At 39.9% G+C, this 288,358-nt stretch overlaps 2 protein-coding genes and 1 pseudogene across 3 annotated transcripts; 2 read left to right on the forward strand and 1 right to left on the reverse strand.

The window, feature by feature from the left end:
• Nucleotides 1-67,377: 67,377 nt before the first annotated feature.
• INTS7 (integrator complex subunit 7) lies at nt 67,378-163,978 on the reverse strand. Of its 2 annotated transcripts, XR_008999395.1 has the most exons (21): nt 163,761-163,978; nt 157,005-157,134; nt 156,067-156,213; nt 135,084-135,221; nt 131,259-131,305; nt 128,538-128,737; nt 127,937-128,059; nt 109,755-109,872; nt 104,420-104,554; nt 101,728-101,825; nt 98,827-99,066; nt 97,119-97,256; nt 95,857-96,063; nt 88,854-89,048; nt 87,886-87,989; nt 86,787-86,855; nt 79,924-80,056; nt 75,206-75,304; nt 73,772-73,957; nt 68,507-70,639; nt 67,383-67,758 (listed from the first exon to the last, which is right to left on the reverse strand). XR_008999395.1 is itself a non-coding variant. In XM_057507995.1 (20 exons), the coding sequence occupies exons 1-20, from the start codon at nt 163,852-163,854 to the stop codon at nt 70,358-70,360; spliced, it is 2,883 nt and encodes a 960-aa protein (XP_057363978.1). In that variant the 5' UTR covers nt 163,855-163,978; the 3' UTR covers nt 67,378-70,357. The 2 variants fall into 2 exon arrangements, 1 of the variants encoding a protein (XP_057363978.1); XM_057507995.1 differs by having other exon boundaries at nt 67,378-70,639.
• Nucleotides 163,979-164,166: 188 nt separating this feature from the next.
• DTL (denticleless E3 ubiquitin protein ligase homolog) lies at nt 164,167-209,030 on the forward strand. Its single transcript, XM_036912461.2, has 15 exons — nt 164,167-164,356; nt 169,095-169,220; nt 169,989-170,087; nt 171,082-171,143; nt 171,231-171,351; nt 176,589-176,654; nt 177,866-177,978; nt 181,359-181,432; nt 182,752-182,855; nt 183,156-183,260; nt 185,927-186,039; nt 192,672-192,761; nt 195,089-195,224; nt 204,500-205,332; nt 207,149-209,030. The coding sequence occupies exons 1-15, from the start codon at nt 164,305-164,307 to the stop codon at nt 207,245-207,247; spliced, it is 2,193 nt and encodes a 730-aa protein (XP_036768356.2). The 5' UTR covers nt 164,167-164,304; the 3' UTR covers nt 207,248-209,030.
• A 12,425-nt stretch (nt 209,031-221,455) lies between these two features.
• LOC118926031 (protein N-terminal asparagine amidohydrolase-like) lies at nt 221,456-222,620 on the forward strand (annotated as a pseudogene).
• Nucleotides 222,621-288,358: the final 65,738 nt, after the last annotated feature.

The raw sequence follows: 288,358 nt of genomic DNA on the forward strand, positions 1-288,358 counted from the left end.
ACAAAAAATAAAAAACAAAAAACCACAAACACAAAACCATGGACAGGACTCGTCATTCCTGGGGCCCTGCAGCTGTATTCTGTTTCAAAGGCTGGACCACCAGAAAGAAAGTAGAAAAATAGCCCAATGACCTACCCACCTGACCATTCTCAAATGGCCTGCCTAAATTTCAGTTAAAAAAATTATAAAATCTTGTCATATCCCTTAATCATATTTGTGAATGTAGGTGGGGGCATTTTTACATGTCCTTAGTGAACTACCATATTTAAATCACAATGCCATCTATTCTGCCTACTTTGAAAAATGTATGTCTCTGTGTTTGCTTTGGACTCTGAACTATTTTTATTTCTCTCTTCGATTTCAGTTCTTCTTTGGTCCTCCAGTGAAGGGAAGAAAAACTCAACCCTACGCTGTATGAAAGAATGCTCTTTTTATTCCCATTCCCTTTGGTGATGAGGGAATACACAAAAGCAGAGAGCCTAGCTGAAATAATTTATTAGATTCCTTTCTATTTATTATTCATTTGTTTTTATTGATATATGTTATTTATATGTTTCACTAATATTATATATTAACTGTAAAGGGCATAAAAATGCACAGGCCCTGTCAGAATACTTCCATATAAGTTCAACTGAAAAGGAAAGTTAGATAAGCCCTTTCTATTCCTTGTATTCCTTCTGAGAACTTAGGTGCCACAGTACTAGCATCTTTAAATAAATCTCAGAGAAATAATATACATACCATAGATTACTGTTCCAAATATGTCATTATATTCTTAGATGAGTTAAGATAGAGGAAGCCCATACTTCTTCTGAGAATCAGGAGTAAACTCCCATAAGGATTCCATTTGGTCCATCCTGTTCAGAATTCACCACATGCTGGTATACACTGGCTGACACCTGAGGGAGATAACCTGCAATGGAATTTATACCTGGTTCCTGGGTCAGAGAGCATCTGCCAGAGCACCAGATACTCCAGCACTTGCTGAGATGTAATTAGTCCCAACCAGCCAGGCTCAGAAAAGACCCAGAAGTTGGAAAGGACCTTGCACAGTAGGTCTCCAACTTTAGTGTGCAAAAACATCATTTGGGGTGTGTATTGAAAAGATAGACTCTAGGACCTCATACCAGAAAATTACAATACTCTTAGGTCCAGAGGGTCCTGGGAACCTGCTTTTTAAACAGCATCATTGGTGATTCTAAGGCAGGCAGTATGCAGACCTTGCTTTCAGAAACCTTGACCTAGAGGTAGCATGAGATAATCACATCCTTTTCTAGACCCTTCATCATTTTAAGTCATTTGATCCGTATCTGTTCTTATCTGTATTAGCTTCCCTGTGCAGGCATAACAAAGCACCACAGAATGGGTGAGTTAAACAACAGAAATTCATTGTCTCTCAGTTCTGGGGGCTGAAAGTCTGTTGTCACAGTTCGGCAGGGTTGGTTTCTTCCGAGGCCTCTCTCCTTGGCTTATAGATGGCTGCCTTCTCCCTGTGTCTTCACATTGTCAGCTCTGCCTGCATGTGTCTGGTGTACTCTGTGTCCCAATCACTTCTTATAAGGACACAAGTGACACTGCATCAGGGCCTACCCTAATGACCTCATTTTAATGTAATTGCCTCTTTAAAGACTCTATCTCCAAATACAGTCTGAAGTGCTGAGGGGTGAGGCTTCAGAATATGATTCTTAGGGGGACATAATTCAGCCACAACATCATCCTTCTACTGTTTACACTGCCGAATTATTATTAACTCTAATGAAAGAGATGTGGAAGCCCTAATTTTGAGTATTTCAGCGGTTCCCCTCTTGATTGGCTCAACTTCATTAGAGTTTTCTTGAAGCTAAGCAAGCAGAGCAATACACTGTATTCCAAGTATAGACATGTCCTGGTCTTCTTTCCCCCAGGGTAAATGAGGGGGCTTATCTTTTTAACTTTCTTGACCACAGCAGCATATTCAGTTTCAAGACAATTTTAGAACCTACAGTAGTAAGGGACTGTGTTTGGGCTGACTCTTACAGTAACAATTTCATATGATAGTTATATTTATGTCCTGTATTCTTACATACTCACATATACTCTTACCTATACTTTTTGCCCTGCTGCCTTTTAATCCACTTAGACAGCCTCCTGAGATTTTTTTGTAGTTTATTTTTGAATGACTCTAACAGGAAGTTTTGGGAAGGCCAGTTCTTTAGGGTAGACAGATTTGTAGAAAGCAAAGACATTCTTCAATGACTACTTAGCTTCCAGTCAGTCCCCTGTCCTGCTGTCTGAGGGCCATGTTTCTCAAAAAACAAACCTTAAGAATTTCAGAGCTTTCTATAAACCCCAGTAGGGGAAAAAAGAAAACAGACCCCACCCAATAGCCACAGGCTTTACAGTTTCGGTTTTAAAAGCCTACATTTGAACCACAAGAGGATGGTCCTTTGAAAGAGAAATATGACTTCTCACATTTCCCTAGCTTCCAGACATTTTAAAACAATCTAACCACAACACCTGAGAAGGTTAAATTCCACCCATCTGGTCCACATACACACAACAAATTAGGATATAACCAGGGAAGGATTCCCATAGGCAGGAGAATCCCCCTGGGCCCTCTCTCCTAGTGGCAATTATAAAAACATTTCATCTACCTGTGTCCGTTTCTGCACTGAAGCTCCAATAAACTACTTCCTCTCTAGGGGGAACCCCCATCAGCAGTGTTGTCAACGTGCAATGATTTGACACAGGCCCCCCACATCACTAAAAACAGTGGCAACACAGAAATTAGCACAAGAGAGTCATGCTTTCTGACTTCTGTCCACTTTAACTTCCAACAAAAAGGGAAATATCTATATAAATATATATAAAATATACATACATTTTTTTCTTTTATATTAGTAATCATTTCATGTAAAATGTATTAGGGCTTAAAACCTTAATTTTTAGACAAGCTGGGTCAAATCATCAAGACTTTACTGCAGCTTTATTGAAGCCTTTCCAGTAACTTTTTATTAACAAGGTTGGCCTTAAACAGTATGCAAAGTAAACAATTTTTTCTTCTTCCCTGAGAGCCTCTCCTCTCCAACTATTTTCCCTTTTCCCCTCTTACTACTAAAATGGTCCCTAGTTTTCAAAGGGCACTAACAACGCTACCTAAGACCCCTAGTCTCCCAAGGGAAAACCCTCTAAGCTAGAACCTTCTTTCTCAGCTGTCCAACATTGCATTTCCTTGGCTCAGTCCCATCTTTCCTGCCTATGGTAAACTAATCCATACTGAGGTGCTTATGGCTAAAAATCATGTCCCCTCTTCCTAAAGTTTGAACATTTTATAAACCACTTCCTAAAACCCCAAACCCTTAATGGGTTTCTAGTGGCAGATTCTCAGGTAAATAGATGATTATCCTTATCAGATAATTTTGGAGAAGGCTATTTCAGCAACTTCCTCCCAACAGAACCTATGAAGTCATGTTTTACTCCTATGAATAAGACAAATTCAGATTTTAAATTGTATTTCCCTAACTTAAGAACTAAAATAATGACGTTATTACTGATTGTGTTAAAATAATAGCTGACACTTATTGATCACTATCAAGCTTCCAGGCCCTGTTCTTAATGCATTACATGCATTAACTCATTTAGTCTCTGCAAAGATCTTACAAGAACCCTACAGATGGGGAGATTAAACAAGCTGCCCTAGGTCACTCAGGTGGCAAGGAGTAGCGGGGCTGGGACCTGATTCCCAGTTCTCAGGCTTCAGAGCCCACGTTCCTGACCACACACTACAGAGCCTTTCTAGGAGGGACTGGCCGAGAAGCTATCCCCCACTGAGAGAGATGTGAAGTCGCAGCGGACCCTACTCTTTCCCAGTTTCGTCTCGTCACTGCCTGCTTACCCCAGCTCAGTGACTGGTGAGCTATTATACAAGCCATACTACAGTCTCACCATCTTGTAAAGATGCATGGTGCAACCCCATACATACAAGCTTATGTTTTTTTGCTTTCCTTTTCTCTGTGTCTATTGATCATATTCGTCCCTTGCCATCCAGCTATCACAGGATCCATACCCCACTCCCACCCCACTTCAGAGTTCATTGCAGCTTCCTCCATTGGTATGGTTCTGCCACAGTGCTCACTACATTGTAACAAGCCTGGATGTTTCACTGTATTTCAGGTTCCCTGCCAAGATCAGGGGTTTCACATCACCCATCTTTCTCGTTATTGTTTTGTGAGTGTCTAGCTTAGTGCCTTCTATGTGATAGGAAACAAATTTTTGAATGCAGTGTTTGTTTAATTTATTTGGACTAAATTTCTTTTCATTTGTTGACAGTAGGATACCTTGAATGGTGATATCATCAAACCATAGCCAGAAGAAATAATATCAATACTTCATTTTAAAACTTGTTTCAATTTTTAAAGAATGATTGTTTCAGTAAGACTCAGTGGCAAGAAGTAACTCAGCTGAATCACTAACTATACAAAATATTATCCCTCTTATTATTAAAATATCTTCCTTCATTCTCAAGCCAGCGCCTACTTTCAATCCATCCTATGATGTGGTTGCAGTATTTTTCTTAAAGTATGATCTTTAACATTTCATTTTCAAGTTTAGACATTGTTTTTCCATGTCCTAACAAAGCAAATTGGAATGTATCTGGTTAACTTCAGGGCTTTCATACCCAGTTCTTCACTCATTTAGAGTTTATCAGCCAAGGAGCCACTCACACTGATGCATCTCAGGTTCACTAGGGCCCCAGACTGGTTGCCCCATTTACCCCATACTATTATTACCATTTTCAGTGAGTGCCATGAAGTTAAAAGTTGGGAAACATAGTCAGATTCTACTTCAGATCTCATTTACTTCCCAACCAGTCTCCTCTACTTTTGAACAAGCACGTCCCATAGCTGCCTTCTGGCTGTCCCCTCCACCTGGCATGCCATTCATCTTTCTGACAACCCTTGAACAACCACAGGAAGCCTGTCCCCAAAGTCCCTTCCCTGAATAGCCACTGCATTTATAGAGAGCACCTCACAGCTTTGACTTAATTCTTTGCTTTCACACATTCCTTCCTGACGCCTGTTACAGTGCACAGCCACAATTAACTGCCTGATTATGAGCCTGCAGTTTGAGGAGATGTCAGCATATAAACCATTATGGACTTGAGAAGTTTCATGGTACTCCACTCAGCCTGCAAGCAAGTTCTAGCCCCTCCACCTCACTTCTCTATCTGCTGGTCCTTCGGTAGCTTCAGCCTTTCAGTTATTCTGTCCTTCCATGATTGATCCTCCAATTTTAAGCCAAATCTACCTTCTTCAGACTCTTTAGCCCCTCAGGAAAGCTGAGTCCTCTCAAGGCCCTTGGTTCCCCTTAGTTTCTGAACAAAACTGCTCTCTTCACAGTTACTTTCACTACTTCCAGTTTAGCGATTTCCCTGGACTCTGTCCACAGAATTTTCCAGCAGTGACTTCTTTCTGGAAACAGTACCCCGACTATCTGCTTTGAACTAGCTTCTACCCCCTTTCCTCAGCCTTCACCTCCACCCTCAGGAGACCCATCTGAACCTCATTTCAAGCCTTGTTTCACAAGTGCAAGTCTCACCATTGAGAAAAGGCTCCTAACTTGGACCCTTTTATCTCATAAATATGCTATGTTTCTGGGTTTTCCCACAACTAAAACAAACACTGGAGCATCTTTGGCATCAGGGTGGTGGAATTTAGTGATGTTTGATAAGGGAGGGTAATTCCCCTGGGAAAAAGGAACACAGAATAACTCTGCTTATGAACAGAGAACATAAGGTGCAGGCAATTTATGTGGTTTGCTCATCACAGAGTATATCAGAAAGAGAGTTGGGCTGGCATTAAGACCACCAACTCCTCCTGGCTTACCCAAAACTTTCATTGTTTTAGCAACCAAAGTCCCACATCCCAGAGGACTACTCAGTCCTGGAATAGAGTTGGTGACCCTATGTGGTCTCCTGACTCCTGGATCTCTGTGTAGTCCCTTAGCCAGGTTACAGAGGCTCAGCTTCCCTGCCGCCCCACCTCTTCTCTGCCACAGCTGCTCCCTGATGATCTGATACATCAGAAGTTAGCAAGCCATTCAGGGCTGATAGAGTGTTTAATGTTTCCTCTAAAGGATATTACTTGTCCTTACCTGGGAGTGGAGAAAATGGAAGTTACTATGGCCAGGATCCTTACCTGACCCTAAACTATTTGATGATTGGCCTACAGCCAGGCTACTGCTCCCATACCCGTTGGCAGTGAGCTATTATTGACTGAGTCACTATATGAAGAGCTCTACCCAGTGCTCAGTGTGGAGGCAGAGACAGAGGTGGATTATGGACCTGCAGACTGCTAGATGAAGATGTGATTCTAGTGCTCAACCTACCGCTCTGAGAACAAAGCTGGGTATAAACCCTTTTAATCCAAGAATGTTCCACTGTCATTTCTCAGTCTCACCAAATCCATAGCGTATTTCCCCAGGGCCGAAAACCTCAGGCAAGACACTGGGTTAAATTTCTCCTCTTATCCAAACCTTCTGCAGTCTAGCCTAACTCTAACACCGAAGTGCATTAAAAAGTATCTTCAGGTGATCTGAGGCCAATGCTCTGAAGATCTCCAAAGGATCACTGTTTACCGTGTGGGCTATCAAACGTTAGTGTCACCTGGGATGGATTAGAAGTGCAGAGCCTCAGGCTGTACCCCAAATCCTTCAGGATCTGCATTGTAGATCCCCAGGTGATCTGTGTGCACATAAGGTTTGATAAGCAGTGCCCAACAATACAACAAACAACATCAAGTCAACTCCGAACTTGTAACCAAGTCAGAGACCTGTAAGTGGGTAACCTGGAGCCAGCCTTCTGCCTTCTTCCACGGAGCTTTTCATATGCACTCAATAAATATTCATTAGATGGAGACATTCTCGTGGAAGAGGGAAGAAGGAAGACCCACTGTACAAACTAATTTGCATTGACAAAATCCTGAATAAGCCAAAGATGAGTGTTAGTGTATATAAACAAGACTTTTTTACATGTTAATACAAGCATTTATTTATTAGATGTTTGCTGTGTGCCCAGAATTTTGCTTCTCCCATTCTATTAGGGGGAAAGAAAACTAATATAGAAGAGACTTTTAGAATATAATGAAATGCCTCTATGCTGTGTGAGTATTTGATGTTTGCAGATGGAATTCAAAGAAGGGGTAAGGACACTGGGGAAACCTCCATGGAGGAAGGAGGGGAGCTGGTCCCTAAGGTGTGGGTAGGTGTTATGTCAGCTGACAGGAGGCTTTCCCAAGGAGGAAAGAGCAAGGAGAGTAAACTTAAAATGAGTTTGATTTGTCTGGAAGACAGAGAAGTGAATAGCCCTATTTCGGCAAAGGTTTAAAGTGAGTGCAGACAGTTTGAAAGTCAGAAGTAGAGCTTGCTTCATCATGTGTTTTGAAGATGCTGGTTATTTTCTTCAATATCCATTATTTCCTTACAAAGGAGGATTTTTTAAAAAGCTGGGCCCATAGCCAACCAGAACATAGACTACATTTCCCTCCTTTGCATGGAGGTGTGATCCTGTAACTATTCTGGCCGATGAGATATAAATAGAAGTGTCAGCTGTGACTTCTCTAATAGATGTTTAAAGAACATTCTTTACATTTCCACTTTCCTGTTAAGTAAATGGGGATGAGGATTACTTGAGCTCAAGTAGCCATTTTGGACCAGAAGGTGGAAGTTACAAGCTAGTGTGAGCAAACAGGAACACTGAAGGCGTCTGCATCCCCGATGATCAGGCCATCCTAAACCTGGACTGCTCTCTCCAGCCTCTTCAACATGACGAAGATGTACTTTTATGTCTTGCTTAAGTCACTGTTGCTGTACTTTGGGATTTGCTGTTACACACAACCAAACCTAATTCCAAGTAATAAAACATGGAGTTGAAATTCAAAAACGCAAGGGCTTATGCATTCAGGCACATCCTGATTCCATCTCTCATAAACCCTATGGCCCTAACAGTTACCTAATTTCTCTAAGCTTTCTCTTCTCATGTGTAAAATAGGAAGAACATTGCACAAGGGTGGTTGTGTGGAAGAAATTAGATTAACTATAGAATGTATCTAGCGCGGAGCTGGTGCTCAGTAACCTCACAATAAATGTGCTTTCTAATTATGTACAGGGGCATATCAACAGACCAATATGGGGCACGGTGATAGCTGTGGAAATTCAGACGTTATCCACATCTCGATTAGCGTGTCAGTAATGGATCTCATGGTTTGGAAGATGAATAAGCTAGAAGCAGGGAAATGCTTCAGAAATCTCAAGTCTAGTGTATGGCATTGGCAGTGGAACTGAGGTGGATGTCTATTAAGGCCCTTTTCTGTCCCAGGCACATTTTAGGAGTTAAAGCCACAATGCTAAACAAAAATACACATAGTTCTTATGCTCATAGAGTTTATAGCCTCGTACGAGAACAGACATTAAACTACTAATGATTAACTATGTGACAAACTGCAAATGAACAGAATGTCATGAGATCTTGATTCACAGGGGTGTAACATAGCAAGGTAAGATTAAGCTCAGACAGGAAAGATGAACCTGATCAAACTAAGTGAAGGGCGGCAGAAAGTCCATTCCTTGAGGGTAAATGAAAGGCAAAGGCCCTGTGGTGGAAAAGGACACAATGTGTGCTCATAAATAAGATAAAGCCAGTGTACCTGGGGTGGTGAGCCCAGCGGGAAGCCCAGTAGGAGACGAGCTGGAGAGGAGGGCAAGAGACAGGTTCTACAGGGCCTCGTAGACCATTGGAATGGGCATTATTCCATGGATGATTGGAATGTATTGGAACAGCTGGTGCGGTCTCCCAGTGACGGCCACATCGTGGTCATGATGATGGCAGTTTGAGCAGAACTCTAGGGTGACCATCCATCCCAGTCTGCCTGGGACTGAGAGACATGGGACTCCCCGTGCTAAAACTGCGGAAGTCCCAGCGAAACCAAGGGGCTGGGCACTCTAATAGTCATATGACCTAATTTTTCCTGTGGAACACACTCTGGCTGCTATGTGGAAAATGAAGTGTAGGAAGACAGGGATGGAATGGATAAGACCAGTTAGATTACTGGAGTATCCTGTCAAGAGAAGACAGTAGCTTGGGCTATGGGGTGATGGCAGTGGAGTTGAGAAGATGGATTTGAGAGAAATTTAGGAGGAAAAATTGGCAGGACATGGTGGGAGGTTCGATATGTAACTTCCAAGATCTCATGGGTTAACTCAAGTGTAAATGTGAAATCTGGACCTCAAACCCCCAATGGACTACTATAGTTATAGTTATCCTCTCCTAAGAACCAAAACAAAAGGGAAGACCCACAAAGATATCATTTTCACCAAAGTATAAACTACCTAATCTGGACCATAGCCTCAAGTCAAATGCCATGAAGAAAAAATTATGGCTCCTTAACCTGCTGCCTTTGAGCAAAGGTCATTTAAAAAATCAGTTTGCATCAATGTGTTCCACAAGGATAACGGTCTTCTTTTATAGCCTAACAACTACATCTAACCCCAACAGACTTGCCATTAATGAAGCCAGGAACTCTCTCACCCAGATATGCTCAAAAATGTTTTTCCTGCTACCAAGAAGTATTCTAATAGTTACCATGAGCTACTTACCTGCACTTTATCGATATGAGAACTATGCTTTTAATACTATTTCCAAATAATCATTTGTTTCTGTCTTCTTTCTTAACTCATATTTCTAAATTGAAGACAGTTAAGAAAATTATTATTTATGTTTGCCATTGTGGTTTTTTTTATAATTTTAACCCTTTGCAAGAAATCCCATCTTTTTTGGAGGAACAGCAAATATATGTAACTTCTTCATCACTGAACCCTTTTTGGCACCGTAATACTAATTAATCAGTGGCCTCAGAAATAAGAGGTTAGGACTGTGAGCCAAGCAAACATTGATGAAAAAATCTTGATGTTATAGAATCAAAATTTATGCTTAAACACCATTCTGCTCTGTTTTTCTCCATTTATATTTAAAGCCTCTAATAAACCTGCAGGAACTTTTTTGTTAGCGTTTTTTACATCTGTAAAGTATATAAATGTTTTCTATGCAAAATAATAATTAGCGTATCTTAATATTATTAAATTATACTTTATAGGAGCCCAATTATTTTACTCTGTGGTAGTTAGCAATTTTAACTTAATTTGATTACAAAAACACTAAAAAGGATGTTAAGGAAATAATTGTGAAAATTTTATGACGGTGACCAGGATGCCTTTGACTAGGGGGATCAAATGCATGTATACCAGGGCCAGGCAGGCTCCTCTCTACCCTTTGAACCCTTTGAAGGTAGCAATAAATTCTACCTCCATCCCTGAGGATAACTGATTCAGTTGGAAAAGCTAAGAGGCTGTGCCCAACATCTAGAAGTTCCAAGGATGCACATTTAGGGATTATGTAGCACCCACCCACCAGCAACCCACTCTCAGGGTGTCCTTGGAACTTGTCACCCCCAGGAGGTGCTCAAAATATGAAACCTTAAGTTCCCTTTTTCCAGCCTCTGACTGCAGCCTCCTATTCTTTCAGCTCCCACTCCCGTATGCCCACCACTCCGGAGCTCCCCACTCTCCCCTCTTCTCTCCCTCCATCTCTCTCCACTGGGCTTCTTTAACTCACTGGGCACTTTGATTAATCTCACTAATCCCTTCAATTTGCCCTTCCCATCATCTTCACAGTATCCCTGCCCTGCAAAACCACGGATGGGCCCTGCATCAGTTTTTTTTGTCTTACCCATATGACAGTTGTTGGACTCAGTGGGAAGAAATCAGGACACAGCTCAGAACAGGAGTGGGACACAGCACGGTGAGGCTTCCAGGCTCAACCAGACCCTCTGAGCTTCTTGAAATCCCTTTATAGATCCCTGCTCAGCTTTCCAACCTGGTTTCTCTTTTCAAATGCAATATCTTCTTTCCTTTAAACTTCTGATCTACCATCTCTCTCCTCAGTCAATAGAAGGCCTTGTTTCCCTGTCCTACAAATGGAAACCAAGGGCAGTCATCTTTATGTGCTTTTGACCACCGAGAAGATTTTCATGTTTCTTATTAATTCACATTTCTTTGATAAATTAAGTAAAAGAGTTATTAGGAATGTCCTCATTTTGTGTTACTAGTTTTAAATTATCAGACTTCTAAGTAGAGAACCTATTGAGCAACTGCTGTTTCTGAGAAGAAAGGAGGAAAAGGCACAGACCTGAAGGATCTTTGTATGCGTCCATATGGATGTAAGACAGCTTTACTGAGGTGGAATTCACATGCTTAATGCACACAGTTCAATGGTTTTCAGCAGATTCACAGAGCTGTGCCACCATCACCAACATCAATTTCAGAACATCTTCATGACCCTAAGAAGCCCGGGATCCATTAGCAGTCGTTCCCTTATTGCCCCTCAAACACCCCAGCTCTAGGAAACTCCTATTTTCTGTCTCTGTGGATGTTATAGAATCAAAACTTGATTTACACTTGATGTAAATAGAATCACACCATCTATGGCCTTTTGTGTCTAGTTTTTATCACTTAGTGTAATGTTTTCAAGGTTCATCCATGGTGTAGAATGGGTTAGAATTTCATTTTTTTTATTGCCAAATAATATTCCCTTGTCTGAATACACCACATTTTATTTATAAATTCATTAGTTGATGGATATTTGGATTGTTTCCACTTTTTGGCTATTATGAATAATGCTGCTATGAACATTCATGTACAAGCTTCATTTCTCTCAGGTATCTACCTAGGAGTAGAATTCCTGGGTCACATGGTAACTCTGTTTAACCTCTTGAGGAACTGCCAGATGATTTTCCAAAATGCTTGACCCATCTTATATTCCCACCAGCAATGAATTAGAAGGGTTCCAATTTCTCTACATTCTTATCAACACCTGCAATTTTCTCTTTTTGATTATTGCCCTCTTAATGGGTGTGAAGTGGTATCTCATTACAATTTTGATTTGAATTTTCCTGATGGTTAATGATATTGAGTATCTTTTTATGTGTCTATTGGCCATTCGCATATTTTCTTTGGAAAAATACCTATTCAGATGCTTTATCCTTTTTAAAATTGGGTTGTCTTTTTATTCTGGAGTTGTAAAAGTGCTTTATATATTTTAAATACAAGTCCCTTACCAAATATATGATGTACAAATATTTTCTCCCCTTCTGTGGGTTTTCTTTTCCACTTTCTTGATGGTAAAGTACAAACATTTCTAATTTTGATGATGCCCAAAGTATATATTTTTCTGCTGTTATTGTTTATGATTTTGGTGTTACAGTTAAAAAACGTTGCCTAATCCAAGAGCTCAAAGATTTACAGCTATTTTTTTCCTCCAAGAGTTTACATTTTAGCTCCTACATTTTGTGTAATTTTTGTATGCAGTACAAAGGAGGGGTCCAAAATTCTTTTGCCTGTATCATCCAGTTGTATTATCCAGTTGTACCAGTTATTCTTCTCCATTGGATGGTCTTGGCACCCTTGTCAGAATCAACTGACCATAAGTGCAAGGTGTTTTTCTGTATTCGCAATTTTATCTATTCATTTATGTATCTCTACTTATGCTAGTATCATGTTCTCTTAATTATTGTAGCTTTATAGTAAGTTTTGAAATTGTGACATGTGACTCCTTCATCTTTGCTCTTCTATCTCAAAGGTTGTTTTGGCCATTCTGGGTCCCTTGAAGTTCTGTATGAATTTTAGGATCAGCTTGGTGATGTTTGCAAAGAAGCCAGCTGTGATTTTGTAAGAATTGTGTTGCACCATATTGCCCTACAGAGTAGCCATGTTAACCCTATTAAGTATTTTTATGTGTTTAGGGCTTCTTTAATTTTTTTCAACAATATCTTGTAGTTTTAAGAGTAGGGTTTTACAGTTTTTATTAAATGTATTCCTAAACATTTTATTCTTCTTCATGCTACTGTAAATAGAACTGGTATCCTCATTTCATTTTCATAATTTTTCATTGCAAGTAAATAGAAAATGATTTTTGTATATTAATCTTGTATCCTGAAGGTTTCTCAAGGTCTGTAACACCTACACAGTGGGGCTGAGGGGGTGCGATTCTTCATTCTCTTCAAAATAGGGATGTGTTTTTTTGCTGAAAGTTCTCATTTTTTCTAGTTGGAAATGGTCTCTCAATAACAAAATGCATTACTAATTCTTTATATTTCAAAGAGATGCAGCTGAAAACCAGTTTTGCTTTTTTTACTCCAAGGGTTGCATTTATCAATCTATATAGTTACATGAGACCATGATTCCAAGAAGCTGTCAATATTGATCTCTTTTATTCAGAAGGCAGCATGGTTTAATGGAAAGACCTCTACAGCCTCTGGAATCAGAAGGTTGGTTTCCAGTCTAGCTCTGTCCTTATTAGCAGTGAGGCAAATGCCTGCCTAACTTCAGGAGTTTTCATTAGGGATCCAGTGAGCTGCTTCTTCAGACTTTCTTCTGTGAGCTGGCTGTTTCCTCTGCAGAGGACTGAGTCTCAGAGGGGTGGCAGGGCCCTGAACCAGACGATGCAGGAGCAGCTGAGCTGTTCCCTTGAGCTATGACCTCTTTTTAATCAAGTCACCTCCTTGATTTCATACCTTTGCTAACGTTAAACCATATGACAAGCCACTTCTTCGAGGAAACCTTCCCACACTAAGGGTGGGTCTATCCTTTGTGAAGGTATATTCAGATTTCACCCCACCTGGTACCTGAAGACTGAAGAGCATCTGTAAAATGGTTGGGAAAATCACAGTACTGATCAGAATGAACAGACTGTGGCCTTATCTTAGTCACAGAGCCAAGGCTTTGTCCCCAGAATGGAGGACTGGCAGGAAGAATTCCATGCCTTATCACAATGCTCACTGCTTTAGCTGCACCACTGCTTCCTTCCTTAATATGCAATTGAGGACTGACTTTGTAAGAGACAAACATGTCGGTTTGAAGGCAGTCATCTTAACATGTGGTTTCCCAGCTGGGCGCAATAGCACAGTGGCAAGAGTCTGGCTCTAGAATCAATTTGTCCTTAGATTCAAATCCTGACTCCACATCTTTACCTTAGCAATTTACTTAACCTTGCTATACCCTAGTTCCTCCTCTGTAAAAACAGTATGAAATAATTCACAGAAATTATTATGAGAATTGAGTATGATTTATACAGTCCTTACCACATAATCAGCACATGAAACATTTTAGCTCTTGGGAGGAGGACAAATATGTTTCTTCAAGGCATTTAGTTGATTAAGCCAGGAAAATTATTTGAAGTCCACCCCTGTGGTTTTCAAACTTTAGCGTGCATAGCAACCATCAAGAATAATTTTATAATGAAAATTCCCAGTCTCTAGCCCCAGAATTTCTGAGTCAGAAGTCAGTGGCCGGATCCATGAATCTTCATCTTTAGCAAGTACTGTACTCCATTATTCTGACTCAGGTGGTTCATGGGCACTCTTTAAAATTGGAATATAATTGATATGCAATATTATATTGGTTTCAGATGCACAACATAGTAACTCGATAATTATATACATTACTAAATGCTCGCCACAGTAAGTGTAGCTACCCCATGTTACCATTTCCATACCAGTATTATGATATTATTGCTTATATTCTCTGTTGTACTTCCCTTCCTATGACTAATTTATTTTATAATTTGAAGTCTACCTCTTTATCCCTTTCACCTATTTCACCCATCCCCCCCGCCACCCTCCCTTTGGTAACAACATGGGCACTTTTTTAAACTGACTTTTATTTCAATGTAATTTCAAATTTACAGAAAAGTTACAAAAATAGCACAAAGATCTCTCATAAAGCCTTTACAAATGTTCATCAGTTTTTAATATTTTAATATTTAAACCTACATTTGCTTTATCAGTTTCTTTTTCTTTATCCCTATTTGTCTACAAAATTTTCTTCTAAATCATTTGAAAGTAAGTTGCATGTCATACTTCTTTATTCCTGAAAACTTCAGTGTGTATTTCCTAAGAATAAGGATATCCTCTCTGCATGACCATTGTTCAGTTATAAAATTCAGGAAACTTAACATTGATAAGATACTTCAAGATACAATCCATATTCCAATTTTATCAGTTGCCTCAGTAATGCCTTCTACAGCAACTTCTTTTTTTGCCCCTACAGGATCCAGTCCAGGGACCACATTCTGCATTTGTGTGATATCCTTTGTCTCCTTCAATCTGGAAAAGTGCCCAGCCTATTTTTTTTTTTTATGACATTGCTATTTTTTAAAGACTACAAGCCGATCATTTTATGGAACATCCCTTATCGTGGGTTTGGCTGGATGTTTCCTAGTGATTAGATTTAGGTCATAAATTTTGGTCTAGAATCCTACATAACTGATGTGTCCTTTTCGAATATCTCCTCTGGAAACACACGACATCCATTTGTTTCTTATTGGTGACTCAGACCACACTTTGAGAAAACACTTGACTAGCCACTTTCTGCTCCAAGAGGCCTCAGAACCTAAAGTAGTCAAAAAAGGATACAAGAGTTTCACCATTCTGAATTTTCTGATCGTTGGTTTGTTTGCATTTATTTGTTCATTGCCTAAGTACTTTGTATTATTCACAGCTGCTGTTACATTCAAAGCCACAACACACTTTCATGTTTAACTTACACAGTTCTCCACCTCCACCCCTATTTCATTCTTTGTAACTCTGGATTATGACTTTTATTTTGTGTTTAATACAGGTAATCTATGCAATGTATTGTATAACAGAAGTAGACGCATCCTTGCGATTGATGGTAGTTTGAGGCTAGTAGAGACAATTAATTTCTTGTATCACACATTCTACAATGTTGTATCAGCTTCCTCTTCAATGGCATGCTTGAAAGTACCCACTTATTCTCCTTCCTTCAGCTCTAAAACACACTTATCCATGAACTGTAACTGACATATTACTTTATTATTTGGAGTTCCATGTAAAATTTGTAGACTGCTGTCTCAGTGTACCTACTTCACTGTTGACTAATTCTCCTGGCATTCATTCATTTATTCATCCATTCTACAAACAGTTCAAAGACAAAGAAAGACTATGCAAGTCTTAAAGAAGCTAGCATTTCTTGAGTACCAGCTTTATGTCATCCACTATTACATATATTACCTCACAACAACCAGAGAGGAAGGTTTTTGTTATCACAACTTGACAGACAAGGTAACTGAATTAAATTACTTCCTTGACACCAATCCCCCTAACAAGTGATACAATTGGGATTTAATCCTACATCTGATTAAATGTACTTTTTATGGGACTGCCTATAAAATTGCAATGGTAAAGACAAAGTGAACAAAATTAAGTTCACAGATTTTGGAACCCAGAATTAGGTATGCCTCTCAAAACTGAAAGTGCAAACGTAAGGTCAAATGAAAACATTATTTTACAAAATGTCAGGGTGCAGGAAACTTAAGGAGCTTTTATCCCTTAGAGCCTTTCAGGAAAAAACCAGATGTTTCATAATAGATTCTTTTTGAAAACTTTGGAAATAAAGGCTGAAGTCCCTGTGTTCTCTCCCCCGTCCCACTCACCCTCATTCTTCCTTTCCCATTGGTTACTATTATTGCATTTTTACATTTTGCATAATCAATGTCATTACAAATATAAATAAATACAAATACATGCAAAAATAATATGTTATATGGGATACTATGCACTGCGGTGTATCACTAAACATGTTTTCAAGATCTAGCCTTTCTAATAAACATGTCTGATACAAAATGTCTAAACACACATTTTTAATACATTTATGTTAAAGACCAGAGAATACGAATATACCAAGTGGGATAGATTTCCACAATTTATTTATGTATTCTCCTAATAAAAAATGTTTGTGTTTAATAATGGGCTCTTAGAGAAGCTAGGATTGGTTGGAAAATGCCTTTAATTTTTGAGATTAGCATTAGGAATAAAGCTCCAAAAGCCAAAGAGGACAAAGGATGCCTGGAGTTGGCATTTGGGGTTAGGAAGACCCTTTGAGCCGTAGATCTCAAAAAGGTTCTCAAAATTAGATAGTTTTTATTTCAATAATAACCATGTATTAGGAAAAAGAGACAAATGTCAAAGTGATGTCATATTAAAGACTAACTGATACTACACATATTCTTGCATGCACACATTAAGTTTATTTATTTAATTAACAAACTATTTTTTAGAGTGGGTTTAGGTTCACAGCAAAATTGAGCAGAAGGTACAGAAAGTTCCCATACACTCCCTCACTTCACACATGTACAGGCTCACCTACCATAAACATTCTGAACCAGAGTGGTACATTAGTTACAATTGATGAATCTTTAATGATACATCATTATCACCCAAAATCCATAGTTTACATTGGGGTTCACTATTGGTGTTGTATTTTCTGTGGATTTTGGCAAGTGTATAATGATACATATTCACCACTGTAGTATCATACAGAATAGTCTCACTGTCCTAAAAATCCGCATGTTCAGTTTATTTATTTTTCCCTCTTCCCAACCCTTGACAACCACTAATCTCACTATTTCCACTATTCCACCTTTTCCAGAATGTCATATAGTTGGAATCTTATGGTATGTTGCCTTTCAGACTGACTGCTTTCACTTAATAATATGCATTTAAGGTCCCTGCATGTCTTTTCATGAGTTGATAGCTCATTTCTTTTTAGTGCTGAATAGTATTCCATTGTCTAGATGTACCACTGTTTATTCATTCATCTACTGAAGGACATATTGTTGCTTCCAAGTTTTGGCAATTATGAGTAAAGTTGCTATAAACATACATGTGCAGGGTTTTACATAGACATAAGTTTCCAAAACCATACAATAACTACCAAGGAATATAACTGCTGGATTGTATGGTAAGAATGCATTTAGTTTTGTAACAAAAACACCAAACTGTCTTCCAATGTGGCTGTGCCATTTTGTATTCTCACTAGTCGTGAAGGAGACTTCCTGTTGCTCCACATCCTTATCAGCATTTAGTGTTGTCAGTGTAATCATCAGTCGTTATGCTAGTACATTTTGGTTGTCTGAGGCTTGTTCTTTAGAATACTCCTAAGGAAATATTCAAGGGAAAAAACATTCCCTGAGTTCTTGAGTATAACATTTGGTGTTCTTCGAACATGATGTAGTCAGTGTACTGATAAAAATAAATCCTTAGGCCTACATGTTCATTCCTCAAATATCTTAATTATGGCATTCCATTTCCATTTTCTTTTGGCATAAAACATTGCCATCAAAAGTCTAGTAACAATCTAAATGTCTTTCCCGTATAAGTCACTTTCTTTAGTCTTTCCTTAAAGTCTAGTCATTTTAATAGATGTATCTTGGTGTTGGTCATTTTGGACTGGTATTCTCAGATGTGCGCTGTGCTGCTTCAATATTTCTTCAAATTTTTTTTTAATTTCAGGGAAATTTTCTTGTATTATAGTGTTTAGTATTTCTTCTGTTCCTTTGCTTAGGTTTCTTTTTCAGGGATCCCTATTATCTTTACATAGGTTATTTTTTGCCTGTCTTTAATATTCGTCCTTCATTTCTTTTTGATTTAAGATTTTTCCTTTTCATTTTTTATATCTAATTCTTTCCTAGATTTTGTCACTTAATTTCTGAATTTTCCTTATTCTGATTTGTTATATCATAGCTATGTAACTTTCTTGAATATATATTTAATATTTATGTATTTATTAAATATATATTAATGTATTAATGTATATTTAGCATATGTAATATTATAATACATATTAAATTTTTTTCTCTTTCTTCCCCTTTTGGAATTCCTGTTGTTATATCTTGGTCTGAGCCTCTACTTTTCTTACCTTACCCCGCCTATTTCCATCTTTTTCCCTATGTTTTTCTTATTGGGAGATTTCTTTGACTTTATGTTTAAATTTTTAATGTCTGCTATTGTTTTTTGCATGTCAGGAACTTTTGTTCTTTTAGTGATTTTTAAAATATTAATTCCCTCTTGTTATTTCATGGTATTTTCTTATCTTTCTGAGGAACACTTTCTTTTTCTTCTGCTTCCTGAATTGTCTCCTTTCCTCCATATTCCCATTATCTTTTTTTTTTTCTAATATCTGTCTTTCATTTTAGAAATCTCCCAGCCCCTGCTTTTTCTGTGACCCATGGCCATCCATGCATGTATAGGAGTGAGGCACTAACTGCTGACTGAATCTCTCGGTGTCTGTGTGTGCAAGGAGAGAGAGTGACTGAGGACTGCTTTGTCTGTAGGATTACTGGACAAAGATCCAGTTGATTTTGAGGGAACTGCAAAATTTGTAGGGAGATTTTTGGAGGCTCCATCTCCCAAAGGAAGAAACCCTCTAATCTCCTGCCTAATGAGGTATTAGAATGGCTGTCAGCATCCTGGCAACTGAGCATAAAAGTGCTCAGAGTCCCACTGTAGACTTTCACTGAATTCCTATTATTAGTAAGGTGCTTCAACTTCTGATCTCAGCTACATCAAGGATCCAAGAGTCCATACCTCTCTGATTCAGCCTTTCCAGAGAGTACACCTCCATCTAGTCTTCCACTGGGATGGGGAAGGGTCCACTTGTGCCTGGGCAGGGACAGCAGGTGATCTCAGAACCTTCTTCATATAAACCTTCACTCAATCCTTCTGTTTTTCAGCTCCACCCCAGTCAGGTACCACCAGGGTCTTTTTGTGTTCCTGCATGGCCGTTGGTTGGCTTCTGGGTGTTAGCTCTCAGAAAGCACCAGTGTTTCTGCTTTCTCTTCTTTACTGGATCATTCTAATCACCTGTTCACTTTGCATCTTCCAAAATGTCCCTTTAAAAATCTATGGCTAAGGGACCAAAAAAAAGCTGTAAGTTGTAGTGTCTTTTTCAAGTTTTAAGTTTGTCTGTTAGCTATGAACTTCATAAACTCTCCCTGGAGATAGAATCCCAAATGATTCATAGGTCTGACACAATATCAACATTCTCATATTTTAATGTACAAATATAAAGCAGTGGGTAATTATCTACTTTACAAAAGGATTTACTATGGGAAATAGTTAACCCTTCCTAGAATATTTAAAGTAAAAATTTTGTATAAAAGCTCAATGTTTATCTTATAAGAACATAATCATTACATGTAACATAGAGTACTTACATCTTTCTGCTAGCCAGGTCACTCAGCATATTCTTTAATTTGGCAGCTGGAATTTAGTAAATGGCACAGACATTTAAATCACACTTTATAGCCTCAAAAAGAAATGGAAACTGCAAAGAAGAGGAGGACAAGCAGAAAGAAAACTGGCTTTAAGAACGATTGGGCAACAAATAGAGACAAAGTAGGCTGACACCCACAGGTGACAGAAGGCCATCTATGCACCTGAGAAAATGTGCTGCTGAGATAATGTAAAAATCTTGGAGTGTTCTCACTCATGGGAGTGGGGGTGTTAAGGGCAGGCAGGTGGAATATTGGAGAAAGCAACGTAACTGTGAACCTGGTACCATGGTTATAATCAAGGGCATGATTGTTATCAAACAAAGAATTTCCAAGTTACAAGATGTGCTGGGTTTGAACAATGGATTGCGGATCAGGAGTGTTCTGAATTAAAACAGTAATGGCAAACAATGAGCATCTAGAGAATTTAAGGGGAAAAAAGTAAGTAGACTCAGAAGGAAGGAATCCAGTGGAATTCTTCCAAATTGATTTCGAATTTCAAAAGCATTGGTATTCCAAAGGGGAGAAAAAGGCATGTGGAGTCATGAACAGGGAAACACATGTATGATGACATCAGGGACAAACCAAACAAAAAAAGAATCATATGGGCTTCATATTAACATTAATGTAACTCATATTTATGTAGCATTTACTACATGACAAGTAAAATGATAATATCATAGTAGCATCATATTTAATCTTCACAGCAACACTATGAAGTAGGAACTATTTCCTTCTATTTATAGATGAAGACACTGAGGTTTTGTGACTTTAAATAATTTGCTCAAGGTCACACAGACTCAGGTCTGACTCCAGAGCTGGAGCATGGGTTTCTACCAAATTCATGGTATCAGTAATAATTATTATTTAATAAATAGGGGGATCACTTATGTGTCAGGCACTTTATATACTTTTCTTTATTCTTTATTACAACACTGTGAAGTAGGTTTAAATAACACCTTGGTATTAGTAAGGTATCATTACCTGATTAAATATTAATAATAGCCTTAAAACAATCCTGCTATGTAGCTATACAGATATTTATAGGATATTGCCTTATTAATTATTAATCACATTTTGATAGAGAGTTACACTTACAAGTATGAAAAGCTGATATTGAATTCCCTCAAAAGCAAATCACTTCCAACATCTCTGCTGCTTTTTCCTCTCCTCCTTTTCGTCCTCTCCTTCTTCTGAGAGTGAGCCATGGGGACAGGGGTTGGAAGGAGCATGGAAGCCAGATAGGCCTGGCTCTGACAGACTTGGGCTCAGATCCCAACACAAGTGGGAAAACAGCCCATAAATAGGTCTTACCAGGGACACAACGGATGGTCTGACTCCTTGGCAAACTGTCTTTTCAAGTGCTGTGCATATAGCAGCTCATTTGTGGGTGCAGTGAGGTGAAACCCCAGACCTCTAACATGTGTTAGAGGTTAAAAGGAAAGCATAGAAAGAAGTAGTGTTGGAGAATTAACATAATTCAAAGAATATCTAATCGTTGTTCTTTGCAAATAACAAACGTGAGAACCCAGAAGAAGAAGACAACTTGCCATGGGAAGCCTGAGTTCCTGGTATTACGGCATATGGCAGGGAAAACTTTGGCTATTCTGGAAAAAGAAAACAGACATACATCTATTGTTATGCAACTTGTCCTTATTGCTTAAAGGATGATTTAGGATTCTCGTTGGAGAATTGTCCAAACTTGTTGCTTTTTCTCTTACCCTGCCTGCTTTGGAACACTCTTATCCATTGGCAGTACTCCAAATGAGTAGGCAAGGAAAGGGAGAGAAGATGTTCTCCTGGAAACATTGATAAAATATTTGATCACGGAATGGGGAAGACAATGCAATCACTGGTTAAAATTAGTTTCCTAGGTTAGTTGAATGATTCAAACACCCATGATTAGAACACAGGGAGCCAGGATGGGGGTTCTGTTAGTTCACTGGGATGACTCTTTTGACTAGAATATCAGCTAAGCACACCTTAGCCTGCAGTTTACCTCTTCCCTGAGGGCTTATAATAATTAGAACACATGCAACCATACTCGTGGATACCTGGAACACAGGTAGGATGAGGAGATGAGTACAGTTATCCAGGGGGGTCAGACTAGAAAACCTTGTCCCTCATACCATCTCACTTGCTGTAATCCATCTCCCCAAAAAACTCACCCAAAACTCTACACCAGAGGAATTCTGAATGAAAAGGAGTATGTTCTTCTTAGAAGGAAAGCACAGTATTTGTTAGGAATCTGGGTTACTGAAACACCAATAAAAATAATATTGATAATATAGACACTTGCTTTCAGGTGTGCTAAGGTGGCAGTTCATGGAAATAGCCTCTGTGATCCTTGGTAGACCCATCTAACACTGAGGAGCAAAGTTTACCGTCAAGTAGCTCTCATCCCCAGTTCTGATAAAATGAGTATCTGGCCACCCCAAATTGTTCAGTATTTATAGGCTTGATCTCTACCCACAACCACATCTCAGGGAGCTGAGAAGTATTTCCAGTCTCTGAGATCTGGAGTCTGGCTCCTTAGTTACGGCTGCTGGGTGCCTGTGTGAGCTGTGTGTTGCCTGGTTTCTTTGGCTTCTGGGCAGACCTGGGAATCCATGAAGAAGGCATGGAAGGTGAATGTGCCGACCTGTGCCACACTCTTGCTGCTGCCTGGTCCCCCTGTACCTCTAGTCCTGAATTTTGAGTAGTCACCCTGCCCAGGATCTCAGTACTGAGGCTGAAACCCAAAGGTCAGCACAGCTGCTGGGACTTGTGTCATGACCTGGGTCATGGTTCCTCAAACTTGGAACCATAATTGCGAATTCTTCTTGCTATGTTCCCTGCCCACCTCTAGCCTACCCCCCAGTGCCAAATTTTCTGAATTGGAATTGAGGTAACTGAGCCTTGTGGGTATTGTGCCTACTCTGCCACTTAGAACTCCATCCAGATCAGTGTGCGGACACAAAGGAAGACCCAGAGGAATAATTTCCATAAAGCTTACTTAGGATGCTTAAACTTCTAGGTCCCTGTGGGCACTGGGAGGTAGAGTGTGTTCTAGGTGGGGAAAAAAAGCCAGGTTGTTATCAAGAAAGAATTTTTGCTGGTAAATTGCCTACAATGATCTGAAAAGAAAGGAATATGAATCTCCAAGTCCCTAGTATATTATTGTTATTTCTTTACTCATTCTAAATGACTATTCATTCTATACCTAATTTTTCAATTTGAATTTTTTTTTAATAAAAGAGGGACTTCCAAATTTTATAAGCTTCAAGCCCACAGAACTTGACTGTGCCCTTGGGAAGACCCATGCCCCAACCCCATCTCCATAGAGACGACGATTTCATTGATCTGGGGCAGATCTTAACTGACCCCAACCCCACTTAGTCTGGAGACATTTTTCATTATCATAACTGAGAGTTGGGGGAGGTTCTATTGGCATCTAATGGGTAAGTGCCAATATTAAGAGACACCTTACAGTGCATAGGATAGCCCCCAACAACAAAAAATGACCTGACCAAAAATGTCCACAGATGAGAAGCCCTGATCTAGGATGGGGCCCTAAGCATCAGCATTGTTCCAAATCTTCCCAATTAATTTGAATATACAGTCAGGCCAGAGAACAACAGTTCTATAGATAATAATAATAGCTAACCTTTACTACTGAGTACTTACTATGTGCCAGGTAGTCACTGTTGTAAATGAATTAATTCATTTAGTCTTTGGAATAAGTTTATGAGATAATTACTACTGTTATCCCCTTTTGACGGAGAAGGAAACTGAGGTGCCAAATATTAAGAAACCCATCCTGGGATTGAATCCTAGACTGCTGGTCTCCAAAGCCTGAGCTGTTAAGTAATATTGCATCATGAGCCCCCTTGACTGACTGACTTCTCCAGGTACTGTGGGAGTAGCAGGGGCGAGTGCCTATGGCTCCCACAGCCGCAATCTGCTGCCTGACCCCATCCCTTAGAAATGTAAATGAGAAGAGTTCTCAAAGTAGGTACATTTGAGATGGGGGTGGGGAGGTGAAGGAGTAGAGAACCACTTTGAAATGGTTCAGGTGCCCAAGAGGGAGTAGAGCCAATCTAGCACCTAGGCTGAGTGCTAAGGGCTAGATCTCCTCCTCATCTCTTGCTTCCTGCCTTCTCCCTAACCATGCCCAGGTTCAGGCTCTAGTGACCTCTGACCAGACAATTGCAAGGGCCTCCCTACTGCCCTCCAGATTCTGCTTGGTGTGCTTCAAACTCTGCACGGCTACTGGCTCGCTCAGCCAGTTAGGCCCTGCAACAACTTTCAGTTGCTCTTTTACTTGTGGCAAAGGATAGCCCCCAGTTGGTAGTATAGATATTTGTTCCAGTTTCTAAGATGTTTCTATGTCTAGTTTAATTTTCTGGCTGCAATTTCTTAAAATGAAAGCTTTATGCAGAGGCCGTAGACCCATGTTTGGGTAAGAGTTTATTAAAAAGTGTCTTGCCCTTTGCACTGCAAATAAGTAAAGCCACTGTTGCTCTGGTCACCCTCTCCAGAACAACAGTGGGCTGTGTGGCCATGCACCTTTTATAGGTGGCTGTCTTTAACTGAAAGTCATGCCAAGCAGCTGTCAGAAATGCTGACTCCCAGACTGGGGAATGCACTGCCAGAAGCTCTGTGACAAAAAGGTAGAAATATATACCCTGAAATGACTCTTTATTCACTGGTACAGAATGCTCAAAGCAGATAAGGCAAGTACCAGCATACTTGGGCTTCTTAGTTCAGTTCCACAAAACCAAAATGAAGAAGACAGTTTCTGCCTTTAGGGCAGGGGATGTGGTGGGAATAAGACAAAGATGCAAATATTACTAAAATAAAATAGGCCATGGAAAGTGTACAATAAAGGGCTATTCCGTGCTTGGAGGAGAACCCCAAGCCCTACATGAGAATCACAGCTTTGGCCAACTCCTTGATTTCAGCCCAGTGAGACCCTGAGCAGAGAATCTACTCGCATCATGCTTGGACTTCAGATTTGCAGAAACTGTGAGATAATAAAATGTGCATTGCTTGGAACTGCTAAGTTTGTGATAATTTTTTACACAATAGAAAACAAATATAATGAATTTACATTGGTTGATTTTCTAATGCTAAACCAAGTTTACATTCCTGGCATAAACTCTATCTGGTCCTGATATATATTGCTAGGTTTGATTTGCTATAATTTTAGTCAGAATTATTTATATATATTCATGAAGGACAGAGCTTGAAATGAAAGTGAGAAGAATTTGAAGGAGGAAGAAATGGAAGTAAGGTGAGAAAGAAAGACATTGCAGGTGAGAGAACAATATCAGTAGAGTTGGGAAATGTCAGAACAGGGTGGAGAGCAATCCAGAGTTTAATTTGTCTGGGTAACCACATACAGGAAGTCAAGTGTTGGGGAATGTGGCTGGGAAACTAGGGAGCAGAATGCATCCTTAATTTGGGAGACAAATAAAAGAGCCACTGAAAGTTGTTGCAGGGCCTAACCGGATGAGCGAGCCAGTAGCCGTGCAGAGTTTGAAGCACACCAAGCAGAATCTGGAGGGCAGTAGGGAGGCCCTTGCAATTGTCTGGTCAGAGGTCACTAGAGCCTGAACCTGGGCATGGTTAGGGAGAAGGCAGGAAGCAAGAGATGGAGGAGGAGATCTAGCCCTTAGCACTCAGCCCAGGTGCTAGATTGGCTCTACTCCCTCTTGGGCACCTGAGTAACATCAGTAGGGCTTATTCTGGCATCTGGTGACTAGCTATACCCACTGAAGGCAGATCTGAGAACTATGGATCAACTGCAGGTCCAGCTCCCTGTGTTCCCACCTGATTCAGGCCAGTGGGCCCCAGAGAGTACACAGTGATTAACAGTGACCCTAGAAGAGCCAGAAGGACTCCAGGAAAGGATTGGTTTGTCTTCTGTCCACTCTGAGCTGGGAGATGGTTCTGCTCAGTAGATGAAACATGGGAGAGGGGATGAGGTGGCTCAGGGAGCAGAACTGTGCTCACTCAGTAGGAGCTTGAAGTATCTGTCTTGGGTTTGAGGTCCCAGTGTAGGATCAGAAGCAGGGGCAGATAAGGACTTCCCTGGAGGAAGCTGTCACCAGGCTGTCACCATGGGAACAGAGCAGGCTGGGGGAAATGTAGCATGTTGGACAATTGTTCTTGATCTTTTGCCACATGCGAGCTTGCAAAGAGAGGCCATATGTTTGTGAGTATGTTGGATGTCACCCCATAGTGTCCTCCAGGGAGCTGCCCTCTATGTTCATCCTTTCTCCAAGAGGACAGCTTGTGTTTTCACAGCAGAGGCAGGATACTCTAGCAACACGCTGGTAATCCTGGGAGGGGATTAGACCCCCTTATCTGGCCATCTCCTTAGGGGCACAGCTGTCCTTAGGGAGAGATAGAATAGTGGCCTGGGACTGACTGATGAAGTGTGGTGAGGATATATCTGAGCCATTGAACCAAAGAAGGGCTGTAAAGGCTCTGGGGTGACAATGGCAGCAGGGTGTGACTCCAGTTCACTCTTGTGCTCCTGGTTCATTCTGTACCTCCATGACCACTCCCTCACATTCCCTTCGTTAGTCGTTTTGAATTATGTCCACTAATTTTTGATCTGCCCCCTTCAATCAGTGAAGGGAGCTTGGTGCTCTCCCCCTTGATGATGGGCTGGACTTTGTGACTCCTAATGGACAAAGTAGGGCAAAAAAAATAACTGTTAGTCCTGAGGCTGTCATGCTGCGTTCATCCTGGCCGCTCCTCTCAGATCACTTGCTCCAGGGGAAGCCGGCTGCTGTGTTGTAAGGAGAGGCCCATGCAGTGAGACAGGGACCATGAGCTTAGACAAAATAGGATGAAGGCCTCCGGAAAACACAAGGCAGGATAATTACAGTCAGAGCAGTGCAACTACATGCAAGGAAACCCCCCTACCAAAACTCGGTGTTAAACATTAAGCTCTAGAGTCATTCTTCAGTGAGATCAGTTAATATTCCCCAGATAAAGAAGAGTAGCACATGTTTTTATTATGCTAATCATTTGTAATCATGTGTAAGATTCACTTTAGCATACTAAAAGGCCCAGGCCTATGTGCTGTCTTTCCTCCTTCTGATGAAGTGACTTGCAATCTAGACAATTAATAATGGTGAGCAAGCCCAGCCATAAACAACATAGTAAAAGGCAGGAAGGATTCCACCTTAAAGATAAGATTGCATTTTAACACCCAGGAAGTTAAGAAGTAAGACTCTTAGCTCTTTAGCAAACACTACCTCAGCCCACCTTGAGGGCTGGGCAAGCGGCCTCGTTTGATATGCTCCCAGACCAAGACGCTGGTGTCTCAGGGAGAAATCATCAGAGCAGGAAGTTGCTTGCGTTAAGTTAATTCTAAATATTCAGGGACCACTTAACAAGTCCACACACCTAAGCCCTTTATCTGGTTCCCAAAAATCCTCAACTGCCTATAAAACCCCTAGACAATGCATCACTACAGGCTCTCTTGTCCCCTCCCGGTGTGAGCCAGGAGCTCTGTCCTTTCACTTTATCTCTAAATAAAAGCCTGTACCTTGCTCTCCGACCTTGGGTGTTTGCTAAGGTCATTCTTCCTTCTTTGACTCTGCAAACAAGAACCCCGGTATCAGTAGAATGGAACTGAGACCTCCTGCCAACGGCTATGTGAGTTCAGCCTTCTCAGAAGTGGCTTCTCCAACTCCAGGCAAGCTTTAAAATGACTGCAGTCCCTGATGACATCCCAAACGCGACCTTAGGAGAGATCCTGAATAGAACCATCCCAGGAAAGCTGCTCTCGGATTCCTGAGTTAAAGAAACTGAGATAATACATGTTCGTTATTTGAAGCCACTAAATTTGGTGATAATTTGTTGTGCAGCAAGAGATAACTGTTCTACCTTTCAAAAGGTCTCAGTCAGCTGTTCTAGGTCAACATAACTCAGCAGCTCTTAGCATGTACAGGTACAACAAATAAAGATTATTGAGCAAGACTGATTTTGGTATTTTACAGGTAGGAAAATGAGGCCCTATCCAGAATAGGGCTAATGTCTATTGCTTTGTTTATTCTGCCTACTTGAAGTAATGCTTCTGAACCTTGGCAAGTTACGTGTTGGAGTATACAAATAAATGCAAAACACTGAGAGGGAAATCATTAGCTTCTGAACAGCAGCTTTTTGCCCTGTTGGAGAATTTCAAGGAGAATAAGATAGAGAATTTCAAGGGGTGTAATTTCAGAATGATAAAGTGGGAAAGGGGACATGTTACTCTTTGTGGGGTAAATCCACGGAAAAGCTGTTTCACTTAGCCTGGGGGCATCTTAAACAGAAGGATACATCTCAAAACTGATTTAAAATAGATACCCTTTAAAATTGTATATTAACAATACTTAAAAAAAAAAGTAAAAGGAATTTGACAACAAGAAAAATACCCTTTGACTCGTCAGAGAGTGAAGCATTGTACACTTTCTCCATCTATCTACACTGATCCCAGAAAGAGAATACTCCCGAATAAATTTCTTGCTCCCAAATCTCCAGCTCAGTCCCAGGGAACCCACCCTGCAGTATCCTCTATGAAACTAGAAGCATATGGAAGATGGCTTTCCCCTCTTTATGTCTACCTTCCCCTTGTGTCCTGCTCTGTCTCCCTGGCACCAGCACAGTGCTAACAGTAAACTCTCAACAGATTTCTGTTGGATGGGAAACAAAGATTGGGCAAGGTTGATCTATCCTTCTCCTTTTACATCCAAAGTAAACGCTGAGTATCTTCTTATCTCGAATATTCAAATATACAGAAGTTACAGAGAATACGAAATACAGAGAGTCTAGGGAATTCCTGTGTAAAGTGTTTCCTGGGGAAACTCACTTTTTAAAACCTGGAACATGTTCATTTTTAAAATGAGGAAGTGTAACCCAGGCTCCCCTGAAACTTTTTGCTTAGGGTGAGCAGGTCTCAGGAGAGCCAAGAGAGGCATCACAGGCATCTGTTTTGTCCCGGGCACCTGGTAACATTTTTTCACTGTTGATGAAGAAAGTCAACAACTCATTCTGGTGACTCTGCAGGCATTCTAGAAATATCTGCTTAACTGAAATCTTCCTTTGTTTAGCTCAATGATAGTTTAGTTAACTGATTATTAGTGGTGGTGCCTGTAGTCTAACTGGGGCTGTATTTCTGCTCTAATGGATCTCAGTCAACGTTCCCAGCAAGAGGTAGTGAGGCTTTGGTTCCAGGTCTCCCACAGGGTTGGCAATTTACTCCTCTAAGGCCTTCTGCCCTCCTTGATTAACTCTGTGGTCCCAGGGCCATACCTGCCCTCCTAACCCCCAACACTTGTTTGAATTGGATTATAGATTACACAGACCCAGGAGGTTAAGGTGTTTGGTTGGACTGGTTGCTAACATTTCTTTTTCTATCCCAGGATTTAACACAGGGTCTGGTGCAAAAATGTTTGAATGAATGATGGGACAAAAAGGATGACTATCACTACTTGGAATGGTAAAAACCTCAAAAGTGGGGGAGTCAGGCAAGCATGATGCCTTACCCCGTTCTTTGCAGATAAGAAACATCAGCCTGAGATCCTTAATTCTTCACTCAGAGCACAGTGGCCTGTATGGATTTTCTTCCCTGTACTTTCTCCTTTTTAAATGCAAATGCAACACCTGCTCCACAGGGGCAAAGAATTCTTACCCTAAATCACTCTGGTATGTTTGAGCCCCAGGCTGGCCCTGCTTCCAGGTCACACAGGGTTCTCCCCTTCCCAGGTGGGCCCTGCCCCCACCCTTGGGTGTTGGTTGCCATCAAAGACATCCCAGCAACAGCTGCCCTCCGCAGTCACAGCTGGCAAAGACCCTCCCCCCACAACCAGTTCTCCCTCCCTGAACCAAAGTTCTAGATTAACCATCCCCACTCCCCACCCCAGCTCCAGGGGAACTCATTCTGTACTCAATTATGTTAGCATTTTAGTCAGGTGAGACTTCTGCATATCCAGAGCTTTTCATTTTTTGATCTTTAAAGTAGCTTTACAGGTCTCTTCTTTCTGGATTTGTTTTCTTTTATTTCAAATCCATGTGGTCCTCCTCAAAGTTTGCCTCACTGTCTACTTGTTTCCTTTAGGGCTCCCCAAACAGCTTGTGGGGTGGCCTTCCTTTGAGTGCTCAACACTGTTGCCTCTTCTTTGGGTACAGCCTTTGCTACAAGGTCAGCACCCCTAGTGAAGCACTCCTTTAATTTTTTTCACAGCTTTGAGATAAAATTGGCATATATCTCACTGTATAAGTTTAAACTGTACAGTGTGGTGATTTGATACATGTAAATATGCAAAATGATTATGACAATAAGATTAATGGACACAGTCCTCACCTCACAAATCACCACCTTGCTGTTGTGGTTGTAATAAGAACATTTAACATTTACTCTCTTAGCAACTTTCAAGTACATAATACCGTACTGTCACCTATAATTAACTACTGTCACCAAACCGCTGACTATAGTTAACTATAGTCACTGTGCATTAGATCCCCAGAGCTCATTCCTTTTATACTGGAAGCCTGTATAAAATGTATACTGGAACCCTTTGACCAACATCTCACCATTCTCCCCATCCCCCAGCCCCTGGCAACCAGCATTCTACTATCTGCTTCTACCGTCTGGCTTTTAGATTTCACATATAAGTGGCACTGTGCAATATTTGTCTTTCTCTGTCTGACTTATTTCACTTGGTGTAATGCCCTTTAGGCTCATCCATGACATTGGAAATGGCAGGATTTCTTTTTTTATGGCTGAATAATATTTCTGTGTGTGTGTATGTAAGAACAGAAGGCCTTAGAGGAGAAAAATGTCAATCTCATGGGGAACCTGGGGCCAAAAAGATACACCTTATATTCTTTATCCACTCATCCATAGATGGATACTTAGGTTGTGTTCATATTTTGGCTATTGTGAATAATGCTGCAATGAATATGGAAGTGCATATATCCCTTTGAGATAGTGATCTTATCTCCCTCGGATATATACCAGAACAGGGATTGCTGGGCCACATGACAGTTCTGTTTTTAATTTTTTGAGCACCCTTCATACCATTTTCCATAGTAGCTGCACCATTTTACATTCCCACCAACAGTGCACAAGAGTTCCCTTTTCTGCACATCCTCACCAACACTTACATCCTAGTGAGCCACTTCCGACCGGCCTTCCGTATGTGCTCTTGTCTTACTCTTCAGTTACTGGCTCACTCAACAGTCAAGCACAGAGTGCAATTAAGGGTCAGATTCAGAGCCATCTCCTTGGGATACAGGATACATACATGCTGGTCCCTCCCTTCAAGGACCACAGTGAGGGAGTCCCATAAATGCAGTCATGTACATGTGGTCAGAGCAATGATAGAAATACCCATTTAAGAGAATGGAAGAGGAGCTCCAAACTAGGGGAGAGGCAAGTGGCCTAGAGAGGCTCACCTCCAAACTGGGGAGAGGTGCTAACGGAGAAGAAGCCTCCTAGGTTTTAAAGGGTTATCACCTGATGAAGATGAGAGGATGCAAATATGCATTTACGATTCCCCCATCAAGTGTGTATTGAAGACCTGCCACGTGCCAGGCAGAGTTCTAGGTGCTGGGGAGAGAGCAGTGAACAAGACAGAATGTAACCCCTCAAGGAGCTACACGTCTAATGGGAAGAAACAAAAGATGAGCAAAATAAATACACAAGACATACAGTATGTTAGACAGTAATAAAAATTATATAGAGAAATGGAAGATGAGGATTCAGTGTAATGTGTGGAAGGGGGTGATTTGTAAAAGACGGTATCCAGGGAATTCTACTATATTAATACAGCCCCTTTCATCTCCATTGTAGTTTTAACTATTTGCAAAGGGCTTTTACACTTTTAGCTCACTTAGTTCTTAAAATACTCCTTCAAGGGGGTAGGAACAGTCAGTCTCTGGGGCCCTGTTGCATCTTACGTTAGTGTTGGGTACCACTAAAAGTACCACTGAGTGGTGAACAAAAGAAACATATGCTCTCATGGTCCCAGAGGCTCGAAGTCCCAGATGAAAATGTCGCAGGGTCAGCTCCTTTTGAGGGCTGCGAGGAAAGCATCTGTCCCAGCCTCTCTCCTTGGCTGGTGGCCATCCTCACTCTGTGTCTCCTCACATTGTCATCCCTTTATCTGTGTTTCTGTGTCCACATTTCTCTGTTTATAATGATACCAGTCATACTGGATTAGGGCCTATCCTAATGACCTCATTTTAACTTGGTTATCTCTTCACAGGTAAACCCTCTCTCCAAGTCAGGTCTCATTCTGAAGCACTGAGGGTTAGGGCTCCAACATATGAATTGGGGGTGGGAGGTAGAGGGACTCCGTTCAACCTATAAAACTCCCCAAATTACCAAACTGTAGGTTCACCACCAGGACACATACAAGCAGGTACTGGCTGACCCGAGGAGGCTAGACCAATGAGGCTAGACGGGAGGACAGCCTCTGCCATGCGCAAGTCCCTCACAATTCATAAACCTACTCACTTGGGTAATTTATCCAGGAGTGAAGGGCTTTCCCTGAAGGGTTCTACCTGACTCATTTGAAAAGCCAAATATTTTGATTTTTTTTAAAGGACCCACCAGATCTAGGTTGAGTTAGATTTTGGTTCCAGGTTCGCCACCTCTTTAACTCTGAGTAACCCTGCAAAGTCCAGCTGGTTCATTTCAAGAATCATCAGGGCCCAGGCGAGCTGCTAAAGCAGTAGCTGAGAAACAACAGAAAGATCCAGAAACAGGATAAACCAAGAGGAAAGAGGACCCAGGGAGAAGGAAGGAGGGCGTTGAAGAAAGAGGAGAGAAAAGAGGTCAGGGGACTGTCACCTCAGAGATCACACCACTTCACTGGAGATTGAAGTAAATATGCAAATATGTTTTGAAAGGTTGAAGTGTCAGCAATTGTAGAGTGTTACTTTCTAAGGTAGAAAAACCAAGACATCATACCCTTTGGAGACTGATACTCCTTCCTAGTCTTTCCTTCCCTTCATTTTTAGCCACAAATAAAATACCGTAACTCTTCTGTGAGTCACCAATATCCATCTTCCTTGCTTTGAGCAGGTTCATTTTTTATTAGCAAGTGAGAATATTTTCCAAGTCACACTGGCGTCCATGTTAATCCAGCTGGAGTGCCAGGTTGGAATGCTCCACTTCCTCCTGAGATCCTGGCGTAACTCATACGGTAGAAGGCAAGACAGTTGGAATAGCTGCCCCCTGGCTCTCAGATCTCTTCCCTTGCTCCTGTCTTGATCTAAGAGCCCTACGAATAACAATTCAATTGTGTTCCTGAGCCTTCCAACCAGTGATTTTCAAAGCCAGGCCTCAGACTGACCCAAGGAAGCAAGTCTTCCCTCTAGTCCTTTGGGACAAGACGAACTATTTACAAATCCATACACTGTTGCTTTTATGTACATCTAAGACCTACTTACTAATCGCTTGCTTAGGGAATTATTAAGGGTGAATTTAATTTGGAATTCATAAACCCAAATCAGTGAGCTACAAAGTTTATTGAGGATTCTAATTTAATATTCCACCAAGGAGGCTTCCAGGGAAATTTTGCAGGAGCCTTGCCCACACCTGACACTCTCTGGACTGGTGTTTTGTTACTAGTTTTCCATCAGTGTTGCCACAGTGGGTCAAGGTCTTCATCTGCTGCCGTTCTTGCTTTGAATTATAATTTACTGTTAACTTAGCTTCATCATTGTCAAGTTGGTGGTGATTTGTCTGGTTAACCTTAAAGTGATTACCATTGCATAGTTGCTTCAACAGCATTTTTGGCCTTTAATTTTCCAGGAATTGTCCCTGAAGACTACGCATTGCAGTTTGAATGAGAATCATTTAGGCCCTAATTGCTAGAGCGCACTTAATTTCCCCAAATATGCCTTGCAATGGCTCCTCAATGGTATCCTTGAATTATTTTTACACTGATATGTAAGAAAGGAAGGGGTTGATTGGTTTGTGGGCTGTTGGCTTGACTTAAAGTGGGCTCAAGTAGGAAAAAGAAAAGGCTGAAAGCCACTGTTTTAGACTCTAGAAATATACAACGAAATGTGCTGCACATTTTGCAATTGGCTTATAAAATGCACGTGCCAACTCATTTCCCTTGGGAGTAGCATGGGAAACAAATAGGCACACTTACCTTCTTCCAGCCCCTTGCCAGCTGCAGGCCCACTGGGGTTGTAGCAGGAAGCAATGGAGTCTGACCCACCAGGCAGTGGAGCACCTATCAGGAGTGGGAGAGGGATGGGGCTCTTCAGAGCAAATGTTTCAGAGCAACTGTACATTTGAGGGGCAGAGTCAGAAATACAGCTTTGCAAATAATGGCCACAGTTCGAAGCTCTAAGTTCCTGTTCAGGGTTGTGATAACGTCTGGTTGCACGTCAGTAGATGGCCGAGGCCCATGAAAGCTCAGAGTGACTTTGGGGGAGCAGTCATTTTGGGGGTCTCTTTGGGCATCCACGTATTTGGGAATCCCCCAGAGCTGGGTGGGGGCCAACTTGAAACACAGCTGTGGTTTCAAATTCTCCCTCCCCTGTGAATCCCACTGAAGTTTATTTTTATCTCTGTTATAGCGTTGTGTTCTGTTTTGCTTCGTAGTGGTTTATAAAGGTCTAATTTCCTCACAGACTTTGTTTCTTTGGAGCAGGACCAGTTTTTACTCATTAGGAGGCAGCTTGGCTGAGTGCCCAAAGCAGAACTGGGGGACCAGAGACACCTGGAGTGAACATGGGCCTACCAGTCATTGACCAAGTAAATGGCCTGTGGACACGTTGGTTCTCTGAGCCTTGACTACTTCTTCAGTTCACTGTGACAATGGAAGGAGTGTTTTAGGATTGTCTCTCTTCTAAGTATTGAAAACCCAACTCAAGCTTCAACACACACACACACACACACACAAATGTATTGGTACAGAGGTATTGCTAGTTTATTTTATGACTTAATCCAGAGACTAAAATAGTTTCAGATCACTGTCTCTTGTGGATGGATGGATGGATGGATATAAAGATACACATAATCCTTCTCTCTTCAAACACACACATATACACACAAGTCAAATCTGCCTATTTCTGTGAATGCCCTCATTCTGTACCACAAACACACTTCCTCCACACAAGTAGTGGCAATGGTTGTAAATAGCTTTCTTTAATTTCTGCCTAGCAACCCAGAGGGAAAGAGGACTGACTTCTCTTTCCCCAGATCTGTATATACAAGTACAAGAAAGTCTCTGGCCAGAGCTTTGCATGCCCACCCCTGGATGGGGAGAAGAGTTTGGTGACTGGCAGTCCCACCAGAATCTTCTGATGGAGTGGGGAAAGGAAATTCCCCGGAGGAAAGGGTATTTGTAAATGTTGCTACTACAAATAAGGATTTGGGTGGGGGAGCTGAATTTGGGCAAACGAAATAGCAACTGTCCACTTGAGTTGGTGGGACGCCATACATACGGCGGCAGCGCCTGCTACCAAAATAGACATTAAAGGGAGCCACCCATTTCTGCCTTCTTTTGGCAGCTCCCAGTCCCTGTTCTTGGTGCCGCCTACCTCCTCCCTTAAATATCCTTGTCCTAGCCACACCCAAAGTCCTTTCTGAGACTGTTAGGGAACTGCAGCCAAAGGGGGCGGAAGGACCCTCTCCCACTTGACTCCCTCCAGGAGCAGCAGAGAAAAATACGCTTTTGTTGGGGAATAGAAGGAAGGTTACAGGGCAATCCGAAAGCTGGGGTAGAAAGGAAAGGAGAGTGAGCACAGAGAGGCAGTGCCTGAGGAATTATGAGCTGGACACAGCAAATCCCGTTGGAATTAGCGGCAGGGTTCAGAGAGGTGTCAAGGGACGGACAGGCAGGTTCTGTTCTCTCTCCCCTCCTCCCGCTTCCCTGCCTTTTCTCTCCTCGGCTGTTTCCCCGAGGATCAGAGAACTCCAGGCAGGGTTCCTTCCCTTGCCAGAGGCACCGTACAGGGAGTGCTGGAGTCCAGAGCAGAAGTGCTGAAGCAGGAAGCCAAGTGACCTGACCTAGGCCCAGATGGGGCCTGGGGGTGGCGGGCATACCAGATTTCAGTCCTGTTCCATGAGGCTCGTCTTTGAGTCCAGCAGAGGCGACCTGGTGGAGGAGGGGCTGTCAACAGCCCAGGGCTCTTGAGCAGGTGGCAAGTGTTGCCCTGGTGATGGATTCGGCGCCAGGAGGAACCGTGTCCCTGCATTGGGAGAAGGCAAAACAGGCTCTCGGGCTTGTGCTGAGTCCTTCCTTGTTTTCTCTTTCTCCCGTTGGGAGCGTGTTCCAGTAAGATGGGAGGTGTGGAGTGGAAGAAATGTATGGTGTCCTAAGTTCTTGGCCGTAGCTGGGCTAACTGGTGCAGGAGGCGGGGTACAGGAAAACAGCAGTGACAGAGTTCAAGGACCCCCTTCTGTGCAGTTGTGATGTACAGGAAAGCTGGGATATGGAATCAGGAGAACTGAATACAAAGCCCCGCTCACCTACTCACTCACTGTGTGATCTCGAATAAGTTACTTGACACCTCTGTGTCTCAGTTTCCTCATCAGTGAAAACTGAAGATGATACATGAAGACAGTGATACAGGGGTGTTGTCAGGATGGACGAGCAAATACTGTGAATGCATCATTTCACGTCTCTGGGTTTACTACCTCCCCAGGAAACTGGACTGTTAAGAGCTCAGACTCTGGGATTTGACAGAGCTGGGTTTGAATGCCCATTTTACCTTATGATAGAGATATTTATGTATGAAATGATGAGAAGTCTGGGATTTGCTTCAAAATTATGCAAGAAGCGGAGAGGCAGTGGGATGTGCAGAAACGAAATTGGTTGCGAGCTGATGTGACTGAAGCTGGATGATGGATACATGGGGGGTTATTGTACCAGTCTGTCCACCTTGTAGATACAGGTGGTCCTCACTTGGCACAGTTCTGATATGCATGGATTGCAGTTACCATGGTTTAGTTAAATAATACCAGTCTCTCTACAACACAGTTCAAATTTCAGTTACCATGGCATGCTAACTCTGAGTGCTTGTATAAAGCACAAACCTTGCTGTTAGCTCTCCAGTGCACAAATCACAGTGTAAAAAACAGGTGCACATCATGATCGGTGATCTATCACATTACTTCTTGCAAAGTTTGTCGGTCGGGTATTGGTCACTGCCTGTCTGTTGTTGAGGTCACACACAGGCTGAGCTGCCTCCTTGTCTTCTAGTAATAAACCCATGTGATATCTCACAAAAATGGATACTCAAAAGAGAGGATTGGCCAGCAGAAAGGAAAATGCACCAAAGAATGAAAAGTGGTAACATTGAAAGCAAAATTTGAGCTGAACACAGATGGACTACATAGATAGAGAGCTGGCTGTGGGGCTGTTCACACTGTGGCCATTCCAGTCTAAGGATGCAGCCAGAGGAACTCCATGAAGGTGAATCTGTGGATGTAAGTGGCTGTGATGAAAAAGATGAGGATGTCCCAGAGCAAGTGACACTGAAAAAAATTTTCACATAGAAGGTACCCTTGGAGGCATTCCACTAACATTGAAAGATCAAATAATAAAATGTAGGAAGTCGATCCAAACTTAGAAAGGAGTATGAGAGTTCACCAAGGCATAGAAAGATGCTCAGTCTGTATTGTATGTTATGTGACAGGAAGCCAAACACTATATGCAAACTGCTCTTGATACATTTTCTACAAAGAAATAAAACACTTTTACTTTCAATGTGTCTAATGTTTCCAGTTACAGTGTACTAAATATTAGCTCATTTTTCATTTCCTTATGCATTTACAGGTGACACTAAGAGAATTTTAAATGTTTTGACAAAAATGCTTAAAGATCAGAAAACAATTACAATTTTTCTCATTGTTTATGAAGATGCTTTGCATGGATTCAGGTGGCACAGCTGTTTTTACAGTCCTGTGCTGCTATGTAAAGAGAGGACTTTTTATTTTGGATGAATAGTTTTTTTCTAATCCCATTCAGTACCGAATAGGTTTTTTTTAATCCATTCAGTACTGAATAGTTTATTTCTAATCCCCATTCAACAAATTTCTTACTGCTTAACCATTTTGTGCCTCAGTTTCCTCATCTGTCAAATGGGGATAATAACAGCACTCACTTTACCGGGTTGTTGTGAAGATTTAACAGGTTCATGCATTGTCAAGTACTCAGCTGAATGACATAAATAAAACATGCCATGAATTGTCAGACAAGAGAGAGAGAGAGAAAAGACACTGAGGTCACAGAGTGTCAGTGTGCTATGATCACTGCTCGCATCCGATGCTCACAGCAATTCCTACTTGTGTACGTCCTTAACAAGCTGCCTTGAGTAGTATACAGAAGGGTTTCAGCTTTTTCTTGAGGAGCCTCCAATTCTAGATAAAGACATGCTAATGTAAAACAGGGTTTCTCAATTCTTTTTTCATTTTTATCCCTGTCCCCCAAGGGAGACTTTTAGACATCATTCCCTCATCATCCCCATGAAATTTTATTACCGTAGATGTACTGTGTATCTCCATGCACTGTATGTATATTTGTGTCTTACACATACAAAGAGTAAAGTCTTCCCCCAACCAATTTTGTGCCCTTTGGGAAGGATGTTGTTGCTGTTGAGAATGCTCGATACAGAAAAAAACGCAGCGAATGTGTGATGGCCTAGTCAGTGTCCTTATTGCCAAACCCCCTCATCTCCTCACCAATACCCTGCCCCACCCCCTACCCTATCCCTCTGCTTTCTCCTTTCTAAGAGAACCCTACTTATTTATTCCTGATGATACGGAGTTGCTGAATCAATCAACCCGGGGGCTGCTCTGCCTTGGGACTTCCTGTTACGTGAGATAATACTGTTTCCTTATTGCTTTGGCTTGTGGAGTCAGCTTCCAGTGACTGGTAGCCAAAAGGATCCCAGGTGATTTGGGGGTAAAAAAAGAGTTATGAACAACAAAATAATTTGGACAAATATATTAATTGAAGGTCAAGGTGTCCACATAACTGAGGATCCCTAGCAGTAAGGACTAGAAACACACTCTCCCATTCCTGAGTAACTTTGTGCATGTTCTTAGTCCCAGTACCCAGGCTCTGGAGTACCTGGATTTGAATCCTACTCATCCATTGATCAGGTGGACGGCCTCAGTAAGTTACTTTTTTGAGGGTCAGTTTCCTTCTTTAGTAAAACTGAGACTAGAACATCTATACTGGATTGTGAGAATCCAAAGAAATAATAACCAAGTGCTCAGAACGGCACTCCCATATATATATTATGTCTAATTTAATATCTGTTGGTATATATATAGGTTATATCTAATATATATTAGGTCTGGGATATTTTACATATCTATGTATAGTATCTGGTCTGGCACATATATAGCTAATATATAAATAATATTATATCTAATATGTCTATAGCTAATATATCTGATACATTTGATTTAATATATAAAATTTTAATAGTTATATATTTTATAATTACATATTTTATAAATTATAATTTAAATTATATTCTACAAATTTTTAAAATTATAATTAAATTCATATTATAATTTATAAAATACACAATTTATTTATATATGAATTATAATTTATAATTTTATAAATATAGAAACAAAATTCAAGTATAATCTATAAATAAATATGAATATATACATCAATGTTTAATAAAAGGTAGCTCTTCTTGGCATCATTTCTCTTATGCTGATGGCTTCTAATACAACCTCTCCATCCCTGTCTGGTCCCAAATTTTCTCCAGATATTTTCACTTGGATGATGTTATTATACATCTAACTGATTTCTTGCCTTCTTCCTCAAAATGATGCTTCCCCTCCTGTGCTCTGGATCCCTTAGCCTCCAAGTCTTTCAAAAATGCATCTGTTTGTGATTCAGCTCTTTGACCCCAAGGGTACAATAAATGGCCTTCTCTTCCAACCTCCCATAGCATTTGTATCTCTCATGTACTCATATTTTCATTATGAGTAGATTACAACACTGTTTTCTCCTCTAAACTGGAAGCTCCTTACAGACTGAGACTGTAATAAGAAAACGGAGCATCCTTTCTGCCATTCCCTGACAATGTCCTAATTTTCACTCAGGGGTTTCCTCTCTGGCCTATTGGCTTTGGGGGAAGATGATCTCACCCGCAGCTGAAGATGTCAGTTTCTATTGCCTAGAAGTAATCCCATGCTGCTTGTCAAAGCAATTGGCCTAGGCCTGGGTTTCTGAACCAATCAATGCAGGACATTTCTTTCCATGTGGGGATTGGTTTTGAAAGGAACATGTAACCCAGTTAGACTAATGAAAACTGAGGTGACCTTTGCTAGATACTTCTGGGAAAGAAGTGTGCTTTTAAAAGCAAACCTCCATAAAATATTTCTGGTTTTTTTTTTTTTTTTTTGGTAAATCCTAATTTCTAGAAGGAACATCTACTACAATGTGGGAAGCCACTCTGAAGATCAGGGCAGTACACAGAAGTGAGATAATCCAAGAGCCACTGAATTAATCCAGTCTTGAAGCTAGACTTACCTCTGAACTTCCATTTACATGAGCCAAAAGAAAACTGCTTACTCAATGGGAGCCTAGTTTCCTATAACCTACAACATGAGGAGTCCGAGCTGATACAGACTCTCTGTCTTCAACTGTGCATCCAACCCCAGTAACTTTCATGTGGCTGGCATTCAATAAATGCTTGTGGGTTGGATAAGCCCATAATTCTAGTACACTTCCCTTCTGGCTCTCTAGACCTTCCTTGCCTGCTCAGCAACCGCCCTGCAGCCTCCTCCTCACCTGAGCTTCTGATAGGAGTAGATTATTTTCTAAAACTGAAGCAGAGCTTCCTGAAGTGGCAGGAATGGTCATAGCTGTCCAGTCCAGCTCTCTCTTAGAAATTCCTTGATGAACACAGGCAAATCTGAACCCACTGACTCTCCTTTTTTAGACTTTAGACTGCCACATTTTAGAGTGCAATTGTAGTTTTCATTTCAACATACCTTCATTAAGTTTTGAGCGTATTACTTCCTGGTTGATAACTTTGGAATCATCATAGTCTAATCAATAAGCTGTCTATGAATCACATTTTAGGGTGGGTTGTTGTTAGTAAGCATTCAATCACCAAATATTTGAGTGGTAAAGTCCCATACTATGGGATGATCTAATTTCTAAGAAGTTTCTGTTGTTTATTTTCTTCATCTGTGGATATGGATTATTAAGTTTTATTGTTGGTGAGCAATATTTCTTGGCTTGAAAATCTTATCCTTTGTCTAATTTCCTCCTGTCCCCATAATTTATCATTTTAAATGGTACTACCCTATCTTAGGGGCAGTAAACAGGGCCAGAGATTGGCACTGATTCTAAAGCAGACATCTGTAGGCTGCCCAGGACCTAGAAAATGGCCTTGCATGAGCGTTATCATCCAACTACATCACCGTGTATTGTCCTTGGCCAACTAATTAGATCATGTCTCAGAGATTCTGAATGTGAACCATAGATAGGGAAGGATACAGTCAGAGCAATGCAAAAATTAAGCTCAATCACATTAAAATTAAGTGCTTCTGTTCATCAAAAAACCAGAGAGAAAGAAGCCGCAAAGTGGTATAACACAAAAGGGAAAAAAATCCCAGAGGCCAATGAACAATATGAAAATACACTCAGTCTCATTAGCAATTGAGAGATGTGAATTAAACCCCAAGAAAACACCGGATTGACAAATTAAAATATCTGAAAACAACAAGTCTAGACAAGGGTATGAAACAAAGGGAACACAAATACACGGCAGGAGGGAGTATAATTGGTACAGTTACTTCGAGAGAGGTTGGCTTTGTTAAGTACCTTATGACCATCAATCCCGCTCCTAAGAATATATCCCAGGGATATCTGTCTGCATGTGCACCAAGAAATATGTAAAAGAATGTTCATAACATAATAGTAAAATTGTCAGGAACAACGTAAGTATCTATAAATCACAGAAGGGATAATTATGGTATATGCTTATAATGGAATGCTACTGGGAAAGGAAAGTGAATGCCCAATAGCTACATGCAACAACTTGGTTAATCCAAGCTGGCAGGAAGTGATAAAAGTACAGAAGAGGCATGTCCACTGTCCTTGATGGCTGATGTCTTTGCCTTCTGGAGGTTCTTCACCTCTTTTCCTTTCTTGCAACATTTGAAATGAGCTTTAGATTAAACCTTCTTTGGAACTGTGCAAATAAATTTCACAGCTGGCTTCCTGATGGTGCAGATGCTGGGGTTCAAGAGTTGCTTTATGTCTTACGCACTTAAGAGATCTTTTTTTTTTTTTGACAAGATTTGCAGTTTCCTTGGCAATGTAATTGCCTAAAAACTGAGATGACTCAGTCAGTTCCATGAGCCAGTCATGCCTCTCAAAGTTCTTTTCCGAACATAGTTCTTAAAACTGCTTTATTTCTTTGCTTCCTTGATCAACCAATGATTCTGTCATTTTAATGGTGGCTACCTTGAATCCATCTGAAACAATAGGCTTCAGTGCAAATCTTTAGTATCATCTTTGCCACAGGCCTGACTCTTGGTTTGGCTGAGAAGTTTTAATGGGCCTTTGAAAAATGCTTTGATCAACTATAGTTTTGTCTCTTCTTGCTTTGGGTATAAAAGCAATGGACTTATCTAACTCTATAAAGATACACACTTCTGGACACATTCTGCAATCTGGCCAGTTCTGGCCTGAACTCTGTTATAATCCTACTGGAAAGCAAGAAAGAGCAGCCAGTCCACACTAACAATGTGGTTTTATGCAGCCACTTCCTCTAGAGTTAGGGGCTTAGGAGGCAGGTAGTCTGTTCTTCGAAGGATCACAGACAACAATCTTGCCAAATATTTTTGTGTCAGCATAACAAGACACTGGTTTTCCAGTAAATAATATCAATTTTCTTATCTCCCAATTGCTAAGCCAATGCCACATATTTTGGGGTTTTGTAATAGCAATAGCATACTTTTCGTACCAGTTTCTATACTAGTTAGGGTAAGGTTAGGTTGCTCTAATAAGGAGCTCCCTCCGTAATCTCAGACCTTCAAGAAGACAGAAGTTTAGTTCTTTAGGGTGAGCATTTCAGGCTGTGTTTCAGGGTGGCTCTGTTCCATGTGATCATTCAAGGACTCAAGTTTCTTCCATTTTGTTGTTCTCCCATCCTCAAGGCTTTGGTATTGTCTGCACAGTCAAGGTTGAGTCATGGACCCACTATCTGGGTCGCAGTGTGTAGAAAGAGGGAGAGGACATGCCTAGGTCTTCAGGTGTAGGCCTGGAAGTGGCACACAGCACTTCAGTTCACATTCCTTTGGTGGAAACTTAGCCACTTGGCTATATTAACTCAAGATAGTGACCATAAAGTCAGAGCCACACAGATCAGAAATACAAGAGGAAGTTCTCCTCTCATGTGTATTATCTGTTTAAAAGCCTAGCAATTTCAGAAGCATCTTGCTGAAACAGTGGGACATTGAGATTTTAAACAATTTCTAGCAAGCCAGACATAGTAAAAGGAAATTAATTGCACAGACCTCATTATTACTAATTTAAGATATGTAAAATGTCATAGATGTGCTCTTAAGAAAGAGAGAATGAAAGAAAGAGATAAGGAAGGAAGGAGAGGGAGGGAGGGAGGAAGGAAGGGAGGGAAGAAGGAAGGAAGGAAGGAAATTGAAGGAGGGAGGGAGAGAGGAAAGCCTGGCATGGTGCCTGGCATAAAATAGGCACTTAAATGTCGGTTTCCCTCACTTTCAGCATATTTATTGCTCTCCAGGGGCTGTCTTGGCTCAATCAAAGAGGGTGATGTGGTCCAGGATGGCAGACAAAACTGCTGCGGCCCCAAGAGCCCAGAGACTTGGAAAGCAAAGGGGGCAGCATCAAGGTATGTTCACTGGGGAGTAGCACCCTGAACCCCATGAGGCAGTGGTGGCCAGTGTCACACCCACAGAGCCTCACGAAGGCCAGCCTCAGGGCCGGCAAGCCTCTTTGCACAGGCTCTCCTCTAGCTCCATGGGCTGTCTGCTCCAATTCCATCTGGTTAAGCCACTGCCTCTGCCTTGTGGTGGAAAGGTAATACAGCCTGTAAGAGACAAAGAAGCCAAAGGCATTCTGGAGGTAGACAAACCGAAGTTGGAAGCCTGCCTCCTTATTTAACGGATGGACAAAACACTTGTATTAGTAAGAACTTCCTGGTTGCAAGAAATAGACACACAAGCTAGCGTAAGTGAGAAGCGCCAATCTAATGAAAGCTGTGGGGCTGTCTCTTAGGGCAAAGATGAAGGCAAGGCAGGTGTGCATGGCCTGGGCTTGGGGGTGGGGTCCACCCACTGCTCTGTGCACCTGCTGCCTTACTGGCAGGGGCAGTGGTGATCTTCCAGTGGCCACTCAGCTTCTTGTTTGTTCTGTTCAGGCAAGTTGGAACGTTCGGGAATGTGATGTGATAGATCTTTCCAAGTTCCATCAGGACCATTGAATGGATGCCTTTATTTCTGTATGTTTGAGTAAATTCCTGCCTGGGTTGCCTAAGACAAAGGACATTTGTGCTGACTCTAAAGCTCTGTATTGAACTATGTTCACATTAAGAGAGCCACAGAGAGAAGGGAAGAGGACAGGGCAGTAAAGGAATCATCATCTGAGAAATTCCCTGTGAAAGAACAAGCCCTCAGATTATTGTTCTGAGTTCTGTAAAACAAACACACACAGCCATGTATTGACACTAGTAGTGTGTAAAGCCTTCTCCTTGAGAAGGAGAATGGGAGGAAGACCTCTGCTTTGCAGCCCTTCAGGGGGACAAGGAAAAAACAGGAAAGACAAAATGATCCAAACAGACACACTATTAGGGAGTTAAAACAGCATAGTCAATAATGGCTCAGAGTGAAAAGACAGTGAATCTTGCAAAGAAATGTTTGTTAATGACTCATCTATTCATTCAATCATTCACTCCACAGACTCTTACTAATATTAAGTCAGTGCCATCCACTGTGATACTAGAGACACAAACACAAACAGGACACAGACCCTGCCCTCATGGCTGGAAGTGGGAGAGAGGTAGCTAAGCCAATAAAAGCACAAATATGTCATCAGAGCTATCACAGACATCAGTACAAGGTTCAGGTGGGGGAGTCTGTGGGCAGAGGTCAAGAGGAGGCTTTTGAGAAGGGGTGGCAAGAGAGAGCCCTGAGGAGTGAGTAAGCAGCAGCATGAAGGCAGGCACAGGGGCTGAGCTGCTGGGGCAGTCGCTCTGGTCTTAGAAACCCCTGCTTCTAAAGCTACTGTTCCAGGGCCATTAGAACCTGGAAAATGACAACTTTATAGGACAGGCGCATTCTTCTTTGTAGGGAGAATGTGATGCTGGGGAACTACTGAACTGTGTGAACTAGTTGGACTCCTGTCGGGCAGCCCCCGACCTTCATCGGGGTAGCTGGTTATCAGATGGTGCCACCGACTGGGCACAGGAGCCACCTTGATGAAGCAAAGAGCAAGCTGTCCTGCCAAACCTCCTTTTAGGAAATGTTACCCTAAAACTGGCCCTCTGGAGCAGACAGAAAGGAGCTGGGGAGTCCCCATGGATGGATTTTGGAGGTAGACAAACCTAAGTTGGAAGCCTGCCTCCTTATTTAACTGATGGACAAAACACTTGTATTAGTAAGAACTTACTGGTTGCAAGTAATAGACACTCAAGCTAGCATCGGTGAGAAGGGTGAATTGGACAGAGATACAGGGCTGTCTCTTAATACTGGAGGGCAGGAAGGCAACCAGGTCCCAGGAAGGAACAGGACCAGGGGAGTGGTTGGCTGCCCACCAGGAACTACGAGGTACATTTTCCCGTATCTGCTTCTATCTGAGTGTCTGCTTTCTCTGTCTGTCTCTCTCCCTGCTCTCTGTCTCAACACAGCAGAATTTGGCCACTCATAGTCTCCTTATTTCCATCTCATACCTCTCACCTCATGGAAAGCCTTGACCTCTCTTTGGACACAGTTCTAGATGTCTAGGGAAGTGGCCACTGGAGCAGGTACAAGCGTTCTGGTGAGTTAGGCAGGCGCCCCAAAGGAGGTCATCCAGGAAGAACAACCTAGTCCTTCATATCTCTAGACCCTGGTCCCTGAAGATAATACTGATTGCTGTCCTGGTCATTGAGCGGATCTGATGATTTGATATAGGTAAAGCAACTACCATATAGTAGGTTCTTAGTAAATGGAGGTGATTATAATCATTATATTGGTCAATTAAGATAGAACGCGATCCACTTTGAGAAAAGCCCTTGCAGGAGCCCTGCATACAGCTTTTCTTAGCCGTTTACATTAGCATAAAGATGTGCAGCAAGGCCTCTCCTCTTTGCCTCAGCCCCACCCCTCTCTTCTCTCATCCCTTAGTTACAACTTAATGCTCCCTCACCTCCTCCCGCCATGCTTTCTTTGTTACTACAAATCAATCATTTGCTCTTTGGGCCTTTGCCACCCCCATGGGTACTCATCTGTAATGACTGTATTTGGAAGTGTCAAGTTTACATGGTGATTATAAGTCTTCCCTCTTTATTAAACTTTAAGCCAGTGGGCTGAGAGACCACATCTTAGCACCCAGAGCACTGCCACGCATCTAGAGTTCACACGATGGTATTTGTTGGTACATCATGTTTTTACAAGGCAATATACATTAATAGACCCCTAAAAGGAACCCTAAGAACTCATTTATTCCAAGCCACTGCCTTCAGCCAGGATATGGTTTAAGCTTCCTAAATAAATGACTGTGTATTTCATTTCCACTCCTACTTAAGGCTACAGTCACAGAACCTGGGATTCAGAAGGGATCTGGCATGTTTCTTAGATCAGACATCTCCCCATGGCAGGATTCCAATCTCTAGGACCCCCTAAGACCTGGGCATCTGGTGTCCACTTGAACAGGGAGCTTGTTGTCTTCCTAGGAGGCTCTGTTCAGCTTACTTTTTTTTTATAATTTAGAGAGTTCTTCATATGAAGAATCTCACTTCCATTAAATGTTCCCAGTTCTGTAGGACCAGATCAACTGCTGCCTCTTTCCCACAGCAGCCTCCTTGCACACGGAACAAGGGCCCGGTTCACTAGGTCATGTCCCCTCTAAGTCTCCTCTCTTCAACCCAAGGATCCCTAAGTCCTTCTCCACAAGGAACAGTTTACAGAAGATTTGTCTCCTGTTTCACACCTTGATATGCTGTGCTTCCCTTTGTGAATCTTTCTTAGAGTTCAGAATCCCACACTGCACATTAACAGCCCAGTGTGGTCTGATTGATGAGTGGGATTAGGACCTTTGTTCTAGATCTAGCTACTGTGATTTTACTAATATTGTATAGATTTGAGCTAGTATTTTTTGGGGGAGGGAAAAAATATCACAATTTTGGCTCATACTAGGGTTTAAATCCTCATATTGTTTGAAATATGGAAATTATTTTTTCTTATAAATGTAATAAACATTCATTATGGAAAATTCAGGGGAAAAAGCAGGACATGAAAGGATGAAGAGAATAATAACCTATTATAACCCTTCCCCTTAACGGGAACTATTGTTTACATTTGATATTTATTCTTTCAGACGTCATTTTCTATGCATAAACACACACACATACATACACACTTTCACAAAAGTGGATTAAACCCCTGAGGTAGATTAAGGACAGCTGTGAATTCTCTGCCACTCCCCTCATTCAAAGGTGGGGTCATTTCCTTTGTATCTGGGCTGGGCTTGAGGCTGGTTTTAACCAGCAGAATGTAGTAGCCGGAAGGAACTCCAGGGAACTTCCCGGGCTGGGCCTGTGTGGAAGCCTAACCGCCACGTGGAGCGGCCCACCTGGAGAACAGAAGCCTGTTACTGAGAACAGCGCAGGGCTCCCAGGTGGCAGCCAGCATCTACTATCAACTATGTGACTGAAGTCCTTTTGCACCTCCAGATTGTCCCAGAGCCCCAGTCTGTACCAAGTGATGCAGAACAACCCACCGAATAAGAAGTAATAAATTGTAATTTTAAACTACGAAGTTTTGGGGTAGTTTGTTACAACAGCAATAAATAACAGAAACCATTACATATAATGGCAGCAAATGTTCAAACTGTGATTTCTGCGCATTAGGTACTGTTGTAAATTGTTCATATATATTAACTCACAGGGTCTTCACAATAATTCTATGACGTAAGTACTATGATTATATATTATCATCCCCATTTTACAGATGAGGAAACTGAGACACAGAGAAATAAGAAACTTGCTCAGGGCCACACCGTGAGTAAGTGACGGGCCTGGTGTTCGAACCCATGCAGTCCATCAGGTCCTAGACCCTTGCTCTAAACCACCACACCCGCTGCCTCTCTGCTGCTCTCTCTCATTTAAGATGCCATGAACAACTTTCAATGTCAATAAATATCAATCTAACAAAACATACTTAAGGGCCATATAAGTTGAAACTCTCTTGAAATCTTGATTTGATCATCCAAAGTGTTAGCGATTTCTGGTAGTTTGGGGATTCCCTTCCTTGAATAAGTATCCTATTGAAGTCTTCAAGTTGTTGCTAAAATTTACTGATAGAACAGAGTTCAGGAATGAGCCTGCTTGAAGCCACCTGAGATCTCCTTCCATCATTCAGTAATACTCTTTAAGTACAGATTATTGAACAATCTGGCATCTGCTCTGTGTTCTATTACCTCAGCCACTGGCTCTGAAGCACGGGCTGGGAGATGGGCCACACAGAAATCATGTGGCTACATAGAAAACTTGTGAAAATACAGATTCTCAGGCTTCTCCCCAGACCCTCCGGTAATAGAATCTCTGAAAATGGGGCCCAGGAATCTGCATTGCAACAGCTCTACAGATGATTCTGCTGATAGCTAGGTTTGGGAACCCCTGATCTAATCTCCATTTCTCCTCATCCATATTGACAGCTCTGTCAAATCCCATACCAAACTCCATGTACACTAAGTGTGGGAATCTTCTGGTAATCATTTTGAGAGATGTCCTCTTTTCTTAACCAGCTATGCACTGTCCTCTGGACTCTTTTCAGTGTAAAATGAGGAGACTGGATTATTTATTACACTGGATGCTGTGGTAATGGCCACGCATCCCTTCTTCAAGACTGAGTCACTCATTTGCTCAATTGCCAGGAATGCTGGCTGCTGACAGTTCACAGATGGTCCGAGGTCACATCCCTTCCAACAGTGTAGCCCGTATCCAATCACTGGCTGTTGAGAAAGTACGACAAGCCAGGCCCCTGGCCTCAAGGTGAGCCAATGCTGAAGTACCAGCCTGTGGGGTTGACCTGAGACCTTTTTGCACTGCACCAACGTTTGGTTCATCTCTGTGACCATTTCTACTCCCTTCACTTGCCCACAGGCATGGATCCCAAGGGCACTCAGCAGAATTCCTGTACACAATCTCCATGTCAGTCCGTTTCCCTAAGGAACCGATCACCATGTGGCATCCTGCCTGCTTTGGATTGAATTGACAGCACAGACTCTCCTCTCAGGACCCTTTCAGCCAACCTGGCCTCTCTGCTCGGCATCTTCCTCCCATTCATTCTTCATTCATGGAACAAACTTTTATTATACTCCTACAATGTGCCAGGCCCTGAGCTCAGCCTGGGTATTCAGAGCCCTGCCTGTGTCTCCAGCAGTGAAAGCGAGCAAGCACTGAGGAGCTGAATGGCTCTTCTGTCCCTTTGTCATTTACTAACACTGTGCTGTTTACTAGGCTGCAGTACTAGCCCATCTTCTTGCTCTGAACATGACCCAACGGGCCTTCTTACTGCCTCGATCATGATCGGCAAGGCCGCCCTTTGTAGGGCCTCTAACCTTCCTGACACCATTCTCATGGGTTTGTGTTTCTCTATGTGTCACCATCTCTGGGTCTGTGAGCTGATTATTATCACATGATCATCATCCTGTCATCACCCTGATTATCATCTGATCATCACCAAGGTATTTCCTTCCTTGTACCAGTTCTCTTTGGGATACCAGGTGAGTGTTATCAGAAACTGGCTGCAGTGGCCATAACATTAAAGAAAATAGGTAAAGGTGAATTGGGGGAACATTCCGGAGACATCAGGCATACAGCTGCTATTTTGTCTGCCCAGTACCTCTTTCCCATCTTCTGCAGACAGAACTTCCTCTGTTAGGGGAATTTTCCTTTCTTTCTCCCTATGGTTCTGGGCTGCTGAACAAAGTACCCTGGCCTGTTCCTCTGGGGCCACAGAGGTGGACACGTGACCCTGGCTTAACCATGATAACAGCCCACTCACCTGGCCACAGGCATTGCTCCGGGGAGTCACTCAACAACCAAGCCAAACAAACAGACAAACAAATCAGAGATTTTTCTAAATACAGCTGATGGAGAAAATTATCTTTACTTTCTAGTCAAGCTGCTATATATATATATAACCGTGACATGAGGGTGGCCACATGAGACTGCTGGGAGGGAAGCCACCCACCAGAGATGAGGCCGTGAGAGACAGAGATGGAATCAAGGGAAGGTATGCTTTCGTGGTGTAAGATGATAATAGTGTAAGATCTAATGCGTCAAGCTCTGTCTGGCTGTCCTGGCATTATCCAGCAACTACTCTTTTGATTCTTTGACCTACCCAAGATTTTCCCCAAAAAGCCTCTTTTTTACTTAAGCCAGCTGGTTTTAGAATTTCTGTCACCTGTGCCCCAGAGTCCTGATGAACAGAGCCCTCTGACAGCGTTCCTCTCTCCCATATCCTCCTGTGACTTCAAAAACGTGAGGCTCTGGGTGTGCAAGAACTGAGTTTGCTTCCATCCTTCCTCAGACAGAGTGCCGGGGTGCTCGACGGTCCCCAAGGTTATGCTGGGAACCCCACTTCCTGGCACCCCTCCCGTCTGACCGTGGTGAGAGCTGGCCAAAAGAGTGTGCACGACACGTGGGATGAAGCAGGGAGGCAGCAGCCATCATGCTCCAAAGGCCATGGTGGCTGGAGCTGGTGAGGGTGGCACTGAGATGTGGCCAAGGCCCTGTGTGTCCCCACTCTTCCCTGCTCCGCCGTGACTCCTGGCCCTGCTGACAGGCGACCCCACGCCCACCCTCAGGTGATCTGCTGCAAACCTACAGAGCCAACATCCTTCCGAAGATTCTGCAGCAGCCTTGGGCCCCATCCCGGCAGCCAGAGCTGCCTCGCTTTCTGTGTTTTTCTCACCTGCACCAGGGCTGGGGAGTGACGCCCCCGTGATCCTTCTACAACCCTTTTCAGATATTTACTTCCTTGGCAACTCCCACAGTTGTATAAGATCTAATTCTTATAATAAATTCCTTGTTCCATAATACTGCAGTGGTTCTGCTTCCGCAGGTTAACTCTGCCTAATACAGGAGGTATTGGGCGGTTTGGACAAAGATGTGTCCTGCTTCCTTCCTTTGCTTCGTGCCCACAGTCAGCCCCCGGGTCTCCACGGCTGTCCTCTGCTCTGGCCACCGCCTCTCCTCCCTTTCACATCTCCTCCACGTGCGTGGCAGGAGCTCACCCTATTCCCCCCACCTTACTGTTGTGCTGTTTGCTGCCTCAAGCTGCTCTTTCCCTGACCTCTGCCCGATTCACACAATTTCCAGCTCTCCGCTCCAATCACTGTGTCTGGCAAGCAGTTTGGAAATAGAACACAGGCTGGCATCCAGCTACAGCAAATGCCGGGACATCCCACCCAGAGCCTCCCGTTCCTGATTCCCACTTAGGAAATGTTACTAAAGTAGGACATCAATATCCTCAAAGAGAACATAATGAGCACTGTGCGTTGTCTACAGTAGATCCCCAAATAAATATATTTTTAAATAAATTAAATGGTAAAAATCTATCTGAGTTGAAAATTACCGAGGAATATTTTTCAAATTGACATGCTATGCTATTGGCCCACTGAATGCTGTCTTGAAACAATGGTTTGCATGTTTTACTTGGTTTGAAAGTTCTACTTGGATGGGCTCAAGGTCTCTTCCAGCTCTGTAATAATAGCTCAAAGGCCAAAGCGCCTAATCTCAGCCTAGCTGAAAATGACTCCATGTGTGACCTTGGTTAAGTCAGCTGGCCTCCTGAGGCTTTGGCTAGTCTATCTGGATCAGTCAAGTAAACAGAGAAAGATTTCAAAATCATGGGATCTCAGGCTGAGAAGCAACCTTAGGGGTTTTCCCTGATTCTGGTGGCTGACCCTTGCTGATCTCCATCCAATCCCTCTGGCTTCCTTTGACCCTTTCCTCAACTAAGGCCCCGCGCCATGTTCCACTGCTCCATCACGGCAGGTAGAGGCTGGGGACGGTGCTTCAGGCCTCGGTCAGGATTCTGTCTGAGAGTTGGAACAAGCATCTGACAGCAGAATTTTCTTCATATAGGATTAGGCACCCTAAATTTTAAGAAGGACACTGTTGCCCAGTTTGACATGAGACATGAACAGCAGGTAAGTACCAGGAGAACTTGGAAGATGCAAGAGGAAGAAACTTTATTACAAAGTAGCTACCAGTACTGCACATCTAGAATGTGCTGTTCTTTATACCCGCGTTAACATTTAATCTTCACAACTCTGTGAGGTAGGTTGTGCTATCCCGGGGTAGCCAGTGAGAGAACTGAGATCCAGCAGTCTCAATTAATGTGCCTTGAGGTGCACAGACTTGGGATCCCAGATCCTTTGGGGTGGCCCCAACCTCTGTTCTATTATACCTGTCTCTCAGTCTCACTTAATTAAAGGTCTTGTCCAGTTTTCTGGTAAGAAGGGAATTGGAAGCCAACACATCATATCATTATATAAAATGTCTCATCATATCAGTAGTAGGTTGGGTAGTTTATGATGAAACACTGCAACTCTCTTTCAGTTATGCAGATTTACTTATTCTCCCCTCTTCCTTTTCTTGTCTACATTCATTCCCTGGTCATATAACTCCTCTGGGTATTTGGGCCAGGTGGATTCCGTCAGACCATTAACATCAAGATTGGAAATTCTGACCAGGTGAGGATATATATACTAGAGGGGCAGTGGCCTTACCTGAGGTTGGTTTGATGAGGTTTATTTGGTCCTGCTGTATGGCACACTTGTCCTACATCTGTCCTCAGAACTCCTGGAGTGCCATTGGCAGGTCAGCACAACCCTGACTGCAGCACTGAGAGGAAAATGATTCGCCCTACTAAGTGGCAAAGCAGATACCAGAGGTCAAGTTCCCTGATTTCTACTTGCTTGTTTTCAATGTTATATGGAGGATGCATTTTTACCTATGCCGAGTGCTGATTTCAAGAGCAGGGTTGGGAAGCTTTAATTACCCCCTCCTAATCTCCATCAGCACCCTACCTCACACATTCATATCCTTTATCATGAACAGCTGATGTTCTCCCGGTTCAGGTAAATTCCTGTGCAAGCTCAGGAAGCCAGGCTCCCGTGCCCAGGCCCTCCCTGCCAAACAAGTGCACTCAGTCCTTCCCATGTAGAAATTCTGGAGCTACTAGCACACACCCCTGTCCTTTCCAGGAGACCCTCAGCTCTTTCTCAAGGGCAGGAAAGAGATCTCCCTTCTTTCTATGATGCCCCAAAAGTATAGTGAGGGCTCTGCATAGAGTAGATTTACAATGAACATTTGTTCCCGGACCTGCAGCTAGAGTGGTCAGCTACACTTAAGTTCCTTTTAATTAAGGACGCGTGTCTGTTTGGAAATTGGTATTCCTTGCATGTCATCTCTAACAGAAGCCAAGAATTAAAAGATAAGATGAATTTTCATTCTAATGGCTCATGTCACTTTACTGCTATTATACCATCATTTCCCATCCTAGACCGTGGATTCATTGAGCAAAGCAACTGTGTATTGGCACATAGTTGCTACTCCGTGTTTGCTGAGTGAATGATTTAGAATCTGGATACATGATCCTCATAGTACCTAATGTAAGGATAGCACACCTTACTTGAGAAAATGATCTAGAAGTCAGGCTGTACTATCACTTACCAGTGAGAGACTACGTGATGGTCAGAGAGAGGTAAACCTACATTGTTTACCTCTGTATGTGTTGTAGAGGAATCTACAACACAATGTAAAATATGAAGGCTCTCACTGGTCACTGCCATGCCTTCTGCTTTACACATTTTAGTGCCTTAAAGACACACTTATGAGAAAGGACAGTACACACGTCAGAAGAGCTGTAGCCACGTCATCTACATAGTCGCTCCTCTCTGAGTACACTTCAACGTCCCCAGCCCCTTCTAACACACGCCTTCACCTCACCCCTCAGCAGTTCCAAGCAGCCATGTTTATGCTGTGCCCTGCCCAGATTCTCTTCTAGGAATGTGGAATTTGGAATACAGAGACACAGCAGTCCTCTGGAGGGGAAGTCTACACATGCACACACACACACACACACACACACACACACACACGCTGATGGAATCAGAAAACTTGCTGGTTCTCAGGAATAAATATATGGAATCTGGAAGAGAATTAACTATTTCTCCCAGTTGTTCTCTGCCCCTCTGTCATTTCATCAGTTTACATTTTATTTCATATTTTAGTCAATTCTAGAACCCATGGAGGGCAAGAGTGTGCCTTATTATTCACCTTTGCATTTCCCATGGGCCTACCCAATCCCTGACCCTCCTCAGGTAGTCAATGAACGTGCATACAGTTGAATTAAATTTGATTATATTGACAAAAAAGGGTAAATTTGTGGTAAACAAGATGAAAACCATACTCACATCTAATCTATTCTTCTTTGTGTTCAGATATTATGTTATGATTTAGGAAACAGGTAGCCATTAAATAAATACATGTGCTTTAAAAAAAATAAAAGGAGAGAAATTCCTGTGGAAGATTTGAGTGCCCTTTCTCTGCCCTCAGCCTCCTCACTGCCTCATGTGTCAGCTCTCCACACTGGACACACCATTAGGAGAGAGCGTATTCATGGAATGGTCCCCCAGCTGACTCTCTCCAGGGCACCTGCTGACATTCAGAGCTTTAGAACTGATTCTCTGGACATGGAGAGGCTTAGGGAAGAGTCAGGAGCAAGCAGCAGTTAGGAACCCAGACAGAAGGTGTGAGTGTGCAGGATGATTGGCTTGGAAAGCCGTTTGGTGACTATTTATGGGTGAGTAGCCTCCTGTCTAAAAGGCTTGTTAGTTCACTGCACCAGCCACCTAAAAATGTTCATACAGGATTGGGTGGTGGTCTTAGTGAGATGGGGGAAGATTCAGAGCCACCACGGCAGCCCCAGAGGCCTGGAGCATGTGCAGGGAGGTCACTCTGCCCTCCACGTCAGGTGCCCTGGGGCCAGTGCACTCAGGGCTGGTCCCTTTCCTCTCCAGAACTGGCACCAGGAGACAGCTGTGGGATGATGACCAGGATGTCGGTGTGGATGCAGATGAAGGTCTTGAACATTAAGATGCCTTTCCTACCGGAATAATCTCAGAAAGTTGAACAAAGGAGAAGGGGATGGATGCAGAGAGCTTAAATTTTTTTTTTTTGTAAACCTGCATCTACTATTTATACAATATACAATAAAGAACTACTGTATACGATGTAAATGGTCCTTGCTCTTCAGGGGTCTTCTATTCATGTTGCAGAGTTTTAGTGGTAAGCAAATGGATTCTTAAATTCTTTTTCTATGCCTGTAACATAGCTTGGAAGTTAGCAGCTGAGGTCAATTTTTTTTTCCTAGTGCAGGCCTATTTTTAAAAAATTAAAATTACTGTATTTCAGTAATGCATGTAACATTTAGAAAAAAACACTTTGATATTTTGATAGACCTCCCGACGTACTTATGAACGTATACATGAAAATATAGCTTTAAAAACATGAGATCACCAGCTGCTCACCTCTCCAGCATGCCTGTACTCTGAGTGTGTACTTTTGCCTCGTTAAACTACTCTTTGCTTGTAAAAAAAAAAAATCAGATCATAGCCTCTTTCCTTTTTTTTTTTTTTTACTTAAGAATATATTGGGATCATATGTCCATGGCAATCAACAGATACACATCACCATTGGCCCTAACAGTTAATATAGTTTTCTAGTCTATGGAATTAGTCCACTTTGGTCAATTCCTGTTGTGAAAACCCTGTTGTTTCCAATTTTTGCCTTAATAAACCACTTTTGACAAATGTCCTTTTATTGTATCTCTGCTCTCTTGTCTGATCATTGTCTTAGGAACTCCTTGGAATTGTAGTCTTTACTTGATTTTGTGACATCTAGACAAGTTGTACTGATTTATACCCTGCCACCCAGCAGCAGTGGAATCAGTTTTCTAAACATAATTTAAAACTTGTTGCAATTACATATTAAATACAAAACAATATTTCTAACATTTGAGAGACACAGACTAATAAGACATCTGTGAATCTACCGCCTGGCTTAAGAGCTAAGACACACAGCCCCCACCCTCCAGTCCTAGCCCCGCCCTCCTCAGAAGACTGCCTCCTGAATTGAGGCTCTATCAGTCCTTTGTCTTTCTCTTTACCACTCATGCTCTCACCCCTTAACTCACCCCTTAACAATACATGACTTAGCTTTGCATGCTTTTCCTTTATATAAATGAAACTATACATATGTATTCTTTTATAACTTGATTTAAAACAAATTTGTCAGTGAAGTACATCATGCATATTAAAAAAGTGCATGTATCTTAAGGGTTCAGCTTGATGAATTTTCTCAGAGTAAACCCACCCCTAAATCAAGGCACACAATATTGTTAATACCCAAGAAACCCTCCTCAGTCCCCACCCTGTTACTGTGTCCCTCCAAAGAGTCAGTATTTTCACTTTGGATGACTTTTTCATAGATACAGTGCATCTGGGTGGTTTTCCCAAGTTGCTGACCAGAGGTAGCAATGGCGAGGTCAAGGTGTAGCCCAGATATTTTTGCTATGCAGATTTTTAGGAGCAAAAGTGATACAATTTCCATTATCTGGAGACCTGTGTTCCTCATACAGAGAATGAAAAGTGAACCGGGCTGTGTTAAGGCCTATTCTTTGCATCTTATGTAAGGGATGCTGAAGTAACAGTCATTTCTCCCCAGAACCCAGCAAACTGGCTCACTACAACAGTCATTTCACGAAAGCAGGAACACCTGAGGGACAAAACTGGCCTGTCAATGACGACCAAATGAACTCTCAGCAATGGCCTGGCATGGGCTCCCCTCCCACGGGGGTTGTTGATTGCTCAGGCTTTTACAACTCTCAAGCCCTGTTCCAAGGAGCCTTTGTGGTTTAAATCAATGTGCTTCTGGGAATAAGTGCCCTTATTATTCCTAGTTCACATTATTTGCCGTGCTCTTATACCACTGTGACATAATACCCTTTGTGCCGCTGTACATTAACAGGCCTTTCAGGAATCTCTAGGAGCTTTCTAATTAGGACCCACAACCACACAGCAGATGGAGAAACTGAAGCCCAGGGACAGGATGACAAAGCTTCACGTTGGTTACAAGGAGCCCAGCCCAGGTCCAACCCCTGCTCAAAGCAGCAGGGGCTGGGCTACAACACTCGCCTAGGCTCTGGGACTAGGAGGCTGAGTGTGTGGCAGAGATAGCTGGGCCCTTTGCAGCACCGCCTGCAGTCACCTAGGCAGCTGAGCTATTAAGTTGAGGGCTGGGCTGGGCAATGGCTCTTGAGTTTACAATAAGTTCTTAGTAGCTAGGCCCCGAGGACCAGAAATTGTAGTAAAGCTAGGTCATTTGAAACTGAATTCTGCACTAAGTAATTAAACTTAATTGACTGCTTACTATAGGCCAGGCACCAGGAATGCAAAGATGAACGCCCAGCCCCGCTTGATGCTCACAGCCTAGATTGAGGAGGAGATGAACGCAGATGCAGGGAGTTACAAGAAGCTGAGTGCTTTAACAGAGAGCAGACCAGAGGTAGAGTAGCACCCAGCTCTGTGGGGCTTTCAGGAAGATGAGTACTTTCCACCTGGGGGCCTGTTCAGAGGTAGACTGAGCTTGCAGAGAGCCATGGGGAGGAGAGCATTGCAGGCCAAGGCCAAGTGTGTCTGGAGGGCGAGATGCACTGGGTTCAGGGAAGATGAGAACACCATGTCTTAAGTGGCCACAGTTAGTCCCCTGCTCTTTCTCTCTTTCTATAGCCAAAACTATCCCTTTCCATTCTCAGTATCTTATTCTGGATGTTAAAAAGACTGAGTGGTTTTTTTTTTTGTCTTTGTATTGTTGCTTTAACCCTCCCCTTCTCCGCAGGGCTCTGTGGCTGCCTCTGACTAGGGAAGGAGCATGTCCTGGAAGCGCCCACAGAAAAGCACACAGGACAACATTTCCCTGTGCTGTTTGGGCACGAGGACAGCTCAGGGGAACCTGGGGCAGAAACTTACCTGGGAAGTCTTCTTTTACCATCTGTACAGCAGAAATCATGGCCTTGGATGTCTCCCGAGGGCACCTGTCACAGGTCCAGCCATCCAGGAGGTCCTACGGCTCGAAGTTCAAGGCATAGAAGCTGTAGAGGAAAGCAGATGAGGCGGGCGTGCAGGGGGAGCACGCGCTGGCCAGCCCTCTAACACGTGATGCGCATAGGCGAGAAGGCATCAGCTTTGCAGCTGGCTCCGGAGTCAGGCCAGGTTGGAGCAGTTAGAAACCAAAGACCAGCCCTGGCGTCCCCTCGTCTTTCTCTTTCTTGGTGTCTTGGGTTGCCCACTCCACCTTCCACAGGGGCTTCAGGCAGCGCTTTCTACTCCTGCTCAGTCACTGAGAGTAGTGACACGGAGTACTTGACAGTTCCCCTCCTTCTGCACGGCTTCAGCACCTCAGCTAGCCCTTGGCGCTGTGGACAAACACCGACCCAGCTTCCCGAGGGCAGGGGCTTGACCTGCTGCAGTGCCTTGCATATAAGAGGACCTTGATCAGCCCATGAAGAAAGGCAGGGAGACAGAAGGAGATGGAGGACGGACAGGGACGAACCTGGCTGGAAACAGTGAAACCTAAAGCTCCCAGAGCAACAACATATTCTAAGCGAAGATGGTCCCCGGAGGAGAGATGACGCTAAGGAAGGGACCGCTGGGCGGTCTTTTTTTACTTCCTTGTGAGCTCTAGGCACGGGTCCACTCCCTCCCGCCTCAGACCTCAGCCCAGAGCCTGCTCTGCACTCTTGGCCCCCTCAGCAGCTGCAAGCCCAGGGCTTTGCTTCTGCCTCTACAGGGCTCAGAGCTCAGAAATACCATAAAGCTTGCTCTGCACCCTGGTCTTCGAGGCAAACACTGGGTCAGCTGGCACATGTGTCAGGACTGCTCCATGCGGGATGTGAACCAGGGCTGGAGGCCGGAGAAATCAGAGGCTGGGGGGTGGCGGGGCATGTGGACAGTGGAGGAGCCATTTGCTCTCCTCAGCATAACAAGGTAACATCAGCCACCACGTGTCCAGCTTTATGCCAACCCCCAGTGCCTCGCAGTCCAACTGCTTCACACAAGGTTGAAGGGGACACGGGTCATCCTGACTATGTGCCTCCTGAGAGGCCTCAGAACATGGGCAGGTGGACAGGTTTCTCAGTGACAGAGCGAAGAGGATTCAGGTGGAGGGTAAATATGAACAAAGTCATGAGGGTGGGCACGGGCAAACAGCTCCTGGGCTGTCCGGGAAGCTGGCTTGCCACAGACAGGCAAGCACGGAGGTGTGGCGAGGCGAGGCCTTGAGGTGGAGGGTCTTAGGTGACCTATTGAGGAATTAGGGCTGCCTCAGGAACCCAATGGAGTAAAAGTTATGGACCAGATGAGTGAATTGGGAAGCAATGGGAAGTAAGGCTCACTCCGCAGCTGGAGACGAGCAGCGAGGGAAACGGGAGGTTAAAGTCATATTGCAGGAAGATGCAGCAAGGCTGTGAACTGGGTGATGGGAGTGGGGAGGGGAGGGAATGGTGCAGGATGGCCCCCTTCTCCAGAAGTGGGACAGCTCCTCTCCCTGCTGACACATATCTCACATAAACACCACAGACACACTATGGAGGTGAGAGAAAACGTAACCTCTTCATCCGGCTCTTCTCAGCTGTCAAGCCCACATCCCCCTCCTCCTGTTCCCTGGATCCCACTCTGGGCAGTGGCTGGAGGCATTTGCTCTGAGGACAGAGTCACATGGGGGTTATTTATATCTGCAGCTGCACTGTGTGGGCCCTCTGTTTGCAGGGCACGTGCCGGGTGGGGAGCAGGGCCACCGTCTCCCAGGCAGAGCCCTCAACTGGGGCATCTGTCACCAGCCCGAGGTCCTGCTGATGGAATGGGGCCATGACGCCAGATAGTCCACCCCGCCTCCAGAGAGGCTGTTGGCAAATGCACCTCTGCAGTTGGACAGAACAGCTCACAGTCCAGATGCCTCCTTCCTTCAGTATTTAAATATTTTCACAGTTCACTAAGTTTCTTCCTTATGCCCAACCTGAACTTGGGACTGCAGCTGTAAGCCTTCTTGCTTCACGTCCTGCATTTGGGAGAGATGGCAAACTCCACAAAACCTTGTCAGGAGGGGAATAGTTCTCACTGGTCGGCCAGGAAGTGTCCACTGAGTCATGGAGCTTATATCTAATAGATTTGATGGCAAGAACAACTTTGGATATAAGCCCATTTATTTTGCACTTGCTAAATAACTCAGAAAGGATAAGGAGCTTGGGGCAGTTCATTGTCCTGGTGACACTTCTTTTTCCTTCCCCCAGGGCTGCTCAAGGCTTATGCTGAAGCCTGATGGATGTAAATAGCCTCCTTCCAAGAGAAAAGAATAAAATCCCTCTTGAGCGGAAGAAATTGTAGTCCCTTTAAGTCCTGAGATGGCCTGGAACATCTCATCCTTAAGGCAGAGATGATCTGAAACACCACTGTTTTCATAAGGCTGAGGTTTCTTTCCCTGCTGTTCTTTGGGCAGCTAGGCCATGCTGGCCACTTCCACCGGGAAGGCGACCAACGCTTGGTGGACCCCTGCCAGGCAGCAAGCTCGCTGGTGCATGTGTACCTCGAACCTTCATAACTCTGCAGCAGAGCAGTTATCAGTCCCCCTGCACAGAGGAAGAAGCCAAGGCCCTCAGAGATGTTATGAGAGGAAACAGTGACTCAGAAAACAGCCAGGGGGCTGCTGCAGGGCAGGAACAGTGGAGGAGCTGTTTGTTCCCATTAACTTTAGCCACCATTTGTCCACATTTATGCCTGGATTTGATACTAGTGACAGAGGGGTACAAATTATCATGTCTGGTTGGAGGAATCCAGGCAAGGGTGTTCCTGCTGGGTCTGGAGGGACAGATGGGTGTTTTAATGAGGCATAGTTGGGGTCAAGGGAGGCTGCATTCTGATTACAGCTATTTCCCTATAACCAAGGTTTTGGGGGAGTTTTCCGTCTTTCTCAAACACAGAATTGAAGCAAGAGGTTCAGATTATGGATGTAGAGAAAATGGAAGTTCCGTGGCCAGGATTCTTACCTGACCCTGGTCTGCCTCCCCACTGCTCACATACAATGCTCACATGCGCAGGCTTGCACACGTGTCAGCAGTAAGTTAGTGACTCTATATAAAGGGCTCCGCCCAGTGCTCTGGGGCTGCAGAGCTACAGAGCTGCAGAGCGGGGGAGAGGCCCGGAGGCAGAGACCAGCTTGCTGCATGCAGACTTGCCTTGAGGTGGATGGTATTCTAGCGCTTGACCTGCTACCTCAAAAAAAAAAAAAGGTGGGTATAAACCCTTTTACCCCAAGAACGTTCCACTGTCATTTCAGTCTCACCAAATCCAGAGTCAACATGGCCAGGGCTGAAGCCCTCAGGTGAGATGAAGGATATATAAGGATATAAGGAAAAAGTGAGCTATGATGACGGTTAGATACCGAAGAGCAGACCCTCAGGCTGACAAGAGGTTTTCTGAATGGCCACATAGGAAACAGCAGCAAGTCTAGCCTAGACAGTCCTGTGCAGACCCATTCCTTTCCCCTTTCACTGATAAGCACTGAGGAATCTCAGGGGCACCCAGCATCATGAAGGCCAGGGGGGGCTTCTCACAGCCTTCCCTCCCCAGGGTCGGTGTAAGCACAGAACTGGTGTGGCTGTGAGCCCTAGGAGCTTTTCCATCATTATAGTTCCAGCTCCTGGTACTGTCTGTATTCATTAAACATTTGGTGAATGAATAAAAGGTCACTTGTTTTAAAAATTGTGTCTTTGCTGGCTGTGCCTTTGGCAGAGATCTGGGAAATCTGTCCAAGTCCATAAACTCCTGCTCAGACCAGTATTGCTGACAGAGCTGCAGTGCCCTGGCATGTCAGCTGCATCACCTTCAGTGCTTTTCAGGATGAAGGAAAAGTGCTTTCCTTCAGCTACTCCTGGTCAGCCACTTGGCAGAGGGGGGCAGGGGAAAGCTGTGCTTAGGACAGACTCATTGGCCTTCTCCTGTGTCAAGGGCCCTCAAGGAGAGAGTCCAGATGAGCCACTCCCAGAGAGAGACCATTCTAGCCAGAGCTAATACGCTTTGATCATCCCTGGGGACACTATAACCGCTAAGTAGGATAGATCTGATGTTGCTTAAGTGATTCCGTGATTACAGTAATGTCTCCCTAATGCCCTGATACCTTGAAATGTGACATTGAAGGGTTTGTGCCACCCAACAGCCTGGCTGAAAGCAGTAGTAGTTATGCAACATGAGACAATACTTAATTCTTTTTGAGTGTGAGCCCCTATCTCCTTGAAGCTAAATATTGACTTTGTACTTGACGGGTGTATCTTTTTTCCAAATGTTCTTTTGCTCACCTCTGGCTTCCAATTAGTAGGTATGCAATTGTCTCTGATTATGTCAAGAAGAGGCTCTCTGAGAAGGGACACTTGTATTCCAAGTCCTGTAAATTCTAAACACCTAAGAGCCTGTCTTGTTACATGCAAGGGGAGATACCATTAGAATTTCAGAAATGGTGTCCTTTCTGCTGTCAACAGCTTTTACAAAGCCCTCTGCAGTCTAAAAGTAGAGGTCTTTTTCTGTCAAATGAGACCACACGTTGCCTGATGGCTGTCCTGATCAGCTTCCTTTTTTCTTTCCCACCCCAAGTGCAGGGCCTGGCACTGACTTGGGCTCACACCCGGAGACTCTCTTTCCTCACTTGCATTTCTAGTGTAGGCTTTTCGTGTACTTCTCATACGGGACTTCAGAGCTGAGCCTGCTAATCACGACACCTGCCTTTGCTGGCGGGCGGGATGAGGAAGGGAAAGCAAGGTGGGGGACAGGAGGGTCCATAACTGGCCATCACTGTGCTCATCTCCTCAGGCGGGGATGACACACAAACAAGCATCATTAGCTTCACTGCTCCCAGTGGGGGGAGGCAACTCAAGGCAGCACAGCCTGTTTTCACCTGTGGTTTTGGGAAACAGAACTAGACACTGATATTTCTCATAATTCCTCAGCCTGATTCCATTTCTATTCTGTTTGTCCTAGTATTCTATTTTAAACATTTTTTATTCATAGTAAAAAAAGCTGCATCAAAATCCACAACCACATCTCCCAAGAAAACCAAATGATGCAATAGAGAGTATTTCTTCTTTGCAATCTGATTTTAACTTGACTTTTTAGGATACTAGGTAGATGTTCGTTTTCCTGGTTGACCTAATTTATTTGGTATCTTACATCTATAATTTTATTTAGAAAATTATCTGCAAACAATAAAAATATATTTAATCTCAGTTTGCCAGCTAGGTATCACTAGCTAAAAGCTAGACCTGTAGACGTGACCTATGAGGAAGACTATTTCCAAACTCATTTCAAGTGTTAATCTTTAACCAGACCTAATAATAAAGAGGACAATTATTGCACAACAAACTTGACTGTGCAGGAGAGACTCATTCTCGGAGAGATTAGCAAGTATGCAGGAGGATAAGGGGAAAGATAGACTGAAAAATGTTTTGTAATTAAGATGTGAAAAAAGTAAATTTACAATATTTAGCATTCTTCATTAGAATGTGGATATCAATGGCTCAAGGTCTTGGGTATGTTAAGGAGAAAAACATGATTTGCTCTGCTTAAATTCCAATTTCAATTAAAAATCAAATTGTTCATAGAATGCTTATTTTAGACTTGGAGACATCACAGGATAATGGACTAGCTCCAGTCAAGCCAATAAATACACAGCCCACGGTGTTAAAGGTCTTTGTGCTTTGGGGCAAGAAATAGAAAGGAAGGCAGTAACCTCCTGAAACGCTATTGCTAGGAAATTCAAGCCAATTCACCATATTTTTGGACATCTCATCACACTTTTAATGTTTTAAAGGCTAAATCCAAGGGTGTATTATAGAAAGAACAGGGCTGGGTGTTTGGTTGAGTGACACCAAGTATTCTATTACCAGACGCAAAGCAAATGCTCCAAATACCTTCCTTGTTATCTACACACTGTTCAATGTGAAACCTTTGGTGAGTCAAAGAATTCCATGTAGACCCCTCATCTAAAACCTACTAAGGATTACATAGGTCCAAGGAAACAGTGGATCTCATTTCTTCACTTCTCACTCTTGTGCTGTCCAATTCTATAGGCAGTGGCCACATGAGGCTATTTAACTCATTCAAAAGTAAGATTCACACAATTTTTAGATACTCCATATTTTAGATACTCAATAGCTGTGTATGTGGCTAATGGCTGTACTGGGTAGCAGACCTAGAATGCATCCATCATCACAGAAAGTTCTACTGGACAGCACATTGATATACTCTACGTACTGAGTGGCAGGGTCGCCTTATTCTCTACATTGTTGGCAGATGCCAGCATGGAAAGACCAAGTGACCTGTCCATGGATCCATGGCAAATGAGCCTCATAAATAGAACTTACACTGACATCTTTGGCACCCTAGACTGAAGATCTTGCATGGTTGCTTTGTTCTTTCCTGAACCACATCTTCATGTGAAAAGTGACCTAAAACCTCCAATTACAAATTACCTGCCACCTTAGCTGGTTTGAGCTAGAACGTATCACAAGATCTCTCAGTCTAAACTGGAATACAATAGTACTTCAATTTCTAAATAGTCAACATACTTTGTCATCACAATTAAAGGCAATTAGGAGCTTTAGAAAGTACTTTCATAATTTTCTTTGTATATTTGTCTTTAAATATTTTAATGAAATAAGATTTACAGCACTGTAGTAGACAGAAAGTCCATTTTATTTAGGTTGACATTAAGTTACTTTGTTAGTATTCAATGCACCTAAATTGAATATGAGGGAAGATACCTTAAAATGTGTGTTTAGTAGCAGAAAAAAGGTAACTTTTGTTTTAAATAAATAAAAAATGACTAAAAATGGACCTAATGCTGTGAAATATAATACTAGAGAGCCAAAAAATAATAGTTGTAATAATAATGATAGCAAACACGTATCTGCTTACCATGTGCTGGGCTCTTTATAAGTACTCTTCATACAGATCATCCTTGACATGATAATGCACTGATGTCCTGATACACCCATTAAGTTGAAAATATCGTACAATGAAAATGCATTTAATAGACCTAGACTACGTTAACATTGCTCAGAACACTTATATTAGCCTACATTACAGTTGGGCAAAATCATAGAACAGAAAGCTTATTTTATAGTAAAATGTTGAGTATCTCATGTAATTGAACACCTACTGAAAGTGAAAAGCAGAATAGTGTGTGTCTACATAATGGTTGTCTGTGTATTGTTTTTTTTTTTTTTTTTGTAGATAATTATTTTTTTATTGAAGGGTAGTTGACACGCAGTATTACATTACATTAGTTTCAGGTGTACAACATAGTGATTCAACATTTATATACATGACAATTCTAGGTACCAGCTATCACCATACCAAGCTGTTACAGTATCTTGACTATATTCATTACATCCCGGTTACTTATTATTTTACCATTGGAAGTGTATACTTTTTTTTTTTTTTGTGAGGGCATCTCTCATATTTATTGATCAAATGGTTGTTAACAACAACAAAATTCTGTATAGGGGAGTCAATGCTCAATGCACAATCATTAATCCACCCCAAGCCTAATTTTCATCAGTCTCCAATCTTCTGAGGCATAACAAACAAGTTCTTACATGGAGAACAAATTCTTACATAGTGAACAAGTTCTTACATGGTGAACAGTACAAGGGCAGTCATCACAGAAACTTTCGGTTTTGCTCATGCATTATGAACTATAAAGTCAGTTCAAATATGAATACTCATTTGATTTTTATACTTGATTTATATGTGGATACCACATTTCCCTCTTTATTATTATTATTTTTAATAAAATGCTGAAGTGGTAGGTAGATACAAGATAAAGGTAGAAAACACAGTTTAGTGTTGTAAGAGAGCAAATGTAGATGATCAGGTGTGTGCCTGTAGACTATGTGTTAATCCAAGCTAGACAAGGGCATTAAAACATCCACGGATGCAGAAGATTTCTCTCAGAACAGGGGGGGTGAGGTTCTAAGCCTCACCTCTGTTGATCCCCAGTTGCTCACCTGATGGCCCCCCTGCGACTGTGCCTGTCTTAGGTTGTTCCTCCCTTGAGGAATCTTACCCGTCTCTGGCTAACCAGTCATCTTCCAGGGCCATACAGGGAAATGTAAAGTTGGTAAGTGAGAGAGAAGCCTTATTGTTTGAAAAAGTTAGCTTTTTACTTCTTTGCATATTTATGCCCTGTAGCTTCTATGCCCAGCATTTGTCTTGAGGTATCTTTACCACTTGGAAGAATTATGATACTCGGTAAATTTGATATGAGGCACGAATTCTATTTAAGGGTTGTAATTAGGAAGGACGAAGAAAAGCTATAGAAGTAGCAGGCAGCAGAAAACATGGGAAGATTATTTCTTTGACATATCTTCTTGTAGAGTAACTTCAGCATGTATAGGTTTTAAGCTACTACTTAAATTGCGCACATACTTTAACATAATAGGAGTATAGTTACATAACCAAAGCATACCTGTAATTACCAGCCATCTCCAGTGAAACCAAGAAAACCAGTTAGGCACCTTAGGCATTTGTGAAAACTTATCTATGATATGGTGGATATTGTCCAACTGAACTTGAACAGTCTGAGAGAAATCAGATAAATTAAAACAACCCATTCCTGGGGAATGTTCACATCCCTTATGTTCTTTTAACAGTAAATAGTCTGTAGTTGTAAGATTTTGGAGCGCTACAATTTGCACTTCTCCTAATTCTTGATTGAGTTCCAACAGTATAGATCCAGTCAAATTTGTTGTTTTACTGTATGCACAGGCCAGCTTAGATATCTCCTTCCTCATTCCCATGGCAAGTCCAGGAACTGGTGGGATGAGTGCATCTACAGCTGTAGCAGTGCGTGGATCTTTGTTGGGGTTTTTTGATGATCATCTTCTGGCATGAGTCTTCCAGAGAGTGCAGATGTTGGAAGTTCTTTTTCTTATCGTATCTTTAGTTCATTTTCGGGGTAGCCAAATTAGGCTTTGATCCTCTGTAGAAACACAAACAGACCCTTTGCCTACACTTTTATATGCCCTTTATACTCTTGTGTAGAACTCACTGGAGGTTACCACACAGGAACTGCCCCCCCTTTTTTTTTTGGTATCACTGATCTACACTTACATGACGAATATTATGTTTACTAGGCTCTCCCCTATATGTGTACTGTTTATCCTCGTGACCACATGGCTGATAGGGAGCTGTGGCTCACTGCCCTGCCCGGCATCATAAGAGAGACATGGATCACATATGGCTAGCCTGGGAAATGATTCAAATTCAAAATTTGAAGTATGGTATCTAGAGTGGGTATCGCTTTCACACCATCGGAAAGTCAAAAAATTGTTAGGTCGAACCATCCTAATTGAAGACTATCTGTCACTTAATCCTCACAACTACCTCATGAAGCACTATTATGCTTCCTGGTTTTAGGAATAAGGAAACTGAGGCCCAGAGCGATTAAGCAGCTTGTCCTAGGTCACAAAGTTAGAGTGAGGAATTGGACCTGGACAGTGTGGCTTGAGGCTGTGCTTTTAGCCACGAGGTTACCACAAAGTAAGTCACTACACATTGAGAAAAATTTGCCATCTTCCTAAGATCAATCAGCCAGTGCCCTTTATTACTCATGTCTAAATTCAGGGAACATGCTCACTTCATAATCAGTATGTCTATCTTTTCTGTATCTTCCCTTGAGTATTTTTTTTCATTCATTAGTGTAGTGATGAAATTATAAAGTTTCCTCCCACCTCAAATAATTGTTTAACAGTCCAGGTCAAAAACTCAGCAGATATTACACTAAATATACAGCAGAGTTCCAATCTTGGATCTAATGGACAAACTGAGGTAAAACAGCCTTTTTTGCCTCACAGAATTCATACAACTACTGGATTTGTTTTTAGGCTCTACAGCACACAGTTTATAGCTATAGCTACTAATATAACTAAGTCTTTCTTTTAAGAACATGAAATTTGGGAAGGTCTCAAAGGGAACTGGTGAATTGGCGGCTTACCGTGTTTGTTTTTCTGGAGAATTCTGCCTTGAAATAGTTCCAGAAACCTGATGTAAAATTTTATTCTGAAAATAGCCACTAAATTAAAAAAAACTTTTTTTCTCCCAATTTAAGAAACTTTTTTTTTTGGTCTTTTATTCTTTGTCACCTGATAACAAAACTCAGTCTTATTACAGACAAGGAAACAGAAATTTACAGAGATGAAGTGACTTGCCCCAGCTCACAGAACAAACTCATCATCAGAGCCAAAGGTGGAACCCAGACTCTCTTGATTCCACCCTTTCCACACCTGGTAAAAGGACAAGGGGTCCTGCCACACCACCTGGCAATTCTTCCTGAGGCTCATGCTCCCAGATGTTGCACCATGGTGCACATCATGCACTGGGGACAACTGGGCTGCATTTAAAGCGATGTCATCCACAGCGGACCTTGTATATTTATACAAGTTTTATGACAGTGTTCTGGCGGTTGGCAGTAGACTGTGTTGTGCTGGGACAAAAGCTCATGGAGTCAAGTGATCTTAGAGGGATGTGAGTTGCCAATGATTTCTCACCTTTAGAGGCCACATGATCAGAAAGAAACAACTCATTTTTTCCCTTACACTCTATCCCTTCTTTGAGCCAATGTCAACTTTAAAGAGAAAAAGGCAACACACAAACAAAAAAACTGAGAGATTTATTTAAAAAGGCAACTTCCCAGGAATGTGCCCTGTTGTATCGTACAGGAGCAGCTTCTAACCCCATGTCATCAGTATTGGCAACCATATGATCCCTGATGTTTAGAAATCATGATCCCAAAGCACTGAATGATCCCAAGTCAAGAAAGAACACTTATGTTATACCTAGTATACTGTGTTAAGACAAGAATGTATATTACTATTAAATTTTATAACTGTTTTCAACCAGTATTGAAATAGAAAAAAGGGGTTTCTGCCTAACCAGAAAACTTCTATTCCCTGAGAATCCCAACTAACTGAGGTTGTGTGATAAAGAGAAAGTTTTTTCAAGGCAATCAAATCTAGCATGAACGTAACTTGCCAAGAAGAAACCAAGCAGAGGAAAAGCTTTGCCCTTTAACTTAAAACACTAATAAGGTATTAAATGTGATTTTTTTTCACTTTTAGAAACAATATACAAGGTATACTACACATAATCACACACATATTAGAAAAAACAAATTACACATCTCCAGTCTTTGTAATTGTTAGCTGCTTTTGGGTCAATTAAATACTAAAACAGTAAGACTGCTTTAGCACAGAAGAGAGAGGTAAGTATCTCTTGAAATACTAGAGCAGTATTAAAAAAACAGAGCAGAATATTTTAATTCTGCTAGACTTCATACTCTCATAATCCAGAAGACTGGCTATTTCAGGGGACACTCTCAAGTCCATCTATGGGAGGACTTAGCTTCTACAACCACAGGTAAACTCCGCACCTACTGGTCAGAACCTCCCAACACCTACTCAGAATCAGAGGTCTGTGCCGGGCAGCAGGTGATGTATTCTGGGAGAGAAGCAAGTCATATTTACTAATTCAGTGTTCCCCACCATGACTTCTTGAAAGAAAAAGGAAAGGCTCCACAGCAGAAAAACCAATAAGACAATGAAAATGGTAAATATGAGATAAAAGACTTGGCCTAAGAAGAAACGAAGAAGAATCTTTCTGGCTAGGAACCCAATCATTTCTCAAACTCAACTTGAAAAAAAATTTTTCCCCCCAGAATATTACATTATACAGACCAATGAATAAATGGACTCCACATGATAACTTTCATGTCTCAATCCATACGCAAAAGCAAATTATTTTTGCCCATGTGATCAACCTGCGAAGTCGTCGCACACTCATCATGTGGCTAAAACCGTGAGTAGGCGTTTCGTTGCTGCTGTAAAGGCTGCTGGGCCTGCTGCTGCTGTAGGCGCATTTGCTGGGAATAAGGGTCTTCCAGGGATTTAACAAATATGGTAGTTCTGGGACCAGTCTTCCAGACGATACCATTGGCATCTTTCACTGACGATTCCACTGTAATGTTGTGCGTTCCAAGAATGGCAAAGTTCAACAGGAATTGGGTGCTGAAGTAATCATTATGAGGTTCGACTCTCTGCTCCATCTCATTGGTCATATTGTCGAGTGGTATCTGGAATGAAACGAATGTTAACAATAGCTAACATTCACAGTGCTTACTGTGAGCTAGGCCCTGGACTACATGCTTATTTTAATCCTTGCAACAACCAAGAAGTTTTAGGTACCGGTATTATCCTTGCTTTATAGATGAGGAGACTGAAGCAGGGAGATAAAGTAATTTCTCCAAGGTCACACAGCTAACGAGTGGTGGAGGTGGCTTCTGAACCTGGGCAGGCCAACTCCAGAGCCCACACTCCTGTTCTCTAAGGAATACTGCTGCTTCACTATGAGCAGAATGAGGCCCCAGAGCTTTTTTTGACTCTTTTGAAGAAAGACTCTTTCATGCTGGCCTTTCTTCCTTGTGAAGGAGGTTCTGGACATGCCACCCCATGCAAATGCACGAAGGACTCTCTGACCTCCCCATTTTTACCTAAAACAGGCCATAAAATCTCCCATGAGAGAAGTGCCCTCTCTGTACCAAGAGGAGAACAACCTTATCACCAGAGACAGGGCTGATGTTGCAAGGACCTGTAGAAATTTAGCTTATAAAATAATCCTTATCTCCTCCTAGCCTCCCCTGCTCCTATGTATCCCCCAGTCACTTCCCCACAGTTTATTGCCCCAGCAGTAAATTTATCTTAGTTCTTATTTCTTTACAAATTTGTTTGTCTTATTTTTTCACAAATTTCTCATTTCTTTGCCTAAAAGTCATATAAGCTTTCTGCACTGGTCACTTCTTTGGGTCTGCATTTTCCTGTGAAGACTCCCATGTACATGCAAAATTCTAATAATAAAACATGCATGCTTTTCTCCTGTTAATCTGCCTAATGTCAGTTTAATCTCAGGCTCAGCTGGAGACCCTAAAACAGTAAAAGAGGAATTTTCTTCCCTACACTTGCTTACCAGACCCACTTATAATTCCCACTGTTCTTTAGTCTGTGAAAAGATATTCTGAAGGGACAGGGTGTAACCACCTATTTCAGAAAGTTTAAAATCTAAGAGAGTGAAAAAGAATGTGCCACTAAGGAAATATAAATTAGGTTTTTTTCCTCCTAGCTAGTCTAGTTTTCTATTACTCACGCAATGCAGTGATTCCTCCCTCCTTTAATAAATTAACTTTAGAAGTTGTACATTGCTCGCTTATTAATCAATATCGTGCTCAGATTGACAAGATGACATACAGATTTATGGGCTTGTTCATTTATTTAGCCAGACACTCATGCCTTTGTCCTCCAAAGAACAGAGTTACACCTGCTGGTTTCCCTCAGATGTACCCAAGATAAAGTGTGTCAGGCAAATGCATAAAGGTCATTTTAATGAATACTGGACTGATTGCTCTTTAATTACATATGTGTTTCTGTTGTATAATTAATTATAAAAACATGCCCAAAGCTTTGTGCCTCAATGACCAGTTATCTTGAGGTCAGTTTTCCAGAGACATTTATTTACCTATAACATTAGTGAAATGAGGTCATCAGCCAATTCAAGATCTTAGAATTGTTTATAGATTCTTTTTTTGTTGTTTGTTTGCAGGTTCAACTTTTGAGGAGTTTTCATTTCTCTAAAGAATATGCCTACTAAACAAGAACTTCCTTAAAAGGACCAGAGATGGGCAGCCTGATTGCCTGGATGGATGTCTATTTTAAGCTGAAAACTCCCTGCATGCAAATTACAAAGCCATCAGATACTACACTGCTTATTATATTAGCTTTCTAACTCTAATCAAGGTCTCTCAAGAGGTAAGTCATCGAGCAGAAGACCAGTACTTTTTGTTTTGATTTTTCCTTTTCTTAACATTAAAAATCATTATATAGAAGGAACAAAGAGAATCATGGTTACTATTCTTCAAGTTCAAGGTGGAGAGAGTTGCAGAAAGGGATAAGTTAACTATGCAAATTCTCATTATCATCTTCGGGAAAACAGAGATCACCCAAACATTAACAGTTGTACTCTAAATATAGTAAATGATTTTTTTTCATCATTCACCCAATATTTGCTACGTAAGGCTACATAAGGCGCCATGCTTTGTGTCATAGAAGTCAAGAGAAAGGAACAGAAGAGAATGAGGGCTGCACTTTATCAGAGTGGGTAGAGAGCCAGAGAGAGAAAGTTCCTGAAGTAAAGAAGGTAATGATGTTAGCTTAAACTAGACCTTCCCTTGGCCTTTTAGCCTAAAACCACCAAAGAGAATTTAAAAATTTTTTTTAAATATCTTTACTGATTCTCCTTTCCTTGCTATGGACCTCATTTGGGCACAACCTATTTGGGCATTTGAGCAACTCTGTTCATACAACTGTACACTTGCTCCCTTTATCCATTTACTAGGAAAAAACCACCAAGGAACTGGAAAGAGATGTCTAAAGAAAGAAAGGTACATTCTACATGTGGAACATTGGTATTTCACAGAGCCAGCCTCAGACTCTTAGCTTTGGCTAACAAAGTAAGCATGATTTTGGTTAACCTGTCATGATCTCTCAAAGCAGCAAATTCTTAGGGTTATACACTTAAGGAAAGATTTTATCTGACCATTGTACATCAATGCTATAAATCCTTTTGGGGGACAATGCTAAAACTTACCTGAAATAGGGAAAAATGGATGTGAGCTTTTGGGGAATAGCAGGGTCAGGGAGACACTTACTCCCCTCTCCTGATGATTCCTTCCACGTGGACGGAACTTTCATTAGGTAACAGTACTGCTCTCCGGGGAGAAGGTGAATCCTACTGATTGGTAAGCTTTGGGATGGCATCCAGGCATGGGAAGCTGAGCACCTTCTCTTTCCCTTCTTTGAACACCAGGGTACAGCTCCCTGCCATCAGTCTTACCAGGGTGAGGCTCTTGTGTTTTGGCTGAGGTTGGCTGGGAAAATTCAATTCAGGGGTGCCAGGCACCTGAACTCGGGTTCCCCACAGCCCTAACAGTAATAACTCCTATTTTGGTCTCTGCCTGCCTGGATGCTTTGTCTACCGGCTGGCTCAGGCAGTAAGAGAAGTGCTGTTGATCAGCCCCCTCAAACCCAGTACTGCTTTTATCTTATGGCCCTATCTGATCCCTTGGGAGGTATAAATGCAACCTGCTTAACCATGAAAGCTTCTACTAATGAGTTGATAAAATCTGCATCACAGCTCTGCCTGGTTTCTAAATTACCTTGTAGTCTTGTCCGGATTTACTCTGTAGTGTGGAAGAAACATTCAAACAGACAGACTGAATTTTGCGAAAGAGTCCTGGTTTAGATCCATGCTGAACCACTCCCTCTACCTTCAGCGCCAGCTGCTGGTTATTCTGGACAGCGATGGGCTCTGCAGGGTTCCGGGGGGATGGTGACAGAGCAAGCTGGAACACCAACATTAAAATAAATGCTAACAACTAAGAACAAGCTTCCTTCCAACAAACATGTCTATGCTAATTGCTGCTTATCAGCTGAAATGTTATACACACACACCCCACTAATGACCTGACTGCCGAGACAGACAGACATACCTTTAAAGTCAAGGGTTCTTTATCCCTAATGCTTCCTTTCCAACACCACTGTGTTTTACCCCCAAACCCCAGTTCTGTTAGAGAAGGGCACTTGGATAATGGACCTATGCCGAGAAGGAAATACACTGCATAGATTTTCATGTCTAGCTGTTGTCTCTTTGATCTCAGGTAATTTTAGACAGACTAAATTCAAATGTTTATGAACTTGAAACTCAGCCTGGTATCAGTCAATTTCTACAAATGAACCAAATGAGATTTTAAGTTCTCATTAGTTTTTCTTTGAAAAATAAATAAAAATCCCAAATACACTTCAATTACAGAAGGCTCAAATCTTGCTATGTGAAAAGATGGAAGAATTGGGATCTTTCTGATAATGTTGAGCCAATGAACTAATCAACCCTGGAGCTATCCCACCTTAGGACTTTCTACTTAGATAATCAGTTTTCCTTATTACTCAGGTCACTATGAAATGGAATGCTCTGTTATTTGCATCAAAAGCATTCCAATGGGTGCAAAAGTGCACTTGAAGACATTTATTGACATGGATAATCTGGGATATCTCTTAAAAATGACAATTTTCCCCCTTTCCCAGCAATTCAGTTCTTTGAATCAAAAATAGCTTTTGAATTGTGAGTGGTTTAACTATTTAAAAATACTAACTCTACTAATTTGCTAGCTCCCCAAAGCTTGTTATTCAAAGACAAAAGTGTTTTGGAGGTAGGTCTGGTTGTTTTATGAGGTCTGACTTATTCTATGTTGGGCCTAGATAGGCTGATCAGACACGGACTCAGCTTAAGACCCTTGTAGGCAACTATGATGAAAACACTCAATTTACTCTTGGAGACAAGGAACAGCCCCAGGTTCCGAACTGTCTGTCTCACTGCATTTGGCACTGACAGGTAAGAAGGGAAAGGACTTAACTCCCAAATCCCATTCCCTTCACCAAACTACTCAATTAAGGGGAGGAAAGGCTTATAACTAAAGGGTAGATGTTTTATCAAAACTGAAGGAAGACCCTGAGGCAGAGCTATTTCCCACCTAATCTTCAGAAGGTAATTGGGTTTTTAATCTCTATTAACCTCAGTATTCTTCCTATATTACCTTGATACTTGTAGACTGTAGTTTCTGGAAAAAATATCTCTGAAATGAAAGAGGAACTTTCAGCAAAGAAATGATGGCATTGCAGAGGCATGCTGTATGCTGGGGGAAAAAAAAGAAACTAAATCAAATGAAAATAAACTTCCAAGTTTTATCAACAAATGGAAATTTCTGGAAGAAGTTAAACTACAAATGCTCATATGATTATTACAAAAGTACACCAATCATGAAATAGGCATTAAGACTGAGGAACTGTGTACATCTGCCAAATCACCCACGTCAAAGAATACAATTATTGGTTTTTACTTTAAAGTATATTCAGTAAAGAGCAAATAACAGAGAAAATCCACATGCCTTACAGCCAAGCAATATATACATTTTGAGCTTAGAGCTACTAGATATATTATTATGTAATTATTTTAGGTACCAAAATGCAGGGTAGCTATCATATTGGCAAGGTATGATCGAGAGTACACATAAAGAAGCCCAGAGCATTATTATCGTCACCAGATCCCATGTGGAATCCTGACTTTGAGTTGCCTCATTCTTTAATCCCATCTCCACTCGGTGGCTTTCTGTGCACACGGCCATGGGTTTCCAGAGAGTGAGCAATGGTGGACTTAACTGGAATTCAGATAAAGGATGACTGTATAGTCCAGATCTACGGAATTCTAAAACTTTAATGAAATATCTTATTTAAAAAATCAATTTCACAAATTTAACTGAGTTCTCCAAATCCCGGGGTAACTGCAGAGAAACAGAACCACTATGGTGAATCCTTTGTTTCTTAGTGAGAAAGAGGTCCAGAATTTAAGAGTTCAAAGATACTTTACTTACGTATTTTAAACCATCGATTGACATACAAAGAGCTACAGATATTTAATGTATACAGCTTGATGAGTTTGGAGGTAAGTATTTACTCATGACACCATCAAAGATATTTTAAAAATCACTTAGTCTAATCCTCAATTTTGCAGATGATATAGGTCACCCAGACCAGTAATGGAACAGACTAGAACCTAGGTTACCCGACTTAGTTCAGTGATTTTGTTCTATTTTACCACCAATGATCTGAAACTTAATAGAAAAAGAAAATTAGAACACCATCAGATCACATAACTTTGGATGACCCAGAACCGATTCTGCTTGTCTACCATCCCCTGTTCAGTCTACTCCCCGCTCAGCGGCCCCCAAAGCACCCTAAAGCACCAACCACTCCACTATATAGTATGCTGTCTGCTCTTTTAAGTTCCTGCTTCCAAGCAGGGTGCTACCTAGTTGCCTATACTGTAAACATTTTTTTAAAATTTGGGCATTAAGGATAAAAGCCAGAAAAAATCCACTGATTGCTGAACACTATGTGCCCATAGACTCATAATACAAATGCCAGGTCTCTTATTTGAGATAACCACAACACAGATTTAAAGACTTTGGGTCTATTTCTTCAGGTTTAACGGCTAAAACAGCACTATTCACCTTCCCGCAACAGAGAATCTGGGAAGTGTTTGCAGGGACATCCTACTTATGCTGGAACCTTCAATGCCACAATGGTGTTCAAGGAGATAAACACCTTTAAAGGATGGATTTAAAGAACCCCAAGTGATTTCAGGCTGTTCCCAGGCAAAAAGGCATCATTATTCCTTTTAAAAGAATGGATGCAGATTTTACAGGTCCCCTCTGGACAAGCGTGAACTGCTTCCAAGGCCATGAGCCCTGCAGGCATGCCTCCGCAAGTATGCCAGCAGATGACCATTAAGGTTGCAGTCTGGAGATGGAAAATCCCATCACGGTCAGTAAACCAACAGGAGGACTAGGACGACGCTCTCTTTATTGTCAAATCCAATACATTTCAGCCATTGTATTTTTTGCCATTTCTATGGCAAAAAGGGTTCCTGTCTCACTTTTTCTCATTCTCATCCTTTCCTTCTTCATCTTCTTCCCTAAATTCTCTTTGTTCTTTAAATGTTGGAGCTCCCTTTCCTCATTTTCTCTTCTCAGTTCCTCGTAGGCAATTTTCTTTACTCCTGTGACTTTAAGGACCTCTATGCTCATGATGCCCTATGCGCATTCCAGTCCATCTCCTTCCAGTTCCAGACCTATCAATCCAACTGCCTACAAGACAGCCGCATGTTTAAAAACGAAACCTTCACGTTCTTCCACGTTCCTCTATATTCTCGGTCTCATGTGTGCTCAGAGTACCTAAGCTAGAAACCTGGAGGTCATGTCTCCATCCTCTCACATCTAATTAAAAAAAAAAAATCAAGTCTTGAAATTATTACTCCCAAATATCTTTCTTATGTCTCTGCTCTTCTTATTCCTTCTGCCATTATATTATTTTGGCCCTTGTGTTGGATTACTACAAAAGACTTAAACCACTCTTCTTTATCCTCTAATTTTATGCCCTCCAAGCAATTACCTGTTCTGCTTCTGTGTAACAATAATGTACAGTCTTAACCATAACTTAACCACTTCTCTCTCCCACCCATTTAAAATTCCTAAAAAGTACCCCAGCGCCTACAGGATAAAGTCCAAACTCTTTAACACTGTGTTCAAAGCCTTGTCACCCGGCCTCTGCCTAGCTCTCTGGCCTCAGCTCTTCAGTCCTTAGCCTGCATATTATGCTGCAGCAATGACGAACTGGTCCACAAGACACCGTGTATTTCTGCCTCTGCCTGAAATTCCCTACGCCTTTCCTCATCTGCTTGGAAAGCTCACATGCAGAGCTATTGCCTCTCTGACTCGCACCCTCACCCCATTTTCCCTCTCCTTGGACACGAACTCCTTTCTCTTTGTGCTGTGCTTCTTCCCTGCAGCAAGAGCTCCAGCGCTGCATGTGTATTGTGTTTGTAAGTTCTTTCTTCTCGTCAGACTATGAACAACTTGAGGGAAGAGCCTCTGTTTTGTCATTTTTCTATTCCTAGGATCCAATAAATACTTGTTGAACTGAACTTGGGACTCCAAGTATCAAATCTATGAAATACAACTGGAAAGGAGAAAAGCGGAATTAACATTTATTAACCACTCCTTATGTGCCAGGCCTGGCACCGTGCTAGGCAACAGGCATTATTCAATTTGAACTTTGCAGTAACCCTATGAGGTAGATACTTTTCACATGTTAAAGAAAAGGATGTTAAGTAATTTGTCTAAAATAAGAGACCTGCTGAGTGGCAGAGGCAGAATTTGAACCTAGTGCTCTTTTTTTTCTGTACTCTGCCTCCTACAGCGCAGAACCTTCCATTCTCTCTCCCTTATATTCAGTGGATTCAACACCATCAACCTCTAGTTTCTATTTGGCATCTACTTAATTTCTTAGAAGCTTAGAGGGATATGAAGGTAATTTAATGGTTCACATAGCAGTGTGTATTTCTTTCAAAAGTAATCATTACAATCTCCCCTAGCAACCAATCTCAGTATCAAACAGCTACTTGTATCAATTCAATTTAGCACATATGTATTGATGATCTTACGTAGAAAGCAGTGTCAACTAAAGGATCTGTCCTTAGAAATCTAATCTAACTCCTTAACACCACATCCTGCCAGCTTCTACAACACCTGATAAAGGGTGAGAGTACAGAATGAGAAGAGCAGGAGTCAGAGAGAGCTGCAGGGAATACCGGCACCTATCTGTGGGCAAGGCAAGAGAAACCCTCCTCCAAGGTGTAAGTTCACAGATGGGGTGTTGGGGACTGAATGTGTGTCTCCCCCAGATTCCTACGTTGAAGCCCTAGCTCCCAATGTGTTGGTATATGGAGGTGGGGCCTTGGTACTGGGAGGGCGTCAGGTTGAAATGAGGTCAGAGGATGGGACCTTATGGGATCAGCATCCTTACAAGAAGAGGAAGAAGACCCAGAGCTCTTTCTCTCCCACGTGTGAGGGAGGACTCAGTGAGAAAGCAGCAGACTGCAAGCCAGCAGGAGGGTCCTCACCATGAACTAAATTGCTGGCTCCTCGATCCTGGACTTTCCAGCCCCCACAACTATGAGAAGAAATGGCTGTTGTTTAAGGCACCTAGTCTTGAGATATTTTGTCATAGGAGCCTGAGCCAACTCAGATGCTGGGGAATGGCCAGAAAGGGAGGTGAAACTCTGGGTCACAGTGAGTCAGTCTGTCCTGTGACTGGGAAATCAGGGAGAAGACTGAATAAAGGGCAAGGGTTCAAGACTGCCAAAGGCAGCAGAGATTCAGACAGGCCACAGGTGGACAAGCGTGCCGAGAGGCATCAACTGCACCACCCGGCAGGAACTGCATTACTGCCCACCAATAAACCCAGTTCTTGGTTGCAACTGGCCAGTGGTTCTCACCCGTGGCGGTATGACAGAATCACCTGGGCCTGTGTGAAAATACTAAGGCCTGGGCCTCAACTGCAGAGATTCAGAGTAAATTGGTCTGGGGTGGGGCCTGGATATTGATGTATTTTTCAAAAAGTTCTCAAAGTGATTCTAAAATGTAGTCAGGGTTGAGATTATTGCAACTGCTATTAAACTGTTACAAAAAGGAAAAAGTTTTATCTGCATTCTGGCAGAGCAGATTTGGCATGTTCATGTGACTAAGCAGCAGCTACAGACTTTTCCTCACAACAGTGCTACGAGGGAGGTACTACATTAGCCCTGCTGTAGACTGGCACAGAGGTGAATTTGTTGAAGTCACGCAGTCTAGGTGCCAGAGTTAGGTAAAAACCCACTTGCACATAATAAAAACCCAACGAAACAAATGCCACTTGCCATATAAGAAACAGGGGTATATTTCCGATTGAGTGATTCCACCTCCTCCAACACGTGGTTGTATACAGACATCATTCTTCTCTCATATTCACTGTCAGCATGCACCGCCCCAGTAGATCCATACTCCTGAAAGCTGAAGTCAAAATCAGTATCAATTAAGCAACCAAAATAGTAACCACTGTAATGTCTAAATGGGTCAGGGACTCTCCACATGCTCTCCTTTAACTTCTAAAATAATGAAGCAGGCACCGTTACTTCCATTTAACAGAGAGGAGAGAGAGACCTGGTGAGGTGGTCATTTGCCTTCAGTCACACAAGCAGTAAATGACAAGCTTGGAATTCAAACCCAGACCTGACCTCAAATTACTTAAGACTTAATCACTCTGGTTGTTAGGTAGTATAAAAATGTTTAAACTTTGTCCCTGCCATGAGGTGAAAGAGAAATAAGACATTTGAAAAGGTATTTATCAATAAAGCCAGCAGACAAGTGCCAAATGACCAGTAAAGACATGTAAATAGCATGTCAGAATATGGAGGGAGCTGAGGAATGTCACAGAAGAGATCACTCTTGAACAAATCACTAGGTGAGTAAGAAGGGTAAGACTGGAAGAGATGCAAAGTATGGAGGGCATTCATGGCTGTGGAAATGGCACGAATCTAAAGCATGGACATGAAATTCACAGGAGTGTTCAGGGAAGCGCTAATACACAGAGCATGCTGGGAAAAACTTTACCTCGATTTCCTTTTTTCCCTCTACTACCTCAAACCCAAAAGTATTTCTGATATTATTTCCAAGTGAGGAAAGAAAGCAAAACTCTTTCATTCTAACTAAACTTCAAGGGGGCTATTTGAAAATGCAATACAGGTAATTTCACTATGCTGGGTAAGTTTGGAAAACTGGGTTGAGTTGTATAGTATTCTTGATATTCCGAATACCAGTCCTTTGATAGAGTATGTTAGATAATATTTTCTCTGTCTGTGACCTGTCTTTTCAGTTTCTTAATGGCCTTTTCAAGAGCAGAAGTTTAAAATGTAAATCTAATTTAGCAAATTTTTCTCTCATGGTAACTGCTGTTTATGTCCTAAGAAACCTTTGCTGACCCCAAGGTCATGAAGACTTTCTCCAACGTAAGTCTTCTAAAAAGTTTGTGGAGTTTTATCTTTCACATTTTGGTCTATGATACATTTGGAATTAATCTTTGTGTACGGTTTAAGGTAAAGCAAGATTCTCCAAGCCCTCACTTCCCCCAACCACCAAGCAAGTTGTTCCAGCAAAATCATTGAAAAGACTGTCCTTTCCCCACTGAATTATCTTGATACCTTTGTCAAAAATTAAGTGACTAGATGAGTGTCTATTTTGGACTCGTCATTCTCCACTCAAGCCAGTATCACATTGTCTTAATTACTGTATCTTCATAGTAAGCCTTGAAATCTTTAGTACGTCCTCTAGTTTTTCTCCTTTATTCTGAAGTATGAATCACCCTGATTGGTTTTCTAATGTTAAAGCAACGTAGCATTCCTGAGATAGAACATACTTGGTCTTGATGCATTATCCTTCTGTATATTGTTGGATTCAATTTATACATGTTTTGTTAAAGATTTTTACATCTTACATTCCTGAAGAATATTTGGAATTTTTCTTATTCACCTAAGTTATCACATTTATTGGCAGACAGTTATTGTTCCTTTTTGCTTTTAATATCTACAGAATTTGTATTGATACTCTTATTTGATATCTGATAACTGGTAATTTGCTTTTCTTGCTCAGACTAGTTAGTTTTATTAATTTTATTGATCTCAAAGAAAACTTTTGTTTTTGTTAATTTCTAACTTTCTGATTGAGCACTCTATTATCTTTCAATTTAGTTTAATTTGCTTTTTCTAGTTTCATAAGGTAGAAACTTAGACTATCAATTTTAAACTTTTATATATAAATATATAAAGGCAATTTAAGCTATAAAATTTTAAGCTCTGCTTTAAGTTTTGGAGAGTGGTGGTCTCATTTTCATTCTGTTTAACATATATTCTAATTTACCTTGTGATTTCTTGGCCAACTGGATTATTCAGAAGTCTTAATAATTTCTAAATATTTGGGAATTTTCTAAAATCTTGTTATTCTTTTCAAATTTAATTCTGTCAGTCAGATTCAATGCTTTTCATTTTTTGAGACTTGTTTTCTAGCCCAGCAGGTATCTTGGTAAATATTCCACAGGCACCGGAAAAGAACATGTGTGCTGATGGTGGTGGTATACACGTGTCAACTAGGCCAAGCTGGTTGACAGTGCTTTTCAAGTCTTTTACATCCTAAGAAATTTTCTGACAAGTTCTATCAATTTCTCAGAGGAAAAGTGTTCAAAACTCCAACTGTAACAGTGGATTTGTTTACTTCTCCTTTTAGTTCTGTCAGTTTTTGTTTCATATATTTGGAAGATCTGTTACTAAGTGTGTTAAATGTTTAGATTATGTCTTTTGCTGAATTGATCCCTCTGTCATGATGAAATATACCTCCTTATCAAGTCCTTGTCCAAAGCCCACTTTATATGATATTAAAAGTCACTGAAGTTTTCAGGGTGTGCATGATATACCTTTTTTTTAACTTTTGATTTAGCCATGTCTTGATATTTAAGTATACATACTTTTTAAGTATACATAATTTTTAAAATTTAAATATATCTATTTTTAATTTACCCATCTTTATTATTTATGCTAACCACATAAAGTTGGTAAGTAAAAAGCTTTTTTTCTTCAGCCTGATAATCTCTGATGTTATTTATAGTAAGACCATCTATACTTATTGTAATAACTAGTATGACTTGCTTTAAGTCTATCATTTTGTGATTTATTTTCTACTTTTTCCATCTGTTCATTGTTCTTTTTTCCCCTCTTCCCTGCCTTTTTTTGTATTAAATGAGTATTTTTTTTAGTATTCTATTTTATCTCCTCTATTGGCTTATTTTTTAGTGGTTGTTCTGGAACTTATTCACCCTTAGTTTATCACAAGTCATCTTCAAATAATAGACCACTTCATATACTATGTAAGTAAGAATCTTACTTCTGTATTAATTCCACCCTCTACCCTTGTGTTATTTTGGACATTTTACTTCTACACATTATAAACTCCCAAACACAGTTATTATTATTATTTTTTTCTGTTTTTAAGAATAACAGCTTTATTGAGATATAATTGACATACCATAAAGTTCACCCTTTAAAAGCATACAATTAACTTATTTTTAGTACACTCACGAAGTTGTACATTAATCACCACTATCCAATTTGAGAACATTTTCGTCATCCCGAGAAGAAACCTTGTACCTGTTAGCAGTCATTCCCCATTTCCCACCCCCACTCCCACCCCCACCCTGAGTCCCTGGCAACAACTAATCTCTGTTTCTGCCTATTCTAGACATTTCATACAATATGCCAAACAGTTATTATTGTTCTAAATGATCAGTATCTTTTTTAAAAATTAAAAAGAGTGCCTTTTATATTTACCATTTCTAGTGCTCTTCACTCTATTTTATAGTCCTGAATTTATATCTGAAGTAATTTTTCTTCAGTCTGAAGAACTTCAATATTTCTTGTAGTGCAGGTCTGCTGGTGAAAATTTTTCTCAGATTTTGTCTGAAGTTTTAATAGAACTAAATCTTTATTTAGTTTTAATTATTGAAGGGTATTTTTACTGAATATAGAATACTAGGTTTGCTTTTTTCTCCAGAACTTTAAATATGTTGCTATTGTCTTCTGGCTTGCATTACTTCTGATGAGAAAGCAGTGGAATTCTGATCTTTCTTACCTTCTATGTCATTTATCTTCTTTCTCTGACTTCTTTAAACTTTTCTCTAGGTTTTCAGCAATTTGATTATAGTAATATGCCTTGTTGTGGTTTTATGTTTATCATACTTGGGGTTCATTAAGCTTCTTGGACGTGTGGGTTTATGTTTTTAGTTAAACATGACAAATTTTCGGTCATTTAAATATTTTCTTGCCCCTCATTCTCCTCCTTCTAGAATTTCCAGTCACATGTATGTTAGTACAAATGGCATTGTCACAAAGGCCAATGTAGACTATTCAGTTTTTCATTCTTTTTCTTTCACTGTCTAATTTGGGTAGTTTCTACTGATATGTCTTCAAGTTCACTGATCTTTTCTTCTGCAGTATTTTACTGTTAAACCCAGTCTAAACAATCTTGAATTCTATATCCATCAAAGCTATTCTTCAAAAATAAAGGCAAATCAAGATACTGTATTTTTCAGCTCTGGAAATTCCTTTTGGCTCTTTTTACACTTTTTAATTTCTCTCATTTTATCTTTAAATCTTTGAAAGTATTAATAATAGCTGTTTTAAAGTCCAAGTCTATAAATTACACTAGCTGTCATTTATAAGTCTTTTTTTCTAATTGATTGGATTTTCACCTGCTTATTTGTCACATTTTCCTGTTTCTTTTCATGTCTAGTAATTTTTGATTGGATGTTACAATTGTGAATCTTAATGCCGTTGAGTTGTTGGGATTTTGTTGTCTTTAAAGAATGTTAGATTTTGTTTTACTTGTGGTACTTGTGCATGATCCTGATTCTTTCAAGGCTTACTTAAGCTTTGTTAGGAGAGGTCTAGAATAGTCTTTATCTTAGGGCTAATTCAGCCCTAGTACAAAGACGGTGTGACCCTTCTAGTATTTCTTCTGAATGCCCTAGGTGTTCAATGAGGTATCTCCAATTTGGTTGGTGGGAACTCAAACATTTCCTAGACCTATGTGAGCTCTGGGAACTGTTCAGCTTATAGTTTCCAGGTAATTATTCTTTCCTTCATGGTTGTTTCTTGCCTGGCCTTGTGGGGTTTCACCTCATGAATGTGCAGCTTGGCATTCAGCAAAAATTCAGTCTATGCATTCTGGAGCTCTTTCTCTCCTTCCTCCTCTCCAGTACTCTACTTGACAAATGATAGCTTCTTCTGCTTCTCCAAACCTTGATCTCTATCTTTTCAAAGACCACCAGGCTCTACTCTGGTTACTCCTCCCTGAGAATGTCTACAAGTGTCTCCAAGCAGAGGAAAGGAAGGACTATTGTAGGGCTTACCTTATTTGTATCCCCTCTCTGAGAGATTACATTCTTGAGTTGCCTATTGTCCAATGTCTGAAAATAGTTAACTTATGTGTTTTATTAAGATTTTAGTTGTTCGAATAAAAGGGAAAGGCCAGTACTTGTTACTCTGTCACAGCCAGAGCCAGTCCTTTATTTTTTAGGCAGTAGGCATAGAGTTTAAGTATAAAGGAATCATGAGGATGAATAAAAAGCTAGAGTAGAAAAATGTAATGAACAAGCACCTCCGATGTTTTTTCTTGATGATACTAACAAGTTGGCATGAGGTAGACAATAACATTCATAATTATAAACATCTACCCTCTCCTACTGCACATTTTCTAATATTGGCTCAGGCATTATGTTAGCTACTAGAGATACAAAGTTGAGTAAGACGAGGTTTCTTCTCCTAAAAAGACATCTAGGCTATGAAAAAGATAAGATGGATTTTATAAAAATTACAGAGAAATATCAGTGTTATGCCTCATTCACTTAAGGTTCTTTTTAGCAAGTCCTTCTTTACTTGGAAGGCACAGGATATATTATATCAAAAACCTAAGTTTTAGAAGGAATCTACTCCTTGCAATTGTATACCACTGAGAATGAAACACAAAGAACTCTCCTTTATGGTACAAGCTCTCTTCTCTAATTTTTACTGCTATGAAGTGAAAGATTATGGGAATGAGTTTGAGGGATAAAAGGGGATGAAGAGCAATGAAAAAAAGATGGTAAGAAGAGGAGAGACTGAGAAAGTAGCGCATGCAAGCTGGTTAGATAACTCTCTTCACCTTATCCCTGCTGACAGTGCACCCATCTCACTGGTAACAAGTCAATGAAGAAAAACACTTAAGTCTATTATGTCCATCAACAGTACAATGATAGGTGTGTGCTAAGAAGGAAATTGAGTACAGCACAGCCAGAAATGTTGTGAACCTGGAATTATCAATTAATTGACAAAAACTGAAAAACATGGAGATCTAAGAATGTTTTGGAGCTTAAAATGGAGGGGCTTATTTTTTAGAAAGCACAGCAAGTCTGAGCAGAAGATGAGCATGGATGAGAGTAAGATAAAAGGAAAAAAAGTAAAAATTACTATGTTATGAAAATATTAAAATGGATCAGATAAGCAGGAAAATAGATATTGAAGTTGCCAAATCTGAAGTAGGTAGCACTTTAAAAAAAAAGGCAAGGATCCTGGTATTGCCCATGAAAAGAAATGGGAAGTTAATGCTTTAGGGGAGAGACAGATCAACTGCTTTGTTGATTATACTGTCTCTGAGGAAGCTTACCCTAGGGTCACAGGCCTTACTAGAACCAGAAATTACAGACAGCTGAACAGACTACTATAATGGGAGAAAATATTTCTTTAAGAAAATATTTTGAATAATTAATTAGTTAATGGGAGAGCAGAAGAGAATTTTAATAAAGCAAAAACAGGAATATCTTTTTGTTTGGGAAGACAATAAAAATTTCAAGCTCAAGCTTAATTATATTATTAACTCAATTTTTCATACCAAAGTTTAGTTAGAACACACAAGAAGGATATGTTCAAATTCAAAGAATTTCTTTCAGTTATTTTGTCCAAGTCCATGTCCTTGAAAACAGGAGATAGGAAGTAAGTAAAAGTCAGAAGAGCCAGGTTTTGTCACTAGCTATGTGACCTTAGGCAAGTGCGGGGGAAGTTCATCCTCTTTATTGCTTTTACAATACCTCTTGCACAGCAATTGTGATGATGAGGTGAGATAACATTTTAGAAAGTGTTCTGTAAGGTATTATTAGAAATACCTTGCTGACTCTGGATCCAAAATCAGGGCTTCTATTGCATGAGATACCAGTAAACAGCTCTGCTGCTGTCTGGGCTAATGTTAAGGTCACATGTGAAAATAGAGAAATCCACATTAAACTTTATGTTATCTGAATATTAAATAAGTCAAGAAAAGGATTATATTTTTAATGAAGGTAACCATAATGTTACTGAATGAAATGCTCTGGGGCTCTATTGTTCTTTAAAGGAACAGTGTGATTCTTAAATTCTGTTCACAGAAGGGTACTTCAGAGGTTGTCTAATGTGGGAAGGGGGAAACGAGCAGTAAGATCTATGATTCAATCACAGAAACTGTTTTTATCCATCTTAGATATAGTGGCTTCACTGATAAAAGTTAAAAACAATGGCAACAACGGTCTTTAGAGTGGTTACTCCAGAGGTTCCCGAAGTGGGCGTGTAAGGGTTCTATCAACTCTCCTGAAACTGTATGCAAATTTTTGGGGTGTGTGCATATATGCATTTTGTAGAGGAGAGGGTCCATAGTATTCATTAAGTTTTCAATCAGGAGACCAAAGTGCCAAGAACTACTGATTTATAGGTTCTACAACTTAAAAACAACTGATCTCTTCCCTCCTTTCAAGAAGGATTTGAGGCTGCTAATAAGAAAATATGGAGAAATTAAAGAGGGCATAGGGAACAAAAGTGATGACTAAAACTACTGAATGATCATTAATAAAGGTGAGGGGAACTAGGGTTGCTAGCCATGAAGAAAAGGTAAGGCAAAATGGACATTTTTCTCTGGGGGGAAAATGTTTTGTGCTGTCTACTGTAGCTCAGGTGATCAGAGTATGCAACATAGGAGGACTTGGGTTTTGCGTGTTCTCCTTAGATGTAGAGAAACACGACCACTGAGCCACCACACTTTTTTTTAAAGCCTGGTGAAGTTATAAAGTAAAATTATACTGCTCATACTAGATTTCAAAGGAGAAATTATTAATTATGATAAATTTGTAGGCTTAGCTAATATATATTTTTCAGTTGAGCATATCTGAAGTATTTACTCTACATTTAGAGGAATGTTTCCAAAGAATAAGAAATAGTGAGACAAGCTTAGGATACAGTTCTACGTTCCTTAAAGTTGCCGAATCAGCATCAAAAGATGCCTGATAAAGATCACCGTATCGGGAAGCAAGGCTTCGGAATTCTTCCATGGACTGTTTCATCTATGAAGAAGGAAAAATGTCAGTTATGATGAACAAGCATGCCATCATTACTTGTATAAACACCACAAAAACCAGAATATGAAAAACCCATCCTCAAACAGTAAAAGAATCCAAAAAACATTTCAACTCCTTTCATTTCCATTCCATTCACTCCTAAACTGTAAATAAAATTAACAAAGATGGCAAATAAAACTATAAATGTTCACAAAATTATAATATATAATATATATAGAAAAAACACTGCATTTTTAGCTTCTTCAAGTTCCACTAAAAAAATTAACATTCATAAACATCCCAAAATTTCTTTAAAATGCCCTTTCTCTTTAAATAAATATGCAGCATCTAGTGAGACATCACCCATCATTTTGTCATTCTAATAACACATCTGCCTATTTTTGGCAAGACAGTTGAGTTAATAAATAAGCTTTTGATATTTAATGTCTATGAGTCAAACCACTGATTTTTACATTTCAGAATTTTTCATCTCACAACTAACCTCAAAAACCTCTACAGTGTCACAGAATCCAAGAATGGATTAACAGTTGCCAAAGAAGAAAGGGACTGGGGTGGGGGTGGGGGTGGGGGTGGGAAGGGAGGGAGAAGGGGAATAAGGGGCATTACGATTAGCACACATAATGTAGCAGGGGGCTCGGGGAAGGCAGTATAGCAGAGAGGACAAGTAGGGACTCTATAGCATCTTACTATGCTGATGGACAGTGACTGTAATGGGGCATGTGGTGGGGACTTGATAATGGAGGGAATCTAGTAACGACAATGTTGTTCATGTAATTGTATATTCATGATAAAAAAAAAAACCTCTACAGTGTAAATAAAAACTACACTGAAAATAAAGTTAAGACATACCTGATTGGAGATGCGACCACACCTCTGAAGGTCATTCCCTAAGGTCATGGCAATTGTTGTGGCAATGGCAGGTGGGGGGCTTGTCTTCAGACTATTACAAGTACAGATAAGTTGAGAAAAGGCTTGTAGAAGGTCAATCCTGAGTTTTACAAATTCACACTGAAAACTTAAAGGATTCAGTGGTGTACTGGCAGCCTGGAAAACAGAAAGGTAATATTTAAGACAAAGTAAACAGAATAGCAAGATGGTGTTATACCAAGTATTTGTCACCGTTTATGCAGAAGAGCAGTAGTTCTAACATCGATGGATGAACACCTACATTATAAGGGGAATGATGTAATATTAGAGAGAAAAACACTGTTATTAGCATGCATTCTGAAAATGTATGTTCCCTCAACCAGCAAATTCCCTACTTCCTATACTCACAAAGACCCCATAATCTGTGGGTTGGCTAGATCATCAGTAAGATATCATATGGGGGATCTTCAAGGACATCATCATTCCTCCAAAATCTCGTTATCACCTTCCTTCCTAACCTGAAATTCTCATCTCTGCAATCACTAATAGAATTTTTAAAAGCTGGGAGGAAAGAAAGGTAAGGGCAGGAGAAACATGCTGCTTGAGAGTCCCTGTTAAAAAAGCATGTTGCCTCTGCTGCACTGATGGAGAGTGACTGCATTGGGGTGTGGGTGGGGACTTGATAATATGGGTAAATGTAGTAACCACATTGTTTTTTCATGTGAAACTTTCATAAGAGTGTATATCAATCATACCTTAAAAAAAAAAAAAAGCGTGTTGCCTCATGGCTGCCTCCCTCCACTGCTAGCCAGACTAGTTTTAAAACCAATTTGAGTAGATATTTTAGAATGCATAGAGAGATCACCATGGAAGAATAAGTTTCAATGAGGATGGAAAGGTGTCAGCGAAAAGTCTTGGATAGCAAAGAGTACCATTAGCTAGCTACAGGGAACAAAGAATGGTAAGTCAAGCCAATGGGGGCAGAGAATTAAGACAACCTTTAATTATTTAACAACTACCCTAGTGGAAAACCCAGCACAGTGCACACAACAAAAGGCATACTAAAAATATGCTAACCTAACAATAAATAGATGCATAGTGAAACTAATTTCTGACATGACTAGCTTAAAACAGGCTGATGCTGTTTCACAGACACTATCTTACACTTCTCTTTTAGCAGGAGAGTCAGGTATGTAACTCTGGGGTTCTAGAAATCAGTACATTACCAAGCATCACACATTGACCTTAGTGTAGTTCTCTCTTCTTTTAAGTGTCAAATGATAAGTTTTATTATTTGGCAGCATTATTTTTACTCTTATGAAATAGTCAACCACTCCCTGTATCCTTTATAAGAATATACATTTGCTATATATCCCTTTCAAATTGCAATGGACCTTGATGATATATATATATATATAAGCTACCTGCATATAAAGTTATACAAGCTACAGGTAATAACTGCATTAAATATACTGAATTCTGTAGTTTTTCAAACTTTTGGGATGTTTTGTTCAAATCATCAAACAGCATAGATTAAGATATTAAGATCATTTCGACTGTTTTTAATTTTTTAAAGATTTGATTTTCTTTTACAGGAAGATAATGTCTCCCTTCCTCCACCCTTTAAGCTGCTGCTTGCTATTTTTAATTTACTGTTGTCATTAACTTTAGAAGGGTCAGGGGTACAAGCAGATGTATATGATATGATTATAGAAATACAGTACAGATCATCTGACCAGACAAAACCACTGGCAATACTGTCCTAACATGCATTATCAAAGTAAAAGAAAAGCGAGATGTACTTATAATGAGGGAGACTTACTGCTAACTCTGGATTTCTGAATATTTGGTTGATAAGACAAGATGTTAACTTTGAAAATGAGTGTGCATCTTGGATTGTGTTGTACTGGAGGAAAGCGATGCTAGTACCCATGTTCAAAAAGCACACACAATAGATAGATAGGTCACAAAGGTCGAAGACTTTAAGAGGTACTATCACCCATGACAGCCAGAAACTGTGTAAGAAATAAAATCCAGATTTAGCAGTTTGAATAATGCCAATAATAAAGGGATATCATTCACTTTATACTGGGGCTAAAGCTTAAACAGAGATTGGGTTCTAAGGTCAGCAGGGAAGGCAAAAAACCGTAAATAACCAAAATTACCCCTGGAAATTCCTCAAGAAGGAATTATTTCCAGTAAATTCAACATAGTCAGGTGAAGGAAAAGCAAATTAAGTGTTCTCTTCTAATGCTCATTATGGGGTATAAGCTAATTGAGAAGAACTAGCTCCACCACTTAAACTGGTATTTTGCTTCCCCATTATTTAAACAGTATTTTCCTTCTCTTTTCTGTTTTTTCTTGTTTTGCCTAAACAGACAGTTAAATCTGTATTACATGCATATAATGCTACTTCACTGAATTTCTGTTTGTAGTACACAACCTGTTTTCTAAATGGAGCTACTAACTGAAGAAATCGATGTGGCTAAAATGAAAGCTACCTGATAAGCTCAGTTAAAAATAATATGTATCTATATCTTGCAATAAAGAACATTAACAACCAAGAGTAAACCATACTGTAAACTATGGATTTAAAGCCCCCAGTAACCACCATTTTACTTTGTTTCTATGAAGCGAATTACTTTAGCTATCCCATATAAATGGAATCGCATGGTATGTGTCTTCTTGTGACTGGCTTACTTTACTTAGTATAAGCTCAGTTTTTGAAAGAATAAGCCAAGCTTAATGCAGCAGCAGACTGGACTGTTTTAAACTAGCCCTCCTGCTAAGAACAACTGGGAAAACTGAACACAATACTAAGAGCATCTATTTGAAAGCAATGAAGAGCTCCTAACACCCAGACCCAGACCCAGACCCTAACCCTAACCCTACTGAGACAAGGGCTTGCATGCCAAAATCATGAAGAAATAGAAAATCCAAGGAGGTAAGACTGATATTTTCTCCCTTGAGATACTGGCTAATTTGAAAGCTGCTCCTGAGAGTCTGAGAAGCTGTCAGAGCTGTCAGAAGTCTCCTAAGACTAGGAGGAGGCTGTGGAAAACAGGCCAGGCTTTCAGCTGTAACCTCAAAGGGCGTAGTCTTAGGAGTTAGGAGAACCCAAAAACATACTGATCCTACAACAACTGAAGCTTTGCTTTGAAAAAGTTCAGTTTGGGTTGCATTAAGGTGATCTGCCCTTAGCCTAATTGCCTACCAAAAACAAAGAAAGATAAAGTAAGACTCTGGCTAATGTAATTACTATAGTCTTTCATATATATTGTGCAGAACTAAATGAAAAATAACCAAGTATACAGAAAAGACAAAATTCCCCAAACCAAAAGGGGGAAAAAAAAGGTCAAAGACACAGATCACAATAGTTCCAGATAAAAGAATATCAGATATGAATTTAAAAATAACTATGATTAACATGTTAAAGAAAGAAATTAAATGATAAGATAGAGAATCCTGGCAGAGAAATGGAAATGGAAAATACAAAATAACCAAATGGAAATTCTGGAACTGAATAAACACAATAAATAAAATAAGAACTTAGTAAATGAATTTTAATAGCAGGTTAAGACACAATGTAAGAGAGAACTGCAGAACTAGGAGACAGGTCAGAAGAAAACATTTAGAGCTAAGTATTGAGATGGAAAACGCAGAACAGAATGGAAGAGGTTTATGAGTCATGGGAAAGAGAATAAACATAGGTGCACTTGGAGTCCCAAATGAGAGAGAAGGGTACAGAGGCAATAGCTAAAGACATTATGTTCTAAATGTTCCAGAACTAGTCAAAGTCATCAAGCCATAAATTCAAGAAACACTGTGAATCCCAAAAGTTATTATACTGATAAGAGTATAAATTGAAAAAGCCACCATGGGCAACTGGCAGTATTTGTCAAAGTTGAACTTAAGTATATCCTCTGACACAGCACTACCAGCTGGAAAAAATACACACCTACACCAAAACACATGTATAAAAATGTTCAGAGTTGAATTATTCTTAATAGCCCCAAACTGGACATAACCCACATGTTCCTCAACAATGAAATGTATAAACAGACTGCTGTAGCAGTCACCCAAAAGAATATCACAGAGCAATGAAATTAAGTGAACTACTGCCATATGCAACAGAAAATATGACACACAAACATGAAGCTGAGCAAAACTAGAATCAAACAAAATGTAACAAGACGGATGGATCTTAAGAACATAATTTAGATAAAGCAAGTCAAAGAAAAAAATATATGACTTTTCATATAAAATTCAAAACTGAGCAACAAACAGCTTAGATTAATAAAAATATATTAACTTGATAAAGAAATGCAGGGGAACAGTACATACAAGATTCAGGATGGTGGTAGCTTTGTGGGGTAAGAAATGGTATACAAGCCTGGAGGCAGCATGCACAGATTTTACAGGCAACGGTAATGTACCATTTCCTGAATTGGGTGCCAAGTATACGTGGACAATTGTGGTATTTTTTTAAAATACCTTGCACAGTATATATATATATGTAGATACTGCACCTATTCAATATTTAATAAAAACAAAAATTAAAAATAAATTACTAATCCACCATCGCAGGCAGAATGCTAAGGTGGCTCCTCTTATTAACAGCCCCCAGTATCCATACCTTGTGTAATCTCCTTCTTTTGAATGTAGGTGGAACCTGTAACTTGCCTCTAACTAATGTAATATGGCCAAGTGATGATTTTGAGGATGAAATTTAGGTCCCTATGAAATGACTTTGTATCAGTTAAAAGGGAAATTATTCTGCATGGATTTCCCCTAATCAGATGAGCTCATTAAAAGAGGGTCTTAAAGGTAAGCAATTCTCCTGCTGGCCTTGAAGCTTCCAAGCTCCACAGCTGTGACGAAATGAATTCTGCCAACAAGCACATGAGTTTAGAAAAGGACCTTGAGTCTCCTTGGGCCTCAGTCAAGACTGGCCCTGACTGGCACCCTGACAGCAAGTGCATGACAGACAATATGAACAGAGGGCGCAGCGAAGCCAGGCCTGGACTTCTGATTCATGGAGATGGTGAAATATAAATGGGTGTTGTTTTAAGCTAATAAATTTGTGGCAATTTGGTATACAGAACAGAAACTAATACAAGCTTTTTTCCTAAGAAGCAAGATAACTCTACCATTAATCACTGTGTTGGAAAATCAGACACCCAACATTGCTCAAGGGTTCCCATAAGTACAGAAATTTTAACTTTTGTTTAGTTTGGCTGAAAGGTAAAAAGCATTAATTATCATAGCTTTACAATCTCAGGTTGGATCACTCACATGTTAGGGAGTAAAAGGGCAGTCCATGTTCACATGTTCTTAAAAATGAAAGCTACTAACACTTCCACACTTGCCAGATGAACAGATTCAAAAACAAATCTCTAAAAGAGCCTGACAGCATACTATAATCAGGAAAATCTGAAGTTTTCAAATGATTCTAAGGATCATACTACATTCCCCTCTAGACTATTCTGAAGTGGAGAATCATTTCCTGATTTCCTTTATCCTCAAAGTAGTGCCTGGCACATAGCACAAGTGATTACAGTTTGCTGAATTAAGGAACTCCACTGCAAAAGGAGATGATAACCTGCCTTAAGTCAGACTGTGTTAAGGGCAGAGTGGAGACTAAAACAAAGGCCTTCTGTCGGTCAGTTGAGTACTCTCTTCCTATATCAGGATTCAGTTCTTAATTACTGCCAAGCTCCATTAAATACACATGCCAACAAATCATTAAAAGATGATTAAATATTCAACAGGATTTTTCATATTAGTTCTATCTGCCTCACTGTTTTGTGATCCTGTTTGTTTCATGATTCTTACCATTTAATGTACTGAATGGTTAACATAACTAGAGAAATGAAATGATTCCATTGATTGTACCTGTTGATTTTTTTAGGCATTTATTAGCCTGATAAAGGCAACAACAATCTTCCCAGAAAATCGAGAGGAAAGAATCACAGTAGTCAATGCTACCCTTTAAAATGGAGACATTCCTATATTCCTGTTTCAAAACAGCAGTCCATCAATTCTGGCCAGAAGACTATCATACTTCAATATATGTACCCACAGTAGTCTGAATATTCTGTCTCCTTTGCGACATCTGTTCCCTTTGGCTCTACCTTGAAGCACTTCTTTTGGGATGGTCTGCCATTAAAAATATTTTAGAGCATGTGATAAGTATATGTAACTTGGTACCAAAAGTTTTATGTCCCCATCTAAATATATAGTTTGAATATATTTAGTTAATAATATACAGTTTTATATATATAGTTGTGCAACCATACTTGAAAATGTTTAATGTTGAATATATAAACTACTCTTTTTTTTAAATATAAACTACTCTTAAGGGAAAAAAAAATCCTTGAATTAACACAGAAAATACTCATTTTAGAGAACTGGTTTTTACCTAAAAATATAACTAATTTCAAGTAAACTAAGAAATGTTAAGGGTCTGCCTTCTCTGCAACCCTTTTACTTTCTTGGCAATAAAGATGAAAATAGCAGCTGACTATCAATTTGGAATAGGAGGACATCACAGAAGGACACTAGCATCCTTGATAATTTCTTCTTCATTTACAAAGCAAGAAACTCTAGTTTCTTAGTGAGTAGCTGCCATGTGGTAGGAGTTTAGAGTTTGATGGTGGTATTGACCCAGGCTGGGGTCTTACTAATGGGAGTCTGGAAAGGGAGGATCCATCTCCACTTATCCCTTCAGCATGGATTCAGCAAAATCCTCTTCATGAGTGGTACCTGGTACTTGATAAAAACAAAATGATAAACTTTCATCAATCATGAATGTTGAGAAGTGGGGGAGGGGTAAAGCGTTTACTTCTATGTCCTACTTGTGACTCTAATATTACCAAATACATATCAGATTTTGCAAGGTATTTAAAATAGGGTAACCCCAAAAGAGAGGGGAGACCATTCTCACACAAATCATCATCACCAAAGTAGAATTAAGAGGACTTACTGTTAAAGAAGCAATTCCTTTGTGGTAGAATTTTAAAGACTCAGCAATGCAAGAAAGTGCTGAACTATAATTCTCCTCTTGCAACCCAGTGAGACACTGTTCTGCATGTGAGAACTCCTTCAAACTATTCAGCCAGAAGTAGAAATGTTCTGAGGCAACCTGAGTCAGCAGGCTCTGATAAAGTTCTCTGGCCATGTCATGATTACCCTAAAAAAAAAATGGGCGGAGGGGGACAGGGATACATGATGAGGTTCTAACAATTGAGTTAGCTGATGTAGCATCTAAAATACAAACGCAAACCTTGGATAAGTTTTAAAAACCATTCCTCACATTTGAGACTCAGTCTAAATACTTCCTCAGAGAAAATATGCTGAGCTGCTTTTGTGCAACATAATGCCTTAAGTTCTTCATTAAAACAGTTCCAAGGAGAAAATAAATGGAATTAGTCTAGAACTTTAGTTCAAAGTACACAAAGTATAAACTGATTGTATGTAAATCTGTAGGAGCTATTTAGTGGGTGGGGGGAATCTAGTAAGTTCCATCAAGTGATGATCAGGTGTACTGCACCTGCCTCTGGAAATGACAGGGGAGGGGTAGCTATTGGGCGGCCCATGAATGCCGCTTAATGCCAGGGAGGCCAGTGTCCTGCAGTGCTTGGGACAGTGGGGTACAATCAAGAATTGTCCTGTCAACAGTGCTCCTATCCTCTTTTGAGAAACACTGTAAAGGGAACATGTGCTTCCATCACCTAGAGGAATGCTTCCCAAACTTTGCTCTCTGGACCTATTCCCGTAGCATTTCCATACTAGCCAAGCTCTGTATTTCCTAATAAAACTATTACAAGCTGATAGGCTTTCCATACAGTGGAGAAGGGAATAGCATACAGAAACTTTCCCATTTCCGTACGAAGGATAAGTTCAGGGAGAGAGAAGAGAGAGATAGTACATCAACAAAGGACACAGACAGAAAAGGTAAGTAGGAGGTGGTGGTGGTTATGATTATGGGGCAAAATGGAAGTGGTGCTAACATCACAGCCAGAAGGAGTATTTTTGGAATCCCTGTGGAATTTCCCCATAACAACATATACACCTTTCTTACATGAGAAAGGTTAAAAAGTAGGTCCTTTCCTTCATCATCTTTTAATCCCATAACTAAAAAGTACTTCCACCTTTCAGTTTGGACTAGAAGCAACCACCACACAACCTGAAGTTTGTAACCTGCCGTTTTCACCGACCCAGCGCACACAGAAGGACACTACATACCATTCTGGACGCCTGTCTGGCAACACGGTATACAGTCCACCCATTGGAGACGCTCTCGAGCTGCTGCTTGATCACTGCCTTTACTTCGGCAGATAGCGCTTTCTGACTGGCTACAAAAATCACAGTGGCCAAACTCACCTAGTATTGAGCAAGAAGTTAAGAAAATCGAGATTATCATGTAATTTTAGCTAGTGTCACAGATAACTTTACCCAAAAGGGAGAAAAACTAATTAGAGCCCATCAAAAAAGAACACAATTTGTTTTCTTTTGACATTTATTAATTTTTCACTTTGAAGTCATTAAGCAATTTATTCCATTGTTCAGAGCACTGTTTATAATAGCAATTAGAGACAATGCATATAAATATGGATAAATTATGATATACTGTGCTACACAGAACTGAAATAAACCAGAGATACACTTATCAATATAGATGATTCACAAAAAACAGGCTAAAATAGACAAAATGCAAAAGATTACAGGTAGTATAACATTTATATAAAGTTAAAAATATGCAACATGATACTGCATATTACTTAGGATATATACTAAGGTAATAAATGTATTAACAACATGCAGGGGAATGATAAATTAAACACCAAAATTCTGGATAATGATTACCTCTGGGAGAAGGAAAAAGATATTGTCAGGGAGGTACTATTCAGCTGTACTGGTAATATTTTTTTCTTAAGCTAGATGATGGATGCAAGAGTTTTCATTATATTATTCCTTACTTTTTAAAGATATGTTTCATAATTTTAAAATGCCTTAAAGTAGTACTAACAAAAAGGGATAAAGAATATTAGTTGAAAATGCTGCTTCAATAAAAAAATCAACTTGACTGTTTTCTTAGTGTTCCAAAGCTGATCCAAACAAAGGTCCACACAGTACTGTGAAAACTACGTGATGTCGTACCTATGACCACTGATCAGCAGGGTAACCTTTTCTGATAGCAAATGATGAGAAGGGGGCACTCTCATACACAACAGCCCCTGGAGGATTAAATATAAAATGGGCTTGAATAAGTAATTTCATTACACTTTTTCCCAAACCTTAAATTCAGACAACCATAAACAATATGGAGTGGCCACAATATAGTGTAAACCTAACTTATGCCTACTTACAATGTGGTCTACGCTCAGCTCTGGAGAACTTTCAACTAAACATTATTACACAGCTTCCATACCTTCTGTTTCTTTCTAAGCTGTACCTTTCCCAAACCCAGGACTACACTGAAACCTAAATTGGATCCTTAACAGCTAAAGAGACCCTGGATTGGAAAAGAGGAATAAAGGTTAATCTATGGTCATTGTTATTATTTAGTGTTTGGAAGTACAAAACAGCATTCAGTTCATTATTTACTTGTTTTGTATAAAAAAAGAGAAAAATTTCATTTTCATTTTGTTCTTTGTAATAAAACAAAAAAAATCAGGCTTTGCTACAATAAGCTGACTTGGCAGGGCTTAGGAAGTAAGCAGTTTTAGATCTGAACTAAATAGGGCTTCCTAAATCAAAAGTGAAAGTAGTAAAAGCTCATGGTTCCAGTTCTATTTTGACTTCAGCACACTTTTGGTCTCATGTAATTCCTTGAACCTGTTGTTTGTTGTGTTTTGTAGTGAAGTCAAACAGTAACGGTGACTTCTTAAAGTAATTCCCACCAGACCAGATCCTAGTCATCCATTGCCAAGTTCAAAAAGTGGCTCTTTACCAGAAGCTCCTGTTGCTTGTCTGTGGCTGACCGTCCAATCACCTTGTAGAGCTCCATGAGGTCACCAAGCATTCCGTCACCCAGCACTGGCAGCTGCATGGCAATGGCGGCCAAGCAATGGCACATCAGGATCCGGGCGGCATCCTGAGCACTGTGCAGCTGAGTCAACAAGGTCTCAACCACTGACTGGCTGAGATGGGGCCTGCCCTTGGCCAACTTCACCATGCAATTCAAGGCAATCTGCACATTGAATAAAGAAAGGACCAGTTACATTCTGAAGGCATTATGTGAAGTTTTAAAGAAAAGAACTTGCTACATGTTACTAGGGAAAAGTTAAGGAGAAGGTTTTTTGGCAAGCATAACATTTTCCTTTATAAGAAACACATGATATATAGAATCCTATGGTAGGATGTGCAAAGTGCACCATGTTTAAACCTCAAATGACACATCAGGCATGTATGTTAATCACTCATTTCAACCTAAGACTTTAAAAAGACTTAAGATGAAAATCATAAGGAATAATGCCAGAGAGGCAAAATATATGCTAAACCAAATGTCACCATTACTACACTTTCATGACTTTTCAAGAACTGCTTCTGAAGTGTGGTTTGTAAGCTTACCTATGCCAGCATCTTGCAGGATGCTAATAAATATGTAGATTCCTGGCCCTACCCATCCCAAACTTAATAGATTAATTTTTGTTTGTATTTGGGTTACTGAGAGTTTGCAGTTTAAAAAAGATGTCCTAGGTAATGCTTATGCACAATGAAGTAGAGAAGAGGCTTCTAATTTTCTCTCAACTCAAATCTAAAAACCAATTGGCTTTAGAGCTTCATTCAATTCAAGCCAGTTAATGGCATCGCTAATATCCGAGCTACCAAAACTAGAAACCCAGAAGTCCTCCTGCTTTTACATAGCAACTGATTGCTAAATCTAGTCATTTCCAATTTTGGCAAGTCTCTACTATCCACCTCTTTGGTTCTTTTCCATTTTCTCTACCGCAACCTAAATCTCCCCCTAATTTCAGTCTCTTGAAGAGATGGGCCCATTAACCTGTCCTTCACACGACAACCATGTAGTTCTCAGCGTATGTTAGGAAAATGTGATGATGTGTTTAGACTCTGACCAACCCAGGGTTGATGGTGAGCTTGGTAAACCCTTATCAGCTAGGTATCTTTGAGCAAGTTATTTTACCTGAGTATTAATTTCCTCATAAGTCTAAGCAAAGGACAAATTTCATTAGGTAGGGTTATTGCAAAGATGGAAAGAAATGTATATATAAGCCTTCAACAAAGTTTGGTACATAATAGATGCATTAATTAGTAAGTTAAATAGCAATCATAACCCCTACAGAGGTTAGAGCATGTCCATTACTTTGAAAACAGAACCAAGCCGAAGTTCCCTAGCATGACATTTCAGATTCTCCATGACCAAGCTGCCGACTACTTTTCCATCTCATGTTATGTCATTCAGCCACAGTGGGCTACTCACCATCCTTCCAACGTAACAGGTACATTTCTGCTTTCATGCCTTTTATAACAATTTTTTCCTCAATACTGAAATTTAACCCTGTCTTTCAAGGCTCAACTTCACATGACATCTGCTTGTTCAAGTCTTCCCTAATATTCTTAGTAGAAATTAATCACTCCCGACTCTGTCCTCTCATCAAGAGTGCCCTTTTGTTTGTACCACCAGAAAACTTAACCACCCTCTGCTTGGTATTACAATTCCTTGTGCAAATGTCAGGATCCTCTACCTGGGGCGCTCCTCTAACACAGCGACCTTTCCCGACTATCTGTGTTTGTCCCACTGTGCTCACTCTGGTATTTCACTGACACCTACCATAGCAGGAAAGGATTTGGTTCCCTCACTCCCTCCTTTCCTTCCTTCTACTTTTAAATAAACACTTTGCAGTTTCAAAGGAATTCTGGGGATGAATCAATTGCCAAACACATGTTGCCTACTTCCTTCCCCACCTCTTATCAGTTTTTATTTAATGGACTAATATCTTTATTGTTCATCACTATGAACATATGATACCTTTTCTTAACATGCTGAAATAAGTCATGGCTTCCTTCAACTCCTATCTTAGACAAGTTATAATTCTTACATTCTCCAGTATCTACTGAACAGCCTTTTACTTCCATTAACCCTACTTCTCATAATTTTTAACTTGGTACCATCACAAATTATATTTCATGTTTCACTACAATAGGAGTAGTCTCATGTCACATTTTGTATATCTCTTAAATAACTCCAGGATGATTTCTGTAAAGTGAAAGCAAAAAATTTTATAATACTTCTTATTTGGCTAAAAACTAGGACTTCTGTACTCAGGAAATCAATAAACATATATTTACGGGTTAGGCTGCAGTTATTTCATCAGTTTGTGTGATCTCATTAGTGTTACCTCAGATTATAACTTTCAAGTGCAGAGCTCTGCCTATTTAATTTCTTTATATTGCCTAGGATCATCATATGTATCTATTACAACTTAGTAACACAGTGTCAACTGATGGTAAAAAGAGTCCAAAGCTCAGATTTTTACCCATCTTTTGGAATAACAACAGTCAAAATGCTAGTATGAAAGTAAAGATGAAAGACAAATGTTTGTTTAAGCCAGGAGTTGATGAACCATTGACCTTGGCCAAATCCCATAAAGTTGTACTGGAGCACAGCCACACCACCGTACTTCCTTTTTTTTAAAATTTAAACACATTGTCCATGGTTGCTTTGGTCCTACAATGGTATAAACTGAGTAGCTGTGACAAAAAGGGCATAGCCTGCAAAACTTAAAATATTTACTATTATATTTACTATTTGATCCTTTACAGAGAGATCACAAATCTCCAGTTTAGGCAATGAAAACAGGCATTATACTAAAATAAGTGATGTTTTCACCTTTAAAGTGGCTTGAGCACCAGGACTGTCATCTTGACTACAAAGTACCAGAAGGGACTCAAGGCCAAAGACAGCATCTTGTTCCAGTGCCAAAAGATCTAAAGGAAAAATATAGCACATTTTATAGTGGTCAAGTATACATACACAGAGAAGGAAAAACCATTAAGGAGTCTAAGATATAGGAAACACTTCAATACATAAAGCTAGCCTTCCTAAAAATGTACATTTGGCATTACTTCTGAAATGTAAAGCCTACCTTCAGACTTCTCTATTTCTACTACTTTACTGAAGATTATAAAAATACACACATTACATCAAACCAAAAACCTTCACAGCAAAAGAAACCATCAACAAAATGAGAAGGCAACCTATTGGATATTGCAAAGCATATTCTTTGATAGAGTTAATATCCAAAATACATAAAGACTCATACCACTCAATCGTAAAACATTAAAAGTCTGATTAAAAAATGGGCAGAAGATCTGAATAGACATTTTTCGAAAGAAGACATACAGATGGCCAACAAGTCCATGAAAAGATGCTCAACTAATGATTCACTAATCATGAGGAAAATGCAAATCAAAACTGCAATTAGATACCGCCTCATACTTGTTAGAATGGCTATTATAAAAAAGACAAGAAATAACAAGTGTTGCCAACGATGTAGAGAAAAGGGAACCTTTGTGCATTATTAGTGGGCATGTAAAGTGATGTAGCTACTATGGAAAACAGTATGGCGGTTCCTCAAAAAATGAAAAATAGAACCATCATATGATCCAGCAATTTCACTTCAGGGCATTTAGCTGAAGAAAATAAAAATACTAACTCAAAAAGATATCTGCGCCACCACATTCACTGCAGTGTTATTTACAATAGCCAAGATGCGGAAACAACCTAAGTGTCCATCAACGGATGAGTGGATAAAGAAAGGGTGGTATTCATAATACAATGGAGTATTATTCAGCCATAAATTCAAAAAGTAATGAAACCTTGCCATTTGCAATAACGTGGATGGACCTAAGACAGCATTTTGCTAAGTGAAAGACAAATACCACATGATCTCATTTACATGTGGAATCTAAAACCAAAAGAAACTCAAGCTCATAAAGAGAGATCAGATTGGTGGCTGCCAGAGGAGGTAGTAGAGCATGGTGACGACAGGTCACAATACAGTATTGCTGTTTGAAATTGCATGCTGCCTATTTGTTGATAGTAAATCTTAAAAGTTCTCATCACAAGAAAAAAAAATCTATATATGTGGTGACAGATGTTAACGACTTATTGTGATGATCATGTTAACTAGATTTATTGAGGTGATCATGTTGTGGTGTATACAAATACTGAATCATTATGCCATACATCTGAAATCAATATTAAAAATATACATAAACACACACATTAAATCAAGAGCTGAAGCCATAAAGGCATAAATACGGCATAACAAAGTATCACCAGCTTAGCTAGGAAAAATACTAGAAATAGCAAACCATGTACTATGTGGTTAATCTTCTTAACTAGACATAAGTTATGCAGGTCCACTTTCCCCAACATGTAACTTTCTAAAGAAAGTTAAACTACTTTTGGGAATTAATGAAGACCCTACATAATCTTCATTAATGTTTTAAGTTTGACCATAAAGAACGAACCCCTTAGGTGTCTTGCGTGGCAGCAGTACTACATCTTTTCACTACCTTTAGGCTAAAATTTCTCTAGAGGATCCGCAAAGTTCTGAATATATTAAACCATATTTAGCTTAATATTATGTCAACTCTGAGAACATATAGCATTTTTCTATGTTACATGGTAGAAAATACTCATTACTACATCCAAAATGAAGTAGGCTTAATTATTCAAGTCAGAATCAACATATAACTTAAAGAAGTGTCTTCTCAATTAGTATAAGGGCTTGGGAAACAGTGTTAAATCTAGTTAAGGTCAGGGTGCTAGGAAAAAATAGGTACTAGGAACTAGCAGGGATGAAGCCTAGTGAAGACAAGAGGGACTGTTGAACTTATGATCCTTAATAAAGATCAAAATCAGCACAGAAAGCACATGAAACATCTGAAACGCATTTCCTGTTTCTGTACATCAGCAAGAACTTCTTCAAGCCTTTAGGTCAAAAGATGTAGGAACACAAATATATGCATTACTTTCTGTGCTGTCCTTCTTATGCAAATCAGTTACAATGATGGGTCTAGTAGTACTATACACTCTAGGTATACCTAGAGATAAATTCCATGAAAATTTAATTCACAGTTCTATGTTAATTCACTTGCCCCAAGGGTCAACTACTTGTTGTTTAAGTCCTTGGATAACTTAAGATATTTTTCCCTAAGTTTTCCAGGTATTTGTACAGGGGAACAAGGTATCTTATACCACACGGTAGAGTAATGAGCAGTCCTCATCCACATGAGCACAAGTGCAAAGGTAAGCAGTGGAAGAAATGGGCAATGCCTCATAAAGCCTTTCAATTCCACAACTGCAATCCCAAGGTTCTCATATTTCTTTTAATTTTTAAAGATTAAGTAAGTAGTCTTAAGAAGACTTACTCTAAGAACACTTCAGGAGGCAATTAGTAAATACAAACACACAGGCTAAAAATAATAAGGGATTAAAAAAACACAAGCACACAAATAATTCTGCTCAAGCTCCAATTCAAACGTTTATACATACTAGTCCTGGTCAAACTTACCTTTTTCTTGACAAGAGACAGTTATATTAGTTAGGACTCTCACTCCATGAGCTGCAATGCCCCTGTTATTATGGTAACAGCACTCTTGGGCTAATTTGACTAAATCAGAGGATCTGGGAGAAGAACCCACATTTCCTAAACAAGCAGAGGAAAGTAGTACAGACTTAATTCATTTATTTGTTCAAAAGCAGTTCAGCTTATAGGTTCATTTTTCTTTCAAGAGAACATCTCTAATAATAAACTTCAACAAAATTTTCTACCTCTTATCTCATCATCAATATACAGCACCATTTCTTTTTCCTGTCACAGTACTTAGGTAGGTATGTGCTAACAGTTTTGTAATGATTAGGATCTAAAATCAACATAGGGGCTTTCCCACAAAAATAATAATAAACACTAAGAAACACAGCAAAAGCCAAACAACTATTGATTGTATCTTGGGAGTACAAATGGATTCTCACTAAAATGGATGTCATTACAGGCTTCTTGTCAGATAAAGCCTTACCTTGAAGAGAGGAAAGAAAAGAGAAATAGAAATTTTAAGTTTGCTTTTCAATTGCTAGCATAGAGTTATAACTCAAAAAGTTTACGTATGAATTCTTGATTTTAGAGCTGGAAAGGATTTGGGGATCTGACTCGATGCCCTATTTTTTTTTTTTGTTACCATTTACAATTACATGAAGAACATTATGTTTACTAGGCTCCCCCCTTCACCAAGTCCCCCCCACATACCCCTTCACAGTCACTGTCCATCAGTGTAGTAAGATGTTGTAAAATCACTACTTGTCTTCTGTGTTGTAGAGCCCACCCCGTACCCCTCCACATTATACATGCTAATTGTAATGCCCCCTTTCTTTTTCCCCACCCTTATCCCTCCCTTCCCACCCATCCTCCCCAGTCCCTTTCTCTTTGGCAACTGTTAGTCCATTCTTGGGTTCTGTGATTCTGCTGCTGTTTCGTTCCTTTAGTTTTTCTTTGTTATTATACTCCACATACGAGTGAAATCATTTGGTACTTGTCTTTCTCTGCCTGGCTTATTTCACTGAGCATAATACCCTCTAGCTCCATCCATGTTGTTGCAAATGGTAGGATTTGTTTTCTTCTTATGGCTGAGTAATATTCCATTGTGTATATGTACCACATCTTCTTTATCCATTCATCTACTGACGGACACTTAGGTTGTTTCCATTTCTTGGCTATTGTAAATAGCACTGCGATAAACATAGGGGTGCATCTGTCTTTTTCAAACTGGAGTGCTGCATCCTTAGGGTAAATTCCTAGAAGTGGAATTCCTGGGTCAAATGGTATTTCTATTTTAAGCATTTTGAGGAACCTCCATACTGCTTTCCACAATGGTTGAACTAATTTACATTCCCACCAGCAGTGTAGGAGGGTTCCCCTTTCTCCACAGCCTCGCCAATATTTGTTGTTGTTTGTCTTTTGGATGGCAGCCATCCTTACTGGTGTGAGGTGATACCTCATTGTGGTTTTAATTTGCATTTCTCTGATGACTAGTGATGTGGAGCATCTTTTCATGTGTCTGTTGGCCATCTGAATTTCTTCTTTAGAGAACTGTCTATTCAGCTCCTCCGCCATTTTTTAATTGGATTATTTGCTTTTTGTTTGTTGAAGTGTATGAGCTCTTTATATATTTTGGATGTCAGCCCTTTATCGGATCTGTCATTTATGAATATATTCTCCCATACTGTAGGATACCTTTTTGTTCTATTGATGGTGTCCTTTGCTGTACAGAAGCTTTTCAGCTTGATATAGTCCCACTTGTTCATTTTTTGCCCTATTTTTACAGAAGAAATTGAAACCCAAAACCCATTACTAATTACTAATTACAATAAAGACTATCCCAGGCAGTGTGGAGCATGTTCAACTTCTTGATTTTCAGTTTAACACAGAAGTACTAGCTCAGGTACAGTCTCAGTACTTTTAAAGTAGGCATAATATTAGAAAGATGCAACTATGTGTTCATTTTTTTCATAACTATGAATACTGTATTTCTTCCATTCTTTTTCTTGTCCATATGTTATGGGCAATCCAGACTCATGTATACATTTACAAACATGTTTGAAACTTGTTTTTTTCCTTTTTTTTCCCCTATCAAAATTCATCATAGAAAACTTGGAAAAAAACAGAAAAATCCATAGAAAAGGAGAAAAATCATCCCAAATCCTGTAAACCAGCATGAGCTGTTTACTTTCTGGAATAATCCTTTTAAGTCTTTTTTTCCCCCTTGTACATACCAATTTAAAATTCACACATATTCAGGATAAGTAGATACTTGCCAATATCCTGTCTTCAAAATATAATATTTTTGAACATTTTCATATGTTAACTGTTTTAGGGATAGAATTATTTTTAATTTTTATTTTAAAATTATTTACTAAGATAAATTTACATGGTTCAAAAGATTCAGCAAATAATAGAAAAAAGGTAAAAAGTAAGTGACAGAAAAGTCTCCTTCATTCACCCAATTTTATGAGTTTCTTCTGTAACATTCCAGAGTCTATAAATTTGTAAGCAAACATATTCCTTTTTCTTTTTAACACAATGTTTTGCATCTTGCTTTATTTTCCTGTAAACACTATATCATGGAGATTATTCTATGCCATATAGTCTTTTTAATAAACTGTTTTGGTTTCTATTGCAGTTATGTATCATAATTTCATTAGCGAGTTCCCTATTGATGGACTTTTTTATGCTATTACATCCCTTACTGATGGGAAGTTTTTTGCTGTTACATACAATGATGCTATGAATAATCATGCATAAATATCATTTCTCCAATGTGTGAATATATTAGTAGGATAAATTCTAAGAAGTGGTTTCTGGGTCATTTATAATTTTGATGAGTTATTTCCAAATCACCAAGCAGAAGTTTAATAATTTACATTCCCACCAGCAATGAGTGAAAATAGCTATTTACCCACACCATTGTCCACACTGCCTGTTATCAAACTTCTGATTCTTTGCCAATCTGATTAGACTACTTAAGAATTCCAGTGTTGTTTTAATTTGTATTTCTTAGGTATGTATGATACTGAACATCTTATTTGCTTAATAACCACTTGTTAGCAATAATTAAACACACTAAATTTAAGTTTGCTTTACAAACTATCCTGATTATACTGAAAAAAGCTAGTCAGTGAAAATACACTTAAATATTTTCTATTATTTATGGAAATAATCTAAAGTTGGAAAATCCTTAACTTTTATTTCTTGTGACCATTACCTAGTTTGGTTACATAAGTCTTTTGGTTAATTTCATACACAAACTGCAATTTAATAAAATTCAGTAACAGGACAAATAAAATACCTAGAAGTGCTTGAATATTATAAGCACTTACACTGACATAAGATTTACAAATGTCTTTGGAATTAAAGAGTAAAGGAAAAGAAAGTCATTTTGCATCCAGACCAATTTAGTATAAAAAAGAATTCCAAGTAGGAACCCTTGGGTTCAGGCCTAGGCTCAGGCACTTCCTAAGGATGTAACTTTGGACGTATCATCGAAACTCTGCAAGTATCAGTTTCAATACTCATAAACTCTATTGAATAGGGCTCACTCATAAGGCTACGTATACAGAAGCAATGAGCCCTTGTATGGGAAGGCTCTTACAAATTAAAAGATACAATTAATACTGTGCCTACCACAGCTCTTTAAAAGTGTTATGGTCAAGGATATGAACTGCAAGCTAAAAACCTGAGTCTGGCTGATTTATGCAGAAAAATAATTTATTGAAAGCTCAATGGGTATATAGTAGATTATTGATTAAAAAGGCTGCAACATTCTCTCCCATCTCTTGTAGCCATGCCCCTTTGCAATGTAATTTCAAGAAATGTCTATTTTTCCACCCATTTGGGCTTAGCCCTGTGACTTATTTTGGCCAATGAAACATTAAAAACATGCACAGCAAAAGGCTGAAAAGTATTTGTGTGTTGATGGCTCACCTTCTTTTAGTTGCTGTTAGAACCCTGAGAGTAAGTTGTAAACAAGCCCAAGCTAGCCTGCCCAGAGTCACATGCAGAGAACAAAGGAGCCTCAGCTGAAAGCCTTTTGGCCTCTAGCTGGTACGTGAGGCCACCACAGACCACCTAGTATGGCCAAGGCTCCACATGACTGCAGTCTTATGAGTGAGACCAGCAGAGCTGCCCAACGGAGGCCAGTCAAAACTGCTGATATGCAGAACCAGAGCAAATAAAATGGTGATGGTTTTAAGCCACTAAGTTTTGAGGTGATTTATTATGGAGCAATACATAATTGATAGAGTACCTCACAACATAACTGCAAAGGCTGGAAAATTCAGCTGAGCAAATGGACAAGAAAAAGGCAAGGCTAGAGACCACCTAAGATCACGGCCCAAACCACACATGGAATTAGTGCAAGGAAGACATCACCACCACTTGCACTCATTCCTTGATGTCTCAGCTCACACTGCTATCAAAGGTACCAGACATGGCAAATACTGCCTGCTCCGGTGCACTCTGGAAACTGGATGACACTGTGGTCACTGCTCTTCCACCAGGATGGATTCTCCCACATTCCCACTTCTTGTAATTACTGGTGCCCAATTCAGTCTGAGGTATGAAAATTAGTCCAGGCCACACGTGTCCCCTGGCTGGCAGAGAGGCTTGGCAATAGAATATCAAGTCTTCATAGCTTTCTATCAAGACATATACGGCGAGGAACTGCTTTTACCCAGTAAGTTAGGATGCTATGAAGTCATAAAAAGGACAAATGAACACTGTAGTTCTTCAAATTAACCGCCTAGGAAAGGAAGCAACAGAGATTCCACAAACTTGCATTAAAATAAAACAACAGGAAACTTTAGCCCAAAGTCTGTTAGGTAAGCAAGCACCTCACTGGGCACTAATGAAGGCATTTTGGAGTTAAATCATCTTGAACAGGCAGTTAGGAAATCATTGAACTGGGGTAAAGTTTTGTTTTAATCATTTTCCAGAGGGACAACAGATGCCTAAAAGGAAGTATATGACATTTGCTTTTAAAATTTGCCACCATTTGGCCTTTGAAATGTACTTAAATCCAAAGGGCACTTTGAGTCAGAGGCATACAAAAGCAAACCTGCTATTTTAAGCATCCTCAAAAATACTGTTTCATCGACATATGATTCAAAGCAGGGCAAGTCTAGAAGAACGATATCCTTGAATTTAGTTCAAGGATGCAAGATTTTATTAACATAGGCATTAATTAAGAAACCATTTTCAAATAATTCACTAGCTTTACAGACAAAACAAATTGAAACATCAACATGAATAAAGGGATTATTAGCGCATTATCTGTATGCTACTCTTTTCTTCCTACCTGAAGCTACGCTGAAGTAATGTCTGACGGCGATGGTCCCTGACAGCGTGGAAAGGACAGACAACATGCCGCGTGTTAAGCTGTCATAAGGAATGTGGAGGGCACACTCGCAGAGTGCCTGAAATGCACAGAGAAAGGAAAACGGAAGTTAAGACACCACTGTATTTAACTTTTGTATTCTTTAAAAATTTTCTACCTTTTAGAAAATTTATGTATTTTTTCCATGATAAAGAACTTCAGTCAAACTGCCATAGCCAAAAGGAACCTAAAGACACTCGTTACCTTATACAGCGTGTTACCTTACATGGAATCCTGGAACAGAAAAAGGACACTATGTAAAAACTAAAGAAACTGGAACAAAGTATGAACAGTGGTTGATAATAATAATGTATCAATACTGGTGCACCGATTTCGACAAATATATCACAATAAGGTAAAATATCAGTGATAGGGGAAATTGGGGGGTGGGCTGTGTGAAAATGCTCCATACTATCTTCTCCATTTTTTCTGTAAATCTACACGTGTCCTAAAAAATAAAGACTATTAAAGACAGTCATCATGAATAACTTTATTATAACCACTACGAATTATGTGCTAAGCAGTCCTCACAAGTGAGACCTCTACCATATTTTGCTTACCTGAGAAATATGAGTATTAGTTCATATATGTATATAATTTTTTAAGTAATGGCATGGCATTCTGTTTAGTTTATAAGTGAGTCAGCTATATATCCTCTTGTACTTATAGTCATTTACTCCTAAGGTGATCTGAAGTATTATGAAAAACAAGATGCTTGTTTTTCTTTCCTGCAGTCAGCTATGAATATATGCTTATAGTACAGTGACTCTTGCCTCACATGGACTCTATGACATTACTGCATGTAATATAAATAGCCAAGTAACTGCCGTTACATTAATTCCCATTCTCCCACAAAGACAAAGGTTCAGAAAATGAGCAAAACTTAAAAAGACTAGAAGAAAAATTAAAAATAAAATTTCAGAAAGGGTTAAACAATAAATTTAACATGACTCAAATAAAAATACCAGTAAAATGTTGTGGATGGGGTCTCAGATAATCTCCTTCTAAAGATGATAAAGAAAAAAAAAAATCAGAAAATATGCAGAAAAATTCTGACAAAGTATAATGAGGGGCAAAGGAAGGCCTATCAAATGTTAAAATATAAAATAAACCTACAGAAATCAAAGAATGTTTTCCTACTCATAGATAGAGACAGCAATGAAGGGAGATTTTGTCCTAGAAATAGATTCAAACACATACAAAATTTAAAACATGATTTTCAATAAAATATGGCATTCTAAATCAGAGGGATATTAAATAAACAGTTCAAGGACAACTGGCCAGTCTTCTGGGTAAAATCCTTGTTTCTTCTTAATTATGTATAGTGTGAAGAGTTAATATGAAAAATTAAAAACATAGCTGAAAAAACTACAAATACTTGTATCATATAAGATCAATAAAGTCCCAGTAAGCTTAATGAAGTTCTTACTAATAAATAGGCAAACAACCCAATAGAAAACTCAGTAATTCACAGATAAAATTTATACATAAGGCATTTAAATATGAGATGTTAAACCTCATACATAATTTGAAATTAAAGTAAGAGTCACTTTTCATCAATTGTGCTGGCCAAGTTTAAAGCTTAATAACACGAAACACTGAACAGAGTGTGGAGAAATTGGCATTCACTGCTGAAAGAAAGGTATAATGGTAACCTCATTAGTAGGTAACTGACATTAAATGAAATTTTAGATGTAGATGTCATTGGACTGAAAAAGTCCTCCATTAGATATTCCAGTTCACAAAGGTGATTTTCCCTTTTAAAAACTAGTCAATGTAGCAATGTAAATATTAACAGTAAAAGTATTCCAAACAATGTCCATCAGTGGAAGGCTGGAATATAAAGGGAGTCCTGCACAGTTGGTAAAAGAATGCAGCATATCTACGTGACAATGAGATGTTCCCAGGATGCACTGTTAAGTGATAAAAGGTTCAGAACATACATATAGTATATTTTCATTTGTACAGAAAAAAGATGGGACGTACACATGCTTTCTATGGATGAAAAATTCAAGAAGGATACATAAGGAAGTAGTATCTGTGGTCATGTCTGCAGAGGAAACCTAAGCAAAGAGATGGAAGACAGATTCTATTTCACTCATTGTACATCTCTGAACTCTGAATCATGTACATGTATACTTTTTTAACTGAAAAAAAAAACCCTTAGTGAATAATAAAAATAGTAGCAACAGTAAAAATTATGGAAGGAGTGGAAATGGACTTAAAAGATAAAGTAGGTTTCTGGTAATGGAAGGGAAGACATCCTTGGTGATGTGTGTAACAAGAACTGTGGCGATGAGGCCAGAATATGGAGTGTTTATTTGTAGCCGAAGAGGAGACATGTACAAAAAGGATGAAGGCTGACAGAGAGAGAAATAATGCATAGGAAGTTTAGGCCAGGTTACAGAGGGTCTTGGAAGTTAAGAAGAGTAATTTAAACTTAATGAGAAAGGAACAAGGAAGCCACTGGAGAGGAATAATGTCATCTGAAGTGTTAGGGAAGATTATTCTGGCAAAGGGTGAACTAAACAAGTTAACAAAGATGAGAGTTAAGGAGCCAACGTACAACCTATGGCGGTAATCCAGGCAGCTGGTGACTGACGATGGTCTGAACTAGATCGAGCTTGGTGGTAGGAATAGAGAGCAGAGGATGAATATAAGCCATATTTTGAAAGACATTATATATGAGGCAATGAACAAGGATTCAGTAATTGTTATAAAATTTCAAACCCAATGAACAGAGAATGTTGATTCCATCTACAAGACTGATGTTTTATGGGGATAAGCTAATTTTAGAAAAAAGAGAGAAAAACAGGAGGAGATGAAGTCCAAGAAGAAGCATCCACTAAGCATTTAGTATTTAAGATGTAGCAGATTTTTAATTGGAAGACTCCCATTAGAATCCTGACTCTGCCACTTACCATCTCTGTGATCTGAGCCAATTACTGAACTCTTTGAGTCTCAACTTCTTTGTCTGTAAAATGGGGGTAAAGATTTATACAGAATTGTTGTTTTCTGGATCAAAGACCTGAATGTAAGTCACGAAACCATTAAACTCTTGGAAGAAAACATAGGCACAAACCTCTTAGACATAAACATGAGTGACCTCTTCTTGAACATATCTCCCCGGGCAAGGAAAACAACAGCAAAAATGAACAAGTGGGACTATATTAAGCTGAAAAGCTTCTGTACATCAAAAGACACCATCAATAGAACAAAAAGGAACCCTACAGTATGGGAGAATATCTTTGAAAATGACACATCCGATAAAGGCTTGACGTCCAGAATATATAAAGAGCTCACACGCCTCAACAAACAAAAAACAAATAACCCAATTAAAAAATGGGCAAAGGAACTGAACAGACGGTTCTCCAAAAAAGAAATACAGATGACCAACAGACACATGAAAAGATGCTCCACATCGCTAATTATCAGAGAAATGCAAATTAAAACTACAATGAGGTATCACCTCACACCAGTAAGGATGGCTGCCATCCAAAAGACAAACAACAACAAATGTTGGCGAGGCTGTGGAGAAAGGGGAACCCTCCTACACTGCTGGTGGGAATGTAAACTTGTTCAACCATTGTGGAAAGCAGTATGGAGGTACATCAAAATGCTCAAAACAGACATACCATTTGACCCAGGAATTGCACTCCTAGGAATTTACCCTAAGAATGCAGCAATCAAGTATGAGAAAGACCAATGTACCCCTATGTTTATCGCAGCACTATTTACAATAGCCAAGAATTGGAAGCAACCTAAATGTCCATCGATAGATGAATGGATAAAGAAGATGTGGTACATATACACAATGGAATACTACTCAGCCATAAGAAAAGGGCAAATCCAACCATTTGCAGCAACATGGATGGAGCTGGAGGGTATTATGCTCAGTGAAACAAGCCAAGCAGAGAAAGAGAAATACCAAATGATTTCACTCATCTGTGGAATATAAGAACAAAGGAAAAACTGAAGGAACAAAACAGCAACAGAATCACAGAACTCAAGAATGGACTAACAGGTACCAAAGGGAAAGGGACTGGGGAGGATGGGTGGGTAGGGAGGGATAAGGGGGGGCAGAAAAAATGGGTATTAAGATTAGCATCCATAGCGGGGTGGGAGAAAGGGGAGGGCTGTACAACACAGAGAAGACAAGTAGTGATTCTACAACAGTTTGCTACGCTGATGGACAGTGACTGTAAAGGAGTATATAGGGGGGACCTGGTATAGGGGAGAGCCTAGTAAACAAAGTATTCGTCATGTAAGTGTAGATTAATGATTAAAAAAAAAAAAAAAAAGCAGTTCCTATGTGGTGACCTCTAATGAGTTCTACACAATGATATAAAGGGCATATAAAAGTGTAGGCAAAGGGTCTGTTTGTGTTTATACAGAGGATCAAAGCCTAATTTGGTTACCCCGAAAATGAACTAAGATACGATATGAAAAAGAACTTCCAACATCAGCACTCTCGGGAAGACTCATGACAGAAGATGATCAGCAAAAAAAAAAACTCCAACAAAGATCCACACACTGTCACAGATGTAGATGCACTCATCCCATCAATTCCTGGACTTGCCATGGGAATGATGAAGGAGATATCTAAGCTGGCCTGTGCATACAGTAAAACAAAAATTGGACTGGATCTATACTGTTGGAACTCAACCAAGAATTAGGAGAAGTGCAAATTGTAGCACTCCAAAATCTTACAACCACAGACTATTTATCGTTAAAAGAACATATGGGATATGAACAGTCCCCAGGAATGGGTTGTTCTAGTTTAGCTGAATTCTCTCAGACTGTTTAAGTTCAGTCGGACAATATCCACCATATCATAGATAAGTTTTCACAAATGCCTAAGGTGCCTAACTGGTTTTCTTGGTTTCACTGGAGATGGCTGGTAATTACAGGTATGCTTTGGTTAGGTAACTATATTCCTATTATGTTAATGTGTGTGCACAATTTAATTAGTAGTTTAAAACCTATCCATGCTGAAGTTACTCTACAAGAAGATATGTCAAAGAAATAATCAATCTTCCCATGTTTTCTTCCGCCTGCTACTTCTATAGCTTTTCTTCTTCCTTCCTAATCACAACCTTTAAATAGAACTCGTGCCACATGTCGAATTTACCGAGTATCATAATTCTTCCAAGTGGTAAAGACACCTCAAGACAAATGCTGGGCATAGAAGCCACAGGACATAAATATGCAAAGAAGTAAAAAGCTAACCTTTTCAAACAATAAGGCTTCTCTCTCACTTACCAACTTAACATTTCCCTGTATGGCCCCGGAAGATGACTGGTTAGCCAGAGACGGGTAAGATTCCTCAAGGGAGGAACAACCTAAGACAGGCACAGTCGCAGGGGGCCATCTGGTGAGAAAATGGGGAGCAGCAGAGGTGAGGCTTAGAACCTCCTCCCTCATGTTCTGAGAGAAATCTTCTGCATACATGGATGTTTATTGCCCTCATCTAGCTCGGATTAACACATAGTCTACAGGCACACACCTGATCATCTACATTTGCTCTCTTACAACACTAAACTCTGTTTTCTACTTTTATCTCGTATCTACCTACCACTTCAGCATTTTATTAAAAATAATAATAATAGAGAAATGTGGTATCCACATATAAATCAAGTTTAAAAATCAAATGAATATTCATATTTGAACTGACTGTGTATAAGTTCATAATGCATGAACAAAACCGAAAGTTTCTGTGATGGCTGCCCTTGCACTGTTCACCATGTAACTTATTCACTATGTAAGAATTTGTACTCCATGTAAGAATTTGTTCGTTATGCATCAGAAGATTGGAGACCGACGAAAATTAGGCTTGGGGTGGATTAATGATTGTGCATTGAGTATTGACCCCCCTATACAGAAATTTATTGTGGTTAACAACTATTTGATCAATAAATATGAGCGATGCCCTCACAAAATATATATATATATATAAACACACTTCCAATTGTAAAATAAATAAGTAACCGGGATGTAATGTATAGCATAAGAAATATAGTCAAAATATTGTAACAACTTGGTATGGTGATACCTGGTACCTAGAATTATCATGTATAAAATGTTGAATCACTGTGTTGTACACCTGAAACTAATGTAATGCAATACTGTTGTCAACTACCCTTCAATAAAAAAAAAAAAAAAAAAAAAGAATTGTTGTTTTCATATAGAACATCTCTTGAAAAACATACAAGAAATTAGACATTGGTTGCCACTGGGCCAAGGAGCTAAGTGGATGACAGAACAGTAAATGAGAAATATTTTTCTATATACCCTTTTGTAGCTTTTGAATTTTGACACATGAATGTATTGGTATTAAAATAAATGAATTAAAAATTTAAATAAACCATAACAGGGGTGACATCTATTGTCTGTAAGATCAAATAGCTACTGAGAATCAAACTGCTATGCTGGAGCTCAGATGAAAAGACCAACCTGCTTGGCGAAGGCACAAACTGATGTTAAGAACAGCCAACAGAACCACAGGGAAAAATGGGGAAAAGCACCTACACTCAAGCCAACCCAAAGATTCAGCTCTGAGGAAACAGGGCAGTGAAGAATACAGAAAAGGTACAGTTTAGGGACAGAGTGAGTGAGGACAGGTAAACGTCAAAGAAGCCAAGAGAAGGGGGTAGGGTGACAGTGTCAAATATGTTAGAAGGAAAGATGAAAAAGGCAGAAAGAGCCTCTGGTCTTAGCTTTATTACACTGATGTGCTTTTAAGTGCCTGAGCTAAGTGACAGGGAACAGAAGGTCTAAGAGCAAGTATGTTAAACAAAGAGTAGGGGATGAAGAAATGAGAGCAAATATATACAAAAATGCTGTTTTTAAAGTTCAAAAGAGAGCTTTTTTTTTGAAGAAGTGATTGTGATTAGGTAACTACTAGGGTTTTCATTTATTTATTCAAATAATTAGTCCATTTCCATGTATTCCACTTTTTATTACCTAAATTGTCCTGTCTTGTACTGTTAATTCGCTTGTACTTAGAAATAAAATCCTCAACCAAATAACCAAGAAGTTAAGGACTGAGTTCTGTATTTATATGTATTTAAGATTATGTCTTACAGAGTGCTCTGTGTATAACACATTTAGCTTTTTGGGAAAACCAAGAAGGTAAGTGAGACATTTAGTGAGACATTTTATATAAGATGATAATGATATTAATAATTTTAGAGAAGAAGAATTTTGTCATTTGAAAAACTTAACAAAATGTTAGAAAATCTTATGATAAAATTATTTAAGTTATATTCTAATTTTAGTCACTAAGCACAGTAATGGGTACCTAAAATGCTCTCAGTAAATTCATACTGATTTAAAGGTTTATTAATTCAAATTAGTAAACTTAACAGAGCACATTACAGAGTTCCCCAGCGATGGCACATCATTCATATTTCAATGATGAAATCTGGTTCAAGATTCTGTTTCAAGGACATTATCTATTACAAAATTGTTCTTACCAAGATCATTTTTTCATATCAACAAAAAGGAAAAACCTACTCTTCGAATGGAGCTCCCTTTCTCACTCACCACCACTGTCTTCTCCACTGACTATTTGGTCTGAATTTTTCTCTCTGCTGGTTTAACTTACTGCTCCACCAAGGCTCTGTCCTGAATTACTGTTTTCTGGGTCAGTTCCTAAATAGGGGCTTCTCCTCTACCCTAGAATGGGACTGGTCACCAGGGATGTGTTCCAGAAAAGTATGGCAGAAGTTTAAAATTTTTAAAGGGAAGTATTATGTTTAAAAGTACTCTATCATAGACATAACACCTCTAAATTTTTTGTATCTCCTTGTACTAACTGTAAAGAAAATGATTAATTAAAAGGCTTAACTTATCATTCCTCCTACTATCATGTAAGGTATAAATCAGAACTCTCAGGAAAGATAAAACCAAAATACAAAATTATGTCTTTAAGAATATCCAGAAAAAATAAAATTTCACTTTGTAACAGAGTGCACAAGTAAACCTATTCAGGTAAAACTAAAACATCATAATAGTGTAAATTATTAATACAGATTAACAACAACTAAAATGGGTATTTATCTTAGCAAGGCATATAGAAATCCAAAGAAAAATATAAACACACAAAAAAAGTGTATTTGTTCCTATGGAATTTTTTATTCCATGTGGAAATTGTAATACCTTCCAAGCAGCAGTGCAAATAGTTAATGGAATGGACACAATTTATACTTGAAATACCCAAACTCAAAAATCAATTAGCTGTAATAAGACTGACTGAGAAGAAGGAAAGAAAGAAGAAAGAAATGACGGAGGAAAGAAGCCCTAGAAGAAAATTAATACTCTTGGTAATTGGGAAAAAAAACTCTGGTTTGAAATCAACAAACTATTACCTTGTAAAGTTAAATCATTAGAACTACTTTTCCTTGCTCTGTTTCACTATTTTCAAAAATACATCTAGGCTTTGAAAAAAATGGTTATTTAACCATACTCATTTAATTAAAATCAGTATGCTCAGGTTTCAGGGAAAATGGGAAAAAATTCTTTGTGGGAAAGACAAATATTTAAAAATGCATATTTTTAACTTAAAATAATGTAAGAGAAAAGCAACAAGACAGACAAATCAGAATAAAAAACACAAGAGAGGATGTAATATAATGAAATACTTGTGGGCTGTGTAATCAACAAAACAGTTAACATTTAAGTAATCTATTAATGTGGCTGTGAATTTCAATGTAAATATGAAAAAATTTATCATAAAAAAGAAACTCCATAGTATAATTAAATTCTAGGTTATTTTAATAAGACATGGGGGGAGGGAGAAATGAAGGGGAGTAGAAGATTTGTTAAAGCCTGTTGAAATTTGCAACATTTCAACCACTATACTTTCATTTTCTATAGATACTTAAGTTCTTGTATTAAATTGAATACAGAGGTAAGTAAAAATAATGTTTAGTTAGCAAGTTAAAATCTTTAAATTCACTACACAGTAACAGAACAAAAAAAACTTGATCAAAATAACAAAGGAAAATGGAAGGAAACAAAAAATGCATTATAAGCAATATAAGATGGAAGAAGTAAAAAAACCTGTTATATCAATTATGTCCGTAAGTGTAAATAAGTAGTTTGTACTATTAAGACTAAAGAGGTAAATCTAACTACCAGCAATACCTCATTTTATTTGCTTTGCTTTACTGCACTTCACAGATACTGTGTTTTTTTAATAAATTGAAGGTCTGTGGCAACACTGCACTGATCAAGTCTATCAGCACCATTTGCTCATTTTGCATGTCTGTCACATTTTGGTAATTCTTGAAATACTTCAAACTTTTCCAGTACTATTCTATTTGTTAGGGTGACCTGTGATCAGCAGTTACAACTTGCTGAAAGTTTAGATGATAGTTAACATTATTTTGGCAATTATTTTTTAATTGAGGTATATACATTGATTTTCTAAACATAATGCTACTGCACACAACAGATTACAATATAGTATAAACAACTTTTATCTGTACTGGGAAACTAAAAAATTAATCTGACTTGCTTTATTGCAATATTTGCTTTTTTTTTTAGCTGTAGTCTGGAACCAAACGTGCCATATCTTTGAGGATGACTGTATATGCTTTTGTAACAATCAGACCTAAATGACAGAGAAAGGTCAAGGGTAATAAAATTGGCAAAGACCTTTAAGCTACGTGGAAAAACAAACAAACAAATGGCAGTATTAACAACACATAAAGAATTGGAGACAAAAAGCTTTGGGAGAAAAGATTCTTTTATATTAATAAAAATTCTGTCTGTATTATAAAGTAGCCTTAAAAATTTTTAACTGAAATGGATATAAATTGGCTTGAGAAGCTAGTAAGAATTCAAACATCACAGAGCAAAAAGAGAAAAAAATCTAAGATACAGTATATTTGAGTAATGTTATCAATAAGATTCAATATAGCTTTATACTAAGATTACATTGAACTATATTAATGTATAATATGTAATACATAATATATATACATAATATATAATATATAGTATACACTTATCTGTATATTACACATAACATTGTATTATATATAACTATGTATTATATAACATTACACGATTACATTACATTACATTATATTACATTATATTATATGATGTTGAAATAGATACTTTCTTTTCAACTCCTATAAACTATTTACAAAAATGATCTTATACAGGGGCACAAAGAAAGTTTAAAATTAGGAATTAATAACACAAGGTTAGCAACAACAAAAATTTCATCAACAAATATAAAAAGCTCCTCACTTCAAAAACAGAAACTTCCAGTCAGAAGATAAATAAGTACTAGGGATGTAATATACAACAGGATGGCTATAGTTAACACTGCTGCATGATATATAGGAAGAGTTCTCACCCTAAAGAAAAAAATTTTTTTTCTTTTTCTTGTATCTGTATGAGGTGTTGGATGCTAATTAAGCTTATTACTGTAATCATTTCACAACATATGTAAGTCAAACCATTATGCTGTGAACCTTAAACTTACATAGTGATATATATCAATTATATCTCAATAAAACTGGGAAAAAATTAATAAGAAGAGGGGAAAAAAAAGAAAACATTATTTAAACTAATTCCAGGGTCAAAGAGAAAATCAAATTGCTTCATGGAAATTAAAACAAAATCATTTACAATACCATCAAAAACCATGAAATACTTAGTAATAAACCTAACAGAATATGTGCAAGATTTGTACGCTGAAAACTAAAAACCACTGATGAGAAACTGAGGAAGACTTAAATGGAAAGACCAAATTCATAGATGAGAAGACTCAACACTATTAAGATGAAAATTTTTTCCAAATTGATCTGTAGACACAAATACCAATCAAAATCCTAGCAAGCTTTTTAGCAGAAATTGACAGACTGATTCTAAATTTTATATGGAAAGGCAAAGCATTTAGAAAATCCAAAATAATCTTGAAAAAGAAATACAAAGATAGAAGACTCACAGTACCTGATTTCAAGATTTACTACAAAACTAGGGTAATCAAGATAGTGTGCTACTGGCTTAAGGACAGACATACAGACCAAAGGAAGAGAACAGAACCTGGAAATAGGCCTGCATAGATAAGGTAACCAATTTTCAACAAAGATGCTAAGGTAATTCAATGTAGAAAGGACAGTCCTTTAAACAAATGGCACTGGAACAACTGGCTATCAAAATGCACCTTGATTCCTATTTCGTACCATATGTAACAATCAGCTCAAAATGATTACACAGACCTAAATATAAAACTATAAAACTTCTAGAAGAAAACATATAAGAAATCTTTGTGACCTTGGGTTAGGTAAAGATTTCCAGATTAAACACAAAAAACAACCCCAAAAATAAAAAAAAACTGATAAAACTGGATTTCATCAAAATTAAAAACGTTTGCTCTTCAAAAGATACTATGTTAATGGCACACACTATTAGGAAATAGTTGCAAAAGTACAAACTGTTCATATCCAGAATAAATTCTCAATAACAAGACTTAAAAAAATGCATAGAAGTTTAGAACAAGCATTTCACCAAAGAAGAGATATGGGTGATAAGCCTGTAAGATTCTCACATCATAGTCATTCGGGAAATGCACATTAAAACCAGATGAGATACCACCACACATCTATTAAACAAAATAGCTAAAATTACAAAACCATACAATAAAAAGTGCTGGCCAGGATACAGAACTAGAACTAGAGCTCTTCTACATTGCTGGTGGGTATATAAAATGGTACAGTCACTATGGAAAACAGTTTGGCAGTCCCTTGCAAAGTTAAACATACATTTACCACACAATGTGGCAAATCCTACTCCTAAGTATTTACTCAAGGAATTTCCTACAAAGATCTGTACAATAGCAACTTTATTTATGATAGCCAAAGCTGGAACCATCAAATGTCCATCAACATATGAATGGATAAACAAACATTGGCCTATTACTCAGCGATAAAAAGGAACCAACTACAGCTTCATGCAACAACATGGATGAATACCAAAAGCATTATGCTAAGTAACAGAAGCTTTACCTAAAAGGCTGCATACTGTATGATTCTGTTTATATTCTGCAAAGACAAAATTATAGGGACTGAAATTGTTGGTAGTTGTCAGAGGTTGGGGAAAGGACTGACTGACTACAGAGGGCCCTGAATGAACTGTCTGGGGTGATGAATGTTCTTTATCTCAACTGTGATGGTGGTTACACAACTACGTACAGTTGTCAAAACTCATCAAACTGTATACCTAGAAAGATTTCTGTAAATAAACTATTCCACAATAAATGTGACTTTAAAAAAATGCACTTCAAATTAATGGCAATGAGAACACTAGAAGATATTATTTATGGAATTTGGGCAATCTGCACTAAAAGCAAAATGAATAGCTGTAAGTGCTTTCATTATCAGACAAGAATAAAAATAAACGTTCCAAGCACTAGAAAAGATAAAGCCATCTTCGGGCAGCCCAGTCAAGAAAGGGGGATATAAACACAAACACAATAGTAAGAATAAAGAAGATAAAACTTCAAATACCAAAACATTAAGAATTACAAAGTTTCTTTATACTGATACTAATGAAACTGTGCAATGAATTAAATGGGAAACAAATTATCAAAACTGATTCAAGTAGAGGTAAAAAACTTTGAGGAGATAACCATGTAAGTAATTGGAAACATTCTCAAAACATTATCCCTGGAGAAAGTTGTCAGTTTAGATTACTTGTGGCACTTTTTTTTAAGCTATACCTCAAGGAGATGGAAAATTTCTGCGTCATAGCTCTTAACCATTACAGAACATAGGAAAAAAAGCTCCCAATTCCTTTTATTAAGACAGCATAATCCCAACCCTACAATCTGCCAAAGTATACAAGAAGGAAAACTATAGATTAATCCTACCTTTAATAGCGATTTTTAGAGCTATAAAAAAGGATTTTTATTCATATGCCAGACACCATATATATGTATTACTTCACTCAAATATCTTAACTATCTGGCAATCCTCTATTTCCCTAGTTTACTTGCATTTCTGTTTCTTCAAACTTTTGGCTTTGCATCCTCCATTCTTACCCACACCTAATGCTCATGTTTCCTAATTAACTAAAAAATAAATAAAAGCAATCATTAGAGACTTTCCACAAGTTCTTACACTGTGACTACCCACCCACCCACATTAGCACCCAACTACTACCATCTTCCCCTCTGTTTCCATGTGAACTAGATAAAGCCATCCACTTGCACACTGTATTCCTTCCAGTCTCACCTACTCAAGATTATTGCTCTGCTTTTTTCCCTCTACTAGATCCTTTCCATTGGTAATAAAATGTGTTAGATTCCTCCCATGATAAAAAACAAACAACAAACCCATTAGCAATACCATCTCAGTTCTCTGCTCCCTTTACAGAACTTCAAAAACACCGTCCATATTCACCATCTCTAAGATCTCTCCTGTTTCTCTCCAGTCTCTTACAAATACTCCAGTAAAACTGCTCTCATGAAGGTCATCAATGAATTCACAGTGCGAAGTGTAAAGGTGAATTGTCAGTCCCCATCCTGGAGAACAGAGTGCAGTATCTCACACAGCTGATCCCAGCTTTCTTCCTATAAAGTGATGCTATCCTGACTTACCTCCTACTTCACTGGCTGCTTCTTCTCAGGTCCTTTGGCTGGCTCCTGCTCATTTTATCATTCCCTACATCACCTCTATCTGTACTCTCTCCCTAGGTGACTCATCTAGTCTCATGGCTTTAAGTATCATGCATAAACGGATGACTCCCATATTTGTAACTTCAGCTAGATTTGTTCACTAAACTCTGGATACATATCCATGACAACTCCATTTGGGTGTCTTTGTATGCTCAAAACTGAACTCTTGATCTTGCCTTCAGGAAATAGGCTTCCCAGAGAGCCTTACCCATTCCAAGTTAGTTTGTTGAAACCAAAACCTCAGCCATTCTTTCTTTCTTTTATACTCCAAATATAAATGCCAGTAAATCTATCAGCTTTGCCTTTAAAATATATTTAGAATATTACCACTGCTCACTGCCACCCCTATTACCCCGCTGGTTCAGGTAACCAAAGTATTTTCTAACTAGATTATTTATAATCACCTCTTAAATGTCCTCCCTGCTTCTGCCCTTATGCTCCTATAATCCAGTCTCCATACAGCTAAGCCAGAGGGAGTCTTAGAACTGAGGTCAGGTAATGTCCCCTGCCCGCCACCCCCGATCCTCGGTAACCACTATTTTACTCTGTTTTTATGAGTGTGACAGATTCCATGTATAAATGATATCATTCAGTATTTCATGCATAAGTGGTTTTCATACAATTATTTGTCTTTCTCCATCTGATTTGGATGTGGGGATGGGGGATAGGACAGATGTTATTTAAGGGTACAAACTTGCAATGAGTAGCAAATAGGTCCTAGAGATCTAATGCACACTACAGCAAATATAGACAACAATATTGCATTATAATCAACAAACTTGCTAAGAAACTAGAACTTAGTAATTCCAACCACTAAAAAGAAATGGTATTACATGATAGTGGTTCTAATCATTGCTACTATGGAATCACATTATAATATGTAAGTGTATCAATTTAACTTGCTGTGTACCCTAGATTTACACAATGTTACATGTCAATTTCAATTAAAAAAAAAAGATAATGTCCTCTACTCAAAATGTTCCATGGCAATCATGGCATGCAGAGCAAAAGCTGAAGTCCTTACAAAGGACTCAAAAGCCCTAAGTAATATGCTCCCCAATCCAATCATCGACAGATGGTGAGATCCATGAGTGTGAGGTCAGTGTGGCTCTAAGTATTGGGAGCCACACTGACCTCACATTCATGGATCTCGCTCAGGATCTTTCTTGCTGTTCTCTCCGTTGGTAATGCTCTTCCTTGAGAGGCCCATGAAGCTGGTGTTCCTGCCTTCAAATCCTTGCTCAAATGTCAACTTCTCAATGAGAGCTCCCCTCACCACCCTATTTAAAACTGCAGCCTCCTTCTTCCATGCTCACTAATCTTTTTTCCTGACTTTATTTTTCTCCACAGTATGTATCACTACCTGACCTCTCTACCTAACAGAAATGAATGCAACTCTACTCTAAAGGAATGTGCTTTCATTCTGGGCCTGAAAGAATTCCCACACATACTTTTCCAAGGAAACTGAGTAACTCAAGATTAAAAAACAGCCAAGCACAGAAGAAAAAGGGTACTACAATACAGAACAAATAGAAATAGATAGCAGAGACAGATGGAAGGAGTTTAGATAAGCTGGAGGGATCACTACTGAACTAAAACATGTATTAGAAGAGATTATCTAGCGTATAGCAAAAAGAGATAAAGAGATGGAAAAAAGGAACATGGGGGATTAATGAAGGGCTAACATACATTTAACTGGAGAGTCAAAAGAAAGGAGACAGAGACTAGCAATATCTGAAGGAATTATGGCTGAAATTTTCCCAGGAATGTTGAAAGACACCAATCTCATGGTTCAAGAAAAGCCATAAATTAGTTTAAATAAAAATCCACAACCAGCTATTTCAGAGTGAAACTGCAGAATACCAAATTAAAAAGAAAAATTTTTAAGCAGGAAAAAAAAAAAATTCTTTCAAAAGAGTATTGCTACTTCTCAGCAGTAATAATGGAAAACAGTACAGCAGAATGGTATCCTCAATGCTCTGGGCTTTATTTCCCCAGAGAAAATATCTGCGGAAATGAAGGTATTTTCAGACAAGCAAATATTGGGGTAGTTTACCACCACAGACCCTCCTGAAGGACTTTCCAAAGGCAGATGGAAAAGTATCCCCCAGAGAAAAGGCTGAGATGCAAGAAAGCACAGAGTGGAAGGTCCAAATGATCACTGAATTATAAAACACTAACAATATTGCTTGATAAGAAAAGATAGAATTAAGACAAACAACAATAATATATAGAAGTTTAGAGGGATAACAATAATAAATAGAAGTTTAGAGGAGTTAGAGTGTGTTCTAAGGTCTTTGTAACAGAATTAACTAATACATAACTGATATGTAAAGACTGGAAATAAAAAGATGACAATCTACCATGTAAATACATCCAGGAGAAAGCTGGTGCGGCTACATTAATAACAGAAAGATATAACATCTCCATGCCTTAGAAAACAACATTGCAAAGACAGCAATTCTTATAAATTGATCTTTCTATTCAATATAATCCCTATCAAATTATCAACTTCTTTTTTTTTAAGTGGAACTTGACCAGTTGCTTCTGAAATTTATACAGAGCTGCCAAGGAACAAAAAAGTACAAGTATCCAGAATATACAAAGAATGACTTACCAGTCAACAGAAAAATAAGACTTGCATAGCCACGTCACAAAAGGGGAAATCCAAATAGTCTAATAACGTATTAAAAAGATGTTCAATTTCTTTTGTAATCAAGGAATTACAAATTAAAACTACAGCTGGTAAAAATGTAGAAGTCTGATAATTCTATGTGTTGACAAGATGAGGATCAACGGGCAGACTCATACACTGCTATTAGGAAAGTAAATTGGCTCAATCACTTTGGAAACAACTTAACATCATCTGATAAAGCTAAAGACACACATCTCCCATAGTCAGCAATTTTCCTCTTAAGTGTACACTCTAAAGACACTCTTGCACATGTACATCAGGAGACAAACAGAAGAATGCTCATAGCAGCATTGATTGTTAAGAACCGCATGTTAGAAATAACCCATCAAGAGCAAATAAACTGTTGTTCACCCATATAATGCAATGTTATATACCAACTAAAGGGGGAAAACATGCAACCATTTGATTGAGTCTCATCAGTATGATGTTGAGCAAAAGAAGTAAAAACCAGCAAAATTAAACAATATTTTTAGGGAGACATATATGGATACCAAACTGTAAAGAGCAAAGAAAAGATGATCACAAAAGTCAAAATAGTGGCTTCTTTGGGGCAGGTATTAAGGCTCTGATCAGGGAGGGCCATGAAGGCAAGGAGGCAGGGTTCCATGATCCTGCAGTGTTCTATTTCCAGCTAGATGGTGGCACATGAGTTTTCACTTACAATTATTATCAAAACTAATAAATACACATTTCACATACTTCTCTGTATGTGGGATATAGCTCACAGTAAGGAAAAATATAAGAAGAAATCATACAATGCTCTTGCTGGGTGTGGTTCCCTCAAGTGGTTAAGCATATTCTCTTCTTGGAAAGACAGTATTGTTTATAGAAAAAGCACTACAGGACAGAGCTCTCTTAATGAGATTCTTAATTAAGTCCTTAGAAGCTCTCTTAAGCAAATTAAGCCTCTCTGAACCGTAATTTGCTCATCTACTAAATGCAAATACTAACATCTTCCCTTATCTCTTGGGATATTTGTGACTATCAATCATAATATATCAAAACATTTAGAAAATCGCAAACAAAGATAGCAGCTTAATTTTCATACTCTGAATGATACCAAGAAATGATCCATGAAAATAAAGGTTGACTTCTAACAGTCTTCCATTTTACTTTAAACAGTATTTTTTAGAAAATGATGCATTTGTTATCAGCAGTGGGTAAACAAATAGTGTTCCATTTTGGAAAAATGAATAGATAAAACATTAATTTCACCTAAGAAATGCTATGAAAGACGTTACATTAAAAATCTAGAGATCGAGATATGCTCGTTTTAAGAAAACTTGCTCTAAGAAAACTTCAGAACATCTTCTCCTGTTTGCAGAAGGAGAAAAACACTTTGCCAAGTTACCCACCCAGCACCTTCGCCCTAATAAATCATAGTCAGCACCTAAACTGAGTAAAGGAGACAGGAATAAAACAAACAATTTAACTAGGCTTCTCAGTTAGCCTTAGTGATACTATGGGAAAACTAATAAGAAATTGAGAGGCAAGTCTAATTCACTAAACAAAGTTAAACATTATTTATGTACTCACTTTGCCACTTAAAAAATAACTTCTGCCACAGGAATCAACAATGCTTTTAGAGATTTTTTATATTCAAACTTAGAAGATGACAAAGATGTTGTTAAAATGTAAAGCAAAACACTTTACCCTACTACAATGTTACATTATTTTTCTATTTATAATATTAGTGTTTAAAGTTGTACATACCTGAATGTTTTCTCTGCTCCAAGTATGTGGGGTTTTATTGGCAAGTAATTTCAGATCTTGAATAGCAAGTCTCTTTACTGCTTTCCTGGGGTCATTCTTCAAATACTGCAATAGAAGCTGAATCTATAAAGGAAGTAAGTCATTCCATGAACAATACTGTCTCTGAAGTGATCATTAGGGACAGTGTAGTTTAGAGAAACCTAAATTTGAGACAGGGCTCTTTTAAATTTCAGCCCTGCCATTTATTAGTTTTGTGCCCACATGTGGGCCTCTTTCTCCTCATGCATAAAAATGTACTATCATTTACGTTGCAGGGCTCCAGCACAGGACCTGCCCTTTAACACTCAATTCTTTCTCTTCTTCACCGCCAACTCATGCCTCTGCCATATACCTCCACCCCCAGCTCACTTTCACAAGGGCTCCCAAGAATCAGTACTATGAATAGAGGGAAGGGAAAAGCGAGAGAAAGAAAATTAAACTTGATCTTTACAGAAAGGGATCTGGGTATTATCAAAACTTTTGGTTTCTTACTTATTTTTTAGCTTATACTTAATATCTAAGTTTATAGAAGAAAAGGCAGTTTAAAGAAAACTGAAATGACCTGCTTTGGCGTATCAACCAAGGATGAAGCTGCGAGCAGAGTAAACGTGTGCAAAGACACGATTACCATTTTGGTGGAAGGGTAGGACGTGACTAGCTGTTGTAAAAGCTGCCGAGCACTGGAGGCCAGGATTGCATCGTGGTGCATGTGCTGTAGGATGGGGATCAACTTCAGCTTCAGGTCTACTGGTGTGGCTAAGCCTAGACACAGAAGGAATTCTTAAGAGATTGCTGATCATCGTCCTTGATACTGTTTTACATTTAAAAGGTTTGATTCAACTATCACAATGACCGTTTAAAAGCAAATTGTATCTAACATTATGTCAGTAACACTGAAGATAATTATACTAGCGCTAATGAGTAAGTTCAAAAGTTTTTTCTTGAAGTATTTATCTTAACATTACTGTTTCAGGATTAAACAGCTACATGCTGACAGCAGGCACAGAAAGCAGTCACATATGCTGCCTACTTCTCATAGCATACTAAAAAGATATATATACACATACACACGTGCTCATGGCTACAACTGGATTATATTTACAATTTTAACTATTTCCTCTAATACTAAGTTCAGGATGTGAACAGACCATGTGTGGAGTGGTTCTGAAGTTCTCTAGACGTTGTGCAGCAATACCTTTTTTAACTGCATACACAGCTGAAACTCCATGAGGAGTGACTCCAGTGCATCTTTTCCTGTCAACATTGGAGCTAAACAAGCAAAAAAATATTTTCTTCTACAGCATGGCTTTGCAGAGAACAAAAAATTGTCAACCAAATGTATACTGCATATATGCCAAAAGCCAATTAGTACTCTGCAGATCACTGTTTTCCCATTGTGAATTAACTCTTGGGGTGAATACATGATAGCATTTAACACCCAACAGTGGTTTACACACACAAACTCCCTTGCTACGTGGCTTGTATTTGGGTTTGGCCAAAGCAGAGAAGACCAGGAGAGGGCAGGGAGAGGAATGACGTCAAGTATTTACTCCCTGGTTTTCTCTCTGGGGGGTCCTATCATGTTTATGTTATTATTTTGATTCTTAATATACTGAATGCACTTGACACTGCTGACCATTCTGTCTTTGAAATTCTCTCTCCAGTGGCTTCTTTTTCACACTTCCTGGGTTTTGTCCCATCTCTGGCCCGTCTCTGGTACCTTCTCAATCTCTGTATTCTACCTTTAGTCACACTTCAATTTCTGGTATTCCTTGGGGTTGGTAATAAATTATCTTCTCACTCTTTGTACTTTTCCTAAGTGGGCTGATCTAATCCCATGGCTTCCATTACCAGCTTTTCGCTAAAGCCCTCCTACCTGCCCCCTCAATTCCAGATACTATAGCCATTACCTCCTCGTTTCCACTGAGATGTCTCAGAAGCATTTTGTACTTAAAAGGACCCAAAGAGAGCTTCTGATCTTCATCATGAAATTGCCCCTGCAAAATGTTTCCTATTTTGTTATATGACAAGTCCATCATTATAACTCCTTAGACCTTGGAGTCTTTTTTGATTCTCTTATATTTCTCTCATACCCCACACCCAACTTTATTAGCAAATCTTGTTGGTTCTATCTACAAAACATAACCCAAATCTGACTATGTTTTTTCCACATCTATTGCTATCACACTAGTCCATTTTCACCTTCTCTCAACTGGGTTATCGCAAAACTCCCCTCACTATTCTCCCTACCTCAGCCTTGCCCCAGGGCAGACTCCTGTCTCATACCCCCATCTTCTCTGCAAGTCTATTCTCAACCCAGTAGTCAGAGGTATTCTTTGTCTGTGTTTACAGACACCTTTACTGAAGATGTAGGCAGACTCAGAGATTTCACTTTGAAGAAACACAAATACCTTAAAATTAAATGTAAGGACACTTTACTCCTAAATCATCCCCACCAGTTCAATATCCTGGGCTCCAATTTTCCTACACTTTGCCCCCACCCCACCCCTGTGCTTTTCTTCCCCTTTCTCTTCCAATCTCTGAATTCCTGTTTTTTGTTTTTTTATAGATAAAACTTAAAGAAAAATAATTTTAAAACAAAGAATCTTAAGTGGGTATATTACTGAATTTATACATAGGAATATAACCACCTCCCTGAAGTTATGCAATATTGTTGCCCCAGACCTCCCTTTTATGAGTATTATGAAGGTTAATGGAAGGTTCAGAAAACTAGGGCTTTGTAGGATACAGTCAGGAATTTAATCTGATTTCAGTGGCAACTGGAAGACCCTGGAGGGACATTAGCAAAGTGAAGAGAGAGCACCAAAGCTCCTAAAAGCACTGCTCTCCCCACCATCACAATGGGCTTCCCCCAAGTATTTGCATTTCTCACTTAAATATCGATTCATCAGAGGCTGTCCTAACTAACATATATAAAATAGGAAAGCTCCCCTTTCCACCCTACTCTGGGGACTTTTATCCCTCCTACCTTGTTTTTTCTCCATAGCACCTGCTATGTCCTATTTTTATTTGTCTACTGCCACCCTCCTCTTCCAAACCACTAGAACGTAGGTTACATGAGGACAAGGATTTTGTTTTGTTCACTATAGTATCCTAAGCACCTAGAATAATTCTGGCATTTAGAAGATGCTTTAATAAATATTTGAATGAATAAATGAATGCATGGTGATTAGCACATAACAAGTACTTAATAAATGTTAGCAGCTATTATTAATATAAATCCCATGAAGCCACTTCATAATACTAAATGAAGCATACATACCTTGAATCATTTCACTGATTTTGTTACAGATTCCTACAGCAAAATCCCTTTGGAAAAAGAAACAACAAAATCTTTAAAGCCAAAAAATTTAATTTGTTTAAGTTTCTAAGGACTTAAACAGAACACAATCAGCACAGGAAAAACACAATAGTCCAAATCATAACTAATATTCCAAAGGTCAGGTACTGGGGGCAGGGTAAGAAATGCAACTGAAACCGAAATTCCAACCAGCAAATGGGCTTATGCCAACACTGTTCTCACAGTATTCAAGGAAAGATGCTCTGATTGTTAAGTGCTGTTGCAATTTGCATCACTGAGTGACATTGTCTGAAAAATTCAAGGTCACTATATCAGTCTGTGATGTTTTAAGATATACCTTTAATTATGAAAAGCTTTTAACACCACAAACTGACTACACAAACAATAAAATATATTTTGAATATTCTGAACCCATAATTATCTATAAAACCTTTAAAAATACTACTCTCTTTTTAACTATATATCTATGTGAAGCTGGATTTTCTTCATATACTTCTACCAAAATAATACATTGCAACAGAAATGCTGACTACAGAAATATATGTGCAAATCCAGCCAAACATTATTACAGAGATTTGCAAAAATGTAAAACAATGACACCTCTTTCACAAAATTGTTTGTTTAGGAAAATAATGATTTTCATAAAGATATGTTTATGTTAACATTTTAGGGATTTGTTATTTTTTTAATGAATAACTACTTTTTATATTTGGCCATTTCAATTTCTAATATAGTAAGTATGGATAGATATAATCCACATAAACCAAAAAAGCTTTTGAGGACTTCAATAACGCTTGAAGAGTGTGAAGGGATTCTGATACCAAATCGCTTGAAAATTAGTGCTTTAAGATGCCAGCCTCATGTATGATAAGAAAAAGTACATTATAAATGTCTTTCAGGTATGAAGCAGGAGGTGTATTGGATACATACAGATCACCTGCTCACAGTTCAGAGTACTCTTATACTTGCCAACCCTTCTGCTTGAAATATTCTTTCTCCAGATTGCTGCCTTTTTCCTCACTCAGTTCCAGCTCAGATGTCACCTTTTCAGAGAGGCCTTCCCAATCACTCTACCTGAAGCAGCTCACCCAGTTCATTACCACAATGACATAACTGTTTTTATTTTTTAATCACAAAATTGTTTTTATTTTTTCATATTAATGAGCATCTGAAACAATTTTGTGTCTATATAACAACAAGGCCTTAATCGTCTCCATCCTTGTACTCCTCATGCTTAGAATAATCTCTGGACCCAGTTAAGTATTTCTTCATTAACTATATAATAACTTAAATAAAGACTCAAAATTTAAAAATCTGTTTCAGGCTTTTGGGGCCAATAAACTGCAGTTTATTGGCCCCGAATAGAAGCCTGCAGTTTCCTTCTCTTTTGTTTAATAACATTTTTTAAAATTCTTAATGTCAACATTAAGAATATATGTAAGAATATATAGTCTCAAATGGTGAGACTAAACAAAATAGTCTGATCTTCCAGCTCCCTCCACTGAAACAAACAAGACAAAACACTTCTGAAAACATTGGGCGTAGACATTCCTGCACTGCCACAATCCACTTGCGCCGCGGGGCACCTACCCCTTTGAATGCACCCTCAGTTCACCAAAATCACCACTAGGGGGCACCCAACCCATTGACAATCCCTGGTCCCTGATGGCATTTGGGTCGGCAACTCCTGCTTTGTGACCCAAGGACTAGCTCTTGAAAAATATAAAATCTTAACCCTTTTTAGAACAAGTTAGATGTGGTGGTAAACAGGAAAAATAAATTCTCAACGTCTTACCTGGCCAGTTACTCTAACTTGTTTAAGATCCAAAATTGATGAATAGAGATACTAAGATGAAAATTAATCAGTATTGATATCTGCCTCACGCCAAGTCAACATTTTGGGGGCAAGAAGTAAATGCTAATCTCAAAAGATACATTTCATTAATTTCACACTGTGTGACACATTTAGGTGGGCCATTCAGGCTTTCCTCTCATACTATTTTTAAATATTACAAATTACAAGTAAATCATATCGAAGCTTGCTTGCTATGCTAAAAACTGCTTCTACATCAACTATTAATCTAAATGTTTATTGGTTATTAATTCTAGAAATGAAGAATCGTGTTGTTTCTATGCTACTCCATCTTTTCCAAGGCACCCAGAAATTCCACTACTATTAAAATTAGCTTGTGATAATAACCCAAAAGAAAACCTGAACCAAAAATGATTCTCATAACCAGTAAATTACAAATTCATCATCTAAATCTACAAATTATATTTAGAGAATAATTTTAGAAACTACTGGAAGTACGTGTTTAATCTGACAAGTCATAAAGTACCGACACCTTGACAGTTGATCAGATAACTCACTAGGTGTAACTACTACTCAATAAGAGTTATTTTTAAAAAGTTCTCTCAATACCAATGACTCTCAATAAGAAAAAAATGCCAATTTCAAAAGCGCAAATATTTTCTTCCTCAGTTACTGATTTTGAGCAATAAATTAAAAATTGTACGCTTTTTATTCTCTACTCTCCTTTTCCAGTGAGGAATCTTGGAATTCTGAAGGTCTGGTAAAGAGCAGCTTCAGAGATGAAAATGAGTATCATCAAAATATGAAGAAAGATAATTGGTGATTAACTATTTCAAATCTTATCCAAAGTTAGCCAAAGCTCTTAATGGAAATATTATTTTTTATCAAAACAAGATATTATCCACCTGATTATAAAACCAAAGCTTGTTCCTAGAAATATATACAGAAATTTATTAAAAGGAAAATAAAAATAAGATACCATCTTACCATACAGAGATATTATTTTGATATATATCCTTCTAATCTTTTTTCTATTTCATAAATACAAACACTTGGGTTTTTTTCACAAACCTGTAATATCATATAAGCCATTGGGCAACCAGTTTTCAAGTATATTCCTAAGATATATTTGTTAATAGGTGATACAGTATTTCATTGTGTGATCACATTTAAGCACATTGCTTAGAATTAGGTTGCTAGTTTCTTTTTATTATTCTAACACTACAATTATAACACTAGCATCCTCACAAATAAGTATCAGTACAGTCTAGTGATTCTTAGGATATCCTAAGAACTTAGGATAAGTTTTTAGAAATGGACTTTCTAGGTCAAAGGGGCATACATATTTAAGGCAAAATACATTATTATCAAAATGCCCTCTGGAAAACAATGCTATTTTTTATATCAGCCAGTAAAAGGGATAATACATTATTTACAGAGGGTAACTGAACAAGTTCAAACACAGTAATAAAACCACGGTCAACATTTTATTAAAAAAACAATACTGTTCATACTGTTCTATTAATACTGTCAGATATGACATTCCAAATAGGTTAAAATTGGTTTAAACTGAAGTTACTATCTTTGTCAAACCGTGCATAGCTCTAATGCCAAAAAGCTAAACTTCAAAAGGCAGTAAGAGAGCAGCATCTAGAAGTAGGGCTGTACATGCTTGGGGACAGCTGTTCAATGAACAAAGTTTCTGCTCTCTAAGGAAGCCTTCCTCAACTATTCTAATCTATGATGATCCTATCCTTCTGAAAACTCTTATGTCATTTACAGTTAATGCCAATTTTGTATTTAACTTTTCTGTTTTATATATTTAAGTTTTGTTTCCTCAACACAATATAATCCTCTTAGAAAATACACCTTGCCATTTACATTTTTCTGTATCCTTCATGTTTATATATACTGATGTTATCCTTTCAAAACCTCCTCTTTGGAAGCCAAGTTATTAAAAGGCCTGTGCTTACTTGGACTGTGCAGAGAAGTTCGCAGCAGCAAAAACAGCGGCTTCAACTTCCACGTTATCATGTGAATCCAGACTCTGGCGAATGCTATGATGAGCGTTCTTCCTCTCAGGAATTATTGATGCCAGACTTCCCAACATGCTATAGAAACAGAAAAACCCAAGACAAATGGAAAGACAATCAGCTTAAGGTCGGGAAAGGAAAAAGCAAGGCAAAGTTAGGTTATCAAAACTAAAGTTTGGAGGTGAGTCTATAAACCTCTGGACAGTAAAGCATCAACTTTAGGAATCAAGCAATGACTTAAATTCTAAACAGTTTTTCATACTACAACATCAGAAAATGTAACATGGCTTATCTAACACAAGCAAATTTCTAAAAACTCATTTTGAAATACATCCAGGCACCAAACAGCTCAGAAAAGAATCTCCTGAATCATAAATGCATCAAAACATCAATTTTCCAATATTGTATAAAGAAGTCCATTTTAGCAAAGCATTAAGAGTCCAACATTTTTGCTATCAAGTCCAAGTAAGACTTCTCAGATATTTTTCCACATCAGTAAATGTTAGTACCATGATTTTTAAGTCTCACTTCAACATCAACAGAACAGAGGTAGAAAGATGCCCCTTGAGACTCATATCAGAATCTTCAAGGGTGAGAAAGATAGAATTTAGTCCACTTTATAATGAAATTATAATTTAGAAAATGAAAAAAATCTATTGTTTATAATATAAACTACAGAAAGTAAAGCTTGAAAAATCTTTTCAGCAGAAAGGCTTCAAAACACTGCAATAAACAAAACAGAATTCCCACAATGACAACCTTCCTCAAAGTCAATGTTGTAAGTTAACCTTCCAACTTGACATGTCATCACCTAATTATCTTATGGAGACATAACCACTAGGACGTAAGTAGAGTTTTTATAAACCTATTAAAATAGATTAAATAGGTAATTTATAGTGAATTTTTAAAGAAAGTTTAGAAATTACTTAGATGAGTTAATTTTTCAAAAGAAATAGTGAATTGCTTTTTAATATTTTATATAAGAGAAGATTAATCTAGGCTAGTATCAATACATCTTAAGTTTGTTACTATGTAATAAAAAAAGGGCAAAAAAAGCATAATCCTATTCATCACTACATTCTGAAAATATTTCTGGTAAACAATAATTTATAGGACTACATTTCAAGTACTATGAATACCTTCCAGTTTCTTCGTCTTCCATTTGTTGTTTTAATTTGTAAGTCTAAATAAATTAATGGGTAAAAAGTAAAACACCTTAAAATATTTTCTCTTTCCTATCTTATATATATTATTATTGACTCTAAAAAGTGCTTAGTGTTTGAAAAGCATCACTTTTTGCTTTTTCTCATGTGTTTAACTTAACATTTTTTTAGAAAGCAAGTTCCTTGTGGTCAGAGTTCCCACTTTAATCTATCTTCCTTATAAAACACACTACATACCAAACTTTCTACTCAATAGGTGCTCAAAGAGTACTTAATGTTGATCCATCACTTATCAGCCCCATCTTCTCTTTGTAGACTTTGTTTTCCTCCTCAAAAGGATTCATTCTTCTTTTTGTTACTATAATAGTTCTCAATGAAAAATCATATTCCTATAAAACATCAGCATACTTCTGTGTCTTTTTTTCTTTACTAAAAACAGTGTTGTAGTAAAATATTTCACAATAGAAGGAAGGAAAATATAATAACTTCTATGCTCAATATCTTTCCAAAGTTATCTTTTAATAGCCAGGCTCTTCATATTTCTGTGATTTTTTTTTTTTTTTAATAATTATTTTTTATTGAAGGGTAGTTGACACACAGTATTACATTACATGAGTTTCAAGTGTACAACACAGTGGTAGAACATTTATATACATAATTCTAGGTTCCAGCTATCACCCTACCAAGCTGTTACAATATCTTGACTATATTCCTTATGCTATACATTACATCCCGGTTACTAATTTATTTTACCATTGGAAGTCTGTCCTTTTTTTTTTTTGTGAGGGCATCTCTCATATTTATTGATCAAATGGTTGTTAACGACAATAAAATTCTGTATAGGGGAGTCAATGCTCAATGCACAATCATTATTCCACCCCAAGCCTAATTTTTGTCAGTCTCCAATCTTCTGAGGCATAACAAACAAGTTTTTACATGTAGAACAAATTCTTACATAATGAATAAGTTACATAGTGAACAGTACAAGGGCAGTCATCACAGAAACTTTCGGTTTTGCTCATGCATTATGAACTATAAACAGTCAGTTCAAATATGAATACTCATTTGGTTTTTATACTTGATTTATATGTGGATACCATATTTCTCTCTTTATTATTATTATTTTTAATAAAATGCTGAAGTGGTAGGTAGATACAAGATAAAGGTAGAAAACATAGTTTAGTGTTGTTATTTCTGTGATTTTAAAACTTTTTTTGCACATTTTTGCATTTTACCACTTGGAAATAAGTGAATCTATTAAGGCAGATATTCATTTTCTAGTTTTACATCCAGGAAAGTGATGTGTAAGTACCAGCTCTTAGAGTTGATTAGAATTAGAGTGTGAGTTGGGACTAGAACAATTCTCCCTAAACATATGAGCGAAACTTCCCTTCACTTGACTAGGCCACTGCTGCCCAAAAGCGGCTTCAAAAAGCTGACATCATTTTTTAAAATTACAACAGTAATCACTTAAATCATTTTTCTCTCTCTAAAGCACATTTAGAAGGCCTCACAGTACAAACTGAGAGCACATGTGCAGCGGGAGTGGCTGTAACAGAAGCACACTCATCATGGATTTGGTCACTTGGGTGCATGTCGCCAGCATCTGAGGTGGTTTTGGCGATTACATAGTTGGAAACGGTTTTTATTCTGAGGCATATATTATTAACTTATAGTGACAGACAGAAAACATTAGAAACAATGACGTTGAAATATAATAATGAAGAGCATAAAAATGACAGTAATTCTGTTCATGGCTTTCAGGCTCTGAAAGAAGTTTTTCACTATTCTGAAAGAATGTTTGTAAAACATGTATCTGACAAAGGACTGGTATCCAGAATATATAAAAGAACTCCTTCAACTCTGTAATAAAAAGGCAAGTAACATAATAAAATCTAAACAACCTAATGGAAGAAAATGGGCAAAAGATATGAACAGTTGCCTCCCCAAAAGAAGATACAAGAATAGTCAAAAGGCCCGTGAGAAAGTACCCAACATAATTAATATCAGGGAAATGCAAATCAAATGGATTTGCAAACACCCATTAGAATGGCTAGAATTTGAAAGAGTCACACCACCAAATGTTGGCAAAGTCATGAAGCAACCAGAACTCTCGTACATTGTCAGTGGGAATATAAAATGGTTAAAACAACTTAGAAGAAGGTCTGGCAGTTTCCTATAAAATTAAATATACAACTACTTTATAATTCAGCAATTTCACTCCTAGTTATGTTTGCCAGAAAGGAAAGCATGCTCACAAAAAGTCTTGTACAAGAATGTTCATAGCAGCTTTATTCAGAATAGCCCCAAAGTGGCAACAGTGTAGATATTTATCAATAAGAGAATAAACTGTTAAACCCCACAATGGAAAACTCAGTAACAAAGAGGACCAACTTCTTGATAGGGGCTGGGGTTACTTGAGGCATTTGTCAAAACTCAGTAAATGGACACATAAGATTTGTGCATTGCATTTTAAGTAAATTTGACATAAAAAACCCTGTAGACATCCCTAGAAACAACTCTAATATATACTAATGTATACTAATTATATAATAACATACATGCTGAAGTATTTAAGGAGAAGCATACTGTCTGTAAAATACTATGAAATGCATTTAAAAAGTAAGACAGATTGATGAATGGATAGACAGACAGGTTATAAACCAAGTTTTATAAAAGATCAATGGCAGAATCTAGTGGTGGTTATTCCACTAAGTGTTCATACTATAAAATTATTTCAACTTTGCTCTATTGTTAAATACATTTCATAACAAAATGCTAGAAAAAAATTTAACCTCAATTTTAATATATTTAGCCCCAAGCAAATCATGTCATTTAAAAATTTTCATTGACAAATCATTCTTTTTCATATATAATTAAAGTAGTAAATGATATGGTACTTGTCACTCACTTAATTGCAAAATTAAAAGTTTTCCTTATACTTTTAAAAAGATTGTATCTTTAAAACTTTATAATGTTAATATACTAAATTAAAAATACTTTTTGCTTTAGTCATTTCCTTACTATATCATGTAAAAATTATGAAATCATGAAAAAAATTTCTACGTCTATTCAACAATGTTTTATTTTTGTCAAAGCTGCTTAACATGCTCTTATTGTTGATACTAGCTACATGACTAGAATTCTAGTTTTCAGCTATAAATAAATCTTTTTGGTCTTTGATATTTACAAATCTGTAAACTTTACAAAATTATTTGATCATCTCTTCCAGGACGTTTTTTCTCTTCTTAATTAAGTAGCAACTCCCAAGAATGTTTTCAAAACAGGTCCCTATTTATTAGCAAACCATCTAAGGCCTGTGTATCTGACAATCTTTTTGTCATACTATGTTTTAAATGGCAATTGGACTCTATAAATTCTTAGTTCAAATTCCACTTCCTTAAAACTTTGTATAAAGTGTTACTGTCAGAAACTATAATTTCAATCTGACTTTATTTTCTTTAAAGTGATCTTTGTGATAGAGCGGCGGAAGATGGCGGCGTTAGTAGAGCAGCGGAAATCTCCTCCCAAAACCACATATATCTATGAGAATATAACAAAGACAACGCTTCCTAGAATAAAGACCAGAGGACACAGGACAATATCCAGACCACATCCGCACCTGAGAGAACCCAGCGCCTCGCGAAGGGGGTAAGATACAAGCCCCGGCCCCACGGGAGCCGAGCGCCCCTCCCCCCAGCTCCCGGCGGGAGAAGAGCAGGCAGGGCGGGAGGGAGACGGAGCCCAGGACTGCCGAGCACCCAGCCCCGCCATCCGGGCCAGAGTGCAGACACAGTGCGTGCCCAGGGGGCCCTGGATGCTAGGGAAACAGGGCAGAAAAAACAGTGAGCAGGCACCGGAGGCCGGGCGCCGGAGGACATAAGAAAAGCGAGCGACCATTTTTTTTTTTTTTTTTTTGCTGTTTTGTTTTGGCGAGCGCGTTTTGGAAGTCTTAAAGGGATAGGGACCCCAATACTAGGGAAACAGGGCAGCGAGACTGGTGAGCAGAGGCCTGAGGCTGGTGCCGGAGAATAAAGAAAAACGAGCGGCCACCTTTTTTTGTTTGTTTGTTTTTTGTTTTTTTCTTTTTTTTAATTAAAAAAAAATTTTTTTTTTTTTGGTGATCATTGTTTGTTTTGGTGGGTGCTTTTTGGAAGTCTTAAAGGGGCAGGGCGGGACACTTAATCCAGAGGTAGGGAATCCAGGGATCTCTGGGCACCCTAACCCCTGGGCTGCAGGGAGCAGGGAGGCCCCTTACGGAGATAAATAGCCTCCCAGCAGCTCCTGCTCCAACGCGACTCCACCATTTTGGAGCAGCTGCCCGAGCCAGGCCACGCCCACAGCAACAGCGGAGATTAACTCCATAGCAGCCGGGCAGGAAGCAGAAACCCTGTCTGCGCGCAGCTGCGCAGCACAAGCCACTAGAGGTCGCTGTTCTCCCAGGAGAGGAGGGCCACAAACCAACAAGAAGGGAAATTCTTCCAGCTGTCACTCGTCCCAGCTCTGCAGACTATTCCTATCACCATGAAAAGGCAAAGCTACAGGCAGACAAAGATCACAGAGACAACACCAGAGAAGGAGACAGACCTAACCAGTCTTCCTGAAAAAGAATTCAAAATAAAAATCATAAACATGCTGACAGAGATGCAGAGAAATACGCAAGAGAAATGGGATGAAGTCCGGAGGGAGATCACAGATGCCAGAAAGGAGATCACAGAAATGAAACAAACTCTTGAAGGGTTTATAAGCAGAATGGATAGGATGCAAGAGGCCATTGATGGAATTGAAACCAGAGAACAGGAACGCATAGAAGCTGACATAGAGAGAGACAAAAGGATCTCCAGGAATGAAACAATATTAAGAGAACTGTGTGGCCAATCCAAAAGGAACAATATCCGTATTATAGGGGTTCCAGAAGAAGAAGAGAGAGGAAAAGAGATGGAAAGTATCTTAGAAGAAATAATTGCTGAAAACTTCCCCAAACTGGGTGAGGAAATAATCGAACAGACCAGGGAAATACACAGAACCCCCAACAGAAAGGTTCCAAGGAGGAAAACACCAAGACACATAATAATTAAAATGGCAAAGATCAAGAACAAGGAAAGAGTTTTAAAGGCAGCTAGAGAGAAAAAGGTCACCTATAAAGGAAAACCCATCAGGCTAACATCAGACTTCTCGACAGAAACCCTACAGGCCAGAAGAGAATGGCATGATATATTTAATACAATGAAACAGAAGGGCCTTGAACCAAGGATACTGTATCCAGCATGACTATCATTCAAATATGATGGTGGGATTAAACAATTCCCAGACAAACAAAAGCTGAGGGAATTTGCTTCCCACAAACCACCTCTACAGGACATCTTACAGGGACTGCTCTAGATGGGAGCACTCCTAGAAAGAGCACAGAACAAAACACCCAACATATGAAGAATCAAGGAGGAGGAATAAGGGAGAGAAGAAAAGAATCTCCAGACAGTGTATATAACAGCTCAATAAGCGAGCTAAGTTAGGCAGTAAGATACTAAAGAGGCTAACCTTGAACCTTTGGTAACCACGAATTTAAAGCCTGCAATGGCAATAAGTACATATCTTTCAATAGTCACCCTAAATGTTAATGGGTTGAATGCACCAATCAAAAGACACAGAGTAACAGAATGGATAAAAAAGCAAGACCCATCTATATGCTGCTTACAAGAAACTCACCTCAAACCCAAAGACATGTACAGACTAAAAGTCAAGGGATGGAAAAACATATTTCAAGCAAACAACAGTGAGAAGAAAGCAGGGGTTGCAGTACTAATATCAGACAAAATAGACTTCAAAACAAAGAAAGTAACAAGAGATAAAGAAGGACACTACATAATGATAAAGGGCTCAGTCAAACAAGAGGATATAACCATTCTAAATATATATGCACCCAACACAGGAGCACCAGCATATGTGAAACAAATACTAACAGAACTAAAGGGGGATATAGACTGCAATGCATTCATTCTAGGAGACTTCAACACACCACTCTCCCCAAAGGATAGATCCACTGGGCAGAAAATAAGTAAGGACACGGAAGCACTGAACAACACAGTAGAGCAGATGGACCTAATAGACATCTATAGAACTCTACATCCAAAAGCAACAGGATATACATTCTTCTCAAGTGCACATGGAACATTCTCCAGAATAGACCACATACTAGGCCACAAAAAGAGCCTCAGAAAATTCCAAAAGACTGAAATCCTACCAACCAACTTTTCAGACCACAAAGGCATAAAACTAGAAATAAACTGTACAAAGAAAGCAAAGAGGCTCACAAACACATGGAGGCTTAACAACACGCTCCTAAATAATCAATGGATCAATGACCAAATCAAAATGGAGATCCAGCAATATATGGAAACAAATGACAACAACAACACTAAGCCCCAACTTCTGTGGGACACAGCAAAAGCAGTCTTAAGAGGAAAGTATATAGCAATCCAGACATATTTAAAAAAGGAAGAGCAATCCCAAATGAATGGTCTAATGTCACAATTATCGAAATTGGAAAAAGAAGAACAGATGAGGCCTAAGGTCAGCAGAAGGAGGGACATAATAAAGATCAGAGAAGAAATAAATAAAATTGAGAAGAATAAAACAATAGCAAAAATCAATGAAACCAAGAGCTGGTTCTTCAAGAAAATAAACAAAATAGATAAGCCTCTAGCCAGACTTATTAAGAAGAAAAGAGAGTCAACACAAATCAACAGTATCAGAAACGAGAAAGGAAAAGTCACGACGGACCCCACAGAAATACAAAGAATTATTAGAGAATACTATGAAAACCTATATGCTAACAAGCTGGGAAACCTAGGAGAAATGGACAACTTCCTAGAAAAATACAACCTTCCAAGATTGACCCAGAAAGAAACAGAAAATCTAAACAGACCAATTACCAGCAACGAAATTGAAGCGGTAATCAAAAAACTACCCAAGAACAAAACCCCCGGGCCGGATGGATTTACCTCAGAATTTTATCAGACATACAGGGAAGACATAATACCCATTCTCCTTAGAGTTTTCCAAAAAATAGAGGAGGAGGAGATACTCCCAAACTCGCTCTATGAAGCTAACATCACCCTAATACCAAAACCAGGCAAAGACCCCACCAAAAAAGAAAACTACAGACCAATATCCCTGATGAACGTAGATGCAAAAATACTCAACAAAATATTAGCAAACCGAATTCAAAAATACATCAAAAGGATCATACACCATGACCAAGTGGGATTCATCCCAGGGATGCAAGGATGGTACAACATTCGAAAGTCCATCAACGTCATCCACCACATCAACAAAAAGAAAGACAAAACCACATGATCATCTCCATAGATGCTGAGAAAGCATTTGACAAAGTTCAACATCCATTCATGATAAAAACTCTCAGCAAAATGGGAATAGAGGGCAAGTACCTCAACATAATAAAGGCCATCTATGATAAACCCACAGCCAACATTATATTGAACAGCGAGAAGCTGAAAGCATTTCCTCTGAGATTGGGAACTAGACAGGGATGCCCACTCTCTCCACTGTTATTTAACACAGTACTGGAGGTCCTAGACATGGCAATCAGACAAAACAAAGAAATACAAGTAATCCAGATTGGTAAAGAAGAAGTTAAACTGTCACTATTTGCAGATGACATGATACTGTACATAAAAAACCCTAAAGACTCCATCCCAAAACTACTAGAACTGATATTGGAATACAGCAAAGTTGCAGGATACAAAATCAACACACAGAAATCTGTGGCTTTCCTATACACTAACAATGAACCAACAGAAAGAGAAATCAGGAAAACAACTCCATTCACAATTGCATCAAAAAAAATAAAATACCTAGGAATAAACCTAACCAAAGAAGTGAAAGACTTACACTCTGAAAACTACAAGTCACTCTTAAGAGAAATTAAAGGGGACACTAACAGATGGAAACTCATCCCATGCTCGTGGCTAGGAAGAATTAATATCGTCAAAATGGCCATCCTGCCCAAAGCAATATACAGATTTGATGCAATCCCTATGAAACTACCAGCAACATTCTTCAATGAACTGGAACAAATAATTCAAAAATTCATATGGAAACACCAAAGACCCCGAATAGCCAAAGCAATCCTGAGAAAGAAGAATAAAGTAGGGGGCATCTCACTCCCCAACTTCAAGCTCTACTATAAAGCCATAGTAATCAAGACAATTTGGTACTGGCACAAAAGCAGAGCCACAGACCAATGGAACAGACTAGAGAATCCAAACATTAACCCAGACATATATGGTCAATAAATATTTGATAAAGGAGCCATGGACATACAATGGCAAAATGACAGTCTCTTCAACAGATGGTGCTGGCAAAACTGGACAGCTATATGTAGGAGAATGAAACTGGACCATTGTCTAACCCCATATACAAAAGTAAACTCAAAATGGATCAAAGACCTGAATGTAAGTCATGAAACCATTAAACTCTTGGAAGAAAACATAGGCAAAAATCTCTTAGACATAAACATGAGTGACCTCTTCTTGAACATATCTCCCCGGGCAAGGAAAACAACAGCAAAAATGAGTAAGTGGGACTATATTAAGCTGAAAAGCTTCTGTACAGCAAAAGACACCATCAATAGAACAAAAAGGAACCCTACAGTATGGGAGAATATATTTGAAAATGACACATCCTATAAAGGCTTGATGTCCAGAATATATAAAGAGCTCACACGCCTCAACAAACAAAAAACAAATAATCCAATTAAAAACTGGCAGAGGAACTGAACAGACAGTTCTCCAAAAAAGAAATACAGATGGCCAACAGACACATGAAAAGATGCTCCACATCGCTAATTATCAGAGAAATGCAAATTAAAACTACAATGAGGTATCACCTCACACCAGTAAGGATGGCTGCCATCCAAAAGACAGAGAACAACAAATGTTGACGAGGCTGTGGAGAAAGGGGAACCCTCCTACACTGCTGGTGGGAATGTAAGTTAGTTCAACCATTGTGGAAAGCAGTATGGAGGTACATCAAAATGCTCAAAACAGACTTACCATTTGACCCAGGAATTGCACTCCTAGGAATTTACCCTAAGAATGCAGCAATCAAGTATGAGAAAGATCAGTGCACCCCTATGTTTATCACAGCACTATTTACAATAGCCAAGAATTGGAAGCAACCTAAATGTCCATCGATAGATGAATGGATAAAGAAGATGTGGTACATATACATAATGGAATACTACTCAGCCATAAGAAAACGGCAAATCCAACCATTTGCAGCAACATGGATGGAGCTGGAGGGTATTATGCTCAGTGAAACAAGCCAAGCGGAGAAAGAGAAATACCAAATGATTTCACTTATCTGTGGAATATAAGAACAAAGGAAAAACTGAAGGAACAGAACAGCAGCAGAATCACAGAACTCAAGAATGGACTAACAGGTACCAAAGGGAAAGGGACTGGGGAGGATGGTTGGGTAGGGAGGGATAAGGGGGGGGAGAAGTGAGAAGTAGGGGGGTATTAAGATTAGCATGCATGGGGGTAGGAGAAAAGGGAGGGCTGTACAACACAGAGAAGGCAAGTAGTGATTCTACAACATTTTGCTATGCTGATGGACAGTGACTGTAAAGGGGTTTATAGGGGGGACCTGGTATAGGGGAGAGCCTAGTAAACATAATATTCATCATGTAAGTGTAGATTAGTGATACCAAAACAAAAAAAACAAAAAATAAAAGGGCAGTTCCTGTGTGGTAACCTCCAATGAGTTCTACACAAGGGTATAAAGGGCATATAAAACTGTAGGCAAAGGGTCTGGTTGTGTTTATACAGAGGATCAAAGCCTAATTGGGCTACCCAGAAAATGAACTAAGATACGATATGAAAAAGAACTTCCAACATCAGCACTCTCTGGAAGACTCATGCCAGAAGATGATCATCAAAAAACCCCAACAAAGATCCACGCACTGCTACAGCTGTAGATGCACTCATCCCGCCAGTTCCCAGACTTGCCATGGGAATGAGGAAGGAGATATCTAAGCTGGCCTGTGCATACAGTAAAACAACAAATTTGACTGGATCTATACTGTTGGAACTCAACCAAGAATTAGGAGAAGTGCAAATTGTAGCCTTCCAAAATCTTACAACTACAGACTATTTACTGTTAAAAGAACATAAGGGATGTGAACATTCCCCAGGAATGGGTTTTAATTTGTCTGATTTCTCTCAGACTGTTCAAGTTCAGTTGGACAATATCTACCATATCATAGATAAGTTTTCACAAATGCCTAAGGTGCCTAACTGGTTTTCTTGGTTTCACTGGAGATGGCTGGTAATTACAGAAATGCTTTGGTTATGTAACTATACTCCTATTATGTTAATGTGTGTGTGCAATTTAAGTAGTAGCTTAAAACCTATACATGCTGAAGTTATTCTACAAGAAGATATGTCAAAGAAATAATCAATCTTCGTATGTTTTCTTCTGCCTGCTACTTCTATAGCTTTTATTCTTCCTTCCTAATTACAACCCTTAAAAAGAATTCGTGCCTCATATCAAATTTACCGAGTATCATAATTCTTCCAAGTGGTAAAGATACCTCAAGACAAATGGTGGGCATAGAAGCTACAGGGCATAAATATGCAAAGAAATAAAAAGCTAACCATTTCAAACAATAAGGCTTCTCTCTCACTTACCAACTTTACATTTCCCTGTATGGCCCTGGAAGATGACTGGTTAGCCAGAGACGGGTAAGATTCCTCAAGGGAGGAACAACCTAAGACAGGCACAGTCGCAGGGGGGTCATCAGGTGAGAAATTGGGGATCAACAGAGGTGAGGCTTAGAACCTTACCCCCCCTGTTCTGAGAGAAACCTTCTGCATACGTGGATGTGTTATTGCCCTTGTCTAGCTTGGATTAACACATAGTCTACAGGCACACACCTGATCATCTACATTTGCTCTCTTACAACACTAAACTATGTTTTCTACGTTTATTTTGTATCTACCTACCACTTCAGCATTTTATTAGAAAGAATAATAATAAAGAGAGAAATGTGGTATCCACATATAAATCAAGTATAAGAATCAAATGAGTATTCATATTTGAACTGATTGTTTATAGTTCATAATGCATGAGCAAAACCGGAAGTTTCTGTGATGGCTGCCCTTGTACTGTTCACTATGTAACTTATTCACTATGTAAGAATTTGTTCTCCATGTAAGAACTTGTTCGTTATGCCTCAGAAGATTGGAGACTGACGAAAATTAGGCTTGGGGTGGATTAATGATTGTGCATTGAGCATTGACTCCCCTATACAGAATTTTACTATTGTTAACAACCATTTGATCAATAAATATGAGAGATGCCCTCACACACACACAAAAAAAGTACTCACTTCCAATGGTAAAATAAATAAGTAACCGGGATGTAATGTATAGCATAAGGAATATAGTCAAGATATTGTAACAGCTTGGTATGGTGATAGCTGGTACCTAGAACTGTCATGTATATAAATGTTGAATCACTATGTTGTACACCTGAAACTAATGTAATGTAATACTGTGTGTCAACTACCCTTCAATAAAAAATAATTATCTACAAAAAAATAAAATAAAGTGATCTTTGTAAATAAATGGATCTTTTCTTTCTGGAAGCTGCCTAAAAATCTCTGGTTTTGATAGCAACAGTTCTTAATGGAAGAATTGAGGCAATGCTCAGCTGCCATGACTTGGAAAAAGGCAAGCAAGGAAAATGAACAGAATTGTCAAATATTAATCTGTAGTCTTTAAAAAATATTCAAATTATCTCTAAATTATTTATAAAATTCATTCTACCAGTTAAAATCTATCATTCCTCTTTTTGTTGTCTTCTGATCAAAAAATTATCAACAATTCAAACATTACAAAACCATATGGAAGAATCTCTTTTAATCCATAGTCCAATATCCCCTGCCCAAAATAATTATTGTTAACAGTATAAATTACTCTAGATTTTTTGAGCCTAAATGAACACATATCTGTATTAACTAGCTTGAAATATTTAAAATGAGTTAATAAAATAGATTATTACTTGACCGCTTGTTTTTTTTAACTTACGATCTATGTTACTACTTGTAGACTTCATTCTTTAAGTTAGACAATAACCAATAAGTAAGTTATTCCCATACTGATACATGAATTTCCCCCCAAATTTTCACTTCAATCATCTATATACCTATATTCACCAACTTTTAAACATGAAGCATATATTTTTGGGTAAACAGATGGCGGAGAAGGAAGGAAAGGCGGAAACCTCCTCAAACCAAGGAAGCAACTACAGCAAACACAACTAAACTGGAAATGACCTGAAGACTGTAGAACAGACCACCTATACCTAGTGAAGATGAGAAGACCACACAGAAAAGGGTTAAGTGGCAGAGCTGTGATGGAGCAGGACCCAAGTCCTTCCCCTGCCCCAGTTCACAGGCAGGAGGAAGAGGAGCAGAGTGGGGAGAGGATAGGTGCCCAGGAACTCTGCACACGTGGCCCTGGAAATCTGCTCTGGGAGCACAAGTCCACATTACATTGGGCTCTGGTGACTGGTGGGGCTGGACACCAGGGACAACTGAAACATTCTGGGAGGCTGAGACTCCAGCCACTTGAGGAGGACAGGCACGCTCTGCAGGTCCTGCTGACACCCAAAGCAGAGGCAGCAGTTTGAAAGACTTGCCGGGCAGTGGGAGGGGTGCCAAAGGGGCAAGGGTTGGACAGAGCTCCTGCAGAGAGCAGGAGAATGGGCAGGTGGACATACCTCCCCAACCCTCCTTTGGTCCAACAATCAGGCACTCTCAGGAGCTCCAGATGTTCCATATCCCTCACTGGAGGCTCAGCCCCAAGGGACTGTCAGCTCACTTAGCCCAGTAGCATCAGACTTGGCTTCTTGGCAGGCAGAGGGAGGCTCTCCCAGCTTTCTTGGCCCTGTCTTAGCCCACCTGGGGAGGTGCCTACAGAAGCCAGCTCCTTCCTCCCTTGAGGAGGCCAAGCAGGGTGCTGAAAGCCTCACCACCACCAGGGGGTACCCGTGAAATTCACTGCTGCAGCATGCTGGCCACCAATCAACTCACAGGGCCCCACCCTGTTCCAGAGCTGTGCAACCGCCCCGCTCTTCTTGCAGGGATCCCCGCCATTGCTGCACAGCAGGCAGAGGGCCACCCTGCACTTAACAGTCTCAGCAGAAGCCACTGCGCTGATCACAAAGGGCCAGCCGAGGCAAAATGCCAGCCACACTGGGCTGAGACCACTGCTAGCAGACAGAAAGGCAACCATGCTCACTGCCCAGCAACAGCAACTGGGGTTCCACTGCACAGGAGAACCAGGCACTGAACAGTAAAGAGTCTTGAACTTCTGGACACCACAGGACATCTTGTTCATAAAGTCATTATTCTCTAGACCAGGAAGCACAGCAGATCCACCTAATACAAAGGAAGAAACACAGAAACCCTAACAAAGTGAAGAGGCAAAGGAATTTGCTTCCAACAAAACTACAGGAAAAGACACCAGAAAGAGGACTAAATGAAACAGAGATTACCAACCTTCCTGATAAAGGTTTCGAAGGATAAGTCATAAATATGCTCACAGATCTGCATAAAAGTACTGAAGATTTCAGGAAGAACTTCAACAATGATATACAGGAGCAGAAAAAGAGCCACTCAGAGCTAAAGAATACAGTACTGAAATGAAGTATACAATGAAGGGAATGAATAACAGATTGCTGCAAGTAGAGGAGACAATGAGATGGAAATTAGAGAACAGGAACATGACGAAGCTGAGAAACAGAGAGTAAAATAATTTCTAGGAATGAAATGGTAAGAGCTGTGTGACCAATTCAAATGGAACAATATTTTAATAATAGGAGTACCAGAAGGAGCAGACAGACACAAAGGGATAAACAGTCTCTTTGAGGAAGTAATTCTCGAAAACTTCCCCAATTTGGGGAAGGAAATAGACACTTAGTGGAAGCACAGAGAGCCCTTACAAAAGGAACCCCAGGAAGATAACACCAAGACATATAATAATTAAAATGATAAAGATTAAGGATAAGAAGAGAGACAAAAGCTTACTTATAAAGGAAATCCCATCAGGCTATCAGCAGACTTCTCAGCAGAAACTTTACAGGCCAGAAGGGAGGGGCATGAAATATTTAATGTATTGAAAAGAAGGCCCTTCAACCAAGAATCCTCTACCCATCAAGATTATCATTCAAAATGAAGCAGAGATTAAACAATTCCCAGATAAACAAAGGCTCACAGAATTTAAAACCACTGAACCAGCACTACAGGAAATGTTAAAGTGACTGCTGTAGATTGAAGTGCTCCTAAGGCTAAATTGTTTTCACTAGTGAAAATAAACCCACAGTAAGGGCAGTAGACCAATTAACTACCAACCAAGCATGAAATTAAAACAAAACAAAAGTAGTAAAACCAACTATACACAAAATCAGTCAAGGAATACACAAAAAGTGCAGATTATGACACCTAATACATAAAGTATGGAGGAGAAAGAAGAAAAATGTAGTTTTAGATTGTGTTTGAACTAGAGCAATCATCACTTAATATAGACTGTTACATAGTCAGGAAGCTACCCTTGAACTTTATGGTAACTACAAACCTAAAGCCTATAATAGATACAGAAAAAATTAAAAAAGAGGGATCTAATTACAACACTAAAGAAAACCATCAAGTAACAAGAGAAGAGTATAAGAGAGGAAGAAAGCAACAGAGAGGAACTATAAAAACAACCAGAAAACAATAAAATGGCAATAAGTACATACTTATCAATAATTACCTTAAATGTAAATGGACTGAATGCAGCAATCAAAAGACAAAGAGTGGCAGAATGGATAAAAAAACAAGACCCATCTATATGTTGCCTATAAGAGATTCATTTCAGACCCAAAGACATACACAGACTAAAAGTGAAGGTATGGAAAAAGACATTTCATGCAAATAATAAGGAGAATAAAACAGGAGTAGTAGTACTTATATGAGACAAAATAGATTTCAAAACAGAGTGTAACAAGTGACAAAGAAGGATATTACATAATGATAAAGGGGTCAGTCCAACAAGAGGATATAACCATTATATTTATCTATTCAGCCAACATACTAGCCCCTAATTTGTAAAACAAATACTAAAAAACAGTATTAAAGGGAAAAATAGGTTGAAACACATTCATTTTAGGAGACTTTAACACACTGCTCACATCAATAGATCAACCAAACAGAAAATAAATAAGGAAACAGAGGCACTTATTTTAGGTACAATACATTATATAGGACAGACTTAACAGGTATCTACAGAACATTCCTCCCAAAAGCAGCAGGATACACATTTTTCTCAAGTGTACATGGAACATTCTCCAGAATAGATCACATACTAGGCAACAAAAAGAGCTCAAAAACTTAAAAAAGATTGAAATTGTATCAAGCAGCTTCTTAAACCACAATAGTATGAAACTAGAAATAAATTACACAAGGAAAACAAAAAAGCCTACAAACACATGAAGGCTAAACAACATGGTTCTAAATAATCAATGAACAAATTAAAACAATACATGGAGACAAAAATTCAACAGTACAAAATTTGTGGGACACTGCAAAAGTGGTACTAAAAGGGAAGTACATAGCAATACAGGCATACTTCAAGAAACAAGAACAATCGCAAGTAAATAGTCTAAACTCATAATTAAAGAAATGAGAAAAAGAACAAATGAAGCCTAAAGTTAGTAGAAGAGACATAATGAAGGTCAGAGCAGAAATAAATGTAACAGAGAAGAATAAAACAATAGAAAAAAAATCAATGAAACCAAGAGCTGGTTCTTTGAGAAAATAAACAAAATAGATAAACCCCTAAGCCAGACTTATCAATAAAAAAAGAGAGAGTAAACAAATAAACAAAATCAGAAACAGAGAAGGAATAGTAACAACAGATACCACAGAAATAAAAAGAATTATTAGAGAATACTATGAAAAACTATATGCCAATAAATTGGACAACCTAGAAGAAATGGATAACTTCCTAGAAAAACACAACCTTCCCAGACTGACACAGGAAGAAACAGAAAATCTGGACAGACCAATTACCAGCAATGAAATTGAACCAGTAATCAAAATACTCCCAACAAAAGAAAAGTCCAGTATCAAAGGGCTTCACAGCCGAAGTCAACCAAACATTTAAAGAAGAGCTAATCCCCATCATTCTTAAAGTATTCCAAAAAGAAGAGTGGAGAATACTTTCAAACTCATTCTATGAGGTCAACATCATTATAATACCAAAACCAGGCAAAGACACCACCCCCACAAAAAAAGAAAATTATAGAACAATATCCCTGATGAACATAGATGCAAAACAACAAAATACTAGCAAACTGAATTTAAAAATACACCACAACCAAGTGAGATTTATTTCAGAGATGCAAGGATGGAATAATATTCGTAAACCAACCAGGATCATATGCCACATTAACAAAAAGAATATCCAAAACCATATGACCATCTCAATAGATGATGAAAAAGCATTTGACAAAATTCAACATCCATTTGTGATTAAAACCCTCAATACAATGGGATACAGGATACGTACTTCAACATAATAAAAGCTGTATATGATAAACCCAAAGCTAACATAATACTTAATGGCAAAAAGCTGAAAGCTTTTTCTCTAAGATCAGAAAAAGACAAGGATGTCCACTCTCACCACTCTTATTCAGCAAAGTACTGGACATCCTAGCCATGGCAATCAGACAAGACAAAGAGATAAAAGGCATCCTAATTGGTAAGGAAGAGGTTAAACTGTCACTATTTGAGGATGATATGATATTATACACAGAAAATGCTAAAGATTCCACCAAAAACCTATTAGAATAACTGGATTCAGCAAAGTTGCAGGATACAAAATTAATACAAAGAAATCTGTTGCATACTAACAATGAACTAGCATAAAGAGAAATCAGGAAAACAATTCCATTTACAATTGTATCCAAAAGAATAAAATACCTAAGGATAAACCTAACCAAGGAGGTGAAAGACCTTTACTCTGAAAACTATAAGATACTCATGAGAGAAATTAAAGAAGACACCAATAAATGGAAATCTATCCCATGCTCCTGGATAGAAATAATATTGTCAAAATGGCCATCCTGCCCAAAGCAATTTACAGATTCAATGCAATCCCCATTAAAATACCAACAGCATTTTTCAATGAACTAGAACAAATAGTTCTAATATTCATATGGAACCACAAAAAACCCTGAAAAGCCAAAGCAATCTTAAGAAGAACAAAGCTGGAGGTATTATGCTCCCCGACTTCAATGTATACTACAAAGCTACAGTAATCAAAACAATTTGGTACTGGCACAAGAACGACCCATAGATCAATGGAAAAGAATAAAGAGCCCTGATATAAACCCACTCATACATGGTCAATTAATATACAATAAAGGAGCCGTGAACATACAATGGGAAAAAGACAGCCTCTTCAATACCTGGTGCTGGGAAAACTGGACAACTACATGCAAGAGAATGAAGCTGGATTATTGTCTAACTCCGTACACAAAAGTAAACTCCAAATGGATCAAAGACCTGAATGGAAGACATGAAACCATAAAACTCTTAGAAGAAAACATAGGCAAAATCTCTTGAACACAAGTATGAGTAACTTTTTCCTGGACACATCTCCTTAGGCAAGGGAAACAAAATAAAAAATGAACAAGTGGGCCTACATGAAACTAAAAAGCTTCTGTACAGCAAGGTTCACCATCAGCAGAACAAAAAGGCAACCTACAGTATGGGAGAATATATTCATAAACAATTCATCCAATAAGGGGTTAACATCAAAAATATATAAAGAACTCATGCACCTCAACACCAAAAAACAGATAACCCAATTAAAAAATGGGTAGAGGACCTCAACAGATATTTCTCCAAAGAAGAAATAGAAATGACCAACAGGCACATGAAAAGATGCTCCACATTACTAATCATCAGGGAAATACAAATCAAACCACAATAAAATATAACCTCATACCAGTTAGAATGGCCACTACCCAAAAGACAAGAAATAACAAGTGTTGGTGAGGATGTGGTGAAATGGGAACCCTCCTACACTACTGGTGGGAATGTAAATTGATACAGCTGCTGTGGAAAGCAATATGGAGGGTCCTCAAAAAACTAAAAACAGAAATGCCATTTGACGGAGTAATTCCACTTCTAGGAATTTACCTGAAGAAAACAAAAACCCTGATTTGAAAAGATATATTCACTCCTATGTTTACTGTTGTATTATTTACAATAGCCAAGATATGGAAGCAACCTAAGTGTCTATTAACAGATGAATGGATAAAGATGTGGTACCTTTACACAATGAATATTATTGAGCCATTAAAAAAAGAAATCCTGCCATTTGCCACAACATGGAATGGATATGGAGGGTATTAGGTTCAGGGAAATAAGCCAGGTGGAGAAAGAAAAATACCATATGATTTCACTTATTTGTGGAATATAACAAAGCAAAACAGATTGAGCAAAATAGCAGTAGACTCACAGACACTGAGAAGTGACTAGTGGTTACAATGTGGGAAGGGCTGAGATGGGTGGGTAGGGAGGGTGAGGGTGATAAATGGGCATAATATAAGCTAGTCACAGGGTGGGGGAGTATAGTAGTGCTGCATGGAGAATATAGTCAATGATTCTGTAACATCTTTCTATGGTGACAGATGGTAACCGCACTAGAGGGGGTTAGGATTTAATAATATGGGTAACTGTTGAACCACTGTGTTGTATATTTTGAAACCAATATAAGATTGTATATCAATGATACTTCAATTAAAAAAATTTTTTAATGATTCATACAAAAAATCCCTATAATTGAATTTGCTGAATCAAAGGGTAAGAACATCTTAAAATTATATTCTTTTATTAGTTTTTTAATGATAAAGTCGATTGACTGGCTTTAAAATATGACTGTTCACAATTACTCAAAAAAGGAATGACAAAAGCTCTCAGTTCTGAAGAAGAGGGAAAGGCAGTTTCTACTGTGAAAAAATGGAAACTCAGGAAGGAAATGACATCCTGTATTTCATCATTAACAAGAGAACTGGGCAGGGCAAGTCAGAAATGAGCTCTACTATTTAGGAAAGCGAATTTCAAAAATCCAAAAACTACACATATGATTCTACAGATGGCAGATCTTAAAAGAATATTCTTCAAGCTGGACATAAGGCTTACAGCATGGAACCCTAACAACATTTTAAAACATTTTTTAAATGCCAAGAAACAACAGTGGTTATATCTAGGGTTCTCCATAGAGTTCAAACATGAATTATCACTTACAAAAATGAGCATATAACCAAGGATGAACACAGAAAACTGACACTAAACAGTAAGAACAAGGTCAGGAAGGTAAAGTTCAAAATGAGGCTAAGCTATATTCAGAACCAAGTTAGCTGATCAGAACACTTACCTATTAAGAGAAATGTTTTAAACACAAGTTAGGCAATAAATTATAACCAACATAGTATCACAGAGGTAACTGAAAAGCATTAACAGATTGGGACGGTTACTATATTCTTGCATTGAGTTTTAGTTGAAAAAAATAAAAACAAGTTCTTAATATTCAAAATGAAAAAAATAAATGTATTGCCTTTTTGGGGTACATAACCACAACTCAAACAATCTGGTGGTGATTCATTATAGCAACAGAGTGTACCGGAGGGTGATGGCTCTTGCTACAGGATCATTACTATGAATCACAGAGAAAATTCTCTTCACAAATTCATCCACATTTAGAATCTTCTCCAAATGCTTCTCACTTTGTTGAGTAACTTTAAGAACACACAGCCTCAGGAAATTGTTTCTATAAAAAACAAGAGGTTAAATAAATTAGACCAGTTTATGAAAGTAATACTTAATCAGGAATCAAGGCAACAGCCCAATGTTTTCAATCTTATTATTATTTGCCTCATCAGTAAAAGAGCTCCACTCTATACTTTCAGTGAGTACCAAGCATAAGCAGTTGGCAATGCCTGCAGTCCTGCTGTAAGACACCAAAATGACACAAAGAGAAGTTCTGGAGCCGAACTAAATCTCCTTAATCGCGTTATAACCATAGCCAGGAGGTCAGATGGTCTTCCCCCTTTCTTGAGCTAATTCTACACATCTTTTCTCCTTCAAGTCTGATTTGGTGTGTGTATGAGCACACGAATGCATGAAGAATGGTGGAAAGAAGTGGGAGAGAAACTGGTGGGGGACAAAAAGAAATAGGTATTTATTACATTTTCAGGCATTTCACAGTAACATGTAATCTCATGTTATAAAATAAGCTACCAAATTACATTGGAAACTTCTTTAAACATTAATCTGTACGAAGCCAGATATTTCTAAAATATAAAACATTATATTAAGGTTGTCTTAATTTGATTTATTCTGTTCGTTAAAGAAGTAAGTACTCTGACTTACACTCTTCATTTCTGCTTAAAATGTCATTACATCTCACACCAAAAGAATTGTAAACTGCCATGTGCACCCACTAAAATGGTAACTAACCATGTGGAAGTCCTAAAAGGCAAAAAGAATAAAGACTAGAATATATAACAAAGAAGAATGAACAAAACACTTTATGACACTGAGGATTTTAAAAAGACTTACCCAACTCTGAAAACATCAGCTAACTTTAGGAATGCAGAATTGATGAGAATAGGGAATGGATACTTCTGAAAGAGCCTGGGAAAGCGAACCACTGCTTCACACTGTTCACCAAGTTTGCCAGATCTTAGACCTATGAAAAGCATAAAAACAGAGTAACAGCTTACATATTTGTTAGTATAGTTAAGGAGAAAATAGCAAATACTAACACATTATTGTACAGTAAAATTATCACAGTAAAATGACTGTATTGCACAGTAAAATTATCTGTGCAATACAGTGACAATCATTCTTAACAATTAGGTAAAATACAATTGTAACTCATTACTTTTATTAAAAGTAAAAATGGCATATAAAATCGTAATTTAGTAAATTGCCACTTTTAGATATAAAATAATGAAACAGAAACTGTTTTTTTTTTTTAAGGTTAAGTCGATCAATATTCAGGGCCATAAAATAAATCTTAACAAATTTAAAAGGATGGGAATCATATTATGGGTGTTGTCTGACCATAATCAATTAAGTTAGAAATCAATGAGAAAATATCCAGACAATTTCCAAATATTTGGAAATTAACACAATTATAAAAAAACTCATGGGTGAGAGAATAAATCAGAAGGAAAATTAGAAAAATATCTTGAACTAAATGAAAATGAAAGCACAATCTGTGGGATGCAGCTTGCTAACTTAATTCTTCAAGAAACTAGAAATTTAATTTAACATTAAATGCACATTGTATTAGGAAAGAAAGTTCTCAAATCAATGATCTAACATCCAATGATCATTTCACAATGGTTTACTTAGTGTGGAAAGGATACTCTTTTAAACGAATGGTGTTCTGGAACAACTGGACAGCCATAAGCAAAAAAAAAGAGAAAGAACCTCAATCCTTAATTTGCACCATATACAAAAATGAACTCAAAATGAACCACAGACCTAAACAGTTAAAATTATAGATCATATAAAAGAAAATATAAAGTCTTTATGAGCTTGTGTTAAGCAAATAATTCTTAGATGAACCACAAAAAGCACAAACCACAACTAAAAAATGATAAAATGAACTCCATCAAAATTAAAAACTTCTGCTCTTCAGAAGTTGAGAGAATGGAAAGACAAGCCAAATACTGGAAGAAAATATTTACAGAACACTTATCTGAAGAAGGACTCCATCCATACTTCTTATACCTCAACAATAAGACAACCTGGTTTTTTTAATGGGCAAGATTTTAAGAGAAATCTCATCGAAGAGGACATACAGATGGCAAATACATGATGGCTCCATGTTGCTAGTCATTAGGGAAGTGTAACTTAAAAACCACAGTAAGATACCACTACCCATCAACTAGAATGGCCAAAGATTTTAAGACTGACAATACCAAGTGCTGATGAAGACATGGAGCAATGATAACTCTCATACATCACTCGTGGGAATGCAAAATTGTACAGTTTTTTGGGAAACAGTTTGGCCATTTCTCATAAAGGCAAATATATACTTACTATTCACTCAGCAATCTACTTCTAAATATTTATCCAAAGGAACTGAAAACTTCTGTCTATACAAAGATCTAAATGCAAATGTTCCAGCAGCTTTATTTGTAAGAGCCCCAAACTGGAAACAACCCAAAAGTCCACCAACTGGTGAACTGGTGAATAAATAAATTGTGGTGTATGTGTAACAATGGACTGCTGCTCACCAACAAACAGGAACCAATTATTGATACATGCAACAATCTGGGTGGATCTCAAAATCTTTAAAGTCAGACCCAAAAGACTGTAATACTACAGGGCTCCTTTTTTGAGACATTCTGGAAAAGGCAAAACAACAGAAAACAGATTAGCGGTTGCCAGGAGCTGGAGAGAGGGGATTGACGGCAAAAGGGAGTGGGGAAAGTTTTTGGGGTGAGGGAAATGTTCCGTCTAGACTCTGGTAGTAATTTCATGACTGCATACATTTGGTGACTTTTATTATATACAAATTAGATCTCAATATATCTGATTTAAAAAAAAGAAAATTAATTCTTCCCATTCAATCCTTTAAAAAGAAACTCATTAAGAATGAATTATATTGATATGGAATTAATATTATCAGTTTCAAATATTTCTTTTAGTATTTTACTATTCACAAAATACTGATTATCTGTGCAAGAGTAAGTGCTCTAGAAGATCTCTGTTCAGTAACCTTTGCTCATTGTTAAAAATAACCAAGGAAATGTTTGTCTGAGGCTTTTTTATTGGTTGCTGCTATGTTTCAATACAAAGCAAAACCACAAAGTAAATCTGCACAGGCAATTTCTACAACCTCCTAATGGGTTAAGTTCCTTCCTTATTTGCTGCTTGGAACATATTTCCTCATAGGAAAAAATGGCACGTGAGCTGCCAAACAGTGCTTAATTTGTTTGCAACATGCAGGTAGACTAGGGAGAATTAAATCTAATAACCACTTATAACAAAAGTTCCAATGGGAAAATTAATCCAAAATTAATTCAAATTTCTAATTAAGCTATTTAGAACACACTCCTTCTTTGCCTGCTCCCTTCACCCCCCGCTACCCCCACCCCCCTATACACCAAACAAGAACTGGCACTGAAGCTCTGGGAGTCTCCTTTCCACCAAACACACAGAGCTAATAGGGGTATTCTAAGTGACTGGCAGGGGCTCCTGTAGGCTCAAAAGCTGTCCTGAAGGCCTGACTTGAAAAAGGGATCAAAGGACACATAGATGGGGCAGTGAAGGGCACAGAGAGGGGCAGGTAAGGAAGGACAAGTCTGAGGATGGAGGTGAGAGGAACAGAAAAGGAACAGGTGCATGCTCATGCATGTGTTCTGGGGAAGGGGTTGCGGGGGAAATCCACAGTAATTGCATTTTTTCCCTCCTCTTCTCTTTGCCAGTAGTTGAGTGATACAAAGGATAATGAAGTTCTGTTTGTAATGAATTAACCTTGCCTGGGATGAAAAAGCTAAATTAGGAAGCAGCCCATGTAGAGGGAGTCTCTCCGACAGATAATGATTTGTTTTACTCTCCCTTGAAAAACAGAACCACAAGCCATGTGATATGTTTAAACAGGTTGATTTAAAAATGTACCAAAGGCAATTTTGAATCTGACCAGAGAAATGTTTTGACTTCTCTACTGTTGTCAAATTTTTTATTTTTGATAAAGTAGATCCTCTTTCCTGTAACAGAACTATTAGATTAAATGAGCTGAATAACAGTAAATTTCTGGCTTATTTTCTCATGTAGGAGGCCCCAGGAGAGACGAAATTAGAAGCTAGACTGGTTCCCATACCTGTCCCTCTTTTGAGGGACAGAAACTATTGTGCAAGAAAACTGGAAAGTACATTATGTCCTATGGTTCAGCCATAATCTTATGCTGGGGACAGAATGGTACCCCCTTCCCACACTAGATCAATTTCAACCCCAGAATAAGCCAAGAATCAGAAAATAGGTGTTCAGCTCAGCACAATCAGATATTGTTCTAAGAGGAATATTCACTTTATTTCTATTACTAACTACAATCGACCTGAGGAAGTTTGTACTGATCCTAAAACCAAAGATAATAAAAATGCCACTGTAAGATCAGAGATTAGGGATGTGATCTATTTCTACATTTTACTTTTTTATTCTCCCACCAAAGAAACAAAGCTCTTTTCCTTTCAAGCTCAGCCAGCATGGTATCAGCTTAAAACTAAAAAAAAAAAGACCAAACAAACTCTAAATAACCAACCAAAGTGATCTTTAAAAACGTAAACCAATTCACATCAGTCCTCTGCTTAAAGACTTTGAATCAGATTCAAAATACCATCCATTTATTCCTAGAGAGATCAGAAACAAATAGCTTACCGCCATGCTTGCTCAAAAGGCTCAGAACAAAATGCAACGCATTATAAATATTTAACAGGTTGTAAATGGCAGCATTTCCCAGATTTGTTTCTCAGGACACTAGTGCCACAGATGTTTCTTTATAAAGGAGTTCAAGTGTTGCATTAGTATACTTAACTTTCACTGAACATCTCCATATGCATGTCTAACAAACACCTCAAATTCAACAGTCCCAAACTGATATGACTTCATCCACTCAGTAAACGGCAATACATACTTGCAGTAGCTCAGACCAAAAACGTCTAAGTTTTTCCTGACCACTTACTCTCACATTCTCAACTAATTAATTAGTTAATCTTGCTGGCTCTACCGCCAAAATATATCCAAATCTCACCCCTTCACATAGCCTTGGTATACCCACCCTGATCAAAGCCTCTATTTTTTTTTCCCCCGGATTGTTAACAACTGCTCCCTTACTAGTCTCCCTACTTTCATCCCCAGCCCTCCCTTCAGTCTACTCTCAGCACAGTGGCCAGACTGAGCCTTCTCAAAGATGTCTGATCATGTCACATCTCTGCTGAAAATCCTCCATGGTTTCCCATCTCAGAATTATAGTCAGTCTTTTCAATGGCTTGGATTGTCCTACATGAATGGGCCTCTGGCTCTCTCTTACCGTCTGTCACGCTGCTCCAAACACAGCTTGCAAAGCAAGCTCCTACCTCAGGACCTTTGCACTTGCCATTCCTCTATCTGATCAGTGAGGGTTTTTCTGACTATCCTGTATAAATTAAAAAACCAACCCTAACCCCATGCCCAGTTTTCTCTAGCTCTCTTCATGTGTTTCATTTATCTCTATAATATGTCTCACTTTCTGTCACAGTATATGCTCACGTTGTCTATTGTGTTTTTTTCTGCCCAGAAAACAGCCTCTATAAGGGGAGAGGCATTGCTTTTTTGTTGTTTGCTGTTTCCCTAGTATACAAAGTCATGGGTGTCAGTGTCTGGGTGCGTGTGTGGGTTGGGGGAGAGAGGGAGTGCGAGAGAGGATATGGGGTAAGAATGCCTACTAAAATACTTCAGAAACAGTATTTTTTGGAGTGCACTTGGGGGAACTCCAGTCTAGAAGTTCTGGAACTAAAAGAAAATTGGAACTTGCAGCCTTTTGCCCTTATGACCTTTGGCTCACTAAACAAAATACTTTAAAAGGTAAAGGATGTAATGAGTCAATATTTAAAATACTAAACTATACTCTAATGAAACTTGCTATTTCTGCAATCTGATTTCTTAAAAGCTTTAACAGGTACAGCATGGCAAGGTGAAAAATAACTTGTTTTGCTCTAGTTGTGTTCAAATTGTCTTTCTGAACCTGAGACTCATCTGGAAAATACTCACCCAGGGCACTGCTGGGTGGACTGAACACAATCACTTTGTATCTAGGACTGACACCTAGCTTACAGTTAATTGCTCAATGGTCATCCATTTAATTCTTACAGACCTGAAATATTTCTATTTCAACTTTTAAGAAAGAAAAATATATTTTTTTTACCACAATTGCAAATTTCTGGAAATTAAACGATTCTAGATTTCTCATTTCTTTAGAGCCCATTCCTAATTTCTGTTCTACAACTACTGTCCTACCCTGGTTATGTGATGAGGCCACCTGGACCAGAGTAGCAGAAATGTCTTTAGAATTAATTAGTAGTGTTATTAGGTAACTGGGGAATCTAATAACTAATCTAACTCTCACTGGAGAATAAGGAAGGAATCACAAGAATGGGGAGGAAATGATTTTGTAGCACTTTTTAAAAATTTTATGCTATAATTTTGTATTTCAAAGGGAAAAGGCCCTACAGCTTTGGTAAAAGAAAGCGAAGCTCAACACCATTTTCTTGGCTGATGATGATGCACTAAAGATACAGTAAATTAAAGGAATAGCTTATTGGAGATTGTTTTCAGGTAAAACAAACAAACAAGAGTCCCCAAAAAGAGTGTCCAAGTCAGCGCTGGAAAGTGGCTCAAAGTGGACGTAAAAGACAGATCCTTGTAACCTTTAGTTCAGTTCTCAAAATGCATTATACACTGGCTACAGTTAATCAGGAACTGTATACCAGGCGGCAATTTAATTCTTGAGTTCTTTACTGACAAGTATTTGTCCTTGCCTCTCTTATCAATATCTAAAGAAAGGCATTATCCATATACTAAGGCAAAAGGCTTCTCTTGCCATACCATTATATCACCTAATATTTACAACAATCTTGCCAGCTCAGTGGTACTGTACCCACTCTACAGGCAAAAAGGTCCAGGTTAGGTTAAGTGACCTGTCCATGATTAAAAAATAATCAGAATTAGAATTTAACTCATTCGTTGCAACTCCAAAGCTCCTACTACACCAAGCTGTCTAGCCCCTCGCCCCCTCCACCCTAAGGAAATAAAACTCGTGGAATATGTCTGCAGATAATTAACAGGGGCTATGCTTTTCAGATGGTATTACTGACTATACTTAACCTGCCTAGTAACTCGCGGGTAAAGGAGTTACAGAAAAATGAGTCGCTATAAAATCGATGCAGGATTATTATTCAGCACTCTATGTGAAGATCTAGCCTCAAGCGAATGTGCTAAAAAATAATTTCACAATTGCAATTTAACATTTTTAGAAACTGCTTGGAAAATCGGGAGCCTGTGCCCTCAAGTGGTCAAAACGGGCCCATCACTGAAGCTCACTACTCGGCAGCGGCTGAAACGCCAAAACAGCAGCGCTACGATTTCCCTGCAACCTCCCGGAGCCGCAGCAGCTCTGAACTCACCAAACCAGGCGCCCGCCTCCGCCCCCGCCCCGAGAAGCTGTGCGCATGCGCCATCCCGGCCTCTCCCAAGGCTACCACCGCCTGGTGGCGCCACTTCCCCCCACAGCCCTTTAAACACTCAGCCAGCTCTTTCGAGTACCTTTGTCTAATTCCATAAGGGCAGAGTTAGCATCCAGCTCCTGTTCGCCATAGCCGGCATCTGCCAGGAACGACTTAGTTGAGTTTGACGCCATGGCCCAAATAGTTACTCGACTAGCCTATTCAGAAAGATTGCAAACTCTACCCCAGCACCGCCATCTTCTCCAACCACCTCGCGAATTTTTCCTCCGCGCTCTGTCAAGCCGTGTTACGCATGCGCCTTGGCCACCCCGCCGTTCGCCAGCGCGTCTGAGGCCCCCCGCGCAGGCGCTCAGGGAGCTCCTGAACTCTAGGTTCCCGCGGCTGGGAGAAAAGGAGGCGGGGACTCGAAGGGGGAAGTGACCAGACGGCGCCCGGACGCCGCAGCGAGAGCCAATCAGGGAGCGTGGCGTCAGTTTGGCGGGGAGTTTGGTGGCCGGGGCTTACAGTGGCGGGAGTTGGAGGCAATTACTAGTCGTGTTCTGAGGGGCGCAAACTGCGATTCTGCTGAACCCGGGGACATTTCTACGGCTTCTCCCTCCGTTGAGCCTTTTCCTCCGGCCCAGATGCTCTTCAATTCACTGCTCCGTCAGCCCCAGTTCGGCATCCCGAGAAATGGTGAGTACCGGCCTTTAACCGCTACTTGTTGCTGGCGGGATTCACCTCCCCCGAAACAACGCCTCGGACCGAGGCCGACTCCAGCTCTGTTCCCAGCCCCTAAAGTACTCCCATTGCCAGAATGAGGTCGTGCTAGCGAAGATTACTGAAGACAGTTGCACTTTCGTGCCCTCTGGACACTTTTAATCATAATCAGGATTCTTTAAATCGTAAACAGGCTGACGGAGGGAGGGAAGTTGAATTAACTGGCTTTTTTTACCGTTTATGTCTGTTGCACATTAACTGGGAAACGCGTGCATTTGTGTGTGTGTGTGGTTCTCAGCAGTTTCGTGAGATCGTGAAGACTCGTAATCATTGATTATTAATTCATTCATTTGCTGTAGAACCTTAGTGAGCCCTACTGTGTGCTTATACACCGCTGAATATAATAGGCTGTCAGGGAAATTGTCAGAGAAGACAGAACATCTGCTTCTAGCACGGTCAAGTTTTTTTTTTTCCACCTCTACTGCATATGCATAAAAACTCGAAATTACGGAGTGAAAAGTGCCCATAACCACATCCCCCCGGATAACCACTGTTAATAGATTGAAGTATATTATTCCAAGTGTCTTTCAATGCCAGAAGCAATACATATTGTTATTTACAAAAATGGGAATAAAAGTGTTTTGCTTGCTTTGTTTTTCGGTATAAATTGGAAATACTTCCATGTTAGTACGTAGAAATTCAGCGTACTCAAGTCATGAGGTTCCTTAGGTTAAAACATTGGGTAAGAGTTTTGAGCTTAGGTTTGAGTGTCATCAACCTGAAACTTTCTGATAAGGGGGTTAATACCCAGTCTAGACTTGTACAGAAATGAAATCTCATTTATTTAATGAGATGTCCAACTTTTAATTAAACCATGTGAAAAGTAAGCAGAAAATAATCTGAGAAGGGAACTTTTTATATTCAAGGCACAGATAGATCTAAAGGATATTGAGGAGACTGAGTAGTTGTTCCTCCACTTCCTTGCCCCTAATCTAAAACTTTATACCTGCTTCCCTTAGATGATCTTTTTCATTATATTCTAAATGCCCCTCTTTCTGTCTCTCCTGGGACCTTGCTTGAGTAACTTCTCTGTCTTGAGTGATAGTATACCACAGTGGTTAAGATCTCTGTTTTTGGAGTTACCCTGCCTGCGTTTTAATTCCAACTCCACTCCTTAACTGTGTGACTGGGGCAAGCTATTTAGCCTCTATTTGTGGCAAGCTATTTAGCCTGTATTTGTAACAGATCTTCTCCTAATTCTCCAATCTATCTGTCTATTTCTTCCCCTCCCTCTCTCATTCACTGAAACTCATTCATTGTTATATATTATGCATTGAACTTACTGGACCATCTTCTTTCCCCTTACATGTTGGTGTTCCATCCTAGGCCCCTTTTCTCCTGTTCACTCCCATCAATGATCACAGCCACAGGCAGGATTTCTGCCACTACTACCCACAACCTTCCCATTCCCTATACTTTAGATCCATTGTTATCAAAGCTGTATCAGTATCTTCACCCAGATAGTCAGTCCCACAAGCATCTCAAACTCAAATACACAAAACCAAGCTCACTTTTCCCCTAAACCTGCTATGTTATGTACTTTAGTGAGTGGTCCTAATATTTTAAACTAGTCCTCCCAGCCAGAAACCTGAGAGTCAATCAAAATTCCTCCATTTTCCTCAAGATACACGTTGAGAAGATTCCCTTAAAAATCTCTTGATTTTGGATGTGTCCACCATATTTTGAATCTGTTCTGTACTTACCATTCCATTTCCCTAGGCTGGGCCCTAATACCCTGTTGTCTGGACTTTTAAAAAGTCTTCCAAATGCCCTCTTAGTGTCCTTCTCTCCAGTTTATTTTGTACATTGCTGTCAAGGATCTTTATAAAATAGAAATCTAAAATATATAACCCTTCTGTTTATTTTTAAATTGGTATCCAAAAGTTTTAACCATAAGTTTAAACAGATGCAAAGGATATAATTTCTGACCATATTGTGAATATTGACATTTTAAAATGAAAATGCTATACCACTTCTTAAAATGCCTAAGGGAATATAAATACTGTAATGATTTTGTAATCGCATCAATCCTTTTTTAAAACTATGTACAAACTCTTTAACTGCTAGATATTCTACATAGTTGCTTTTCCCTGTATTTCCACTTTAATTCTTCCACAGTATTTATAATTTGATTTTAAGCTTGAGAAGTTATTGTATTGATCTTTGCATTCTCCTCTGTATAAAAAGTATCAAATACTAATTACTATTATAATTAATTTTAATTTTGCTATTTTACTTAATTTTAATTAATTTTACTATTATTTATCATTATTATTATTAAGTGAAAAAAACAAACACCATATGATTTCAGTACATGTAGAATCTAGAAAAAAAAAACACATTCATAAACATAGAACAAACTGTTTTCACAGGAGGGTGGGTAGGGTTATGTGGGTAAAATAGATTAGGTGAAGGGGATAAAGGTACAAACTTACCAAAGTATATATATCTTAAATTGATGTTTTCTATGATCATAAGGCTCTATGTGTTAAAAGTTTCTTCTAGATTGAATTATAATTGCTAGTAATATGCAATTGATCAACTAATATAGATAACTAATTTTGATAAATATTAAGCAAAAAGTAAACTTTTATTGGAAGTACATCTTTTAAAGAGATGGTGTCAGTGTTTAAAATGCCTTCATTAAAGGAGTTGTCCAATTGTCTCTTGTGGGGTCCCAAATTTTATACCTTGGCTCAATGCAAGGTGTGAGATTGGGGCATGGAAAATTTCTTTTGAGAAGTGGAAGAAAGACAGTGATGAAGGAAGAGGGCAGAAAGAGCTTCTTCCTTCACAGACAGATCAGTTTTAGAAATGCATCTATGTAGAACTTGAGTATCTGGAAACTGATTTTTCTGAACACTCTCATGTCCTTGGGTGCTACATAAAAAATAAGCCCAGGTGCACAAGTTGTACATTGAGGAAAAAATAGGCTTTTCCAAATAAGTATTGTGGGGGGGAGCATAAAAGTTCATGCTGGAAACAGCATAGCACAATAAGGATCCAAAAATAGCTTAAGGTGCCAGTCCATGGCATGTTTTTTATGGAGAATACAGAAATGATGGGATAACAAGAACCTAGTTAAAAGCCACATTAAGTCATTTGTTGGTGTTTGAATATTAGTTTCTGTGATTAGGCAGAGTTGAGGGGGTCACTGTTTAATTCTAAAGACTAAGTCTATATTCAGTTCCACCTAAATGTTCAACATTTGGTCCTTTTGAATTCTTGTATTGCAGTCATTGGATTTTTTTTTTTTTTAATCCCAGACCACAAGTGTACATTTAGGTAACTTTACAACCGAGGCTTTTGTTTTTAAATTCATTCTGTAGATGGATATTTGTGAACTCAGCAACATAACTAATCATTGTATTATTTTAGTGGTCTCCAGTGGCTTTATAATAATATCTGACCTTGAGGTAATACCCTCAGGGATAATTACTAAATCTGGATTGAATTTCTTTGCCTACTTCTTTCTGATTCCTTCAGGTTATCTCTATGAACATCCCAAACTAGATTTGTCTGAAGCTATGTCAGGCCCAGATGACTTCTCCAAACAGTATTTTTTATTAAAAGTCACAATTAAAATACCCTAAAATTTGAGCTAGTTTGTTACTTAGAGAACCAAATGTTTTTTAAGCATTGGAGGAAATGATGAAGTTATAGTCTATTTGAGACAGTCCTCAATACATTATAAACCTCACTGTTTCCTCCCATACTTAATAAGCATTTGGGTCTCTATAACTTTATTGAATGAATGTTTCTTTTATATATTTAAAACATGTTGACCTACGTATCAAATGATACAACAAATCTTTGAGGATGGATTACTACTTAAGACAGTAGGTCAGGTCTCTGACCTAACTTTCCATCCACCCTGAGTTTCTCTCTCTTGTGTATTCTATGGAAGTTTACTCATCTTTCAATACTTTGGTTTGATTTCCCCTCCTTGAAAAACTTTCCTGACCCTATTACTGCTGTTAATTAGTTTGTTAATTAGTCAACAAATAATTACACTCTATGGGTAAGTACATAATGCTTTAATTTAAAATTGCTGTAATATACTGTAAGATACTATGACTTGTTGCTATTAACATTTTAGAATCCTAGAATTATAGCACTGGAAAGGAAAGAGGATATTTTTGTGAATATGTTAGTGGCTATAGTAGGCCTATTGACATACATACATTATTTTCCTTTAACTCTGACAGTTGGATTATGTATGATATGCTAATAACTTGAGAGTTTACAGTAATGTTGATTTTAAAACTCTGAAAATACAAAATTCTAATTGAAGAAAATGGCAGTTTTTCCAGTCATGGTAGTTTTTGTGGTTGTCACCAAGGGTGGAAGAAGGGGCTAAGATCTTTTTAATGTGAAAAGGCTACTTGTTTCTTACAATCTTAAGGGCACTAGCAAGAGTCTCCATTTAAGATGGTAAGCACAAAGGTAAAGCTCACCAGAAGTTGGGAGTGCTCTTTCATTTCTTCCTTAGGACCCCTTGGGAAAACAGCGGAACCTGTATTTGAAGGACCAGGGATAGTGAGTGGATCTGTATTAAGGACATAAAAGGTTTTTAAAACAAATTCTGTATTTGTTGCAAGTAGTGAAATGTGATGATGTATTGGAATTCTACAAGGAACTGTGTCTATTTCAGGGTGGTCTTCACAATACCCTCTACAGTCCCTTCTAACTGGTTATCAATGTAACCCTAATGATGAGCATACTTCTTATGGAGAAACAGGGGTCCCAGTTCCTCCTTTTGGATGCACTTTCTCTTCAGGTAAGAGAATTACTAAGTGAGACTTGATCAGAAATGATCTTTTGTACACTTAGAGGAAAGATATACTGATATGTCTCCCTTTCAAGCAAAAGTAAGTTAGTAGAGTTGGTCCAATAAGTGTTTTCTCCCAATTTATGAAATAGACTTTTCTTAATCTCTATGCATAATTATATATTTCCTCTAAAGCATAGGACTGGTATGGCACCTTTTTTTTAACTAACACAGGGAAAGGGGTGCAAAGGTTCAGCCATTGTGGAAACTGTTTTGCCCAGTAGATACCCCTTTGGGTCTGACTGGCTTTCTATAATGCATTGGAGAACATAGAACAGAAATAGAAGTACTTGTCCCCTCTGTTGATAGTTTAAGAAAGGAAAAGAAAAGGTGAAAGGGAGTTTAAAACTAACAGACTCAGTCTGCTGGTGTTCTGTTATATGCCTATATTTGCCATTGGCCAGTAGCACTCTTGTTTAAGTACCACCCTTAATTCAGCCCTTCCTTAAATAAGAGACTATCTGGAGATAATTTTGGTGGTTTTGAGTCATTTACTAAATTAGATATAATGGCAAATTTTAAGCTATCTTAAATTCAAATTCTCTATCACTATCAAATGCTATTTGAGTAGAATCATCTTCCCTCTTTCTAAACAGATGGTTTGTGTTTACCTTCTATCTTTCAATTAATCTATATTAGATTGTTTATATAGCTTTATATTCAGCTTTAAAATTTTGTGTTACTCTTTATATATTTGATTCTTTATTTCTTGTTTAGCTCCCAATATGGAGCATATACTAGCAGTTGCCAATGAAGAAGGCTTTGTTAGATTATATAACACAGAATCACAAACCAGTAAAAAGAAGTGCGTTAAAGGTAAGTCTTGGTCTAAAATTTTTGTTTTAACATTTTTAATTCATAAAGTCTCAAATAAATTATTATTTCAATACATTCCCAATTATTTTCACTTCTGATAAAGTCTGTTTAAGGACTAGGCTAAAAGAAATGGTGGATTGTCTGTTAGTAACTTACCAATGGCAGTTTTCTTTCCTGAAAGTTAAGAAAAATACATTTGAGGATTCAAAACAGTTCTTCTTTTAAAAAGTTAAATCTTTTACACTTGGGGTTGGAGAAAACATTACTTTAAAATATTATATTGACTAAATTATCTTGCATGTATAAGGTAAAGTTCTACTGACCTTAAGAAGCTGATTTCGAACTAGTAAGTCAAGTGTTGAAATAACTAAAGTAAAACAGACTATAAATGATGTAGAAGTACTAAGAAAATGCCACAGGTGTCAAAGGGAAAGCTCTCGTGTAGTAAAGAAGGTGAGGAAAATTGTTCATGAAAGATAGGACATTTGGGTTGATATGTAGGTCAGTGGAGATGGAATAGGATTCTCCAGGTGGAGGGAAAAGTATTGGTGAAGTCCTGGAAATAGGAAAGCATAGGATATAATAAGGAAATAGGGAGTGATACATGGAATAAGATACATGGAGAACAGTAAGAAATAAACCTTGGAACAGAGAAAGGCCAAAGTATTCAGAACCTTGAATGTTAAAATGTTTTAGACTCCAGAGAGCAAGATGAAGATTCTTGAACTAGAGAATGTTTCAGAAAGATTCCATTTTAGAGGATATTACTAGTCAATCCATGGAAAGGAATTTAATATCCAATCGTAGTCCTATGTGGTAATGGAGGGAATGTTTAATGTCTGTGAGGCCACAAGTGCCCTTTAGCCCTTTAGCCCATGGACTAGAGGGTGCTGACCCTTATCTTCTCACTACAGCTTTCAAGGTATTTAAACTGTTTATATGGCTTCCACAGAACATAGTTAGACATTTCACATTCACCATATTCTTTGTTTAGAATGGATGGCTCACTGGAATGCTGTTTTTGACCTGGCCTGGGTCCCTGGTGAACTTAAACTTGTGAGTGACTTTACTTTCATTTTATTGGAATCTGGGTAAATATTGTCAAAGGGTTGCTTTATTAAATTATGATACCTTTTTTGAAAGGTTACAGCAGCAGGTGATCAAACAGCCAAATTTTGGGATGTAAAAGCTGGTGAGCTGATTGGAACATGCAAAGGTCACCAGTGCAGCCTCAAGTCAGTTGCCTTTTCTAAGTTTGAAAAAGGTAAGTTTGTGCCTCCCCTCTTTCATTCCCATAACCTCCTTTATGAGGAGTTAATAAGAAGCTGTCATTGTTGCTGCCCCTCCCCTGTCAAAGTTGCTACTTTACCAACATAGATTATTGAGATTCTAATATGACTGAAAACCTCCATGAAATTAAGTTGGGTTTTAGTGCCATTCTTATAGATATTTTCTCCAGCTGGTCTTTGAAAGTCAAACATTTTCAGGTAATTTTTTTCTATAATCTTGCAGATTAGGTAAACATTTATAAACAGCCATAATACCTCTGTTCAACTTTGAGTGTCCTTTGAAGTCAGAACCCTGTACCGGATACTGATTAACTCTATTTGTAAAATAGTTACTTTAACTCTGCTTGTAAAATTTAAATGGGTCAGCGGTTGGGGTGGGAAACCTAATAAATTGGACACAATTCGCTACCTAAAAATTTACTGAGTATTTATTTTAAGTGGCCTAATTCCAAATGTTTTCAATTATTCTTTATTCACAATTCATCTTGCTGTCTTTAATTTATTTCTTGTAACTATTATAATGGAGAGGGAAGATTTAAAGAGTGATACAGAACAGAATAGTACTGTAGCAGCTAGGGAAAAATTTAGCAGGGGTGTCTGAGTTGAGCTTTTCATTTCTGGTTTTTTGTTTTTTCCTTCATTTGTTTTTACTAAATAATTTTTTTTTACAAATCCACAAACATCCATCTCAAAGAAGTAGATGAATTAACTTGACTTTGATCTTCAAACAACAGAGACAAAAATTAGTATCTCTTTTACCATTAAATATTCTATTTTTAAAAGGAATGTTTTCATTTATTCACTTGAGTGCTCAGGAATATTTAACTGAGTTGTTGAGCTGGTTTGGACTAAAAAAAGGTCAATTTTAATCTACTGTGGTTGCTGTTGAGACTGGAACATTAAAGAGGAAATATATGGTATAGTTTCTCTCTGCATAACTTTTCACTAACAAATATAATGAAGTTATATATACTAGCGTAGCACACTCCTGTGTCAGAGTTAACTCTAAGTTTATAAAAATAAGGTCATGAAAATTTACCTTACTAAAGGTTAAACTTATTTAAAGGATAACAGAAACCGAAAACACCGTATTTTTTTAGTATCTTTGCCGGATATTTGAAACTCTGTATGTGAAATCTATGTCAATGTGGTCTAGTTAAAAAAACACTGAGTTATAAATTAAGATAGGTGGCTTTTATTATGGCTTGCAATAGTCCACAGGTGCCTTAATATGAATTAATTTGTTTGGACACTGCCCCCAAGGCAAAATAGTTTGGTTGGTCAAACACAGATTACATTTTACCCCCTACTCCTTCAGCCAAATGCGCTTGTGCAGGGCAAACTTGAAACTATACATAAAAAGTCTGTGTTTTGTTCTGGCTTCTACATGTAAATTCTTGGGCAGTCATTTTTATCTCCCTGGCCCTTCATTTCCTAATTTAATGAGATTAACACCTATTTTATTTAACTCACAAAAATACTATGAGTATAGAAATGAGGTGAGATGTGAATGCATTAAAAATAAAAATAACCAAGGACAATATAAATGCTTAGTTGTTTTTTTTTGTACATAGCATAGTAGAAAAGATCACTGATCCAGTTATTTCAGCCCTACATGGGCAAGGTGCAAATAATCCTAATAGGGCATAGTCGTACTAGTGGAATTTTTCTTCCCTAAATATCTACCATCTGAAAACAAGGAAAATTGACTCACAGATGGGTGTTTTGTGTGGCACAGGGGGTGCTAGAACTTCTAGTGGATGATTACTAATGACTATAAGTGTATTTCTATTTCCCCTCCTACAAACTTACCTGCAAATTTGCACTTTCTCATTCTTCATTCTCCAATTTAAGGCCTATCTTTCTTGCTAGGCCACTGGTTCTCAACCCTGACTGCATATTAGTCACCTAGGGAAGTTTTTAAAAATACCAATTAAATGAGAATCTCTGGGGGTAGGTGAGGCATCTATGTTTTTAAAAGTTTCTCAAGGGATTCCAGTGTACAGTTAAAGTTGAGAAATATTCTTGATACTGTTCAGGTCCTTAAGCCATCACTTACATCCCACAGCTCCTGTATCATCAAACTTTCCCTCTCTATTGGCTCTCTCTCCATAGAAAAGACTCAAGCATATCTGTTTCCTGTCCCAAAGAACATCTTATCTTAACTTTGTGTTGTCATGCTATCCTTTATTTCCTTGCTCCTCTAAGTTTATTAAGAGTAAACAAGAGCTGGATAAATTTCCATATCTCAATTTGGTTCAATCTGTTTTCTGCTACCAGCTCTCTTCCTGAAATCAGCCTTTCTTCTACTTGTGCAATTTCACACTTTCTGGCCATTTACAAAAATTCTTTTCCTCCTTGGAATCTGGGGTACCACTCCATCTGGTTCTCAATCTTTCCATTTATTCCTTCATAACTGCTTTTGTGAACTCTACCCAACTTGAAGTATTGGCATGGTCCAGGATTTGGTATTTGGCCTCCTTTTTCTTTCAATCTATATACTTTCTCCCTGGGCAATGCCATCTATTTCCTTTTTTTTTTTTTTTGTATTTTTCTCCACTTGTGTTGAACCAGATCATTTTTCTAGCATTAACCTCTCCTGCAAGCACTTTAAGTTTAACATATCCAAAACTGAACTCATGATTTCCTCATGGCAACACCATCTTTCTCCCTCCCCTAATATCATTTCTCTTCAGCCTAAAGAACTTCCCTTAATATTTCTTGTAGTGTGAGTCTGGTTGTAATCTATCCTCTTTATTTTCCATTTTCTGTAAATGTTTTTATTTCATCTTCATTCTTGAAGGGTATTTTTGTTAGATATAAAATTCTGAGTTGACAATTTTTTTAATTTATTGAAGATGTTGTTCCGCTACCTTCCATGGCTCTTGTTGAGAACTCTGGTCATTTGAATCATTTCCCTGAAAGTAATGAATTTTTTTTCCTGACTGCTTTCAGGATTTTCTCTCTATCTTTAGTTTTCAGCAGTTTGATGATAATTTGTCTAGGCCTGGTTCCCTTCAAAAGTTATCCTGTTTTAGGCCTGCTGAGCTTTTTGAATTTCTAAGTTTACAAATGTATTTCACTAAATTTGGTGAGCTTTCTTCTGTTATTTCTTGAAGTATTTTTTTCTGTCCAATTTTCTCTCCTCTCCTGGGATTCCAATTGCTCATATATTAGACTTCTTGAAATTGTCCCATGAATCCTTGAGGCTTTGTTCCTTTTTTGTTGTTGTTGTTACAATTTCTTACATTTGATATATTAACATACCATAAAATTCACTCCTTTAAAGCATACCTTTCAATGATTTTTAATGTACATAACGGAGTTTTGCAGCCATCACTACAATTTAAGTATAGAATATTTTCATCAGCACTCCCAACCCCCAAAGAAAAAACAGAACCCATTAGCAATACTTTCCATCTGCCCCCAGCCCTACTCAACCACTAAACTTCTTTCTGTCTCTATAGATTTGCCTATTCTGAACATTCGTATAAATGGAGCCATCTATATGTGGTCTTTTATGACTGGCTTCTTTCTCTTAGCATAATGTTCAATCTTATTTTTCTCTCTTCAAATTGAATGATTTCTATTGACTGTCTCCAACTTCACTGACTTTTTCCTCTTTTCTCTCCATTCTGCTCTTAAGCCTATCAAATGAATTTTATCATTTCAGAAATTGCTTATTGGTTCTACCATTGCCATTTATTTTTGATAAGTTCTCTACTGAGATTTTTTTTCATTGATTATGAGTGTCTCTTTCTTTACATCACTTGACATAGTTACATCTACTTTAAACTTTACCTGATAAATCAACATCTGGGTTGTTTTGAGGTTGGCCTCTGTTGATTTTTTTTCCCTTGAGAATGACTCATTTTCCTGGCTTTTTATATGTCAGGTAATTTAGGATTATATCCTGGCCATTGTGAATGGTATGTTGGACTCTAGATTCTGTCACATTTGTAAAAGAGTTGATGTTTTTGTTTTAACAGGCAATTAACTCAGACTCAAATTGCAGACTGTCAAATCTGCAGGAGGACAGTGGGGCAGATCTCAGTTCAGTTCTGTAATTTACACCTTAGTTTTAAGATGCTGTTAGTTTTTCCTTGCATACATGGTTCAGGGGTCAGCTAGAGACTTGCACTAAATATAAACACAGAATTAGGGTTTCCCTTTCTCTGGCTCTCTCCAGGATTCCCACCTCACTGTGGCAGCTCTTCTTACCTGCAGTATCCTTTTCCTAGTTCTTCCAGCTTGAAAGTTGGCAGGTTTTGCTATTGAGGTTTTAACTACCTGGTACTGATATTGCAGCAGTGACTGCTTTCAAGGTAAAAGCACAAAAAAGCCAGTGACTTAACCCAGGTCAATCACTTGCTTCAGGTATTGACTCCCCTCCAAAAATTGTATGTTTTTATTCAGTCTGTATATAGCCCTCAGGCATTTGTTTTTTACATTTTGTCCAGAGTTTATAGCTAATGCAGGTGGATTGATTTGGTAAATGGTCACCCTTCCACACAGGAGGTGGAATTTTTTTTTAATTTTTAAGATAAAATATTACAGACAAATTGAAGTTCTTTTATGTTCCCTTCTGTAATCCTTTTGTTCTCCTTCCTTAATCCTTTTGTTCTCCTTCCTTCCCCAGAGGCAACCCCTTTCACAAATTTTGTATGAATCTGGTCCATATTTTTATACTAAGACAGCTTGGAGGTTTGAAGTATGTGCTCTAGATTCATACTACCAAGAATACCTTTACAAGCTACTTATTCTCTCTGTTCCTTAGTTTTCTCATCTTAAAAAGAAATAATAATACCCACCTAAATGGGATGATAACAAGTATTGAGATAATTTATATTAAGTATGTAGGATAGTGTCTAGCACTACATAGACCATATATTTTGATATTTGGTTTTTTATCATTTTTGTTGCTAAATGTTATGATTTAGAATATTTTATGGAGTTTTAAGAAAATTGAGACCGAGGGATTATTCTATAGAGTTTTTGTCCAACGTAAGCATTTTTGAGTTCTTTATAATTCTTTCCCTTTGCAGCTTTTTTGTCTTATTGTTGAGCCATAAACTTCTTCATTTTCAACCTCCAGTGCCAATTATAGTCAGTACCTAGCATTTAATCGATACTGTGGGAAACTTGAATTGAAATATGTATGTCATTGACTGGTTTTGTTACCTTCTTCATTAAACTATTTATTTTCCCACAGCTGTGTTCTGTACAGGTGGAAGAGATGGTAACATTATGGTCTGGGACACCAGGTGCAACAAAAAAGGTAGTCTAGTTCCATTTTAATTTTGATGAATGTGGGATGGCTGCATACTTATTTTTACAGAAAGAGTTAGTGATTTCATCTGATTGCCACCAGAGAACACATGTTCATAATCCCCCATTTCTGCTCACTGTTCCAATTCTCAGGATCTAAGATTATTGTAAGTATTACCCTCCTTACATACCTCATATTTTCTTTGGAAATACAATGCCATTTACCTAAATTATTGATAGAATTAAAAATTAATACATGGACTTACTGGTAAAGGATATTTTAATTTTTAAAATTTGGCTTTAAAGAACAGGATTAAATTAAATATAATTATGCTTACATTGCCCTGTGATGCCACTAAGCAGAAAGCCATGATCATCTCTCTGCTTACTTTTTAAAAAAATATTAGTTTTTTTAATAGACTATTTCCTAGAGTAGTTTTAGAGTCATAGCAAAACTGAGCAATAAGTACAGAGTTCTCTGTACTGATATACCCCCTTGCTCCACAGAGCCACTCCCATCCTTAACCTCCTGCGCCAGAGCTGGACATTTGCTGTGACTGATAAATCTACACTGACTTGTCATTATCACCAATGTCCATCTGTACTTTACATTAGGGCTCGCTCGTGGTATTGTACATTCTGATGATTTTGATTAATGTATAATGACATGTATTTACCATTACAGTATCATACAGAATAGTTTCACTGCTATTCTGTGCTCTGCCTGTTCATCCTGCCCTTCCGGCAAACCCCTGACAACCTATGATCTCTTACTGTCTCCATGGTTTCACCTTTCCCAGAATGTCATATAATTGGAATCATATAGTATGTAGCCTTTTCAGATGTGCTTTTCTCACTTAGTAATATGTAGTTAAGGCTCCTCGCTGTCTTTCATGGCTTTGTAGCTCTTTTTTTTTTTTTAAGCATCGAATAATAGACCATTGTGTGAATGTACCACAGTTTATTCATATGTTTACCTACTGAAGGACATCTTGGTTGCTTCCAAGTTTTGGCTTTAAAACTGCTGTAAATATCCATGTGCTTATTTCCTTTTTATACATTATAATGTCACCAGAAGAGATATAGTACAGTAGCCCTGCTGGCTTCTAATTTCACTAATCTAATAAAGAATATAATTAATTTTAAGATCTTTTGTATGTTACATTCAGCGTGGGAATAAAGTTCTAAAACATAAATCAATTTCCTTGGACTATCTTTCAGATGGATTTTATAGGCAAGTGAATCAGATCAGTGGAGCTCACAATACCTTAGACAAGCAAACCCCTTCAAAACCTAAGAAGAAACAGAATTCAAAAGGACTTGCTCCTTCTGTGGTAAGGTTTGATAGCTATATACATGTGTGCAGATCTTAATAATAGGAAAGAATCTCATTTTAGGGTATTTGGGGGCATAAAATACTAACTATAGATGAAGTAAATGAGAACTTTGTTTCCTCTTATATCAGTGTTTTATTGCTTAATACTTATTTCATACTTGTAGTAGTGGTTCTCAGACTCTAGGGTGCATCAGAGTCACCTGGGAAGCATATTAAAAATTCCGCTTCATCCCTAGAGATCTCCATATGTACACTTATCTGCATATAATGTGATTCATTAGGATGCTACAGTTTGAAAAAACATACTAAGTGACCATGATACAGTTTTCTATGGGAGGAAGGAATTCCTGTTGTTCTCTTAATACAAACTACATAAAAGTGAGTTTTTTTTTATATTTCTTAAAATATTTGGCAAACTATTATTAAATATATTGAGAAATATTTGGATAGAGTTTAGTACCTCTCTAGCATCTTATGGTCAAAGTTCAAACAATGCCCATCATAAATCTTTTTTCTTAAAAAAAAATTACTATTTCTCTTACTTTAATGTGCTTATTTTCGAGTATTCCTGGTCTGTAGGGTCCCAGGTAATATTTTGGGACAGTGTGGCTGCTAAAACATTAGTATTTAAAATTGTATACCATGTACAAGGAATCCAGACTGGTAAAGAAGAAGTTAAACTGTCACTATTTGCAGATGACATGATATTATACATAAAAAACCCTAAAGACTCCAATCTAAAACTACTAGAACTAATAGCAGAATTCAGCAAAGTTGCAGGATACAAAATTAACACACAGAAATCTGTGGCTTTCCTATACACTAACAATGAACTAATAGAAAGAGAAATCAGGAAAACAATTCCATTCACAATAGAATCAAAAAGAATAAAATACTTAGGAATAAACCTTACCAAGGAAGTGAAAGACCTATACCCTGAAAACTATAAGACACTCTTAAGAGAAATTAAAGAGGACACTAACAAATGGAAACTCATACCATGCTCCTGGCTAGGAAGAATTAATATCGTCAAAATTGCCATCCTGCCCAAAGCAATATACAGATTCGATGCAATCCCTATCAAATTACCAACAGCATTCTTCAATGAACTGGAACAAATAGTTCTAAAATTCATATGGAACCACCAAAGACCCCGAATAGTCAAAGCAATCCTGTAAAGGAAGAAGAAAGTAGGGGGGAATCTCACTCCCCAACTTCAAGCTCTACTACAAAGCCACAGTAATCAAGACAATCTGGTACTGGCACAAGAACAGAGCCACAGACCAGTGGAACAGAATAGAGACTCCAGACATTAACCCAAACATATATGGTCAACTAATATTTGATAAAGGAGCCATGGACATACAATGGGGAAATGACAGTCTCTTCAACAGACGGTGCTGGCAAAACTGGACAGCTACATGTTAAGAGAATGAAACTGGATCACTAACCCCATACACAAAAGTAAATTTGAAATGGATCAAAGACCTGAATGTAAGTCATGAAACCATAAAACTCTTAGGAGAAAACATAGGCAAAAATCTCTTGGACATAAACATGAGCGACTTCTTCATGAACATATCTCCCTGGGCAAGGGAAACAAAAGCAAAAATGAACAAGTGGGACTATATCAAGCTGAAAAACTTCTGTACAGCAAAGGACACCATCAATAGAACAAAAAGGTATCCTACAGTATGGGAGAATATATTCATAAATGACAGATCTGATAAAGGGCTGACATCCAAAATATATAAAGAGCTCACGCACCTCAAACAAAATGCAAATAATCCAATTAAAAAATGGGCAGAGGAGCTGAATAGACAGTTCTCTAAAGAAGAAATTCAGATGGCCAACAGACACACGAAAAGATGCTCCACATTGCTAATCATCAGAGAAATGCAAATTAAAACCACAATGAGATATCACCTCACACCAGTGAGGATCGCTACCATCCGAAAGACAAACAACAACAAATGTTGGCGAGGTTGTGGAGAACGGGGAACCCTCCTGCACTTCCTGCACTGTTGGTGGGAATGTAAATTAGTTCAACCATTGTGGAAAGCAGTATGGAGATTCCTCAGAAAGCTCAAAATAGAAATACCATTTGACCCAGGAATTCCACTTCTAGGAATTTACCCCAAGAATGCAACAGCCCAGTTTGAAAAAGACAGATGCACCCCTATGTTTATCACAGTGCTATTTACAATAGCCAAGAAATGGAAGCAACCTAAGTGTCCACCAGTAGATGAATGGATAAAGAAGATGTGGTACATATACACAATGGAATATTATTCAGCCATAAGAAGAAAACAGATCCTACCATTTGCAACAACATGGATGAAGCTAGAGGATATTATGCTCAGTGAAATAAGCCAGGCGGAGAGAGACAAGTACCAAATGATTTCACTCATATATGGAGTATAACAACAAAGAAAAACTGAAGGAACAAAACAGCAGACTCACAGAACCCAAGAATGGACTAACAGTTACCAAAGGGAAAGGGACTGAGGAGGATGGGTGGGAAGGAGGGATAAGGGCGGGGGAAAAGAAAGGGGGCGTTACGATTAGCATGTGTAATGTGGGGAGGGGGCACGGAGAGGGCTGTACAACACAGAAGACGAATAGGGATTCTGCAGCATCTTACTACGTTGATGGACAGTGACTGTAATGGGGTTTGTCGGGGGGACTTGGTGAAGGGGAAGCCTAGTAAACATAATGTTCTTCATGTAATTGTAGATTAATCATACCAAAAAAAAATGGTATACCATGAACAGGACATAGGCATGAATGGAAACTGACAGGGTTAGCATGTGGTGTTTGGAGGCTAGATGAAATTTAAATGAGTAACATTTCAGACAATCAGATTCTGAACCAAGAAGACTTGTTAATTGCAATTAGGAGGTGAAATGCCATTGAGCTCCCTTAAATTTTTCAGAGCATGTAATTATCTTTTATCCATTAATTCTTCAGAGAGTCCTATATGAGTAGGCAGATTATGATATTTTACAGATAAAACAGGCATAGGAAAGTTAATTGAGCTTCCTAAGGATACAAGCTTATTAGCAGGACTGATTCTAAGAACTAGTGGGCTTAGACAAATAAAATCTTTTAATCACCAGTTCATTTCTTAAGTACAAGAAAAAAGTGTTAATAACACTCCTGATTATAACTTCATGGTCATTATTTAGGTAATTTCCTTGCTACAACTACTTCTTGGTCTGCATATATCTGACTAGGATCTTTGGAGAGGGAGGATTTAGTCTAATTCAGAGTTTGGAGGGAAAAGCCATCATTTTAGCATCACAATCTGATGATGATGAAAATTATGATACTGAGAACAGGATTTTCCTCTTTTGTTTTTCTTCCTTGTGCTGTTAGGATTTCCAGCAGAGTGTTACTGTGGTCCTCTTTCAGGATGAGAATACATTAGTCTCAGCAGGTGCTGTGGATGGGTAAGAGTATTTTTTGGCCCTTTTGATGAGGTATTTTTCATGAACTGTAATGGGGAAGTCCCCTAGTTCCATTATAATTGAATGTGTGTGCTTTTAAATTTTGAGATAGTATCCACCTGAGAATAGAAACTATAGATCATGCTGGAAAATGTCTAGTTAAAACTCAGTCGAATACTTAAATGAGATAATACATTTGCCACACTTCGCACATTACTTAGCACACGGGCGAAGTATGGCTGCTGCTGCTATCACAAAAGCATGGGTAGTAGCTTGCTTGTCTGCAGTATCATTAAGTCAATGCTTCTTACTTTGAGGAGTAAAATTTCTATTACTCTGGATTTTATCTTCTCAAGTTTATTAATATCCTAAGAAAAGGAATCTGATTCTGGGCATGTAACTGGCATTTCTGGGAATAATCTGTCTAGACTGATTATTGTAAGGCTTAATGACTTTCACATACCTGCCATCTGTGATTGGTCTGAATTTTCAGCTTCCCAATAAGTTTGTGGTTCTTCTCAATTAGTTGCTTTGTGAAAACATCAGTTCCTCATTTTTAAGCAACCTTCTTTGCCCATTATATCTCCCAAGACATTCCTCCCTTTAAAAACATAATTTAAAAAGATGATGGCTTAATAAAGTAGGATTTCCATAGTGTCCCTGGGACACTACAACTCTTCTGTGGATCAAATTGTGGCACAAATGAAGGATTACCTAAAGGTTATTAGTTGTACTTGTGAATGGCTGTGAAAGCTTGCTCTATTTATTTCCAAGGATACCCTTTTGTACCAAGCTTATGTTTACAAGTTGCCTACAAACTAAATGTAGAGGATTAAGACAATTATCTCAATAGATGAAATGAAAAAATACTTTATTTCAAAGGAAAGTTTTTAGGCTAGATTTCTGAAGAAGTTACATATAGAGATATAGCTACATGACCAGAGCTTGTTACTTAACGATGTCAAAGGTTACATGCAGAGTGTTAAAGGCTAAGGAAGTGATTTTTTTTTTCCTGAAAACAATGCAACAATGACTATCAGGGCCCAACCTTCATCTTCCTTTTCCGCTCCCTTGAAGTAAATTCAAGGTAACCCATCACTGGGTCAGAGCACATCTGTTTCCGTTCTGCCAGAATTCTTAGCCTGACATTAGAGACAACAGTGTGAGGTAGTTTAATCTGTTTCCCAATAAGATATCCTTCACTGTATCTGTTAATGTAGCAGAGGGGTTAGATTAAAAGTCGTTTCACGTTCCATATAGTTGAAATCAGTTGGGGTTGGAGAAGGACAACAAAATAATTATTTCTTCACCTTTTTTCTTAGGGTAATCAAAATATGGGATTTACGTAAGAATTACACTGCTTATCGACAAGAACCCGTAGCATCTAAGACTTTCCTGTATCCAGGTAGCAGCACTCGAAAACTAGGTGAGCCTTAGCGTGGCCTGCTGGATTCTGTAGGACTTCTTTGGAGATGTGAGTTTTGGCTAAAATTTAAAAAATAAATGTCAAGCTTATTTTCAGCAACATAGACTTGAGAAACTCTAATGTGTAGTTGTATCTTTTTGAGATTCAAAATATAAAAACTCAGAAGAATATCTTTGGTTTGTATGAATTTTGGGGAAGATTTCTTATGATTCCAGTGGAATGATCTTTTTGCCTCAACATTTTCACCTCGGTTCTACACACTGTAATTAGGACATGCTAACTGAAGTTTCCTTTTTCCAGGATACTCAAGTCTGATTTTGGATTCCACTGGCTCTACTTTATTTGCCAACTGCACAGATGACAGCATCTACATGTTCAATATGACTGGATTAAAGACTTCCCCAGGTAAGAGCTTAGTCATTCACATTCTCTTACTGAGAAGCTAATATGGTTTTTTTTGTTAATGATAATTGTTGATTTTTTTTTCTAAACCAGATTTATTAAGACATATGAGGACTTTTTGATTAGTTCCAGTGATGTTTTCACAGGTGTACTTTCCTTGTGATGATTTCACAAGTAAACAATCCTGCTCTATATGGTGACTTAATTTTATTTTAATAGTGAGTCTCTCCTGAATTATACCCCTTTGGCTTTATTTAGAATAATCTCAATTTTTGTGGGATAGAGAAGGCTGTTCTGCTCAACTCCTGAAGGTTATTCATTAAAATTAGGGGGCTGAATTTTTTAAGCCCCCAAAGTAGTTCCTATCTACCTTAGCCTTCTCCTTAATGTTGGACAGAGGCTGTTTTATCTCTAGATGCTTTTCCCAACCTCACTTTTTTTTCCTTCTCCAAGAAAATCAAAAGTAGAATTTGATATTTAAAGCTGATAAATGACATTTTTAAAAAGAAACTGAAGTTCCTCAGGCAGTCTCTAATAGGATTATTTGGACACTTTAATTTTTAAGAACATTATCAATTACTTAAGCAAGCTACATTATTAGTAATCTAGTCCTTCCTCAGGCATAGCTCTATCAGAAACAGACTTTTGAATTCTATGACCAATTCCCAGAGCTACCCAGTCCCTAGTAAAAGTAAGATGTGCTGTTAAGTGAGAAAGCTCAGAATAGTACACAATTCACTGGGCTCGTTCAGAACTTTCCAAAGACTACCCCATGCCATTTTTAGGACTTTGAGATCTGTGGCAGCATACAGTTGACATTTCCAGTGCCCTGGATTAAGTCTGGTATTGTCTAAAACAGAGCAAGAGTATTTGGAAAAGGGAAGCAGTTTTCTAGCTTCCTTTGCCATTTTCCTGAATGAAATCAGAACTTGGACAACTTCTAAATTCTTAGTCATGTAAAATAGACTTTTCAAAATCTTTACTTGAAAGATAAAAGCTTAATCCTAATTATATTATCAGATGTTCAAAAGCTGTTTCTATATCATTTTGTTACTATGGCACTACTTCTTATCCCTCTGCCATCAAACAAGTAGTTTAGTAACCTTTTTCCTGTGTTCTTAAAATAATGTGACCAGTTCTCATAGATAGATAGATAGATAGATAGATAGTAGATAGATAGATAGATAGATAGATAGATAGGTACTATTCCTTAGAAACTGAAGGACAGGTGTGTATGTGTGTGTGTGTGTGTGTGTGTGTGTGATTTACAGCATTGTGTTATATATTAAGTGGTGTTCATAAGGACAACTGTGAAGTACTTTAATAAAGCATTTTAAGAACCCTAATTGTCATAAAAGATTAATTAGAGTTAACCAAAGCCAGCATAGGTTTTAGGAGAATTTTTTGCTGGTTTGAAACATTTATAGTGTACTTCATGCTAGCCTTTCTTAGACCAGCAGAGGGCAATAAATACTAAAGATGTAATGGGAAATTTTGTCTGTAGTTTTCCATTCAGTGTGTAGTTGAAAAAGATGAACAATTGTAGTTTCGGAGCTGTATTCAGAATAAAAGGAGCGTGCTTATTTTGTGGGGTTTTATCTATTATGGTAGGTCTAAAATATATGTGTCTGAATTGATTCACATCTTGCTTAACTTGCACAGTAAAAGTGTTTGATATGGAGAATATTTGATATATAGGCTTTTTCTTAAAAAGCTACAAATACAAGGTTGTTTTCCAGTTTTATTTGGGCAGAAGGAGGGGATTTCTGTGAGCACTTATGGAACTTACAGAACTAAGGGACCACTAAGTCCTTTAATAACTCTTTTCCTTCTGTTAAAGATGGGAGTGAATTTTTTTTTCCTGCCTAAATGTATCCTTAAATTCTTTAATAACTGAAATTTTTTTCTTTTATTTCCTAGTAGTTTTCTGATACAGAAGGCCTCAGATTTGCTTTCCTTAGGATAAGAGCCTGTCGAATACATTTGCTAGTTTGAATTACTTGCCCTTTTACTGTGGATGATGATAAGTCTGAATCTGAAGGCTAAACCTAACCTAGTTGAAATATCTTCTATATGAGCATATACAAGCTACTTCTACGTGCAGCCTGTTTGAAGTGCTGGATTAAAATGATGCCCGTATCCCAGATAAGCTATCCATAAATCTTAACTCTTTGCACTGATTATTTTACCTATTCATGCAACAAATGTTTGAAGATCTTTGTTCAAGGTATTATAAGGTCTAGTGAGGAAAGAATAAGATATGAAATTTATCCTCAAATTTGAAGAGGAAGAAAGACCAATGTATTATGCAAAGGAAAAAGTCCTGTCCTGGGCTGAGGAGAGAGGGTCTAAAAAAGACTTTTACTAAAAAGGTTGGACATTGACTCCATTTTTGTCCTTTAAGAATGTTTTTCATCACTTCTCTATAGCCAGCTCCATACCAAGTATTTGGCTTGTGTCATGAGATTGGGTCTAATATAAAGCCTCTTTATAGGATTTCCTTTATTTTTCTGCCATTTCCACCTTCTTTCTTTTGGTTTACATAACTTGACTCTCTGCTTCAGTAATCAGTAACCTAATAAAACTTGTTAGAACATGTATGCTGTCTGCATTTATTTGAACTCTGGAAATAACAAGACCCAAGCAATTTGATTTTTTTCCTCTGGCAGTGGCTACCTTCAGTGGACATCAGAACTCTACCTTTTATGTTAAGTCCAGTCTTAGTCCAGATGACCAGTTTTTAGTCAGTGGCTCAAGTGATGAAGCTGCCTATATCTGGAAGGTAAGTTGCCAAACTTGCCCCACAAATGTCAGACTAAACTATTCTTGCAAATATTTCTTCTGTCCAAGGTGAGGTAAGTTCCATGTAAACACACACTGTTTTTCTATATCAGATGTCCAGTAAAAGTTGCTTCTTGCCTCTTCCTATAACTAAAAGCTCACTCTAAATGTCACAGAATATTATCACACTTTCATGGTCAGAGTGTCTCAGAAATTGACAATCCAAATCCACCAACAGTTTCACAGATTATCAGGAAATTGAGAATTCAGAAGACTGAAAAGAAACAACTACTTTGTCCTGCTTCCTAGGAAGACACAGTGTACTGCCTTTCTGCCTTGTGTTTTCAAACTCTCATTCAAAATACAGTAGTTTGATCCCTAGAATCCTACACCCAAATCACCAGTAGAGCTTTGCACCAAGCACTCACTCAAAACCATTTGTATAATAAAGTGTTCTTTACTCTCTTATCTTATAAGTGGCCAGTCTTCAGGCTGCTAAAATAGATGTGGCTGCTTTATCAGTTTTACATATGTTTAATGCATTATTTAAATTTTTTAATTTTACAGATTTCCCATTTCTGTTACAGAAATTTATATATATATATATATATATTTTTTTTACTGCTTTAAGTAACAGTGATTCTGATGTGACTACTGTAAACTAAGAAATTTAAAGCTGTCCATTTGAAGTCCGGTGGAGAAAATTGAAATTTTACATAACAAGTAGCACTTGCTGGCCCCCAAAAATGGCTCTAATGGAAAGATAGAAATGTCGGGAGTTCAGAGAAAGAAGAATATTAAAGCATTATTTTCCTAGGGCTAGATATTAATTATTTCCTTAATTGCCCCAAGTTTCAAAGATATCCTTGACATTAGTGAATTAAATGATCAGAATTCATACATTTTGGATTTTAGAGTCATTATGTCTAAAACCTTATAAGCCCATAGGCTCAATATTATCAAATACCTTCTCAGAAGAAAAATTGTTTCTTAGTCCTGCCAACTTCCAGGAAGTCATATCTTTAATGTTGTCTTGACAAGGGTAAAACTTGTCTGGTATGAAGCATAATTCTTCAGTTTAGTTTCATCTGGTCCTGGGGGAAGTACTAAAAAATGATTTCTCTGTATGCCAAGAGTTGCAAAAATGCAACACCATGTAACGCCATCCTAGATGGTCACAAGGTGGAGATAGTGTTCTACCCAAGATGCTTCTGTGTTGGGCTCGCTTCTTCTACCACAAGCGTGTTTCTTTTATTTATTTTATTTATTATTTTTTTAAATTTTATTTTGGTATCATTAATCTACAATTACATGAAGGACATTATGTTCACTAGGCTCCCCCCTTCACCAAGTCCCCCCCACATACCCGTTCACAGTCACTGTCCATCAACATAGTAAGATGCTGTAAAATCACTACTTGTCACCAAGTTCACAGTCACTGTCCTTCAACATAGTAAGATGCTGTAAAATCACTACTTGTCTTCTCTGTGTTGCACAGCCCTCTCCATGCCCCCCCAACAACACTATACATGTTAATCGTAAGGCCCCCTTTCTCTTTTCCCGCCCTTATCCCTCCCTTCCCACCCGTCCTCCCCAGTCCCTTTCCCTTTGGTAACTGTTAGTCCATTCTTGGGTTCTGTGAGTCTGCTGCTGTTTTGTTCCTTCAGTTTTCTTTTGTTCTTATACTCCACATATGAGTGAAATCATTTGGTACTTGTCTTTCTCCGCCTGGCTTATTTCACTGAGCATAATACCCTCTAGCTCCATCCATATTGTTGCAAATGGTAGGATCTGTTTTTTTCTTATAGCTGAGTAATATTCCATTGTGTATATGTACCACCTCTTCTTCATTCATCTACTGATGGACATTTAGGTTGCTTTCATATCTTGACTATTGTAAATAGTGCAGCAATAAACATAGGGATGCATCTGTCTTTTTCAAACGAGTGCTGCATTCTTAGGGTAAATTCCTAGAAGTGGAATTCCTGGGTCAAATGGTATTTCTATTTTGAGCATTTTGAGGAAACTCCATACTGCTTTCCACAATGGTTGAACTAATTTACATTCCCACCAGCAGTGTAGGAGGGTTCCCCTTTCTCCACAACCTTGCCAACATTTGTTGTTGTTTGTCTTTCAGATGGTAGCGATCCTTACTGGTGTGAGATGATATCTCATTGTGGTTTTAATTTGCATTTCTCTGATGATTAGCGATGTGGAGCATCTTTTCATGTGTCTGTTGGCCATCTGAATTTCTTCTTTAGAGAACTGTCTATTCAGCTCCTCTGCCCATTTTTTAATTGGGTTATTTGCTTTTTGTTTGTTGAGGCGTGTGAGCTCTTTATTGTTTCTTTTATTTGTTGTAGTTTTAAATAATGAAAATTTGCTAATAAAATATGTACTTGAGACCCTCCCCATCTTTTTACCAAGCTTCTTGTCTATAAAATTCTTCTGACTTAAGCTTTAAACTTTAACAGTTTATGTCACTAGCAATAATTCTTCTGTCTTGTATTTTAAATTTTGAGTTTCAAATTTGGTCTTATGCTTATTTTACTTTTGTTTTCCCTTTCCTGTCTTATCTACAGTCCTTTCTCTACTTATCCGTTTAACAGAAAGATTTTGTTCTTACTGCAGTCTGTATCTTCTCAAGTTTCTTTCTTCTTTAAAAAAAAAAAAATCAGGCATACCAAAAAGTATAATAAAGGATTATGCAAGAAATACTTAATGTACTGATCATTTTTAAAAATCAGTTTCTTAATTATCTTATGATTATGTATATATAATTATGAATGTTATATATGTATGTGTATATATATATAGATAGAGTTTTATTGCCAGTTCTTAAAAGATCCTGCCTAGTCCTCTTCTCTGGTATAAAGGCCTTTTTCTGTTGTTTCAGGGAATGAGAATTGAGGGATACTTCCTCTCTTTAAAGACACACTGTAAAGATACTTGGCTGTTGTTAGTAACCCATTTTCAGACATCGAATCAGTGGCTGTCACTTACATGGGTGACCTTTTCTGAATTCCTAGGCTGGGTCACACGTCAATGCTGAATGATGTGGTTCAGACATGATGTTCTCCTGCCTGTCCACACGTAACTCAGTGTGCAGGCTCTGATATTTGAGATACTGGCAAGCTTACTGCTCCTAAAATTGAATTCGCCTGGTGAGGTGGCACAGTTTCTCTTTTCCATGATAAAAAAAAGAGGGGGGCAGAGTGGGAAGGTGTTTAAGAACAGTTCCATGCAAGCTGAGTTTCCATACTGTTAGGCTGTCTTACAACTAACTGCGGTGTTTCCAAGAAGTCAGAATTCTCTCAAGTATTGGGATTTTTCCTGGGCTAAATAAAAAGCCCATGGGCACAAGAAACATAGTAAAAGAAGGGAGTTTCAGATCTTAAGACAGAAAAGAATTGCCTTTTAATTCTTACCACGGTCCAGCAAAGGGGAGATATAATATAGTTAGATCCTCTAATAGGGGGTCCAAAACTTAAAAAATTTTTAAAGTTACTATTATATTTTTCCTTTTAAATTTACTACCCCATGTCACATCCCCAGCCCAACCCCCTCCTTCCTTGGTTCATTTTTGATACAGCCACTGAATAGTATTGAAGCAGTTATAAATAAACTGATTTGGCAGTTATTCTACCACTGACTGGCAAAACATTGAGCCTGACACTTTAGGAAGTGTAAATGATCTCATGGCAGAAACAAAGGTTAGATTTGGTTTCCAACTGGACAGAGTAAGGAGTTTTGTTTTTTTTTAAGGAAAGGTGCTGATCTTTTTTTGCTGGTTTAAGTATACAAAATCTTTCATGACATCTGTAGATCAGAGCCAGTTCTTCTAGAGGTACTGTCATAGGTCTGGGAGTTTTAACTTTGGTATTCTTCATACCTTGAATTAAGGTCTTTATTCTATAACAACTAGAATATATAAGAGAAAACAATTTTCTGTGTTTTGACCATCCCCAGAATTGCATAGACGTAAATGTCTCTTGGATTTAATAGTCTTCTCTTCCTTAAAGTAGAAATTTGATAATAAGATAAGAACAATAATATGACAATAGAATAATTTAAAAGTTGAGGGAGACTTTTTAAAAAATGAAATAATGAAATTTTGGTAATGTTTTTGTAATAACAAAATGATAACAAGTTTTTTTGAATAAAAATGAAGGATTTAAAAGTCACCAGAGTTTCATTATAGGAAATTAATCTTTCTTGACATAGTCCCTGAGTGCACTGTACCACAGTAGGATAGTTCTAAACTGAAAACACATAACTTATGTTCATAAAAATGTGTTGGACATTAGTTCTTGTTTCAGTGCACAACATGCACATCCCTCCATTTTTTTTAAGATATAATTCATTAAATATACAATTCGGCTTTTTAGTCATTTTAAAGTGTACGATGCAGTGTTTTGAGTATAATCACAATATTATGCAACCATCACCACTATCTCATTCCCAAACATTTTCATCATTCTAAAAACAAACCCCATACCATTTAAGAGTCATTCTCCATTCCCCATTTTTCCCAGTCCCTGGCAACCACATAACCTATATTCTGTCTCTGTGGATTTGTCCATTTTGGACATTTCTTATAAATGGAATCATAATGTCTGGCTCTTTGACTAACACATGTCTTTAAGGTTTGTCCATGTTCTTACATGTATCAGTAATACTTCATTCCTTTTTATAGCTAAATATTCCACGGTTAGACCACGTTTTATTTTTCCATTCATTAGTTAAGGGGCATTGGAATTATGCCACTTTTTGGTTTATGAATAAAGCTACCGTGAATATTCCTGTATGAGTGTTTATTTGAACATGTTTTCAGTTCTTCTGGGTGTATATACCTAATGATAGAATTTCTGGGTCATATGGCAATTCTGTTTACCTTTGTGAGGAACCTTCCCTCCACTTCTAATGCTATATAAAGTGCCTGGCTTAACAAATGCTGACTTCTTTTGTCGTTTTTATTCCTACTTTATTATCAAACTGTAAAAAAAGTTTTCCAAAGGGTCTATCCTTTGTTTTTAATCTTAAATCTTACAGATAAATGCAGAAACATACATGCGTGTTTTTCTTGAAATTCATTTTAATCCTTTGTGTACACAGATTATTCTAGGTATCGTAATGAGGAAGGAGCAGTATCATGAAATGACAGCTAGAATCAATGCATAGAGTAACCAGGGGAGTAAATAATGTGTTTCTACCAGAGAGGGCTGAGAGGCAAGAGGATTTCCTCTTCCTTTTAACTTGCTACCAGCCCTGGTTGGGTCTTGGGTGAAAAGAAACTTAGTGGGCCAGGCCATCCCAAAGGAGGATGAAGGAGAATTTCCGTGACTACCGAGATAGTTAGAGACCATCCTGAATGCCTTTGCTGGACTGTGCTATCTGTGTTACTGTTCTCAGGATTGTAGGACCAAACAGTAAGTGAGGTCTTTTAGATAATACTCAGGAAAAACTTCCTTTCTGTTAGACTTTAATTAGGCCACCAAGGTAAATTAGACTCTGTTCTTTGTGTACTTTTGCTTTTTGAATCATTATATATGTGCCTTTTAACACAAGAGACGAGGAGTAATAATTGAGTTGGATGACCTTATAAATCAATGTGTCAGATCTCTTAACTATAATCTGAGGAATCTATTAAGTTTACTTAGTCATTCTCGTAAATATTCTTTCCAGCGTCACCTCCATTTTCTTCATATAAATGATCAATGATTCAGAGCCTCAAGAAAATGAAAAGAGAATAATTTCTCTTTTTCAAATGCATGTGCTAATAATAGTTATTTGAGTTTGTACTCCATATTGTGCTGATTAATTCCCATTGCCTCTGAAAGGGATTGACAGCTTTTGAATGAGTCAGCTGTCAAATGCATATCACTAGTGACATCCAATGAGGGGGAAAATATTCTTAGTCACATCTATAGTACTGCACAATGTGACCCTTCTTTATACATTAAAATTAGTAAAATGTGGCAATATTTAACTTGAAGACCCAAGATTTCTTTAAGCTAATGAACCGAAATGAAATTTTAGAGGAATTGTTTTTCCAAAAAGGATACCAGAGTGCTTTGTAAAATATTTTTTATAAATGAAGGTGTATAACTTTGGTAAAAGTCAGTCGTTTGGAAGAAAGACTATCCTCTTGTCTGAAGAGAGCTGGTAGCATGTCTCAGGTACCTTTAGGATTTAGTTTCTGGAAGTAGCTGACTAGAGAAGGTGTAAAAATGTCTAGGCTATGTAAAGGGAGGACTCTACTTGAAATGTACTATGCAGCAGCTGAAGTGAATCCTTCCAGAAAGTCTAGCAGCTAAGAGGTGAGGGACAATGTCAGTCTTGAATTCTAGTCAGAATATGTATAGTCCTGATTTGAGATAAGACTTATCCTGATTTCTAAGCTCACATTATTTGCTTTCTTTGTCTGTTTTCTTTCTGTTTTCTCAGATCAGTGACAAAAATACTTTCATTGCTGATTGGGACTCTTCTTCTGAGCTAGAACTAGGCATGTCTGGGGGCCTTTGTTAGCAATCCAAAAGCTCTCCGGGGAGCAAATAAGGAGAGATTCAAAGCCTTTATCTCGGAGATCTAACACAGCTCTGCTGACTTGTTTGTTTCTTTGATGGCACCTAGGTCTCCACACCCTCGTGTCCTCCTACTGTGCTCCAGGGTCATTCTCAAGAGGTCACATCAGTGTGCTGGTGTCCTTCAGACTTCACAAAGGTTTGTAAAAAATTCTGTTGTTTTAAAAATTAGATCACTGTTTTGTAGGTTTTCCCAAAGTTAGTTTGAGAGTTATATGGACTTTCATGTTTAAATACAGGTTTAAAAGATCTAGAGGCCAACCAGGGCCTTTTTATCATTAGTCATACATAACTTTGCTTTCCTCTATATAGAGAGAAACTGTATTTTGCACTAAGGAATAAGGATGGATTTGTTAGTCCCCCAGAGTCCCTCCTTTGTTAAACATAGATTTCATCTTAAAATCTCAGGTAAAAAGAAAATCTAATGGAAAAATTAGTCTTTCTAGCTTTCTACATATTATCAATTATTATAGGTAACATCTTGACTGTTCTTCACAATCCAGTCCGGGTTCTCACGTGCATAAAAATGCTTTCTGTGAAGTCTTAACATGTTAGGTTATCTGTGGCTAAACTACACAGAAGTAGCTCCAAAATGTTTTAGACCCTCTGAAAAGAAGAAAATATGCTCACTTACAAAATAATTTTTTTCAATAGTGATACATAAAACAAACAAAAATCTGAAATGTAGTCCAGAAACGTAAACTCTGTGTACATGCAGAGGCTTCATATAATAGTAGCCCAGGTTACACTCACTCTCCCAGACTCTGCTGCCTCTGGTCTTTGGGTTATTCTCTATTTGTAGGAAATGGCACTTCTGTGGAGAACTCCCCTTTCATGTATGGTGCTTTATACTTTGTTGCCTATTGTTCCCATCTGCTTATCTTCCAGAAACTTTTCATGATCTGTCCCCCTAATGGCATCCCTGCTAGCTTTCCAGCTATGGATTTCTTCTGATTTCTATATTCCTGTATAACCATTTCCATGCTCAGTTTCATAATAGGCCTTTATGAAATCGTTGATTTAATCACCAATAATTACATTCCAATAACATTTTTTACTCTGAGATTCCATGTAACTTCCAGGGAAATACCTACTTTTAACATGGAGTTTTGTATCTTCATAGAACTTAACTAAATTGAAGGTTTTAAAAATTATTCAGTTAATTATGTCATCTTTTTTCAACATTCGTATATTGTCCTTATCTCTGCATAGAAAAGACTCAAAGGAAGTGGCATGGCCATTTACCTGTACTAATCTAATGGCCACCTTTTTAAAATGTTCTTCAAAATAATTTTGTCACTAGCCTAGAGTTAGGAAGATAAAATATGGTTTATGAAAAAAATGATATAAAATTGGGAAAACTTGGATTTTAGTTCTAGCCATGCCACTTAATTATAGTGACCTTGGGCACATAACTTTGTTACCATTTTATCAATGAGGTTATTTGAGTACATGTCTCATTATATTGTGAGAGTTAACTAAGATAAAGAATGTAAATTGTCAGACACATAATAGGTGCTCTGTAAATAAGAACTCTTGTTAATAGACTATAGAGTACCTGGGGATTCCAGGCATTTTTTGTTTGAGCACTTAAATATGTGTGTCTTCTTTTGGCCTCCCAGTAAGGAAAGGAAAAAGCTGCCAGTCTCTTGGGGGCCAATACTCAGAGTATGTGTTCTTTTTTCTCTCTCTCTTTAGTGACTGAAATAGAGAAATTATATAAACAAATGCTGGGGAACAGCTCTGGTACCAGTGGCCATTTGCCACAAGCTCTTCCAGCTGGACTTTCTCTGCCATAAAAGGCTTGAGACCAAGATCAGGAATGGTCAGATATTTTTAAAGGGGCAAAGGTTATTTTTAACTTCTTTCAGCCTAGTGAACTTGTTGTTTTCCCAGATTGCTCCTTTACCTATCTGAAAAAGGATCTCAAAGGAAAGGTTTCATTCTACTTGTCACAGCCTACTAGAGTAATAGATGAAGTCTGATCTTGGAATAATCCCATTTCTCCAGAAATAAGCCAGAACATGCAAAATTCAGAAGAAGCTCATAGATATTGAATGTCAGTAATATGCACTGATTGATCATGTAAGAGAAAGTAAAAAAGGTATCTTAATTATAGATTTCATAGTTACATAGAAGGTAATAAAGATTATGACTTGCCCAACGTCTTGAGAATAACATAAAATGAACCTGGCTTTATAGTAGAGGTTAGGTAAGATAACTAGTAATAAGAGACATACCAGTAGAATGTATATAAAGAAGAAATTAAGAGGATCCACTTCTTTGGAAATTTAGAATGATTCCTAAAAGCAAGGAATAGAAGTATATGATCTTTCAGATATCATTTTCTATAGCCTGTTTTATCAGATAGAATAATTCTTCAGAAGTGATACCTTAAGATCTACTTTTTACTTTACTATGAATCTTTGATGGAAACTTCCTAATTCCTTTCCTGATTCTCTTTAGATTGCCACCTGCTCTGATGACAATACCCTGAAACTCTGGCGCTTGAATAGAGGCTCAGAGGAGAAAACAGGAGGAGATAAATTCTCCATAGTGGGTTGGGCCTCTCAGAAGAAAAAGGAGGCCAGAGCCGACTTAGGTAAGGATCCCATGCATTTTTCTAAGTTGTTTATGGTTTGACTGGTTTAGTTCTTCAGTATAGGGTAATAAACTAGATTTGATCTTGTTTTGGTATATTTTTAAAGGAAAGCACCATCTTAACATTCATTCTTTTCAGTATTTCCTGAGCACCGCTGTGTTTATCATACACAAAGCTCTGGAATACAGTGGTAGATTTATTTTGTAAACATTTATTAAACACCTACTGTTCTAAGTTGCTGGGGATTCAGCAATGGACAAGAAAATAAAAAATCCCAAACATGTAAATGAATCTTACATATTAATGTGAGTTGATAAGTTAAAGAAGTAAAATATATACTACATGAGGGAACAATAAGTGCTTAAGAAAAAAAGGAAAGCAGGAAAAGGAGAATGGCAAAGTGTGTTGTTCAAATTTTTAATTGGGATCCCAGGGGAGGACCCGTTGAAATACGGCATTTGAATAAAGAAGGTGAAGTAGTGAGCCATGTGGATATTTTGGAGAATATTCCAGGCAGACAAAACAGCAAGTGCAAAGGCCCTGAAGCAGGAGCAGGCCTGACACACTTTCTGTTCCTCAGAGGCTGATGTGGCTGGAGCCGGCCAAGGCGAGGGAGGAGAACAGTCGTGGACAATGAGGTTCCTGTATGATGGGCATTTATTCAGACAAAAAGCCGTTGAGGTTTTGATGATTCTTACTCCTGTGTTGAAAACAATTACAAAGAAATCAGGATAAAAGCAGGAAATTTTTAAATTTTAAATCCATTGAAATAATCCTGGAAGCAATGATGGTGACTTGGACCAAAGTGTTAGCAGAAAATAGTATAGGAAGTCTTCAAATTAAGGATATATTTAAAAGGATAGAGCTAACAGGACATGCTATAGAATCAGATGTGAGATGTAAGGGAGAGTTATAAAGGGTGACTTCAGAGTTTGGGAGTTAAGAAGCTAGAGAATGGAGTAGCCGGTAACCTAGAGAGGAATCACTACAGTAGGAGCAGCTTTGGGAAGAAATAGCTGAAGTTCCATTTGGGAATGTTATTTTAATATGGTTGGTAGACATGTAAGTGGAGGTGTCAGAGAGGCAATTAGAAATTTAATTCAGCAGCTCAGGGCTGAAGTTGTTAATTTGGGATTCATCATCTATAAGTGAAGGTAGCTATAGATGGTAAAGAGAATGGGTCTGGGGTCTGAGCCTTGGAACTTAGAGGTTGGAGAGGTGAAGAAGCAGGCATAACCAGACAAGGAAGAAAAAAACTAGGAGAGTATTGTGCCCTGGATGCCAAGTAAATAAAAAGAGAGGGATGAATTTGGTCAAATGTTTTTGGTGTGCCACAAAAAGGCTAAAAACTGGCCTTTGGATTTGGCAATGTGGGGCTTACTTCGTAAGAGAGAAGAGATGAGAGCAGCTTTGGTGGAGTGTCAGTAGTCAGATTGGTGGTGTTCAGGAGGGTGGGAAAAGAACGGGGAGACTGCAGTATAGAACGCTCTTTCAGGGAGTTTTGCTAGAAAGGAAAAGAGAAATGAAGTGACAGCTGAAGGAAGAAGCAGTGTTCAAGTTCGTTTTTGTTTTGTGAGAATATAGCATTTTGTCTGTGATTGGAAGGGTCCCAGAGGCAGGGAAAACTGATACAGGGACGTTTGCTGGAGCAATGTCTTTAAGTAAGTGTGAAGGGATGACGTCTAATACACACATAGACCTTGCCAGGAGCACGGATAGTTCACTCATAGTAATTGGAGAGAAGGCAGGATATATGTGCACGTGAAGATACGTGGATAGATGCGATGGTCAGAATTGATGGAAGTTTCCTTCTGATAGCTTCTTTTTTCTTAGTGAGATGGGAATTGGTATCATTAACAGAGAATAAGGATGAGGGAGGAGGTGGTAGAGATTTGAAGAGAGGTAAAAGCCTGAAATGGCCGTGTAGAGCAGAGAAGAATGAACAGGAAATGATGGTTGCAGTGAGTCACCTTGAGGCTGGCTATCACGAACTAAAGGCGAGCTGTCTGCACAGCTGTGTGTCTGCTGCCCAGGTACAGTCCACTGTAAGTGGAGAGTTGGATTTAACCAGGCATGTGGTTTAAATCTACAAGTATGATGAAGCGAGAGGAGGGTTAATATGAGATGATGACTATAATGATTGACTATGGGATTTAAACTGGGTAAGGAGGGAACTGAGGATACAATGGGACTGAGGTGAAATGATGAGATCAGTGAATTGAAGAGCCTCTGGGGTGAAGGATTGTTGGAATTAGAATACTGAAGGGAGCTGGGAAAATAAGTGCTGACTGAAATTGAGATAATGGAGTATTTTCAGATATTGGTAAAAATAAGGCCAAGGGATAAGTGGTTTAAGTGAGTGAAAGAACAAGGCTGTGATAGAAGAAGGTGGTCAAGAAACTGAGAAACCAAGGTATTGGAGAGATCATGTATGTGGATTTCGTAATAACCATGAATTGACAAGATGATATTGAAGAAGTGACAGTGAACCAAGAGCAAAATCTTCCAAGTACTGAGCCAACCAAAGAGGCTGCTAATGTCATCAATAGATATGCAGTAATAAGTTTGAAATTCAAGTTTAAAGATTCGTTTTTACATTAGCGATAAAGGCCTAAGGTAATGGGGAGCTGATACATGGTAAAGGTGAAGGTGAGACAGAATATGTACTAATTTTTCCATGACTTCCTCCTTTAATCTCTTATAAGATATTGTAAATACAATTAGACTCAAGAGTCTTGCTTCAGTGAAGTATTTCATGCCTTTATTTTTGGTTTTTGGTTTTTGCTTTCTTTTAATTTTTTATTAGTGTCATATAATATTTAACAAGTCACTATGTGGTACATAAGATAAATAGCAGTCTCCAGACATCCTGCCCAACAGTTGCCCTTTCCCAGGGGCAACCACTTTCAAATCTTTTAGCTGATTCTTTGGTTTGTATGTCTATGTTTCTAAATAATATTTGTGCATTTTTTTTCTTTTTTGTTTGGGGGTGGTTTGTTTATGCAGTTTTTGACATTATCTGTTGACTTCTTACTTTGTAAGATGAGGATTTAGGTCTCTTTCCTTTGTCCTCACTGCTACCAAACCTCAACATACTCCCCACTCCCCTATCTTCCCAGTACAGGTTATAATTTTGGTTAGATCATGAGTTAGGAGGAGGAGGAAGATGGTGGTGGTGGTGGCATTGGTGGTATTTTCTATTTGGGATTGAGCTATTTGGTAAATTGCTGTTAGCTTTTATTTTCTGTGTTTTTTTCCCCTCGAGGCTTTTTTTAGAGATTTGTCAAGATATATTCACATACCATAAATGCACCCATTTCGAGTACAGATCATCCTTGGCTTACAGTGGGATTCTGTGCTGATAGACCCTCCACAAATTGAAAATATTTTAAGTTGGAAATGCATATAATGTGCCCAACCTACCAAACATCATAGCTCAGCCTAGCCTACCTTAAACATGCTCAGAACACTTACTTACATTAACCTGCAGTTGGGAAAAATCTTCTAACAGAAAACCTATTTTATAATAAAGCATTGAATATCTCATGTAATTGACTGAATATTTTACTGAAAGTGAAAAACAGAATGGTTGTCAGTGCATCTGTTGTTTACCCTTATGACCATGTGGCTGACTGGGAGCCCTGGTTCACTCCTGCCCAGCACCACAAGAGAATATTGTGCTGCATATCGCTAGCCCAGGAAAAGATAAAAATTCAAAATTCAAGGCATGGTTTCCACTAAATGTGTATCACTTTTGCACCATCATAAAGTCAAAAAATCATAATTCAAACCATCATAGGTTGAGGACCATCTGTATGTAATTCAGTGGTATTTAGTACATTTAGAGTTGGGGGTCATCAGCACAATCTAATTCTAGAATATTTTCAACACCCAAAATGAGAATTCCAATATCTCCACATCCTTACCTACACATGTTATTGTTCATCTTTTTTATTATAGCCATCCTAGTGAGACTGAAATGGTATCCCATTGTGGTTTTGATTTACATTTCCCTGATAACTAATGATGTTGAGTCTGTTTTCATGTGCTTACTGGCCATTTGTATATTTTCTTTGGAGAAGTGTCTATGCAGATCCTTTGCCCATATTTTCATTGGGTTGTCTTTTTATTGTTGAGTTGTAAGCCTTTTTTTAATATTCTGAGTATAAATCCCTTGTCTTACAGTGGTATGCAAATATTTTCTCATAATCTGTAGGTTATCTTTTCACTTTCTTGATGGCATCCTAAGACAGATTTTTCTAATTTTGCTGAAGTCCAGTTTATCTGTTTTTTCTTTTGTCCTTTGTGCTTTTAATGTTGTATCTAACAAGCCATTGCCTAACCCAAGGCCATAAAGATTCACTTCTGTTTTCTTCCCAGAGTATTTTAGTTTTAGGGCTACAATCTATTTTGTGTTTATTTTTGTGTTCAGTGTGAGATAAAGATCTAAGTTCATTCTTTTGCACATGGATGTCTAGCTTTCTCAGTATCATTTTTTTAGAGACTATTCTTTAACCCATTAAATCATTTTGTCATCCTTGCCAAAAATTACTTGACCATAATATAAGGACCCTCAATTCTATTGCATTGATCTGTGTCTCTCCAGTTCCTCATTGACATAATTACTGTAGCCTTGTAGTAGTAGATTTTGAAATTGGAAAGTCTGAATCCTCCCATTTTTTTCTTCTTTTACAACATTGACATTCAGTTTTGACTATTCTGAGTCTTTAATATTTCTATACAACTTTTAGGACCAGCTTGTCAGTTTCTGCAAAAAATCCAGCTAGAATATTGATAGGGATTGTGTTGAATCTGTATATCAGTTCTGAGAGTATTGCCATGTTAATAATATGAAGTCTTCGATCTATGAACATGGGATGTCTATGTGCTCTCTTGTTTTTGTGTGTACTTTTGTATCCTTAATTTTGGAAGACATAAAGAAGAAGAATCATATGAGGGAAAATCCATCAGTATCTCTACCATTCATTAATAATTTTAATGAACTTTGTGAATTATTTTTTGAGATTTTGTCCCCCTTATCCATAGAGTTTGTTATTAATAGAATCATAGTTATACTGTATATACATTTAGATTTCTTGGGTATTTTTTTCACTAAACATGATATTCTGAGCACTTTGTTATGTTTAAAGCAAAACATTTACACAATCGACTGAGTAAATGTTTGATAGTTTACCTAGTTATTGTCTTATAGTTGGACATTTTGTTTCCTATATTGTGTGTGTGGGGAAATAATTCTGAATTTAGGGTATTCCCCCCTACCATTAAAGTAGATTACCAGAGATGGAATGTCTTTGTTTAAAGACTATAACCATTTTAAGATTTTTGATGAAAAATGTAGCTTTTAACTAGGTACTTTTAGTGTATCATTATTTATTCTTAGTTGTAGAGGCTAAGTTACAAAAAAAGTTACATACGTTGACCACATTGGGACTGTAATAATAACAAAAACATTTAGCCATTATTGAATACTATTACAGTTGTTCTAGGGACCTGCTTGGGTTATGTCATTTAATTCCCCAAACAGCTGAAACTAAAGTTCTGGGAAGTTAGATCACGCAGCTATGAAGTTGTAGGACCAGAGTTCAAAGGCTTGCAGTCGGAACCTAGAGCACATGCTGGAAAGCATTGTGCGGTACTGCGTCCCTTAGAACCCAACACAGCAAAGTAAAGTTAAGGTTAGATGAGACCAGACATTATGCCTAGATTCCTCCATTTCTGGGCAGTGCTAGAGTTAACTCTGAAGAGCACTACAGGGCAACAATCTGATGTGAGTGCCAAAGGCTGGCACACTGGTTATGTGGCCTCGTAAGCCAGCTTCCAGCAACAGATTGCCTGATGCTAATCTCACTACAATTTGAAAATTATGTTTCTCTGCTTTCCCAAGTTCCTGATTGCTACCCCAACGCTTCTTTGCTGTCCTGGGCTGTATATCTTCTTTTCTGGCCCTTTTAACACACCAGCTGGAAGGCTTAAGACTCAGCCCCTTTTCTCTCTGCCCTACTTTTCCCAGCCAGCACCTGTTCTATCACTTACTATTCTTTCACTGTTTCAGCCAGAAATCTCCTAGCGTGTCGAGGCCAATGGTTTTTAACACTGGCTGTGTATCAGAATCACTTGTGCAGCTTTTTAAAAGTTTGTGAGTCCCCAGAGATTGTTCAGGAGGTCTTATGTGGGGGCCAAGTACCTATATTTTTATAAAGCTCCAAGTCAAGTCTGGTATACAGTCAGGATTGAGAACCTCTGGTCTAAGCATTATTGAGCAACAAAGATGATTATCCACATCTTAAAGAGAAGGAAACCTTACTGTTCTATCTCAAGTGCTTGCTGTAGCTTCACAAGTCAGCAGAATACTTACAGTCTATTTTTTGATGCCTGGAACCTCACTCTCATTCCTCTCAGCAGTAAAGAAATTTAACAAAAGTTTAATAGTTCCTTGCTGGGTACTACAGGGGCGCTAGGCCTAAAAATGAGTACATCATCACCCTCCCTCTTTAAGTGCACACAGCCTAGTTCAGGAGGCAGATGCAAAGTATAGTACATTATAAAACATTTCTCTGGTCATATAGAGAAAAGGCTTAAAGAACTTGCTTCCTGTGGTGGAAAAATGCTCTAAGGGAGAGGAGGAAAGAAGTTTGTGAATTCTTCACAGTGAAGTTGTCATTGTCATCAGAACCTGGAAACGAGAACTTTTCCCTGGTAAAAAAGGGACAGACTTGGTGAGAAAAACACATGAGCAAAAACAAGAGATGTGGCAGTGCACAGCTTGTTCAAGAAGCCATGAGTAGCCCCCTGTAACAGGATCCTAAAGTAGCAAAGTATGAGATGCAGCTGAAAAGGTAGGGCACGGCCAGATGGCAAACCCTTATGTAGAAAGAAGCTTCGATTTGACTGATGGTTAGTAAGCTCTCTGTACTTCCTCCAAGGAACCAACTTTCAGGAAGCCTGTAGGGCAGTAACCCCATCAGTTCCACCATGTCATCAAATTCACGCAGTGCTTTGGGCCGATAGGTAGATGAAGTACTAAATGGCTTGTTATATTTAAATCTATAGAGCAATATAGTGATTACAGGTGTTAAAAAGAATGCGGTACATCTAAATATACTTCTGTAAAGAGATATAAAGAGAAAAAGATAACACTGTCCATAGAAAAGAGCAAATGGCAGAACCTGTGTGTGTATAAAATAATCCTTTTCAAGGTATGATATACATATACCTTTGGTGTGCTAATAGGCATGAAGAAAAATGTGGAATGCACAGGAACATAAGAGTGAAATGAGTAGGTTGAAGAGAGAACTTTTTACTTTTCACCCTATTCTCTGTAATTGAATTTTTATTGCTTTTTGAAATTTTATGTACTTTTTGAATTTTTATTACCATGAAATTTTATTACTTTTATAACCCAATTGCTATTTTCAAAGAAAGAAAGTAAAGATTTAAATTCGGCCCAAAGTTTTGTTAACCTTCAAAGTTAACAAAAATTCAAAGACTCACATTATAACATCCTGAAGGAAGAGGAAATGCTCCAACTTTCCACCACATCCAATTTCCCATTGCCGTTTTGTAAAAATTTCAAATGTCTCAGGTTACCAGAACCTTACATATCTGCTTTGTCTCTGGTCCTTCTTTTCCTTTTCCTCTAATCCTGCCTTAGAATTGCACTAAGTTGTAAGACCTAGACTACTTAGGACTTTCTGCCCTAAATGTACCTTTCTACCCACTCTACTGTAGCCACTAACTGTAGAGGCTGGGCAGTGACTATTGACCTGGTCTGAGAAATAAAGCAAATGAAGTTTCTTTCCTCCTGACATTGTAACAGTAATCAAGCTCTAAAACGTGAGTGTGAGAACTATCACCAGACATTCTGTGGACAGGTCCCTGTCACTAACTGCCCTTCTATAGGACACTATGACAAAGTGGAGTTTTCCAGTAATGATCTTTATTGAAGGAGCAGCATTATTTTGGCCATTTCTAAACAACGGTTGATGAGAAAAGTTTAGGCAAAAGTCAATTGGTAGAATTTCTCTGGGTCAAGGCAAGGCTGCTTGATTAGTGAAAAGCACAGGGTAAAATGTACAAGATAACTACGTGACTGAAATCAGTACTTGAAAACCATTACTCTAGATAAAAGGGATTGTATTTTTATGTTAACCAATCCTAAATTCAGTTACATGTAAATGCAATTCAATAACTAAACTGAATTAAATATCAGAGTTTTAATTTAAAAACTTTGTGCCTGAGAAATAAATAGATGCCCTTCCTTGTAGAACAAAATCAGAAATCTAGAACACTCAGAAGGAAAGTGAGAAAATATGGTGTTGTCTGGGGGTGCCTGAGGGGGAAGACGCATGAAGTTTATAAAAATTTGCCCGAAGTACTCGCCATTGCCGATAACAAGGAACAGGACACAGAGATGTGTTTTATATCCGCTGTTTGATTTGCTTTACAGAGCAGGAGCGCTGAGATTGTGAAATGTTCTTTGGCATTCTTTGGCTTGTGTGAAATAGTAGCCACTTGTAAATTAAGGTGGAAAGCCACATCAAGTCCAATAATCTTACAAGTAATTGATGATCTTACTTCTTGTGGAAATTAAAAACAATCTCTATTTAACAGACATGGAAGCTGAGGTAGAGGAAGTAGAGGGTAGTACTCAAGTCACATAGTAAGTGATTGTGCCAGATTTCAGACCAGTGCATTCTTGTCTGGGAGGGAGCCTCTGTGCAGTGCCTCTCTGGCCTCTAGCCTTGCTCTAAATATGCACAGAAGTGCTAATGGTAGCTTCACGTAGGAAAACAGGATGTCAATAACAACCTCAATGACTTACTGTTACCTTAGACTGTTTTGTAGCTATTAAAAGTGACAATATGAACCTTTATTAATAGGGAAATGTTAATAATATGTTAAGCAGGTTAATAAATAGTATATACATTATGGTCTCATTTTTATAGAGGAAAATTTCAGGTGTATAATATATATCACATACACAAGTAAAGAAAAAATGCTTTTTTTTTTCCATTTTTCTGTATTTTCTAGATTTTTATGAATATGTGTTTCACAGCAGAGTGATTCAGAGGGTGGCAGTTAGGAAAGGGGAGGGATAATGCTAAAGGGGTATGGTAAGAATTAAATGATTTTTGTAATCTACTCACTGGAAAATCAGCCCATGGATGATTAAGTGACTGTGACTGTCATTGTTGAGAATGCAGGGTTTTACTGTAGCTTTCTCTGTGATTTGCATGACCTTCTTTCTTTTTCAGCAACAGTAACAAGTAGCCAGAGCACTCCCGCCAAAGCCCCCAGAGTAAAGAGCAGTCCATCCATTTCCTCCCCGTCATCAGGAGCCTGTGCTCCCAGCTGTGCAGGAGACCTCCCCCTTCCTTCAAATACCCCCACATTCTCTATTAAAACACCCCCTGCCAAGGCCCGGTCTCCCATCAGCAGAAGGGGCTCTGTCTCCTCCATCTCGCCCAAGCTACCCTCAGCTTTCAAGATGTCCATTAGAAACTGGATGACTCAGACACCTTCCTCATCACCACCCATCACTCCACCTGCTTCTGAAACCAAGATCACGTCTCCAAGAAAAGCCCTCATTCCTGTGAGCCTGAAATCTTCCCAAGCAGTGGCTTGCTCTGAGTCTAGAAATAGAGTGAAAAGGAGGCTAGACGCAAGTTGTCTGGAGAATGTGAAACAAAAGTGTGTGAAGAGTTGCAGCTGTGTGACTGAGCTTGACGACCCAGGTGAAAAGCTTCATTTAGATCTGTGCTGCCTTGCTGGTAACCAGGAAGACCTTGCTAAGGACCCGCTAGGTGCTACCAAACCAAGCAAGATCGAAGGGACAAGTATGAGTGTCTCAGAGCCTCCTTCTCCTGCCAGTCCTTATGCTTCAGAAGGCTGTGGGACACTACCTCTTCCTCTGGGGTCTTGTGGAGAAGGGTCTGAAGTGGTAGGCAAAGAGAACAGCTCCCCAGAGAATAAAAACTGGTTATTGGCCATGGCAGCCAAACGAAAGGCTGAGAATTCATCTCCACGAAGTCCATCGTCCCAGACCCCCAATTCCAGGAGACAGAGTGGAAAGACCTCTCCGGGACCGGTAAGTCAGCTAGGGTGGAAAGCTACAGTCCCTGACTTAAAGGGGGTGGGCACAGATCCCTTCTCAGGATGCTTTTTTTTTTTGTAAATCTTTTTATTCCTAGGGTTGCCAGATTTAGCGCATAAAAATACAGACAAATATTGCGTGGAACAGAATTATATTAAAAATTTTTTATACAAAAAAGTTGTTATTTTTTGAAATTCAAATGTAACTGGGTGTGTGCTGTTCTTTATCTGGCAACCCTATTTACTCCCATTAAAATCTCTTCTGTCAAGGTCCAAACCTTTCAACCCCATTGCCATCATCAAAGCCTTCCTCATCCTCTAGGATATCAGTTCCAAAATATCTTCCCACCCCTTTCTTGACATTATTCCTCTTCCTCCCCTCTTTTTAAATTTCTCCTCCCCCACCCCCAGCTCCTGGCAACCACTTTTTATAGATTGTCTCACCTTTTTATAGATAAAGCTGCCATTCATGGGCAAGTCGCCAGCATCCATAAATAGATTTCCAGTTTGTAATTATAGTTTATAATTATTTAAAGTAAGTGAAACTCAACTTACAAAGCAACTTAAGTGCAGAGTACTTAGGAGTTTTTATGATTTTTCCCTTATCTTTCATAGTCTTGCTCACACTAATATTTTTGGCAATTCACTTATATCTACCCTTTTTTTTAACACTCAGTTTAGTTTTTTATTTACCTTTTCGGACTCATAGTTCATTGGTTGACATATTTAAGTTAGATAATTTCAAAAACAGGTATTACTGGCAGAAATAGGTCTGTGAACCTTGAAAAGCAAATGACTCATTTTGAAGGTGTAAACGCAGCTGAGAGCATCACGTGAGCTATGGCGCCAGTCAGAGGACATTGAAAGCTTCTGTTAATCAGTTTGCAAGTGAAGGAAGTTCCTGCCATAGTTCATAGTAGCTCTTTCTCTGTGTTAAGGAGGTGATAGAGTGATTGAAAACCAGTACAGGAGGCATGTTCAGCAACCCCTGCCCTGATAAAGGGCAGAAGCTGGATAACCTTAGGCCAGTTCTAGTTTAATAAATAACCCCTACCTACTATCATGATGCCTCTCTCATAATTTTAGGAAAAATAAACTAAGAATATTTTAAAGATGATTTCAAACACAAACCCCAACCAACACCTTGCTAAAGAACAGGGAAAAACAGCTATATGGAGTCTTTCCGTTCTTTTCTCAAAATTATCACTGTCTCTGTTCTTTGCCCCTGACTAAAATTTCTGTGTTTGTGGGGAGCTGATCTCAACTAGGTGTTAGTAGAAAGGAATTTCGATGAACAATATTTTTCACTTACGTGTAAATCTTCAAGACTTTAAAAAATAGTGTGTTTGTCCTAGATATTTCAGTTTTGTCATTTCAATCTTTGAAGCAAAAGTTTCTTTAAAAGAATTTTTTCCTTCGTGTACATCATGATGATGTAGACTTCTTCAGAAGCAGATGGCAGCTGCCTGCCTCATTTGTAAATTTGGGAGAGTGATTTACTCATTTATTTCAAAGAGAATGGTAACCTCTTTGGTTGCTTTTAGGAGGTTAAACTGGTAGATATTTTCTGTTCACAGGAAAAACCTATGCCTGCCTTCCTTATATACTGTTCATTAAATTTTACTTATACTCAGTACAAATCAGGCAGAAGAGATATTGCCGTCAAAGTATTTGGGCCTGAAAGCCGGCTGACTAAATTATCAAGTTCCTAGGCATCCTAACTTAAGGTACCATTTGGTGATATAACTTGCAGAGGTAGCAGCTGGACTTTATCTTAGAAAATCTCTGAAATCTACACTTTCTTCTTCTAGGTCACCATCACTCCCAGCTCCATGAGGAAAATCTGTACATACTTCCATAGAAAGTCCCAGGATGACTACTGTAGTCCTGAACGGTCAACAGAATTATAGATTCTTGTCTGAGTGAGTTAACTGAACTTTGGCCCATTAAAACAAGATAAAAAATACAACAGAGTAATTATGTAACTCTGGTCTTTAAGACAGCTACCGTTTTTTAATTTTTAGAGAAAACCCTTCCAACTCTGATATTTACCTACTCTCGTTCTACCACCGTAGTGCCTACACAGCTCCCTCAGGATGAATGCTGTGTTTAAATTCCATAAGGTAGGTTTGCCACTCTAACAATTTGAATGAGTAGTCTTCACTTTTTAAATTATGCATCTTCTCTACAATAATGACATCCCAGCTCATAGAGGGGAAAAAAACCAAGACTTGTCTCTTGTTAATCTGAGACTTTCTATGCACAGTGGAAAGTGTCTCCCAGCCATAGCTGGAGGCATGTCTGTGAAGGCCACTGCTAAAGACCCCCTGGATCTGAGCTGCCTCAGACAAATGTCACTTCATTTAAAATATATAATTTTTACACTACACTCTTGGGGGATTTTAAATATGCATAAAAATGTGATGTTTAGATAAGTACACTTACATTGATTCAGTATTAAAATAATCTCTTAAGTTAAAATCATGTTTTAAAACCAGTGATGAATGTCAACTCTTTGGAGAAACTAGGAGAATAACACTAGAAACCTTTGTCTTTTTTTCCCCCAAATTCATGTTCTATGTGAGATTTAAGGTCCCCATATTTTTTACCAAGCACTCTACTGTTACCAGCCCAACATCATGTTCTATAAGAAGTTATGATTTTTGCCACTTACTAGAAGAAGATGTTTATAAAATCAATAGTCATACACTGAAACCTGGGTTTGCATTCAGTCCTCAGTTCTAGGGGCTGCAACCTTGTGAAAAAATAAACCATCAGAACCTAAAAAAATCCAGAACCTAAAAAAATAAATCTTGGCTTAACTTGATTTTTTGGCTTCTCTTTATATAAGCAACAACCCTCTATTTAAAGCCCTGAGCCACAAGAATTTTCTCTAGATATTTAATATAGAGAGTGTATAGGCTGACTCTTAAGTTAATAATGTGCAAAATATCTTGAAAATCCCTTCCCTTAATCAACAGTTACACATCAGTTATCTTGAAATGAACCATTGTTTTATATTTCTCCCCTTTGTAGACTCATAAAACTCCAGGTACTTTCTATGTTCTAAATCCCTGAGGACTGTGTAGACTTTATTGTATTTTTGCCATAATTCAAAATTCTATTCTTAATGATAACTCTTTAATTCCTTTGATTTTAGAAGCTAAGCTTATAACAATCAGAACTATGTAGGTTGATTAAGCATGGATTCTCCATGGTTTTGTCCAAGGAGAAAAGTAAATAAAGGGAAGCCATAAAATTACTGTTTTCAAAGCAAAGCACACTGTGACATTAACTAAATTTTAGGAACTCTGCTTAAAATTGGTATTTTATTTTTTAATGTTAGGCTGTGGGAAGGTGTTATTTATGACCAGTACCTGCCAATAATGCCATATCTCTCTCTGTTGCTTGGAAAGCCAGCAGGGAAGAGAATCCATAAAAAGAGAATATAACTAAAGTAGATGATTTGTTCTTTGTATCCTTGTACATCTCCTGACAGCTCTGCTGAGTGAAATTGGGTAAGTGTGACTGTCAGAAACTGTGCTGAGAGTCTGCTGGGTGGAGCGTGGCCCACTTGGAAAGCTAGGACCTCACATGGGCGCTGAAGACCAAATATAATGAGATAATAATCATCCCAGCTTGTGTCAGTGTCATACTCGGAGCTGTGCCCAAGCAATAAAGCCTTTCACCTTACCTGCTGTCCTTCCTGAGCTTTGTGCATTAGCAGTCTATACAAATCAAGAACCCCTTCTGCTTGTTCATTGAATAACGTTTGTTTATTCCCTAGAATATGATCTAGTTCAAACAGGAAGAGGCTTTAATAAAATGTGTCTTCCTTGGTCAGACCTTGGGCATTTTGAGGTGGCTTGGATTACTTGATGAAGGAGGGCGGAGTGATGAAATTCTTTTTCCAAACAAGTATTTCCAGCCCTAGCTTTTCCATTTCAATATACTCTAAGCATTATTGCTATGATACCGCGTTACTTTCCTTTCGGCTGTTTGAACACAGGCCCTTAATTTACTTGTGAGGGTTGACTAATTAGTCCTTTAAAATGTCTCGACTCTGATCTGGGCTGCACATTTAACTGATGATAAATCAAAACCATGTGTAGCTTTCCCTGTTGGACTGGCAGAGGACATGTTTAGCCCATCACCCCATCCCCAGCACTGAGAGGTTAAAACTTCACAAAGACTCTTAGGACACCTTGTAGAAGAAGCACTTTTTTAAAGCACCAGCTGCACAATATAAATGCCTAGAGATAACCTCTTACAGTGTGTGTGTCTGTGTTTAATCCCCAGCTTGAAATTAGCCTATGGCCATGATCTTGTATAGGACACATCAATTCAACATACACTCTTTGAGAGCCTGTTACAGCAGACAACACTGCTGCTGAGGTCTGTTTTTTGCTTTCCTTAGTCCCAAGAGGGTCTGAACTTCATTTCACACACTTAAAGCAAAGACCAAGTACTCTCACACAGAGAATCCGTTCCACAACTAGGTAGTATGCACAGCATTGTACAGACATGTGTCAGAAGAGAGACCAGGTAAGAGCCTTGCCCTGGAGAAGCTGACTGGTGTTGGCCTCCTCATGGCAATGAAGCACGAGTGGCTTCTGTTCAGCATTCTATAAAGGGCGGAATGTAGGCCCAGCTCCTACTCATCAGACCTCACTGCTTCTCACCCAGGTCTTCATAGGAGATCCTTTGTGTTCCCTTGGTTTGAGTCATGCCATATCACAGACTGAGCTGCTCATTAAATTCTTGGGATTATGGAAAAACCAGCATTATGCATTAGCTTTTTAGGTACTGGTTGGAAGTCATAGGTAAGCTGAGCACAGCATTTCATTAAACATGAGGTGAATCCGATACCTCATTAGATCTGATGCCTAGAATAAAAGCCCCACTTGTTTATAAAGGACCCAGTTTGTTGTCTGAAGTGGTAGAAAACCTGTTGTATTTCTGAGCTACATTTGAATGCATGCTAAAAAGTGTAGGGGTTGTTAAGGAATGATGTAAAGTCAGCCTTTAAAATAATCAGCCGAGTGTATATAGCAGCTTGTTCAGAACAGTATGCCTGCAGCAAGTATGTACAACACAAATGAGAAACATTATATTATTAAAGAATGGGCTTGTTCCATTCCAGAAGTTGATCCCTCCCACTTCCCTGCTAAAGCAGGAAAGAGGATTTCAAGGATATATAATCAGGTTTTCTTTTGAATTTCAAAGGTTTAATATTCCATTTATACTCCATTTCTCTCTAATGTTCTTAACTTCTGCATACCTTTTCCTGTCTGACATTTTAAATAATGTGTATTCAAGCCATTTGTGAAATATGAATAGCACATTTCAAAATGCATTTGATTGGAAGGCGTGCGACTCAACCAACATTTATTTATTCATCACCTGGGTGCCAATCCCCAAGTGAGGCACCTGGCCTGCAAAGAGTCCTACCTTTCATTTTCTGTTGTCACAGGAGTCAGTGTATCTCTGGCACTTCAGTAGGCTAAAGTTAGCATTTGAGAAAAACAGGCAAAGATCAGATTTTCAGGCCCTTGAGTGATGCTGTTTGTGGGCAGCTGTAATGTAGCAAGTGCTGCCTAGATGCAGACTTCCCTCCATGAACTTCATTCAAAGACTGCTGAAGGCACCATTAACTCTTTAAACTCAAATGCTTTCGTCATGTTTTTTTTTTTTATATTCTTTACAGCATTATAAAAGTTAAAAACATGATTTCTAGAACCAAACTGCCTATCCTTGAATCCAAGCTGTACCTGTGTGACCTTGGGCAAGTTCTTTAACCTCTCTGAATCAGTTTTCTGTTCTGTAAAATGGGATGGATTGTTTATTACATGTACAGCTCTTGGACAGTGTCTGGAACATACTAGCTAACACTGAACAATTACTGTTACCTGCTCACTCTCATAAGGTAGGGAGGGCAGGGGTTTTATCCTTATTTGGTAAATGGACAAGAAGATTTAAGTAATTTTTCAGTTCTAACTCATTCCTGTTCCTGTTCCTGTTCCTGTTCCTGTTCCTGTAGAATTGTGGTCCTCAAAGGTCCTAAATCAGAATCTCCTGGGAAACTTTTTTTTTTTTTTTTTTAATGTTGGCCTCCCAGTCCTAGCACTTCTCAAAAGGAACAAGTAGGTGTCTGGGGGGAAAGAAATTTCCAGTTTTCCAGGTGTTGAGATGCATGACTTTTTCCCACTAGGTACACATTAAAATGAGAATACATGAAAATTGCATATATGGCCCCAACCACTGTTTAAAGATGCTATAATTTGCAAATGATACCCTCGACTTTTAGGCAAGCCAAAGACTTTGCTCACCCAAAGCCCACCCTCTCATTTCCAGCTCTGCTACACTGTTGAAGATCTATTCACTTTTAGGGAGGAAGCTGCAGCTGGCTGGCCTTTGGTACCAGCTCTTGATCACTTGCTAGGCTATTGTGTTCCTGACCAGTGAGTAGAAAAGTAAAATAATAGGTGAAACTCAAAGCAGGCCATGTTGCTCTCTTCGTAGCTCTGATTTGTAGGATGCAAGATTCAAATGTTTGGTTGAGATATATTGTTTAGATTCTAGATTCTTTTCTCTCCCTTACTGAGATTCTCACCTGGGCTCCTTTCAGACGCCCAAGGGCTCCTTTCAGACGCCCAAGTGCTCGTTCCCATCATCGCAGTGGTACCAGACTCAGCCACGAAGGCCTCTCACACAGGTGAGAGAGCACCAAATCATGCTGCACTGCTGCTGTTCAAACTCTGGTTTCCAGTTTATGGGAACTTACAGAATGTGGCATTTTCTTATCAGGAGCTGGCATCTGCACTTGTGCAAACAAACAGTCCCACCACACTGGATCCGAAATTATCAATTGAAATGAAGATGTTGAGAGCTGATTTTTCTTTCCTGTATAGCCTTACTCACTTTTAAAGTCAGAGTCTAAAAGTGATTATACAAGTCAGCCCTTTCTCTAGCAGTATATTATCAGATAACGTATGTTACTGAAACAACCAACTTTAAATCATCTGGCCTTGCTATATAGGTTGACATGAAGTTAGGAAGTACTGTCACACCACATCTGATTCAATAATTACTCAGTACCACTCTTTTCCTCTAATTTCTCTTCTACCTTTTTTCCATCACTTGCAGTTCACTCAAACACAATTTTCCATGAATGATATAAAAAGAAGCGTAACAGTACCGAGGAAGTAACTTACTAGTGGCACAGGAACTGAAATAATTAAAATCCAGTCAGCATTATCGCCTCTATAACAGGTCAATATTTGGCCCCATAGTTAATGTCAAGTTGGAAACGCTGCTAAATCAAAAGACTTACTGGATTTAGATAGTTTACGTGGGAGTAAGAGACTCAGTCCAAAAATCAGTGTCTTCACAAAGGGGTTTACTAGCACACAAGTGGAAATGAACATTAATAACATTAATTCAGGGCAGGGGTAGGAAGGGGGTTATGATAAACCCTTCTCGGTTCCCTAGTTATATAATGAGGTTTTGGCCTTGCAGTGTTGCATACATAATTAAGTATCTGGCTTTGGGAAACTTATTTCCTAGAACTAAGAGATTTAGGTAACAAAGTCTGAAATTATACATGGAGAGCCTGGAGGATAAGGGAAATTTGAATGGGGATTTTTGATGACCAGGAATGGTTTCCTGTCCCATCCAACTCTCCTGTACATTAATTGCACAAAGAGAGAATGCCATTTAGAGCAGCTCGTTAATTTGAGTTGTCCTGAGGTGTCTTCTTGCCTTCCTGTTTGCTTTGACAGCATTCTTAATCCTATTCACTCTTTCTCCTTTTTCATGTCATTTTGGCCACTGAACTCAGTTTCATAGTGCGTGAAAGCAGGGTCGTGGGTTTGATTCTTAAATGAACCAGTACACTTCACTACATTCTGTGGCCACAGGCAGCATCTCACTGCCTACCCTAGCCAGCCACCCACAAGGAGGGCTAGACAGTGTTTAGGCTCAGTATGAACACTGGATATAAGCTCATTGTGTGTATCCTCACTACACAACCTGAAGGCATTCTGAATGCCTGTCTTCTTCCTCTCCCTGCCTGAAGACCAAGTTTATAAACCTCTTTTAATCAAACTAATAGATTGTTGCATGTAATATATACAATAACCCTATAAGTAGGTATAATTGTTTCCCACATTTTGACAGATAAGGAAACTAAAGCACAGAAGAAGTTAACTTGCTCAAGAACCCAAAGCCAACAAGCGGAGCTTGAGGATTTGGTCTGACTCAAAGGCCCACGGTCCTCATTCCCATAGTGCCTCACAGAAAGAAGCTTGTCCCTGGCCCTCTATTAATCAAATATATGCTTTGTTTTGTACACACTCAAAATGTTCCAAATACATTTCCTACTTGAATAATAAACCAAAAAAAAACATTACTCCTTGGAGAGGAAACAATTCTTAACTACGGGAGGAAGGTGATATACAGAGGTAGAAGCTAGAATTAGTACTGATAATGTGTTATAGGAACACAAAAAGATTAACAACATGATTGCAAATTAGAAAAACGAACAAAGGCATGGACATTAAAATTCTTTAGAAAAAAGAAAGGGAAAAACTTGCTAGCAAATGTAAGGGAGAGAATGAAGAACAAAGATGAGACACATACTCTGTGACCCAAAAGTTCTACCTTGTAACCTAGGGAATCTCATGCACTGGGCCCGTGTGCAAAGATGTTTAGAGCAGCATTGTTAATACTGGCCAAAGGCTGAAAACAACCCAAATACCTATCCACAGTAGAATGGATAAACTGGGATACTCATAATAGGACACTGTATATATAACCATGAAAGAATAAACTAGCTACCCACAGCAGTGTCAGTGAATGTTAGAATGTTGAACAAAAGAAGCGAGAAACAGCAATGTACACAGTATGATTCTGTTCTCATCAAGTGTTAAGGCAATACTGAAGTAGTATTGAAGGATACACACATGGGTGGTTAAAGGCAAAATGGTGAAATGTTTATTACCGTAACTCAAGGCAGTGGTTCCCCCAGAAGGGTTGTGCTTGGGAATAATACCTGGAGGACTTCTAGGTTATGGCAAGGTTCTGTCTCTTCCTCTGGTTGGTGGTTATATGGGTGCTTGCTCTGTAATTATGTCTTATATTTATGTGTTGTGCATGTTTATATATGTTTTGTGACTTATAATGTTTTTTAAAAAGGAGTGAAGCTCAGATGGTTCTCTAGAGAAGACAGGCAAAAGATGGGGATGGGGGAGTTGTAGATCGACTCAGTAACTATTCAAAGGGAATGAGCGGCTAGGGGAGCCTATGGGACCTTCTTGGCACTTCCTAAGGAGAAAAGAGAATCCTCTGTTCTCTCAAAGGAGAAGGATGGACTGAGTTGCCTCTACACACACTGTTAGGATTCAATGTATTCATTCAGTTTAAAAGAAAAGAACTGAGCCTTCAGCAAACCATGCTATGGCTCAAACACAAGTATTTTCTTAACTTGGATTGAGCCGGAAGTTAGCCGGGAGGACTAGAGAAGGAGGGTCCTACCAACACTACAGTGTCTGGCCACCTAAAAGCCCCACTCCATACATTTCTTCCCCACTCTTACATTTTCTTTCTCTTTCCAGGGCTAATCATCAAATCAAGGCATAAAAATGGGCCAGAGGAATCAAATTCTTATTGTAAAGATATAGAAACTAGCCTGGGGAAGTTAACCAATTTGACCAAGGTCACAAAACAAGATAATGCCAGATTCCGTTCAGGTGTCGCACAGCTTTTGCACCCCAGTCCTGTTGATCTATTAGCCGTTCCCATAAATATTGTACTGTCCTGCTTTTGTTCAAGTTATTTCTGCTGCCTGGAATAGTTTTCTCCCTTATGCCGCCTTTAAAGTTCCCATTTTTTAAGGTCTAGTTCAAACCCACCTCCCTTCCTATAGGAAGTATTCAGTTTTCTAATGAAGCCTTCCTTCTACTCAGCCCTGTAGTGCCTTGTTTTAATACTATAATGGTGCTTATCACATTTGTCTCAGAATTATTTTATTTCTATCTACTAGATGTACCTTCCTAGATGTCAAACTGGTCTTACTCATATCTACATACCCACTGGTGTGCTGGAGCTGTCTTCTACTCAAAAGAACCAATCATTAAATATTCAGGAATTTGTGAGCTGGTTGTTAAAATGTTGGTAACCTGAAATTGGTTGCAGTGAGGGTATTTACACCATGGAACAGACAAATGTTACAAACCAGGGCCTTCTTTTTCCCAGACAGCCAGCTTACCCGCACATTGCTGTGCATATCCCACATCACCACCCACACTCATGCTCGCCATAATGTTCAGTGAGCAGTTGCAAGAGACAGGAAGAAGAAATGGAGCCAGTGAACATACAGACCAAAAAGTAAAGAGAATTCAAACGTCAGCTCAGGAGCCTAGGGAAGAAGATTTTTTGCAAAGTGGGTGTTCACTGCTACAGGGAAGTTTATGAAGATGAGAGCTTAAATAGGCCAGATATCTTTGTCCTTCCCAAGAGCTATTTCAGTAACATGATAGGGATGAAATGTGGCTAGGAATGAAAAAAAATACGGGTGGTTAGGAAATAGGCAGTAAATGAGGATCCCTTTCAAGAAAAGAGAAAGGAGCCTTTCTCTTACTAAGCCTCTGTTCACTGAATACCTGCTATGTGTCAGGCAATGTGTTAACCAGAGGTAACATAAGCCTGTCCTCAGGCTGCTGCCAGGCTAGGGCAGACAGGAGAACAAACAGCATATGATAAGGGCTCCATGAAGACATGACATGGGGCTGCGGGAGCACATCAAGCCGAGCCTGGGCATCCAGGGAAGGTTTCATACAGAAGCTGGCTCTGAGCTGAACCCCAGGGAAGAAGAAATTTCCCAGGTGGTAAGGAAAGGACGGGCATTCCTCACAAAGGAAATAGCAAAATAACTTGAAGGATGGTTTGAGGGTAAGAAAGGCAGCCTGTCCAAGGAACTCAAGTAGTACTACTTTCTCCTAGGGGATGGAGCAGAAAACGCGTAAGCACCGCAGGAGATGAGGCTGCGGAGGCAAGCAGGGGTCAAGGCATAAAGAGCTCTGAGTGCCACCATACCAGTTTGGACTTTACCTTGAAGGCACTGCACAGCCACTGAGTGACTAAGCAGGGGACAAACCCAATCAATTTTTACTTTGGAAAGTTGACTGGTAGCAGTGTGGACAGCAGATTGAAAAGGGACCAGAATTCCGGCAGTTGACCCAGTTCAAAGGTAACAGTAGTCATCCCAGCAATAAGGAAGCAGGGCCTGAAGTAACAACCATGCAGGTGAGAGGACGCTACCAAGTTGAGAGGCATTCTGAAATGGCAAACCAGTGTTTTCTTAGGTATTGTAATGAGAGGGGAATCAAATGAATCCCAGGCTCCAGGCACTGGCAATGGGCAGGTGATGGCATCGTTTTAGGGGAAAGGGATACAGAAAAGATAGGGTTGTTGGAGGTAATTTTCCTTGTAGACACTTAATGGAGATGCCCTGCTGGGGATTGTAGGTATAGCCCTGGAGCTCTGGAGAACTGCCTGGAATGGGAAGAATTTTCAGGGTAACAGGTTTGAAAAGAATAGTTGAAGTGGAGCTTATAGAGTAGGTTGGCCAAGGGGAATGTGCAGTACAATGGTTCTCAAACTTCAGCGAGTACCCTACCAGTTATTCAGCCAAGCTGAGGTGGAGCCTAGAAATGTGCGTTTGTAACAAGTCCCTCAGCCATGGTAGTGCTGCTGGTCTGGGGACCACACTTTCAGAACAATTCATGTGGAGAAAAGGCAGCATCTGGGTGTGATTAGAAAAGAAAAGCTGCCCAAAGTGACTGAGAAGGACCCATTTTAGGAAGACACAGCCGAGGACAGTGTTTTGGGGAGTAGACTGAAGGAAGTCAGGCAAGATGAAGAATGAATAATGGGCAGGGGCCCATGCTATGGGAGGGATGCAGAAGCAGTGGCTCAGGGTCCCAGAAATAGAGGCTTAGGAGGGATGGCATCAGGAACAGAAGATGAGCAAGGAAATAATTTAGGAAGTGCCCAGAGGTGCAGCTGCAGACATCACAAGGGCTGTGTATCATCTTGGAAAGATAAAAACACCTCAGCTCTTTCCGATAATCATAGGATATGAGTTAGATATATTACGATAGGTCTCCTAGAAGAAGTGCTATTGAAATAATAGGAAAAAAAGATAGGAAATAATATAAATTACAAAATAATATATCTAATTTTATTTTAAAAGGTACAAATAAATTACCTATCTGTATATATACACATAAATTTACTCTGGTAGCAGTCAGTGCTGGAGGGTGGACTCGGGTGATTGTTTTAAACTATTTTCCAGATTTTCTATAAACATTGTGTAATTTTTAAAAATTACAAGTTACTTTTACAAAATACTTTGGTTGAATCTAAGGAGGAAAAGGGCTCCTCGTTTCTCAGAAGCAGGAAGGAAGGAAGAAATAATGAGCGAAGATACAAAGAATTGTATTTTTTTCTGGGATAAATCCACAACAAATGTCTTTGTGTATAAAAACATAGAATATAGAATCTTAAATGCAGAATATTTAAAAATATGTATATTATAATTATGCTATAGAATACTATACCTAGAATATGCTTAGCCATTTCCAACTACCTCTTCATGAAAGATTCCTAGAAGTAGAATTACCATGACAAAGGGCCTAAAAAGCCTTAAGACTCTTGCTTTAAAAGTGCCAGCTTATTTTTTGAGAAAGTTTACTATAAATGAGAAATTTTTGATAGAGATATAAGGCAAGCAGAGGGATTTACCCAAAAACAAATCTTCTGAATTACCTGCCGAGAGTGAAGAAACAAGGATGCGGGAACAAGGATGGGGGGAGAGAAGGAAAAGGAACATATATTTAGAGCACCTAACTGGTGCCACACTCTGAGCAAGGCTCTTTAACAAATGCAACTCTATTAGGGAAATTATTATTAATCCCATTTTACAGATACAGAAACTAAACCTCTTTGAGTTTAAATCATTTGCCCATAGAACCAATTGAATAGCAGAGGACAGATTTAAGTCTCAGCCTCCAAAGCCAGTTCACATGGAAATGGCCTGAAATAACCATTATAAGAACTGTAGTGTCTTCTCCAAAGCTCCCTCAACAATGGAGACTGGACAGTGGGGCCCAGCTAAACAGGTGGAGGGAATCCAGGATTATGGTATTTGTTGTGCCGAGGGAAGCTTATATGAGAGCTGATTCAATCAGACATGAGGCAGGAGAAATGGGAAGATACCCTGAGATTCTAGATGCTCACCAGGACTTCTGAAACTACCTTTGGTCTCTTGTCAAAAGTAACCAAAGATAATGGAGTCACAATTTACAGATACATGCATCCAATTAGGAGTGAACAAGAGATGATTTAAAAGATTGTTGGGCTGTAGCAGGACCTCTGATGAAAGTCAAGAGACTTCTACCGAGTTTATGATCATCTTCTGATGAGACAGTATAATGTCTCGCCCAGATTCCCTAATCTTGGCTCTGCTACTCACTAATTCTGCCACCTTATGCAATTTATTTAATCTCTCTGAATCCCATTTCCTCATCAAAATGTGAGGAAAGTATTAAAAGTATTTTCCTCATTGTCACTGGAGGATTAAACAAGTTAGCATGCGTGAAGTTCCCAGACAAGTGCCAGGCATGTACTAAGTTTGAACCTGCTATGGTTGTTCTGGGGTGCCAAAACTCCTACCATGAAGAACAGATGTGGGGGGAAGGGTCAGACACACACGGTCTTAATGGGATGGACTGTCGAGGCCTCAGATGCCACAGAGCACATAGATTTCCAGGAGAGCTCAGCAATCTGGGAGCAGAGGCAAAGAAAGCTGGGTTAGGGCTTACCCTAGATGTCAAGTCAGCAAGGAAGACCCAGGGGAGAATACATGAAGGATCCATGAGCAACCTGGAAATGGCAGGCCAAGGGGTCCAGGCTGGATATGAGAAAGCAAGGGATTCTGGGGAGGGTGAGCAGAAGAGGAAAAAGTTCCTTGACAGGTAGAAAGAAATAGGTTGTGGTCAGAGCAGGCTCATGAGAACTTGAGATGACACAGGCCATTCTGATGCCCATATCCAAATTATGTTCATCACAGTGAGTGACAGGTTGGGAAGAATTTAGAGCCATTTGTAGTTTTTCAAAATGATGGTAAAGCCAGGGTTATCCAAAGGATCAAAACAGGTGGCAGAGATAAAGTGACCAGGATGCTGTGAGGCAGGTGTTAAGCCACTGAGGAGGGTGAGAGTGCTGGCGATCAGTACACATTTGAAAGGACAGGGTGACCAGTAAAATGGGATGGTGTGCCCAGGAGAAATGGGGGTCATAGTCTGGAGAAACAACAGGAGCTTAGAGAATGTCAGCCTGTTCTGACCTTGAGAACCAGGGGAGGGAGAACAGCCACCTGCTCCGGAGCAGGCCCAAGAACAAGGCAGGCCTGGTTTTCATGTAGGATAAGAAGTTAGAAAGGGTGTGAGTTGAAAAGGTGGAGAAGCTAAGAAAGTGTGCTTACAAGGTAACTGGTACTGTGTAGCCCAGGGGCCTGGAGACATCTTCAGAGGCCTAGAAATAGTTAAGTGAAGCTGTGTCCTGGAACAGGATTACTGCCTAGCAGGGAGTGAGAGTGGGAGGCCAGCCCATGTCCCCACACAGCCCTGCCTGGGCCCGCAATCCTAGGACAGGACCCTGCTGGAAGGAAAGAACCCTAGCCTACTGGGCCAGTGCACCCGGCCTATTTCTGTATGTTCAGGCTGCTGAGTAATCACTCCAGAGGCAGGGCCAGCGCCTCACAGGGCACAAGGGGAAAGTGAGAAGTAGGGCTTGGCACCTTATTTTAGGAGCTGTCGTCAAAGGCCCAGCCCTCCAGTTCTGTGTGCCTGACACTCAGCTACAACTCACTGAGAGCCTGGATAACCGGCCCTGCAGGCTCTGGCTGAGGTCCCCGGAGAAACAGGCCCTGCAAGAAAGAAGAGCTCTGTGGTTTCCCCGAAGACAGAATCCTGAGTACCTAGTTCCTGAAGGAGAGTCTCCAGTCTGTCCAACTAGCCTAATCCCCTTAGGCTAATGCCTCAGCCTAAAGGCCCTTCTCTTCCTGCCGACATGTTCTTTTAAAATTACTGTGAAATGACACCCCTGCTCCAAACCTGAGATGTCAAGTTCAAAGTGTGTTGTCTGACCTAGAGTGTACTTCAATCAGGTTTCCAAAGGTGGACAACCACCTATACTCTCCCAGCCAGTTCCCTGTGTGTACCCAGATGTACATGTGTGACTGCTTGCTGGGCTTAGGGCTCAGCCTCATGTGGGAACAATTGATTATACACAAAGTTCAAACCTGTGACCCCCTGAGCAACTTGAGCTAACTGGCTCTGGGAACCATTGGAACAAGTTTTGTGGTTTCAGATCTTACATTAAAGTTTCTAATCCATTTTGAGTTGACTTTTGTGTATGGTGTAAGCTAGGGATCCAGTTTCATGTTTTTGCAAATAGTCCAGTTTTCCCAATACTATTTATTTGCTGGTGAACAGATAGGTTTGAAGACTGTGCTGGGGACCCTTGAGGCTTTTGATAATAAGTCTGGTTGCTTTCACCTTCCCCCCATCTCTTTTAGATCCATTCAGGGCCCCAAGTCTGGACTCTAGGTGAATCCCCATTAATATCTTGATGTCCTACATACCTCCCCCTTTTCTTAAAAAGTAAACTCTGCAAATTCCCTCGGACTGCTCTTTTGGACTTCAAGTTCTCTCCTCTTGTTTTAAATATCCCCATGAAATAAAGGAATCAGGATCCAACAGGCTTGAGTGGCTTGCCCTGAATCATCATGAGAACTCCACAGCACAACAGTATTCAGAGCCCAGTGGGGTCTCTGCCACATTCAATGACCAACCTCTGCCAGCTTGCCTCTTGTTTATGCCAGACTCAGAACCAAACCCTTAATGGCTACAGGTGTGGCCCCTTCTCCATCACTGCCACCTGTCTCTCTGAGAGTCTTGGACATCTCTACATCTCTCTGATAACCTAGCTGGGTGGAATTCTACCCAATTCAAGTATTACTGTCCTTCAGTCAGGGCTTCTGATAGTTGTTCCTGTCATTGATCTGTCAAGAGTGTTTCAGATTTACCTATAGTCTGAATGACTGTCTCATGCACAGAAATAAATGCTCAGACCCTTCTTCTGAATGGCATTTGTTTCTCATGACTACAACTGGGATTTACTCACTTATCAGATGTAATGCAGTAGTGTTGGAAGCATAGGTGTCTGCGCTTGTCCTCTGAAAAGCTCAAGGATTTTTTAATCATTTGGGGATTATCCACATTTTTTAAAATCTTCAAAGTCACACACATCCCAGAAAAATTCACAAGATACTTACACAAAAATGTTGCTTGCAAAGATATGAGGAGGGGCGGCCCAGGGTTCAGGGCGGCGAGCATGGCTGCCACCGCCACTGGGAACCTCGTCCAAGCCCACCTGCTTCTGTAGGTAATGGGGCTACCTACTTAACACCTTGTGACAGAACTGACACCAAAGCTGAAGTCTCCTTGATCATGAACTCCATAAAATCCTCTTCTGACCACGTTCGGTGTGGAAGGCTGCAAGAGTACCTCATGGGAGGCTTCAGTGTCCATAGGCAGTTGTCATAAAAACTCACTCATCAACTTCTTAGTGAATTTGACAGACAAGAAGATGACATTCACTTAGTGACATTGTATGTGACAGAATTAAATGACTGGGAGGAAAATGAAAACCACTTTCTAATAATTTACAGCATTGGAGTCAGCATTAAAATGGCAGAGATTTACAGAGCTTCCTTCCAGGATGGAGGCCCAGAGGAGTTGCTTTACGGTACAAAGACAACGGCCTCATACAGGACCCTATTCCTGCGGGCCATTTCCCCATGTGGGTTTCTGGTTGCAGCAAGATGCTAAGCAAGTACTAGAGAATCTGTCTCCTTCACCTCTGAGCCTCCCTACCTTGTTGAATATATTAGATCTACCTTGATTGTTTTTTTAAATACCCATCTCCAACTAACATGCTATTTCCTGGAAATAAAGCTCTACTCTACAAAAAAATAAAGATGACTTATGAGAAAACATCTATTCTCCTGGAAGCTAAAAACAGGAATTACCAAAGAAAGCAACTTTTTGGCATGACCAAGACCATTGGTGGGGGTTAGAAAGAGTATGTATTTGGAATGTACCTCTGTTGAGTCTTAGGTCTCCTTCCTTACTGTCTTTCAAATGACTTTCAAAGTAAAATCTTAGTTTGGCAAAAAAAAGTATAGGGAGGGGCTACACATGTATAGACCCTATGAAGCCCATTGATGGACACAGGGGGCTCCAGAGACCTGCTATAGGGCAGTTCGGCTCCAGCCCAAGGCTAATGGAACAAGGTTCATAGGTCTGGTCCCTCTGTGGTTGAGTTGACCATACACAAGAGCTCTTATTTCAGAATAATCTCAAAAGTTCATACCTGAAAGGAGGTTTAGCTTGTGCTCAGCTCAACCTCCTATTTTTATAGATTAAAAAGAGAAAAAAAAGCACTGAGAAATTAGTTATTTATTTGAAGTCACATGGCTAATTAGTGGCAGGGCCAGAACTAGAGCCCAGGCCACCTCCCATAGATACCAAGTGAATGGTCTAATGGTGATTCTGGAATATCAATTTTATCTATGGAGGAAGCACATGATTATATGCTTTCCATTTTTAAAAACATGAGCCAAGAAAGGCAGCCATAATTTACTGTCTGTCACACATCTGCTCATTTATTCAGTTATCAAAAAAAAACATTTAATGTCCACTATGTACCAGACACTAATGGGTATTGTTTCCCATAAGGTTCAAACCTCCTTTAACATATTATTAACAAAAACAGTCAGACAGGTATACACCCACACACAATTTGTGACAACATCCTCTTTTATGACGTGTTTTTCTTTTTTTTTTTTTTTGGTCTTTTTTTTTTTTTTTTTTTTTTTATTGAAGGGTAGTTGACAACAGCATTGCATTACATTAGTTTCAGGTGTACAACACAGCGACTCAACATTTATATACATGATAATTCTAGGTACCAGGTATCACCATACCAAGTTGTTACAATATTTTGACTATATTCCTTATGCTATACATTACATCCCGGTTACTTATTTATTTTACAATTGGAAGTGTGTTTATATATATATATATATATATATATATATATATATTGTGAGGGCATCTCTCATATTTATTGATCAAATAGTTGTTAACCACAACAAATCTCTGTATAGGGGGGTCAATACTCAATGCACAATCATTAATCCACCCCAAGCCCAATTTTCGTCAGTCTCCAATCTTCTGATGCATAACGAACAAATTCTTACATGGAGTACAAATCCTTACATAGTGAATAAGTTACATGGTGAACAGTACAAGGGCAGTCATCACAGAAGCTTTCGGTTTTGTTAATGCATTATGAACTATACACAGTCAGTTCAAATATGAATATTCATTTGATTTTTAAACCTGATTTATATGTGGATACCACATTTCTCTATTATTATTATTTTTAATAAAATGCTGAAGTGGTAGGTAGATACGAGATAAAGGTAGAAAACAGAGTTTAGTGTTGTAAGAGAGCAAATGTAGATGATCAGGTGTGTGCCTGTAGACTATGTGTTAATCCGAGCTAGACGAGGGCAATAAACATCCATGTATGCAGAAGATTTCTCTCAGAACATGAGGGGGGAGGTTCTAAGCCTCACCTCTGCTGCTCCCCATTTTCTCACCAGATGGCCCCCTGCGACTGTGCCTGTCTTAGGTTGTTCCTCCCTTGAGGACTCTTACCCTATGACGTGTTTTTCTAACAAGACATATTCACTCAGATGCTGTCCACACTCCAGAATCCCACTGGCTCTAGCTTCAAGCCATGTCATGAACTGAGGTAGAGGGAGACAATTTTAAGTCCTATACCATCTATGGCTAGTTCAGTTCCAGGCTCATCTTAGGTGGGCATGTGACTCTGGAACTCTTTAAAGTTTGGGTGAATACTAGAACTAAACCACCGAACTCAACAAGGGGGCCAGGTCCCATCAGTGCAGGCAGAACTAGCTCTTTCATGCTCCTGCAGCAACTCCGGGCCCTACCTTGTACCCCTACCATCTTGCCCCTTCTTGTCCTCACTCCCTGACATACTTCCACTTGCATGCAGACCTTCTCATATCCTAACATGACTCCACCTGCAGCTGGAGCTTTTTCCTGGGAGAGCCGAGATCACCTTCAGGCCTAGAAGTTGGTTTCTCCTAGACAGTGGCTTCTTCCTAGGCAATGGTCTCCTTCTTCTACTCCTGTCACTGCAGGTCTTATGTACACATGGACTTAGACTTTCAGTTGGATGCTCTTCTATTAAGCCAGGGTCATGTTAGACCAAGCCAGCCATCCTGAGCTGAGCCCTCCCTAATCTGGAGGCACATTCCCACAGCTGGGCTTCTTTGGGAGTTGGGTGGGAAAGGGGTCAATATGGAGCATTAACTATGTTAGGCACTATGCTAAATACCTTCCATGGATAATCTCAATAATCTTGTTGTTTGGATAATAACTTTATTTTTGTTTGTTTCTAATTAAAAACTTTTTCCTTGATAAGGGGAATGCCTTCTCATTAGGGGCATGTTATAATTTGATTTATACATTCTCTTTTTTAAATTTCAGATGTACTGAAGTATAACAGACATAAATGTAAGATATTTAAAGTGTACATCATGGTGATTTTATATTCACATACATTGTGAAAAGATTTTCCCCATCTAGTTAGTTAACATATAACACACCCATATTTGTGTGTGTGTGTGAGAGAGAACACTTTTCTACTTTTCTTAGTAAATTTCAATTATACAATACACACTATAGTGACTTTTTCTTTCAAATGTACAATACAGTGGTTCAATAGCTACCCATGTTATTAAATCCTCACCCCCTCTATTCCCGTTACTATCTATCAATGAAGAAAAAATGTTGCAGAATCATTGGCTATATTCTCTATGCTGTACTACCATCCCCTGACCAACTTATATTGTGATTGCAGATTTTTGAGCCCCTTTGTACTCCTCACTGTCCCCCCAGCACCCACCCCAACCCTTCCCCCTTGGTAACCACTAGTCACTTCTATAGTGACTGTATTTTGCATTAGATCCTCAGACCTTATTCATCTTAAGCTGAAACTTTGTACCTTTTTACCAACACCCCCCAATCCCCCACCCCTCAGCCTCTGGCAACCACCACTCTACTCTCTGAGTTTGATTTTTTTTTTTTTAAGATTCCACGAATAAATGATACCATGCAGTATCTGCTTTTCTCTGTCGTATTTCCTTTAGCATAATGACCTCAAGGTCCGTTCATGTTGTAGGATTTCCTTTACCATGGCCAAATAATATTCCATTACATGTATGTGTATACCACATCATCTTTACCCATTCATCTGCTGACAGACACTTAGGTTGTTTCCATATCTTAGCTATTGTGATAATACCATAGTGAACATGAGAGTGCAGATATCACTTCAAGATCTTGTTTTCATTTCTTTTAGATGTATATACCTGAAGTGGGATTGTTAGATCATATGGTAGTTGTATTTTTAATTTTTTGAGGAGCCTCCATACTGTTTTCCATAGTGGCTGCACAGGTTTACATTCCCACCAACAGTGCACAAGGGTTCCCTTTTATCTGCATCCTCACCAATACTTGCTATCTCTCATCTTTTTAATGATAGCCATTCTAACAGTTACCAGGTATGAAGTAATATCTCATTGTGGTTTTGATTTGCATTTCCCTGGTGACTAGTGATATTGAGCTTCTTTTCATGTACCTGTTGGTCATCTGCATGTCTTCTTTGGAAAAATATCTATTGAGTTTGTATCCACTTTTTAATTGGATTGTTAATTTTTTTGCTATTGAATTATATGAGTTCTTTATATGTTGTAGGTATTAATCCCTTATGAGACATATGATTTGCAAATATTTACAAATATATGCATTCCATAGGTTGCCTTTCCATTTTATTGATGATTTCCTTTCTTGTGCAAAAGCTTTTTAGTGTGATGTAGTCCCAATTGTTTGCTTTTGCTTTTGTTGCCTTTGTTTTTAGTATCAAATCCAAAAAAAGTCATTGTCAAGGCTAATGTCAAGGAGCTCACCCCCTATGTTTTCTTCCAGGAGTTTTGTGATTTCAGATCTTACAGGAAAGTTTCTAATCCATTTTGAGTTGACTTTTGTGTATGGTGTAAGCTAGGGATCCAGTTTCATTTTTTTGCAAGTAGTCCAGTTTTCCCAATACTATTTATTGAAAAGACTGTCTTTTCCCCATTGTATATTCTTGTCTCCTTTGTTAAAAATTAATTGGCCATATATGTATGCATTTATTTCTGGGCTCTCTATTCTGTTCCTTTGATCAGTGTGTCTGTTTTTATGCCAATACTGTTTTGATTACTATAGCTTTGCAACACAATTTGAAATCAGGAAGTGTGATGCTTCCAACTTTGTTCTTTCTTGATTACTTTGGCTATTTGGGGTCTTTTGTGGCTCTATACAAACTTTAAGATTGTTTGTTCTATTTCTGTGAAAAATACCATTGGAATTTTGATAAAGATTGCATTGAATCTGTAGATTGCCTTGGGTAGTATGGACATTAACAATATTAATTCTTCCTATCCATGAGCATAGAATATCTTTCCATTTATTTGTGTCTTCTTTAGTTTCTTTCAATGTCTTATAGCTTTCAGTGTACTGATCTTTCACTCCTAGGTTAAATTTATTCCTGGGTATTTTATTCTTTTGATGCAATTGTAAATGGGATTCTTTCCTTAATTTCTCTCTGATAATTCATTGTTAGTGTATAGGAATGCAATTGATTTTTGTATACTGATTTTTGTATCCTGCAACTTTGCTGAATTTGTTTATTAGTCCTAACAGTTTTGGGGTGAAATCTTTAAGGTTTTCTTATATAATCTGTGATCTGAAAATAGAGATAATTTTATTTCTTCCCTTCTGATGTGGGTGCTTTTTATATATTTTTCTTACCTAATTGCTCCGGCTAGGACTGCCAGTCTTATGTTAAATAAAAGTGATGAGAGTGAGCATCTTTTGTCTTGCTCCTGCTCTTGAAGGAAAAGCTTCCAGCTTTTTACCATTGAGGATTATGTTAGTTCTGTTCTCATCATAAATGGACTTTATTATGTTAAGTTCCTTCTATGCCCAATTTGCTGAGAGTTCACTTAATCTTTACAACAGTGCAGCAAAGAGGTTCTTTTATTAACCCCGCCTTAAAGATCAGGAAGCTGAAACTTAAAGAGATTGAGTAACTTCCCCTGAAGTTTGCAAGTAGTAAAGCTAGAACTGAACCCAGCAGCCTGGCCCCCACAAAGGCCCTTCTCAGAGCTGAAATTACAGGAGGCCTCAGTGAAGCAACCTCTAAGTATAGCTCCTCCCACCTGCACCATGCCCAGAGAGAGCCATTCTGTGATGTCTGTATTATTTATTTTGCCATGGTGATATTCCATGTTATACTTTATTTTCCTGTGCATGTGGCTTATTATTTTTTAAAATACATTGTGGGTTCCTTGATAGGCATCATATTCCACTATAACACTACACATGCCAAGAAAATAGTTCAGTATTTATCAACTGGGGCCCAAAACTGCCTGAGGACAGACACATCCAGCACAGAAAATCAGACCTGTGTCTTAAAATATTCTAGGCTTCAGAGTCTAGAGTCAGAGCCATGGGGCACAGTCCTTTCTTCAGAGCCATCCTTGATTATTATTTCCCTCCCCACCTTCCCCCACCAGCCCTATGGCCAGAGCTGGGACTCAATATGTGTAAAGACCTTGGGATCCAGTGACATAAAACATTAAAATCAGATGCCATTCCAGTTCAATCAAATTTATAGCCAGAATTGAAGGAGGTTTGGAAATCATGCTGTTCAACTCTCAGGTTCTAGATGAAGAAACATGCTCGAAGATGACAAATGACCTCCCAGTCTTTGTCAACTGGCCAGTGGCTTATCCTTTAAACTCTTGCCCAGAGGCAGCAAAGACACACAGGAAACACAGGTTGGCCTTTGCCTGGTTGGTGTGTGTCAGGGTGGGAGTACGGGGTGGCTTTCTTCCCGAGGCCAGCTTTCTCAAAGCCAGCCTGCTTGGGGAGCACTGTCCACCCTTCAGGGGAGCCATCAGCAGCTCTTCCTTTGTTCACACTCTCCCCTCTATTCCATCAGCAGCAGAAGCCACAGCTGAGGCCTGTGCCTGAGCTGGAACCTGGTTCCACTACTCCTTCCATCCTTCACCACCAGCTCCTCCTTTCCCAGTGCCAGCTCTGGCCCAGCGACCAGGTTAGGAATGTCACACAGGAACAAATTATGATTGAGCTTCCTATTTCTCCTCCTTGGGTAAAAAGCCTAGAGCTGAGGAAAGTGTTGCCATTCTATTCTGCTTTCCACAGAAGCCAAGGGCCAGAGGAAAGAGAAGCCCCATTGCTTCTTACAGTGTTGGCACCAGAGTACTGAGTTAGAGCATTAAAGAAGGATGTTTGTCCTCACTGGACCTGAACAGTGACCTTCCTCGGGGGTGGATGGGTCAAGCCCTGTCCCTGCTATGCACTCATAAGCCCAGTATGGATCAAGAAACAGCACATATAAAAGACCTTTCTGAAGACTGAGGGGCATTGTTCCTGACAAGCCTGCAGAAATAGCAAATAGCATATGGGGGGCTGGGCTCTACCCAGGGAATCTGTCAGGCTAACAAAGGACTAGCTCTCCCAGGGACAGGAATTTTGGAAGATGAACTGCAGGGAAACTCATTTAGTGGGGACAGAGGAGCCACCCTCTTCCCGTTTCCCTCTGGCTGTGCTTCCACAAAAGAGCTGGGCAGCCGGCTCATCCCCATCCACCTAGGCCTGCAAGCTGGTGGGAATAATTTTCATCTCTCCTGTATGGCTGAACCACACCCCCAGATGAATCAACCTATCCACTTCTTTGCCTGCCCCCAGGCAACCAAATACTACTGAAGAAAGTCTCCCCATCAGACAGAGCAGTCCCACTATAACTGAGTATCACCAACCCCACAGTTGAAAATTTTGCTACTTTTCTCTGGGCGGCTCACCCTCCTACTACCAACAGCTCAATCCCTTTCCCCTGTCCTGACACTAATGATGCTCCCACCTCTCCACTCACTCTCCACACAAGTCACCACCTCTGAGTTCTTCCTTCGTGTTACCAAATGTTTAAACCTACCCTACACCTTCACCCTTCTTCTTGCTTCCCCTTACAACTGAAGAGTTCATCCGTATCTTTGACCACCACTGCTTCGTCTCTTCTGCAGGCTCATGCTTCTCTACCCAGCCATTAGTTGGTAGAGTTCAGGGCATGGACTTATGTCTTTTTTCAATTGAGGTTCATACAACAATATGCATAAATCTTAGTGTCCAGCCTGATGAATTTGGACAAGTCAAATTTGACATTTGACTCAAGGTATAGGTTCTCTTTTAAGTTTGTTTATTCTCAAGGGCTTTTAAATACTATACTAATGAGTACAGTTTATAGATGTACCATAACTTAGTTCCTCGATCTCCTATTGTTGGTCATATAGGTCATTTCTGATATTTTTACTTCTATGAATAGTAAGTGATAAACATACTCATACAGTTTCCTTCACATGTGACCAGGTGATTGATGTTAATATTACTACTATCCAGTCAAAAATTGTTACTATGGGGAAATTGGGGATATTTGGAAAACACACATTAAGTATTTTGAGGTCAGTAGCAAGAGGACAAGTACCAAGTTTGCCCACACACTAATACTGTGCAGCACTGAATCTCAGGCAGCAGAAACTGGCTTGCTCTAGGAGGATGTAAGTGCTATTTGCCTGCTCTTCTAAGCTCTCAACATGGGAGGTACCACCACAGATGATAAGGGGCTCTGGCCAAGGCACCATTCACTCTGGAAGTCATGGCCCATTTGCCTTGTTCCCACCCTGTACTTTGGCAGAGGAGTCAGTCCTGATGGAGCCAGATGGATCTTAGATGGCTCTAGAGTACTCTGAGGACACGGATTGGCTGGAGCAGTTTCTGAGGCCTGCGATCAGTCCTGGAAGTGATCTGTCAGGCCTGGACTTGGATGGCCGCAGGGCAAAACAGGTCAGCAGAAGTCAGTGCCAGAAATGCAGCAAGAGTAGGCTGACTGAGCAGACAGGAGAGGGCACAGTCATGAGAGTGAGAGAATTGTGGGGACAGCAGAGAGGGGCTGTTGGCACAAACTACTCAAGATTCCTCTCTATCTCCCCAAATATTTAATATTGTAGTGCCCCAGGGCTCAGTCTTTGGACTTCTTTTTTCTATACTCACTTCCTTAGTGATCTCACTAGGGCTTATGGCTTCAAATATCATCTATACAAAGACAATTCCCAATTTTATATTTCTAGCCTGAATATCTGACTTATACATCCAAACGAAAAGTTGACATCCCTACTTGAATGTCTACCAGGCTCTCAAGTTTAAAATTTTAAAAAGTAAACTCCTAATTTTACCTCCCTCTACCCTATTCTGATCTAACCTCAGGTAATGGCAATGCTACCCTTCCAGCTTCAGGCAAAACTTGAAGTCATCCTTGACATATCTCTTTTTCTCACAACTTATATCAAATCCTGATGGCTTTACCTTCAAAATATATTCAGGCTCTGCCTCCACCCAAGAAAAACAGGACTTAATCTTCACCACAAACAACTGAAAAACTGGATCAAGGATGTGACACCACTATTTCCAGATATTGGACAAACAGCAGTACAGGACTGTGACTGTAAGGGAAAAGAAACAAATGAGGGGAACCTTCAATTATGAAGGCAATTTTCAGATTGCTCAGTTCCCAGTACAGCACCATTGCAATTCTACAGATTGTTTGGAAAGACGCTTACAAAGCCCAATTGTCTTGCTTAGTTAAGAAGATAGAGATTAGAGTTTGGGGAAGCCAAATCAGCTAGAGTTTACCTCACAGATGCCAAAAAGGAGCTGCAGAGAGAAAGAGCTCCATGTAAGGAGTTGAGTGTTTGATTGAATACCAGTCTGTGTGCACAGGGTAACACTTCACAAGGTCAGGCTACGCCAGAGAAAAACTGCTGGAAAACACAATTACTGGGGAGCTGTAAGCTGAAAAATTCCTCAAGCTCATGCATGGCTGGGGATCATTCAAGTTCCCACCAGCCAGGGTAGAGTGGAGTAGAGACCTTGTATTTTCCACAGATGACCTAATACCTGCCATCCACACACTCTTCCACAATGTGACCTTTCTATTCCCACAGTGAGAGGGTGAGTCCAATCCCCTTCTCTAATCTTGGAAGGTTGATGACTGCCTCTACCAGTTGAATCTGATAATGATGCTGTACTGATTTTGAGGCTAGGTGGCAAAGGCCACGTAGCTTCCAGACACCCATATCATCTACCACTTGTCTCTCAGCTCACCCTCTGGCCGTAACAGGAACCCTTAAGATCAAGCGATAGTAGAGAAAAAAGCCAAGCTTAGTTCATGGATGGGTCACACCACAAGTGGATTGATGCTACATTAGAGCCCACCCAGGGGCAGCCCTGAAAAACAGTGGTGAGGGGAAATCTTCACAACAGACAGCTGTTGTGCATCTGTTATTTTCTGTGAGGAAAGAAAAATAAATAACCAAGGTAAAGAATATAGAAGAATTTATTTGTAGTGGTGAATGGCTTGGCTGTTTGGGTCAGGGACCTCAGGAAGGGGAAAGGTTTAAAGACAAGGGACAGGAAGTCAGGAGAACAGGCATGCAGATAGACCTGTGGAAGTGGGCATGAAGTGTGAAGATCTTTTCTACCATAGTAATGACCTCCAGAAAGCAACTACACTCAACCCAAATAGACAGAATGACTTGGCCAGTTGATGTCAGATAGCCTCTGTCACTGGCTACCTGGGTGCCACCTCCCAATCACAAAGGCTACTCTATTCATGGCCACCAGAAATAACCAACCTGCCAGGAACAGAAGATGATGCCCAACTCCCAGTATGTCCTTTGTGGACACAAGCCAACCACCTGTGGCAAGTTGATTATACTATGCCTTTTTCACCCTGGGAGAAACAATTTATCTTGACTGGGATCAAAACATACTCTACTAACTCAAAATGCATCATGGACTTACATGTAAAATGTAAAGCTATAAAACTTTGAGGAAAAAAAAAAAACAGGAGAATATCTTTGAAATTGAGGGATAGGCAAAAAGAGTTCTTTGACTTGACACCAAAATCATCCACAAGGAGAAACTGATAAATTTGACTTCATCCAAATTAAAAACTTTTGCTCTGTGAAAAGGATAAAAAAACAAACTGCAATTGGGAGAAAATATGTGGAAAGCACATATCTGACAACTAGTATCTAAAATATGTAAAGAACTCTTAAAATTCAACAGTAAAAAAAAAAATCCAATTAGAAAATGGGCAAGAGATGTGAACAGACATTCCACTGTATCAGAAGATATACAGATGGCAAATAAGCATTTGGAGAGATGATCAATATCATTAGCCATAAGAGAAATACAAATTAAGGCCACAATAAGATATCATTACACACTTATGAAAAATAGTGACAAGATCAGATGTTGGTGAGGGTGTAGAAAAACTGGATCACTCACACATCACTGGTGGGAATGTGAAATGGTACAGCTGCACTGGAAAATAGTTGAGCAGGTTTTTATAAAACTAGACATACAATTACCACATGACACAGCAATTGCATTCTTGGGCATTTATCCCAGAGAAATTAAGACTCGTGTTCACACAAAACCCTGTACACAAATGTTTATAGAAGCTTTATTCATTACAGTCACAAAACTGGAGACAGCCCGAGTGTCCTTCAATGACTCAAATGGTAGTACATTCATACCCCGGAATACTGAGCAATAAAAGGGAATGAACTGTTGATGACTGCAACTTCAGTAGATCCTCAGGGAATTGTGCTAAGTGAAAAGAGCCCATTCCAAATGGTTATGTACCATATGATCCATTTATAAAACATTTTGAAATGGCAAAATTTTTAGAAGTAGAGAACAGATTAATGACTGTCAGGGGCTAGGGGTTGGGGAGGGAGGAAGAGGCAAGTGTGGCTGTAGAAGGCCAATGCAGGGATCGTGGTGAGGGTGCAGCTGTTCTGAACCATGGCTGTGGTGGCAGGCATACAGACCTACACGTGATAGTTGCAAGTACTAAGTGTGTGTGTGTACGCGCGCACACACAAATGAGTACAAGTAAAATTGGGGCAATATGAATTGTATCAGTGAACATATCCTGGTTATAGTTTTTGCAAGATGTACCATTGAGAGAAACTGAGTAAAAGAATACTTGGGATCTCTGTTTTTTACAATTTTTACAATCACATGTGCATTTACAATTATCAAATAAAGATTTAATTTAAAAACAGTATGTTCCCAGTTGATATTCCAGATTAGGATTTGCCCTCCTTGCCAATAGAGCCTTGGCCAACACCACAACCCAGAGGCTTCCACAACACTAGATCAACTGACATGGGATCAAATGTAACCTTGCCTTGGACCCTGGGCCTCACTTTTTAGCAAAGGAGGTATGGGATTGGGCAAATGACCATGGTATTCCCTAGTCCTATCTCATACCCAGAAGCCACTGGCCTGAGAAAGTGGTGAAGTGGCTGCTTAAAGGTACAGTTGATCAACTTGGAGTTGATCTCTTACAAAGTTGGGGTTTTGTCCTCTAGGATGTGGTCTCACCATAGTCAACAACCATTTTATGATACTGCGTCTCCGATAGATAGAATACAGAAGTTCTGGAACCAAGAGGAGGACCACTCACCAGTGCTCCAGTGACCTTGAGGACTGTGTGTTTCCACTCTGTGCAACTTTGGCTTTGGCTTCGTGGGTTTGGAGGCCCTGGTTCCTGAAGGGAGAATGCTTTTACCAGGAGGAGGTATAGTAGGAGTTCCAGGAAACTTTAAACCATGCTGCTGCCTGGTCACTTTAGGTTCCTCATGCCAAGAAATCAGCAGACAAGGAGAGGATCACCACACTGACCAAGGTGATTGACCCTGATGATCAGGATGTGATAAGCTGTGTTATACTCAGGGGACAGGGAAGAGCATCTTTAACATGCCTGTAATCCACTGGGACGTCTCCTGATACACCACCTCCTGGTTGTAGAGGTAGATGGGAAAGGGCAGCAGCTCTGACCTGAGAGAAGCATGGGGACCCAGACCTCTGAAGGATGAGGGTCTAGGTCACAGCACCATGTAAGCCACTTGGGATAGTGGAGGTGCCAACCCAGGATCAGGGGTTCTAGAATGGGTAGGACAGGAGGGCAATGGTGAGTATTGGTTGTGGCCTCAGCACTAGGCTGCAGGAGTGGGGACAGGGAGAAGTGGCTTCCTTCTGAAAGCTTCCCAGGGAAACAGACTAACCAGAATCCTGGAGAAGCTGTTCCCAGATGGAGTGGACTGGAAAGGCACAAGAGGCAGTCTGTAGTGGATACTGTGAGGTGCCATCCCCACATCAGATCCCCACATCAGGACTGAGATAAGGATTCCTTCAGCATCCAGGAGTGTTGCCTATTAATGGCTCACAGCTGAGTCCCTCGCTGGATGATGCTGTCAGCCGAAGGGAGCTGGTTAGCCCACATCCAATTTACTGGTCAACATGGGGCTACAAAGCCCTGGTCAGTGCTTCAGTTTGGGACATCTCTATCCAAGAAGTACATCAAAATTAACTCATTCAAAAACAAACTTATAGTCCTCCCTAAACCTGTCCCCTTCCCCCATTTCAGTAAATGCCAATTCCATGCTTCCAGTTGTCCAGTCCAACACCTTGGAGTTTTCCTTGACTTCTTTCTCTCTGGTTCTCAGACATCCAATATACCAGAAAGTCTTGTTGGCTCTACCTTCATTTCCACAATTTGACTACTTCTCAGCATCGTCACTGCTAACCCTGTGGTCCAGCTCACTATAAACTCTCACCTGGAGCACTCTACAGCCTAACTGGCCACTCTGCTTCTGTGCTTGCTCTCCTGTCTATTCCACACGTACAGCCAAAGTGACCCTGTTAGGAGCTAAGTCAGATCATGTCACACCTCTAACAAATTCTTGTAGTGGCTTCTCATCACACTTAGACTACAAGTTTAAATCATTACAACAAAGCCCTACATGATCTGACCCTGGCCACCTGTCTGACCTCATCTCCTGTCACTCTGCACCTCCGTCTCCCTGCTCCAGCCTCAGACCCCATGCTGAGCCTCAAGCTCGCAGAAGATTCTCCTGCCAAAGGGTCTTTGCACTTGCCTTTCCTCCTGCCTGGAATGCTGTTCCCCCAGGAAGCCTCATGGCTCCATCTCTCACATCCTTTGGGGCTCTCTCTGCTTCAGTACCCCCTCATCAAAGGCATGTTTCCTGACCATCTTATCTGTGATAGCAAACTCCACTCCCATCTTATCACCCTCAGTCTCCCTCCCACCTTGCTTAGCACTTTCCACCTGATACAACTTTTGGTTTCTTGTCTTTTTGCCTCCACTAGAAGGGAGCTGCATGAGAACAGAGCCTTTGTCCATTTTGTTCATCGCACTGAACCTCCAGTTCCTATAACAGGGCTTGGCGTGTAGTAGATACTCAAAAAAGTTTTTGTTGGATGAACCAATAAAGTTTCAGGGACTTGATAATTTAAGCTTTCCCGCTATCTCACCTCACTCCAAAACAGCTGTGTACTGAAATGCAGATACACTGAGCCCACTCCAGGAACGCCTTTCATCACGTGCAGTGCATGCCTCCACTGACACAGGAAGCATCTGGGAGGAAAAGTGCCTCCTCAACTGTGAATTTACTGTCCTGAAGCATCCGGATTGCAGTGGGCCTCAGAGATTCAGGAAGGACAACCTGAGCCTGCAGGAACAGCTCATGGCCAGACACCAAAGCCAACTTATCCACTAGGCACAGCGCCGAGGGCCCATGACACTTCCAGGGATCCATGAAATATTTCCATTTCCTTTAGAATCAGAAAAAAATTGAGTATAATGATAATAATGAATATATATATATATGTGATAATAAATCCAGCTTGGATTATATCATCTTTATACCAATGCAGTCATGAAATAGAATTTTTAATATTTTTTTTATGGAAGAAGCAACCCAGGAAGGCAAAAGGGATGCCTGGAAGTCATAATGAGGCCCTGCCTGACAGAGCTCACCTTGAAGGCTTGGCTAATATCAGAGACCAGCAGGACAAGGGACAGAGGGGGCTGATGTTCAGCACGCTTTCTCATTTACATTTGTCACCCCAAATCAGCATTTCAGTTGCATGCAAAAAAAAGGAAACTGAAGCCTTGAAAAGTTAAAGATTTTGCCAGGGCTGTGGAGGTAGTACATGGTCATGCTAAGACTGGAACCTAGAACATAGGAGAACAAGCCATAGGCATTAGCTTGCTACATTGCAGCTGCCAAGTGGTTCCTGCAAAGGCTGCCCCACACTGGGTCCTGGCCCCCTGAGTCACCACCAGCTCCACCCTGCCCTTCATGAGCCTGAATTTCCCTCATCAGCCTCATCCCTAATGCCAAGCCCTTGCCCCACCCTTAGCTCTTATCTTGATCATGAAACTATGGAGGAATAGGGTCAAGTGGTAATGCCCCACCCTATGAATAGACAGGTCTGGCTGCCCTCTTCTGCCTTTCAGTCCTTCCAGAAAACAGTGTTGGTTCTGAGGAAGATAAGAACAACTGGGGAGGGACATACCCTTATTATTCCCACCACAGTCTAGGTGCCAAGTCCTCCCACCTTGTTCAAAACTCTGAGGGCCCCTTCTGTCTGCACCCAATCCTCCCCAGCTTGGGGGTAAGTTCTTTCCTGAGACCCAAGCAAATATTCTCTAAGAGAGCCCCCTTGTCAGACTCCCCTCCATCTCTGCCCCCAATTGGTGAACCTTCAAATAGAAGTGGTTGCGTAGTGTGCAATATCCAGGAGGAGAGCTAGACAGTGTGGCATCAACTTGGGAACAGAAGGGCCTTTTGAATTCCAGCTCTGCACACAAATAATTTAACCTCTCCACATGCAGATAAAACCTCCTAAAAAAAATGAGCAAAAAATTCATAATATGCTTAGCAGAGAATCTGGAATAGAGTTATGCCAATAAACCTTAGCAATGTTTTATGACTAGTATACCTTCTACTCTAACTGGCCTGACTTTATAGTTGCTGTATTTCTGCTTTCTCATTAATTCCTTATGCATTTATTGAACATTCACTCTACGTTAGCCACTGTGTAAGCATTGGAGACCAACACTGAACAGAAGAAATCTTTGCTTTTGAGGATCTCGTGCTCTAGAGGGGGTTGCAGAGAAGTGAATGGTCAACTGCGATAAGGGAACTGTCCAGGTCCATCAGGGAACCAAACAGTCAGATGGCAGAGAAGCAATTAGGTAATGCATAGATGAACAAGAAACTGAATTGTTAGTAAACAAGATGGACCAGGATGGATAATAGCAAGACCATGAGATCTAGCATTTGGCCATTTGACAAATTAGAAGGTATTAACCTAGCTGTTCCTGGCTATTCCTCCTAAGAGAGAAGTCCCTCTGAGGGTCCTGGGGATTTAGCCGTAGGAGTTTTCTGAAATGATAAAAGATTATTTTTACAACGGCTGGCTTTATAAGTGGAGTAAGTTGCCACCCACATGTGTGTTCTGAGAGAAATGAGAGGGTGCCTAAGCCACATACCAGAATGCCTCCTGATGTCACTATTCCTGGAAGTCCATCATTAGAGTCAGTATTCAGGGACACTTTTAGCTCTCTGAGTCTTCTTTTAAAGGCCTATGTTCCAGAGAGATACGCGCCTTTGCTCTGGCTGTGCCTTTGCCCTTGTCCAAGTATTCAGATCCTATCTGTCATCCAGGCCCAGAGCACTCCCTCAGCAATGTGCTCCCCAGCCTGGCCTGCTCTCACCTTTGGGCTTTGTATTGCTGCTGCAGGTCTTTGATCCAGCAGATGTGGCCTTGTATGTCTTCTTGATTAGATTCTGTGTGTGTGTGTGTCCTAATCAGTGTCTATCAATTATCTATTTTTTAATGACTCATGACTTAGAACACTATTTTCTCAACTGTACAATGAGATGAAATCTCTTGGTTCTTCTGCTGGTTGGTTTGATTCTCTCTCATGAAGCTGTGGTTGGCTGGAGGCTCTACTGTGATAGGAGGACCCAAGAGGGCTCATAGGCCTGTCAGCCCTGCGGAGGAGATGAGAAGAGCTAGGGGCTGGCTGGCCCCCTCTCCAGGTGGTGACTCATTCTCAGGGCCTCTCCACCTGGCCTCCTCTCCATCAGGTTATGCTGGGCTTCCTTACAGTGTGGAGCTGAGATCCAAAAGGGAGCATTTCAAGAAGCCCCACAGTGCAAGCACTAATCTCCTTGCTTCATGTGTGTTAATATCTCACTGGCTAAGAAGTCACACAACCAACCCAGAGTCAATATGGGAAAAGACTTCAAGAGGGTGTGACTAGTGGGAAGTATGGATTTTGAGGGGCCACCAATGTCTACCACAGTTTATAAACACAGGGTATAGATTGCATCTTTTAAAAAAATTTTTCACTATTACCAGCATAGTCTAATGTATATCAGTAGATAATCAATAAATACTTCTTGACTGATGAGTGGTGAATATAGTCAACTGCCAGCAAAGCTCTGAAGGATGATGGGCTTTACAGGCAAGAGCTGAAGGTTGTTCCATGAGGAAAGCAGAGCCCTGAAAGGAAGGGTGATCGAACCAAATGCATGAGTCTATTTTAACTAATTTAACTAATGCCCTTCCCATTGGTTTCAAGACCAGAAAAATGCAAGCAATAAATGCCATAAGATACCAAAATATGCTCAGATCAGCACTGTGTTAGGCCTCATGGACTTCACAGAAGAAATCAGGGCCTTCAAGGTCACTGAAGAAACAAGAACTAAAAACAGGAAAAGGTAAGTATTACAAGGCCTAATACTGTCCTTAATTCAGTGCATAGCACATAATACACACTCAAGAAAAGTTCTGGAAAGAAGGGACAGGATGTGGTCAAAGTGAAAGAGTCGTCCAAGGTTTGGCAAACTACAGCCCACAGGCCAAATCCGGCCCTCTGTCCGTTTTTGTAAATAAGCTCTTATTGGAACACAGCCATGCCCATTTGTTTACATTATCCATGACTGCTTTTGCACTATAACAGCAGATTAAGTAGCTGCAACAAAGGCCGTAAGGCCTGCAAAGCCTAAAATATGTGCTACCTGGCCCTTTTCAGAAAAAATTTACCAACCCCCAGTTTAGTCTAATGACTCACTGAATGTTTCCTAGACTGAGTAAAATAGGTACAACTTTCCTTGATGGAACAGAAGGGAGGTGAATGCTAGGTTAGGTGGAAGGTGAAATACTTTGTGCTCAAAACCATGAATAGTTCTGGTTCCAGAGAAAAATGTTTTTTGAGAGGTCCCCCAGCGAGGAAGGATTTATGCTGCTATGCAATAACACTTGGACTCATGGTCCAGGCTGTTCCTCCTGGCTTCCCTTCTCATCACCCTGTTTGCACATCCTCCTCTACATTTTTGTCCTGAGGTGGGGCAAGGTATCCAGCTACTAAAGTTGGATATCAGGGAACCATTGGCAAGGTAGCCACACCTTCCATTTGGACATATATCTGGGTCCATGGGAAGAAAGGGAGCATCTACCTGTAGAGAGAAATGGCTTCGTACCTTAAACCTTATTCCTAAAGCTTTCATGGGTCTCAGAAGGTCATCTTTAGTCATTCCCCTGTGTCCAGACTGAATTGATTGAAAATCATTTCCTAAGTACAATACACACACACACATACACACACACTTCATTTTACCCTACATTCACATGTTTAAAAAGTAGAGCCTTTCTCCAGGACTGACTCACCCACAGGCAAAGTGGGCACAGTGCTGAGGGCCAGGATATTTTAGGAACAAACAAGAATGTTTTAATTTTAATTTCTTTTAAAACCAGAAGAAAAAAATATATAATATTAATGTCTATGTAATAATGAATCCAGCCTGGATTATACTCACCTTTATACCAATTCTATAAAATATAATTTTTAATTTTTTTGCATGGAGAAAGATGCCCACAAAGGCAACCATGCCAAGGGCCAGCAAAGCCATAGAGCAGCCCTGTCTTCCTCAAGTAACATGTTTCAGGGGCCACAAACTACGCAGAAAGTGGATTCTTCCCAAGATCTGAGCAGAATTCCTACTGTAACCATGCCCTTCCTTGGCCCTGTCCTTGGGAGAATTGCACACAGCTGCCTTTGACCTTTGAGTCCAAATGAAAAACAAAAAAGCTGTCTGGGAAGGAAGTGGAGGCCTGCAAGAAAGAAGAGTGTGGGTGTTGCTTCAACTGGCCCCAGGGCTGGGTGAGGCCACCCTGCCCAGCAATGCCCCTGCCACCAGCACATCCACTCTGGGCAGAGCAGAACCCAGCTCAGACCCTTCATGAATAAATATTGCTTCAGGCCCAAGTGTGTTGACTTAAGAAGCTGTGGTTCCTTCACCTTTCCCTGACAGTGCAGACTGTTCTAGGGGAGCCACACTCCAGCTGAGAGCTCTTCAGAGAGTGAGCACAGTCTGCAATTTGCTTTCAAGCTTTGGTCAACTTTTTGAGGCTCTATGTGCTCCATCTGTCAGGACCCAGTGGTTTCATTTATTGATTAATCGACTGCTTTCATTTTCCTCAAAAACTCCCCCAAGTTCCTTTTGTGTGTCTGCCTTACAGTGTTTCTTGGAAGGGCGGAGAGAATGAAATTTGCTTTCCTTAAAGTCAGGGCAGCTGGTGTGACTTAAAATGCAACTTAAAACTACCTAGGTGGTCTTGGGTCCAAGTGTGTCCCCCGCACCTCCCATAAAAAGGTGTTGAATATCTAATCCCCTGTACCTCAGAACATGGCCTTATTTGGAAATCTGCAGATGAAATCAAGTTAAGATGGGGTCATACTGGAGTATGGTGGCCCCCTAATCCAATATGACTGGTTCCCTATACTAAGAACACCATGTTAAGAGACAGAGACACCCAGAGAGAAGACAACAACCATGGGAAGACAAAAGCAGAGACAGAAATTATGCTGTCAGATGCCAAGGGATACCTGGGGCCACCAGAACTGGAAAAGGCAGGGAAGGTCCATCCCCTACAAGCTTTGGAGGGGGCATGGCCCTGCCTACTCTGTGATTTCAGACTTCCAGTCTCCAGAACTGTGAGAGAACAATTTCTGTTGTTTTAAGCCACCGGTTTGTGGTACTTTGTTCCAGCAGCCGTAGGAAACTAATACAGTTTTCAAAGCAAATAATCCACACAGCTGGAGCCTCAAGAATCAATTGACTGACGTACGATAACCATACCAAGGCCTTATTCAGTGTAAAAATTTCACTTCTCAAAATTCTTCCTTCTCCTTTGTCTCATTTGTGCATCACGATTACTTCATGACACAGGACAGATTCTATTATCCCGCATTTACAGATGCAAAATCTGAAGCTCAGGGCGTAAACTCATTTACCCCAGGCCACACATTCAATGTCTCTGTGGCTTAGAAGAAAACAAGTCACAGAAATTCAAACTCAGCTCTGCCTCTGACTAGATGTATAAGACCATTGGTAAGTTACCTAACGCCGCGGTATCCAAACTTGGGAATTTCAAGCACAGTCATTACTTGCTTTTTAAGAACATTAAAAGTCACCTGCCACTTACCAGCAGCATCATTTCATAAAAGAAAAGGCATTTTAACATTCAAAACACAAAAGATCAGAATACCAAAATAAAGGAATGCCTTTTAAATTAAATAAATTTAGTGAGTTTTTTTAGTTCACTACTTTGTCCTTATTTTCTTCAGTTTTCAGAAGACTAATTGATATCAGGATCGACATTAATAAACCAGTTCTGAAATCTCTTTGGGCCTCATTCACCTTATCAGAGTGTTGGCTCTCTCCTTGATTCCCTTCTACTACATAACATCGTATGATTCTCTGACTCAGCCCAGATTCTCTCTCTACTAATGCAGCTGGAAATGGGGTCGCCGCGGTCTGGGTGGTGATGGTCAGAATGCTCTGGTCAGAGGAGATGGTTGAATGAATGTCCAGGTTCTGCTCTGAGACCACAGTATACCCTGCGTATTCTCAGAGGAGCCGAGAGTTGTTTTGGTGGCACCAGATAATCAGTGGGAAGAACTGACTTCCTCTTAGAAAGTGACGCATTTATGTTTGAGGCAAAACAGTTTGAGATTTGGTGTGCAAACGGCAGCCTGCTTTCTCCCTGTACCTTCTGCCGTCAGGCTGGTTCTGGGCTGGCTCACCCTGAGCTGGAGAGCTCCTCCACCCACCCGGCCATCAGTACCCACTCCTGGAGCAGGGCACGGTTTGGGAAAGCAGCCGGCAGAACCGGCTTCCACCACAGGCTGCCACGGGAAGCGGGAAGCTGGCTTGTGCCCCGCAGCCAAAGTCAGTGATGTTAGGAGCATCAGTGACAGTAAGAATCTTTTGCACACTTTTAAAGTATATGTTAAATCTGCTAAATTTTTAGCATAATATTGGTGCCCAGGGTGATTTTCATGAGAGAGAGGAGCGAAAGGGCACTCTGAAAATAGCGGTGGTATTTGAACAGGGAGTGGGGGTGGGGTGTGGCATGACCTAAGAACAATCTGGAAAGCAGGAGGAGCAGGGGTGCTTAGAGCTGAGAAAAGCCCTGCCTGTGGGGGCACTGAATTCCCACAGGGAATCAGAAGGAATGGGCCAGGTGTGTGGGGAGCTCCCAGGCTCCTGAGGCAGACAGACTTGGGCAACCCTAGTTCAGCCACTTACCGGCGTCTTATCCCCCTCCAGCCCCCTCACTGTGAGGGAAGGCTCTCCGGGTCATCAAAGCTTAGTGACTATGAAAGGTAGGGAAAGGACAGTGACAGAAGGAGCCTGACAGGGACTCCTTCTGTTAAGACTTATGCAGAGAAACAGTCAAACCGTCTCCCCACTCTCAATCTTTGGAACTGGCTGTTTCAGTCCCTCCTTTTCCCAAAGGGAGAAGTTCCAGACCAACAAAAATCCCAGAAAATCAAACAAACTTGACCCCTGACTTGCCGTTTGACCAAACCACCAAGCCCAACAACAGCCCTTTGCCTCTGCTCCATCATAGGCGGTGTCCTTCATAAGGACTGAGGAAGTGACCTTTTCTTGGGAAGTATGTGGACAAATGACCTAAAATTCAGCCCCTCCCTTCTTGGAAGGAACTTATCATCTAAGGGAGGAAAAGTTTTAAAATGTGCTCCTTTTTCATGGCAGGAGTGGGAGGAAGAATTTACCACCCTGCAATAGTTTTTGGAATATAGAAGAAACCTATTTTCTACCAGTGGGCACCTGCCCTCTCCAACCCGAGTCTGCAGCTTTAAAGAGACCCTTCTCTGGAAAATTTAGCCTCTACTTTTGTAACTGTCCCAGTTGGAAACCTAGGGGGATTTTCATCATATGTGATGTTGATATGTTTATTTATTTACTATGTTTCATTTCCCCATCACCTCCTATTGAAACTATTGAGATTCAGATTGGGTAGAGACGGGGTTGGGGGTGCCCTGAGGGAGCAGGTTGGTGAGGGAGCTGACTTACAGACCAGAGGAAGATTGGCGCAAACTCCTTATTAAAATGTTTGTCTTTCCATGACTTTATTTAATTTACATTTTTATTGTGAAAGTAATATATTTACCCTATCAACATAGTATTTTTATTATAAAAGTACTTTACTTAGTGTGAGTAGAAAATGAATATAAGTACCTATGGAGTTGTTCTTCCCAGACGTGACCATGGCAATCAGCTCCTTATAATTCTTATTTTTAAAAAAGCATTTATGCATATGTAACTATGAGAACATATCCTTTCTTAAACACACACACAAATGGAATCATGCTATGTATATTGTTATGCATCTTGCTTTTTTTCACCTAAAACTCTTCTTTGGAGATTATTCTTTCTTGGCAGTATGACCACATATTCCAGTTTGCCTGGTACAGTCCTGCTTTATCCCTTCCGTCCTAACATAATTATCTATAGAATTACTTTCTACTGTCAGAGTATCCTGGTTTATATACAGCTTCTGGTCACTCTACTTGTCGGGCCAAATGGATCTGCCTTTTTGCTTTTAATAGGTTTCATGTAACACCATGGATAGCTCAATAATTAATCACCATCTATGGACACTTAAGCTTTCTAGTTTTTAACTTCTAGAAACCATTCAGTAGAGAGCCTCTATGTACATTATCTTTGAACTCCTGTGAGGAGTGAAGGATAAGTTCCTAGCATGAAAACTGCTGTGTCAAAAGGTCTGTGCTTTTACATTTTTTTCTGTGAAAATATTTTTCTTTACTTTTTAATTGAAGTAATAATATTCTGTTGTGTGAATATGCCACAGTTTATTTATCCACCTTTGACATTTTGAATACTATCTAAATTCCTCTCCAAAAAGGAGGAACTGCAGACCAGGGACATCCCGGGGCAGCACCTTCCGTGTCTCCCTCCTTCTCACAGCCAGACCCTTCCACACCTACCTCTTCACCAGGCCTCCCACAGGTCAGGTCACTGGCCCTCTTGCACGCTTACAGCAGGCCCCTGTCTGGCTCCTTCCCTTCCCCTGCGGGCACCCGACCCTCTTCCTGCCAGACCCCAGCAAGCCCCCTCAGCCTGGAAGGGGCCCCTTCCATGCCGCACCTCCCCCACCCCCAGCACCCACTGCTTCTCCAGAGCTGCACTCATCACAGCGACCTGCAATCTCTTTCGTTCCCATCTTCCCACCTGAACTCTGTATTAGTTTCTTGTGATTGTTGTAGCAAATCACACAAACTTTAGTGACTTAAAACAACACACATTATCTTACAGTCTGGAGGTCAGAATTTGGAAATGGGTCTTACTGGGCTAAAATCAAAGCTTCAGGAGGCCTGCTTTCCATTGGGAGGCTCTAGGGAGAATCCGTTTTCTTGCCTTTTTCAGCTTCCATAGGCTGCCCATATTCCTTGGCTCATGGCCCCTTCCATCTTCAGAGCCAGCAACAGCCAGTTGGGTGTTTCTCCCATCACATCACTGTGACAACGACTCCTCTGCCTCTCTCTTCCACTCTCAGCGACCCTTGACATCACCTTGGGCCATCTGGATACTCTTACTATTTTAAAGTCAATTGATCAGCCACCTTAATTCCATCAGCAACCTTTATTCCTTTTGCCATGTAGTGTAGTATATTCACAGCATCCAGTGATGAGGACATGAACATCTTCGGGGCCCGTATTCTCCCTACCACAAACTCCAAGCTCTGCGAAGACAGAAAGGCTATTATAGTCTCTGTTGTATCCCCAGTACCTAGAGCATGCTAAGTACTCAACAACTGTTTATCAGTTCACTGCTTCCCGCCCTGTGTGATACCTGCAGGTCAGGTAGAGAGAGCCGGCTCCGAGACCCTGCCAGAAGGTGCTTGCTGTCTACTCATCAAAGTGGGTAAGAAAGCCTCATTGTTGAGGCTGGAGAATCCTTTTCTCATAGTACCATTTTTTAGCCTGGAGATGTTGAAGACAGACACAATTATAGATGTCGCTCAAGGCAGAGACCATGCCATTCATCTGTGTGTTCCCTAACAGAGCCTGACACACTTTAACAACTCAGTGCATGTTCGTTGAGGGAGTCAAGGTAAGACAGAAATCCAACTGGGACAGAAAAGCTGATAGCAAGGGTCCTCTAGGGCACTTGTTCAAGGCAAGAGAGTTAGAAGCCAGTTGGGATCACTTCTGTGTGACCACAGGTTTCTGAGGCAGACAGTGCCAAGTCAGTCAGGCCCTGAGAGCTGGGGTGTAGAATCAGGCCAGGCAAGAAGTCAACAGCAGGCAGACAAGGCAGGGAAACAGGGACAGCAAGAGAGGGAGCAGGGGCCAGGTTGGGTTGAAGAACGTGGCTGTAGGTGCAAGTCAGAATTGAGGAGGCACATCAGGGACCTGCAGGAGAGTAGAAGCAAGCTAACCCATATCTTCCTGCTTATGCCCCAGGTACTTACATTGTTCCTTTGTATTGAGAATAAACTCAGCCTCACCAGAGGCCCCTGGAAAATGCATGGTGCTTGTGGGTGGGAACAGGAACAGCAGCTCTGAGGGGCTCTGAACCAGACATGAGCTGGGGATAGTCAATACAACAAGCAGTGGAGGCAGAAGACAAAAAACTGAATGTGGTAGTCACCACCCTTGAAAATCACAGTCTGGGGCAAGAGTCAGGCAGTAACTAACACTTACACAACATAGTAGATTAGAACAAAGGGCACTAAAAAGGCTGAAAGCGCTTTTAAAAAAATAAAGGTCTCATTTAACCTTCCCAGTAATCCTATGTGGTAGATGTTATTTCCTCCATTATATAGATAAGAAATGTGAGGCTCAGAGAGGGTAGGTAGATTGCCCAAGGTCACACAGCTGGTAAGTGGTAGAAACTCAGACTTCTTATTCTTAAGCCCACACTTCTAAACTCTATTCCATAAAAGCAGAGGCTGTTATGCTGTATTGTGAACACAGTCCAAAGCATATAATAGTGTTGGGTAATGCTTGTTAAATGAATGACTCTTTTGAAGTAAATTTAATTCTTATATTCCTGTACTCTCCATGCATTTCTATTATAGCTCTAATTTAGTCCTAAGCCCTTAAAGGAATAAACTATGTCACTCATCCCAAACAGGACTTGAAATAGGACAGTTACATGATTCTGAGCTTGCTTTCCTGCCAATTCATTAGCTCCGGAAGACAGGAACTGTGTCCCACCAACGTTTAGGCTAGCACGCAGTAGATGTTCAGTAACTGTGAGTATGAATGCGTGAAGGTTACCCCAGCAGTGTTCCAGTTGATGGATTGGAAATGGAACAAAGAGTATCTGGGCTGGAAGGCTGGGGCCCTCCTTTTCTTCTCAGTATTAGTATAGTGCCTGGTCATAAACATTAGCTGAGTAAATGAACACATGAGTGAATCCTGTATTTCTCCTAGCTCTAGTTATGACAGCAGAAATCTAGCCACTCTGGGTAGTTCTAGAGCCTGTATATTGTATTACATTCTGGGGACCCTCCCAGTCCAAGGAATTTCACACTGTGTCTACAAAATTACCCTGCCTCCAAAGAAACTACAGTTCAGTTCCAAGTAGTTGTACCACAATAGTAAACACAACCACAAAGGAATGGAAATAAACCACCAGAACCCTGTGAGTGGGCGGCTCAACTGTCCATGGGTGGAGAGCATTTCTAAACAAACAACGGGGATTACACCTGCTCCCAAGCCTGCCAAAAGAATAGAAAGCAAACCCCGGAAAGTCAGACTGACACCAAGTGAGAACCCACTGGGGCCAAACAGGAAGTTTCCTGCAGGAGGAGAGATCCCAGGGATTAGTGATGGTAGGAGGCTGACCCAATTCCACCATCTTCATGGGATATAATTGCATGGACCAGTGAGTCATGCAATTCAGGCGCATCATATAATTTTAATCAGAAATAATAACAACAGACTGTCGTTGAGTGATGACTGAATACCAGATGCTATCTGAAGCACTCTAACATTAGCTTACTCCTCACAGAAGCTCTGAGACCTACTAAGGCTAGGCAGGGAGGTAATCAAGTCATGGAAGCCAGCCAGGTAGGTGAGAGAAACGTTAAGGCAAGGACAGTACCACAACCAAGGACAGGAGGTTCAGGTGTCAACAGACACTCAGCACAAGGGTCGGCCTGACCTCTACCCCTTAAAGCTGATGATTCCCCAACAGTCCAGAGTCATCTGGGGAAGTTTTCAAAACGCAGCTTTCTCGGTCTGCCTCAGACTGACTGAATCAGAACCTCTAAAAGCAGGGTCCAAAAGCTGTATTTTAATACATATTTTTAAAATCTCTATTTTTAAAAAAGCCACTCTGAATTCACACCCATTTATGGGTATGTATTCAATTCACATGGGCCCTGAAAGGAAGTGCAAATGTTAACACAGCCCAGGACCCCGCACTGGCTTGTTCCCAAGCTGCTTTCACTTAATCCCACCTCGACCTGGTCCTGAATTCATGGCTCTGAAACCCCAGCATTTGGGGGCCTGTGGAGTTGGTGTTACTCTGGTCTATGCTCCATCTTCGAATCTGTCAGTCCACAAAGCTCTCAGTTTAACTCGACTCCTCTGATATTTTGTGCTGCGTCGCATAGTTATGTTCTCCCACCCAGCCTTTTGTATCCCACCAAAACAGTGCCAAGCCCCATCAGTGAGGATAGGGGAGGGCACACTGGATTCAGGATACCAGCAATCAGATCATCATACAGTAAAATGAGGGTACACAGGGCCCAGCCCAATCAAAGCTTGCTATCTACTTCCTTTAAGGAATCCCTTAGCAGCCCGGTGTCCACAGATAAAAGGATGCAAGCAAGGAGGAAAACGAGAGGTTTGAACTTGAAGATAGAGCTAGAACCATCTCAATGAGGTCCCAGGTTCTGAATCCTGTTCATGAGCCTTCCTTCTCCCACATCAATAACCACTTCCACCAACCCCTATCTCTGGTCTTTACCACAAGCAAACACCTCTGCTCATTCTTGGCAATCATCCATGACCCACACACAAAAATAGACCGGCTGGCCTCTGCAAGCACTTTGCCTTCACTGATGAGAAACAAACACCCATCTGGTTTACTTCCCTTCAAAAGTCCAGGAAGCCTCTTGACAGTAGATACTGGGAAGGTTTAGTGAAGGCCAAGGGTTTAAGTTTTAAAACCTAAACCATTTGACAGGCTCAGTGAATGTGATGAAAGGCAAGAAACTTATGGTCAAGTTGAAACTCTTGCACTTTGTGTCTCATTTACTAAATGGGGTAAGACATTCATCAGGGTCATTTAAATGCAACATGCAGAAAAAATTCAACTACAGTGAGGCAGGTTTTGTCTCACAGAAGAAAGAACTTTCTAACAGAACTTTCCATCAGATGACCCCTGGGGAATGTGAAATCATTTCCATTGGGTGACTCTATTTATTATCTGTTAGCCATGCCACAAGAATAAGGTTGGAGGAGAGTGACCTTTAATATATCTTTCAATCTCTAATTCCATGATTCTGTAATCATTATCTTCATGAATTTTGAAGGCTTAACTGGGTACTTTTTCCAAATGGTGCTTGTAGTAGAGAAAAAAGAACAAAAATGAGCTCAGAAAAGGCATACTTGAGAATCAGAGCTGGTCATGTTCTAAGGGATATTCCCACAAAGCTCTGAGGCCATGATAACTTATCAGGATATATGCAAGGAATACTTCTGGATGTTGCAGTCACTGAGCATCCAAGAAGCCTCACATCTGAGCAGTGTCTGCTAGTCAGCTCTCCTTTTTAAATTGTCAGGGTCAGCCTTGCACACGCACATGTCTTGCTCCCTCTTCTCTTTCAAGAATTTGTTCAGTTGTCACCTTCATAGTGAGGCTGTCCTTGATCATACTATCTATCCAGCCCACCTTTTAGTTGTAGTGTTTCGACATTTATATTTAGTGTAATTATTAATACAGCTGGGGTTAAGTGCACTCTCTTGCAATTTATTTTCAATTTATCCTGTCTGTTCTCTGTTCCTTTTTACCTCCTTTCCTGCTTTCATTTGTCTAAAGCAAAAAAAAAAAGTAAGTAGTGTTTTATGTTCTGTATTGGCAGTTCAGCTGTTTCTCATGGAGTTTTTGTTTGTTTATTTTAGTGGTTGCTCTAGAAGTTATAATGTGCATCCATAACTTATCACAGGTACATCTTGAAATAATATTATAATATTATATCACTCCATGTATAAGGTAGGAAACATATAATAATATGTTTATATTTACCCCCTTTCTGCCTCAGTGCTATTGTAATACATTTAACTATTTCTACATATGTTATAACCCCACAAATTATTAATCATTGGCTAAAAACAATTGCATAAACTCATGGATTCTTGTTTTTTTCAATGACTTATAATCTATTACTGTTATTATTATTTTTTATCTTCAAACTGTTAGACATTTAACCAGTAGGAATCCCTTCAAGTTATCTCCTGTGCCCTTTTGGTATGTCCCAACGTTCTTTGAGTACTTTTTACTTTGGGTAACATCCCTAAGCTCATCTTACATTTCTCTCGCCCTGAAATCAGCCATTTCTCCAAGGAGGCTTGACTCCTTTTAGTGGAAGGTGATATTCATAAACCAGCATCTGGGTGTTCAGTGTGTTCATTGCTACTGGGGTGCCATTCACTACTTCTAGGCCCCTGCCCTCTTAGTGGGCAGACCTAAGAAATTAGATAGAGAGATAGATGAAATATATATATCTGGATGAAATATATATATATTTGTATTGCTATAATAGATACATCTGTATCTATTTTAATATTACCTATGTATTCAAAATCATGAATGCTCACCAATACCTCTGATTCCAATCCAGCATCACAGGGCTCATTCTAGCCTTCCCCTTTACATATTTGCAACCCTCTTTATGAGCAGTGAGAACACTGGCTTTCATTACCCTTAATATATTACATATTTGCTCAATCCCCCTGTATGTAACCAATGTCCTGACTACTCTGGGACCAGTCCTTGGTCCTGTAGTCCCACTGATTCCCGCTAGTGACATCAGACCGAATCTTTGTCCTTTAGCCCCCCTAATCTCCAATGGCCATGTTGGAACAAAAACGCAGGCCCTGATAAGGGTTCAGTAGCCCTGACGTGGAAGCAGAAAAGACCTCTGGATTGACGCAAGGCTGATAACATAGAAAGAAGCTGTGACGGGAAAATCAGAGAGCTTGGATGCTAAGAATACCAGAGGCCATGCCATGGGTTTCAGACAGGATGCAGAAGAAAAATATGCCAGAGGGTGGTGCTGAAATGGTAGCAGACAGAGAGTGGAAGAACTGGAGATCCTGATAACATCAGAGAATAGGTATGGTGAGGATCACACTCTCTGGAGAAGCCAATGATTTCCAACTAGCTAACCAAATGTCTGATTATATCTACACATAAACTGGGCTACAGTGAGCCCTGACCCCATTGGAACTTTTATCGTCAAGCAGGTCACATCCGGAAGAATTGCCATTAAACAGACATTTTTCCAAACAGAAATTACAGGTGCTTCCCCTCCAGCATATTAATCCCTAACAACAGAAGTAAAGGAAGCACATGTACGCTCAGACACAGACTGAATATAATACTGGCCTCCAATCAAAAATCATCAGGAAGTCAGACTTGAAGGCAAGCCCTGTCCTGGAATGACTCTTTCGTGATCAGATATCATAGGTATCCAAGAGAAAAGGCACAGATGGAGCTTTTGCAAGTTCCTGAACCCAGAAGCCATGGGGTTCTGAGAGACTGGCAAGTGGGTGAAATAATATCTGAGTAAGTGAGTAAACACCTGAGCCGCCCTTGCACACTGAGTAGGATTCCTCTAAGAGAGAGGAATGAAATTCCCATGGGAAGCAACTCAGTCAAGGATCCAGAGCAAGCCACAAGCATGTGCCCAAACTATGTGACAGACAGTGGACATATCTGCTACACCGGAGGTGACATGGGTCAGGGCCATGGCAGTCACATTGCCATCCACAGCCAGCTCTCGGTGCCACTTAGCAGTGTCCCTCTGGTGTCAGTTTCCTCCTTCATTCCCTATGGTGGCTATTCAAAGTCTCTCCTCTTGGAATAAACAAGTGGGACTAAATCAAACTAAAAAGCTGCTTTCTGCACATCGAAGGAAACAGTCAACAAAATGAAAAGGCAACCTACTGAATGGGAGAAAATATTTGCAAATGCTATTTCTGGCAAGGGGTTAATACAAAATATATAAAGAACTCATACAACTCAATACCCAAAAAACAAATCATCACATTAAAAAATGGGCAGAGGTTCTGAATAGACATTTTTCCAGAGAAGACATACAGATGGCCAACAGACACATGAAAAGATGCTGAACATCACTAATCATCAGGGAAATGCAGATCAAACCCACAATGAGATTTACTTCATACCACTCAGAATGGCTACTATTCAAAAGACAAAAAATAGCAAGTGTTGGTGAGGATGTGGAGAAATGGAAACCCTCCTACACTGTTGGTGGGAATGTTAAATTGGTGCAACCACTGTGGAAAGAAGCATAGAGATGTCTCAAAAAACTTAAAATAGAAATACCATATGCCCCAGTAGTTCCACTTCTGGGAATTTACACGAAGAAAACAAAACCACAAATTCAAAAAGATATATTCATCATATGGTTATTGCAGCATTATTAACAATAGCAAGATATGGAAGCAACTTAAAGTGTCCATCCATAGATAAACAGACAAAGAAGAAGTGGTACATATACACAATGGAATATCACTCAGCCATAGAAAAGAATGAAACTTGACATTTGCAACAACATAGATGGACCTAGAGGGTATTATACTAAGTGAAATGAGCCAGGCAGAGAGACAAACACCATATGACTTCACTCATATGTGGAACCTAAAAAGCAAAATAAACAAATGAACAAAACAGAAATAGACTTACAAACATAGAGAAAAGCCTGGGGGTTGCCACAAGGCATAGGGGTAGGTGAAACAGGTAAAGGGGATTAAGAGGTAAAACTTCCAGTTATAAAACAAATTAATTATGGGGATGAAAGTATAGCATAGGGAATATAGTCAATACTATTGTAATATCTTTGTATGATGACAGATGGTAACTAAACTTATCATGGTGAGCATTTAGTAATGTCTGTAATTGTCAAATCACTATATTGTACACTTGAAATCAGTATAATAATGTACATCAACTATACTTCAATAACAATAAATAGATAAAATTTAAAGACCACATCTGCCCTCTCAGAAGACAACCTTGCTGGCTTCAGTAATAGACATCATGATTATCAATCATGAATTCCTCAACTTCCTGTCCTCTATATCTCATATGTTAGCAGCTGTGGATTTGTGGATAGTTCTTTTCTTCTTCTTTATCGTTTCCTTTATTTTCTAAACTTTCTACAGCAAATAGTTATTATTTTACATACTTTACTCGTCTTTTGTTACCCTTGCGAGGGTTTGCAAGGCAAGCAGAGAGAGGCTCCTCATACACAAGCAAGTTGTAATCATCACTTCCGACCCCACGAGTCCTTCAAGACGGCACAGGAACATCTGGCCTGTCCTGGGCACAGTGGGGCCAACAGGGCCTCGGCTCTTTCGACCTAACGGAGGGGTGAGACTGAGGTGGGGACTGAATGAGGAGAGAGGGAGGGGCAGGCTCAAATGTCTGCTAGGATGTCATTGGGTAGCCTAGGAAATCAACCCAGGAATGCGTCAGATGATCAACGAACATTTGACATGCAAAAACTAGCTTCCAACTGTTATCACTTTTGCCCCTGATTCGTTAGGGCTTTTACATTCATTATTTTACTGGATCCTAACCACAACCCTTTGTGAGAGGCACTAGTCTCCCCATTTTACAGATGCAATCAGTGAGATTCAACAAGATTAAAGGATTTGCCCAAGGTCTCTCTCAGGTAATTAGAGCTGGGGCTGGAACTCAGGACCTATGATTCCTCTTTCTTATTCAACACAAGTAGGCCCTGACAGACACATTGTCATCCAAGAACATACAAAGTGAGAAAAAAAATGAGTCTAATCTACTGGACATGTATTCCCATGATCTTAACTAATATTTCCCCTTTTGAAATTATTTTTCATTTCTTAGTCCAAGGAGACACCCCACAGATAGGGCCAGGCCACCACCTCTGGGCCTCAAGCCATGTTTGTGTGTGTTATCCAGACACAGCACAGAGCTTGGGCGTAGCCAGAGTTCCCAGGAGGTTGTCCCATTTGCCAAAGGCAGTGCTGAGGCCCACGAGATGTGGGCCATGTGGCTCGTGGGTCCTGGGCGTGCCACAGTTCCTATGTGGAGGAGTCTCTGAAATGGGGTCTACCATCTTGGATAGGCACCCTGGGTCACACTGGCTTCCCTCCAAGCGGCCCTTCCTGAGAGGAAAGGGCAGCTAAGTCTCCCCACTGGGCATGCTTGTTCATCCAGCTCCTTAACCCATCGCCATCTCAGGTCCTACCCCCCCACAGTGTTTCTGACATGAGCAGAAATGAAATAACAGGCTACTTCCAGCTCAGTGCTGTGTATTGTCACCTTAATTCTGGTCCAACCCTGTGTAGTTAGGGTCCCCCCTTTATAATTAAGGATCCTTTGGAATCAGAGAGACGAAGCAACTTATTCAAGGAGGCATGACGAACTGGCTGAGGCAGGACTTGAACCCAGCTCTCTCCAGCACAGAGCCAGGTGCTTTCCAATGTACCACCCAGCCTGCTCGGGCAACAGAAGCTCTGTAAACACCTCAGCTCCCTCTGATCCATTTAAGGGGAGTCAACCGACTTGACTGTTCTAACTGCTGCAGATGAGCTGAGTGAACACACGGAGAAGCTTTGCAAGACGGCCTGAGAAAGAAGATAGCACCTGTTCCTCAGTCAAGCAGATTTGAAATCTCCTTTTCTAGAAAACCTTCCTGGTCCTGCCTGCCTCTGCTTAGCCTCAGAACATCACACCTCTCCACTTCTCCTGCTTCCCTACAAATGATTTTCTCTTGAGGCAGTTACTGAGCAGTTACAGAAGCATCTCAAACCATTTGCATGGCAACGGCCTACGTGTTTGTGTGGAGCCTATCTCAGGATTTCAGCCCAGGGAAGGAAGGGTCCTGGGTGCCCACATGACTGCAGACAACACAGTGAATCCCAAATCAGCTGTCAGTCCTCTGTACCAGACACCTTTCCCAGGGGCACACCTGAATCTTCTCAGCCTTCAGGAAATTCCCATCTTGCCTGAAACAAGAGCAGAGTCTTCCTTCCCAGGAGAGGAGTTTTTCAGCCTCAGGTTAGGAAAAAGGATTCTTTTTATAGTTTTCTCTTTCCTTTTTGCTCTATAACCAGCTCTCTGAAATTGTGGCTAGAATCACATGTCTCCTCGCACCCACACCCTCTGCAGTGTCCAGTCTTCAGCCCTGCCATCGGTGGTCTGGGCCTGGCTGAGGACGACAGTATGTGAAGATCGTGCTCAAGGCAGAAAGTGGAGGCTTCATTCCATCCCTACATGTCTTGCTGCTCAGCGTTTGGGTGTTTTGATGCATGTTTATCCAGTCCTCTCCAGTGAACTGAAATCACGAATGTTCAGAATAGGAGGAACTCTAGTTCGCAAAGCACCTCCATGGCCTGCTCCTAAATACCTCCTGGGTGTTCAGCATTTGACCCAGAACTTCCCCCACATGGCTGCAGCAGCTCCTAAGGGAGCCAACTGCCTCTTCTTGTTCCGTGTATCTCTGCCTGGTTATCTCCAAAACTGAGGCAGGGCTCTCCAAAGCCAGGGCTCACTGTTGCTGACCAGAGGAGCAGTATCTTCTAGCTCTCGTCATCCTCAAGGGATGTCTTTGGTTAGCCAACAGACCTGCAGGCCCAGGCATGGCTGTTTAGCTCTCTTCTGCAATGCCAACGAATGGCAGGCTGGCTCCTAGTGGAGGAGGGGCCAAACCATCCATGCTCCAGTCCCCACCCCTCTGCCACCATTGCAGCCCAGCCCTTCCCCACCTGGACTAAGCTGCCTCCGTTCCTGTGAGCATGAGAGGCAGGCCTCTCTAGTCTTGGAGTTCTTCCATAACATTTCCTGGACAAGTCTTGCTCTCACCTGTCCCAGCCTGGGAACCTCAGCAGGGCACTTGTGCTTCCTGATGGCTTGGGTTGGCTGTGGGAATCACACCCTGCAGAGGATTAACGACCTTCCTGGGCCTGTTAGGTGACTCTGCCTTGGGAAGGTGTCCAATCCAGGGCCAAGTCTCTCCCCCCAGCACAGCATGCTTTGCTTTGAGTCAGAGCTTGCAAATGCTGAAATCACTACCTCTGTGTTCCTCGGCCTGATAAATTCTCCCAAACATCATCACCATAGACTTCCTTCCCTGGCAGGCTGTGCAGCTGGCCTGTAAATCAGTTTAAACCCAGGGCTTTGGGCTTCGGGCAAGCCTTCTTTTGTGTCAGTTCTCAGTTACTCCTGCAAGGGAAGGCAGCAATGGTTTGTGTCATCCAAAGACATGAATTACCTTAAAATAATTTAAATTTGTCTCTAGAAGGTATTAGATGATTTATTTGTTTAGGCAGTGCACTTACCTTCCTAGAGATACTTAATTTAGGGCAATGAGAGGAAGAACTGGCATTCCATCATCCCAGGTTAGTTAGGTAGGCAGCTCTGGAGGCACGGGAGAGAAAGGGGCCAGAAGGGCAGACAGGGTTACCCCATGTGCTCCACACTCACAGCGGCCAGAGGCCCGCACTCCCTGCCTGCCAGGGGACTACATGGGCTCAGTGCCTTGCTCCCAGGGGGAGTTTCACACATCCTGCCACCTTCCCATTGGTGTGAAGAGGCCTGCCCTCGTGGGAGCAACAGAGGAGCAAATCAGGCAGAGAAAAAAGTACTTCTTACATCCAGGAAGTTGGGAGCTGTACCCTAAATTTTAAAAGGATGGGATATAATGCTCCTATTCCATCAAGTATGGGAAGGTCCACACGAGAGAGAAAATAGATTTTCAGGAGCCTGCAGATAGCCCACTCCCTATTGCCCTTCCTAGGATCTTAGGACTCAGCCCTGAACACCAGGACACAGGAAGACTGCCGTGAGCAAAGAAGGGGATGAGGCAGGGGGACAGAGTGACAACTGTACACGATTTAGACTCAGAAAAAAAGGATCGCCCCTTTTGGCTATGAGATCTTGGGCAAGTTATTTAATTGCTCTGACCCTCGATGTAGTCATCTGAAAAAAATTAAAACAATAGCAATAATAGGAGTAGCAACCAAACAGATGAGTGGCAGCTAAATAATAATATTTATAAAAACAATTTGGAAGCTGTAAAGTCCTGTGCAAATCTTGATTATAACCATAATATTGACTGGCTCAGTGAGACCCACCTGCGGTTCTGGAAATGCAACTCAAGAAACATACCACCTTAGAATTTGAAGGACTGTGTGTTGAGCACATAAGGGGTATGTTGTGGTGTGAATGGTAGTCCTCCCTTATGCATGGGGAGTATGTTCCAGGACCCCCAGTGGATACCTGAAAGCACAGATAGAACCCTGTTGCATACTATGTTTTTCCTATATATACATGGCTATGATGAAGGTAATTTATAAACATTTAGGCACAGTAAGAGATTAATAGAACAGTATGAGTATAATGTATACTGTAATAAAAGTGTGAATGTGGTCTCTCTCAGAATATTTCATTGTACTGTAGTTACTCCTTCTGATGATGTGAGATGATCAAATGACTTCATGATGAGATGGTGTGAGGTGGATGACATAGGCACTGCGACATAACGACATAGCATTAAGCTACTACCGACGATACGTTAGAAGGAGGATCAACTTCCAGACCAGGGTTGCCTGCAGTAAATGAAAACATGGGAAGCAAAACCACAGATGAGGGGAGCTACTGCGCTTAGTCATTGTTAATCTCGTCCTGATGTAGGCAGACAACCCAAGTACACAGAGTAAGATTGACTGCCTCCCTGCACATAGTCTTCCTCATTTTCTTGACATTTGGTTGAATTTGTTAGTGACTCTAGATCCCAGCCTCTTCAGATGCCAGCTTCCTCAGAAACACTTGGCAAAATTACCATCTACTTTGGAAGCCAGGTTGGAATACCCAGACTCTCAATAAGGGAGTACTTCCAAACACTCTGTCCAGGTTCCCTTATCGAAAATCCTTTCTTCAAAGGATGGGGAGATGGGAGATGTGAGTGGGGAAGAGTAGCAGGGTGTGTGTGTGTGTGTGTGTGTGTGTGTGTGTGTGTGTGTGTGTGTGATAACCACTGCTGAGCTTCAGTTTCACACGGGACTATGGTTCTCTCCCATAGAGAAAAAAGAAAAAAGAATCATGACAGAAAGATCACGACACCCTGAGTTTTCCTCCCAGGATCTGAGTCCTCATTCCCATCTCTCAACCTGCCCCCTTCTTTCTTTTGACCACACTCCCACCCCTGGTTCAGTGTTTCTGTTCTCTTGTCCTCTTATCTTAAAGTCACAGGGCCTCTGAGATGAAATGGCAGACTCCTTTAGAGGAAAATGCGATGTGTGCTCTGAGGCCAGCGTGGGAACTTAAAAGCTCTCGTTGTTGAGTGAAAGGGCAGCAAGTTCACATGGGCTGTTTCTCAAGTGGGCTACTCTCATTTAGGCGAAGTCTGGCTATTTCTAAGTCTTTACAGGCTTATGTTCTTAACCCATCCAAACTCAATGGACTCTTAATCCTCATTCTACTAACAGCCCGCGGCTATAGTGGTCCTTTACCTCAGAACCTTAATTACCCTTCGACCACCTGTCTGCCACCTTGCAGTGCTTTCTATTCATCATAGTAACTGGGTAAAATTCAAGTTGTCTTCAGTGGACGTAGTGTTTCTAAAAACAAAACTCTCAATAAGGACTTAATGAATCAGGAATCTTCAGAAGGTTCATATCCTGCCTTAGGTGGAAAGCCTGATGTGGGGATTCTTGTTCAGGTAATTTTGGGGGGAAATTCTCTAGAAGAATCCTGAAAGGCAGGGAGCCAAGCAGGATAAAGAAGGGGAACAAGCTAAGCAGGAATGTGACTTCAGGGGAGATGTCACCTCTACCTGGTCCTACCAGGTGCACTGGAGTAAATGGCACCACAGGGTTTGTCCTGCATTGAGACAGGGAGGTGGGTGCTTTTGTATGCCTCTATCTGTCTGTCACTGGCTGAGGGCCAAGCAGGGGTGTCATTCCCAGGCAGTGGGAAGGTGGCTCCAGTTGTCAAAGGTGTGTCATCAGCAGCAGCCCCAGCAGCTGAAGGAAGGACACCCCTGATGGTAAGAGGCCCCTCGGGGGCACCAAGAACCTTTGCTACATACCCTCTGACTCTAATTGCAGTCCTGGAATTCTGCCATATTGAAATAATTCTAGGTGTAGGGAGAAAAAAACCCAAAGATATTTATTGCAGTGTCATTTATGGTAAAACATTTTAAATGCAAAAACCTGAAATTTCAACAGGATAGTAGTCAGTCAGTCAATTATGTAATCATATTAATTGAGTAAATTAATTGCCCACTTACACAGCATTCTTTGCCCTGCAAAGCCTGGCTCCTGTCTGCCTCACTGATTTTAGCTGGTACCACTCTCCCCGCCTTGCTCACTATATTCTAACCGAACTGGTCTCCCTGCCTGTTCCTCCAACATACAAGGCTCGCTACGTCCCTAGGGCTCTTGTACTTACGTTTCCTCTGCCTGCAACACTTTGCACATGGCTGCTCCTAAAATCATTGAGGACTTTGATTAGGATATCACGCCTCCAGGGAGAACTTCTCTAAATGCCCATCTTCAATAGCTGCCCTTGTCACTCTTTAACATACCACCCCGTTTTACAGCTCTTATTGTTCTATGGTTTGGTCATTTATTTCTTATCTTTTACCAGTCTTCCCTCCACTAGAGTTAAAGCTCAGTGAGAGTGGTGATCCTACCTATTTTGTTTGTGGTTTTATCCAGACCATGGGGCTTAAGAGTTACTCAATTGATGGCTGTTTGATAAGTGAATGGGTGTATACACAGTTTAAAATGATGTTTACCAAAATTATACAACAAAGTGGGGAAATGACCAAAATCAACTGTTAAATGAAAACTTCATGATGGAAAGTTTCATGTTATGTAGTTAAATGTGCATTGAGAGAATTTCTGCTTCTGGCCATGATGGGGTAACAGGGACTCCAGATATTGACTTTCTTACTTTAAACAACTAAAAATCTGGATAAACTATGACACAGTGGTTTCAAACCTTGGACAATAGTCAGCACAGGACTGTGGTCCCTGAGAGAAGGGGGAAAAAAAACAAGGTCAGTCCCATGGTTGCTTCAGCTTACTAGCTAGAGGCAGTTCCCAGGCTGCAGCACGGGGAGGATAAACCCAAACGGAGCCTGGTGGTCTTACAGAACTGAGAGATGGGTGTTCAGGGAAGCCAAGATAGCCAGAGTCTGAAAGTCAGCAAAGCAGAGAGGAGAGACATGCCCAGAGAGAGAGAGAACTCTGAAGATCTATGATCACGTCTTTGGCCGAGTACTGATAATGTATATGTGTAAGAAAAAACTACATGAAGCTGGAGATTGAGGAGTAGTTGGGGTAGTCCACACACACTAGAAAACAAGAACCTCCAAAATTCCTGGAGCTCACAGAATTCTGTTCCCATTAACCAGAGTGGAAAGACCTCACAATACACACAGCATCAGGTGGAGTCCTCAGAAGGGCATTCATAGTAGTGGAGCTAAATTAGCCCTAGACTCACTGTTGTTCAGGACCCACCCTAATAAAGTTTAAAGCAAGCCTTACAAGAATTAAGTAACTTAACCACAAGCCAGAACAAAGAGAGGACCTTTTAAAGAATGATAACAAAATCCAGCAACCAGTAATGTAAAATTCATGATGTCCCACAACCAAGCAAAATTTTGCCAAGCATCCAAATAGGAAAATACTGCCCATAACCAGGAGAAAAATCAGTACAGACCCTGAAATGACAAGCGATGATGGACTCAGGAGACAAGATCGTTTTAACAAGCTACTATAAACATGCTCCACATGCTGAGGAAGGTAGAGGAAAACAAACACAATGAAGGGAAAAACGGAATATACAAAAACAATTGAAATGAAACTTCTAGGGATGAAAAATACAATATCTGAAATGAAAACTGTACTGAATGGGATTAAGAATAAATCAGATAATGTTGAAGAAAAGAGCAGTGAATTGAAGACATAGCAGTAGAAACTGTCGAAAATAAAAAGACTGAAAAAAAGTCTCAATTACCTGTAAGATGATATCAAATAGTGTAACATACCATCAAAACAGAAAAAAAAATTTGAAAAAACATTGGCTGAAATTTTCCCCAAAACTCAGGAAAACTATATACTCACAGATACAAGAAGTTCAATAAATTCAAAGCAGAATAAACTATAAATTTTCTTTATAGAAAGAAAATTTTATAGATTTCTTTATAGAAAATCACATCAAGGCCATAATCAAATTGCTGAAAACTAGCTATAAAAATTAAAATCTTAAAAGGAAAAAGACAATGTACAGAGGATCAAAGACAGGAATGATGGCGTTCTTCTTGTCCAGAAACTTTGCAACTTAGAGATAGTAGAGGATCATCTGTGCTATGCTGAAAATGAAAACTATCAACCTAGAATTCCATATCCTATGAAAACATCTTTTCAAAAACAAGCAGAACAAATACTTTTTCAGACAAAGAAAAGCCAAACAAATTTGTTGCCATCAGATCTGCACTAGAAGAAATATAAGAGGAATTTCTTTAGGCAGAAAGTGATAGAAATTTGGATCTATACAAAGAAATAAGGAGCACCAGAATTGTTAAATATAAAAAATATATATTTATTTTTATATAAATATAAAAGAATATTTTCTTGCTTTTAAATCTCTTTAAAAGGTGATTTGCTAATGCAAAAATAATTATAATGTATCTTGGGATTTATAGCATGTGTTGGAATAAAATGTATGGTGACAATAGCACAAAACATAGGCAGGAGGAAATGGAAAAATACTGTTGTTAAGTTTCTATCACCATAACTGAAGTGATATAAAATTATAAAATTATATACTTCTCACAGGTATACTGTGAGAAGTTAAAGAAGTATATTATAAACAGTAGAGAAAAACCACAAGAAAAAAATTTTTTTAGAAATACAGCTAATAAGCCACTAGTGGAAATAAAATGAATCATAAAATAATGCTCAATAAATTCAAAGATGACAGACAAAGAGGAGAAAAGAAACAAGAGCATATGAGACATGCAGAAAACAAATAGTTTAAACTTTCCAACCACTACAGGTGAATAATACATCTCCCATCCTCCTGATCTTGGGGAAGGAAGCCACTTGGGTCAGTCAGGGCCAACACTTCAGTCTCCCATAAGGAAGGGGAATCATGGTGTGAATCATGGCCCTAGCAGACACTCCCCCAGGACAACCTTCCTGAACACTTTCTTAAAGGACACTGCTAGGGAAAACACCCTTGGACCTTCCTTCGTCACCCAGCCAGCCAGCCCAGCAGGCACATAGCGGCATTGAGCACTGCTTGTGTCGAAAGGAAAGCCAGCGTGCTGGGATAGAACAAGAGGGCCCCAAGACCACATCTGTGCAGAAGTATCTCCCCAGAATGGACAAGGTCTCCCCACGTGTCAGTCGTCTGCCCTTACAGACAGTAGAGAACAGAGGTCCCCATGCCATTTGCATGTTAGCATGGATTCGTTAATTAGATTAGTTGGACTAGGCCTTGGAACTAACCCTGGGAGAAAGAACTATTAAGCAGTAAGTTTTCTGCGTTGCTGTGAAGCCGGCAATGGTGGGCAAAAACATGTAGCAGAAAGAGGGAAATACACCCTGAAGCCCAAACCTTCTGTTTCAAATTGCCTTTGGGGCTAGTCCCGTTGAGTTCTTTATCTGGCACAACCAGGTATCCTCAGTTGTGGCAAAAACTTAACTTGATGTATTAACCAGGATTTGGCAGCACCCTGTGAAATGATCAACAGGAGCAGAGAGGCAAGAGGAAACGGCTCCAGCCCCAGGAAATTCAGCTCGATTCACTCAAGGCTGACTAAACACCTGCCAGCCACGTCCAGGGCCCTGAACCTGAGTGAGTCACAGAGGATGGGCTCCTGCCGAAGCTCTTCAGCCTCAGGCCATATCACCGCGCGGGGGCAGCGCCAGGGAGAAGTGAGCAGACCATCCATGTATGTCAGAGATACATTTTCCTTTTTTTCCCTTTGGGAAGATGTTCTTGGGAATTCTTTGCCAGGAAGTTGGTCACTTCCTGCCCAGATGATGAGGTTTCTGAAAGACATAAATAGCTTCTCTTGCCACGTGGAATTGGCTGGCGATGCCTCCATAGGCCAGAGGCAGGCCTCAGGGAGAGTTTTCCAGCATCGGGAAAGGTGTGTGCATCAGGGAGCTTGGGGGCAGGAGGGAGAACTGCCGGGCAAGCAGCACAGGCTCTTCCAAGTGGCCTTGAGGGCTGAGGGCCCAGGGCAAAAGAGGCAATTCTGCTGGAGAAACTGCCAGAAGCAATGTGCTGAACAAAGAAGAGTGGAGTAAATGATGAGCAAGAGTAAGAAAATGTGTTTGTGAGGGTCTCAGAGGAGAAGCAAAGCCCTGACGGGAGTGTCAGTAACTGGAGAGTAAGGGACAAAAGGCAAGCTCGTGTAGGAAGGGGTCAAGCAAGCAAGAAGGGGAAGAAAACAGCAACTGGTAAGGCTGAACACTGTGACACTCACCTGGTTGTGCCAGATAAAGAACTCCCCAAGTGTGGGCTTGATGTCTCATTCAAATTTGCATTACACATACTATATTATTTTTGTGTAGCTTAACTGGGTACTGAGTTCTGTTGGTAATTTATTCATGGGAATGATTAAATTATCATCAAATGCATCCTTTTTGGCTAAAGGTATTGGTCTGTCCAGGCAGGAGGAACCTGCCTCAGGCCTTTGCTTTAGAGTCTTACTACTCAGCATTGGCATCACCTAGCAGCTTATTGGAGAAGCAGAATCTCAGGCCCCACCCCAGACCTGCTAAATAAGATCCCAGGAGATTCACATGCACATGAAAGCCTGAGAAGGGTGCTTCCTGCATCTCACCTCACTGGACAGTCCTCAGAACCAAGGAGATTTGGTCACCCAGAGCTCACCTGCCCTTCTAGGCCATGCTCCGGGTCGTTGGATGCCAGAATCTTCTGCCTAAGTGGCCCTTCCTGATCCTGCCTCCAGGATGTGTGTGATCTTTCCCCAGGCCCATCTTCCCAGAGGCCACCTCACTGCCTGGGTGAGATCCCTGCATCTAACAGGTAGTTTCAGGCAGCTGTTTGCAGGAGCCGTGGGCAGAGGTTGGAGCTCAGGCTGGAGCACCCACAGGCTTGCCCATGAGGGCCCTCAGAGAAAGCCAGGAGCAGGAAGAGAAGCAGGGACAGATGGGGGGAGCGCGAGTCATTGTTTCCTGAGATACCCCACTCCAGTGCAGAACTCCCAGGGGTTCAAGAATTCTTACTTTGAAATTGCTCTTCCAGGTCATTAGGAAGGTATGTTGTCAAGGTTGAATAGATCGTATTTCATTTAACAGTTTCTTCTCTCAATTCATAACTTTTAAATAACTCCATGTGTGCTTTTTTCTGTGCCCCACAAATAGCTGTGTTGTACCTAAAATGCACAAATCTGGGGAGAGCCAAAGAGCCATCCTCATGTCGACTGCTTCCCAGGCAGGGTAGGACTGTCCCTGAATGGCTCTGTCTGCAGCCCACCTACCCAGTTGGTGATAAAAAGGAGACCATATGCTTTATAACCTGAGGAGGGGTGTTTTAAAGGAAAATACAGATGCTAGAAGGTGGAGCAAAGACAAATCAGGCATCGCCCATCAGCAGAGCTGTAAGAAGAGTATCCTATTAGCCCAGAAGAGAACAAGATTAGCCAGGAAGTTTCCAGTGTGAAAGCTGGACCTCCTGGGATGAAGGGGTTTTCTCAGAGGGACATTTTGGTGGAAACAAGGTGGAAAAGTACAGTTCAGTCTGGCTAGACAGAAAGTGTAGGGTGAGTCCTGAGGGCCAGGTCTGCAGCCCTGGGACGTACCAGGCCATGGAGGGTCTTTTTTAAGAGGTGGACACTTTGCACACTGCTCTGCAGCCATCTTTATACCATGAGAGGTTACTGGGATGTTACTAATATTTTTGTCACAAAATTTATTTATATAGCTATAGATATAAAAGATAATATGTGGAACAACTGTGAATCTACATGTGCAAAAATGAATTTAGACACAGACCTTATACTCTTCACAAAAAAATATCATAGATCTAAAAGTAAAACACAAAACTATAATAATCCTAGAAGATAACATAGGAGAAGACCTAGATGACTCAAGGCAATGACTTCTTAAATATAATGCCAGAGGCATAATTTGTGAAAGAAATAAGTGATGAGCTAGACCATCAAAATTAAAAACTGATCTGCAAAAGACTGTGTGCAGAGAATAAGACAAGCCTCAGACTGGGAAAAAATATTTGCAAAAGACATATCTGACAAAGGACTGTTATCCAAAATACACAAGGAACCCTTTAAATTCAACAATAAGAAAGCAAACAGCCCAATTTAAAAATGGGCAAACAGGAATAGACACTTCACCAAAGAAGATACACAGATGACAGGTAAGCATACGTAAAGATGTTCAACATCATATGTCATTAGAGAATTGCAAAATAAAACAACAGTGAGATACCACCACACACTACATATTAGAATGACCATATTCCAGATCACTGGCAACACCAAAATGGGCAAAGGTGTGGAGCAACAGGACTCTCCATCACTGCTGGTGGGAGTGCAAAATGAAATATCTACTTTGCGAGATAGTTTGGAAGTTTCTAACAAATCTAAATATATTCTTACCATATGATCCAGCCATTGCACTCCTTGGTGTTGATCCAGATGAACTGAAAGCTCATGTCCACACAAAAGCCTGCACAAAAATGCTTACAGCAACCTGATTTATAATTGCCAAAACTTGGAGGAAACCAAGGTGTCTTTCAGTATGTGAATGGCCAAATAGACTGTGGTACATCCAGACAGTGGAATATGGTTCTATGTTATAAGGAAATGAGCTATCAAGCTATGAAAAGACATGGAGGAATCCTAAATGCATATCTCTAAGTGGAAAGAAGCCTGTCCGAAGAAGCCACACACTGTATGATTCCAGCTGTGTGACATTCTGGAAAAGGCAAAGCTACTAGATTAGTGGTTTCTAGGGGTTAGAGGGAGAAGGGGATAAATAGGCAAAGCAAGAGGAATTTTAGGGCAGTAAACTATTCTGTATGATACTACAATGGTGGACACATGTCAGTGTGTATTTGTCAAAACCCATGGAATGTGCATAGTTTCCATAGACATGTAAACTATGGACTTTGGGTGATAATGATTTGTCAATGTAAGTTCATTGATTGTAGCAAGTACCTGGTAGGCGATTTTGATAGTGCTGAGGCTCGTGAGGAGGGATGCTTGGGAACTCTGTGCTTTCTGCTCAGTTTTGGTATAAACCGAAAACTGCTCTAGAATATAAAGTTCAAAAAAGGAGAAGGAGGAGGAAAAAGAAGAGGAAGAAGACAAAAGACAATGTGAATAAAAAAATAAGTGGAGGAAGAGAGAAGAGTCTCATGCAGAAGAATTTCAAATAATTTATGTAGATACTCTGCTCTCGGGGAGGTGGAGCATAACTCCCCATTCCTCCAGGGTGGACTGTGCCTAGTGGCTTCTTTCCAAAGAGTAAAGCACGGGAAGGGGAAGAGGGAGTAATGTTATAGTGAAGAAACTTGACAAACACAACCTCAGCCAGGTGACCAAGGTCAGCATCACCCTGATCAGTCCTGTTGATATGTATCCTTGCTGTGATGGGATGAAAGTGGCACTTCAACTCTGTGGTCTTCCTCCTAAAAAAAAAAACCCATCATCAATCTAATCACAAGAAAAACAACAGACAAATCCCAAAGGAGGACCATTCTGTAGAATATTTGACTCATACCTCAAAACTGTCAAGGTCATCAAAAACAAGGAAAATCTAACCAACTATCATAGCCAAGAAAGGCCTAAGGAGACGTGACAACTAAATGAAATGCAGTTATCTGGATGAGATTCTGGAACACAAAAAGGACATTAGGTAAAAACTAAGGAAATCCAAATTAAGAATGGACTATAGTTAATAATAATATATCAATATTAGTGCATGAATTATAACCAATGCACCATACATAGAACATGTTATTAGTACGGGAACCTGAGCACCGAATACATAGCAACCCTCTGTACTAGCTTTGCAATTTTTCTGTAAATCTTGAAGTATTGTAAACAATCAGGTTTATTTTTTTTTAATATATTGAGTGTACTTAGATGGTTGTTACCCTATAGTGTCCACTTGCCTTTAGAAATGCTACGTCCACGTAAGCATGATGGGCGGGCAAAGCACGCAGCCTGTGCTCAGTGGGAGCATGAGGGAGGCAACACTTAACACTCAGCCATTGGCTCTCATTAGTCCTCCTGTGTACGATTTCAGCCTTCATTGTAGTACTATTCAGTGTTTACTGTGGCCTAAACATTTGCACAACCATCCCCTACAATTCTGCGCTGGTCAAGAGGGTGTGGTATAGGGATTGTCTTCGTCTGCTCGGGCTGTCGTAAGAGACCGCAGACTGGGTGCCTCAAACAACAAATCTATTTCTCACAGTTCTGAAGGCTCAGAAGTTCACTGTCAAGGTGCCAGCAAGGTTGGTTTTATTCTGAGGTCCCCCTTCTTGGTTTGTAGGCAGCTGCATCTTGGTGTGTGTTTCCATGACCTCTTCTTTGTGCCCAGAGAGAAAGAGAGACACAGACAGATGGACAGAGACAGAAACAGTTCTCTGGTGTCTCTTTTTTTAATAAGGGCACTCATCCCATACTGGGAGCCCCAGCCTCTGACCTCATCTATACCTGGTAACCTCCCAAAGACCACAGCTCCACATACCATCCCACTGGGGTTGGAGCTCCAACATATAAATGTGGGGGGGACACAGTAATTCACCCCACAATACAGCTAAAGCCCTCAGCCTCAGGAGTCAAACCACCTTGATTCAAATCCTGGCATTACCCCTTACTAGCTCTGTGACCTCGGACAATTTACTCTGTGCCCATCTGTGCCTCTGTTTCCTCCTCTGTAAAGTCAGAGATACAAAAAAAAAATACCTCCCTTGCAGATTCCCTTGAGGATTAAATGTGTCAATATATATAAAAGTGTTCTGAAATCAGATATGTCTGAGAAAAGCTGCAACAATGGAGAAGTTCTTAAAAGGGGTTTCGAACAGGGAGGGTCCGCCTCATGCTCTTTCTGCAGATTCCTGTCAAAGACACCAGCCGAAGTTGCCTTTCCCTTCCTTTGTTCCTTGCCTCCTTTGTCCGGCTGGAATTTCATGTTCTTGGTGCATTCTGAGTTTTAATTTGGAGGAAAAAGGATGAAGTTACATCCAAATCTGTAATAATATTACAGTTCTCAGCTCCACCTCATTTTTTTATTTATTACATAATAAACATCTTTGTATTTATTGCATAAATAAAAACAGACATCTAATGAATAGAGCACTTAGTTTTGCATTTAAACCATTTGAATTCCAAGTACAATTTTGATTTCCCAACAAATGCCCACCTTTATTCCGTGGTTAATCTTAATGGCTATTTTCTTCCCTGCCTAACTCGTGGATTTATCATAATTATTGGCTGCACTCACCCTTCAGTTAGGCTTAAATAGCTTAGCTCATCTTCCACCATATATGTGTGCCCTCACATTTTCCATTATCAACTTGCTACTCTTATTTTAATGCTTGGTATCATACCCAGACTGCACTTTTAAAATGTTTTTAATTGTGGTAAAATACACAAAATGTATACTTTGTCATCTTTACCATTTTAAGGGTGAAGTTCAGTACTGACTATATTTTATTGCTAATGCTTGTTTTATGCATCTACATACCTTTAATTTGTGGACTATGTAAATACAATGTATACATATCAATTTAAAAAAAAGCCCTCGGATGCCTTGTAACAAAGGAGGGCGTAAGTGGAAGTTTTTCTTTGCTTCCTTTTTTTTTTTTTTTTTTTAATAGTCCTCCAGCTCTGTTCCACAGGAAAAGGTTTGGTTTTCCAAGAAAATCTTCATATTCTGGATAATGGTAATTGCTATCATAAACCTCTCTGGACAGCTGATAATACTTTATGTTTCCCTGATAGCTTATCTTCTGAATAAAAAGATATGCATCTCTTCTGTTCAGCCTTCAAATGGGTTAAGATGCAGAATAGATGAGTGTGGTTCCTGTTTGGCCAGGAAGGCAACCAGGGGAAGAGTGAGCAACGTGCAGTGTTTCCGGGCATGCTGGGAAGGAGAAGTAGGGTGGCCCCTGTCGGTGACTGACAGAGAGCCTGCTCCTCTGGGCTCCTCCAGAAAGCTCTGTGCTCACCTCAGCTAAACTGTCACTCACACAGCTCTGCCTGTGTGGGGTCTAGTCTGGCCAGGAAAATGAGATGCACATATAAAAGCTCAAAGCCACATTTAAGTGGCAAATAAACAATACAGATAGTAAAGGCAGAAACTGTGGGTTGGAGGGTTAGACAAGGCTGCATGGGAGAGGTGGGATTCCTGATGCACCTTGAAAAGTGGATAGGTCGTTGGAGAAATAGGAAGAATTAAGGGCCTGTTGTTAGGGAAAGTGTATGTAAGCAGAGAAGGAAATGAACAGGACACGTTGAGAAAACCTATATCTTCCCAAACCATTTTACTATTAATTTTCATCTTCTCCTGAACTTGAGTTTGTTGGATTGACTTTTGCCATTTGCAAAAGCTGTTTTTTGCTTCCACCTGTCCTCACATCCAGCATTTACCTTTTTACATTTCTGTGTACAAGAAATCTGTCTTCTCCCCTTTTTGGACATTTACTTCCAGAGGGTAGAGGTCATCGCCAGGATGAGCAATGTGTCTGGGAAAAATACAAGGAGGCCCTCACTCCTTGCCCGAACCCACCCATGTACCCAAGGTTAGACTTCCATCCTGGTAAGAGACCCTGGTTGCTGTACTGGGAGCTGATCAGGTCTTCAGACACTCTGTGGTGCCTGTGACTAGTTAACTTGAGGGAAGAGCTCCTCTGTCACTGACCTTGAGCTTCTCCAACTGGGATTACATGTGGAGTCTCCATGACTGTTTATTCAACAGCAACACTGACCAGTCTGGCCTCAGGGTCAGGCCTAGCGTAAGCCTGGACCCTGAACGAACTGATCAACCTTATGGTCTCTCCTGACCCTCTGAGGTCTCAGTTTGGTTACTCAATTTATCCTGATCATGTGGCTTAGCCAGGAAGAAAAGGCTTCTGGGCAGCATGCCATTAGGAAGACTGTCCCGCAGGAAACAACACACCCTTTTATTTATGCTCTTTTCCTTTTCCCCCATCAAATCAGATTTTGCTTTCTCACACTACTGAGGTGAACCGGACAAAGACTTGTGTTTAATATGCAAAAGCAGTAGTTCACATCCAAATTGCTATTATCCCTGAAAAAAGACTTCTTTCAGCACTTTAAAATCCTTTAGCTATTTACTTTCATTGCGTGGGTTACATTTACCTACTTTTTGTTGCAAGTTTTATATAGCATAATCACAAGGAAAGGGAAGCAGTTCTACACTAGTATTTCTTTTTCTAGCCAGTCATCCCATTGAATTTTATTTAAAAAAAAAGAAAGAAAGAAAATTCTACCTGGATTTCATGTAAAGGAATTGCAAATAAGATTTGCATTAAAAAATTATATTTTATCATTTTTTCTTTCTTTAATCTTATTTTCCAAGACAGACAATGAAGTCATTGACACATGCAAGTATAAAAGCACTGTATGCCCTCAATGTCTTTTGGTTTCCTCGTCTGTAGAATGAAAGGTTTGCGCTGAGTAGGTTATTTTTTAAGTTCCTTCTAGTTTAATATTTATCATTCTACAGGAGGATCTGATTCAGTTTTTATTGGAAATTCAAGATGTAACATCATTTTTAAAAAAAAGGATTAGGAGACACAAAAATTATCCTGGAATAGATTAGTGATCTTCATTTAAGACCTTCTAGTTCTAAGAATGGTCAGCATTAGCATGAACAGATGGAAGTCAGCAGTCCTTCCATGGAATCACTCTACCTGGACTTTAAAATTTGTAGCCACAGGTTTTGAGGCAAGTAATGAAAGTGTGTGAAATGGTGGAGTGAGAATCTAAGGGCAATGGTCAACAGTATGTGACCCAGTCAATAGAACACCTGACCCCTACCTCAAAGTGTATAAATAAAGTAAACTATAAAACACTGTACTGGCCAAAACACATAAAAATCTATAGCTTTATTTGCTCCACAGACTGTTGGTTTCCCATCCTTAAATTCTAATCCAACCACTCTCTTTCATATTTTTTAAGGGAAGGTCAGAGTGGGGCAGTCATTTGCCCAAGGTCACACAGCTATCTGTGGTGTAGCAAGTCAGTGTTCTTGCTTGATTCCTGTCAGTGTTCTTTCATCTGACTATCCCCCGGCTTGGATCTGCTCCAGCCACGTAAGTCTACTGATTGTCCAAACATAGAATGGACTGAAAGGTGGACTTCTTGCTTTCTGAAAATTGGTTATACAATGCCCACCTCGTAAAGGTCAAAGGAGATCTATGTTAAAGTTACTTCTACAAAGTGCTGGCATGTTATGAAGTCATTATTAAATCTTGAATGCTCTAGAACAACACTATCTAATAGCCACATAGGTAATTTAAAATTGTCTAGTGGCCACATTAAAAGTAAAACCAATGTATTACCATTTCAACTTGTAATAAATATAGAAATTATTAATGAACTATTCTTTTCCTCATACAAATCTTCAAAGTCTGGTTTACATTACAGCACATCTTAACGTGGACAGTCACATACATTTCAGGTGTTCAATAGTCACTGTGGCTGCCACATTGGACAGTGAAGTTCTGGAAGCTTCCTTGTTGTTCCATTATCATCCTGCTCACAGTCAACCAAACAAGAGCGAAAGTCCCCAGAGGTTTGTCTCTTTGAAGCCTCCTATTGCTGTTTAATTAAATCCCTAAGCAACGGCTGAGTCTCTTGCATATGCGGAAGATGATTTAAGAAATCTGTCTCAAAGCCAAGAACTTAGCTTCTGAGTACAAGAGAGAGAGGCAAGTCCTTTGGGCTAGATGCCTTGAAAGAGGAGGAGTCCACATTAAATCAGGTGCCCTCGTGTGGTGGGGGGGGAAGATAAGTCACTGACAAGGAGAGAGAAAAGTGGGGCAGAGAAATGGTCCTATTAGGGTCACTGTTTCCCTCCCCGGGCCACTATGAAGGAGAATCTACAGTGCTTACTCACTTAGTTCTCACCTGTCCATGAGGTAGATATTACATTATTCCCATTTTATAGAGGAGAAACTGAGGCACAGAGAGGTCAAGTAGCTAGTAATCAGCAGAACTAGTGCTCAACCCCTAGCTTTAATATCTAGTGCTTAACCTCTGGGCTATACTTAGGATGTTCTCACACCATCTCCAAAAACACATGGGCCACACGCACATTTGCATAAGATATGCCTCAGTGTTTGGTGTTTACATATAGTTTATTTCTGTCTGCATGACTGAATGGCCTATTTTCAGGCAAATTTCTATCTAAAACAGTACATTGCTTCCCAATAATGTGGTAGTTTCTTAATCTTTTTCTTTGCTATTCCTTTTCATTCACTCACTGTTTCTGGTAGACTCCTGGGGGCAAAACTATATGAGGAGACCACACAGAGAGCAAGGAAGTAGGAGGTGAGTGCCCGGAAGCAGCAGGGCTGGCCGCCAGCAGAGGAGACGGCGTATCTATAGCATCTGATCCGAGGTGGGAGAGGCGGGAAATACCAAAAATTTTCTTTGTCTATTAGTTTTTCCTCATACAATATCTCCTACTAGCATGGTCACTGACACTTGAAATGTCATCACAGTATCCATGATCCATATGTGACAGCAGAGATTATATTTGGTTATATCTCAGTACAGACAGTCCCTGACTTCAGATGATTTGACTTGTGATTTTTCGACTTGATAATGGTTCAGAAGCAATCTGCATTCTGTAGAAACAGTACTCCAAATTTTGAACGTGAATCTCTTCTGGGCAGCGACATGCAGTCCGATCCTCTCTCGTGATGCTGGGCAGGGCAGCAAGCCACAGCTCCTGGTCCAGCCACACGATCACCAGGGCAAACAACACCTACACGGACAACCATTCTGTTTCTCACCTTCAGTATGGCATTCAATCAATTACATGAACTATTCAACACTTCATTATAAAATAGGCTTTGCATTAGATCATTTGGCCCTACAGTAGGCTAGTATAAGTGTTCTGAGTACGTTCAAGGGAAGCTAGACTAAACTGTGATGTTTCAGAGGCTAGGTGTATTAAATGCATTTTCAACTTACGATGGTTTATCGGCACATAACACCATCTTAAGGCAAGGAAGATCTGTATTCCTAGAGGTGGCAGCCAGCACTGGTACACACAGGGGCAGCCCAAAGAAGGGAGCCATTCAGACTCAGCCTGGGGGTGTCCCGAAGCCAAATGAGAATGACTTGGTGTTATTTACAGCTTCAGACTCCACAGCATGTGAAGCTGTGGGCCACTTGAACCACAGAAACGCCCAAGACCCCTTTCCCCCGAGGCTAGTGAGGTCTCTGAATGGTTCCCTTCTCTGGCCACCTTCACAGCCCTTCTTTCACTCCTGGTTTATGTATTTACTGAAACCCCTGCACAGTGCTTAGCACACAGTAGGTGCCCAATTCCCTGGAAGCACACCACTTGGAACCATTTAGTGAAACCACTTTACAAAAAATAATAGCTGTCATTCATGTACTTCTTTATAGAGCATTTTCATAAACCTTCTTTCCTTAACTGTCACTACTTCCTTAATTATTAGTCAGGAAAGGAAAAATCTTATTACATTTCCCTGGAAACAAATAAATAAACAAACTGATGTTCAGAGGGCTTAAGTAAATGACCCAAGGTTCCTGCAGTTAGTAAGTGGAATGCCTGTCTCTCGTTACTAACAGGAATGCCTGCTCAGGTTTCCAGGTTCCAAAACCCAAGTGTTGCTCATTACCTGGAGGAGGAACTGCAAAGCTGCGGGTTCCCCTCCTCCCACCGCCCTCACTTGCCCTCTGGGTAGCCAAGCTGGAGACGGACAGAGCCACCTTTGAGAGAAACCGTAACAGAACTGCCCTTCTCTAAGGGGCTCTTGCTTCCAGGGCACTGAAGAGCCGCTCCTCTGGTTCAGCCCCCTTGACTGAGAACCATCCTGGTGACAAGTACTGTGCAAAGTGCTGGGGGTGCAGAGAGGAATAAGACAGGTGAGCAGCTCACATTGCAGGAGAGATTCCTGACTGTTTCTGCCGCACAGCTGAGAGCTGATGTGCAGGTGCCCTTGGAAACAGGGCAGGAGGCAGCAATGGTCAGAATAAAGGCAAAATGTCAATAAGAGCCCCAGAGCAGTGCCAGTAACAGAGAGACCTGCAATGCCAGCGGAAGTTGCTTCCGAGCTCCCCTTCCCGGCCCCCATTCCCACTGTCCCCTCTCAGACTGTCTTGCTGGAGACAGGCCATATCTTGAGCTCACTGACCTCATAAGCAGTGGGGGAGATTTCCCCATTGAGGGCTTCCTCCCCACCTGGACAGATGGTCATCTCCTGCTGGGGTATTGGGGTGGGATGGGGGAAATGGCAGGGGGAGAACTGTGGTCTGTCATCTCTGGACACAAAGCCTCAGACCCTCTTCTGGCCTGGCTGGATGCTGTTGGTTTTGCATCATACTGCATGTAAATAGGAGCATTCAACCTGAGAATTAGACTGTTCTGTTCCAAGACTGTAACTCAGGGAGTGAACAGGGGAAGACATCCGAGGGACTCGTCCTCTGGTGGGCAGGAAACCCTGGGGGCTGAACAGAATTATTTTCCCACCACCATCACCACCAACCCCAGAGCTCACCTCCCTCCTCAGTAAGGGTCAGCCTGATGGGGTTCCACCAGCCAGGAGAGAATACCCCTTAGGCTAACGTGACGGCTCCTCACTTCCTGGAATGGATGGGAGTTGTATTTTTTAGCAAGGAAGAAGCCAGCAGACCTCTCCCCACTGCCTGTCTCTGCCCCACCCAGCTTCCCTCCTGCCATACCTCTGAGCTGGCACCAATCCTCGGTGAACCCCCTAAAGGCCAGCTGCATGGCTGTACAGCCCAATTGCTCCAAGGATGCCCCCAGAAGCTCCATTTCCCATCTATTCACAGGGCATTGGTATTGAAGGAAGTGAGGGCTGCTTCCTGAAAAGAAAGGTGATGCTAACATTGGCTGACCACCTGGCACTGCTGGGCCTAAATCAGTTCTCACCACAAACTTAAACAAAGCGATAATGACCTCTGCTGCACAGATGGGAAAACTGAGGCTTGGAAAATCAGAGAGATGAAGTGCCTTCCCAAAGTCACACAGCCAGCAAGTGGCTGGGCCCGAGTTTCATCACAGACCTCTCTGACTCCAAAGCCCTGCCTTTCCCATTACACTGCCTGGTCTTTTGGTATTTTGAGCACCACTTGGATAACGACTTAATATTCTGGTGCACCAGTGGCAGGCGAGGCAGGGGACAATTGTGGCTTGTTTGTATCCCCTCCCCCTCTTGGGAAAATAATTCTGCGCAGCCCCTAGGGTTTCCCATTCAGTGCAAGGACTGGGCCCTTGTATTTTAATAAGCTCCCTGTGGTTCCCACATGAAAGCCTAGTCACGAACCACTGAAGGAGCCTTCCCGAAGCCCACCCTGTGCACACCATTGGGTTCCTTAGTGCCAACTGTGCAGGCACTTTATGTGGCTCATCTCATTTAATCCTCCTGAAATCAGGTAAAGAATTTTCAGGAAACTGTGCAAGGTGCCATAGCTAGAAAACGGCAGACCAGGGCATCAAACACACGTAGTCTGACTACAGGCTTAGCTGCCACCCCACGCAGCCACCGCTGGCTCTGCTACATTTTCATGGGGTCTTCTGGAGAAAATGCCTTCCCTCTGGTGCAGTGCATAGTGGGAATAACTCACCAACCACAGGTCCAAGGTTCATAGAATATTCTGAGACAAACAACAACACTGACATTTCCTTCCTCCTCCACCTCAGATCAGATGCTACAGATATGCCAGTAACCTTGCTGATAGTCAGCCCCGCTGATTCCTGGCATTCACCTCCTACGTCTTTGTTCTCTGTCTCCCCGTCATACAGCTCTGCTTCCCAGTCCACCAGAAACAGTGAGTGGGTGAAAAGAAAAATTAAGAAACTATCACTTTATTGGGAAGCAATGTACTGTTTTAGATTGAAATTTGCCTGAAAATAGACCAGTCAGTCATGCAGACAGAAATAGTGTTAGCTAAGACTTGCTTTTACCACTGGGCCAGGCACTATTTCAGTAATTTATAAATGTAAACTCCTTTCACCTTTACGAGAACCCCACCGAGTAATACAGCTCTCCTCGTTTTCCATATAAACACACGGAGGCGCAGGGTTTAAGCAGCTTGCCCCATGTCTCTGAGATTTGCCTGGTGGAGCCATGATTTGAACCCCAGCAGTCTTGTACTGTAGGAAACTGGGCAAGCTGCTAGGCTCAGCAACAGCCCCTGGGGCGGTGTGGGCTCTGCCAGAAGGAGGGGCAGCATGCTCTGAACGACCTCTCGTTGATCACCACCCCTTCTCCAGCTTGCTGTCCAGGGTTTCCAGGTCATCAGCGGTTTTCCAAGGGTAAAGGAAGAAGGAGACTGGAGTCCACCTTTTATTTTGTTATACTTCTTATTAAAAGGACTTTTTTTTCCAAGGTAAAAATTGTGACTCTCCTCCAGATATAAAACGAACACATGTTAGAGACTGTTTCAACTCATTACTAATGAAAGGACTAGGCAGGTATTACAACTGGTTCAAAGGAATCCAGAGGACAACACATTTCTAGATCAGGAATATTGAAAATAGTTTGCAAATGGTTGCAAAACTGGTTTTTCTAGGGTGGGGAAGTTGCCTCTCCAGTGAACAAAATTCACTTGCATGTCTGTAAGTGAGAGTTATTTTGCATGACTATCAGTTCTCTACTATTGACAGATTATAAACTAGATCAAAGGCTAGAATCAAAGGCTAGAATGAAAGGCTAGAATCAGATAATCTCAAGGGCAAGGCTAGAATCAGATAATCTCAAAGGCAAAGCTCTAAACAATGCACAATTTTCTGAGACACTTAGTAATTTTTTTTTTCTCATTTCAAATTTCCTTACATTCTGAGCTGCTAGAATCTTTAGAACATTCACATATCATTGTATTATCTGAGTAATTAATATATGTCAACTGTATTTTTAAAAAAGAATACAAGCTCAACACCCTGACCATTCTCTCACCTTTTTTCTACCCATAAGACTTCTTTCTTTTCCTCATTCCGCTGATACCAAATGTATTTAGTTTCTATTCTGGTTTGATAATTCCAATATCTGAGTCTTTGTAATGTTTTTCTTCTGTTTGCCATCTCACACGTGGCATTTTGTTTCCTTGTGTACTTTGTGATTTGTTTTTAAGAACTGTGAGTTCATTCCATTCCTGGGAATTTACCCTAAGAATGCAGGATCCCAGTTTCAAAAAACATATGTACCCCTATGTTTATCGCAGCACTGTTTACAATAGCCAAGAAATGGAAGCAACCTAAGTGTCCATCAGTAGATGAATGGATAAAAAAGATGTGGTACATATACACAATGGAATATTATTCAGCCATAAGAAGAAAACAAATCCTACCATTTGCAACAACATGGATGGAGCTAGAGTGTATTATGTTCAGTAAAATAAGCCAGGCGGAGAAAGACAAGTAACAAATGATTTCACTTATCTGTGGAGCATAAGAACAAAGCAAAAACTGAAGGAACAAAACAGCAGCAGAATCACAGAACCCAAGAATGGACTAACAGTTGCCAAAGGGAAAGGGACTGGGGAGGATGGGTGGGAAGGAAAGGAAAAGAGGAATAAGGGGCATTACGATTAGCACACATAACATGGGTGGGGGGGCATGGGGAAGGCAGTATAGCACAGAGGAGACAAGTAGTGACTCTGTAGCATTTTACTATGCTGATGGACAGTGACTGTAATGGGGTATGTGTTGGGGACTTGATAATGGGGGGAATCTGGTAACCATAATGTTGCTCATGTGATTGTATATTAGTGATACTAAAAACAAAAAACTTTGAATTCATATTTATTGGATTTTTACCTGCTGGACTTCTTTGATCTGTGTATCCCCCAGAGAGAATTTATGTTTGCTTCTTCTAGACACTCAGAGACACTATCTACCCAGGATCAATTTAAATGAAATTCTTAATCTGAGGTTTTTCTAAGAATATACAAGCAAATTGAATTTGGACCCCAAACCTGAGTTGAAGGCTGGCTTGCAGTGACACATATGTCAAGGAGACTTTTGTTTTCTCTCCAACTGAGGGCAAAAGCCAAGACAACGAGTTCCTTGTTAAATCCCTTTGTAGGGTACCCCACTCCTACCTCAGTTCAGCCCTTCAGACGTCCACTTTCATTCTGGGGTCTCTGGTCTGATCCTATAGCTTCTGTGGGCCCTGTGATTGCTAGAAGTTGACAGATTTCTCCTTGGGGTGCTTCTGGATTTAGCACTCACTTCCCCCTCTAGATTTGCTATTGTTTTAATTTTTTGACCTTTTAGTTTATCCTTTCCTCTCTCTGTATGTGTGTGTGTGTAGACATGCCAGATCAGCAATATATTTTTAAAGTTTAAAAAAATTTCAGATATTTTAGCTATTTTGTAGTGACAGAGCTTCTAAGAGTATCTGGTCTCCCATGTTGTGGGAGCCACAAGTTATCTGTTATTTGTAAAGTAGTTACATAGGGTAATAAAGTAATCTAGGATTTGGGTTAATTCATGCAAAATGGCTGCTATGTGCCAAGTACTCACTGTACTAGACACTGGTGAACAGAATTCTGCCCTTGCCCTCAAGGTGATACCTGTGAATTTGTAACTCTATTGAATTTAACTTAAATAGTTGTATACAACTATTATTATATTTTATATTTTATATAACTAATATTATATAATAATAAATATTATTATATTATTATGATACAGCTGTATTAACTTAAATGCATTTCTTAACCTAAAAAAAAAAGAGATACTTCCTGGCCAGTGGTAAAGACCAAGTGAACTAATCTGTGGATGTTAGGATGATTTCTGACTCAAGTAACAATGTCCCCAATTTAATATAGTTAAAGCAATAAAGAAATCATCACCCATTAGGAAGTCCAGAGCTCCCCGGGGCTCCAGGAGAGAATGTCACGACACTTGGCTCTGCCCTCCTGTGTGTGACATTCATCCTCAGGCTAATAACAGGATAACTATAGCAGTGTCAGGAACCCCATCTAGGCACAACACCCAGAGAGAAAAGCTTTGTCTTTCTGTGTCTCTTTCCCAAACCTACCCGCCTCCCAAAATCAGACTTCCCTTCATGCTTTATTTGCCAGAATTATGTCACATGACTTTCCTAAGCCAGTCATTGTCAAGGGACATGGAAATACTTGAGTGAGTGGCTTAAGCAAATGAATACAGACCTTCTAAACTGGGGATAGGGTCACCTTTGTCTAAGCCTCAAAAAGAAAGAAGAGATGAACAAAACTGGGGTTCTGTTAGCAAGGAAGAAAGAGAGAAATGGCAGTCAGTAGGTGTCGTACAGTTCCCAAATGCCCAGGACTGTGACCACCTAGCAGGTGTGTGTCTAAGAAATGTTAGTCACCAGTTCTCTCAACTGTGCCCAAACTTCATCTGTACCAACTAATTTGAGGGCAACATTTCACTGCAACTCTTCATTTAGGAATCAAGTCATTTGACAGGTGCTGATGACATTTTTTTCAAAAGCTCAAGATTGACAGTCTCCAGAGGTGGACGCCACCCTTCACACCTTGCCCCGTGTGGCAGAGTGCCGCGACTGCCAGACCCGCGTTCTCAGGTTGATCAGTCACTCTTTCTGCTCTCCTCCTTACTGGTGGGCCCCCCGAATGTCTATGCACCCTTCATTTCACAGCTGGTAAAGAAAGTCTTGCCAGGGATAGAGCCCCTCACCACACACACCCCCAGGCCAGGGAGGGATGACTTCCAGGCCTGTCCTATCACTTCAAACAAAATATAATAAATATGAAAGTTAAACAAAAGACAGACACACAAAAAACAGACTTAGGAAGACAGACTAAAGAAAACACACACACTTTCACAAAAGGTGGCAAAGGGGAAAACATCTCTCTGAGCCCATTTGAGCTGTGAAGAATCCAGATTTTTTTAAACCACTTTTAGATTTCAAGATTTATTACTTATCCTCTCCTTCTTAATAGCCCTCTTTTCAGCAGTTTCTGTATTCATCTAGAGGCAGGAGGATGAACAAAGGGTCTTTGCTCCTCAAGAAACACCCCTGTTCCTCGTCTCCACACCCCTGTCCGAGGAATCCATGACTCCAGGAAACGTTTTCAGATAAAAGAATTCCTGTTACTGGAAAATATTAAGGCTTTCCTCTGTGGGCTTAAAAGGGCCTGGCCTCTGACTCACAATAAAAGAGATTTACTAAGATGTAGTAACACCTTTTATGTACTCTCAAACCACTTCATCTTTCCCAGATTCAGACTCCTCAACCACACAATGATGAAGATTGGAGTGGATTGGTAGTTTTCAAATGGTGTAGGTATATGTGCATGTCCACATGCATGTGTACATGTATGTGTGTGTGCATTCACTAAGTAACAGAGTATCTTCTTGAATGATAGCATCTAATGTGGAACCCCAACATAAAAAGCAGATGTACTTTGGTTGAAGGGTGGTAGGAGTGGTAAGGGTGGAGTAAGAGAGGGTGAATGGTCTGTAAGAGCCCCATTCTTGGCCCCCCTCCAAGCTGAGCCTTCCCAGAGCCTTTCGACAACCACTGACTTAACTGTTCTCTATGGTCCCTTCGGGTCTGAAATGCTGAGGTTCTGCTCTTTTGTTCTCAAAAAGAAAGTCTGATTCTCCCTTCTAGGGTCACACAGTAGCACAAACAGCTTCCACAATTATAAAGTAAAAGAAAATAAATCCCTTCCCTACCCCCATTTCTGTTTTTTGGCAATATTGAAATAAAACTTAATAAAGAGAGTAACATTTATTCAGGGAATAATAACTAACTCCTACCACCCCTTATCAGAAAATTGCAACTTGACGTATCTGTCTCAGATAACTTTTTTAAAGCAAAGAGACAAAACCAAGCAGATAAAGGTGGGTTCCCTTGGTTCATCTCCCCAATCCTATTTTCCTCCTCTCCTCAGATAAACACTGTCAGGACCCAATAATGGTCCCCCAAAAATGTCCAAATCCTAATCCATTGAACCTTGGCTATGTTACCTTAAATGGCAAAAAGGGTATTTGCAGATGTAATTAAATGATTTTGAGATGGAGAGATTATTCTGGATTATCCAGCTGAGTCCAATGTCATCACAAGTGTCTTTATTAGAGGGAAGGTCAGAGTCAGAGTCAGAAGTGATGATGAAGCAGAGATGGTGTGAAATGGCCAAGACCCAGGCGGCCTCAAGAAGCCGGGGAAGGCAAGGGTCTTCTACAGCCTCCAGAAGCAACACCGCCCTGCTGACCCACTGTAGTCTCTGACGTCGAGAACTATGTTCTTTCAAGTTAATACATTTGTGCTGATTTGTTATAGCTGCAATAGGAAACTAATACAATGAGTTAGGCAAGTTTCTACCCAGTCCATGTTTTCATCCTTGTGATGGATAGATGAATAAGTGACAGATGGGCAGGCGGGGGAATAGTTTTCTTTTATGTATTTTCTGTACTCACCTGATTTTTCCAAGAATCTTTCTACTTCTGAGAATCTATCAATATGTAACATCTACTTCATCCAGTTTAACTGCCACATACATAGTATTTTGCCAAAAGAATATAGTACAGTTTATGTAATTCTCAAAAATGGGGATTAGGATATTGAGTTTTTCAAAGCAATAGGCATCTTTGTGCATATTTCCTTATATCTTATGTATCTATATGTAAAAGGTCTGCTAGAATATATATCTAGAATTTGCAGATTCTGGCTTTACTCCAGATTACAGAATAAAGATCACAATCCTTAGCATATGTGCCCAGACTGTTGACAGGGGTTACCCCTGGGGGACAGGAGGAGGATTCAGGGGAAGGATGAGAGAACTTTCAGCATGATTCTTTGATGTTTGTGTTTTCACAGGCATGTATTACTTCAGTAAAAAAAAAGTTATCCTGGTATTTAGAACTTAAAATGGATGTTGAAAACCAGAGCTCCTCAGACTAGATACTGCTGGCCAAAAAATATATATGTTTTTTTGGTTCACAAAGGGTTTTAAAATACAGAAATAGTCATTTACATTAAATAATTAAGAAATGTCACGTAAAAAACCAAAGTTCCAACTTCTCTTGAAAAATTGGAAGAGTTGGAAACACTGGACCTGTGTTTTCATGTGGCAACAAATTTTAGGAGCAAAGTTGGGCTGCTCCCCTGAGAGGAACAAGTATTCTCTTGCTTTGCCAAGGTCCCCACCCAACTCTGTTGCCTTTCACCCTACTCATATTACTCATTCATTTTATCTCCTCACCTTCTGTAAGCATTTGAGCTTGCCACCCCAGCTGCAGTTGCCAATAAAAAACAGAACTTCAAGTTAAATTTCAACTTCAGATAAATAAGTGATTTTTTAATATAAGTATGTCCCAAATATTGCTGAGCATCCTGTATTTTTATTTGTTAAATCAATCACCTTTAACCCACATCCCCAGCTCTCAATAGCCTGTTCTCCCCTTCTCCAACTTTATCTCTTGTTGATCTCCTTTATAGACCCTGTGCTCTGGCCAAACCAGATTGTTCACCAGTTTCTGGAACATGTTGTTTGCATTTTTCTTCTGTCTTGGAGGTGCTACTTCTGTTCTTCTCTAGTCACCTAAGATTAAATCAGTGTCCTTCAGGACCAAGTTGAACTTCCAGGTCCTTCAGAAATCTTCTCTGCCTTGGGGATTACTTCTTCCTCCCAATTCCCAGAGCACTGTTGGTGGAACTCAACTCAGCATTTGTCATTTTGAACTACAGCATTACTTATCCTTTTACACGTAAAACATCTCCCCAGCTACCTTATAATCTTTGAGTTTTTACTGTTATTGTACTCCTATTGCCTAACAAATGCTTTGAATAGGGGAGGCAGCTAATGAGAGTGTGTAAGATAAAAGAATGCTACATTAGTTAGCTTTTCATAATAAAGTACCCCTAGAATTTTAGTGACTTAAAATAACAAACACTTATTATAGTTCATGATTCTGTGGGTTGGGTGGGTGGTTCTTCTGATCTGGGCTGGTTGACTTGGAGTTAGATGGTCCGGGATGGCCTTACTCATACATCTGGGGCCTCAAGTGGAATGCTGGAACAATTAGTATGGCTAAAGCCTCTTTCCAGGTAATGCCTGTCATCCTCAAGGAGGCAGGGCAAGGCTTATTCATATGGTGGCAAAAGGTTCCCACCAGTGAGAGCCTCTGTTTGTGTCAAATTTGCTATTGTTGCATTCACCAAAGGTCATATAGCCACGCCCAAATTTCACAGGTAGAGAAATAGACTCTGCTGCTCTTTGGGAAGAGGGACAAAATCACATTGCAAAGTGGCATGCACGCAGAGAGACAAGAACAAATTGGAAGAAGACAAGTAGTGATTCTATAGCATCTTATTACACTGATGGGCAGTGACTGTAATGGGGTATGTGGTGGGGACTTGATAATGGGGGGAGTCTAGTAACCATAGTGTTGCTCATATAATTGTACATTAACAATACCAAAATAAAAAATTAATTAAAAAAATAAAAAGAATGTGATGAGAGGACTTTTAAAAAAAAAGAACAAATCGGAGGGTATTACTGCAACAATCTTCCTGAGCTTCCAGTGTGCTTAGAAATAAATTCACCTCAATTAAAGAAGTATGCTTCTGTTCGGTCTTGATCTCAGTATGTCAGTAAAACTGGACTTGATAGCTAAGCTCCTTCCCCCAGGGGCCTTTCCTGCGCTGTTTGCTCTGCCTGGAATGCTCCTCCCTACCTCCTTGCCAGGCAGCTTATTACATTTCCGTCAAGTCCCTTCCCAAAGTCCCTTCCTTAGGGGAGCCTTTCCTGACTCTTCAGGCCAGGCCAAGTCTCCCGCTCTACACGTTCAGATGTGGGTGCTGCTTTTACAGCACTTGCCTCCAGTGTTAGGAGTTAATTTGTTGTGTAGTTTATTTTTTCAATGTCATCTGTCCCTCCCAACAGAAAGAGCACCAGGGCAGAGATTGGGTCTCTCTTGTTCAATGTTGAGTCTCCAACATCTAGCACTGTGCCTAGTACAGAGCAACTGCTCGGTGTTGTAGGAATATAAGAACGAGCATATGAATGAATGGCCTGGAATGGGTCTGAACTTTGTCACAGTCGATGGCATGGGAAACTGCACTGTGCTGGGGAGATAAGAATGGGTTGCACAAAATTATTCAAGAACAACTCAGGACCAATTGTATGGTTGAAGACCAGGTGCAGGACTGTAATGCTGGACTGTGATGGCCATGGGAGATCAGGAAGAAAGGATCAAGATAGGCCAGGTGGACGGCTTCACACAGGAGGTAGCACTTGAACTCGGTTCAGTGAAAGAACAGGATTTCGATGCAATGAAATAAGGGAAAGAGACTAATAAATCAAGGCCATGAATCTGATCCTCTGTAGCTCTTGTTATACTGGTGTCCTCCTAAGCTACTGATCGCAAGAGGGGACATGCAGGAGAGTAAGTGGAGATCTTCCCGCTATCACTGAAAAGACTCAAGAAGCTTATGTTTCAGAGGAGACTACGAAGTCGAGTGTCATACACACACACACACACAAAAACCAGCTCATTCAGAGACCAGACTCCTGAGCTATTAAAAGAAAACAGCGGTAAACATCTGCTTCTACTCTTCTGGAAACATTGTAGTCTGGATGCTCTCTCTCCCAATTTCACGTTTAACTCTTTATTATGACAACTTCCAAACATACACAAAGAAAAGAGTGCAAGAATCTCCATCACTAACTTAACCCGTGTCTGGTGTCTGGGACCAGATGGGAGGAAGAGGAGAAGCCCTCAGCCTATAGCCCACCACCAAGACAGTCCTGCAACTAGTGAACGTGGCTTGCCTTTGGTACCCTGATTCCCTGTTCTCAATCTGCTTTGTAATGTATCTGCTTTGACCAAGCACCTGCCTCATAACTCAGCATTCCCTCTCTAAGATCCAACATTTTATTTCCTGCCCTGGAATATAGACACCCCTGACTTGAGTTCTGACACCTGCTGTTGAAACCCCAAGATTCTGTGAGCTGCCTGGCTGGCCGTCTTGGAGAGGAGCCCAGGATCTTGGATTAGTTTGCACCTACCCTCGGTCAACCGTAATCATGTCACACTGGCCTTCCCAGGCTGGCTGAGCCCCATGTGTGTCCATCTCTCCAGTAACTAGCCCCAAAGCTTGCCCTCCTGACTGTAACTCCTGGCCACTCTTTGACTGTGAACATTCCCAGCCCACCAAAAGCCAAGCTCAGATCTAACGGACACGGGCAGTGGAGGCTGTGGGACCCTTTACCAGTGTCCGTCGGACTCTGAAACCAGACTCTTTCCCTTCAATCAATGAGTTCTCAGCCCTCTGTCAAGGCCTTTGAGGGGTAGTTTGTGGCAGGGTGGCCCTAGAGGGTGAGGCTCGGCCATAGAGGTGGAGGGGAGTGATGGATAGAGACATCAGCTCTTTCTGTTTTTCCCCTCCAGCCCTGAGGCCATTTTGAGGCTGCTCTACCTGGTAGGCCAGGGACACTAGTACAGCACCATCCTGGCTAAAGGCCTCCAGACAACTCCTCTTTGGTGATAAAAAGCAGCAGCAGGTGGCAGCCAAGGGAGAGTTTTTCTGCACATTCTTCTCCTCCGGATCTGCATTTTAAAGTTTCTAAAACAGTAAGACTGAAAATAAAGTTTCTCCAAGGTCACTCTGAAAGAAGCAATGTATATGAATTTTACCTCTTAGGGCTGTAGAGCCTGGTAAGTTGGAGAACTGGGGGTCCTGCTGATGAAGTATTATTGAAACAACAGAGAACCAGACTCCAAAAGGCTTACCCCAAGAAAGTCAGCCAAGACTTGGGTGTGTAAATCGGCTTGCCTCTGACTCCTTTGGCCCCGGGACGGGGAACAGAGCCCAGCCTGGGGAAGGGCCAAGCAGGACAATGGGGAAGGAGGCCAGAACAAAGGGCCAAGACCTTGTAGCCTATGAGCCTGCTGCTTCCCTGCAATTTCCAAATAGCAAGCATTCATTTTACAGAAACTGTGGGCTTCTGATGAGGGACAAATGGAGTCAGTCTTCAGGCTAAATTTTCTCTACAAACTAAGAAATTTTAGAACAACTGATGTTGGTGTCTTAAAGGACCAGTCAGCAAATTAAACAACAAAACCCAAGGCTGGTGGGGAAGCGAGGAAGTGAAAATGTGGCATCTCTAAAGCATATTATAGTTTAATAAGATAAAATTTTTAAATCCCAGAAAATATTAAAAAATATCTATGAAGAGAGAAGTAGCCCTTTACAGACAAGCTAGGATATAGGGCCCTGAGGTGGCACAACTCTTCCCTGTTGCTGTCTGGAAAGGCTTGGGAAAGGTAGAATTTGAGCCTGGCCTGGCTGCTTGGGGAGATCTGGATTCCTTCCACATTATGAAGTCCCTACTAGGTGCCAGACACTGAGCTCAGAACCAGGAACACAGACGTGAGTGCTGCATGGACTCTGTCCTCAAGGAGGAACTCACGGTCTGTGTGGGCCCCAGATGTGTGCACAGAGGACAGAGCAGAGCCCTGGAACAAGGCGTGATGGTTGTACAGCTGGGGAGGTAAGCCGGGGGCATGGAGTGTGTGTGTGTGTGTGTGTGTGTGTGTGTGTGTGTGTGTGTGTGTGAGTGGGGTCTGGAGTGTGGAGAAAGAGAGAGTAGTTCTGGATGGGCTCCATTGACGATGTAACATCTGAACTAAGACTTGAAGCTTCAGTTTACTCTATGGACTCAGAGGAACAGCATTTAGACAGGGGGAACAGAGAGTAAGATGGCATGGACAGATGCCACATATTAAAGGCAGGGCGAGGACTTAGAGAAGTCTGTGTGACTGGAAGAGAGGATGCAAGTGGAATGTGGTAGCAGATGAGTCAAGGGAAATGGGCAGCGGAAACATTGTGAAGGTGAAGGCCTGTGTGCCAAGGGTGCATTTTTATCATGTAGGAACCTGGGAGCCAGCCACCACTTTTCAGTAGGAGAAGGTGGGTTCATGCTTACCTTTAGAAAGATCACTGGGAGAAGGGAGTCCATGGCTCAGAGAAGCAAGAGAAAGGGAACCAGTTCTGGGGGTTGGGGGGTGGGATGGGAACATTGAGGCTTTTAAGTAAGGAGATAGCAGTTCATGGGATGCTCGCATCTGGGTGGTGTGCAAGATGGACTGGAGGCTGGTGTGCTGTTTGGATCTAGGGAGTTCTTTAGGGGAAAATGCCCCGTGAAACTGTTTATTTAAAAAATTCTTTCCTGGTGTTCCATTTCCTCCCCTAGGAGCACCTTTCATTTGGGGATTGTTAAAAAGCTGTCATATCTTTAGCTCTCTGAAGTTTGGGTAATCATTTCCTTTCTCTCCAGATGAAATGTATTCTGCTTCACAGGAATCATCAGAGTTGACTTCAACTTTTTGTCTTCTGAGGGCAGCTTCAAAGTATGTTGCCCGTGGTCCATGGCCAAGGCGTGATGGTTGTGTGACTGTCACAATGCTGTGAATTTTCTAGAAATATATACTGAGATGAGCCTGCATGATTGTGATGTTTAAAGAAAAAAAAAACTTCCCAGGGGCAGTCCCCAAATTCTGCACAAAGGGACCCTTTGCCCCACTGTGCAAAGGGTTAATCCTAAGTGACTCAGAATACCCCACTAGACAGAGGTGTTATGAGGTAGCCCTGTCCTCACAGGAAAAGCTGGGCTGTAAGGAAAGGGCACTAGAGGAAGTGATTTTTATGTGTTCTAATGCCAAATCCCTGGGAGACTAGTTTTGGAGTGTTTGCATCCTTCTGACTTTTTACATGATTTCTCCAGCTCTTACGTTTCATACACCAAGAGCAAACAGAACTCGATCCTGGCTTATTACACGCTGGGTCTGCCAGGCTGGCTGTGGACCTGCTGCTGTGTCCTGTGCACGGGAGCAGAGGGCAAGGAAGGTCAGGTCCT

This window comes from Manis pentadactyla, chromosome 9 (assembly GCF_030020395.1).
Source record: "Manis pentadactyla isolate mManPen7 chromosome 9, mManPen7.hap1, whole genome shotgun sequence".
NCBI classification, from domain to species: domain Eukaryota; kingdom Metazoa; phylum Chordata; class Mammalia; order Pholidota; family Manidae; genus Manis; species Manis pentadactyla.

Excerpts from the sequence above, each read along its gene's own strand:
- INTS7 (XM_057507995.1), bottom strand. The coding sequence starts at position 163,854 with ATGGCGTCAAACTCAACTAAGTCGTTCCTGGCAGATGCCGGCTATGGC. Across the intron at positions 128,738-131,258 it reads AATCAGTGAAATGATTCAAG|GCTTAGCCACACCAGTAGAC; the intron begins GTATGTATGCTT and ends TTCTGTGTCTAG. Across the intron at positions 87,990-88,853 it reads GTGGTCGCATCTCCAATCAG|ATGAAACAGTCCATGGAAGA; the intron begins GTATGTCTTAAC and ends CCTTCTTCATAG.
- DTL (XM_036912461.2), top strand. The coding sequence starts at position 164,305 with ATGCTCTTCAATTCACTGCTCCGTCAGCCCCAGTTCGGCATCCCGAGA. Across the intron at positions 171,144-171,230 it reads TCCCTGGTGAACTTAAACTT|GTTACAGCAGCAGGTGATCA; the intron begins GTGAGTGACTTT and ends CTTTTTTGAAAG. Across the intron at positions 181,433-182,751 it reads TCAGCAGGTGCTGTGGATGG|GGTAATCAAAATATGGGATT; the intron begins GTAAGAGTATTT and ends CTTTTTTCTTAG.